The following is a 243,793-nucleotide window of genomic DNA, read 5'->3' on the forward strand; positions in this document are numbered from 1 at the left end:
TTATCTTGCTATAAAAAAGATTTTCTAGGAGGTTCAATATTAGGTTTTTAAATTACTTGGACATGGCTTACTTTCATTATGCTGTGTTGTGATAGAACTAGTATAGTAAAGGCAAATAACAATGATGGGTAAAAAGTATGAATCTGAGTGAGGAAAATAATGAGTAATGTTTGTAGGAATAAGAATATAAGTAAAAAGTTGTGAAAAACAAAATAATATAAATAAAACCTGTTATAGGACTTAGAGTGCCCATGATTTCTAAGACTCACTGTCAGGTTAAAAAAAAAAATTTTTTTTTTTTTTTTTTTGAGGTGGAGTCTTGCTCTGTCACCTGGGCTGGAGTGCAGTGGCACAGTCTTGGCTCACTGCAACCTCCGCCTCCTGGGTTGAAGTGATTCTCCTGTCTCAGCCTCCAGAATAGCTGGGACAGGAGAATCAAACTCTCCTGTCTAATTTTTGTATTAGACATCACCATACCCAGCTAATTTTTGTATTTTTAGCAGAGGCAGGGTTTCATCATATTGGCCAGGATGGTCTTGATCTTTTGACCTCGTGATTCGCCCACCTCGGCCTTTCAAAGTGCTGGGATTACCAGTGTGAGCCACCACACCCAGCCTTCAAGTTTGAAAACTTTTATACGTTCTACCATGTTTACTTGTTATACAACCTTGGGCCAATTTCACTCAGTCTCTGTAACTGTAAATGGAATAATAGCACCTAACTCTAAGTGCAGTGGAAATTAAAAAGAGATAATGTACGAGCTTATCACCTGGAAAAATACAATTATTTTATAATGATAAAATAGTCAACTCATCAAATAATGAAGCTTGAAAATATATGGTCTATCTTCACTAAGAAAAAGTAAAAAATACTTTTTACCTGTCATTGTTATTTGCCTTTACTATACTAGTTCTATCACAACAGATATAAGTAAAAAGTCTGTCTTCACTAAGGTAGACCATATATTTCTTAAATTTTTTATTTTCCATAGGTTTTTCAGGAACAGGTGGGATTTGGTTACATGAGTAAGTTCTTCAGTGGTGATCTGTGAGATTTTAGTGCACCCTTCTCTCGAGCAGTATACACTGAACCCAGTTGGTAGTCTTTTATCCCTCACCCCATTCCCACCCTTTCCTCATGAGTCCCCAAAGTCCATTGTGAAGATAGACCATATTTTGAATCATAAAACAAGTTTCAATACATCTAAAAGAATTTAAATTATTCTCTGGCCAAATGAGAGTAAATTAGATGCCAACAACAAGATATCTTTAAAATCCCCAAATATTTAGAAATTAGATGACACACATATAAATAACCCATGGATCAAAGAAGGAATCACTAGAGAATTTAAAAATTTTGAACAGAATAACAATGAAAACACTATGTATAAAAATTTGGGGGGGGCTGCAGCTAAAGCAGTACTTAAAAGGATGTTTATGGTTTTAACTGCCTTAAAAAGCTAGAAAAAAGAAGAACAAAGACCAACCCAAAGAAAGTAGAAAACAAAAATAAAAAAAATCAGTGAAAGAGAAAACAGTAGGGAAAATCAAGGAAACCAAGAGTTGCTCTGTTGGAGAGACTGAGAAAACTGATAGTCTCATAGCAGATTGGTCAAGATAAGGAAGAAAACCCCACAAATTGTCAATATCAGCAATGAAAGGCGGACATCATTATTGTTCCTACACACATCAAAAAGTTAAAAAAATATTAGATAAATTTGACAAATTGATGAAAACAACAACAACAAATTCCTTTAAAAACATGACTCACCAAAACTGATAGAAAAAGCATAAGATGTCTGACTAGCACTATGCCTATCAAGGAAATTGAATGTGTAATTTAAAACCTCATGAACAGAACTCTAGGTCCAGATGGCTTCACTCATGAATTCTATCAACTATTTAAGAAGGAACTCATGTTTGTCTTATAAAAACTTTCTGAGAAAATATAGGAAGGAAAATTTCTCTACCTGCTTCATGAGGCCCACATAGCTTTAATAGCAAAACCTGACTAGAAGATTATAAAAGAGAAAAATTATAGAGCAACATCATTCATGAACTTATAAAATATATGCCCCCAAAAATTAGCAAATAAAATGTAGCAACATATGCAGATAATATATCATGACTGAGATTTATCTAATGAATATATGGTTGTTTCAACATTTGAAAAATCAAATTTCAGTAATTCACCAGATTAATAAAATAAGAATAAAAATTATATGACTATTTCAATTTATGCAGAAAATGCAGTTGGCGAAAGCTGGCACCCATTTTTTGTTTGTTTGTTTGTTTGTTTGTTTTTTGAGACTGTCTCAATCTGTCGCCCATGCTGGAGTACACTGGTGGATCTCAGCTCACTGCAACCTCTGTCTCCCAGGTTCAAGCAATTCTCCTGCCTCAGCCTCCAGAATAGCTGGGATGACAGGTGCCCACCACCATGCCTGGCTAATTTTTGTATTTTTAGTAGAGATGGGGTTTACCATGCTGGCCAGGCTGGTCTTGAACTCCTGACCTCAGGTAATCCGCCTGCCTCAGCCTCCCAAAGTGCTGGGATTCTAGGCATGAACCACCATGGCTGGCCCTCTTTTTCATTTAAAAACAAAAACAAAAACTCAACTGGACACAGTGGTTCACACCTACCTATAATTCCTATAAGGATGAGGGGGTGCATTGCTTGAGTCCAGATGTTCAAGACCAGCCTGGGCAACATGGCAAGACCCCATCTCTACAAAACATACAAAAAATTAGCCAGCATGGTGGCACATGCCTATAGTCTCAGCTACTCAGGAGGGTACGGGACCACCTGGGTTCAGGAGGTGGAGGTTGCAGTGAGCCAAGATCACACTACTGCATTCCAGCTTGGGCAACAGAGCGAGACCCTGTCTCAAAAAAATAAAAAATAGGCCAGGCATAATGGCTCATGCCTGTAATCCCAGCACTTTGGGAGGCTGAGGTGGGCAGATCATGAGGTCAGGATTTCAAGACCAGCCTGGCCAACATGGATAAACCCCATCTCTACTAAAATACAAAAATTAGCCAGGCGTGGTGATGTGTGCCTGTATTCCCAGCTACTCGGGAGGCTAAGGCAGAGAATTGCTTGAACCCAGGAGATGGAGGTTGCAGTGAGCTGAGATCGCACCACTGCACTCCAGCCTGGGCGACAAGTGCGACTCCATCTCAAAATAAAATAAAAATAAAATAAAATAAAAGTAAAACTTAGCAAATTAGAAGACATTTTTCTCAATTTGATAACGGGCATCTATCAAATACCTACTGCTAACAGTGTGGCTAATGGCAAAATATTGAACACTTTATATGTAAGATCAGGAACAAAGCCAGGATGTTTATTTTTACTCCATTTAACAACCACAGGAAATTCTACCTGTGCAAAAAAGCACAGGTATAATTTAGCACATGTTAAATGAAATAAAAAGTCATCCTGATTGGCAATACATAAAGAGCTACACCATGTTGATGGGTTAAGATTTTAATCTCCCCAATTCAGTCATAAAATCAATGCTATCTAATCACAACCCTACCAGGCCTTTTTGTAGAAATTGACAAACTGATTCTAATTTTATGTAAGAAAGCAAAGGACCCTTTGCAGGGACATAGATTAAGCTGGAAACCATCATCCTCAGCAAACTAACACAGGAACAGAAAACCAAACATCTCATGTTCTTACTCATAATTAGGAGTTGAGCAATGAGAACATATGGACACAGGGAAGGGAACATCACACACCAGGGACTGTCAGGGTGTTGGCGGCAAGGACAGGGAGAGCATTAAAACAAATACCTAATGCATGAGGGCTTAAAACCTAGATGACAAGTTTATAGGTGCAGCAAATCACGATGGCACATGTATACCTACGTAACAAACCTGTACATTCAACACATGTATCCCAGAACTTAAAGTAAAATTTAAAAATAATAATTTTTAAAAAATAAAATTAAAATTAAAAATAAACTTCTTTATTCCATGGTTTTCTCTCTCAAGGAAAAGAAAGAAAGAAAAAAAGCAAAGGACCTAAAATGATCAAAAAATTTTGAAAAAGAAATCAAATTTGGAGGATTCATACTACTTTATTTCAAGGCCATAAGATTACAGTAATCAAGACAGTGTGATACTGAGGCAGGGTTAGTTAAGTGGATCGACGGGACAGAGTCCAGTAACAGACTTCCACATATACAGGCAATTGATTTTCAACACAGGAGCCAACTTAATTCAATAGAGAAAGCATAGTCTTTCAACAAATGGTACCTGAACAGCAAGGTATCTATATGGAAAAATTAGATAAACTTCCACCTTAACTTTATACCAAAAATTTTTAGAGACAAATCGTAGACCTATGCATAAAAGGTAAAATTATAAAATTTCTAGGAGAAAGGTTAGCGGAGACTATAATGAGATAGGCAAAAATTTATGAGATAAGAAACAACACTAAAAGGAAAAAATTAATAAAAGAGACTTCAAAATTATCAATGTCTGGTCTTCAAAAGATATCATCACAAAAATGAAAATGCAATCCATAGACTGGGAATAAATACTTGTTCTCTATGTGTTTAATAAAGAATTTGTATCTGGAATACACGAAGATGTCCTAAAAATTAATAATAAAAAGATAACCCAATTTAAAAGTGGGCAAAATACCTTAACATGCACTTAGCAAAAAGAATGTAAATGAATGGCTAATAGGCTCATGGAAAGATGATCAAAAGTCATAGGTAAATAAAAACTAAAACTTCCATTAGATATCACTTCACATATACTATTATGACTAAAATTGAAAAGACTAGAATGTCAAATGTTGGTGAAAAGCAAACCAACTAGAAGTCTCATACATTGTCAATGAATGGTACAACGATTTTGAAAACCTATTTGGCAGTTTCTTACAAATTTAACCATAGTACTCTATGACTTAGTAACTCTACTCATAATTATTTACTCAAGGGAAATGAAAACACATGTCCATAAAAAGACTTGTATAGCAACATTCACGGCAGCTCTATTTGTAATCGGTAAAAACTGGAAACAACACAAATGTCCATCAACAGTGGAAGGGATAAATAAATTGTACAGCTACATAATGAAATACTACTCTATTTAAAAAAAGGTAATGGACTATAAATACCACAATAGCTAGGACAAATATCAAAAGCATTAAAATGAATGAAAGAAGTCAGACATAAAAGAGTGCTTAGTGTGTTGTTCCAGAACTTTATCCATTATATGAAGTTCTAGAATAAACCAAACTTAAGTATAGTGAGAGAAATCACAGTGACAGGGATTCACTGTAAAGGGTCACAAGACAACTTCTGGGGGTGATGGAAATATTCTATATTATGATTCTTTTTCAAAATCATTGATTTTCCCGCTAAAAGTTGGTATTTGTTATGATTGTCTCTACTTTGGGGTTTAGTTTTTCATTTCCATAATAAAATTTTATAGGAACTATAAAATATAAAACAATTATAATAAGTTATTTTAATGGATTTTTTCCATTTCAGTTGTGGATGAAGTCCCAAAAGCCTAGAATAAAATAGATACCAGGACTCTGTATTCTTAAATAACCTGCTATACCACACTTGTGCAAGTATGATAAATGATTGCTAACTATTTCTTCCAGCACTGGCAATCTGTCCCCTCCGGATAAAAGAATGCAAGTGGAAAAGGTCGAGCAAGGGAATTTCTTTGAAAAATATAACTGAAATAGATGTTTTATCTCCCCCACTCCAAAGCAAAAGAGAAGGGTGATTCCCCTAGATCTCAAGCAAATGAGAACAACATACCATTCAATAAACCTGACATATATGCCCCAGAGCCTTGCTGCTCAGTGTGGTGCATGGAGCAGCAGCATAGGCGTCATCTGTTGGCTTGTTAGAAATGCAGAATCTCAGTCCCCAACCTGGATTTGCTGAATCAGAATCTGCATTTTAACAATATTCCCCAGGTGACTGGTATGAGCATTAAACTTTGAGAGCCACTGCCCTAGAGTTTAAGTGAGCATAAGGACCAGAATGAGGAGCTGTGCTCAAGTTGCCCTGAGATGGCCGAGCAGAGAGGAGAAAAAGGTCATGTCGGGAGCATGCCACACTTTCATTCATGGCAGCACAGAGGCTGTTCATGTTTTCATGAGCCAAAAAATATTCACACAGACTGCCATCAGCTTGAGGCTGGATTTAAGGGGACTTTGCTGCAGAGGCCTCCTTGAGAGCAATGTGATTCATAGGTGAAAAATACAAGAGGCTAAGGTCAAGACTGGAGAAGTGTGCAATTAACTACAAGTAAGGCATTGCTGACTCATGGGAATTTATTGTAATTTTCGGGGGAGGGAAGGAGTTTATCTCTGAGAAACCCAGGAAAGCATCCTATGAGAAAGAGACAGCAACTGAATATTTGCCATCTAAAGAGCCCCTGTAGCAGACAGACAGTATAAGCTTTATAAGAATATACCTTTTCTCCTGTTCCTGTAACCTCCTGGGTTAGACCATAGAGAAATTAGAAACCAAGACCACTGACTCGAGGGACACAGACAAAGAGGAGAAGATGAAGGACACAGACAAGGAGGAGAAGATGAAAGACACAGACTCCCTTCTCCATTTAACTTTCCTGCCTTGAAAAACTCAAACCTTGGAAGGAGAGGTTTAACTTTGACTGAAATTCAGAAATTTAATTATTATACCAGGTAGGTCATTATAGTTACTGAAACAAGACTGTTCTTTGTCTAAAAATAATCACAAGATGCCTAGCTATCTAATAACAATGAGAATATTTATGAGACCTGTCCAATAGTTCACCCAAATGGTTGGTAAAAGGCCAGGCTATATGTTAGGTTTAAATGGTTAATTTAGGAAATAGCGTATTTATCTTTTGTTCACATGTGAGTTGATCTTGTTAAAAAAAATGGAAAATATAGCAAGACACTTTAAAAAGAAAATAGTTCAGTATAAAAAAAGTAAATGGTGCTGGCAAAACTGGCCAGTCATATGCAGAAAACTGAAACTGGACCCCTTCCTTACACCTTATACAAAAATTAACTCAAGGTGGATTAGAGACTTAAGTGTAAAACCCAAAACCATAAAACCCTAGAAGAAAACCTAGGCAATGCCATTCAGGTCATAGGCATGGGCAAAGGCTTCATGACAAAAACACCAAAAGCAATGGCAACAAAAGCCAAAATTGATAAATGGAATCTAATTAAACCAAAGAGCTTCTGCACAGCAAAAAGAAACTATCATCAGCGTGAACAGGCAACCTACAGAATGGGAGAACATTTTTGCAATCTACCCATCTGATAAGGTTCTAATATCCAGAATTTACAAGGAACTTAAATGTATTTACAAGAAAAATACAAACAATCCCATCAAGAAGTGGTCAAAGGATATGAATCCTAAAAAGACTTCATAAAGAGATTTCATTTCCCAGAAACTTCACGTATCAGCATCCTCAGCAGATAGCAACGACAGGAGGCAGGGGCATTTGGTGCTTACCATTGGAGCCAGCTCTGAGCTAAGGGATCCATCAGCCCATATAAGTAAATCTTATATTTTTAAGATCATAGGCTTGTGAAGGCTTATTTTGAATCCCCAATTTTTCAAAAATAAAAAACTTCACATACATGAAATTGTGCCCGTCCAGAACTTACTTTTCAAGTAAAGAATTATTGAAAACTGAAGGTTAAGTAAGGATTTTTGAGATGAAGACTAAGACTCAAAGAGCTACTAATGAAAGAATAACATCAAATCCAAAAAGAAATAGTGTGCACAAAAAGCATACAAAGCATTTTTCCTATGGTAAATGGTAAAAACATGAGTAAACTGGTGTTTTAAATTTTTCACTTTTATAAGCTATAAAAGATAAGTAAATTCAAATAAACATTGCCTGTACTAGACAATAAGTCAAATAACAATTAATCAGGAGGGAGATGAAAAAAGGAACTAAAATACTAGCCAAGAAAAACATAGAAGAGAGAGTGAACAGATATTAGGGATGGCCTAAAGCAAAAAGTCTAAGGTTTCTGTATTATTGAAGAGTAGCATAGAGACTTTTTATCAACTTTGCATTTTTCTAAGTCAGGTAAAAAGTAAAGAGGTTAAGAGTAAATACTTAATAAAAGAAATAGAAATAAACTCCATTAATCCAACAGAAGGAAAGGAAGAGGCAAATAAATAAGAAAAAAAACATGATTTATGGAAAACACAAATTAGGATTATTGAAATAAATCCAAATATATCAGAAATCACAAAAAATGTAAGCAAAATAAACAATTGGGTTCAAATAGAGATATTGCAGTTGAACCAACAAATCCAGCTACATGCTACTTGAATGAGATACATTTAAATCATCATAATAAATATATATACTGAACAAATACTAAAAGAAAGCCTGTGTAACCCTATTAATGTGCATCAAAAGAGACCATAAGACAAAATGTGTTATTTGGGATGAAGAGGATCACCACAAATAGAATAATTCTTCAAAAAGTTACTTTGCCAAAAAGTAAGATTTTGTCTATAAAACCATTTTCTTACAACTTTCATTGCAACATTTAAAGAAGTATTTTTACGAAGGAAAAAAAAACAACACCTTCTTATCCCACCTCCCAAATAAATCATATCTAAAATTACTAAGTTTCGTTTTCATCTTTCTTTTTTAGTTAACCCCATGGCACTCTAACAGCTGCTTAAAATGTTCAGAAATATCAGAGGAAAAGGATTCATGTTCAGTACTTGTGTTATTTTATTTATTAAATCCTAATTGCAAAGAGCAGCAAAAGGAATTGCGGACTTAAGTGAGGGTTCTCTGCGGTTGGAAACACTGATTCTAGTGTATTAGCAGTTATATTAAATATTATAAAAGAAAAATTTCCAGGCTTAAGAGTAGGTAGTTTCAGAAACAGAGTAGGTGTTTCTTATGCCAGGTTTCAAATACGTCTTTTATAATCCATGGGCATTTCAATTAGCTTTCTTTCTTTAATTTTTATGTTTGTGAAATAATATGATTGTCCCGTGTGTGTGTGTGTGTGTGTGTGTATAGTTATTCCTACCATATATCCCCACCACACACCCCTACCATACATCCCTATCCCTACCATATATATATTTTTTGTTTTGTTTTATGTTTTGTAACCATACATATATATATTAGAATATATATGTTAGAAAACATGAAACAAAACAAAATATATGAATATGGTAGGGGCAACAATACCTGCTCTACCTAGCACAGGGCTATTTTGAGGATAAAACTAAACAATACATGTGAAAGCCTTTTGCAAACCTTTTTACTATGTGAGTGTACGGTGTTATTCTTATCTTGAACCCATGTTCCAATGATGGATTCTTAGTATTAAAAGCTTTACCTACCACTTCTTAAACATGCCTGTAATGGCTCACTTATCAATTATCATACACTTTGCCTAACCTTTAAGAGTAAAACTACCATCATTTATATATTTACATAAGTAAATATAATGGTAAAAGAGTTCTCACCATTCACCTTTCTATCACTGAACATGCTACATATATATCCAAAATGTAGAAAAACTGGTGTAAGTATTGAATGTAGTAAATATTTTTTCTTAGTTTTTTTTTTTTTTAGTAAAAAACGTTTTTTCTTGCAAGCATGAGGCTAGAATGTCTTGTCATGCCTTCCTGTGGTTTTAGGCAGGGTCTCACTCTGTTGCCCAAGCTGGAGTGCAGTGGTGCAATCTCAGCTCGCTGCAGCCTCTGCTTCCCCAGCTCAAGCCATCCTAGCATCTCAGTCCCCACCCCCTACATAGCTGGGACTATAGGCACGCGCCACCACAGCTGGCTCATTTTTGTATTTTTAGTAGAGACGAGGTTTTGCCCTGTTGCCCAGGCTGGTCTCACACTCCTGAGCTCAAGCAATCCTCCCACCTCAGCCTCCCAAAGTTCTGGAATTACAGGCATGAACCACCGCATTGGGCCCTATTCTGAATTCTTGGGGTGGCTGATACGGGTTAGAAAACATGAAACAAAAACAAAAAAAAGAAAGTACTTGGGATACTAATAGAATCATTGTCCAGGAGATGTCAGTGGGAAGCGTGGTCCCCAGGTAGATGGAATCTGAGTGCATCAGCCAGGGACATCGTATCAATTATGCTCCTCACAACAGGAGATGGAGGTGGCGATCCCTGGTTGTGCTCCACCACGGCAATGGAGAAGCCGGACAACACCATGACTGGGGTGAAAATAAATATCACTAATGAGAGCCGACCAATGCGTGTACTTCTGGATATGACACCACAGTGCTTTTGTGGTATTCCTGCCAAAAAATTGCATATCCTGAATCTAATCCTGAGAAAACTCCAATCCAGGTTAAGGGGCTATGTGTAAAATAATGACCAGTATTCTTCAAAAATCTCAGTATCATGAAAGATAATGAAAGGCAGAGGGACTGTTCCAGATTAAAGGAAACAAAAGAGGCACAACTAACTTCAATAGTGACCCTGGATTGGATCCTGTGTAAGAGCGGAAAGAATGGTATAAAGAGAATTGTTGCGACAATTGATGAGCTGGATTGTGGGCTGCAGATTTGATAAAAGCATGGCATCATTATTAAAGTTTCTGAATTTGAACATTGTGTTGTGATTACATAAGAGATTATTCTTGTTCTTAGGAAATACTCACTGAAGTATAAGACATCCCCTTTGTGCCTTATACTATTTGTATTATACCCCTTTCATAGTCGTATATGCAACCTTCTCTTGAATAGTTTAGTAAAATAAATTCTGTAAATTAGAGAGATAATATGAAGGGCATCTTCTGAAAGGTACAGTAATTGAGATGCATGTCCAACTGCTGACTTCGTCAGTGATCAAATACTGCATCGAATCATGAAAAGTACGTAAGCGGTATTAAAACACATTATTAATACTGAGTCTCCTGGCTTCTCGCCAGTGAGATGAAAGAGGGGCTGAGTCCAGATTTTATGAGGTAACTATCTTTTAAAAATCATGATTTGGTGATTCATTATTGTACATGCCAGAAACTCCACCCCAGTGAATGCAATTATCTTTTTATAAAGAGCTAGTTAGATAAGATTATAGTTGTGGGCAAGCTGACTTTGATTCATTAATCAGTACTGCCAGACTGGTTTACTGTAAGGGGGCAGAAAGGAGGCGATAGTCAGGCTACCAGTGTGTATTTTCAGCTATAGAAATTTAAAAATAGATAGCAGGTCAAGAAGAACACACCCAGAAATTTGAGAAGTGCATATCAAACTAATTTCCTTAATTCTTGCATAAAAACAGGCTTATTATTTAACTTTTCTCTCTATTCACCAAATGTGTCCAGTTTATCCTTTTCAAAGCTTGCTTTTATTCATTTTCTCCTAGATATTACATCAACCTTGTGAACTACCCAGCTGTAAAGACAAGCTGCTCACTCAGGCAGTTACTACTGTGTAACCTTGGACAAATTATGTAACCTTTCTGTACTCTCAATTTTATTAACCCTGTGTTACAGATAAGGATTCTGAGACTTGGAGTAGCTTGGCAACTTGTCTAAATCACTAAACAATTTAGTGTTAGAGCTGGAGCTTCTTTTTTTTTTTTTTTTTTTTTTGAGATGGAGTCTTGCTCTGTCACCCAGGCAGTGGTGCAGTGGTGCGATCTCAGCTCCACCTCCCAGATTCAAGTGACTCTCCTGCCTCAGCCTCCTGAGTAGCTAGGATTACAAGCACGCGCCACCATGCCCGGCTAATTTTTGTATTTGTAGTAGAGACGGGGTTTCACAATGTTGATCAGGCTGGTCTTGAACTCCTGACCTCATGATTCACCTGCTTCAGCCTCCCAAGTGCTGGAATTACAGGCATGAGCCACCGCGCCTGGCCTAGAGCTGGAGCTTCTATGGGGCTTTCGACTCCTCCACCAACTTAGAAATTATTTTCCATTGAACGCCAGCATTGTTTGAGTTCAAGGAATGTTGCTTAACAAGGTGTGGTTTGAAAATAGAAGTCGCATTTCTCATTAAGTAGGCTAAACATTTTTTTCTGCCATTCAATTCTATTCAATAAGCATTCATTTGGAAGGGAGGCAGCAGAAAGGGAAGAATGGAGAAAGCTTCAGAGTTAGAAGCTTTGGATTTGAATCCAAGTTCTCTACTTTGTGCTCAGTTTTCTCTTTGGTAAAATGGAGATCCTGTTATATAATCTGTATGTTTGCTGAGACAAGTAGCAATAATACATGGACATAGTGTGGATTCAACCAAATACAGCTTTTTTAAAACACGTTATTTGTTGACGGCCTGCTACTTACCAGGAATCTTGATAGGCACATGAAACACAGAGACAGAAAACAGTCCTAGCAGAAGGGGCTCCAGGAGCTCGTAATGGTTCTTAATACCTTAATACAGTATGGATACTAAGCCAGTCATATATGCTGCAATGGTTTTTTCCTCGGCGTGCTTTTTGTTTTTATGCATGTATTTATTTTAAGAGACGAGATCTCACTCTGTCCCTCAGGCTAGAGTTCAGTGGCATGGTCACAGCTCTCGAGTAGCTGGGATTATAGGCGTGGGCTACCATGCCTGGCTAATTTTTATTTTATTTTTTTTGTAGAGAAGGGAATGTCTCACCATCTTGCCCAGGCTGATCTCGAATTCATGAGTTCAAGTTATCCTCCTTTCTCAGCCTGCCAAAGTCCTGCAACCTCCGCCTCTCGGAGGCAATTTTTCTTCAAGCTATTCTTCAGCCTCCCAAGTTACTGGGATTATAGGTACCTGCCATCACACCTGGCTAATTTTTTTGTATTTTAGTAGAGACAAGGTTTCATCATGTTGGCCAGGCTGGTCTCAAACTCCTGACCTCAAGTGATCCACCCACCTCAGCCTCCCAAAGTGCTGGGATCACAGGCATGAGCCACCATGTCGTCTGTGCAGCTTTAAACTCAGAAAACCCTTCTTGACTTCTGAGATCAGATCAACATTTATCTGTAATTTTTTTCAAGTTCTTTTATAGGCTTAAATTTTCACATTTAAATCTGTAATCTATCTGGAATTTATTTGGCTACAGGGTCCTAAGATTCTGAATAGTTACCTGGATGACTCCAGTTGATGATACTGGTTCAGCTGGCTTTTACCCATTTTTGTCCCAATAACTTCACCTTCTAAGCCGCCTGTTGTGAAAATGGATTGCCATTTTTGAAAAGGCCAATGGGGAAGAAATATATATCTGTGGGTTTTATCCCATTTAGTTGCTTCATTTTTAATGTAAGATAATAAATGTAGGCTCTTTTATCTCAGTCACATAAATGCAGAAACTTTGACAAGAGTATTTTCATAAAGGCTAAAAGTCAGGACCGCCCTCATCCTGGAGAAAAGTGAGAGGGGTGTGTAGTCATGTCATTGTGAACTCCCCACCCTAAACTTCCCTTCTCTGCCTGTCATCTCTTCTCCTTATGCTTACCTTTTCCAGGTGGGCCATGGAGCCATTTATGCAAGGGAGATAAAAGTCTAGTAGACGGATCATCACCGATTCACCCACCCCTTCCTCCAACTGTTACTATATTTCCTTAAAGGCTGTTCAAGAAACTTGGCTGTCAAGAGATAAGATATGAGACACAGTCTTCATGTTATTCTGGCTTGGGACTGAAATGCATTTTCCCCAGAGATCAAACCAGGACTTGGTGGCTCATTGTTTGGAAATGACTTTGGACAATGATGGTTTCCCCTCATCAGGCCTCACTGGTCATGCAGGGTCACTATGCTGGAGTGAATCACCTTAAGGCTGTGGGTTAGCTGCCTGAGCACGCTGTCAAGAGCTGAACCTTCCAGGGTCTGTGCCAGGTTGCCCACTGTGCCCCTCAGTGTTGGAGATGGGTGTTCTGCTTCACAGTAAGCCTGCAGGATGGCGAGAGTTCTCCCACTATCAACGTCCAGCCTGGCTCCCCTGACCTGGCTTGGAGAAATGAGGAAAATCCTAATGATTGTTTTTCTGTCCCTGCACTTCATATGGTTCATACATTAAACCCACTTATGCCTAGTGTTCCATTATTGGAACGCTAAGCATGTAGGAGTTATTTATATCCTGCTGCTCAAGGTCATTGCCAAGGTCTGATTTTTCAGTCATGCAAAAATTCTAAAAATTGCAACTTCCAGCATAAATGGGTTTTAATTAAGGAAATGTTAGGAGCTTGCCACCTCTGATCTTTGTGGGGTGCAGTCACTGGGGCTGGGAGAGTCTGAAGGAGCATCACTGGGATTGGTCTCAACACAAACTACTGACCATCTCTGCAGCGTCTGGATGGAAGGAGGCGGATCAGTACTACATGCACTCAGCCAAGGCTACCGTGGCCCAGAAACATTCCTCTAACATGGCTGCATTTACTACCACCCTCCAAATGAAGGCAGTCGTGGGAGTGGTGCAAAGCAATCCTGTCTCAGAGTCCCTCCATCAGTTCACCGTCCCTTCCATCTCCTCATGGCCACCCCCACACGCTGCCCTAGCCTAAGGGAGGCAGCGGCAAAGCACCTCCAACATTTACTTACAACAGCCTCCTTTCCCAGGCAGCCTCATTATGCTCTAAACCTTGTGGTCCCACTCCCAAATCTTGACTGTGGTCACACGTGGGAGGTTGAGGGTAGGGTGCAGTCCTTATAAAGTCCCTATGCAGTCTGTAAGCATCATAATACGGATGTCAAGCTGATTTTGTCAGTGGTTATACCAAATCTTGACAACTTAATAGACACAAAACTGCTGGTGGCCAAGGTCAGAGCATCTCAGAGTGTGTGGGTATAGGAGTTATGGGGAAGGGATGATGCAGAAACAGAAAGTTTTGGTTATGCTTCTTAAAATTGTGAGATGAAGCAATATGCACATGATGAAAATATACATTCAACCCATTCATCCTAACAAATATAAATTTCTCAATAATAGAGGCTACAAAAGGAGACCCTCCCCTCCAAACGCATAGTTCAAAAGCATGAACCCTTAAGAAAATGACAGGGTAATTAGCAGAAAAGTCTTTTGAGAAACAAAATACAGTTGATCCGCCAGATTCATGGGTTTCATATCCATGGATTCAACCAAAAGAAAATGATGGTTGCATCTGTAACAAACATGTATAGACTTTTTTCCTTGTCATTATTCCCTGAATACAGTATAACAACTATTTTAGGTATTATAAGTCATGTAAAGATGATTTAAATTATATGAGAAAATATGTGTAGGTTAGCTGCAAATATTTTATATCAGGGACTTGAATATTCATGGATTTTGGTTTCCACAGGGGTCCTGGAACCAATTCTCCATGGATACCAGAGGATAACAGTATATATAGATAGATAAAACATATATATATGTATATGTATATACACACACCTATATATACATACATATATACCCACATATACATATATAATACATACACATATAATATAGAATACTTATTTTATACATATATACATACACATACACACCAATCTGGTGTATTTCTGAGAGATCATTTTAAGGCACATTTCTCGTGTTTGTGATCGTGTTTAATTACAGGGTAATGGCATTTCTCTCTCTTTAATCTGGATGATTGCAGCAGCTTTGTGACTGAGTTTTCTGCTTGCTTCCCTCCACCTCAGCCCATCCTCCACAGTTTTGCCCTCTCTGGTCATGCAGTTCTCAGATCTAAAGCCCTCCCTCCCATGGCGTACATACTCCTGTGGCCTTGCCTTGTTCCTTCTCTAGTCCTGGCTATCATTTTCTCCTGTATACAGCCTATACTCTGACCACACCAAAGCATCATTTTCCTAACTGACCAGGCTCTCTCTCTGATGTCCAGGCCTTTGCCATTCTTACCCATGTCCAGAGAGCCCTTCCTCCATGCCACACCATGGACATCTGGTCAAATACTATATATTCTTCAAATTTAAGTTCTGGCATTGCCTAGTCTCCTCAACAGGCAGGCAGAAGCTATCTCCATTCTGCTCTCATATAGTACCTTGGGCTGAACTTCTATTATCTTTGTTTTTTCCTGTGATCATCTCTCTCACTAGACACCAAACTTGGTGAGGGCAGGACTCTTGTCATTCATTCCTTGCATGTCTAGTATTTATCACAGTAGTAGAAATCAACAAAAATGTGCTGAATTAACGGTCGTTGATAGCACCATCATTTTCCTTCTACATATCATGTAGTTATCTAGTGTTTCCCAAAACTAATGATGCTTATCACTTCCCTTGCTTAACTTGTCATCTAGGAAACTTCCATGCTTATTAGCTAAGTCTATCCCTCAAACCATGCCTCCCTTCCCCCCAACCAGCCAGAGGAGATTAATTATTGATAGCAGCACTCTGATTTTCCCCCAGAGGCAAACCAAGAGCTGAGACTCAACTCACTGTCCTGCCATCGTAGACAACACATGTAGGAAAGCACAAACACAGTGCTACGTCCGAAAGGGCATGATTAATACCCTCTCCCTCCCTAGCCCTAGCATGGCAGACTCACAAGTGAGGATATAAATTCACTTTTTCAGAGCAAATGTTCCTCTTGGGGGACATCTGCTCAACCTCGAGGAGAGAGTAATGACCACAGCCCATAGGCCATGGGGGATGAGTAATTTACTGCTGCTAGGCAATTAGTGAAGCTAGAAAAAAAATTGCTTTCATTTAAAATTCTCTTTAAGCCATATGTATCATGGCTCATGGGATAATTTATGTATCATTAGAAACTAAGAAACATACATCACCCTAATAAATTGTCTCTCCCATTCACCACAGCCAATAGCTCCCGGAGGTCTGTAAGAAGTCAGAGTTTTGCTGTCCTTGTTATGTAAGGTGGTGTGGAAATGCTTGGCTGTAACTCGTTTAGCTTCATATTCACTCCCTGGTTCTCTGGCAGAGACAGATGGCGAGAGAAACGTTCGCCATCTCTTTCACGCACTGGTTTGCAGCAGCACTTACTATAAATGAGCCCATATAAAGCAACCATGAGTTGTATTTTCCCTAACAAGGCTGGAGGTCATAGGCAACTGGGCAAACATGCTTGAGTTTAGAATGTGAACCACCCTAACCTAAGTCTCTGTTAAGGAAGAAACATTAAATGGAAACCCAGAAAAGGAGGCTTTTCACTGATGGAGGGTGGGACATGGGACAAGGGAGAGCGGCTCAGCACTCAGCCAGCAGGCACGGTGTGGGAACCTTGATCAATATCACCAACCACAGAAGTTTAATCTCCATCTTTGTAAGGTAGGAAGTGGCTCCACAGCCACTTATTTGTGAGCGCAGAAGAAAATGGTGTACCTAAATGCCTGTTAAAATGCAAATCCAGGAAAAGAGGAGGCAGAAACGTAAATGTGTATCACTAAGTGAAAGAAGCCACTCCAGAGAGGCAACGCACTATAAGATTTCAACTATATGGCATTCTGGAAAAGGAAAAATTGCAGGCAGTAAGAACACTAGAGGTTGCCAGGAGTTCAGGTGTGGGATGGTGGTGAGGGAGGAATGGGTAGTGAGGCAGAGAAGAGGATTTTTAGGGCAGTGAAGCCACTTTGTATGATGCTATAATGGTGGATACATGTTATACATTTGTTCAAATCCAGAGTGTATAACATCAAGAATGACAGTAATGTAAACTGTGGACGATGGGTGGTAACGATGTGCCAGTGCAGCCTCCTTGGTTGGATTGTAGCTAATATAACACTCTGGTGTGGGATGTTGTTAATGGCAGAGGCTGTGCACATGTGTGGGCAGCAGGGATATGAGAACTCTCTGTACCTGCCTTTCAATTTTGCTGTAAACCAAAAATTGCTCTAAAAAATAAAGTCTGTTTTTTGAAAAAGCAATTCCAACTCAGGTTCTTGTTTTTCTTTTACTAATTTATTAAATTTAAAAGTACATTCATGGGTTCCTAGTCTTCTCTTTTAAAAATCATGCTTTAATCACTAGTTATATAATCCCATCATCAAGATTAGCTACATAACTTGTGGGGCCCACTGAAAAATGAAAATGAGGGGTCCCTTGTTCAAGAAACACTAAGAATTTCAAGACTGATGGTGGACCATTAAGCTAAGCACAACGGTCTTTGAGAATGCACAGATTACATAGCCACAGAGCTGGCCTGCATGTCAGCAGTATCCAGAGTCTGGAATATCTCAAGTGGAAAGAAGAAAAGCAGAGGTGCTCAGTCAGCATCTGCATTAAGACATGAAACCACCGGTTTCCTGTTCCTGCGCCTATTGTCCTTCCTCAAGTGCCTGATACCAGAATGCTGTGCTTAGGGTTTAGCCTGTGAGGTCCTCATCACTCCTCACCCAAGAGCTACTTCATGCATGCTTTACAAACTGAAATTCTAGATATTTGGTAGAGAAAACCATAACCTCGTCGCAATATAGTAGGCTCCCCTTATCCACTGTCTGTGGTTTCAGTCACTAGAAATCAACCATTGGTCTGAAAATATTAAATGGAAAATTCCAGAAATAAATATTTGATAAGCTTTAAGTTGCCTGCCATTTGGAGTGTTGTGATGAAATCTCATGCTGTGTCATCCCATCCATTCTCACATGCATCCTCGCTTTGTCCAGCGTGTCCATTCTGAGACGCTCCCCATCCATTAGTCATCAGCATCATCTTCTACTGACATCTAACCATTGATATGTTCATGGCTCAATGATCCGGGACCACCTTCTGACATATCATCGGAAAGTCAGTAGTGGTCTAATGTTACATCACAGTGTCTGCGTCACTCACCTCACTTCATCTCATCACATACACATTTTATCATTTCACATCATAAGAAGGGTGAATACAGTATAGTAAGATATTTTGTAAGACCACATTTATATAACTTTTATTACAGTATAGTGTTGTTTTAATTGTTCTATTTTACTATTGTTAATACAGCATATTGTTATAATTGTTCTATTTTGTTATTGTTGTTAATCTCTCACTGTGCCTAATTTATAAGTTACACTTTATTTTAGATATGTATGTATGTATACGAAAAAACATAATGTATAAAGGTTGAGTATCCTTTATCCAAAATGCTTGGGACTAGATGTGTTTCAGCTTTTGGATTTTTTTCAGCTTTCAGAGTATTAACATATACATAATGAGATATCTTGGGAGTGGGATCCAAGTCTAAACATAAAATTCATTTATGTTTCATATATAGCCTATATACATAGCTTGAAGGCAATTTCATATACTATTTTAAATAATTTTGTGTATGAAACAAAGTTTTGACTGCACTCCATCACATGAGGTCAGTTGTGAAGCTTTCCACTTGTGGAGCCATGTTGGCACTCAAAGCTTCAGATTTTGGAGCATTTCAGCTTTTGGATTTTTGAATTAGGGATGCTTAACCTATGTGAGATTCAGTATTGTTCGGCATTTAAGGCCTCTACTGGTGGTCCTGAAACATATTCTCTGTGAACAAGGAGGGACTACGTGGTTAAAATGTTCAAACTTCAAGTGAAGCAAAGCAAAATAAAATTTGCCCAAGTTACAAGAAAATAAAGATGGAACTGATTTAGCAGTAAAATGAGGTCTATTCATCTAATGTTACTGCAATATGTGGCTGTCACAAGTGAATTGTTCAGATATCTGGAATCATATCGGCAAACATCACCGCTCTTGATATTGTCAAAAAACAACTCTGGCCAAGACCATGGTGGTAGTTTACTGAATATACCTTCCCAATGACTTTAGAAAGGCCCCTGAACATCAGTGACAGTGCTGGGCTATTTTTACTTGAAGGTCTACAGGGACAAGAGAGCAACTGGCTACCCCTAAATCAAAAGGCTGGGCTATTATGCTTTTCATAAACCCATGATTCCAAGCACGGGCTTCCACTGTACCCTTCTTAGAATTGTTGGGGTGTAGGTCCTCAGCAGGAGTGAGGGATAGTGCCTGGAACTGCATGAGGAGCTTTTCCTAACTACCCTCTCTCACTCTTTTGCATTCACCACTTTGAATCAGCAATGGGTTGAGAAGCAAGTGGGCCTGAATTTCATACATTCTGACAAGTTTGGTTAAGGGATTAGGCTCTTAGTAGAGGACTGAGGGTCTGTCTCACCCAGGGTGAAGGGCTGGGGCTTTGTGACAGCTTGTGCACTTCCTGGACCTTTTCTCTTCTAACAGGACTGAAAGCTGTGCCTCAGGCATTGAGGCTGCTTCCCCTTGCTGCTCCTCTATGGCTAGGTGTGAGCTTCTCAGGGCTGAACTGATCACTGCCTCCAGGACAGGGCTGGATGGGAAACTTTTGTACACTTAAAGTTCTAACTAAAACAAAGTTCACCAGAAGTGTGTGGTGAGCTCTTTATAAAATAAAAATCTTCCTGGCTGGTCCAGATGAATTAGATTTGTGCATTTGTAGACTACGTAACTAAGGCATTTTTTTGAAGAGCTAATAGTTATTACGCATTTAGGAATCATGCCCTTTTCCATGCACTTTATATTTGACTTATTTAATCCTCATAATCCCCCCATTTTATGGATGAGGAAATCCATGCGTGGTGTGACCTGTTCAAGGAGACTCAGGTTGTAGTAGGAGGAGGACAGCTGAGGCAGACAGGTTGCAGAAGCAAAGTTGTTCATATCTGGATCATTCCATGGTTCCATGGAAACTTGCAAACATGGTAGAAAATCAAAGGGAAACAATAGCTCAGAAATGAATTCAATGCCAGGCTCTGCATGAATTACATGACTTAAGTGCCAGTCTTGGTTAAGGTTTATCATCACTTAGAGCAAGAAAGTAACTTGTTCAAGGCCTGAAAGTTAAGCTGGATTTTTGTTTATTTGTTTTGTTTTGTTTGAGACAGAGTCTTGCTTTGTCACCCAGACTGGAGTGCAGTGGCACCATCTCAGCTCACTGCAACCTCCGCCTCCCAGGCTCAGGCAATTCTCCTGCCTCAGCCTCCTGATTAGTTGGGATTACAGAGTACCACCATCTGTTAGAGGCCCAGCTAATTTTTGTATTTTTAGTAGAGATGGGGTTTCACCATGTTGGCCAGGCTGGTCTTGAACTCCTGACCTCATGATGCATCCACCTCAGCCTCCCAAAGTGCTGGGGTTAGAGGCATGAGCCACTGTGCTCAGCCGTTAAGCTGGAATTTTAACTCAAGTCTGTCTAGATGTCTCTTATGCTCACACTCTCTCTTACCACCGCAAGTGAACAAGCTTCAAGTTGTTGCATATGGTTTGAGCTGTGTCACCACTAGCCAAGGAAGTGAATTCAAGGGTTGGAGATACCAGAATGAAACCAGCAGGCAGAAAGAATGTGTCTCCTAACTTTCACAGAGAACTCTCCAAGGAGACTAATAATAAGAGAGAAAATAATTTATCCCAGATACATCTATTAGCAGAATTATAAGACAATATTGTTCAATAAAATCCAAAGAGACAATACAGTTGGTAAAGTGACAATTGTTTAACATTATTAAAAAGGGAGAAAACAATGTTTGCTATAGATGTGGGGTAACCCTGAAAAAACATTTTTCTTCTTAAAATGGTTTTGTCCAGCTGGAGAGAAAGAAATAAAACATGAAAGCCAATAAAAGAATACTAAGAGCATGAAAGCTCATCATTAATCTTCTATTTAAATGGCAGTCACAGCTGCACAATAAGTGAAATCCTTTTAATAGCAATTCTTGGGCCAGGCACGGTGACTCACGCCTGTAATCCCAACACTTTGAGAGGCCAAGGTGGGCTGATCACAAAGTCAGGAGATTGAGACCATCCTGGCCAACATGGTGAAACCCAGTCTCTACTAAAAAAAATACTAAAAATTAGGCGACGTGGTGGTGTGCTCCTGTAGTTCCAGCTATTCAGAAGGCTAAGGCAGGGAAATTGCTTGAACCCAAGAGGCAGAGGTTGCGGTGAGCCAAGATCGAACCACTGCACTCCAGCCTGGGCAACAGTGCCAGACTCCCTCTAAAAAAAAAAAAAAAAAGAAAAAAATAGCAATTATTTTCAGAGACAAAACTAAGTATACAATAAACTCAGAAGTTAACAAGTGGTCCAATTACATATCTGATTGTGGAGTCATGCAAATTACCCCCAAGTCACAAGTTTAATGGTGTCTTGGTTTAAAAATCAAACATAACTCTTCACATATTTTGCAAAAAAGAAAATTTAAAATAATTTTTAGCCAAGTTTTATGTGTGTAGATATGAGTCATTTACTCTCTTAAACTTTAATGGTATTAACTGCATGATTTTTCCCTTCCTAGATTTGATACAGGCATATGAAATGGAGGTGGAGCAAGGAGGGGGAAGGTGACAGGAGGAGGAAAACTGGGTAGGGGATTGTGGGGAGAGAAGACTGACGCCAAGGAGAAAGAGGAAGAGCCCTGGAAGGGGGGTCCTGCCTAATTCAGATTCTCCTCTTTACCAATAACTTTTAAATAGCTGACCACTGAGATAGCTCGAGTATGAAATAAGTCTATGCATGAAGTGATCTTCATCTCTCAAGGTATCATCATAAATATTTATTGAATAACTTCTATATCCTAGCCTCTGTATCTTCTTCACTGCTTTTACGAAATTGGGAAATCCCTTTTGGAGACCAAGTAGTTAAGAGAGATGTGATCTGAATTTTTCACTAGGAAGTTGTTTAGAGATACTGCATAAAATAGTACTAGTGCCATATGGAATGATAAAAATAAATTTATTTAGAGAAAATATACCATATTTCTTGGCTAGACAAAGGTAAATACCCAACACAGTGGAGTTCAATTGTTAAAATGAGTGACCACTGCTACAGGTCACTTCCACATGTCGTGTGTGTACAAATGACCATCAGCACAGCGATGAGGCAGCCAAATGATTCCATTTCCTACTCATCCCACTGGCTATGCCAACAGTTGCTTCATATCATGCTGAAGAAAACCCAGAGGAAAACAGGCCAAGAAAAGCCCACTGCATGAGCATGAGGCCTTTTTGTTTATTTAAGGGTGATCTTTTTTTTTTTTTTTTAAGACAGAGTCTCACTCTGTCACCCAGGCTGGAGGACACTGGCACAATCACAGCTCACAGTAGCCTCAACCTCTAGGGCTAAGGTGATTCTCCTACTTCATCTTCCCAAGTAGCTGGGACTACAGATGTCTGCTACCACACCTGGCTAATTTTTGAATTTTTTGTAGAGATGGGGTTTTGCCATGTTGCCCAGGATGGTCTCAAACTCCTGAGCTCAAATGATCTGCCTGCCTAGGCTTCCCAAAGTGCTGGGATTACAGGTGTGAGCCACTATGCCTGGCCAAGGGTGATGTTTAAACGGCTTAATAGTTCACCAGCTTGGAGTCTCTAGATTGGTATTACAACCAACTTCATTTCTGTACAAATCATGAATTAACAAATGTCTTCAAACCGAAGAATCACCTTTAAAACAAATCCTTATTTGACAATAAACACACATACTTATGACATGGCCTTAAACACTACTGCTTTTGCACACTCTGAAATGTGATCTTTTCCATTCCAAGATCATGTCATAGATTAACAACTAATAGAGAATTTTATTATTGCTGTTCAATTGCACTAATGCCCAGTAGTAGCCTATGGTCCATTCTTTATCATTCAATTTATAAAAAGTAAAGCTGGAACTTCGGTCATGGTCAGCTGGCTAACCACAAGTCCTCTTTCCCACTCCACAGTAAATAAGAGAGTTATTTTGGAAATGCTGGTCCAAGTCATTTGGAGTTCCTCTGCCCAGCCACTGAATAAGGAGGCCTGAACTTTAATCATCTTTAGCAGAAGAACTTTAGTTAATAAGTATCAAGTGATCATCACTTCTTTTCCTGTAACAGAAAGGGAAAGGAGAAAACACAATAATTTAAAATCCTTGAGGAGCAATAGGAATACTCTGTATTCTAGGCTCACATGATTATAGACATGTTGACTGAAACATATAAGAGGAAGAAAAATTAAGACAGGCAATGTATTCTGATTATTTACCAATGTTCGGAATAAATAAGTAAATAAATAATGAAGAAGGACAATGTACGCTGTTTGAAGTTTGAGTAGATGCTTTGGAAACACTGTGAGGAGTCACCTGTCTCTTGAGAACCTCCGTGACCCCAGGGAGGGGAACATCGTACACTGGGGCCTCTTGGCTAAGGGAAAGGGGATAGAGAGGATTAGGACAAATGTCTATTGCATGTGAAGCTTAAAACCTAGGTGACAAGTTGACAGGTGCAGCAAACCACCATGGCACATGTATGCCTATGTAACAAACCTGCATGTTCAGCACATGTATCCCAGAACTTAATGTAAAATTTTTTTAAAAAGAAAAACATGTCACATTTATGTTTTACTCAATGAGTATATCGGTTTGATTCTGGAAAAAAAATACCTTCATGTCCCTTCGCTAACAGAACCTTGTCAATGACTAGAACAGCCAATTTTCCTCCTTCACTGCAGTAGAGGAAGAGAAGGGTTAATTCTGCATCTGTTCAACCAAGCATCTCTCTTCAAAGAACCACATCATTTTAAAACTGGAAGATGTTTCAGAGGTCATCTGGTCCATCCTAGAGGTTTAGGAGAGGTCACAGGACACACTTGGTTAAAGGCAGTGTCCAGAATGAAAAACCCAGGTGTTCTGATGCTCAGGCTAGAGGCTCTGAGGATCAAATGTGTGCTGGTTGTTGGATTGTTCTGTTGAAGAGGAGTGGCCACAGCCATCCTCTGCAGAAAGTAGCATTGGGATAGCAGGTGTCATTTGTCATGGTCACCAGACAGGGGCATAGAGACCAATCTTTGCAGCACTGAATTTTTATATTCATCTTTACCTTCCACATTCACAGCCTTCTTCAATTTCAGTCCATTCTTCTGTTCCTAGCTTTTATTTTATTTTTTAAAAAGTCAGGGTCCCACTACATTGCCCATGCTCAAAATCCTGAGCTCAAGTGATCCTCCTGCCCTGGCCTCCCAAAATGCTGGGATTACAGGCATGAGCCACCGTACCCAGCCCCATTCCTAGCATTTAAACACATCAAGCTCTATTTACTTTTTGATGGAGTCAAAGCCATTGCTTTTTCTCAAGGTCCCATTACAATCCATTTCCTTCCATCAGGGCCTATGCCCTTCATTCACTCTGCAGGGTCCTGGGATCTAGGCTTTGGTCTGATGATTCCATTGAAACTGTTATAGCTGACTTCATCCAGGACCATCATTTGGCCAAACATAGTTACAGCTATTTATGTCTTTATTCTTTGATATCCTCTTTTTCAAACTTTCATCATCCTCGTTCTTCAGCTGATCTCCTTGGTGGATTTTCTCGTTCCCTCGAATTCTTTCATTCTTCTTGAGGAGCAGACCCTCTGTCTCATCATGCATCTTTGTAACAACCCTCAGCACACCTTAGGGTAAACTGTCTGCTGCTATTGCTCCTTATGTCTCACCACTCAGATCCAATCTGACCCAAAAATCTTCAGGTCCACACCTTAAATATTTCACTTGTTCCATAGGGCTGCATGAGAAAACATTTAACAACCTCCCAGGACTTCGTGTGTCACAAACACCAAAGACCTATCAGCTATGTTTTAGAATTCATGACTACATTTTCCAATGAAATTTTTACCCCTTATAGTAAGAAAGAAATTTTGAGAGACTTTCCTTATACAAGGTACCTCCTAGGAGGCAACTGCCTATTAAGAAAATTAATTTCCTTTATCCCAGCTTTCATAGCAACGATTTAGTGCTCTGAGAAAATAAGGTGTGGTTCTGAAAACAGCTCTTCTCAGATCTCATTTTCTATTTACCAGACATCCCCTCGATCTGCTCAGTCATATCATTGTAAGTCCCAAGATGCTATATGAATTGATTAACAGAAAAATACATCCTGTGGTTTTAAATAGCAATTATGTTCTCCTAGCTTCCTTCAGGAATATGGGTTAGAGAATCTTTCCAAAAAGAAAAAACATGCGTAGGGTTTACTTTTAGTGACAAACTGGCACCCCTGACTTCAGATGAAAGCAAACATAGGCACATCAAAAAAAATAGTCTTCACCTGACCCCCATTCTAGTCCACAAATCACTATGCAATACACTTTGTCCACTGAGGTCTAGAACATTTCCCTACGTATCCTGATGAACAGCAGGCAAAGCACAGCTGGGCAAGGAAGTGTGCATTGCTAACCAAGCACTTGGACAGCCTCCTCGCAGGGAGGCTTCCTGCTCTGATCAAGAAAGGTTGCTTGAACCACATGCTGTGAAAAGAGAAAATGCCTCTGACATTCCCAGAGTTCCACCTCTAAAAATAAGAGCTTTGGCCTCTCACTTGGGCCACTTAAGAGTTCAGCCTCTTGACTTTAGGGACACAATTTATGCCTTCTCTTACTAGTCTTATAGTATTCCTAAGAGATTACAATCACATCATGTAGCTTTCTACACAACCCTGTTGTAGAAGAAACAATTCATTTCTAAAGCCAATTTTAGTGGGAGGAAAGAAGAGAAAGATGAATTCTTTCCCACTATTGCAGGGGCTTTTTCTTAAGGAACAGAGCAGCCCACTACAGAAGCGTGGAGCTTAAACATGATACTGACCTCTTCCGACAGCAGATGCAGTACAGGAAGGCTGAGGACTCTTTCTGATACTCTTCTTTGCTACTGCATTCCTTCAGGAATTCCTGCAAATCCGTTTCCGGAAACCCATTCTGTTGGAATTTCTTTAGAAAGTACACAATGTTGTTACCTTATTTATAGAGCATGAGAAATTGCTCTTTTGTCAACAAACCAAGCCCACCTTTACTAAAATAAAACTCTCCCACATTGCTATCTCAGATTCAAGAACCGATATTAACAATGATGAATCAATCTGTCAGTCCCAGAACACCAAGCCAGGGCCACTGTGGGAACAGAGAACAATCTGGAGGAAAACTTCGGAAAGAAAGCAGAGGAGAGCCAGGGAGAGGTTTGTTTTAAAAAGGTAATGAAGGAAATAATCAAAAGTCAAAAGTCTAGTCTGCATACAATGGCTCATGCCTGTAATCCCAGCACTTTGGGAAGACAAGGAAAGAGGATTTCTTGATCCCAGGGGTTTGAGAGCAGCCTGGGCAAGATGGTGAGACCCCATCTCTACAAAAAATACAAAAATTATCTGGGTATGGTGGTGTGCATCTGTAGTCCCAGCTACTTTGGAGGCTGAGACAGAAGAATTGACTGAGCCCAGGAGTTGGAGGCTATATTGAGGTAGGATCACACCACTGTCCTTTAGCCTGAGCAACAGAGCAAGACCCTCTCTCTTAAAAAAATGTCTTAAGCTTTAATGCTAACAGCAAGACTAGATAAGACCTCCCAACTCCACATACACATTGGTAATGAAGACTCTGCCTGGGAAGTAATCACTATTTCCTCTACTTTAATGGAAGTTGGTCACTTAGTGGGACAGAAGACAGTAGATTTTTCCAAGCAGACACAAAGACTCCCTCCCCTCATGCTTAATAAGACAACCCACTTCAACACTGAGGCTCCCCTGCCCCTCTGTAGCAGGATTGTGCACCTCTTCCTTCTCCATGCAAGCCCTGCTGCGAGAGCCAACTACCATTCCCACTTGAACCTTATCTCCCCACACTCAAAAGGCATTCAGGAGTTCTCCCAATGGACTGGCTTTCTTTTGCATTATTCTGAAAAAGTGGTTAAGCAAAAAACAGCCCTGACAAAGGCAGGCACCCATGGTTTTTCAGTCACTGACCCTGAAGCAGGGTTTTCTAAGCATGACCATCTGCTGTGAAGATGATACCAGCACCCAAATCAGTTAAATGGGCCTAGTCTGAAAGGATACAGAACCTATCAGGTAGCTTAAGAAAGTAGGAAGCTAGGGTGGGCACAGTGGCTCACACCTGCAATCCCAGCACTTTGGCAAGCCAAGATGGGCAGATCATGAGGTCAGGAGTTCAAGACCAGCCTGACCAAGACAGTGAAACCCTGTCTCCACTAAAAATACAAAAAAAAAATAGCGGGGTATGGTGGCTGGCGCCTGTGATCCCAGCTACTCAGGAGGCTGAGGCAGGAGAATCGCTTGAACCTGGGAAGCAGAGGTTGCAGTGAGCAGAGATTGTGCCATTGCACTCCAGCCTGGGCAACAGAGTGAGACTCCAAAAAAGGAAAGGGAAGAGAGGGGAAGGGAAGGGAAGGAAGGGAAGGAAGGGAAGGAAGGAAGGAAGGGAAGGAAGGGAAGGAAGGGGAGGGGAGGGGAAGGAAGGGGAGAGGAGGGGAAGGAAGGGGAGGGGAAGAGAAGGGAAGCGGGGGAGGGGAGGGGAGGAGAGGGGAGGGGAGGGAGAAGCTAAACAGTCACAAAAGCCTTAGTTTTCAAAATGTAAAGGAAACCTATGCCATGACAGTAGCCATATCATCCAGTGTGAGTTGTAGCAATATCTGAGAGTTGTCAGGGTGCCAGTCATCTCTCATCCCTGAAACTCATGACTCTATCCTAAGTTTCAGGTAGCCACACTGGCAGGTTTATCTGTCAGGGCTGAGACCAGCAGCCCGACTACCTGACTCACCCCATTCCACCCATCCTTACCCCATTCCCGTTCTGTTTCCCACCACCCCTCCAAACCGATCCACCCTGCTGTGGGTAACAGGGACAATGTCCTAAAATTCATCTCCAGCCTTTAAAAAGTCTACCTTAAAATCTGAACTGTAATATTTTAAGTACGTTTTTAAAATGTGGTATTTTTCTATAATCTATAAAGAATTTGCAGTAATTTTTTTTGGCAGCAAATATTGATAATTACCTTAATGGTGTCATAAGAATCTGTAATAAGTGCAATAAAAAGGCTGAGAATCATATATATAAAAAGGCTGATAAAGGAATATAAATACAGACGACTGAACAGCCACACCAAGATGCTCTTCTGCTGGATTTGGGCAAAGGTTGCAAACATGTCATCACCATTGACCAGAGAAAACAGACACTCAGCAACTGTGTTCAGATTTTCAAACTGTTGGGAGAAATAAAAATTAGGTTCTGAAATAGAGTATTCTAAAAAGTCGACGGTATCCAGTTAGCTTGTTTTGTTAACATTGTTTTTGTCATTTGTAGTAGTGGTAACTTAATTATTTTAAGATGCTAGACCGCCACAAGAAGTAGGAAAACATCATTCAAAAATCCCCTCTGGGCTAGGCACAGTGGCTCATGCCTATAATCCCAGCACTTTGAGAGGCCAAGGTTGGAGGATCACTTGAACCCAGGAGTTTGAGACAAGCCTGGGCAAGATGACAAGACCCGATCTCTACAAAAAATACAAAAATCATCTGGGCATGGTGGTGCGCCTGTAGTCCCAGCGTTCGGGAGGCTTGGGAGGGAGAATCTCGAGTCCAGGAGGTTCAGGGTCCAGTGAGCCAACGCTGTGCTACTACACTGCAGCCTGGGGGACAGAGCAAGACCCTGTCTCTTTAAAACATACACACACACACATACATACACACACACATACACACACACACACACACACACACACCCCTCTCTATACTCTCAAAGTTAATCTCTCGACAATTCCCTCAGCTTTCCCTGATGTATTTTTTTATATATTTGTGGTCATATCATCTAACAATTTAGATCCCAGTTTTTCTCCTAATTAACATAAGCATCTTCTTATGTTTTCTATACTTAGAGAGCATTTGTGAGGTTTTTGTTTTATTTATTTATTTTTTTTTTTGAGATGGAGTCTCATTCTGCTGCCCAGGCTGGAGTGCAGTGCAATCCCAGCTCACTGCAACCTCTGCCTCCGATGTTCAAGTGATTCTCATACTTCACCCTCCCAAACAGATGGGACTACAGGTGTGTGCCACCAAGCCCGCCTAATTTTCGTATTTTTAGTAGAGATAGGGTTTCACCATGTTGGCCAGGCTGGTCTCAAATTCTTGGCCTCAGGTGATCCACCCACCTCGGCCTCCCAGAATGCTTGGATTACAGGCATGAGCCATGGCACCCCGCTGACATTTGTTATATAACACACCATTCCTTGGAAATGCCAACAAAACTTTCCACCACCCTAACCAGAAAAATGAGCCTTTTTTCTAAATTGCCCTATTTCTGTCAATGATTCCAATCTCCTACCAAAGAACCAGTCCGAAATAATTAAGTCCTTAGAACTCTGTGTTGAACTGATTACTCTTCTCCCTTTCAGTCTTCTAAGGCCTGTCCATTCCTATCACATTTCTCCGATCTGCCCTTTCTACTCTACTGTGATGTCAACATGAATTTCTGAATTATTACAGAAACTTCCAAGGAAGTCTCTTTTACTCTAATCTCTTCACTTTTCCCAGTTGAAGCTGCAGGGAAACCTGTACTTGAAGAAGATGGCTTTCAGGTAATTTCTCTCTTGTGAGATTATACAAAGTCTGGGTGCAAAATAAAAGCCCAAACCAAGAAGGTTGTAGTAAGTTCCTCCTTCATACAGCCTCATCACATCTCATCCTTGTCAATTTTTCTTTTTCTCTGAGACTGAGTCTCACTCTGTCGCCCAGGCTGGAGTGCAATGGTATGGTCTTGGCTCACTGCAACCTCTGCCCCCAGGGTTCAAGTGATTCTCCTGCCTCAGCCTTCTGAGTAGCTGGGACTGAAGGCGCCCACCACCACACCCAGCTAATTTTTGTATTTTTAGTAGAGACAGGGTTTCACCATGTTGGCCAGGTTGGTCTCAAACTTCTGACCTTGTGATCTGCCTGCCTCAGCCTCCCAAAGTGCTGGGATTACAGGCATGAGCCTCCATGTCCGGCCTCCTCCTTGTCAATATTAACATGCTGTGCTTATCTCCTCCAATACCAGGCCCATCCCTACATTTTTCCCTCATGGAATTTATTCTCCTCACCTGCTATATCCTTCTCTTCTCTGTGTCCAGTTAAGCTAATGTTCAAGAGTTAATTCGGAGTGTACTTCAAGACAGAGTGCCCTGGCATCTCTAGTCCTTTCTCTGCACTCCATATCGGTAACAATCACAGAATGAACTACGGATGGTCCTCTAATTATTTTTATGCACACTTCCCTGTCCTGCAACTAGATAAAAATATCACGCCTTACACTACCAGCCAAGCCATGTGGTTGGACCAGGCAAGCCAAACTGGTGGCCAAGGGAGAGGGTCCACAAATGCACCCCAAACAAGGATCCCACTCATGGCTTTGCTGCATCAGCAAAAACTCTGAAGAACTCAAGTCCTTCTCCATAAAGACCTAGAGGAAATATCCAATTGAACAAATCACTTAACAATATGTAGATTATTTAACAGTAAAATAGGGGTTTCCAGAGTAAATATTTTCCATACCCTACACTAGCCTTGAAACACTGAAGTTAAAGCTTAAAAGATTGACACTAAAGTTGGTTTCTATGGATGTCAATTAGAACTCTGACAGCACCATTAATCATTCATATTTCTCAGTTTCTTTTGGAATCCAGTCAACTCCTTTCTCTAGTTGCAACCCCTAAGTCCAAGCACAACTGTCTGTGCTTCAGGTTTCAACTGCAAATAGCTAGTTGGTCAGTACATGTCATATTCATTTCTTAATTTTCTGTTTAGTTACTTATCAGGCTAGACACAATATCTGTCTCGACGTTAACATTATTCATAACCATTTTACTTCCTCCTCCTCTTGTAAACATGAGAATTATTTTAACACACCGAAGAGTTAAAACAGAGACCCAGTCAATTTTAGGTGTTTGGTAACACCCTGCCATTTTGTACAAGTGGCTGTGACCCAGAGTCTGTTTCAGTGGCCAAATGCCATAGTAGAATTGAGCTTAAAAATACTCAAGGTCCTAATGTGCTTCCAGTCTAGAAGGACCACGTTTGTAGGGCATTCCTTTGGTTTTTGAGAGATCACAGCCCCTGGAAAGCAGGTATTACACACACACACACACACACACTCTCTCTCTCTCTCTCTCTCTCTCTCTCTCTCTCTCTCTCTCTCCCTCTCTCTCCCCCCCGCCCATTGCTTTTTGTTTGTTCAACAAACTTGTTGAGCACCTACCATGGTCTATGTACTAAGCTGGAGCCTGGGAATGTAAAGAGAAATAAGCCATAGCTCCTGCCCTCCAAGAACTTGGTCTATAAGAACCTAGCAATGTTGGGTGCACAGTAGATATTTAATACATATTAAATGGCTATTTCCATAAACAGTCCCCACAGGTTCTCTGGGACCACAGCAAGAACTCAACCATTCATTTCACAAAGAGTAATTTTGCAGTTGGGCCAAAAACATTTCATTTCAATAAAAACATAACCTGCAATGGCTTATGTCAGAGAATGACATAAATATTTGCTTTAAGAGCTGATGCCAAGAATCTCAGGCAAACTTTAGGCAAAATGTTTTAGCTGGCTAATGGTTCTTTGGAATGAGAGGTACTTGACTAAAACAAGAGGCCTTGGAAGAAGGAAAATGTAATGCAGAGTCTGCTGAACTTTGACCCATGGCATCAGCAAAGTCCAACAATTTTTCAAGCCTTGGTCTTCTCATTTGTAAAATGGGGACAAAGCAAGGCTATGAGTTATTCCTCATAGACCAAAAAAGTCCTCTGGAAATGTAAAAGCCACATTAGAGTAATGTTTAATAATTCAAGATTTGGTTTGGAAGAACATTAACAGTCTGTCTCTCGCCCTTGGTGTCCAGACATTTTGAAAGGGCATTGTGCCAAAGTGCATTAGTGCTGGGAACACACATCAGCAGGATACTTTTTGTATCTTGAATCCCTTACCATTGAGCCCCTGAAATCAGATGCCTAACAGGAAGACAGGAAGCTGATGTGTTATGAGACCCCAGCTATCAGCCAAATAGTAGTATAGAATTACAGTTTTCCTGATGTCTCTTTTCAGTTGTTTTGTTTTAAAGAAAGAATTAGCTTTCACAATAAAGATTGCTATGATTCTAAAAATCCTACAAAAATGCCTGCTTGGAATGCTCAGCTTTTCAAGGCTTCAGGTAATCCTGAAAGTCCTCTGATTCAGACACTGGCAAACCCTGAACATGCTGACAGCTTGGATTAATTTGGGGGTAAGGATGCAAGGGGCATCCTGAATTCTAACTTCAGATTCAAAGAGGCAGCAATATGGAGAAGAAAAACACAAAATTCCAAAACCAGGCTAACGTTTTCTTTCTCTCCCCTGACTTGTACATTCAGTGAATTAACTCAACTGTGCATTTCCCCAATATATCAGCCTGGTGAGAGATACCGTAAACAGACCTACAGACAACCCTACAGACATCCCCTATCCCTCCACTCCTCTGGAGGGGGTGGGGGCTGGGGCGGTGGTAAAGGGAAAGCTGATATTAAGTGACAGACATAAGTCTAGAGCTGCAATGTCCATAATGGTAGTCACCAGCCACGTGTGGCTAGCCAGCATCCAATAGGTAGCTAGACCAAATTGAGGTGTGCCGTGAGGATAAAAGATCTACCAGATCAAAAAGACTAGTATGAAGGAATGTAAAATATTTCAATATTTGATAATGAATACATGCTGAAATAATGTTTTAGGTATATTAGGCTTAAAATATATCATTGAAATTAATTTCATCAGTTTCTTATTTCTTAATGTGGATATTAGAAAATTTTACAGTATAGGCAAGGCTCTCAGTTATAGCCCAGATTGCATTGTTCTGGACAGTGCTGGTTCAGAACATCCCAATTTCACCTGGATCCTTTGAAAGGACAAAATTGAACATATGGAAATGCAGTCAGGCTCACAAAACAAGTAACCTCATTTTCCACGAGGTGACCTTGACATCATTGAGAGAATGAGAGTGACAACATGGCTGTCCAATCACGGTTGATCTCCAAGTACAAGGCTGTTTCTTGTCAGACTAAATGCTCTCCTACAATTATCTGTTTTAGATAATACCAAGAAAAGCCTTACAGACAGAGTATGGATCAAAGCACAGGTACTGGAGTCAGGCTGACCTGGGTTTGAATCCCATCTCTGCCATTTTCTAGCTGGATAATCTCAGGAATATTATTTAATATATTAAGATGCCTATTTTCTGTGAAAGGATCATCAGATTTCCTCACAGAGAAGGGGAGTGAAGGGTTAACACAGCAAGGGATATGAAGAATCCTGGGCACCATGCCTAACAGACAGCATTTGAGAATGGCAGCCATCTAGTAAAATTCGAGCAACCTTATCTGAGCACCTTCCAGAATAATGATGAGGTAGGGGAGATGGGGGTGGGGTACAAAGGAGATGGGACCACTTGTCCAGAGACCTTGGGGTCAGTGAATTAAAGCCAAATCCTCAGGCACAGTATTTATTCCACACAGTACAACACTGCCCTCTAGTGACAAAGAGGTGGAAAAACTTTCAGAGCATGAGGCAAGTAAGGAAGAAAAAATATATTTTTCCAGGCTCTGACAGTAAGTTCTCCAAATCTGAGATATCACAGCAAAGAATAATTTTTTTCTCATGAGTCACCTTTAAAGCAGTGACATGGAATTTGAAGAGCAATAATATTACCAGGATTTACTACTAACCCAGAGGTTGTCACTTCGTTAATTATATAATACCTCAAATAGGAAAAACAGTAATTCTCTCTAGACATATTAAATGTGACACTTGAAAAGGAGAAAGTCTGACTGTGCCCGGTTACCTGGCATTATTCTGATAGGACGGCTATCAGAATAATAAATAATAACAAAGCGTAAGCTATACATTAATAACAAAGAGTAAGCTATGCATTAATCTTAAACCTTCTGATAGAAGAGTAAGCTATGCATTAATCTTACGTATAACTTACTCTTCGTTAACAGTTTGTAAACCAGATTTGATCATACGTTCTTTGGCCAATGGTATTAACAAGGTCAGAACTTAAGGCTTACTGCTATACAAACTTGGAAACAACACTTGCCATTTTTAACCTCTTCTCCTTGCAGAGCATCTAAGTGAGGAAAACAGTACCCTGGGCTGTTGGGGGGAGTAAGTAAGAAAGAAAACAGAAAAGCCCAGCAGAGTGTCTAACACACAAGCCGTAAGTGTGAGCTGCTGCTATTTTCGTTATTTCTATTGTTCCAACTGCCACAGGCCCATGGAGGAAAAGCCATGGAATGAAATAACTCCTTTTACTTTTTTGGGTTAAAAACAAGGTTTACCTACTTTCATTTCCTGATGTATCTACCAATCAAATATATCATTTTATAACAAGAACATCTTAGCATAACTTTGATGTCCCTGAGATTATAATGCTAACTGAAGTTTGGTAATAGTTTAGAATTCAGATACTGATCTTTAATAAGGCACAAAGATGATGCTGTAACCAAAACCATCTGCAGAGACAAGACATGTCACCATTTCAACCATAAATCTACTATGGTTTTTCCAGGCAGTCTCTGCCCATCTTCAGTCTTCTCAATTAACTTGGATGAAAAACATAATACTTAAAATTGGAAATTTTTAATAGGAATTTTCCTCACTTAATTTTCATTTTCAATATAGTGATCTCATCTCCAAACATTTCCCATTTGATGATCACTGGGTAACTATGTGACCCCTTAAGCCAGCCCCAGACAACTATAATCCATGCTTTCTAGTCTTGCACAGTTCTTGGTTCAATATCCTATAGTCACTTCTATATCCTGAAAAGGAAAAAAAGAAAAACTGATAAAAAGATATGTGCTTACTGATGTCAAGGGTACGTGATAGAGAAGATTAAAAAGCCTGTAAGTGCTAGAAACCCATGATCAAGAGTGCCATGTGCCCATGTGCAGAAGGAAGAATTTGTGCTGCATACCTTGTCATGGTACGGTCCTAAGACAATCCAGCCACAGAATGTGTAACCCAGATAAATCATACCAGCACAAGCACAAAACCGAAGAACTTTTGGCAGTGAGGCCTGCATTGTTAAAATCAGCACCTGAAAAAAAAGAATTAACAGGACGGATGAAATGGAAAAGTAGCTATTAGACCTCAAAGAATAAATGAGTCTCAAGTGCACTGGCACTGCCCAGTGCCACATCCTTACGTTATATGCCTGGAAATAACCCAGGTATCTGATGACTCCAACCCAAACCAAGAGTGTAGAGGTTCCAAGCAAAATGCTGCACAGATCATAGTTTGTGAGATTCTAAGGAATGAAAACATAAATGAATAAATGAACAAGAAAACGAGACAAATGAGTAAAATATTTGATTCCACTTAGCTTATTAACCTTACTTTAAACCAATTTATGAGAAAAGAACTATTTGCCTCCCTATAGGTGATAGTAAGAGTTCTTTAAAGAAGAAAAACAGAGAGTATAATTCCAAATTTGTTTCTCATTTTCTTTTAGTATTTCAATTAGTTGAACTAAATTTTTTTTCCTAGTAATACTCTGAAATAGAAATCGCATTTATCACTGACGTAGACATTCGAGGACATAAATTAATGGTATTTGTTAAGTATCAAACAATACAATTCAGCTGCTTTTGAAAGAAAATTCCAACATGATTTGCTAACATGGTTCCTGCTCTCAGGAAAATCTAGGGCTAGTAGAAAAGACAAAACACAAACCTGATTCTCATATAATATGCTAAATGTAGTGAAAGACAGCACAGAGGGACCACCACAGACTCCACCCCAGAGCAAAGATGGGCCTGCAGGACAGGCTGGGAGGAAGCGTCACAGGTCAATGGACACAGGCTGAACAAAGGCACAATGCTGACAAGCCCTTCTAGAGGGACAGGGTTAGAGCGGAGGCAGGAGCGGGAGGCAGAGCTGGATGGTGATGACCCCAGGGGCCATGCTGAGGGAGGCCGCTTCATCCCGAAGCAGGCCCTAAGAGGTAGAAAGAATGATAACAGCCAGATAGACACTTCCAGAAAAGTCCCTGTGTAAACGGATCTCAGGGATATGAAACGGAAGATGGGAAAGCGGGTGAGGAGTCTATGGCCACAGTTGGCCAAAGAGTAAGAGGCCTGAAGAAAGCCAGAGGGAGCTGGGTTGGGGCAGAGTGGGTGTGTCAGGGTTAGGAGCTAAGGCTGGAGGGACCTCTGGCAAACAGCAGGGAGTGGACAGAAAAACAGTGCGGTGAAGTAGTCGTCGAGGCTTAGTTAGGAGATCAAATCAACTAAGTTGTACAAAGGACCAGGCTGTAGCAGCCACACTGACATTCCTGCCCTCACCCCATCTGTCGGAGCACCCAATGGTCACAAATCCTCCCTGCAGGCTCTTGGCATGCAGGTTCAGGGAAGGGACTGGTTTATGGGTAAGCCACTCCTTTTGCAACTTAAAAAGAAAAAGAGGCCCAAATAACCAGTGTTCTCAAGTTTAGTCACTATTCTGCAGCTGTCGCCAAGTTTTGTTCCACGGCTTCCTACTTTCCCTTCACGAGGAACCAATCCAGGAGAGGCCTCGCTTGTACTGTTGTGAGACAAGGGAAGACAGAGAATCAAGTGGTCTCCAAAGGATCGTATGTCCTAAGATGCCTGTGGCCATGCGGGAGAAGAAGAAGAAAGTAAGACTTTAGATGGGCTTCCCTCACCTTTGCTTTGATTTCCATTTTTAATATGGAGCCAACGATTGTCATCAGGTCGCTGATAATCACCAGGACATACCAGCCGTTGATGAACTCCCACTGGTCGGCATCACACACACGCCGCTTGTACTTCTCCAGGAAGAAATTTAGAAATCTCTAGGGCAAACATTTAAAGAAGTGTTTCTTGTAAACCATGTTGCCCTCTGGAAGGAGAAGGCAAGTGCAAAACAGTGCTTTCACCTGTAAAAGGACATGGTATTGCGTTTCCAGCTCGCCAGATCTACCTCAAAGGTGGAAGTTACAGCACATACTTTCCCCCGTAAACTGAGTAACCATTCAATTGTCTGTGAAGTTACCTCAAACATGGAATACGTATGCTCTAACTCCAGCAGGCTCCTGTCATAACTAGAACACAGTACGTTCCAAATACTCTTCATATTATCAACACGTTCATTCCAGTGACAACCCAATGAACCAGGTTCTGACAGGTCTATCATCCAGAGGAGGGAACTGAGGCACCAAGAGGCTAAGCCAGGATCCAAGACCAGAAAGGCCGGCTGCAGAGCTCATGCTCTGAATATAAGTCCCCTCACCTTGGCAGGGACAGGACCTTAACTTTGCATTCAGAACATAAAGGCGATCGGGGAGCATTTAAGAGAGGTGGATATTTACAAAGGACATTGACAAAGGTCAGGATTACGGAAAGTCAAATGCAGACTACGTCCCTGCTCCACAAATGGTACTCTGTGGAATTCCGATTTCCCCTGACCCCAGTGTGCATTGGCACACATGCCACAAGCCAGAATAAGATGTGTGGGAACAGAAGTATACATTCCTAAGAGCCCTGAGGGTAAAAAGGCAAAATGAAACTCAGAGGAGAATTTTAAAACTATTTTAAACACAGAATAAAGTATTTTATGCTTCATTATAATCAATTTACCATGCCTCCCTGTCAAAATGAACTCTGGTTTGAAGACAAAAGATGAAACCCACACATGCTATTACTCTGTTCTTCAGATCACTCCTGAATTGAAGAGGACCTCGTTATTCTGGAAACATTCAAAAGCCTGAGAGTTCACCACTGTGCGTCTGTACTTACAGCTCAGTTTTAAACAGGATAATTATCTGATCCCACCTGACACACTCAGAGCCTTTACTCACTTCCTGCACCTCAGGCTGATGAATGCCTCATAGGGGCAACTACTCAGAGGAATCTAATTTAGTGAAAGGGCTCCAAAAGAGGCAGGTGGCACAGCATCGGTGGTCCACTGCTTGGCCAAACTGAGGGCGTGAGCCAAGAGAGCAGGAAGAGAAGGTGAACACAGTCTTACCTTCCGTAACCTTAGAGCAAGAACAATGGATCTTGTACACAGAATAAGAGATGCCAAGCAAATCACAATGACAAATGCATCAAACGCCAGGACATACTGAGCATTTTTCTGAGCTGAGGAATAAAAACAGAATTCAAATGTTAAACACACTTTACCGGAAATAATTGCCAAGCAAAATGGCAGTGTGAAAAGAAGTTCAAAAGATAAATGTTTTGCCTACTGTTAAAACAAAATGGTAAATGTCAGAAACAAATCACACTGCATTCATTCAGATGTACATATATAAGGCAAAACATTCCCTGATATAAAGCTCTACATTTTAAAACACATGAACTGCTAATAAAATTATATATAAACATTTACCATAGAATAGAATTCAACAGAAAGTGAGCCATTTGGGCTCCATTTTTTTAAAAAAAGGCAAAACTCCTGACAAACTCTGAATTCTTTCACATAAAAGCAGAGACATCAAGTTCACCATTAATAAGAGAACAAACAAATTAAAATACCACCACTCAGAATTCCCACTTCTGCTTCTCAACCTCACTGTGCACTTTCCCAGGATAGAGGCAATTCTACAAGCCTTCTCTGTACATGGAAAAAAATTGCTTCTTGGAATGGAAGCAAGGAGGGGAGTGGTAATCAGATTTTGGGTTTGGAGCACACAGCAGCAAGGGAAATGTACGGGAGGGAGATGAAACTAACCTTCGTTTCTCTCAGACTTCACGATAGTGTCTCAGATCCCAACCCGGCTCTCTCCTGCCTGGCCCCCACCTTCTCCACCCTGCAGCCACACTGGTCTTCCTTCTTTCCTGCTCTTGCCTCGGGGACTTTGCACATGCTGGTCCATCTGCCTGGAACAGCACTTCTCCCACACACACAGTTCAGATTATTTATTTTCAGCCTCGAGTTCCAAATGAAAACTGTACCATCTCAGAACAGACTTCCTTAAATTCTCATCTCTCTTAGCCCCCTCCTATATGCTTTCGTGGTTCTCGGTTACTACACACACCCAGAGCTTCTTTACTTTCCTCTGCACAACAGACACTGACCTGGTAATCACAACTGCAAAGGCAGCACAGCACACGCACAGAGACAGTGTAGAATGAGAAAGAGCATGGTCTCTGGAGCCCAACAGCCTGGTTCTGAATCTCAGCTCTTCACTCAGAAGCTGTAGAGCCTTGAGGAAGTTGCTTAACCCCTGTGCCACAGTTTCCTCCTCTGAAAAGTGGGTAGAATTAAAAAATACCTACATCATAGGGCTATTGTGAAAATTATGCGAGTTCATATGAAAAGAGCCCTTAAAACAGCCTCAGGGAAATAACAAGAGCAGACATTTACAGTGGTTACTATTTTATCATTTGGTGTCCATCTTCCACACCAAGTGATTGGCTTTGTAAAGCAGGGTCCATAAGTAGTTGCTATGGTTTGAGTTATTTGTGTCCTCCTAAATGCATATTGAAATTTAATCTCCAATGTGACAGTATTGAGAGGGAGGGCCTTTAAGAGGTGACTGGGTTATGAGGTCTCTGCCCTCATAAATGGATTAATCCACCCATCGATTAATGAGTTATCAAGAGAATGGCTGGAGGAGGAAGAAGAGGAGGAAGAGACACTTGAACTAGTATGCTCACCGCCACCCCCCCACCCACCTACCATGTGATGCCCTGCACTGCCTTGGGACTTCACAGAGAGTCCCAAACAGGAAGAAGGTCCTCACCAGAAGTGGTCCTCCGACCTTGGACTTCCTAGGTTCCAGAATTGAAAGAAATGCATTTCTTTTCTTTATAAATTAGTCCATTTCGGGCATTCTATTATAAGTAACAGAAAGCAGACTAAGACAGTAGTGTTGAACAAAATACTGAACCTGTGCTTAGCATAATGCTTCAGCATACTTACAAGTAAATGAAGAGATCGAGCAGCACAAAAGACCACTGAATAATCTAAGTTAGAACTTACGATGGTCTGAGCTATGTTGGGGCAGAGCAAAAGGAGAAGGCACAGAATCGCAAGAGATGGAGAGAGTCACAGCCTGGTCTCTGACTGGACCTGGGGAATAAGGAAGAACAAGGATTCCTGGTTTCCTGTCTTTGGTAAACCGAGTTCACTCTGGATATTCAAGACAAGAGAGGACTATTCATATGCCCTAAGTGCATACAGAAAAAAAAAAGAGGACTGTTTGGTGGCAGTTAAAGCCATGGATGTGATGTCCTCTCAGAGACACCACTGGGAAGGACAGGAGTAGGGGGTGGGGAGCGATGCTTGAGAATTAGAAAAGAAGATGAGCTTAGGAATGAGATGGAGCAGAAAGGCCAGAGAAGCAAACAGAACCAGGGACAGGTGACCTTCAGAAGAGAGGCTGCAGCTGGAGTCCTCACAGCAACACCTCTGCAGAGACAGTGCTGAAGAGACATGGCTTGGATTTAAAAATGCAAAGAGGTGAGTGACACTGGCAGGAGTGTCTGAGGGCAAAGCAGCTGCTACAATGGGTGGTGAGCAGAGACAGCCAGCTGGTAAATGCAACTCTCTGAGCAAATGATTTCAGCTTTCTAAGCTTCAGATGTCCCAGCTACAAAATGGGGAGGGCAAGTGTACCCGTTTCTGGGGCTGTCGGGAGAACCAGGTGGAACGGTCCATGTGAAGCGTGTGTTAGAACAGTGCCCGGTTATTTATATTTACCTTTAGCCATTTTATACTCAAGAGAGTTATCTTGACGTATCATCTAATGGGTGGCTAAGAAAACAACTTAGCTCTATCATAATGCAAGATTTTTTCTTTTTTCTTGGATCCATGGAATGGGGCAGAGGATACAGAGGCAGCTCTTGAAAACATAAAAACTGAAAATCTTATGAAACGCAAGGACAGCATCTAGTAGCTTCCTTTCTGACATATAACTAGAACACAAATCTCTAAGACAGCTTGTATTGGACCTTGTTTACAGATGGGAAAACAAACCGGCTTAGAAACAGAAACCAGCCCTCCTAACAGAAACCAGTATAGGAGTCTGCTTTTCTTTGAATTCCTGAGAAGACTAGTTTGGTATGCTAAAAAATATGTATTTCATGAACATCTCAATTGCTTTCTTGCTCTGTTGAAACCAAGTTACCCCACAGGAACATTTCCAAACTTGGGTTTATTATACACTAGTCCAGAAAGATGCCCCTGCCAACATTTTTAGGGGAGTCCCAAAGACCACTAAGCCCCTCTAAGGCCCTTAAAAATCCTACATACCACCACCACTAGCCTGTGGACTCTAGTCTAGGGCTTCCCAAACTTACTAAAACCCTTTCCTTGTAATACCATCTATATTACCCATCAATGAGGAATCCCGCCAAAGAGGAATCCTGCTAATTCCTCCCCAGGTCCTTATCTCCAAACTGCTATATTTATGAAACCAAGTCAAATAAAGACATGGTACCTTTGGAGAGGGGACTTGGGAGTCACAAAAGGAAGCATGAGGTTTGTATGTGAAAAATGGACATTCAAGCCAGGTGCGGTGGCTCACACCTGTAATCCCAGCACTTCGGGAGGCCAAGGTGGGCAGATTATGAGGTCAGGAGTTTAAGACCAGCCTGGCCAACATAGTAAAAGCCCCTCTATACTAAAAAAAAAAAAAAAATTAGCCAGGCATAGTGACGGGTGCCTGTAATCCAGCTACTCGGGAGGCTGAGGCAGGAGAATCACTTGAACCCAGGAGGCTGAGGTTACAGTGAGCCGAGATTGTGACATTGCACTCTAGCCTGGGCGACAGAGCAAGACTCCGTCAGGAAGGAAGGAAGGGAGGAAGGGAGGGAGGGAAAAAGGGAGAGAGGGAAAGAGAGGAAGAAAGAGAGAGAGAAATAGAGAAAGAAAGAGAAAGAAAAAGAAAGAATGAAAGCAAGAAAGAAAATGGACGTTCACCAGCATACTTTGCTTCAATACAGGTAAAGACAAAACTGCGAGAAAGGAACCTGGGGGTAAGCATGTGAGTGTGAATGAGTCTCTGAACTTTTAGAAATAGTGTAAGGGTCCCACTTGCCCTTGCCCTTGTCCACGTCCCCCGAAGACAAGGCAATCTCAATCCACCAGACAGCTTCACATAGGGGAAAAAGTCCATTTCCTAAAATGCTTTCTAAACATCAGTTTTTTAAGGCTTTCACATCACATCATTTTTATTTTAGATTCACATTCTCCTAGTGATAGAACCTGGTTTCTTTTTTTTTTTTTTAATGATTGCATTTTAGGTTTTGGGGTACATGCGCAGAACATGCAAGACATTTGCATAGGTACACACATGGCAGTTTGTTTTGCTGCCTTCCTCCCCTTCACCCGCATTTGGCATCTCTCCCCAGGCTATCCCTCCCCAGCCCCCACCCACCCACCCCGCTGTCCCTCCCCTCTTCCCCCCAATAGACCTGGTTTCTTAAGACACACCTCTGGGAGAACAAGTAAATCTCAGTGGTCTAGGAGGCTTGTGTTTCTCCTTATTGGCCACAAGAGGGGGCTAGAGATACTCTCTACTAAGCACAAGCAGGCGGAAGGAAACACCACTGTTCTGGAAATGCATTTGACTGACTGACTAGCTTGAAAATTCCCATCATGTTGACCTTTACAATGATATTCCAAATCACATATTTGACAAAGGTTAGTTTCTTGTTTTTGGGTTGTTTGTTTGTTTGTTTTGTTTTGTTTTGTTTTGAGACGGAGTTTCGCTCTTGTTACCCAGGCTGGAGTGCAATGGCGCTATCTTGGCTCACCACAACCTCCGCCTGCTGGGTTCAGGCAATTCTTCTGCCTCAGCCTCCTAGGTAGCTGGGATTACTGGCACGCACCACCATGCCCAGCTAACTTTTTGTATTTTTAGTAGAGACGGGGTTTCACCATGTTGACCAGGATGGTCTCGATCTCTTGACCTTGTGATCCACCCGCCTCGGCCTCCCAAAGTGCTGGGATTACAGGCTTGAGCCACCGCGCCCGGCCGGTTAGTTTCTTTTAACAGAAAATTGTAGCCTATACTTGAACTTGGAAAATATGCCCCTGATCTTTGTGTGTCTGCAAGAAAGTGGTGTATGCTGGGAAGTGGTATCCACTTTTTAACAGAAACCAAAACTGTAACGGAGGCTTAAGTCAGTCGTTGAAATTATTGAAATCAAAACTTCAAAATCATCAGGACATATTATACAACTGAAAAGCAGCAGACCACAAATCAAATACAGTTTACGACAAATCTAAAACAGGAGCCACAGTTATTTTACATTTAATTTCATTCTGATAATCTGGTCAAAAGGAAAGGAAAGTCATTTAAACAAAATTTGCAAAGTAAAAAATACCGAGCATCCATCATTAACATCAGCCCAATCGTTTACTGAGCAAACAGAACAGCTTCCATAGGTAGCCCATTGTATCTTATTTATTTTACTTATTTTTTTATTTATTTATTTTGAGATGGAATTTCACTTTTGTTGCCCAGGCTGGAGTACGATGCATGATTTTGGCTCACTGCAACCTTAGCCTCCAGGGTTCAAATGATTTTCCTGCCTCAGCCTCCCAAGTAGCTGAGATTACAGGCACCTGCTACCATGTCCTGCTAATTTTTTGTATTTTTTAGTAGAGATGGGGTTTCACCATGTTGGCCAGGCTGGTCTCAAACTCGTGATCTCATGTGATCCACCCGCCTCGGCCTCCCAAAGTGCTGGGATTACAGGAGTGAGCCACTGTGACTGGCCTATTTTACTTATTTTTGAGAGAAAGTCTCACTCTGTCCCCCAGGCTTAAGGGTAGTGGTGTGATCTTGGTTCACTGCAGTCTCCACCTACCAGGTTCAAGCAGTTCTGCCTCAGCATCCCAAGTAGCTGGGATTACAGGTGTGTGCCACCGTGCCTGGCTAAGTTTTGTATTTTTAGTAGAGATTGGGTTTTATCATGTTGACCAGGCTGATCTTGAACTCCTGACCTCAAGTGATCCACCTTCCCCAGCCTTCCCAGAGTTCCGGGGTTATAGGCATAAGCCACCACGCTCAGTGGTAGCTCATTTTAAACCTGTAGATTAAGAGATGTATTCCGCGTAATGACTGAGTAAATGAGCCACCATTGCAGTGGCTGCTCTCTGGGCTCTGGTGGCCCTGATCCTTCCTCACTGTCCAAGGCTCAGATCAAAGCATACCTTCTCCAAGAATCATTTCTAGATTTTATTTCTCACTCTGCTCCACTCAAACTTTTGCTTTCTTTCTCCTCATACTTTTTGTATATATACCACTTATTTATCTCCATAACACAACACAGATTTCATAAGCATGTCTGTCTCCCTCACGAAGGCATTTTCTTCCTTTTCCCATAATGCTTAGCAATTAATATATGCCAACTCTTGTCTTCAGTGCTTGGCTTTATACATTAATTCATTTAATATTCAATAATATCCTTGGAGGTAAGTTTAGGCAAAGTATACCCTATCCAGAATGGTCTGGGACCACAAGTATTTCAGATTTTTTTTTATTTTAGAATATGTGCATTATACGTACTGGCTGAGCATCCCAAATCCAAAAATTCAAAATCCAAAATGCTACAATAAGCATTTCCTTTGAGCATCAGTCATGTCAGTGCTCAAATGTTTCAAATTTTAGAGCATTTTGATTTCAGGTATTTCTGATTTGGTATGTTCAAACTGCACTATTATTACTCTCATTTTACACAGAAAGATACTGAGACAGACAGGTTAAGTAATTTGTCCAAGAAAACAGGCAGAGAAAACAGAACTGGAACCGAAACCCAGGTATTCTGGCTTCAGAGCTAAGTTCCTAACCACTGAGTCATGCTACCTCTTCTAAGAGGTATAGAATAAACATTTGCTGAATTAAACAAAAATACAAAGCTTTAAGATATTCTTTACAGAATCTAATGCTCAAGATGCAGTTTTCTTCCTATTACCACGCAAACAAACTAAATACCCTAGCCCCCCAAATAAAGTGTTAAAAGTCATCTATAATCCCCATGGGCAAGTAAATAGCATACTTACTAGATCCAAATACGTTCAAGTCTTTACATTCTTCAATTCTGGCATCACTGTCAAAATAGATTTTGATTTTGCCACTGTGAGCTTTATTGTCAAAGATAATCTGGAGACACAAATGTATAGAGAGGTTACAACACAGAAGAAAGTGTAACATGTTAGATCAACTCTGCTTTGAAAAAAAAAATCAACAGCATCCAGTGTGCTGATCCAAAGAGAATTACACAGGCCAGCAAAACGGTTGACAAGAGTCACCTGACACTCATTTCCTGCACCCCCTGCCACACACACACACAAAGGGACCAAAATAATAAACAACTATGTTTTGACTGAAATCACTGAAGTACACTGGAGAGCACCAGGATAGCAGCAAAATCCCGTGGAGCATGGAAGCCTAGGGCAGCAACATAGAAAGGGAAGCAAGGCACCCTGCTTCTGCCACAGTCTCCCCAGCCAGGATCAGCTTAGAGCCAGGTGGGATCTCTTCGGATAGGAAAATGTTAGGCTAGAGACTCCTGCTGGTCCTCATTACTGCCACAGAATGCCAGCAGTCCTTGCTACAGGGGAGCCCTCCAGTCCTCACAGGCTGTGAATCCTATTTGGAGAGGTGCTGGGAGTTCATGCAGCCATGCTGCCCCAGAGTGGAAGCCCACATTGTGCACTCCTCACCTCTGTGACCTAAGCTGCTATGGCATGACACCATTTTGAAACCATATCACTAAACAGATCTGCCCTGTTCTGCCCTGGGGCCAGTACTTATTGTCTCTCTCCATCCCTGAAGTCCTGCCATTATTCTACCATGTTCACACGGGTGCCTGCAGCACCATGATCCTGGCTGCCCAGAGCCTAGACCTAATGGAACATCTGAGACCCTGACATCTGAATCCATCCAGAACCCCTTCCTGCTCCTGACCTTGGGAACAGGCAGAACTACACAGCAGGAAGTTGACAAATAGCTGACTGGTGTGCTGTGTTTGTGCACACTTGTGCCACAGAGTTGGCTGCCTCTCCATACCCCCACAGGCCTGACAGCCAGTTCAGCAGCAACCTCACATCTCTAAAGAGCCAGAGTCACAGCCTATTGGCCCACTGCAACCATGCACACCTGGCCTGACAGCCAGCAATTGCCCCCACCCAGTTGAAGAGTCTGCCACACAACCTGCTGCTTATCATGTATGCACATGTACAGCCTGACAGTCTGGCATCCCTGTCTTCAGCAAAACTATGCCATTTCTGTTAAAAACTCTCTCAGCCTAGGCCAAGGCCACTGAGCCAATCACAGACATCACTGACAAGGATTACAACTGAACAAACTGCATGGACACCACACTGCTGAGTCTGCCCAGAACCAAAGCCAATGCACTATACCCAACCAGCACCCTAGGGCCCATCTGCAGGAAAAAGTCTTTTCCTATGAGAACTATTTCATAAAATTGGAAAGAACAACTATTTCACTAGATGCATAGATAACAATGTAGGGATACAAGAAACACAAAAAGGCAAGAAAACACAACACCCAAAGGAATACAATAATTCTCAAATAGCAGGCCCTAAAAAAAAAGGATATTCATTAAATGCCTGAAAAGAAATTCAAAATAATAATCTTAAGAAAGCTCAGTGAGATATAATAGAATACAGAAAAACAATTCAATAAAACCAGAAAAATAATTTATGATTTGATCAAGAAATTCAGCAGAGATACATAGCATAAAAAAGAACCAAACAAAAACCTTGGAGCTGAAGAACTCAATGAGTGAAATAAAAAATTATAACTGAGAGTTTCAACAATAGACTACATCAAACAAAGAAAAAAGCATTTTTGACTGGGTGCAGTGGCCATACCTGTAATCCCAGCACTTTGGAAGGCCAAGGTGGGCGGATCATTTGAGGTCAGGAGTTCGAGACCAGCCTGGCTAACATGGTGAAACCCCCATCTCTAATAGAAGATATAAAATTAGCTGGGTACAGTGGCAGGGTCCTGTAATCCCAGCTACTGGGGAGGCTGAGGCATGATAATCACTTGAATCCAGGAGGCAGAGGTTGCAGTGAGCTGAGATCACACTACTGCATGCTAGCCTGGGCAATAGATTGAGACTCTGTCTCAGGGGAAAAAAAATCTGAGCTTGAAGACAGGTCTTTTGAAATAACCCAGCTGAAAACTTCTCAAGTCTTGGGAGAGATATAAACATCCTGATCCAGGAGCTCAAAGATCCCCAGTTAGATTCACCCCAAAAAGATTCTTTCTGAGTCCCATTATAATCAAACTGTTAAAAATCAAAGACAGAGACAATTCTAAAAGGTGCAAGAGAAAAACATCAAGTCATAAATAATGGAATCGCCATTAGACTATCAGCACATTTCTCAGCAGAAACCTGGCAGGCCAGCAGAGAATGAGATGATATATTCAAAGGATTTAAAGGAAAAAAAAAAAAGACAAAAACTCTCAGTCAAGAATACTATATCCAGAAACGCTATCCTTCTGAAATGAAGAAGAAATAAAGACTTTCCCAAACAAGCAAAAGCTGAGGAAATTTTCACCAGTTGACTAGCCTTTTGAGAAATGCTTGAGGGAGCACTAAAACTGGAAACAAAAGAACAATAAGTAGAATCATAAAAACATGTGAAAACATAAAACTCAACAGTAGAGTATTATAAACTCAATTTATAATCAAATTCAGAATACCCCAGTATTGTAATGGTGCCATATAAATCTCTCGGTCCTCTAGTATGAAGGTCTTAAGTCACAATTGTAAAAAACAAACACAACTACAATTAGAGGCTAAGGAACATAAAGACATAAAATAAGGCAACAAAGAGAATTATACCACTGAAAATGTTCACATCACAGGATCCTCACAACTTTCTGTTATTAATTAACAAATGTGATTGAAAGGGCTAATATGTGAAGTTTTACTAAATACAGGATTTCATATATCTAGTTCAGAGAAATCCTAGAACAAAACAACCAGTCCCAGGAATAAAAACCCAAATTCACCAATCTTTGAAAGAACACAATGATCTCATTTATTATTCTGAATTGAATTTAAAAGCATTTCCTTCAATTTAGTTATTTGGTTATGAAATTCTAGTTTTTGTTAGACTAGAATTTATTTTTCTATCTGTTTCCAGAGCTACATATAATGCTTTCAGAAAGAACAGAGATTGCTCCAAGCCTGCAGGCTAAACTTAAGATGTCCATATGCACTCAATCTTCTACCTTATGAAATTTAAATCAATCATTTAAATCAACTGCAAATAAAATATATTTACAGTTTACCAGTGATATATGCCAAATATTTATTAGCATGAACACATTAAGAAAACCCAAAAGTTCACTGGCAGAGTTGGAAAGCCGGATATATAGGTGATCAAATCTACATGCACTTGCTGGTCTCTGAACACAAGCCAAGTTTGCCCAAGAAGATCACACAATCAAACCAGAAATTTGAGAGTTAAACCATACCATCCTCATTTCTATATCTGTAAGTTATGACTAAACCTCCACTAGCAATGGCACTCAAGGTCTCTGTTTTCTCAAGGAAAGCCCCTAAAATGCTTTTCTCAAAGCAGACAGAAGTCCAAATAACAAAATAAAAATGAAAAGCCAGTATTTTAAAACCCACACTTCTGACCATATCATGACAAAGTCGTCAATGACTTCATCCTTGCAGACCAAGCTCCATGCTTCTCTCCTGCCTTTCTTCTCATGCCTGCAGAGGCTCTCAGTTCGCCTCTGGCCAACCCACTCCGGAGAGCTTGCAGCTAGAGACATTCTTCCTTAACATATATCACAATCTGTAGTTACTGTTATTTCATTTACTTGTTTTTCTTCTTCTGCCACTAGGCTGTAAGCTCTCCTGAGGGTACCTCTAGGGCATAGCAAAATGCCTGGTGCATAGTTAAGACTCATTAAGTATTTATTGATAGTTGAATGAAGCACTCTTCTGAATTGCTAAATGACAGTATATACAACTTTCAGCTAGGCATCCAGTTTAGCCCTTAATGAACAGGAAAGAAGAGAAAGAAAGTCTATGAAAATGAGAACAGTAATGAGTTCACTCCCCATAAAAGTGAACTGTTGGCTGGCCGGTGGCTCACACCTGTAATCCCAGCACTCTGGGAGGCCAAGGTGGGTGGATCACAAGGTCAAGAGATCAAAACCATCCTGGCAAACATGATGAAACCCCATCTCTACTAAAAATACAAAAATTAGCTAGGCGTGGTAGCATGCACCTATAGTCCCAGGTACTCGAGAGGCTGAGGCAGAAGCATTGCTTGAACCCAGGAGGTTGAGGTTGCAGGGAGTTGAGATCATGCCACTGCACTCCAGCCTGACGACAGAGTGAACTGTCTCTTCTACTATACATGCCCCCTCCCAAAATAAAAAGTGAAACAACTGCTCCTTTGCAAACTGGTCTTCATGTCAGTGGAGCAGTTTATGCCTCAAGGTTTGAAAACATTTGCTACAACATTTGCAAAGACCTTCCTCTAAAGCTTGGAAGAACACTATAGACATTTAAAACACCTTCCTACACATTTTAAAGAATGTATTAGGAGAGTAGAGAGTCAAAGCCAATTTTTTAAACTCTTCTTTTCAATGTAGAAATTTAGTTTTGAAAAGTTGAAAAGGGCTTGCTTCATCTTCAGAAGTAATGGTCTCTGGATCAACACTACCATAATGAGGCTGGACATGATAGCTCATGCCTGTTATTCCAGTATTTTGGGAAGCCAAGGAGGGCAGATCACTTGAGGCCAAGAGTTTGAGACTGACCTGGCCAACATGGCAAAACCCCATCTTGTCTTTACTATTAATAAACATACAAAAAAAATTAGCCAGACATGGTGGCACATGCCTGTAATACTACCTACTTGGGAGACTGAGGCATGAGAATCATTTGAATCTGCGAAGCAGAGATGGCAGTGAGCTGAAATTGTGCCACTGCACTCCTGCCTAAGTGATAGAGTGAGTCTATGTCTCAGAAAAAAGAAAAGTACCATGTTGTATCACTATATCTGTTTCAAACACGACTACATTTAACACACTGTAGGCTGGTATGTTTTATACTCTGCATCAGCAAAATGTGTAGGGAAAAATAAAAGGAAGTGGCCAGTAAAACTAAGATACTTGCCGTATTCTGGAAGACATAACAGTCTGGTAACTCACGGGAATGAATTGTTTGTAGGTCAATGCCTTTAAGATGAAAGGAGATTTCAACCTGTAAGAGCCTGAATAAAATACATTGAAAGGTATAAATTGTCATAATCTTACTATACTATTCTCCTTTTCCCATCCTCACCTCTGGGAATAACACTTTAAAATGTATTTACCGATAAAATTCCAGTATGAAAAATGATGAGTTCTTCCAGTCCGGAGGGTCCTTGGAGAGAGCCTGAAGGTCTAAGTGAACACAATCTAGGCAATGAAAGAACAAGAAATGGTTGTTTCAGGCAAGAATTAGGTGCTAAAACTAGTGGGCAAAAGTGTGACAAGAAGCAGGTTACTTAGGGAGTTTCAAAGTATCTCCCCAGAAAAAACTTACCAATTATTCAGGAAGAATGATAGTAACCCCACAGTGGAGAACCTGGTAGACACCACACTAACCAAGTGAACAAGGTTATATCACAGTAATGAGATAAACAGACATGTACCTCCTGATACAATGAACTGAGAATCACATGACATCACTTGGGTGGTATTCCTGCTAAAAAAAAAAGTATAACCTCAATCTAGTCACAAAGAAACAGAAAACCCAATGTGAGAGACATTCTACTCTTTAAATGTATCAAGAGGATAAAAGTTAAACAAATAAAAACCAAGAAATTTTAGACTGGAAAGACATGACAACTAAATGCCAGATGTTGTCCTGAGTAGGACCCTGGAGTTGGGCGCAGTTTTTATTTTATTTTACTATGAAGATCATTAGCAAAATTTTTGAAATGTGAATAGGGTTTGTAGATTATAGCATTGTCTCAATGTTAACTCATTGTTTTGAGCACTGTATAGTGGTTGCGTAGGGGAATATTCTTGTTTGGGGAAATATTCTTGTTTTGGCGAAATGCACACTGAAGTATTTAGAGGCAAAGGAACAGCATGTTTGCACCTCCAGGAGAAATATTTATGCATAGAAAGAATGATCAAACAAATGTGATAAAATGTTAGTATTGAGGAAATCTGGATGAAGCATATATAAGAAATCTTTGTGCTATTTTGTAACTTTTCTGGTAGTCTGGCACTTTTTCAGAGTAAAAAATAAAGAGAAAGAAAAGGAACACAGGTTGTATTCAAGAAAAAAACAAATTATGAGCTGTAAATGATAGAAGAATGATTCCAAGAACCTCACAGAAAAATTAGTCTCATTATTGTGTGAGCTAACACCCTTGTTTTACAGGGCATGAAACAAGGAGCTCTAAAGACAAGCACCTTCCAAGACCACAGAGACCTAGTGACACAACTGGTACGAAACCAGCACAGGTGGCCCTCACCCAGGCTGTTGCAGCCCCTTCCGTGCTGACTTTGAAATGGAAAAGGTGGGGCTTTGTGCAGTGCCTGGAACCTAGTATGTGTTCATGAATGTCAGCAAACTCATTGGTTGATTATTTAAAAGTGTTATTCTACAACTGCAACTCTTCATTTGTTTATATCCTTCCAACTAGAATATGAGGTCTCTGAGATTAAGAGCACAATATTGTCACACCTTGTTAAACATCCATGGCCTGGCATCTACCTGGCACTCAAAATATGTCCTGATACATGGGATACACTTATATTTAATGAAAATTAGATGTCCTGAGCCAAAAACAGGGCCCAGAGCTGAACACACAACTCAATAGACATATTTCTAAAAGATAGTTTGGAGAGTGTGTCTCCCTGTGTTTGGTAGACGAGTATTAGTGTCAGGGAACAACTCAATGTTGGCCTTCCTAACTAGACCTTAATTAGTACAGTGAGGGCAGCTGGTCAAAAGAAACTTTTTTATGGAAAAGACTAATGATAAAAATGGCAAAAACATATTGGGCACTGAACTCCAAACCAGACACTGTGCTGGACTTTATATGTTCTCTCAATTAATGCATCATCCCATTTAATCTTCGAAGAAACCATATGAGATAGGCACTATTACTTCCATTTCACAAATGCACAAACCAAGGCCCAGAGAGGCCAAGAAACTTTCTCAGTCACACAGCTAGCTATTAGCTATCCAAAAGTTAAATCTACTTGTGCTTGGTTCTAGAGCCTGAGTTCTGCCAGTGCACGGAGGAGGCTGACCTCTGAGCACATATTTCAGAAGAATATCAAAGACACAGGCTCTGTACCCAACTCATTCATTTATTCAGTAAATATTTGCTGAAAGCCAGGCAACTGTGCTAGGCACTGAATGTAAAGCAATGAACAAGTCAGACATGGTCACCATCTTCACGGAGCTCACATTCTAGTGGGGGAGATAACAGTAAGTAAAAATATATACAAGATAATTTCACAGTGTGAGAAGTACTGTGAAGATAAAATAAAGAAGAATAACAAGGAGGGTTATATGGTTTGGCTGTGTCCCCACCCAAACCTCACCTTGTAGTTCCCATAATCCCCACGTGTAAACATGTCATGGGAGGAACCCAGTAAGAGGTAATTGAATTATGGGGCTAGTTATCCCCATGCTGCTGTCCTTGTGATAATAGGTGAGTTCTCATGAGATCTGAAGGTTTTATAAGGGGCTCTTCCCACTTTGTTTGGCACTTCTCCTTCCTGCCACCAGAAGAAGGATGTGTTTGCTTCTCCTTCCACCATGATTGTAAGTTTCCTGAGACCTTCCCAGCCATGCAGAACTGTGAGTCAATTAAACTTCTTTTTTTTTTTTTTTTTGAGACAGAGTTTTGTTCTTGTTACCCAGGCTGGAGTGCAATGGCGCGATCTCGGCTCACCGCAACCTCCGCCTCCTGGGTTCAGGCAATTCTCCTGCCTCAGCCTCCTGAGTAGCGGGGATTACAGGCACGTGCCACCATGCCAAGCTAATTTTTTGTATTTTTAGTAGAGACAGGATTTCACCATGTTGAACAGGATGGTCTCAATCTCTTGATCTTGTGATCCACCCATCTTGGCCTCCCAAAGTGCTGGGATTACAGGCGTGAGCCACCGCGCCCAGCCAACTTCTTTCTTTTATAAATTACCCATTTTTGGGTATGTCTTTATTAGCAATGTGAGAGTAGACTAACACAGAGGGACAGTCCACCTTAGGAAAGACAGTTAGGGAGTGACTCTCAAGGTGCAAAAGATGTTTGAACTGAAACCTTTTTCCTAAAAGGAAAAAGAACTAGCTATGCATAGATCCAAATAGGAAAAAAATCAAGCACTAAGCCCTCCAAGCAAGAAAGAGCCTGGCTTGCTCAACAAACAGAAACGATGCTACAACAGAGAAATGAAGCTGGAGAGGCAGGCAAGTGGCTAGTTTCTGTAAGGACTTGTGGATTTTATTCTAAATGGGATGGGAAGCCACTAATGATTTTTAAGCCAGGAAGAGATATGACCTGATTTACCACTGCAGTTTCTGCAGGGCAGGGCAGGGGCTGGTAGAGGCAAGACCAGAAGCAGGGATATCACCTAAGCAGGTAGTGGCTTGGATGACAGTGGTGGCAGTGAAAATGGAGAAACTGGCAACTTCAAGTGCACAGCTTCAATAACTGGGAATATTACAGTACGATATGAAAATGTTGATATCATTTTTCAAAATTGGAAAGTCTAAGAAACAGGTTGGGCCATGGGGTAGGTAGGGAGATGGCGGAGGTTTAAAACGTTCTGTTTTAGACACAGTGGTTTTGAAATTCCTATTTGGCAACACAGTGGAGTTGTCAGGTAGTCAGTTGGATACATGAGGAGCGTGGAGTTCAGGGAAGTTTGGATTAGGGATGCAAATTTGGGTATATGTTTCTAGAGAAAAGGCAGGACTCCTCCAAAACTGAAAGGAGTGGTCCCACTGCTCTGGTGAGGGTTTTAACTGTGGCCTCACCTCTGTGCTCCTTTGTAACACAAGGGTAAAAAGAAGTGGAAGGAAGTTATGTAAGGAGCTTTGAAGACATGGTGGTAAGAAGATGAGAGTGTTCTGATCTGGCACATTTCTCCAGTAAGCATCAGCTACTGGAATGCTGTGCACAGGGATGGAAGAGGCTGGGGACTAATGGTGATTGAGTGGATCCAGGTAAGAAGGGAGGAGAGGCAAGCATTCTGCCAGCTTTCGTAATGTGGTATTAATGTACAAAGGTTGCTTAGCTGGATCCAGAAGGCACTGAAGGCAGGAGGTGGTGATGAACAGTGGAGAATGGGATGAAGTCAGTAAAAAAAAGACATCTATGTGAAGTCAAAGATCTTTAGTTGGAGAGCACTGAACCAGTGCTTCAAACATTTAATGTGTGTGAACCACTTGGGGAACCTGCTGCTAAGAAGCACTTTCGGATTCAGTGGCTCTAGGGTGGGCCCTGAGATTCTGCATTTCTCATAAGCTCCCAGCTGATGCCCATATGGCTGGTCTTTCAGTAGCAAAGAGCTATTGTCAACAAATCATTACATGACCTAGTTGCTTACCTTGACTAAGCATCAGTTTCCTCACTTGTAAAGGCCAAACTGATGATATTTAAAGTCCTCCTACCTCTAACATTCTTATTCTAAGATGAAGGTAAAAAAAAAAAAGTAAAACTGATCTGAGTAAACAACTACATTCTGAAAGAAGAAACATGCTCAAGAGCTCTATGCCACGCACTGTCCTAGGCCTTTTTCTCCTGTATTTCATTGATTCTGAGATGTAACATTTCTCACTTAAAACATCTCTAAAGCAGATGAGTCTTTAAAAAAACTGGCACCTTAGATTCACAGAAATTGGACAGAATTTTGTTAGTTAATTTTATACTATTTGTAAAATTTGCTTTATAAAAGTCTGTTTGGTTGTTCAAATTTTATACTATTTTGTAATTATAGGGTTATACTTTGCTTAAATACTCATTCAGAACTCTCTGAAGTCTGGCTGACCTTTCACTTACAGTCATTGCTACTGAGGCCATCAAGCACCTGATGGCAACAAAACTGAGTTTTGAGGGTTTTTTTCAAGATAGCAAAAGCCCTAAGTAAAACATCACACTTGAAGCAGAATAAACTGGTATCTACAGTAACAGCCTCATAATTCAAATGAATATGAATCTCATAGAATATTCCAGTCAAAGAAATAATCCTTTTCGGGGGGGGTAATTACTGCTGTTCTTGAAACAGCAGGAAAAATGATGAAATGGTCATAATATCTCATGCTAAGAACATGTGGAAAAGAAGAATATAAGACATTCAAAAATTGTATTACAGAAAATGAAACACTATATTAAAATGTTAGTTACCCAAATGTTGTAAAACAAATAAACAAACATTTTTTAATATTTTAACGAGATTCATAACAGTCCTCCCAATGAGGCTGACCTGGAAAGCTGTAGTTCTAGAGGCAGAACCAGGAGGGATATACCCATTAGCATAAGTTAAGGGAAACACTAATTTGATCTACACAATCAGTTGTGCAGTTAAATATAAGCCCACCAGGAAAGCTGGGCATATAGGCAGATATCTACATTTAAAACACTGAGGGATGATTCCCTTAATAGTAAAGATAGTGCAAAATTCATGAGTAGTTAACCTGGAACAGCTTCTGCTAATTCACCTACATCAACTAGAGTGCCAAATGAATGATGTCAAACTATTATATCTGCAGGCTTCCTTCAGTGTATCCAAGGAAAGAGAGCCTAAAATCCAGTATCATATATTCGAAGAATCTTCATTATACCTTTTAGATATGTCTGAAGATTCTCTTTGACAAGTTACATTTAATAAATCAAAGCATACAATTAACATATTTAAGCAATCTCTCTTAAAGTCAAATTAGGCTGGTTGTCGTGGTTTAGGCCTGTAATTCCAGCACTTTGGAAGGCCAAAGGGGGTGGATCACAAGGTCAACAGATTGAGACCATCCTGGCCAATATAGTGAAACCCTGTCTCTAATTTTAAAATATATATATAAAAATTAGTTGGGTGTGGTTGTGCATGCCTGTAGTCCCAGCTACTTGGGAAGCTGAGGCAGGAGAATCGCTTTAGCCTGGGTGGCAGAGGTTGCAGTGAGCCAGGATCATGCCACTGCACTCCAACTTGGTGACAGAGTGAGACTCCATCTCAAAAATAATAATAACAATAAAGTCAAATAATAACCAACCTCTGTCCATTTAAACATATTCCATATTCTGAGATAAATGAAAAAGGCAAAGACTGTCCAATGGTCAGGAAATGATCCCGCTTTCCAGCATTATCAGTGCTATCTAGCTACTGAGATTGACTTTGGCCACATTTCTTTAATAAATTTTCTGAGAAAAATGAATTGAGAAAAACAATATATGAATCACTGCAAAACTTCTGTGTGGTACATCCAATTTGAGTCATCTATTTTTAAAAGGGCAAGGGACAGATGGCTTACTTGAAACAGAGGGTAACAGAACAAGTCCTCCTGTCACAGTTACTGACTGGAATCACCTACAGGGAGGAACATAGCTGACCACCCAGGTAAAAGATCAAAATAGGATTAGCCCCTGTAGGTGGACTACCAAATAGATCTCAGGTAAGCAGCAGCTTCCAGGGAGATAAGACAAGTGACAGGTGACATTTCAACGTTGCTGGCTACAGAACCAGGCAACTTTTCTCCGGATATTCTCTGAAAGCACCATGGGAGCCAGATACCACATGTGTCCTTGATGGTGCCTGCTCATGGGTTGCTTCTTTCAGAGTGAAGAGCACATGACACATTTACTCACCAAGAGATTCTGAGTGGGTAGCCTAGAGAAACAATTAAAACCTCTGTCTTATAGGGTACTCTCCTGTCGTGTCATTAAGGCACCTTAAGATCAGATTATAGGAAGTACAATCAAATGAACTCATCAATGTGAAGCATTAATTTTAATAAGACCATTTCAAATTTAAACTGCTGTTAGAACCCCTACTCCTGAACTTTTGGTACTTGAGGAGCCACAACTGATTAATTTGCAACCTCAGCAATAAAACTGAGTCCTCTGGACATGATGACTACACACCAGAGGTTTGTTGAGTGAATAAACAAAACAATAAAATAATAAAACAATATTTTTTAAAAAGTCTTAAGTCAAACACCTCACATTTACATGCGGTATGCTGTAAATTATTAGCAAAATAGCACAAAACAATTCTACTTGATTAGCCATTAACTTGTTGCCAAGTGATCTCCTAAGAGAGAGAAATCAGTTATTAATCACGATTCACCTTTGAAGAGCATTTCTGTATTTTACAAATAATAAAAACAAGTGTACAAAGCATCTTTATGTATATTATTTCATTTAACACATACAGACCACTTTTTCAAAAAGCCTAATCACTCCCTTATAGGGGAAAAAAAACTAAAAAACAGGACCTGTGCATTTACCCCAAACCAAGAATCTTGAGTTGCTCCAAAGAGATCCACAAACGCTGGCCCTGTCCCATCGCCACAACCCCACAGTTTCCCGAGCCAAAGCCCTCTGCAGGCCAATGTTAGAGTGCCAGCCCCTAACACGTTAGCTCTCATCAAAGCAAAGTTGTTCCATGTGGGTTGCTAGCACAGGAGGGCATTTTTGCTCTTACCAGAAGATGATAAAGGCACATCATGAAATTATCACTGCATTACCGAGCTCTATGTCGTTGTCAATATTCAGTGTCTCATTAGAAGGAAACATGCTCCCTTTCTTGTAACACTGCTTACAGACTTTTAAGCCGATTCTATTGTCTTCATTTTCTCCATAACCAAGGGTCCCCAGGGCAATGTCCTTTAGATGATAATACTAGTAAAAAATAGTCAAATAAAAACCACAAATGACCTTTTAAAACTTTGATCAGAGGTTATAGCATATAGAATGTACTTTTAGCTACTTTGTATTGTTTATATCACGGCCCTCAATAGAACTTCCCAATTTAAAATACGACAAAGAAATCTTCTCAGGTTGTTCAGCAAGACACTGACTCACAGAACTGGACGCTAAACACAGTGATGGATGGCTCCCACCTCACTAAACCAAAGCCAAGGTCCTGCCTTATCTCCGTGGTCCCATCTCCTACTCCAGTCCCTTGGCTCCACCCGACAAAGCTGCACTGGCCTCCAGGCAGTTCCTGGAGTTCCCACACATATTTCTGCCTCTGGTCCTGGCTGTTCCCTCTGCCTGGAGACGCATGTACACACCTGCTTGGTTTAATCACTCCTTCAGCTCTCAATTCTGCACCTCAATGAGGCCTTCCTTCCCCAAGCCAAGGAAAATTGCAAACATATATCAAAACATCACATGGTACCCCATAACTATAGAATGTGTATAATTATGCCCTGCCAATTTAAAATAAAATAAATGCAGCAAAAACAAATAAAGAAAATCACAAACATCCATCACCACATGCAGGCACTTCCCATCTCCTTCCCTGCTTTACTCCTTAGCAGTTATTACTTTCTAACATCTACTGAGAACATGAGCCATCCACACTCCACAGCTTACATCACTGACTAACATGAACAAACATTAGCTTACCTGAGCTTACATTAACATGGTTTTACCGTTGGCTATCTGCACTAATAGGACTTTAGTAGCCCTGTCTTCATTAATATGACTTTACTATTTCAGAAAACTTTTGCCCTGGACCATAAGAGTTCCTGTATTATCTCAGGAACATCCAAAAAACTCATTGAAACGGATATCAATTGGAAGATTTTGTCTGAAAACAACTCCAAGATTCTTTGAAACTGCCACCCCAATCTTCACCTTGCCATGTCCTCCAGTCCTAAGCTATTATATTATCATCCTTACTTAATTCTAATCAAGCTCCCCTCACATTGAAGAACTCTCTCCTCACCCAAAGCGATATGGCATCTGATCAAGATAGCATCTCCCTTACCACTCTAAGTAACAAGCTCAGCTTTGCTCATCAACATGTTTTTTGCATGGTGTTTTCAGGGAGCCAACCTTTGATACTACATATTTCACTCCTTTTTATCTAGTTCTTCCTTCTAGAATTAAGCTCTATAAAAGAAGGCATTTTGTCGTTTTATTTACTGCTACATCCTCAATGTCTGGAATAGTACCTGCCACATATTAGATGCTTGAATATTTACTGAATGAATGAAAAAGAACAGGAAAGGTTTCTCTTTCCTAAATTATTTCTTCAAGTCAACCAATCTGCTTTCTCACACCTGTCTAGATACAACTATTTTATATTCCATATTCTTAAGATTGAGCTAGGGTTACTAATGCTAAAACATCACAATTAAGACCATAGAATCCCTGACATATATATTTTTTTGGTAGCGATGGGATTCACAATGTTGCCCACACTGGTCTCAAACTCCCACACTCAAAGGATCAACCCACTTCAGCCTCCCAGAGTGCTGGGATTACAGGCATGAGCCACCACATCAAGGCCAGAATCTTTGATTTTTATATTAAGCTTTCATCAAGCCTTCTGAGATTAAAAATCTACTCTTGCTATTTGATCTGGGGTAATTCTCCAAAAGCAGTAGGTATTAAGTAATAAATTAAAAGGATAGATCTTTTTTAAAAAGTCAAAATAGGCAAATTCGTTTGTGCGAAAATATAGCTTCTGAAATAGCAAAGTACATTTTTTGGCAGACTATGCAAAACTTACATTAGAATATTTTAACATATGTTTAATTTTTGTTTGTTTGTTAAGACAAAGCCAAGTATCATACATTGTTAAAGTATAGATCATTCACAACAAAACACTTGCCTGATTAATAGCAAAGAAAATGCTCTCATAGACATCTTCTTGGGTATATACACTGCAGCTGTAGTCATCTTCATCTATACCAGAATATCCTTTCAAAAACAAGTGCTTAAAAGCAACAGTGTTATCTTCTTTGAAAGCAACCACCAGCTGGTTACTTAAACCAAAACGAACAAGCTAAGAAATAAAATAGAAATACATAAATTATACCATTTATCAGGGGAGGCAAATGTTGTCTCACTATCATCAACCATTACCTATAAACATCAGAAAATAATATCAATTTTTTTGGTTTATACTACTAGCACCAATGACAAAATACAAGTCCTAAAGATGAATAACCTCATCAAGTTACACCAGCAATTCAAAATAGCATAAAATTAGAAGAGATTACCACTCCCAATGACTAGTGACCTTACTGGCCTTTCATTAAAGAAAGAAAGAATCCCAATCAGCTAAGTCTAAATCCATTTTTCTCATACTTAGATTTCAAATTAATTGTTTTCAAAATTGATTACTTAGTAAAACACTAACTCAGTAGTATTTTTTAAAAATCACAACTATGCTTTATACATGGCTTTTAAAAGTGTTTTTTGGAAAGTAGCCTACATAAATACTTATTCTGGCTAGGAGGTAATAGTTGTCAAAGGAATTCAACTAACCCAGCTCTGCAAGAATTTTCACCAAATTCTATAGTATCAAAGCACATGAAAGAATAACAGAGCATGCTTTACCTATATAATGTCAAACCCATTCATTGTCACCAAGCATCTACCTAGTCCCAAAAAAATGTCCACTTATTCTCTCTTTCACTGTATTCTGGCAGAATTTAGGAACCCAAGAGCTCTCTTCACTGGAAGTGAAAGTTTTCTTCTTGGTACCCAATAAAGAGAGCAAATTAGTATCAAAAGTTTACGAAAAACCTAGGAAACTACAAACAGAGCTACACACATACCCCATCACGCATCCACTCTCACATGCACAAGCGTGCAGTCACACTCACACACATGAACTCTCATTGGCATCCTGTCTCTTTCACATACACACACAGGCAGTGATGGTAGTCAAATCTCTATAAGCCCCATCCCATTGCCTTATAAAACAATCAGACTAGAAAGTTTGCTCCAAGTCTTCACTCAACTAAGCCATCAAATTTTGGGACTGTTTTCTTCCTATGTGAAATTAGCAGGTATAACTAGATGACCCTGACAGTTCTGCTATTTGTTGTCATTCCATGGTTCAAGATGATACATCTGAACAATAACATACAAGATATCAATTCTGAACAATTCAGATAAAACTAAGGTTAATTTAGCTGGGTGTGGCAGCCTGTGGCTGTAGTCCCAGTTACTTGGGAGGCCAAGGTGGGAGGATCACCTAAGCCCAGGAGTTCAAGGCCAGTCTTGGCAATATAGCAAGACCTGTCTCTAAAAAAAAAAAAAAAAGTAAAATAGCTAATATTAATTTGCATATGCAAACAACATACAGGCATAAAATTTTTTTAGTGGTTTATATTTTTTAACTTTTATATGTTGTCTGACTTTCTTAAAAATACTAATCAATTAGGAAAAATAGCCACCATTTTCAGCAATTATTATGTGCCAGGTACTGTGCTAACTGCTCTACATTCAGTGTCTCATTTACCCCAAGTGGTTTGTGAAAATGTTACTATTGTTTTTCCATTTTGCATATGTGGAAACTGAGATTTAGCCTCATTAAATTGCCTGAGTCACCTAACCAGAATGAAAACCAAGTCTAATTCCAAAGTCATCTTTGTTATGCTATAAAAACAACTTTCTTCTGCTGAAAAAGTTCTTTGGGATGCTTCTTATAAAAAATTTAAGTGCTAGCTTTTCAGAATTAGGAAAGGCAACTATCACTTGAGAATGTACACAGATGCTACTGTTCAGCATTTGAATCTCACCATGTCACATTCCTCAAATGCCATGTCAAAGGACTGTGCAACTGCTAAAACCCAGCTATTCTAAGGACATCATCAGATAAGAAGTCCCACATCATCCAATTTGTGCTGAAAATTAAGCAACAGAAGGTTATAAGTTCTTCTAAGCATGTGATGTCTGCCAATGGTACCGTAGGAGAAACCAGAAAATGTCACGTTGCTCTTTGAAAGCTAAAATGTCAACCAGGGAAACAACACATACATGATTGTTTCAAAATTTTTTAAAACTACTGACACATATGAAAAAAACAGGTACACATACCACACATGAATGACGTTCTTCAATCAAAGTTTGCTGGGTGCTTACTCTAAGCCAAGCTGGGGTACAATGTGGGCAAGAACAACACTGCATGGTATTGAATAACAACTCTTATCTGCTGAGAACCAAGCATTGTGCTTAAAATTTCTAATTATTATTTTTCACTTAATTCTCAATGCCCTGTGAGGGAGCTATTACATGGGGCTCTGCAAGGACAGGAATGTTTTTCTTTTTCCCCTACCATCATATACTCAGGAAATGAAATAATGCTCTTCACAACGTCAAATACTGAATCAGTTAATGAATATAATCCCATTTTATACATATGTAATCTAAAGTCAAGTAATTTATCCAGGTTGGAATATCCAGAAAGCATTAGAGTAAGGATCTAGACCCAGATATTTCTGATTCTAGTCTGTTTGTTCTCTCAACCTCTTGGTCCCACAACCTTTTAAATTGAAATGCTGCCAATTTAACTCTAGAGGCAGGGATATTAGACCCATTCCTCCCACATTAATAGTGAAGCTAAAGAAATACAAAGAGAATGTGAATTAGGGAATGAACAAATTGACCATGAAAGTGGCATATAGTTTGCTGATATTTGAAGCCATAACTTTATTTAAACTCAAAGCTCACCAAAACTCAGCTTTGGGAATGAGAGAACTCCATTGTAATCTCTAATCGGAACCTCCCCTATCTGGCATCAGGAGCAAGAAGTTTCCTCCATTCTATTCACAGAACAAGCCAAGATCAAAATGTATGGCCCAGCACTGGTGAAGTTTGGGATTTTCAAATCATCTCCTAAGGAGACAAACCCTGTGGAGGAAAGTGCAAAATCCCTTTCTTGCTATGACAGAACCAAACACTCCCTGTAGAGCAAGAGTAAGGGATGATGGTATTGGCCAAATAACTGGGTTTTTTAAAGGAGTTGACAGCAAAATGCATCCTAGTTCCACTAATTAGACATTAGGATTTGCTGAAAGTATGATACAAGACAGAAAAATAATTACTTATAAGTGTAGTCTGGCAAAGGTTGTGAATGTAAGACCTCATTATGAAATCAATGTAGGATAAAATATTCTGTACCAGGTAAAAACAAGATACTGCTCTAATTATGTACAAAGTATATGGGAGGGAAAGAATAGAACTAGCAAAAGAATATAGGCACCTCCTTCAAGATTATAAATTACTTCAGAATGCAGAGTAGAAATTTTAAAAAAATTTTTTTCTCATCAACCCTCATACCCATCCCATTACACTTGAGGATGGATCACAAAAAGACAGAAAAATAAGAGAGAAAAGTGACATGTTATGGAAGGAAAGGTAATCAAAACATCTGCTCCAATTAGATATCACCCAAGTAGCAAAATTTGTTAGAATGATCCTATATGGAAACAAAAGTTTAATCCTTCCCAATTTTATTAGGGAAAACAGGGTATGTCCACATGAAAAGTAAACTATAGGTCCCAGAAATATTTTGTTATTAAAAGTAAAATTAGTAGGCAAGGGGCACAGTAGCTCATGCCTTTAATCCCAGCACTTTGGGAAGCCAAGGTAGGAGGATTGTTTGAAGCCAGGAGTTCAAGTCCAGTCCTGGCAACAAAGCAAGACACCATCTCTACAAATATAAAATCAAAAGCTAGGTGCAGTGGTATGTGCTATAGTCCCAACTACTTAAGAGGCCGAGATGGGAAGATCTCTTGAGCCCAGGAGTTCAAGGTTGCAGTAATGCTCACACTCGAGTTATGATGGTGCCACTGCACTCCAGCCTGGCTGACACAGCGAGACCTCCCATCTTGAAAATATAAGAAAAAATAAAATTAGCGATGTAGACAGGAAGATGTACCAAAGAAAACCATGTGCCAGATGGTCAGGCAAGACCCAGCAGGGGAGATGGAACTTCAAATAGTACCTGAAAGGTGAGGGAGAAAACGAATCACTCTGGTTGGAGGAACAAACAGGATGTGGACGAGAATCACTGGGTTGGCTTGTCTGGCTGGGATTTGGGTAAGAAACAGTAGATAAAAACTTGTTGGAAAGACAAGCTGAAAGAGACTGGAACTCTGAATTCCAGACTAGAGAGGTGAAATTTTCTTCTAGGAGAGTGACACAATAAAGGCTATTCTACAAAAACTTAAGCTGATATTAGTGTTGAATGTACATGGATAAGAAAGGTAGGCATAAGACAAAGCTAGAAGCAGCCTAACTAACTTATCTATATTCCTACACTGCAAACTCTAAAGACAGGACCTATATCTAGAATAGAAACAGTAAGAGAAGAGTACAGACTCCAGAGCCAGACTGCCCGGGCTCAAATCCTAGTTCTGTCACTTACTAATTAAAGGACTGTAAGCAAATTACTTAACTCCCTTTGCTCCAGTTTCTTCATCCATAAAAAGCGTATTATAATTGAACCTACCTCACAGGGTTGTAATGAGGATGAAATGAGTTGATGTACACAAAACATATATTGTGACTGGGACATGGCAAACACCAAGCTAACTATTAGCTGTTAACAGCACTGGTAATACAGTCAGCTATTCCCAACAGAATGCCCAGAATATGAGATGCTTTCCATTTTTTTTAATTAACTACAGAGTCTGTGCTAGAGAGAACATAGTGAATGTGGGAAAACATAAATAGATGCAGTTTTTGAGGAAGAATCGATAAGATGTAGACGGTATCAGGAAAAATAAGGCAAGTCAAAGATGATGATATGGTTTAAATTTGTGTCTCTGTCCAAATCTCAAGTAAAACTATAATCCCCAATGTTGGAGGAGGTAACTAGATCATGGGAGTAGACATCCCCCTTGCTGTTCTCATGATAGTGAGCGAGTTATCACGAGATCTGGTTATTTAAAGGTGTGTATCACCTTTCCCTTTGCTCTCTCCTATGCTCCGCCATATGAAGATGTACCTGCTTCCTCTTCACCTTCCCCTATGATTGTAATTTTCCTGAGGCCCCCCCAGCCATGCTTCCTGTATAGCCTACAGAACTGTGAGTCAATTAAATCTGTTTTCTTCATAAATTACCCAGTCTCAGGTAGTTCTTTATAGCAATGGGAGAACACACTAATACAGATGGCAATGATATTTTATGCCTGAGTAAATTAGAATTTTAGTAACTTTAATAGATCAAATAATTGAAGGAAGTTGGTTTAACAAGAAAAGAAATTGGGAAACAATTAAAATTAACCAACTGACAAAAGGGGACATTATTTCTTTTCCTTCCAAGTAATACTAACAGCATATCAGTGTATCCATTTTATTGGTTACCAAATCAAAATTTCAAATCCAATAATGAAAACAAGCTAATAATAAGTATACACATTTTAAAATGTCTTTGCATCTCAACTTTGTTGTTTCTTTTGAAGTAACTTGCTTTCCCTAAACTTGATGAGTTGGTACATATGGCATGTCATACACTGAGAAGCCTCTTTATGATGCAGAATAAAGAAGCAACTCTAGTTATGGAGGGATCTTCTCCCATTTCTAAACTACATGAAGGTATTTCTTAAGTACTTATTTTTATGTTCCAGAAATGACATCTTTACACACTTCTACACTGATAAGAGAATGATTATTTTCCAGTAGAGCCAAATACCCCCAAATCAGTTTAAAAGGGCATGTGTTTCAAATACAGTTAACTACAGCAGTGATCCCCAACCTTATTGGCAATGGGGACTGGTTTATTGGAAGACAATTTCTTCATGGACAGGAGATGGGGGTGGTAATGGTTTTAGGATGATTCAAATGCATTACATTTGTTGTGCATTTTATTTCTATTGTTATTAGATTATAATATGTAATGAAACAATTATACAACTCACCATAACGTAGAATCAGTGGGGGCCCTTGGCTTATTTTCCTGCAACTAGAAGGTCTCATCTAGGGATGGTGGGAGACAGTGACAGATCATCAGGCATTAGATTCTCATAATGAGCACACAACCTAGATCCTTCCCATGTGCAGTTAACAATTGGGTTTGTGCTCCTATGAGAACCTAATGCCACCACTGATCTGATAGGAAGCAGAGCTCAGGCAGTACTGCAAGCCATCAGGAGTGGCTATAAAGACAGATAAAGCTTTGCTCCATTGCCTACACTCACCTCCTGCTGTGTAACAGGGTTAGGAACCTCTGACCTACAGAAAAGCCTCCCTAGTATTGGTTCAGCAATACAGGCCCAAAACTAGAGGAAAACTCTGATGGCTGTTTTGATACTGGTAATAAAGAGCTTAATAATATGAATGCAAATAAAAGGTCCAAAGGTAGCTTTGTATAATCCTGATAGTGCCTGGGATCAGTATTTACTTAGATAGAGCATATTGGTATGTTAAAAGGAAAACTCAGGATTCACTAAGTCTGAAGACAAAAACGCAGATTTTGAAAGTATATTGAATAAGATGTGTTTAATAAAGAGATTTCAATAACACAAATGTGCGCCACTCAGATACAGAAACCCCTCACCACAAATCTACATTTATTCAGTATTTTCAGAATCTGTACACCGAGGACCTCAGGATCTGTTAGTAAGACAAGATCATCTTCTAAACAGAACTTCAACCTACCCTCTGCTCTCCAGAGTCAATATAATTTTAGTTTTATAAACTTGAGTGTGAACTTTTCAGAACAAAAGTCAAGTACAGAAGACACGAAAAGAGTTTGTCTGGGGGTAAGGGAAAAACCAAATGAGGTAATAATATAAGTTACCTGTGTCGTGACCATGACTATCTTCAAAATCTGCAAACCCAGTTTCCATGGAATCTGGCGTCTGGCTCGGTATTTTTCACAAGGGCTCATGAAGTAAAACTTCAGGTCTTCCCTTAGACATTCTTCTTTCATCTCAGAATCATGATGTGCCATTGCATTTCTGCCACAGAAGATCAATTTTAAATACCCAGGAAAGCCTGTCCCTCAGTTCATAGAAAAAAATACTTTCTATTCACTTGCTTTACCTATTTAAGTAGAACTCTCTCTCCAACCAGGGAATTCCATTTCTCTTTAGAAATCTGAAAAATTGGCTGGGTGTGGTGGCTCATGCCTGTAATCCCAGCACTTTGGGAAGCCAAGGCAGGTGGATCATGAGGTCAGGAGTTCAAGACCAGCCTGACCAACATGGTGAAACCCTGTCTCTACTAAAAATACAACAACAACAACAAAAATAGCCAGGGGTGGTGGTGCCCGCCTGTAATCCCAGCTACTCAAGAGGCTGAGGCAGGAGAATCACTTGAACTCAGGACGCAGAGGTTGCAGTGAGCCAAGATCATACCATTGTACTCCAGCCTGGGTTCTAACTCTAGGCCCGCTATAGCACAGCCCTATCTGGTTTTTATTCATATACTCACTCACACACACTCACACAAACATAAACATACATACTTTCTCCAGTGACAGATGAATGCTCTATGTTAAGATGTAGGAATTGATGAGTGTTGCAAGTAAAATCCATTTTTTATAATTCTTGGCTGTTTTGTTTTTAATTTTTAATTTTTTTTTTTTTTTTGAGAGGGAGTCTTGCTCTGTCACCCAGGCTGGAGTGTAGTGGTGCAATCTTGGCTCACTGTGACCTCCACTCCACTTGCACTCCAGCCTGGGTAACAAGAGCGAAACTCCATCTCAAAAAAAAAACCAATGAGACGTGGTTCACAGGACTGTTATTATAGTCCCAAAGTGGGTTGTAGAAAACGATCCATTGGGAGTGTAAAAATTATTAGTATTTCTATTTCATTCTTTACATTAAAAACTAAAAATTGAATACCATAACTAGTATAACATAGAATATACATACAACATAGCAATATAACTTACAGCATGTACAACATAACAAAGAATATACATTATATAACTCATAAAAGTAGTATCAAGTAGCATATCATATATAAAGGAATATATACTCACTGAGACTATTATGCTCAACTTTTATTACTGGGTACATAATCAACAAAGTTTGGAGATCATTGACTTCGAGCACAGACTGTGAGTCTGGAGTTCCTAAAACCCATCTCACCACCAAAGGAGAGCTTGCCAGAGACTACAGTTAATACAGATCAGACAGACAGACACTATGCTTAATGATAATATTTGAGTTCCTGGATCCACCTGTTCCTGAAGTAATCCATCCCAGGTCTTTCCATTCAAACCAACAAATACCTTTGTGGCTTAAGCCAGTTTGGCTTCTTGCCTTAGGAAGTATCTTGATGGTAAGCGTAATGAATAAACTCTAGTAAGTTAGGCTAATCATTCAGGTTACTCATTTCTTGGAAAGGTTTTATAATTGTGGGTCATTTTTAAGAATCTTTTTACTGGAAATATGTAAGTGACATATTTTTATACTGACTCATGGTCTATGTTCTCTGCCTTGACTGACAAGTTTGAAAGAATCCCAAAAGGGGATAACCATTTTAAGGCTTATTGTCAGTTGTTAATAATTTACTATTTCTAAATAGATTTTTAGATCTCCTGTTTCTAGGGTTAGTGGACTAAGTTATTCCAAACTATCCTGCTGGAAAGGAAGGAAAGGAGGAGGAAAGAAAGAGAGAAAGCAAGGAGAGAGGGAGAGAGGAAGAGAAAGGAAGGAAGGAGCGAAGGAGGAGAGGAAGGAATAAAAGGAGAGAGGGAAGGAGGGAAGACAAAGAGTAGGGGGAGAAGGGAAGGAGGAAAAGAGAGAGTGGGACAGAGGCAGAGAGGGAGGCGGGGAGGGAGAGAGGGAGGGAGGGAGAGAGGGATGGAGGGAAGGAAAAGAAAATCCTAGATACGATACATACTTCTTGAGGGGCGGTGAGGAACTACCTTTAAAAGACTGAAGAGTTAAAGAGAGCAAGAACTCCTGGGTCAATCTTGGGGGATACCTAGAGAAGTAAGAGCCAATTGCCATTCAAGTACACTCAGCTTCCATTCTGTGGCTTCAGGAAAGGGGGACAACAGAGCCAAGATTCTAGGCCCAAAGACATCAAAACTGCCTGTCCTCAAACTCACAGGGCTACAGAGAAGGCCAGAGTGGCTCCAAATAAAAGAAAAGAAAAAGGAAATTTTAAAATAGACCCATCCTAATAAAGAATGTCCATAAACCAGGCCATGATGAAATAAGGCTCATAAACCTTTGAGCCTCACACCTGGGTGTGCCAGGGAACTTCAAACTGTGAGCCTGCTTGGTTCTGGAGGCACCAGACTGGAACTGTTCTTTATATCCCAGAAAATACGCACAGAACTCTGTGTCTTAGGTTCATCCTAAGACTTGACACTCTAACAAATAACTTATAAGATTCAATGACAAGCAGGAAGTTAAATATAACTAAGCACATGAGGAAACCAAGTGACATGAAACAGACTAAAGACAGAAACAAGACGAAGTATATTGGAAATTAGACACATCAGAAAATAGCCATGCTTACCATCTGTGATATCATGACGTATATACATGTGGGTTTTTGTCCACAGCTACTAGCTCATAACTCTCATAGCCTTTGTTATAATGTTGAGGCAACTTAAGGCCTCAGGAACAGGCCTCAGAAAACAGAATCTCTCTCCGACCTTCTGATATACTTTCACCTGCTACTTTTTGTCCCAAAGATAGGCATCTTCCCCACCTTACTGTGTAGGAGCCGGCCGTAAAAAAATTCTCTGACCTACCCTGTCTGATTGTAGGTCACAAGACTCCCATTTCTGAAGGGGTCCTGTCCCAAACCCTGGAAGAAGGAAAGCTGCATAAAGAGGCCAGAAGGATCTGAACAGACAGGGCTTGCTGGGTTTCTCCAGTCAGTCTATTAGTGTTCAATCATACCCTTTTTGTCAGTCACATTTCTACATGGTTGTCAATCATGCCTATCCAACAGTCTCCATAAAAGGCCCAAGAGGACAGAGTTGGGAGAGCTTGTGGAACACATGGCATTTCCTGGAGGTTGTTGCACCTGGGGAGGGCATGGAAGCTCTTCATTCCTTCCTTATAGCTCACCTTACATATGTCTTCACTGTATCCCTTGCAATATCCTTTACAATAAACCAGTAAATGTGTTTTCCTGAGTTCAGTGAGCCTCTCTAGCAAATTAATCAAACCCAAAGAGGGAGTCATGGGAACCCTACCTTGAAGTTGGACAGTGAAAAGTTCCAGAGGCGGCTGGGCATGGAGGCTCACACCTATAATCTCAGCACTTTCCGAGGCAGAGGTGGGTAGATCACCTAAGGTCAGGATTTTGAGACCAGCCTGACCAACATAGTGAAACCCCATTTCCACTAAAAATACAAGAATTAGCCAGGCATGGTGGCACATGCCTGTGATCCCAGCTACTTGGGAGGTTGAGGCTGGAGAATCATTTGAACCTAGGAGGCAGAGATTGCAGTGAGCCAATATGGCACCGCTGCACTCCAGCCTGGGCAACAGAGTAAGACTCCACCTCAAAAAAAAAAAAGGAAAGAAATGAAAAACAAATCACTCAGTGAGTCTCATGTCAAGAGAATGTGAAGACCTTAAACATGTGTTTGTCCGAAGCCTGACACAGTCACCTCTTCACTCAATCTGACCAACTTAACAAGCACTTAGTCCATGGAGCAAGCACTGTGCTGGGTACACAAGGCTGAACAGCCCTGAACTGTACATTCTTAGTGTCCAGTAGGAGAGACAGACTTGTCAATGCATAATTATCAAAGAGCTCCATGAATGCTGTAAAATAAGTAAATATTACGGAAGCAGAGTTCTGACTCTGGGGAGAGGGGTGAGAGAGCTGGTGGGAAAACCCGTAAGAGTCATAATAGATGGTGCAGTAAGTGCTACAGGGTCATGTGACTGTGTGACTGGTGCATTGAGGGAGGCATTTCCAAGAAAAAGGTGCATCTTAACTATGCCTGAGAGCAACATCCCCAAACATGGACTTTCAGGCCTCCTGAGAACATCCCTATAAGAAGCTCTTGTGGGCACATTTCAGCAATGCTAATTTAGTGTTAACCACCATCACTGTAGTGGATCAGTGTTGCTAAAACATCCCTCCTGATGACTCACAATATGCTTTTTCATTTAATAAAAAGAGCATATGTAATGGTGTGTACTGAATTCTTAAGCCCTTGAGAATAAAGCCATAGAACCTACACCTAAACACACACACACACAGCCTCTGGGTGAGAAACGCTGAACTGAAGGAGGAAGAAGCTGTTTTCTCGAAACAGTGGTGCAAAACAAGACATTTAATCAAATACTTAAAGAATACTGGCCAGGCATGGTGGCTTATGCCTGTAACCCCAGTATTTTGGGAGGTCAAGGTGGGTGGATCACTTGAGGCCAAGAGTTTGAGACCAGTCTGACCAATATGGTGAAACCCTGTCTGTATTAAAAATACAAAAAAACAACAACATAAATTATAGGTATGTGTGGCGGCGCATGCCTACGACCCCAGCTATTCAGGCGACTGAGGCACAGAATTGCTTGAACTCAGGAGGCAGAGGTTGCAGTGAGCCAAGATTGCAACACTCCACTTCAGCCTAGATGACAGAGTAAGACTCGGTCTAGTTCATAAATATAAAAATAAATAAATAAATGTGAGCCATGCTCTGCTGGTCACATTTTCCTGCCTTCCAGGAGCAAACGTGAATAGATTAACGTATGATACAATGTGTTAAGAGTTATATTGGAAATATGCACTGAGTGCCCTGGAAACAGAGAGTGCTTGATGCAGCCTAATTGCTTCAGGAGTCTTCAAATAATTCTTCTGACTGCTGGGTTCCTTTGACTGAGTGGCCACTAAGCGTTCAAGAAATGATAACTGATGTTAGCATTACCCTAAGAAACTTGGTTAAGAAGTCTCAGGCAAAAAGAAAAAAAAAATCAAAGTAGCAGATAATGACTGTCAGATCATTCATTGTGTTACATGTTTTATACTATCTATCCTTCCATAATTGTTTCCTTTGGGTATTTACAGAGCAGTTGTAATGCTTTTAGCAATGTGAAAGATGAAAAATGAAAAAACTAGCAGGAAAAACATTTCCCTCAAGAGTACATGCACCAACTGGTGATACAAAGGCTAGTACTAGTCACCTGATGATTAAATGATAGAAATGTATGGGAAAAAACATTCTTTTATTTAATACATATTTACCCTATATACCTTCTGATGGGTGTTACAGGAGGCTTAAGCTACAACCACAGCTTCATAAGCAAGAATTAGGTCAGCAGAGGCTGGGAGTGTTGGCTATAATCCCAGCACTTTGGGAGGCCAAGGCAGGCAGATCACTTGAGGACAGGAGTTCAAGACCAGCCTGGCCAACGTGGCGAAATCCTGTCTTTACCAAAAATACAAAATTAACTGCACGTGGTAGCACACACCTGTAACCCCACCTACTCAGGAGGCTGAGGCACAAGAATTGCTTGAACCCAGAAAGTGGAGGTTGCAGTGAGCTGAGAATGTACCACTGCACTCCAGCCTGGGCAACAAAAATGAACAACAACAAACAAACAAATAGGTCAGTAGATGGGAGAAATACTGTAATTTCCATCACAAATGAAAATCACCAACAGTTTAAGAAAAGCATAAAGCTGCTAACTTGTGTTAACATAAGTCAGGGGAAGTGAAAGTAACTGCAGCATAAAACCACTTAAGGAACAGAAATCAATGAAGATCTAAATTACACTGACCCATCAGCTACAGGGCTGTCACACAATTGAAATTGCATGAAATAAATAAGAGCAATCACAGCTCTTATGAATTATTTATGTTTCATTAAACCACAGGAAATGCATGACCTGGATTTTTATAACCTTAATAATGGCACCACTAAAGACCAAAATATCAAAGAAAAAAGCACAGTATTTGAAGGCATAAAAATAAGATCTGGAATAGAATAGAAAACCACCCATGCAATGAGCTAAATAAAAGCTAGAGATGCTGGAATAGAAAATGAAAGAAAAGAGGGCTGAGGTACTGTGGTAAGAAAACAGGAGAGAGGGACAACAAAGTTATTGTCAGGTATTAAGAAAACCTACTCTCTCCACAGATAATCGGGACTATGTGACATTGGTTAAGTTTAAGGCTGTCATATGATCAAGAGCAATTTCAGTTTTATCAAACCAATGACTAAGAGTCTATGGAAGCCTGAAGTTGTGAAACAAATAAAACAAAACAAGATACCAGTGATTCTTAACCTTACTGGGGTCATAAACTCCTATGAGAACAGAATAAGGCTCTTGTCCTTTGCCCCAGGAAAATACACACACCAGTTTCAGTGATGATACTTTGTCAGCAAATAAGCTGACCAACCAAGGCTGCTGTTGCCTTCTGGCTTAAGTGATCTTCACCCTACTTGACAAGGGGTCTGAAAGTTGTTTTTATCCCCTGCTGCAGTGGTCTCCAAAGTGGGGTCCTTGTGCACAAGGACATAGGCAAGACCATTCACTGGTATGTGAGAAGGAAGTATTAGAGCTTCTAATTGTGCTAACTTAGAAAACAAAGAAGTTAAGATCTCCCAAGATTTAATATATAAATTATTACCTATCATACCTAAGGTGCCCTCACTTGATCAGTAACATCAGATAGGACTGGACAGTGGTTCATATCTGTAATCTCAACACTTGGGATTTGAGACTGAGGCAGGAGGATCACTTGAGGCCAAGAGTTCAAGACCAACCTGGACAATATAGTGAGACTCTGTCTTTACAAAAACTTTTTAAAATCAGCCCAGTGTGGTGGTGCATGCTTATAGTCCCAGCTACTCCGGAGGCAGAGGCAGTAGATTTGCTTAAGCTTAGGAGTTGAAGGTTGCAGTGAGCTATGATTGTGCCACTGCACTCCAGCCTGGGCAACAGAGTAAGATCCTATCTCAAGGAAACAAAACAAAACAAAACAAAACATCAGGTGTCTGTGTTTCACTTAGGTATGTGAGGCATCCTGGGGAAATTGTTCAAGCTTTCCAAATTAGGGGGTTGATGGTGATGCCCCCATTGACTTTCAGCATATTCCTATCAGTTATGGTTTATGTGGGCCCATTTAAGCATTTTTAGAATGTATCATCTAGTTTTCATGGAAATAACCCTTGCGAAATAGGCAGAGGACATAAAGATTCTTGCAAAAGCCCAGGAGGTGGAGCAAGATGGTGGAAGAGAGGGCTCCAATCATCATCCCCTTATAAGAAGGCACCAATTTAACATCTATCTATGTAAGCAAAGTGCTTTCATAAGAACCAAAAACCAGATGAGCACTCACACTACCAGCTTTTAACTTTGTATTGCTAAAAGAGGCACTGATGAGGTAGAAAAAACAGTTCTGAATCACTGACACCACCCTTCCCCCACCCCCAGCAGTGGCCACCTGGTACAGAGAGTGCCTCTGCATGCTGGGGGAGGGAGAGCACAGCAATTACGAGGCAGTAAACTCGGTGCTGTCCTGTTAGAACACAAAGGAAAACTGGACCAAATGCAGCTGATGCCCACCCACGGAGGGAACATTTAAACCAGCACTAGCCAGAGGGAGTCACAGGTCCCTGTGGTTGGAACTTAAGTTCCCACAAACTTCACTACTGCAGGCTAAAGTGCTCTGGATCTCTAAGTGAATCTGAAAGGCAATTTAAGCCACAAGGACTGCAACTCTTAGGCGAGTCCTAGTGCTGTACTGGGCCCAGAGACAGTGGACTGGAGGAGCAGGCAATCTACCAAGCTACCAGGGCAGCTAAAGGAGTGCTGACATCACCTCGCCCCTAACCCCAGGCTGCACAACTAGTGGCTCCAAAAAAGACCCCTTCCTTCTTCTTGAGAAGAGGAGAAAGAAGAATGGGGAGGACTTTGTCTTGCATCTTGGATACTGGCTCAGACACAGCAAGATAGGGCATAGGTCAGGGTCATGAAGCCTCTGTTCCAGGCCCTAGATCCTGCACAGTGCTTCTAGGCACACCCTGGGCCAGAAGGGAACCTGTTTCCCTGAAGGGAAGACCAGTCCTGGCAGCATTCATCACCTGCTAACTGAAGAGCCTTTGGGCACTGAATAAGCAGCAGCAACACCCAGATACTATGTCAAGGGCCTTAGGTGAGCCTCTGAGACGTGCTGGCTTCAGGTTTATCCTGGCTATGGGGGCCAGAGCAATAAGAGGAGTCCTCAATTCTAAGAGCTGACTCTTGGATGGCATTTCTGGACCTTCCCTGGGTCAGAAGGGAGCCCACTGCCCTGAAGGATGAGTCCCAGGCCAGACAGCCTTCATGACAAGCTGACTTAAGAGACCTTGGGCCTTAAGAAAACATCAGTGGTAGTCTGGCAGTACTGCCCATGGGACTCTGGTGGTGATAACCATGGGGAAGGGCTCCTCTACTTTTGGAAAGGGGAAGGAAGACTGGAAAGAACTGCATCTTGTAATTTGAGTGCCAGCTCAGGCACAATACAACAGAATACTAGGTAGACTTCTAAGGTTTTTTATTCTAGTCCCTGAGTCTTGGACAGCACCTCTGAACCCACCAGAGGCCTGGGGGAATACACCATCCTGGAAGGAAGAACATAGGCCTGGCTGGCTTTGTTGCCTGCTAACTGTAGGGTCCCAGAGCTTGCGCAGACATAGGCAGTAGCCAGGGAGTAGTTACAGCAGGCCTTGGGCAAGACCCAGTGCTGTGCTGGCTTCAGGTCTGACCCAGCATAGTCTCTTAATGGCAGAAATGATCAGGCAGAAGAAAGAATTAGTGAGCTTGAAGGCAGGCTATTTGAAAATACACAGTCAGAGGAGACAAAAGAATAAAAAAACAATGAAGCATGCCTACAGGATCCAGAAAATCGTCTCAAAGGGTAAATTTAAGAGTTATTGGCCTTAAGGAGGAGGCAGAGAAAGAGATAAGAATAGAAAGTTATTCAAAGTAATAATAACAAAGAACTTTCCAAGCTTAGAGAAAGACATCAATATCCAAACACAAGAAGGTTATAGAACACCAAGCAATCCAACGAAGACTACCAGAAGGCATTTAATAATCAAACTCCTAAAGATCAAGGATAAAGAATGGATCCTAAAAGTAGCAAGAGAAAAGAATAATATGCAATGGAGCATCAATACATCTAGCAGTAGACTTTTCAGTGGAAACCTTAAAGGCCAAAAGAGAGAGTCATGACATATTGAGTGCTGAAGAAAAAAAAACTTCACCCTAGAATAGTAGGTCTGGTGAAAATATTCCTCAGCATGAAGGAGAAACAAAGATTTTCCCAGACAAACAACAGATGAGGGATTTCATCAGTAGCAGACTTGTTCTATAAGAAATACTAAAGAGAGTAGTTCAATCAGAAAGAAAAGGACATTGATGAGCAATACATAATCACCTGAAGGTACAAAACTCACTGGTAATAAAAAGCACACAGAAAAACAAAAAATATTATAATCCTGTAACTGCTTTGCATAAACTACCCTTATCCTAAGTAGAAAGACTAAATGGTACAATGAGATATAAACAACAAAAAAATTAAAAGTTGGAGGGATAAAGTCAAGGCACAGAGTTTTTGTTAGTTTTTTTAAATTTTTTGCTTGTTTGTTTATGCAAATAGGGTTACGTTATCAGCTCAAAATAATGGTTTATACAATAGTATTTGCAAGCCTTCTGGTAACCTCAAAACAAAAAACATACGACAGATACACAAAAAATAAAGAGTAAGAAACTAAATCATATCACCAGAGAAAATCACCTTCATTAAAGGAAGACAAGAAAGAAGACGAGGAAGAAGGTAAGACCACAAAACAATCAGAAAACAAATAACAAAGTGGCAGGAGTAGGTCCTTACTTATCAATAACAACATTGAATGTAAATGGACTAAACTCTCCAATCAAAAGACATAGACTGGCTAAATGGATGAAAAAACAAAACCCACTGATCTGTTGCCTACAAAAAAACTCACTTCACCTATAAAGAAACATAGACTGAAAATAAAGGGATGGAGAAAGAAATTCCATGCCAATGAAAATCAAAAAAGAGCAAGAGTAGCTATGCTTATATAAGACAAAATAGATTTTAAGACAAAAACTATGAGACAAAAAAGGTCACTGTATAATGATAAAGGGGTCAATTCAGCAAAAGGATATAACAATTTTAAATATATATGCACCCAACATTGAAGCACGTGGATATATAAAGCAAATATTATTGCAGCTAAAGAGAGAGACAGGCCCCAATAAAATAACAGCTGGAGACTTCAACCCAGCATTAGATAGATATTCCAGACCAAAAATCAACAAGAAATACTGGACTTAATCTGCACTATAGACAAAATGGATTTAATACATATATACAGGACATTTCATCCAATGGCTACAGAATACACATTTTTTTTTCTCAGCACATGGATCATTCTCAAGGACAGACCATATGTTAAGTCACAAAACAAATCTTAAAATACTCAAAAAATTGAAATAATATCAATCTGACCACAGCAGAATAAAACTAGAAATTAAGAATGAAAGGAATTTTGGAAACTATACAAGTGTATGAAAATTAAATAATCTGCTTCTGAATGACCAGTGGGGGTCAATAAGGAAATTAAGAAGGAAATTTAAAAATTTCTTGAAACAAATCATAATGGAAACACAACCTACCAAAATCTATGGGATACAGCAAAAGCAGTACTAAGAGGGAAGTTTATAGCTTTAAGTGCCTACATTAAAAAAAAAAAACCTTCAAATAAACAGTCTAATGATACATCTTATAGAACTACAAAAGCAAGAGCAAACCAAACCCAAAATTAGTAGAAACATAAATAAAGATCAGAGCAGAAATAAATGAAATTTAAAAAGAAAATAATACAAAAGATTAGTGAATCAAAAAGTAGGTTTTTTGAAAAGCTAAAAAAATTGACAAAGCTTTAGCCAGACTAAGTAAAAAAGAGAGAAGCTCCACACATAAAATCAGAAATGAAAAAGGAGACCTTACAACTGATACTACAGAAATTCACATCATTATTGGATACTAAAGCAACCATATGCCAATAAATTGGAAAATATAGAAAAATGGACACATGCAGCATACCAATATTGAACCAGGATGAAATCCAAAACCTGAATAGACCAATAACAAGTAATGAGATTGAAGCTGTAATAGGAAGTCTCCTAGCAAAGAAAAGTCCAGGACCTGATGGCTTCTGTTTTAGTCAGGATTCTCAAGAGGGACAGAACTAATATATATACACATATAGGGGAGTTTATTTAGTATTAACTCACAATCACAAGTTCCCACAATAGGCCATCTGGACATCAAGGAGCAAGGAGAGCCAGTCTGAGTTCTAAAACTGAAGAACTTGAAATTTGATGTCTGAGAACAGAAAACATGCAGCACAGGAGAAAGATGTAGGGTAGGAGGCTAGGCCAGTCTCTCTTTTCACATTTTTCTGCCTGCTTATATTTTAGCCACACTAGCAGCTAGACTGTGCCCACCCAAAATAAGGGTGGGTCTGCCTTTCCCAGCCCACTGACTCAAACATTAATCTCCTTTGGCAACACCCTCATAGACATACTCAGGATCAATATTTTGTATCCTTCAATCCAATCAAGTTGACACACTATTAACATCACAGCTTCACTGTTGAATTCTACCAAACATTTAAAGAAGAACTAATACCAATTCTATTCAAACTTTTCTGATGAATGTTAATGCAAAAATCCTCAACTAAAATACTAGCAAACCAAATTCAACTCTACATTAGAAAGATCATTCATTATGACCAAGTGGGATTTATCCCTGGCATGCAAGGATGGTTCAACATATGCAAATCAATCAATGTGATGCATCATATTAACAGAATGAAAAATGAAAACAATACAGTCTTTTCAATTGATGCTGAAAAAGCATTTGATCAAATTCAACATTGCTTCATGATAAAAATTCTTAATAAACTAGATATAGAAGGAATATACCTCAACCTAATAAAAACCATATACAACATACCCACAGCTAGTCTCATACTGAATGGGGGAAAACTGAAAGGCTTTCCTCTCAGATATGGAACACAACAAGGATGCCCACTTTCATTACTGTTATTCAACATAGTACTAGAAGTCCTAGCTAGAGCAATATAAAAGGTATCCAAATTAGAAAGGAAGAAGTCACATTATCCTTGTTTGCAGATGAGATTAACTTATATTTGGAAAAATACCTAAAGACTCCACTAAAAAACAGTTAGAACTGATAAACAATTTTAGTGAAATTGCAGGATACAATATCAACATACAAAAATCATTAGCATTTCTATGTGCCAAGAGCAATCTGAAAAAGAAAATTAAAAAGTAATCCTATTGATAATAGCCACAAATAAAATTAAGTACCTAGAAATTAACCAAAGAAGTGAAAGAGGTCTAAATGAAAACTATAAAACACGGATGAAAGATATTGAAGAGGACACCAAAAAATGGAAAGATATTCCATGTTCATAAATTGAAAGAATCAGTATTGTTAAAATGTCCATACTACAAAGCAATCTACAGATTCAATGCAATCCCTATCAAAATACCAATGACATTCTTCACAGAAATAGAAAAAAGAAACGTAAAATTGATATGGAACCTCCAAGGACCCAGAATAGCCAAAGTTATCCTCAGCAGGAAAAAAAAAAAAAAAAAAAAAACTGGAGGAATCACATTATCTGACTTCAAATTATACCATGTAGCTATACTAACCAAAACAGCATGGTACTGGCACAAAAACAGATATACAGACCAATGGAACAGAATAGAGAACCCAGAAACAAATCCACACACCTACAGTGAACTCATTTTTGACAAAGGTGACAAGAACATAAACTGTGGAAGAGACAGTCTCTTTAATAAATGGTGTTGGGGAAACTGGATATCTATATGCAAACTAAACCCCTATCTATCACCATATAAAAAACAAATCAAAATGGATTAAATACTTTAGTCTAACACCCCAAACTATGAAACTACTACAAGAAAACATTGGGGAAAATCTCCAGGACAGAAATTTATTGAGCAACACCCCACAAGCACAGGCAACCAAAGCAAACATAAACAAATGGCATCAAATTAAGTTTAAAAGCTTCTTCAAAGAAAAGAAAAGAGTCAACAAAGTGAAAAGACAACCCACAGAAAGGGAGAAAACACTTGCAAGCTACCCATATGACAAAGGATTAATAGCCAGAATATATAAGGAGTTCAAACAATTCTATAAAAAATAACCTAATAATCTGATCCAAAAATGGGCAAAAAATTTGAATAGATATTTTCCAAAAGCAAACATACACATTGCAAACCAGCATATGAAAAGGTGCTCAACATCACTGATCATTAGAGAAATGCAAATCAAAACTACAATGAGATATTATCTCACCCCAGTTAAAATGGCTTGTATCCAAAAGACAGTCCATAGCAAATGCTGGTGAGGATGGAGAACAGTTTGGAGGTTCCTCAAAAAACTAAAAATAGAGCTACCATATGATCCAGCAATCCCACTGCTAGGTATATGCCCAAAAGAAAGGAAATCAGTAATATCGAAGAGGTATCTGCACTCTCATGTTTGCTGCAGATCTGTTCACAATAGCTAAGATTTGGAAGCAATCTATACGTCCAACAGCAGATGAATGGATAAAGACAATGTGTTACATACACACAATGGAGTACTATTCAGTCACAAAAATGAGATACTGTCATTTGCAACAACATGGATGGAACTGGTGATCATTATGACAAGTGAAATAAGTTAGGCACAGAAAGATAAGTATTGTATGTTCTCACTTATATGTAGGATCTAAAAATCAAAGCAATTCATTTGTTGGACAGAGGGAGTAGAAGGATGGTCACCAGAGGCTGGGAAGATTGTGTGGCAGAGAGCTGGCGGGTGAAGGGGCAGTAGGGATGGGTTAATGGGTACAAAGAAAAAGAATGAATAAGACCTAGTATTTGATAGCACACCAGGGTGACTATAGTCAACAATAATTTAATTGTACAATTAAAAATGATTAAAGAGTATAATTGGACTGTGTGTAAAGAAAGGATAAATGCTTGAGGGAATGGATACCCCATTCTCCATGATGTGATTATAATGCATTGCATGCCTGTATCAAAACATCTCCATTGTAGGTGTAATCCCATATTATAACTATAATATGTAATATGTAATCCCATATTACACCTACAATGTGCCCACAAAATTAAAAATAAAAAAACATTGCAAAAAATTAGGTTTATTGTAAAACTAATGCAAGCCCAAATTAATATTGAGAAAAAATAGAAGAGCTAACACTCTAAATTTTGTTAACCATGGGTTTTTAAATAAAATACGAAAAGCATATCTGATCTGAAAAGAAGCGGCAGGGGGGGAAGCAGATTTATCAAGAAAACTATGATTGTTCAATGAGGTGTATGGCTCTAAGTATATACAGTAAGTACCATAAAATATTTGCTAATGACACTATGAAGTCATAACATGAAGTTGCTGCATTTGGCAACTCATTTTTTTTTCTATTTTAATTTTAAAAAATAGAGATGGGATCTTGCTACGTTGGCCAGATTGGTCTTGAACTCTTGGCCTCAAGCAAGCTTCAGTCTTTGGCCTCCTAAAGTGCTTGAATTACAGGCATGAGCCACTGTGCCCAGACTGGCAATTCATTTTTAATATCCTCATCTATCCCATTCCTCAAAATGTTCATTTTATCTGTTTCATAATATACATATGATTCTGCATATGATATGCAAATGAATACATATTTAAAGAGGGTGGATGTTCTTTTAACTGATGGGAAAAAGTTATAAAAAACATTTGGAACTACTTCCTTATTGTTTCAGCGCTCTGACCACACCTTAGCTGAGGTTGTTCTTTGTTGTCCCAATTGATACTATAAACTTGTTGGCTTTAAGAAATTGATGTTTGCTCTCCTAGCCCCAACAAACAAATAGAAAATAATTTTAATAGGCATCTTGTTTCCTACCAGATCTGTTTAGGTATCATATATTTGTGTAGCAGCACACAAACTTTGTTGTTTTTTTGAGATGAAGTCTCATTCTGTCACCTAGGCTGGGGTGCAATGGTATGATCTTGACTCGCTGCAACCTCCACCTTGCAGATTGAAGCAATTATCCTGCCTCAGCCACCAGAGTAGCTAGGACTACAGGCACCTACCACCATGTCCAGCTAATTTTTTTATTTTTACTAGTGACAGGGGTTCGTCATGTTGGCCAGGCTAGTCTTGAACTCCTCACTTCAGGTGATCTGCCCACCTTGGCCTCCCAAAATGTTGGGATTACAGGTGTGAGCCACTGAGCCTGGCCAGAATTTTCTTTTTTTTATTCACAAATATATCTTACCAGCCTCAGAGGATGAGGCAGGGTAGGCAGGGCAAACCACTTCCCAAATCCATCCTTCATTCCGTAACCTCATTACAGTGAGTGGTAAAACCAGCCTCCCAGGTCCCCACACCAGCAACCCAAATCTGTGTGGCTCTGCATGATCTGGTCTCACGTAATTCCCCACCATCTTTATTTCCCCCAAACAAATTTAATAATGTACATAACTGTATTTTTCTTTTCTATTCTTTTTTCTTTTTTTGAGATAGGATCTCACTCTGTCACCCAGACTAGAGTGCAGTGATGCAGTCATGGCTCATTGGAGCCTTAACATCCTGGGCTCAAGCAATCCTTCTGCCTCAGCCTCCAGAGTAGCTGAGACCATAGGTATGTGCTGCCATGCTTAGCTAATTTTTAAATTTTTTGTAGAGATGGGGTCTTGCCATGTTTCCCAGGCTGGTCTGAAACTCCCGGACGCAGATGAGCCTTCCACCTTGGGTTCCCAAAGTGCTGGGATTATAGGTTTGAGACACTGTGCCTGGCCTATACATAATTTTAAATGAATTTTTAATAAATTCCACCTCTGATTTCTGTTCCTTAGGTGCAACTATTTCTGTCTTTTAAAAGTCATTTACTTTAAAATTTCTAAATAATACCTATGCCACTATTTTTTCATTTTAGATATTATCAATTTGTATCCTCTGTTGGAAAATATGGATTTATTTTCACCTCCCCACTCATCTTCCTAACAAAGTTTTAATACAAATTTTTGATAAATTAACATTTAGATTTTATGAAGTGAATATGCAAAAACTCTTCATAGTTGAGCTATTCACATACTGTAATGTTATATTCTTCATCATTCAAACTATTTTCCTGGAGTTAATTACCCTTTTCCCCATTTGTTTAGTTTTCTGCATGTCAACTATAACTTTATCAACAAACTCTGGCTGAATCTTAAATACACACAAGTCAGGTACCCTGTCAATTTCCTTCTTCCACGGAGACATCAATTCCTACAGCCCTCATCCTTTTGCTCAGATCTAATTGGTTGCTTTCTAATCACTTTTCAAGGCCATAACTTTGGGAATTCCTTCACTGCCTTCCTAAACTGGAATCCCTATCTCTTGGATCCCATGTCTGCTTCTTTCTTTACTCTCCCATTTTGTGGAGAATATCCTTCAATCTCTTCCCGGAAAAGGAAGCCTGAAAAGTAAATTAAGAGACTTCTGTGACAGACACTACTAGTTGCCTGTCCAGTATCCATTCCTCTCTTCTTCCTGTTTTGTTGAAGGCAAGCAACCTATTAATACCAAAGAATAAAATAACTCAATATGGCCATGTGTGGTGGTTCATCCCAACACTTTGGGAGGCCGACGCAGCAGATCATTTGAGCTCAGGAGTTTGAGACCAGCCTGGGCAATATGGTCTCAAACCATCTCTACTACAAATACAAAAAGTTAGCTGGGCATGTAGTCCAGCTACTTGGGAGGCTGAGGTGGGAAGATTACCTAAGACTGGGGAGGTCGATGCTGCAGTGAGCCATCATCACACCAGTGCATTCCAGTCTGTGCAACAGAGCAAGACCCTGTCTCAAAAAGAAAAATTGAAATAAAATTAAAATTAAAAACATGTGACATTTTGGCAAACAGCCATCCTAGTCCATACATTCAGGAAACTTCTACATGGTCACATTAACAAAATGAGAAGAAGAAAAAAGTAAAGCCATCTGATGGAATGAATCCAGCATTTACCTCCTCAAGCTGACTTTGTGGTATAGATTCTCTAGAACAGAACACTGGATTCCCATATCTATCACTCCATTAAAAGACTCAGGGTAAACCATCTCTTGCTATAGATTCTAACAAACGCTTTTCAGGCTTAGTGGCTCAGCAACATTTGATACAGCTGACCACTGCCTCCTTGGGACAGCCTCTTCTGTCAGTGTCAGGACACCTCCCTCCTCTTGATGTCAGAGTGCCCTGGGGCACAGTATGGGTTCCTCTAGTCTCCATCCTTTGTTCTAGAACAGCTTGTCCAATGCTATGACTAAATACTCTCCACATGATGTGGGTTTCCATATTTGCATATCCAGCAAATCTCTCTTTTGCAATCCCTTTTTTGAAGCTCCATCCACAGGTCTAATTGGTCTCTCAAAGCTACCCTCCACCTGTTCCTCCACCCATCTGCTCAAAGTAGTAATCTGTACACATTCATCCAAATGCTTCAGCTGCAGATCAAGCTGAAAATCAAATCAAGAACTCAACCCCTTTCATAATATCTGCAATAAAATAAAACACTTACGAATACACTTAACCAAGGAGGTGAAAGACTTCTACAAGGAACACTACAAAACACTGCTAAGATAAATTATAAATGACACAAACAAATGGAAACACATCCCATGATCATGGATGGGTAGAATCAATAAGGTAAAAATGACCATACTACCAAAAGCAATCTACAAATTCAATTCAATTCCCATCAAAATACCACCATCATTCTTCACAGAACTAGAAAGAAAATCCTAAAATTAATATGGAATGAAAAAAGCGCCTGAATAGTCAAAGCAAGACTAAGCAAAAAGACAAATCTGGAGGCATCACATTACCTGACTTCAAACTATACTACAAGGCCACAGTCACCAAAACAGCATGGTACTGATATAAAAATAGGCATATAAGCCAGTGGAACAGAATAGAGAACCCAGAAATAAAGCCAAATACTTACAGCAAACTAACCTTTGACAAAGCAAACAAAACCATAAAGTGGGGAAAGGATATCTTATTCAACAAATGGTGCTGGAATAATTGGCAAGCCACATGTAGAAGAATGAAACTGGGCTGGGTGTGGTGGCTCACACCTGTAATCCCAGCACTTTGAGAGGCTAAAGTGGGTGGATCACCTGAGGTTGGGAGTTTAAAACCAGCCTGACCAACATGGAGAAACCTCGTCTCTACTAAAAATACAGAATTAGCTGGGCGTGGTGGCACATGCCTATATCTCAGTTACTTGGAAGGCTGAGGCAAGAGAATCACTTGAACCTGGAAGGCAGAAGTTGTGATGAACTGAGATTGAGCCATTGCATTGCACTCCAGCCTGGGCAACAAGAGTAAAACTCTGTCTTAAAAAAAAAAAAAAAAAGCTTCTGCACAGCAAAAGAAACAATCAGCAGAGTAAATAAATAACCAGACAACCCAATGAGTGGGAGAAAATCTTCGCAATCTACATATCTGACAAAGGACTGATACACAGAATCAACAAGCAACTCAAACAAATCAGCAAGAAAAAAAAAATAATAATCCCATAAAAAAGTGGGCTAAGGACATGAATAGACAATTTTCAAAAAAAGATATCCAAATGGCCAACAAACATGAAAAAAATGCTCACCATCACTAATGATGAGGGAAATGCAAATCAAAACCACAATGTGATACCACCTCACTCCTGCAAGAATAGTCATAATCAAAAATTCCAAAAAATAGATGTTGGTGGGGATACAGTGAAAAGGGAACACTTTTACACTGCTGATAGGAATGTAAACTAGTATAACCATGATAGAAAACAGTGTGGAGATTCCTTAAAGGACTAAAAGTAGAACTACTACTTGATCCAGTATTCCCACTACTGGGTATCTACCCAAAGGAAAAGAAGTCATTATATGGGCCAGGCTTGCTGGCTCATGTAATCCCAGCACTTTGGGAAGCCAAGGTGGGAGATCATGAGGTCAGGAGTTCAAGACCAGCGTGGACAACATAGTGAAACCCCATCTCTACTAAAAATATAAAAAAATTAGCCGGGCTTGGTGGCAGATGCCTGTAATCCCAGCTACTCAGGAAGTTGAGGCAGGAGAATCACTTGCGCTCAGGAGGCAGAAGTTGCAGTGAGTGGAGACTGTGCCACTGCACTCCAGCCTGGGTGACTGCACTCCAGCCTGGGTGACAGTGTGAGACTCTGTCTCAAAAAAATAAGTCATTATATGAAAAAAGATACTTGCACACACGTTTATAGCAGCCCAATTTGCAACTGTAAAAATAGGAAACCAGCGCAAATGCAGTTCCGCTAGCTCTTTGTGTGTCTGGTTCCTTCCTGCCATCCTTCATCTCAGCACAATGATACCTCTGTAGAGAGGGCTCTCTGACCACTCTATTAATGTGGCCTTCCCCACTGCCTCTATCATGTCTTTATTTCCTTCATAATTACAATCACAATCTTTATTGGTCTTTCCTACAAGGGACTTAATGAAGGGTGGGTCTTGCTTATTATCAAATAGCCCAGCATACAGCACAGTATCTAACACATAATAGGTGTTCAAAGAAAATTTGTTGGAAAAAAGAAAAGAAATGGATCAATAATGAGACATCAACCCTGATTACATGAACTTTTCCTTGGTTAATACCTTTTGTGATAAAATTACAACAACAATGTTAATAACAAAAATAATAGAAAGTCTAAAATATCAATATTAAAAAAGTGAATTAAAAATATATTCAAAAGTAAGTGTAAGTCTTGCTTAGTCAAGATACATTAGCGAGCTGTAGGTAATTTAGTTGCCTGGTTGCTGATGATAGAAACTCTACTTTGTTTTACTCATTATTCCTAAAGTCTTTCAAAGAATAAATTATTCAATGAGTTGTTATAATAATTTTCTATCCATTTGAGAAAGAGAAAACTAGAGTACTCTCTCAAACTGAATGCAAAAATAAAATGTAGACATATTTTTAAAATAAAATTGATAGTAGTATAAGATATAGGATTTTAAAAATAATTTAACATGGCTTTTTTTCTTTTTTCTTTTTTTGAGCCAGAATCTCACTCTGTTGCTTCACTCCAGGCTGGAGTGAAGTGGCATGATCTCAGCTCATTGTAAGCTCTGCCTTCCAGTTTCAAGCAACTCTCCTGGCTCAGCCTCCTGAGTAGCTGGGATTACAGGCACCCACCACCACGCCTGGCTAAGTTTTTGTATTTTTAGTAGAGATAAGGTTTCACTATGTTGGCCAGGCTGGTCTTTAACTTCTGACCTCATGATCCACCCACCTTGGCCTCCGAAAATGCTGGGATTACAGGCATGAGCTACATGCCCAGTAACATACCTTTTTAAGTACAAAAAAATTTAGAAGATATAAAAATGACTGACAGCTCTTAACATAAAAATTTAAGACTTCAAAAAGTTAAAAGATAAACAGACTTGTATAAAAATATGCAATATGTTTACACAGGCAAAAGTTAACTATCTATTATTACCTGTAGAGAGCTCCAGACTATTAGTAAGAAAGAGACAATCCAATATTACAGGCAATAGATCCAAATAAGCGAGTGAACATTTAACAATAAAAATTTACTAACAATCAGATTGGTAAAAACCTATCTTAATTTTTATTTGTGAGGAATGATTTAAAAATTATTCAAAGAAATGTAAACTTCGGCACTTGAGCAGTATCTGTGACTTAAGAATCAAACTTCTAGGTATTTATGATACGATTTTTAAAATAATGAATTAGAAAGATAGTTACAAAAATGTTAACTGCAGCCCTATTTGTAACTTTGCACTGACTTGAAGATGTCTATGACATATTGTAATTTTTTCAGTTACAGAATAGATTGAGATTACAGATCTATGCTATTTTTCAAAAATCAGCATAGGCTGGGCATGGTGCCTCAGACTTGTAATCCTTGAACCTTGTGAAGCTAAGGCAGGAGGATCCCTTGAGCCCAGGAGTTCGAGACCAGCCTGTGTAACATAGGGAGATCCTCATCTCTGTAAATAATAATAATAAATAAGCTAGCCAGGAGAGGTGGCAGGGAGGTGCATTCCCAGCTACTTAGGGGGCTGAGGCAAAAGGATTGCTTGAGTCTGGAAGTTTGAGGTGCAACAAGCTATCACGGTGCCACTGCACTCCAGCCTGAGTGACAGAACAAGACCCCGACTGGAAAACAAAACAAAACAAAAGTTTATATGTGTGTGTAGACATTTTAAAGTCTAGAAGAACATGAACCAGCCCAAAAAAACTTGATATTTTTATAATCTCTGTGAGGTAGTATTATAGGTAATCTTAATTTTCTTCATCAACTTTTTCATATTTTCTCCATTTTTGGTAATTAACATGTGAATTCTTGAATTATCATTATGAGTTAAAATGGGCTATTTCAAAAAGAAAGAGTTTGATATGTAGGAGGTAGTCAGGTATTTCCCTGCCTCACTTTGTGAGTGATTGGTTTGGGGTAGAGGGTGGAAGCAGCAATAGATACAGTGACTAAAAGTCAGTGTTTCTATAGAAATGACTATGTTGGTCCCAGGACATCGGGGGGCAGTCCAATAGATGAAAGACTTTGGACCAATCCTAACAACTCACAAATCATTTTTTCAGTCTCCAGTTCCTACTATGAACAAATTTCCTCATGATCTGCTAGTCTCACAAGAGAGGAAGAAAGAAAAATGTCTAGCCAACGGAGGTTTTGAGGTAGCTGAGTAGGGTGGCTAGGCCTCAATTCAATGAAGTTGAGGGGGAAAAAAGGCGAAGAAGAAAACTTTGGTTCCCTTCTCAGAACATAAATGACATGGTCATTCTAATCCTAAGAAGCCCCCTGAAGGAAGGCCATAGGGGCTTTTCATTTTCCATTAGAGCCACTCCTGAAAGATGAACATGCCAACCTTTCAGGAGAATTTTTTTTTTTTTTTTTTTTTTTTTTTTTGAGACGGAGTTTCGCTCTTGTTACCCAGGCTGGAGTGCAATGGCGCGATCTCGGCTCACCGCAACCTCCGCCTCCTGGGTTCAGGCAATTCTCCTGCCTCAGCCTTCTGAGTAGCTGGGATTACAGGCACGCACCACCATGCCCAGCTAATTTTTTGTATTTTTAGTAGAGACGGGGTTTCACCATGTTGACCAGGATGGTCTCGATCTCTCGACCTCGTGATCCACCCGCCTTGGCCTCCCAAAGTGCTGGAATTACAGGTGTGAGCCACCGCGCCCAGCCCAGGAGTTTCCCTATTGACAACCGTGCCACCAAGTTCCTAAAAATCACCTCTGAGCACCACTCGGCTGCCTCAGAACTCCAGGAAAGCAGAACAAGAGCTGCATAGTTTTTAAGTTCTTGCTCTAAACAAGCCACACTCCTTTGGAAACTTAAAGAAACAGTTCTCTGAGGCAGAGATAAAGAAAGGGAAACGCCATTTCTCAGCAACAAAGGATTCCACATGCCATTAAAGCTGAGGAAAATGACTGGAATTATGATATTTCCTAACATTTTTCTTTCTTCAACATTTTCAGTAAGAGCCCAACTTATAAGTCAAGGTGATAACCCTCCCTAAGGAAAAGAAGTTATAAAGAAATAATTCATCATTTTTTCCTTAAAGCATTGAGGTTACCTTAATTTTGGACAAGGCTGCCTCACTGTCATGTTGGTGAATCCCTATGTTCTCTCTATCTCTACCAAATTCCTGTAATTGGTGTAAAGTAGTATGATTTTTTTAAGGCCACCATTTAAATTGTGGGTCTTCTAGAATTACAAAAAGACAATTTTTGAGAATATTCTGCCTCATGACTTACCAGTTATTACCTGGCAGATGTTTTAGGCTGAAACCACAGAGATGTATTCAAGGGGAGAAATCAAAACCCAACCTTCAAAAGAGAAGAAAGGAAACAACCCACCCAGCTGAGGGAAAGAGTATGGACAACATTCCCTGGACACAGTCTCTCATACCAGAAAAAAAGGGGCTGAGGCCCAAGCTCAAAACAGAGTAGGAAGCTCAGCTGTAGGCAGAAGAGTAGGGAGAAAAGAAATTCAGATGATTGCCAAAGCAAACAAATAAGCAAACCGAAAACACAGTTTTAAACATTTAATATGAACAGAACACTGCAGTTTGATAAAATGAAATCCGGAAATAAAATTACAGGCATACCTCAGAAATACTGCAAGTTTGGTTCCCGATCACCACAATAAAGCAAATATTATAGTAAAGCAAGTCACACAAATTTGTTGGTTTCCCAGTGCATATAAGAGTTATGTTTATACTATACATTAATCTATTAATCTGCAATAGCATTATGCCTTTAAAAAAAAAAACCTAAATTTAAAAGTACTTCATTACTAAAACATGCTAACAATTATCTGAACCTTCAGTAAGCTGTAATCTTTTTGCTGGTGGAGGGTCTTGCCTCCTTGTTGATGGCTGCTGACTAATCAGGTTGGTGGTTGCTGAAGGCTGGGGTGGCTGGGACAATTTCTTAAAGAAAGACAACAATGAAGTTTGATATATCAATTAACTGTTCCTTTCACAAAATACTTCTCTATTGAGTGCAATGGTGTTTGGTTGCATTTTACCCACAGTAGAACTTCTTTTAAAACTGGAGACAGTCCTCTCAAACCTTGCTGCTGTTTTATCAACTATGTTTATGGAATATGCTAAATTATTTGTTGCCATTTCAACAGTGTTCATAGCATCTTCACTTGGAGTAGATTCCACCTCAAGAAACCACTTTCTTTACTCACCCATAACAAATAGCTCCTCATCCATTCTAGCTTGATCATGACATTGCAGCAATTCAGTCACATCTTCAGGCTTCTCTTCTAGTGCTCTGGGTATTTCTACCACATCTGTGGTTAGTAGATTGGTGCAAAAGTAATTGTGTTTTTTGCCATTAAAAGTAACAGCAAAACCCACAATTACTTTTGCACTGACTAATACTTCCTCTGCTGAAGTCTGGACCCCTTCAAAGCCATCCTTGAGGGTTAAAATCAACTTCCTCCAAACTCCTGTTAATGTTAATATTTTGACCTCCTCCTATGAATCATGAATGTTCTTTTTTTTTTTTTTTTTTTTTTTAAGACAGAGTTTTACTCTTGTTACCCAGGCTACAGTGCAATGGCGCGATCTCAGCTCACCGCAACCTCCGCCTCCTGGGTTCAGGCAATTCTCCTGCCTCAGCCTCCTGAGTAGCTGGGATTACAGGCACGCGCCACCATGCCCAGCTAATATTTTGTTATTTTTAGTAGAGACGGGGTTTCACCAGGTTGACCAGGATGGTCTCGATCTTTTGACCTCGTGATCCACCCGCCTTGGCCTCCCAAAGTGCTGGGATTACAAGCGTGAGCACCGCGCCCGGCCTGAATGTTCTTAATGGCATCCAGAATGATGAATCCTTTCCAGGGGGTTTACTTTGCCCAGCATCATGAGAGGAATAATTTTCTATGGCAACCCATAATCTTACAAAATGTAGTTGTTAAATAATAAGTCATGAAAGCTGAAATTACTTCTTGATCCATGGGCTGCAGAATGGATGTTGTGTTGACATACATGAAAACAACATTCATCTCCTTGTACATCTCCATCAGAGCTTTTTGGTGACCAGAGGTATTATCAATGAGCATTAATATTTTGAAAGGAATCTTGTGAGCAGTAGGTCTCAACCATGAGCTTAAAAGGTAAACCATGGCTGTAAACAAATGTACTGTCATCTAGGCTCTGCTGTTCCATTTACAAAGTAGAGGCAGAGTAGATTAACATAATTCTTAAGTGCCCTAGGATTTATGGAATCCTATAAATGAGCACTGGCTCCAACTTAGAAGTTACCACCTGCACTAGTTCTTAACTAGAGAGTCATCCTGCTCTTTGAAGCTTTGAAATCAGATGCTGACTTGTCCTTTCTACCTAGGAAAGTCCTAGATGGAAATCTTCCAATAGAAGACTGTTTTGTCTACATTGAAAATGTGTTGTTTAAAGTAGCCTCCTTCATCACTGATCTTAGCTAGATCTTCCATATAACTGGCTGCAGCATCTATATCAGCACTTGCTGCTTTACCTTGCACTTATATGTGATAGAGATGGTTTCCTTTCTTCAAGCTCATGAAGCAATCTCAACTAGCTTGAAACTTTTGTTCTGCAGCTTCACCACCTCTCTCAGCCTTCAAAGAATTGAAGGGAGTTTGGGCCTTGCTCTAGATTATGCTTTAGACTTAGCAAATGTTGGGGCTGGTTTGATCTTCTATCCAGACCTCTAAAACTTTCTCCATAACATCAATAAGGCTGTTTTGCTTCTTTATCACTTGTGAGTTCACTGGAGTAGAACTTATAATTTCCTTTAAGAACTTCTCAGCCAGGTACAGTGGCTCATGCCTGTAATCCCAGCACTTTGGGAGGCTGAGGAGGAAGGATCACAAGGTCAAGAGATCAAGACCATCCTGGCCAACATGGTGAAACCCTGTCTCTACTAAAAAATACAAAAAATTAGCTGGGCATGGTGGCATGTGTCTATAGTCCCAGGTACTTGGGAGGCTGAGGCAAGAGAATCATTGAACCCGGGAGATGGAGGTTGCAGTGAGCCGAGATTGCACCATTGCACTCCAGCCTGGGTGAGAGAGCGAGACTCAGTCTCAAAAAAAAAAAAAAAAAAAAAAAAAAGTACTTCTCATATGCATTCACAACTTGGCTAAATGGCACAAAATGCCTAGCTTTTGGTCTGCCTCGGCTTTCAACATACCTTCCTCACTAAGCTTCATCATTTCTAGCTTTAAAGTGAGAGACCTATGATTGTCCCTTGCACTCAAACACTTAGAGACCACTGAAGGGTTTATTAATTGGGCTAATTTCAATATTGTTATGTCTCAGGGAATAAAGAGGGTTGAGGAGAGGAAAAGAGACAGGGGAATGGCTGGTCAGTGGAGTAGTCAGAACACATACAGCATTTATTGAGTTCCCCGTCTTATATGGGCACAGTTCATGGCACCCCAAAACAATTGCAGCAGTAACATTAAAGATCACTGGTCACAGATCACCATAACAAAATGATAACAATGATGAAAAAGTTAGAAATATTGAGATTGCTAAAATGTGACACAGATATGAAATGAGTACATGCTGTTGGAAAAATGGCACCAATTGACTTGCTGAATACAAGGTTGCCACAAACCTTCAATTTGTAAAAAAAAAAAAAAAAAGTGTGATAGAGCAAAGCACAATAACACAATAAAACAAGGTATGCCTGCACTTTCTTCTATGAACCCCTTAACATGTGACATAACAGCTCACTAAAGACTGATTTAATTCTTCAGAACTCACACGTGGAACTTAGACTTGGCTGAGTGAGGTGGCTCATGCCTGTAATCCCAGCACTTTGGGAGCCCAAGGCAGGCAGATCACAAGGTCAAGAGATTGAGATCAGCCTGGGCAACACAGTAAAACCCTGTCTCTTCTAAAATACAAAAAACTAGCTGGGAGTGGTGGGGCACCCCTGTAATCCCAGCTACCTGGGAAACTGAGGTGGGAAAATCGCTTGAACCCAGGAGGCAGAGGTTGCAGTGAGCCGAGATTACACCACTGCACTCCAGCCTGGGCAACAGAGTGAGACTCCATCTCCAAACAAAAAAAAAGGAACTTACATTCTAGGCCTTAGCTAAAGAAAACGGCCCAGCTTCAGGGAAGTCCACTTTTAATTTCTTATGGACGGAAGAGTTTTCTTTGGCCACTGTTTGTTTTTCTTTGAAAGCTATAGTCACAAAGACATCTCTTTTTCCACCAGTTTTAAAATTGTCTTGTTCTAGGTTTCGCTTCACTGACAGAGACCTAGCCAAAGAGATCAACTTTTGAATATGATCATTCTTGACTTTCAGTTCTGTATTCTGTGCCCCTCTCCTCAAACTATGTCTCTCAGTCCTTCTCACTTGCTTCATTAAAATATTTGTATCTATTACACTATTTTTAAAAATAACACTTTTGATATGTTCCTCCCTCACAGAAAAAAATGTGGCTACCTCAAACACTTTACCAGGAATCACCTAGTTTTATTATAGGAGCTTAAATAAAATTGGTATTATGATGGCTTCTGTATGGAAAATGTGTCGTTTTTAGAGTACTGGCCACAGAAACTGACCTAGAAAGGGCTTGCTAAAGGAGAAGGGTGTGCCTGTGGAAAGTTCACGGCAGAGGATGTTTGACTCCTCTTAAAGTATGAAGAGAAAGACGAGCTAAAGTCTCAAGAAACTTCTGACTCAATAGGAGAAAACTATCAAATTTCCCAAAACTTGACCGATTTTGGTTATCACATCACAGAGGTGGTGAGCAGCTGCTGAGTGTGAAACCCACATCCCATTTCTGGGGAGAACTATGTAGTTGGTTCCTTCAACATAAAATATCAGAATCTGCATCCAGACAACCATAAGAAACCTCTCCCACCTCTCTCATACTAACCTTTTTTCTATTTTCAATTTACGACACACAGTCTTGTTTCCCACAAGTACTGTACAACCAGAGACACACACACACACACACATACATATGTATTTCAGATTTATATATATCTGTTTGGAGAGCAGGGAACAGGGGAGCCAAGGCCGGTTTGTACTTACAACCTCGCTTAGCTGTGCCGGGGTGACTGGAGTCTTGACCACAGAGGAGGAGCCCGCTGGCAGCACCAACCGGCTGAACTGTGCCCCTTTTCATAAAGGCCGAGGAACTGAGGTTAGCCACACTACAACCCTCCCACCTGAAGGAAAGCCCTGTTTGTTCCGGAAGGCACAGCCCAGCCTTATTTAACTAACTGGAAGCAGTTAATACAAGCATTCCCAAGGCAGCAAGCAAGCTCTAGTCTAGGACAGTAAAGCCATCGACTTTAGGAGGATTTCTCCAGAGTCCGGCATCCTGAAAGATGCAGCCCAGACTCCTCACCTGGCGGTTAACCTGAAAGCACCTGACCCTCTCTCCGGAATCCTCGCCTGTGGAAAACGATAAGGCTGCGGGGCCACGCCTCCTCCTTCAAAACTTTCCATGGGTCTCGGGATTCGGAGCGGGAAAAATCGTTCACAGCAGACTCATTCCGCCCTCGCCCGGACGCGTCCGCTGAAGTTGGAGCCCTTCTAAGCAGGTCCCCCTTCTCTTACCCTTCCTACGGGCCGTGCAGTGCGCGCAGACCCCGGCCCGAGGGCTGGCGCGGCGGTGGCGAGCTGCGGCGGCCCGTGCTCCAGCGGCTGAAAGACTGCTCTGTGCGCTCGGGGCAGGATGCTGCGCGTGGCCAGGCGCTCCCGCCCCGCCCCCAAGGCACCGCCCCGCCCCGCCGCCTCCCACCCAGAACCGGTGCTTTCCCACTTCGGGCCCTTACTCCACCCGTCACCTGACCAGCCTCCCCGCGCCCCTGGAGACTGGGGGCGGTGACGCGGAGGCGGGGTGGGGGCCGTAGGAAATGGAACCAAGCCGCGCGCGCGCGCGGGCTATAAGAGCCGAGGAAGTAAGCAGTCTCAAAAGGGGTTCGCGGTGGGGCACACCAAGGGGCGACCTGGGGCACTGAGCTGTGGTGCGGCCCCAGGACAGGCCCGAGGGGCAGTTCCACACCGGCAGGTACAGCACCTCCATGCCTCGAGGCATGACGCGGCCCGGGAGCTTCAAGATGACGCCGAGCGTGGGACGGCTGCACCTGTCTGGCCAGCCCGCAGCCCCCGCGCTCTCCTACCAAGGGCCCAGCGAGGCGGTGCGGCCCGCTTTGGGTTGGGGTGTCTGCCGGAGAAGCGCCTTACAGAGGGATTCCGACGGTGGGCGCTAAGACAAAGTGGCCCACACACCCTGCGCACCGGCCCCGGGCAGCGGCACCCGGAACTCGCGGCCCTCTGGGGGATCCTGTCTTTGTTTTGTTTTGTTTTGGGGGGGGGTTGTTTGCTTGTTTTGTTTTTTTAGACGGGGTCTCACTCTGTCGCCCAGGCTGGAGGGCAGAGCTGCGATCACGGATCAGTGCAAGCTTGAACTCCTGGACTCAAGCGATCCTCCTGCCTCAGCCTCCCAAAGTGCTAGGATTACAGGTGTAAGCCACTGCGCCTGGCCCTTTCTTTTCTTCACTCTTTCATGCATTCATTTCTTGTTTCTACGTGCATTCATTTTTCTGTTTCTTTGGTCATTCTTGTTTTGATGCTTAGGGAAACACTGAGCGCCAAGCTGACCGCTGGGTGCTGTGGTTGCTGGGATGAGAAAGACCTGGTCCTTTCCCTCCAGGACGTCACATTAAACTGACAAGTTCATTCGGACAAGTTTATTCATTCTGGCTTTTCTTTAAAGTGCACGATCACGAAAGTCTGTGACAGGGTCATATTTCTGAGATGTTAGAAAGTGCGGCGAGCGCTCGAAGAATAGGAGAAGCTAGTCTCCCTGAGCTCGCAACGGGAGCCGGGTGCGAGCGTCCGCATCTCCCGGTGGGTGCCCGGCCCCACCGCTGGACTCGCAACCCCAGCGCCCTGCCTTGGCCGCCGCTGCTCTTCCCTCTTGGTGCACGAAAGGAAGACGCCTGTGAGAAACCGAACAGACAATCGGTCTTGAATCTTAAAGATGAGAGTCGGTAGGGCATGACCAAAAGGGGTGTTGGGCTCCTAGTCCTCTCGGCTTGATAGTTCGGACGTGACCGACGTCCTTCTAGAGCTCGTACCCCTCCTCTTCACCGGGTAGCAGCAGCAAAGCCCGGAGTGCCAGGTTCTGTGAGTCAGCAAGCGTTTAAAAGATCTCTGGGTTTAGCTCAGGCAAAGGCTATTCTGCCAGATAATTATCTTAATATGCGTGTCCAGGAAGAAGTAGTTGGACAGACGATGTATATAAAAGCATACATGATTGACCCTCTTTTAAGTCACTTCCAAAGGATTATTAGGCAAAAATGCCTTGTTTTTGAGCCCTTTTCATCAGAGGTGCACATTCAGCTTGTGGATAGTCACTGCATTCCAGCCTGCACAACATAGTGAGACTGGAGACCCCAACCTTTTGGCACCAAGGACTTGTTCCATGGAAGACCATTTTTCCACAGACAGGGGATTTGGGGAGGATGTTTTTGGGATGAAACTGTTCCACCTCAGATCAGTATGCATTAGAGGGATTATAAAGGAGCACACATCCTGCAACCTAGATTCCTCCCATGCGCAGTTCACAGTAAGGCTCCTGCTCCTATGAGAATCTAACAGAACGTCTGCTCTCTTGCTCAGTGCTCACCTCCTGCAGTGCGGCTTGGTTCTTAGCAGGCCACAGACCTGTACCAGGTCTGTGGGGTTTGGGAACCCCTGCAGAGGGATAAATAGTTTCAAAAGGGAGATCTGGGGATCTCAAACTTTAATGTGTACATGAGTCACATTAAAGCAGACTGATTCAGTAGGACCTGAGGTTTTGCATTTCTAGCAAGAAGTTGCTGCTGCTGCTGCTGCTGGTGATGGTGGTGGTGGTGGTGGTGGTCCCACTCTGTAAGTAGCACAATTCTAAGAAATATTTAATCCGAGTGTGTGTGGGAATTTAGGGTGGAGAAGAAGGGAAAAGAGTGAGAGTGGAAAATTACTGGAGTCAGATGGCTGAAGGGTTTATTATAAATATAACGCATACTAAAGTTTTCAGCCATCTAATCATTCTTACTTAGCAAATTTAGTTCACAGTAGGCATTAAGTTTTTAGCTTTCAAAAAGTCACTTGTTTATGGTAATGATCGTGGCTTTTTCAGTGGGCAGTAATGGACATTGTTTTGTGCTGTGTTAATCCTTTCAAGCATCTGTGCTCTGTTCTGTATATCATAGCACAAAAAGCTTTGTGCCCTGATTCAAATTTGTAATGACCAATAACCAAATAACACAAGAATCTTTTGCTCGACAGTGTTTTATAATATGGCATTTTAAATTTACAACCTAAAGATCTTGAATTTCTCTAGCAATTTGTCTTCATGTGGAAGTTTCACTGATTTAGTGTTAAAAGAATTTTTTTTAAGTAGCCTAGAAAATGTGAGATAGGCTCACATCTGTAATCCCGGTACTTTGGGAGGCCAAGGAGGGTGGATTGCTGGAGCGAGGAGTGCCAGACTAGCCTGAGCAACATAGTGAAACCCTGTCTCTACCAAAAATACAAAAAGTAGCTGGACATGGTGGCCCATGCCTATGGTTCTAGCTGCTTGGGAGGCTGAGGTGGAAGGATTGCCTGAACCTGGGAGGTCGAGGTCTCAGTGAGCCAAGATTGCACCACTACATTCCAGCCTGGGCAACAGAGACCCAGTCTCAAAAAATAAATAAATAAATAAATAAATCAACAACAACAAAGGAAAGAAAAGAAAATGTGAAATAGGCTAACAGTAAAAATGCAACAATTTTCACAATTTTCTAGGATGCACAGGCAAAAACAATGTTTATTGTGAAGAATATGAGGAGAGAAAATAGAATAAAATGGGAGAAAAATGATGCCCTTTATTTACCTACTTTCACATCCTTTCCAAAATTTTTTGATGTGCAAGTAGTGTTCTGTATGTTGTGGATATTAATTCTTTGCCAGTTTTAAACATTGTAAGTATTTTCTTCCAGTTGTCATCTATCTCTTTTTCCATTGTGTTTTTTTCTTGGATGAAAGTCCTTAATTTTGATATATGACATCAATATTAAGTATAATCCTTATAGTTTGTGCTTTTATGATCTTTTTAAAGAATCTGTTCTCTACCCTTAATTCACCATTCTTCTGTATTTTCTGTAATAGTTTTATCCTTCATATCAAATTCCATTGTACTTTAACTTTGCACGTGGTGGGAGATATTAATGAACCTCAATTTTTTGACATCAAGTAAGCCAGTTTTCAGCAAGTTATCTTATAATTCAGGGTTGGCTTGTTTTTTTCTGCACAAAGTCAGATATAAATATGTAGGCTTTGTGCATTATACTGGCTCCTTTACAACTATTTAACTCTGTAGTGTAAAGATAATTGTACATAATATGTAAAGAAGAGAGTGGCTGTGTTCCATGTATTATGAAATATTTATTCTTACTTTCATATTTTTAAATAGGCTATTTTTAGGGCAGTTTTAGGTTTATTGCAAAATTGAGCAGAAAGTACAAAGTTCCTATATGTTCCCTGCTCCCACATATGCATCCCCCACATTGTTAACATCCTATGCCAGAGTAGTACATTTGTTATAATTGATGAATATACATTGACAAATCATCACCCAAAGTCCCTACTTTAGGGTTCACTCTTATGTGCAGGCTATAAGTTTTGACAAACGTATAATGACATGATCTACCACCATACTATCATACAGAATAGTTTGACTGCCTGCTGTGGACTAAATGTTTGCCCCTACTTTACCAATCCCCCCATCCTCACAAAAATGTATATGTTGCAACCTAAATTCCCAATGCGATGATATTTGGAAATGGGGCATTTGGGAGGTAATTAGGTCTTGAGAGTCAAGCTCTCATGAAGGCAATTAGTACCCTAGTGCCCATATAAGAAAAGATAGGAGAGAGATGATCTCTCTCTCTCTCTCCACCATGTGAGAATATAATGAGAAGATGGCTGTCTGCAAACTAGAAAGTGCACCCTCACCAGATGCCAGTTGTGCTATCACCTTGATCTTGGATTCTCTGGCCTCTAGAACTATGAGAAATCAATTTCTGTTGCTTAAGCCACCCGGTCTGTAGTATTCTGTAATAGCAGCCCAAACTGATGAAAATACTACTGTAATAATCCTCTGTGCTGCATCTATACATCCCTCCCCACAACCCTTGTCAACCACTCATTTTTTTAACTGTTACAAGTTTTTCCTTTTCAGATTGTCATATAGCTGGAATCATACAGTATGTAGCCTTTTCAGACTTGCTTTTTTCTCTTTTTTTGAGAAGGAGTCTCGATCTGTTGCCAGGCTGGAGTGTTGGCAGGATCTCAGCTCACTGTAACCTCCACTTCCCAGGTTCAAGCGATTCTCCTGCCTCAGCCTCCCAAGTAGCTGGGGGTACAGGTGTGTGCTACCACACCCAACTATTTTTTGTATTTTTAGTAGAGACGGGGTTTCACCATGTTGGACAGGATGATCTTGATCTCTTGACCTTGTGATCCACCCACTTCAGCTTCCCAAAGTGCTGGGATTACAAGTGTGAGCCACCATGCTAGTTCTGGCTTTTTTCATTTAGTAATATGCATTTAAGCTTCCTCTTTGTCTTCACATGACTTGATAGCTCAATTATTTTTAGCACTGAATAATGTTCCATTGAATGGATATATCACAGTGTATTTATTCATTCATCTACTGAAGGACATTTTTGGTTTTTTTCCAAGTTTTAATTCCTTATAAATAAAGCAATTATAAATAAAGCTGTTATCAATATCTGTATGCAGGTTTTTGTGTAGATAAGTTTTCAATTCCTTTTTTTTTTAATACCAAGGAATACAATTGCTGGATTGTATGGGAAGAGTATAGCTTTGTAAAAAACTGCCGATCTTCCAAAGTGACTGTATTATTTTACATTTGTACCAGCAATGAATGAGCGTTCCTCTTGCTCCACATGCTTGCCAGTATTTGGAATTATCAGTATTACAGGTTTTGACCATTCTAATAGGTGTGTAGTGCTATCTTGTTGCTTTAATTTGCAATTCCCTAATAACATATGATGCTGAGTGTGTTTCATATACTTATTTTTCATCTGTATGTCTTCTATACTGTGGTATCTCATCAGGTCTTTTTCTTATTTTTTAAAGGGGTTGTCTATTTTCTTATTGTTGAGTTTTAAGAGTTCTTTAGGCTGGGCATGGTGGCTCATGCCAGTAATCTCAACACTTTGGGAGGCAGAGGTGGGAGGATCACTTGAGGCCAGTAGTTCAACAGCAGCCTGGGAAACAAAGACAGATCCTCTCTCCATGAAAGAAAAAAAATTTTTTAATTAGCTGGGTTTGGTGGTATGCACCTGTGGTCCTAGCTACTCAGTAGGTTGAGCCGGGAGGATTGCTTGAACCCAGGATTGCTTGAACCCTATTGCAGTCCAGCCTGGGCAATAGAGCAAAACCTCATCTCAAAAACAAAAATATATGAGTTCTTTATATATTTTGAATAACAATACTTTTGCAGATATGTCTTTTGCAAGTATTTTTCTCCCAGTCTGCAGCTTGTCTTCTTTTTCTCTTGATATCTTTTACAGAGCGGAAGTTTTTAATTATAATAAAGACCAGTGTATCAATTATTTATTTCATGGATCGTGCTTTCAGTGGTCAGATTCCAGGAAAAAAATGGCAGCTAGGAGGCATGACTTACAGCTCCCACTGAGATGAACAGAACAGTATGTGGAGGCATTATGAGCTTTTGCTTCAAGAACTACCACAGGAATGTACCAAGAACACTGAAAAAATTCACAGACCCTTTGAAAATGTGACTTGTGGCTACAAACTCTAAGACAGTTGAAAAATGGTGAGTGTGAAGGGGTAAAGTCTACCACCCAACACACATCCTCACTGAGGAACCTGAAAATCCAGATCACAGGAGAGGGATTTCACCTAACCTAGAGCTGAAATGAATTTAGAGAGCTGAGCAAAATGTCAAAGTAGATGCAGCAGCAGAAAGAGCCCTGTAGGTACTCCCAGTCACCAGGGAAGCCATTTCTGACTTTATCTCACTAGGGTCCTTCAAGAGGGCTGCCAATGGAATTGGGGAAGGACCACACAGAGAAGGAAATTTACAGATGAGCTTTGTAATAATTTTGACCAAGTGTGAATTTTCCTGTGCAGAATTCAGGGGAGGGAAATGAATGGAAAGTGCAGATAGGGCACAGAAGCAGTGGCAGGCTGGGAGGGGTGGGGCCTAAAAGCCCTGCTGGCTTTCCCAGCGGGGAGGCTTGTAGCCTGGGGGGGATCTTGGCCCTGATCACTGGCTGCCAGGATAAAAACTTTGTGTTGTCGGGGGGTGGGGAGGCACAAAGGGAGTGAGACTGGGCTTGCTGGCTGCAGAAGAGTTGAGTGAGGCCTGTCACTGCAGCCTTTCCCACATTTCCCTGGTGACCTACATGATGCATCAGAGGCAGCCATAATCCCCCTGGGAACATAACTCCATTGTCCTGAGAACCACATCTCCATCCCCCACAGCTGCTGCAGCAAGCCCCACCTAAGGAGTCTAAGCTTGGACATCCCTAACCCTCCTCCCACCTGATCATCTTTATCTACCTGGCCTGATAGCCAAAGACAAAAGACTTAATCTCTTGGGGGCTCTATGGCCCCATGCATCACCTGAGAAAACAAAATACTTTTGCAGGCGACCTTAGGGCAAGCGTGCATCCCCACTATACTACCATAGCTGATGCGCTCTTGAAAGCATCACCTCCTGGCTGGAGCCCAGCCAACTCGGGCCATTACAGAAACTTATAAAAGAAAAACCCTGCTACAAGAAAGGAGAAAACAACAGCTAATTCCACTGCCTGTAACATCCTGGCAAACCAGAGGTCCTGAGTCTGTCCATGTGACAGTTGCACTGCTAGCATAACCAGCATTTGAGAAAGCCTGTGCATGAAATAAAACTACAACCAAGGACCCTCAAAGAGTCCACTTCACTCCTATGCTACCTCCACTGGAACAGGTGTTGGTATCCATGGCTGAGAGACTTGAAGACAGATCACATCACAGGACTCTTTGGAAACCCTCCCCAGTACCAGCCCAAGCTCCATTAGGTGACTAGACCCATGACCGCAATGACAATCACTATCCAGCTCTCAGGAGGCCCCATCCCTAGAGGAAGGGGGAGAGCACCACATCAAGGTCCACACCATAGGACAAAATAATCTGAACAGCAGCCCTTGAGTCCCAAATCTTTCTTCTGACATAGTCTACCCAAATGAGAAGGAACCAGAAAAACAATTCTGGTAATACAACAACCCAAGTTCTTCAATACTCTCAAAAGATCACACTAGCTCACCAGCAATGGATCCAAACCAAGAAGAAATCTCTGAATGGCCAGAGAAAGAATTCGGAAGGTCAGTTTTTAACCTATTCAAGGAGGCACCAGAAAAAGTGAAAACCAACTTAAAGAAATTTTAAAAATCATACAGGATATGGACAAAAAAAAAAAAAACTGCAGAGAAGTAACACAAATAAAAAACAATCACAACTTCTGGAAATGAAAGACAGACTTAGAGAAATGCAAGATACACTGATAAGTTTCAACAATAGAATTGAACACCTAGAAGAAAGAACTTCAGAGCTCAAAAACAATGCTTTCAAATTAACCCAATTAACCCAAGACAAAGAAAAAAGAATTAAAAAATGAACAAAGCTTCCAAGAAGTTTGGGTTTATGTTAAACAACCAAGCCTAAGAATAATTGGTCTTCCTGAGAAAGAAGAGAAATGTAAAAGTTTGGAAAACTTATTTGAGGCAATAATTAACGAAATTTTCCTGGCCTTGCTAAAGATCTAGACATCCAGATGCTCAAAGGACACCCAGGAAATTTATCACAAAAGGATCATCAACTAGGCACATAGTCATCAGGTTATTTAAAGTCAGGATGAAAGAATCTTCAATTATTCTTAGGTTTGGTTGTTTAACATAATCTACATAATTGGAAGTAAATCACTCCTCAGCAAATGCAAAAGAACAGAAATCATAACAAACAGTCTCTCAGACCACAGTGCGATCAAATTAGAACTCAGAATTAAGAAACTAACTCAGAACCGCAAAACTTCATGGAAACTGAACAACTGGCTCCTGAATGTCGACTGGATAAACAACGAAATGAAGGCAGAAATAAAGATGTTCTGTGAAACCAACGAGAATGAAGGCACAATGTACCAGAATCTCTGGGACACATTTAAAGCAGTGGCTAGAAGGAAACTTATAGCAATAAATGCCCACCAGAGAAGTGAGGAAAGATCTAAAATCAACACCCTATGGTCAAAATTGAAAGAGCTAGAGAAGCAAGATAAAAAAAACTCAAAAGCTAGTAGAAGACAAGAAATAACTAAGATCAGAGCAGAAATGAAGGAGATAGAGACACAAAAAAAACACTTCAAAAAATTAATAAATCCAGGAGCTGGTTTTTTGAAAAGATCAACAAAATAGACAGACTGCTAGCTAGATTAATAAAAATGAAAAGGGAGAAGAATCAAATAGATGCAATAAAAAACAATAAAGGGGATATCACCACTGACTCCACAGAAATACAAACTACAATCAGAGATTATTACAAACAACTCTATGCACATAAACCAGTAAACCTGGAAGAAATGGATAAATTCCTGGACGCTTGCACCTTCCCAAGCCTAAACCAGGAAGAAGTTGAAACCTTGAACAGACCAATAACAAGGGCTGAAGTTGAGGCAGCAATTAATAGCCTACCAACCAAAAAAAGCCCAGGTCCAGACGGGCTCACAGGTGAATTCTACCAGATGTAAAAGAGGAGCTGGTCCCATTCCTTCTGAAACTATTCCAAACAATACAAAAAGAGGGAATCCTTCCCAAATCATTTTATGAGACCAACATCATCCTGATACCAAAACCTGGCAGAGACTCAACAAAAAAAGAAAACTTCAGGCCAATAACCATGATGAACATAGATGCAAAAATCTTCAATAAAATCCTGGCAAACCAATTGCAACAGCATATCAAAAAGATTATCCATCACGATCAAGTAGGCTTCAACCCAGGGATTGTGGCTGGTTCAACATACGCAAATCTATCAACATAATCCACCACATAAACAGAATGAAAGACAAAAACCACATGATTGTCTCAATAGATGCAGAGAAGTCCTTCGACAAAATTCAACAGCCCTTTATGCTAAAAACTCTCAATAAACTAGGTATCGAAGGAATGTATCTTAAAATAATAAAAGCTATTTATGACAAACCCACAGCCAGTATCATACTGAATGTGCAAAAAACTGGACTCATTCCCTTTGAAATCTGGCACTCAACAAGGATGCCCTCTGTCACCACTCCTATTTGATATAGTATTGGAAGTTCTAGCCAGAGCAATTAGGCAAGAATAAAAAATAAAGGATATTCAATTAGGAAAAGAGGAGGTCAAATTGTCCCTAATTGCAGATGACATGATTGTATATTTAGAAGACCCTATTGTATCAGCCCAAAATCTCCTTAAACTGATAAGCAACTTCAGCAAAGTCTCAGGATACAAAATCAATGTGCAGAAATCACAGGCATTTCTATGTACCAATAACAGACTAACAGAGAGCCAAATCACTAGCGAACTCCCATTCACAGTTGCTACAAAGAGAATAAAATGCCTAGGAATACAACTAACAAAGAATGTAAAAGACTTCTTTAAGGAGAACTACAAACCACTGCTCAAGGAAGTAAGAGAGGAAACAAACAAATGGAGAAACATTCCAAGCTCATGCTTAGGAAGAATCAATATCGTGAAAATGGCCATACTGCCCAAAGTAATTTATAGATTCAATGCATGGTTTTCTGAATTCCTTTTGTAGTTGATTTCCAATTTTATTCCAATGTGGTCTGAGAGAGTACTTGATATAATTTCAGTTTTCTTAAATTTATTGAGACTTTTTAGTTGTCTATCATATGATCTTGGGGAATGTTCCATGTGCTGATGAAAATGTATATTCTGCAATTGTTGCATAGTTGTGACGATTTTCTCTCACTCTGTGGGTTGTCTGTTTACTCTGCTGATTGTTTCTTTCACTGAGCAGAACCATAAAAATTCTAGATGATAACTTTGGAAAAATGCTTCTAGACATTGGCTTAGGCAAAGACTTCCTGACCAAGAACCCAAAAACAAATGCAACAAAAACAAAGATAAATAGATGGGACTTAATTAAACTAAGAAGCTTCTGCACTCTCAGGCTGGAGTGCATAGCATGATCTCAGCTCACTGCAACCTCTGCCTCCCAGATTCAAGTTATTCTTCCACCTCAGCCTCCCAAGTAGCTGGGATTACAGGCGCATGCCACCACTTCCGGCTAATTTTTTTTTTTTTTTTTTTTTTTTTGTATTTTTAGTAGGGACTGGGTTTTGCCATTTTGACCAGGCTGATCTTGAACTCCTGACCTCAACTGATCCACTCACCTCAGCCTCCCAGAGTGCTGGGTTACAGGTGTGAGCCACCGCACTCAGTCCAAATTCCTTAAACAACTAAAAATAGATCTACCATTTGACTCAGCAATCCCATTACTGGGTAATGGGTAATGGGACCAGAGGAAAAGAAGTCATTATACAAAAAAGGCACTTGCACATGAATGTTTATAGCAGAACAATTCACAACTGCAAAAATATGAAATCAACTCAAATGTCCATCAATCGAGTGGATTTAAAAAAAGTGATATCTGCTGAGCTAATTTTTTGTATTTTTAGTAGAGATGGGGTTTCACTGTATTAGCGAGGATGGTCTCCATCTCCTGACCTCGTGATTTGCCCACCTCGGCCTCCCAAAGTGCTGGGATTACAGGCATGAGCAACCACGCCCAGCCAATTACTGTAGTTTTAGAGTAAGTCTTCACATTAGGCAGTTCCTTTTTTTAAAATTTTTTGTTCTTTTCTTTCAATATTGTCTATTCTGGGTATTTTGTCTCTCCATATAAACTGTAAAATCAATTGTTTGATATCCTCAAAAGAACTCCCTTGGATCTTAATTGGGGTTGTGTTGATCTATAGATCAAGTTGGGAAGAATTGACATCTTGACAATATTGAGCCTGCTTTTTCAAAAGGCTCAACATTGTCAAGATGTCAATTCTTCCCAACTTGAAATATCCCTCTACTTATTTAGTTCTTTGATTTCTTTCATCAGAGTTTTACAGTTTTTTAAAAATATAGAACTTCTACATAATGTTAGAGTTATAGCCAAGTATTTCATTTTTGGGGATACTTCTATAAATGGCATTGTGTTTTTAATTTCAAATTCTAATTGTTCATTGCCGATCTACAAGAAAGTGATTGATTTTGTATATTAACCTTGTATCCTACAATCTTGTTATAATTATTTATTAGTTCATTTTTTTTTTAATTCTCTCAGATTTCCTATGTAGACAATCATGTCATCTCAAAGAGTTTTATTTCTTCTGTCCCAATCTGAATACCTTTTATTTCCTTTTCATATTTTATTGCATTAGCTAGAACTTTGAGTGTGATGTTGAAAAGGAGTGTTAAGAGTGGACATGTTGGGCTGGGCGCGGTGGCTCATGCCCGTAATCCCAGCTCTTTGGGAGGCCGAGGCGGGTGGATCACGAGGTCAAGAAATCGAGACCATCCTGGTCAACAAGGTCAAACCCCATCTCTACTAAAAATACAAAAATTAGCTGGGCATGGTGGCGCGCTCCCGTAGTCCCAGCTACTCGGGAGGCTGAGGTAGGAGAATTGCTTGAACTCAGGAGGCGGAGGTTGCGGTGAGCCGAGATTGCGCCATTGCACGTCTCAAAGAAAAAAAAAAGTGGACATGTTGAAAAGGAGGCATTCTTGCCTTGACCCTGATATTTGCATGAAAACGTCTTACGTTTCTCACCATTAAGTACGATGTTAATTCTAGTTTGTTTTTGTTTTGTAGATGTTCTTCATCAAGTTGAAGATGCTCCACCCCCCTTTTTTTTGGTTTGCTGAAGGCTTTTTCATGAATGGATGTTGGATTTTTAAAAAATGCTTTTTGTGTATTTATTGATATGACCACGTGATATATTTTCTTCAGCCTGTTGATGTAATGGAGTACATTAATTGAGCTTTGAATGTTGAATCAGCCTTGCTGCCTAGAATAAATCCCACTTGCTTGTAGTATACAGTTTTTCTCAAACGTTGTTGAATTTGATTTGCTAATATTTTTGCTGAGATTTTTTGTTCATAAGAGATGTTGGCCTTTAGTTTTCTTTTTTTATAATCTCTCCCTGGTTTTGATACTAAGTTAATGCTGGTCTCACAGAATGAGTTAGGATGTATTCCAATTCTGTCTTCTGGAAAAAATTATACAGAATTGGTATAATTTGTTCCTTAAATGTCTAGTAGACTTCACCAGTGAAAACATCTGAGCCTAGTGCTGTTTGGGAAGGTTATTCGTTATTGATTCCATTTATTTACTAGATTATTATGTTTGTTTCTTCTTGTGTGAGTTTTGGCAACTGGCAATTGTGTCTTTGAAGGCATTGGTCCCTATCACCCAGGTTTTCAAATTTGCGGGCATAGATTCGCTCCTGTTATATTATTATCCATTTAATGCCCATAAAATAGGTAGTGATACTCCCTCTTTCTAGTATTAGTAATTTGTGTCTTCCCTCTTTTTTCTTAGCTTGGCTATAGGCTTACTGATTTTATCTATCTTTTCAAAGAACCAGCTTTTGGTTTTGTTGATTTTGTTCACTAATTTCCTGTTTTCAGTTCCATTAATTTCTGCTATAATTTTCTTTTCTGCTTCCTTTGGTTTTAACTTGCTCTTCTTTGTCTGTTTTCTAGGGTAGAAGCGTAGAAGATTGATTTTTAGATCTTTCTTTTCTAATTATTACATTCAATGCTATAAATTTTCCTCTAGGCATTGCTTTTACTGTTTCCCACAATTCTTGATAATTTTTATTTATTTCAAAATAATTTTTAACTTTCTTAAGATTTCTTTCTTTCTCTTTTTCAGACAAGGTCTCACTCTCTTGCCCAGGCTGGAATGCAGTGGCACAATCATGGTTTACTGCAGCCTTGACTTCCTGGGCTCCTGCCTCAGCCTCCAGATATTTCTTCTTTGACCCATGTGTTATGTATATCCTATCAGACTTTCTATATAGATTATAATATCTGCAAATAATGAGTTTTGCCTTTTTTGTTCTAATCCATACACCTATTTTTATGTATTAATTTGAAAATAGTGTGGTGGGATAAAAAACATTAAAACTCAATGCATATTAAATAATTTAAAACTTTATTAAGTGAAAAGAGAAAATGGGATCTGAATTGTTTAAAAAATGTAGCATCAGCAAAATCAATGTCTGAACAAAAGTGATTTTTACAGATACAAATACTAAAATATCCAAGTTGATATCTATAAACCCATTTTCTTGGGGTTTCTCTCTTGACTATTGTAGTTTCTCTCGAGTGACAGAAGGTCATTCTGAATCCTGAGACTTATAAACAACTATTTATTTGTAGCCCCAACAAAGGGATTTATCTTCCTGATTCAGCTCTGAGCCCCACAGCCACCACAAACCACTTGTATCAGAATCACTTTGTGTGCTGGCTAAAAATAGCAGATTCCTGGCCTCCTACTAGGACATGATGAATAAGAATATATGGTTAGGCTTTGATAAAGTAGTCTAAAGAGAGAGAGAGAGAATCTCTGCTGGTATTAACTGTACATTCATGACTTTAACAAGATCCCCCAGTGGGCCAGGCACAGTGGCTCACACCTGTAATCCCAGCACTTTGGGAGGCTGATGCAGGCAGATCACTTGAGGACAGGAGTTCAAGACCAGCCTGGCCAATCTAGCGAAACTCTGTCTCTACTAAAAATACAAAAAGATTAGCTAGGCATGGTGGTGTGCGCTTGTAGTTCCAGCTACTCAGGAGCCTGAGGCACAAGAATCACTTGAACCTGGGAAGTGAAGGTTGCAGTGAAATAAGATCACTCCACCAAACTCCAGCCTTTATCCTGGGCAACAGAGCAAGGCTATCACAAAAAAAAGAAAAAAAGAAAGAAAAAGAAGCAAAAAAAATCCCCTTGGCTTACAACCCTGAAAATCATTATGGCAGGAGGAGAGGACAGGAAATCTGACTTCCAGAAAAAGAGGGATCATCAACAAATATCTAGCCCTGATTTCCTGGGCTAAGGAGACTAGAAGCCTGGAAGAAAAAATGACTTCCATTCTCTGTTCTTTCTTACAACTACCTTGGCATTCTCTGTGATACATATATACATGTAAGGAGAACTCTAAAATGACTGGCCCATAATTATCTGCCTACCCAGATCAAGCCATTGTACTGGTTTGAGGACAGTTCAAAAAAGTCAGTCAGTGCTATTTCTTTCAGTAGACAGTAGATGTCTCATGGACATCATTACCAAAAGTTAAGCCTTGGGATTTATCAGGGACTCCTGCTACAATAAGAGAGCCTGGGAATCAGGAGAGAGATGTGAAGGCACCAAGTCATTGGCTGTGATTCCACAAAAGAAACAATGATTTCAGAGCAAAGCAAACTCCAGGCCCAATGCTGGGTCAGTGGTTTCATGTTTCCATTAAAGTGTTGTTAGTCTAAAAATCTCACAAGGTGTAAAGAAAAGGATTTATCAGATAATAAACATGATTTCAAAATGTACATACAATTATAGTAACTTCTAAAAATGATGGCATTACAAATATTAGAACTGCCCCCGAAATAGTCACTTATTTAGATTTTTTTTTATTGTTTTAAAGCCTCTGGTTCTATATAAGTAGCTTATACCTGTTATAAAACCTCCCATTTCAACATCTGGAGTCATTATTATGACTGTTATTATGATTAAATAATAAAATCTCAGTAAAACAAAATCACAAATTTAAAAATCAGGTTTTTTTTTTAAAAAGTTTGAGAAAATCTTTACTGCACATCATCTAATTAATTTCTATGTGTATAAATAATATACACAATATTCATGTGTTGCAAAACCCTGCAATTCTCAATCAGCAGTCTACAAGGAGTAGAGGCTATTTTTATGTCTTTTTACAGCACACATTTCTCTTACTTTAAAATTTTAAGCATAATTGTTTTCATGTGCATAAATATGTGTATATATTTGAGACAGAGTCTCGCTCTGTCACTCAGGCTGGAGTGCAGTGGCATGATCACAGCTCACTGCAGTCGACTTCCTGGACTCAAGTGATCCTCCTGCCTTAGCCTCCCAAGTAGCTAGGACTACAGGCATGTGGCACCGCATCCAGCTATTTTTTTCCTATTTTTGTAGGGATGGATCTCACTATGTTGCCTAGGTTGGTCTCGAACTGGGCTCCAGCTATTCTCCTGCCTTGGCCTTCCAAAGTGCAGGGATTACAGGCATGAGAAACTGCCTAGTCCTGATTTTAATGTGAGCTATAGAAACTTGCCCCATAAAACCACCGCCTCTCACCCCAAAATACCTCACTGTGAGACTTAATGTGCTTATGAAAGGTAGAGTATATCACAAATTTTAACAGGCTGCTCAAGTAGTAAATAATCACTTCTGGATCAAAAATGCATTTGCTATGTGATTTAATTTTCATGCCTGTATCTCTTTTTACTTTTCTACTTTAATACTGAAGGAGGATAGAAAACTTGTAAATGAGTATTTAAAAACCTAATCCTCTTAAGAACAAAAAGCAGAATCAAATAACAGTTGTTTTTCATAACCAAATACAGTTATATGCTGATTAATGATGTTTTAGTCAATGCTGTACTGTATATACAATGGTGGTCTCAGAAGATTATAAAACCATATTTTTGCTGTACCTTTTCTATGTTTAGATACTTACCATTGTGTTACAATTGTCTACTGTATTCAATACAGTAAAATATGGTACAGATTTGTACCCTAGGACCAACAGGCTATAGCCTAGGTGTGTAAGTAAGCTATTCCATCTAGGTCTGTGGAACTATATGCTATGATGTTTAATGACAAAATCACCTAACGACACATTTCTCAAAACATATCTCTATTGTTAAGCAACACATGACTGTATCACATTGTTAGCTGGTACATTCTTATTCTTCCTTTTAAGAGAAGATTTTAAAATATAACAATTACTGTATACATGGTAACTACCCCTACTCTCTCAAGGATGGACTCCTGAGAGTTCCAAGCCAGGGTTACTGAGTTGTCCGAAGTTACAGTCAGACCAGGGATTGTTTTCCACCGATTACACAGTCCACATAGTCAGCATAGTGGGAAGTAAGAGTATCAAAGCAAAAGAGAGGCACAGAGAATACATTCTGAGGCCATGGCAAAAGAAACAAGAAATAATAATCTAATAGCTTTTCTCATTATTTTTAAAAACAAACCCAGCATAAAACTGCAAATACATTAAATATTACTTTTTAAAATATAAACAGTTATTATTGAATTATAGCTCTCAATGAGCTCAAAATAATAGTCTTTGTACATACTATATCTGATCTCAGAATATCCATAGTCTTTAATCTCAGCTACACATTATATTTTCCTGTAAAGTACACATGAACCTGAAAGCTACTTTTTACAACAGCAGAATAAAGATACTGGAGGGTCATCTTCTAATCTGAATTTTCCGGAGTTGGGTAGATCTTTGCACTCTGATATAAAAGTACGAAGTTCAGTCTCTGGGAAGCCATCTTGTTGGTAATGCTATACAGAAGAATGTTAAAAGGTCTCATTAATAAGCCCTTTGAAAACAGCTTCATTCCAAATTCAAAATGGATCATTTGGCAATGGAGGGGGTTCTCTAGATAGTATAGTTACTTCTGAGTACCTGCAAAGAGATGTCGCCTCTGGAGTCACTCAGGTTTGGCAGAGGTAAAGTGGGCCTAGGATTCTGCAGCTGCCTACCTAATCTCTCTTTCTGGGTTCAGTGAAACCCAAATGGGCACACTGAGTCTATTCTTCAGGGAGTCTGAGTCGTTCTTCAGGGAGAACTGAGCCAGCCCCATCCCAAGTATGAGAACCTTTGTCACTACTCTGCTCTGCAGCCCTGTGACTTCGAGACCAATGTGACGCAGGCATTTTCGATGGAACCTGATTCAGGCCACAAGAAGCCCAGCGGATCTAAATTAACAAGGTTTTCTAGCAGGCTAAGGGATGGACATCCCTGGCCTTGCCCAGAAGACCTCAGCACAGTCTTGGACGCTCCTGAGCTGGCCCAGGTGTCTGAATAAAGATCTGAATGCTGTAAGGGACCTTTCCAATCTGCACACTCTTTTGGAGTCAGTCTTCCAGGAAGTTTAAGGGCCTCATATTTCTATCAGTTTGGGACCAAAAACTTCTAGGACATGCTGTGACTAGAAAGGATGAGCAGTAACTTAGCTTTCCCATTTGGCAAGTGCTCTGAGCCCATGGCAAGAGGTTAACATCTAAAATACAAGTTACCCTAAGAGCTCTCAGATGTCACCCTCGAATAACACATAGTTCTCTGCATGCAGAGTTGGAGGCAGTGAACTTTTAGAGCACCACTGAGAGGGATCTGAAGTTACAACTATGTTCTCTCACAGTTGTCTTGGTGACCCTAAGGACACATCTGCTGAGCAGATGGGAAAGCAAGGAGGACATTCGGTCCCTGCAATCTTGTTCAGTAAGGATGAACTCATAGCCCTGGCATCATGAGCAAAGTATTCATCATTATCAGCTCCAAACCAAGGCCTTCTGTTTATCCCTGGGACCAACCACATGGTTTCACGTTTTTTTACCCCTCTCATACCCAGAAAATCCCCACATTGAAGTGCCTATGTCACGAATACACCTAATAGTATGAGATTATTAATTTAAACATATATGGCTATTTATTCTGCCTTTCCATATTTCAAGGGGCTCAAATTGATTTTCAAAAGATGTCATATGAATGAGAATAGCTTTTCAGTTCAGGTATCTGACTGTATAAAGCTGCCTGGCTAGTACTGGACCCATTAATCCTTTTGCTATTCTAGAGGCTGGGCCCCTGGGCTTGTGCCCTGCAGGGCCTTGCAAAGAGTAACTGGCTCAGTTACAGCACAGTCCAAACGAAGGGGTCACTTTTTCTTTATAAAAATTGGACTTTTTATGTTCCCACAATATTTTGGCTTTCTGAAATGCCGTGTTTTATTCACCCAATATCTACTAATCCTTATAATTCTTTTTTTTTTTTTTTTTTTTTAGTTTTTTACTTTTTGCCCTTCAGACTTTGAATGACCCTTATAATTCTAATAAAAGGACAGAAAGCTTGTGAGAAAAAGCTTAGCTACCTAGAGACTAAGGCTTTCAGCATTCCGGACATTCTGTTTTCCTCTATTTCTGTTTATCAGTCTCTAAAAATAAGGTCCTTTTTCTCTATCCTGAAGAAATTAACATTCCATCAACATGTCTTCTACCATTAGGTACTGAATTTTACTGCGTCTCTACAAGTTATAGGACAATGCTACTACTTACAGCTCTTGATAAACCTACCTTAATTGTTTCATATGTATCCGTGATCAGTGCAATGAAAAGACTTAAAATCATATATATAAAGAGGCTGATGAATGAGTAGAGGTAAATTCTACTAAATAGCCAGACCAAGTAACTTTTCTGCTGCATTTTTGCAAATGTAGCAAACATATCGTCTCCATTTATCAGAGAGAAAAGGCACTCAGAGACCATGTTCAGAGAACGAAACTGGAAAAAGAAAAAAGTTCACTTTATTCCATGTTCCTTCCCATTGGAGACTTTTGTTCATGACATCATATTAAACATAATGGGTAAAATGCAATAAAAATAAATAAATAAACATAATGGGACTAGATAACCCAAGTTACCATTTTCAAACAAATAATCTAAGGTAACCACACACATTTGCTTTGTGATGCATATATCATGTATAAGCCTACTATTTTTTTCCCTGTGACAAGCAGCTCTCTCTTGGAGTCACCCAAATCAAATGCAGGAGCTGGTCTGCACCCTCAGTGCTTTTCTGAATCAAGCATTGCATCTACCCTTTACCTTAAAGAGACCTTGAAATGCCTGTGCAGAGATACCCAGGTCCCAACCATGCATGCTCATACATCTCATTATAAAGTTTATTTTATTTAAAATAAAGCATAATATTCCATTCCAGACAAAATTTCAAATATTTCTACAAGTTTCCCCCATGCTACTTTTTAAATAAAGTCACATTTCAAGAAGGCTTATCTGAATAGATTGCTCTTGGACATATTGATGATTCAAATTGACTAAACTTGACTTCACTGGTGGTAAATGTGACTTAATTACCCGATACATTACAAGAAGGAACTTGAGACAGTTGAGTAGTACATCACACATTCTCTCAAGTTGGTCACACCTTACCACTTTACAAATATGGCACTAGATATACTACCTTCAACATTTTAAGGCTGAATCACAAAATAAAAGGAGTTCATTGAAAAAGGAAAACAAGCCCCTGGCACTATACTAAAAGCTTAATAGTAATAGGGAAAAAGTTGTTTATCAGTACCTTGTTGTGGTAAGGCCCCAGCACGATCCACCCACAGAAGCAGTAGCCTAAGTAAATCATAGCTGCACAGCAGCAGAACCTGATGACATTGGGCAGTGCTGCCTGAAGGGTCAAAATAAGGAGCTGGGAAAGAAAGAGAGGCCATTAGAATCTCTTTGTCCTTTAGCCAAAGAAGTGTAATAACTCTGAGAGCAATACCAACAGCATGGAGATCCAGGAATTCCTTACATTGTACTTTGCAAAGAAACCGAGGTATCGGATGACTCCAAGCCACACAAGCATGGTAGAGGTCCCAAGAAGTATGCTACAGACATCATAACTAGTTAGACTCTAAGACAGAGTAGAAAAATACAATCAGATTACAAAGCACAAATTCGTTTGGGCAATAAATATTGAGGTAGCTATGAGTCAGGCACTGTTCTAGGTGCTAAGAATAAAGCAGTAAACAAAATTCTTTGCTCTCATGAAGCTTACATTCTAGTAGAGGGAAGAGAGACGATATAAATAAGTCATAGAAACTTTGGGACATTTGCTGATGACAACTGCTGAAGAGAAAATTCAGAGGAGGGGATAAGGAATAGGTATGGGTTTGTCATTTTAAATACAATGATCAGAGAAGGTCTCACTAAAAAGGAGGCATCTGGGCCGGGCACAGTGGCTCACGCCTATAATCCCAGCACTTTGGGAGGCCGAGGCGGGTGGATCACGAGGTCAAGAGATCGAGACCATCCTGGTCAACAAGGTGAAACCCTGTCTCTACTAAAAGTGCAAAAATTAGCTGGGCATGGTGGTGCGCGCCTGTAGTCCCAGCTACTCGGGAGGCTGAGGCAGGAGAATTGCTTGAACCCAGAAGGCGGAGGTTGCAGTGAGCTGAGATCGTGCCATTGCACTCCAGTCTGGGTAACAACAGCGAAACTCCGTCAAAAAAAAAAAAAAAAAAAAAGGAGGCATCTGAGCAAAGATCTGAAAGGAGGGAGGGAGCAAGTCAAACAAAAATTTAGGGGAGGAGTCTACTGGGCACAGGGACTGGTAAGTGCAAAGGCCCTGAGACAGGAGGGTACCTGACAAGATAGTGCATCTAGCTGGAGTGAGCAATAGAAAGGATATACAGTTTATACAGTTATTGAGCTAAGGTGGTACTTACCAACTTTGTCTTTTACTCTAACTCAACTGGGGAAATTTGAGAACCACAAACAGAGGTGATATGATCAGATTTTGGCTGCTGTGGTTGAGAGCAGGTTGTTGGAGTGAGGAGACTATTGCAATAATATAAATGAGAGATGGAAGCTTGGACCAGGCTGGTAATAGTGGAGTTGAGAAGGTGATTTTGGTTTTTTTTTTTTTTTTTTTTGGAGACAGGGCCCTAACTCTTACCACCCAGGGTGGAGTGCAGTGGTGGCTCAATGCAGCCTTGACTTCCTGGGCTCAAGCAATCCTCCCACCTCAGCCTCCCAAGTAGCTTGGGTTACAGACCCATTCCACCATGCTGTCTAATGTCTTTTATATTTTGTAGAGATGGGTCTCACTATGTTGCCCAGACTGGTCTGGAACTCCTGGGCTCAAGCCATCCTCCTGCCTCAGACTCCCAAAGTGCTGGGATTATATGAGCCACGGTGCCTGGCCAGTGAAGGTAAAACAATATTTCCTCTTGGATTAGATGTGGGAAAGAGATGAGTGAAAGAGAGGAGTCTATGATGAATCCATGATTTTTGGCTTGAGTAACTGATGAGAATTGCCATTAACCAAAATTAGAAAGGCTATGAGAGAAGCAGGTTTGGTGTGCAGAAGTGGGGGCTTTAGATGTTCTGTTTTTGGTGTGTTAAATTTGAGAGAAAAAGCAGACATCCAAATGGAGATATAGACTAGACAATGGATATTCGAGTCTGGAGTTCAGGGAAGAATTCTAAGTGGGGAGTTCGAGGCTGCAGTGAGATATAATCGCACCACTGCCCCCCAGCCTGGGCAACAGAGCAAAACCCTGTCTCTTAAAAACAAAAGCTGGGCGGGGGGTGTAGGAGAGGATCAGAAACAAAAATAACAAGATTGAGTACTTTTTTGAAATCTTTTGCTAAATAAATGAGGGTAGTAAGTTAGGGAGAGGATTTAGAGTTGAGATACTATCACTTAAGAAAAAGGACAAAAACATGCCAATGGGAATGACCTGGTAGAGAGGGGGAAACTGATAATTCCGAACAGAAGTAAAACTAGCTGGAGCTGTGCCCTTGAATAAACAAGTGATGAGGTGATGACCTCTGGTAGGCAGGTGGAAGGGTTGGCCCTGAATAGTAGCCTAAACAATACATCCACAGAAAAAAAGCACTGTATATGGGTACTGTTGCCAGGAGGCAGATAAATAAGGTGGGAATGTGGAAATTCTGGTTTTTTTTCTATTAATTTTGTGAAACAGGAAGTAAGGTCATCAGCTTAGAATGAGGATAGGACAAGGGTATTAAGGGTTTCAGAAGAGAGGAAAACACGATATGATCATTTATGAGGCAGCAGTGAATGGCCTAGAAAAATATAGAAAGATACTTGGGACACCATTTAGAGTTCACTGAAATTAATGATAGTTGATGTTGGTAAAAATAAAGATTTGCTGCAAATCTCCCCTTACTCCTCTTTTTTGTTGTTTTGGTTTTTTGTTTGTCCCTAAAGTTAAACATCTATTCCAATGATACATGCCACAGCCACATATAGTGGCAGCTGCTAAGTGTTGACCTAAACCCATTCTCCCCTTCCTAGGCACATGCCTGGGCTGTGTACCCTGGCTCCTTCTGCAGTTAGGATTGACTAAATTCTATCCAGTGGGATATGTACAGAAATAAATTCTACCACTCTTGAGCCAAGCCATCAGTCTATCGGAGAGCTTCTACCATACTGTATTTTTGCTTCCCATAAGCTGCAGCCTGTTTGAAGCAACCCAGCAATACTTATGCAGTCAGGGCAAGTCCTTAAGGGATGGCAGAGAAACAAAACTGGAGGAGCGTGGGTGCCTGAGTGACTATGGGAAGTTGAGGTACTCAGCAATCTAAAAGTCATAGTATTACATAAGAGAGAAATAAGCTCTGCCCAGGTTTATAACCAACTCCCCAGGAGACTCAATCAGTTACATCAAGACTAGGGAAACATAAGTTTGAGCAAGATTAGTTTGAACAATATTAGTTTTTTAAATTTGATTTTTGTTTTCTGGAGAGTTGATTTTTAGGCTAGGTTAGTCTTAAAATGGATAAGCTCATAGCACATCAATGGGAAAGTAAGATGATGGAAGTGTTCTCACTTTGAACGGATGGAGGGCACAAATGCAAGCATGCCATTTGTTTGGCATAGTGCCTTGACCTCACTTTCCCCTACAACCCCACTCATTTTTGTTAAATATTCTAGCAATTCTTATAAGATTTTTTTTAAACTCTTACATTAGTTACCTTGGTTGTGTATGAATTTTGGTGTGTGTAAGAATTCACAGACCCTGCCGAAGAGTTTGAATTCAGTCGGTCTAACATGGTACACTTTTACCAGGCACCCAATGATTCTGATGCAATGGTTTGTGGATCACACTTTGAAAAACTGCCTAAGAGACCTCCTGACTATATTTAAGAAAATTACCATTATTGATTTCAAGTCTACTTGATATACAGTTTAGAAGAAATAATTCTGAAAATTCTCAAATTCTGGAAAAGTAAATTACCATTAATACAAATCTGACACTAACAATAGCATGATTAGGAAAACAGTTACCTTAGCTTGGATTTCCATTTTTAGAATTGATCCAATGATTGTTAATATGTCACTAATAATAATCATAATGTACCATCCATTGACAAATTCCATTTGATCAGAAACAGAAACGTCCTTCTTATAATGGAGGAGGAAAAAATTGACAAACTCCTTTAGGGAAAAGAGAGGAGGCATAGTGAATGTCTCTGTCAATCAAAATGTCAGCAGCATTCCTGGAAAGCAACATCCCCTACCTGCTGAAGCTGAAGTCCGCTAATCACAGATCTAATGCAGAGGATTAATGAAACCAAGCAAGTCAGAATGACAAAGGCATCAAAGATCATCATGTTATGAGTGTTCTTCTGAACTGAAAGCAAAGAGGATTACATAGTGTTTATGTGGTGGGACATTAATATGGTGACATCTTCTTTTTAGAATCATTTAAATAATTCAAGCATTCTTTCTGGCAAGACAACAAAGAAAAGAAGCCCAGATAAATGGTCTTCCAATTAGTATTTAAAGAAGGATGAAAGTCCTTCTTTTTACCACAGCTATCATTCCAATATCTTTAACTTTATAAGCCTATGGTCTTTTGTTCTTAATACAATTAGCTTCCCTGCGTATTCTTTTTTTTTTTTCCTGAGACCAGGTCTCTGTTGCCCAGGCTGGAGGGCAGTGGCACAATCAAGCTAACTGTAGCCTCAGCCTCCCAGGCTCGGCAATCCTCCCACCTCAGCCTTCCTAGTAGCTGAAACTATAGGTATGTGCCACCATACCGAGCTAATTTTACATTTTTTTGTAGAGGCAGGGTTTTACTTTGTTGCCAAGGCTGGTCTCAAATTCCTAGCCTCAAGTGATCCTCTCACCTCAGCCTCCCAAAGTACTGAGATTACAGGCATGAGCCACCATGCCCAGGCCCACCTCCCCGCATATTCTATTAAAATATACTTATCTAGGTATACAACATTTATTATGCATTCACTATGTGCCAGGCATTTTTGTAGATGTTAGGATACAGTGGTAAACAAGATAGATAAAGTCCCTGATCTTTCCAAACTTCTATTCTACTACAAAGAAGTAAACATATAACAAAATACTTTTAGATACGAGTAAATAATCTAAAGAAGATAATCACAATAGATAACATGTATTGAGCACATTTCTTGCCAGGCATAGCTCTAAACACTTCATATATATTAACCTATTTGATCTTCACAGCAACTCCAATGAGGTAAGCATGATTATCCCCACTTTGCAGGTCAGAAATCTGAAGCACAGAGAGGTCACATGATTTCCCCACAGTTACAGGGCTAGTCAGTAGAAGAGTTGGGGTAAAATCTCTGCAGTTTGTTTCCAGTGTCTGTCACTGTATGTCAGTGGTTCTTGGCATTCCTTGGAAGCTTGTGTACATTCTCAGGTCTTACTCCAGACCCACTGAATCAGAAATCACTGAATTGGGTTTCTGCAAGCCTTCCAGGTGATTCTAAAGTCTGAGAACTATTGCTCTATATGAGAGAAGTTAGTGTGGGGCAATATGGAAGAAGAGAGGTTCATTTATATTGCATAGTAAAGGAAGGCCTCAGTGAGGGAGCAGTGGGTTTTAGCTGAAACCTGAGTGAAAAGAAAGAGCCATCTTTATGGAGATTTTGGAGAATCGAAAGTGTGAAGTCCTGGCCAGCATGCTGGAGCCAATGTAGAGAGATGGGCAGAGGTGTCAACCATTGTACACTGGCACAGAGCTTGTCTCTATTTAGTAAGTTAGACTGCTCTCTGCTGACAAAAAGAGAAAGTACTTCAGAGTATTTCTGTCATGAAGCATCCCATTAATATCTGCCAAGGAGCATAATTGCTACATAAATGTCTAAATTGACTTTAGAGAAACTTAAACATTAAGAAACAAAGATTTGAGAGAATGCCTAGGTGCCAGACACTTGCATATGCTCTCATTTTTCTGATTCTGGCGTTTGTGGAGAAACATTATAACGTATACAGATGACGAAAAAGGCTTGTGTTTCAAATGTGATTCAAGAGCCCCATATATTCGAAGTTACCTATTAGTGAAAAAAAATACTATATTGGCAAAATTTCATTTTGTTTACTCTATCTCATTATTACTTTGGAACTTAGCAAATCAATTATTAAGAAACTTTAGAACTGTGATTATCCAAGTATAGTCTGCATAAGGACTATTTACACATTTCTAGGTCCCACCCCAGAACTACTGGCTTATAAAGACCTGGGGAAACTGCATTGGAGCAGGTATCCAGGATGATTCTTCTGCTGATTAGAATCTGAGAACTCCTCATCTAATGACCACTAAGTCCAGTACAATGTGCCATGATGTTACTTACGAGGGACTAGTAAATTAGATAAATTCTTCCTAGGCAATTTTCTCCAGTTCAGCCCCTAAATTCTTGACAGTATTTAGTCTACACCTGAATTCTTGTCTATATTTCTAAGAATAGATCCTTTCTTCTTTTAGTATACTTTCAAATGGACAGAAGACAATCATAATATGTGGGATGCTTTGGGGTCACATCCTACCTGACTTGTCCCTGGCTTCTGAGCCTTAGTTTCTTCATTTGTAAAAATAAGGATTCTGGCCGGGCACGGTGGCTCACTCCTGTAATCCCAACACTTTGGGAGGCTGAGGTGGGTGGATCATGAGGTCAGGAGTTTGAGACCAGCCTGGCCAACACAGTGAAACCCTGTCTCTACTAAAAATACAAAAATTAGCTGGGTGTGGCGGCATACACCTGTAATCCCAGCTACTCAAGAGGCTGAGGCAGGAGAATCGTTTGAACCTGGGAGGCAGAGCTTGCAGTTAGCCATGATCATGCCACTGCACTCCAGCCTGGGCAACAGAGCTAGACTCTGTCTCAAAGAAAATAATAAATAAGGATTCTGCCTATCTTAAGGACATTTAAAAATATTAAAATGAGGAATATTAAGGTGGAAGTAGGTATACAGTACCACTCAATAAGTATTGGTCTGGGAAGATGTATGTAGGGTTTTGGTGGCAGGGGACTATGAGTACATTCTTGCTCAGGAGTGGGCAAGTGAGGGCACAAGGAGAGGAAGCCCATTTCAGTTATTCATGACTTACCTATTGCTTGAAATATCAGAGTTGATCTGTTTGTAGAGATTTAGGGACTTGAAAAAGGTCTCAACTTCTATTTGCTGTTCCAGATATCCAGAGGGAGATACTTTAATAACCATTTACAGTATTTAATAACCATTCTGAAAACTAAAAGGCTCATCACTTACTTGATCCAGATACATGCCAGTCTTTACATTCTCTTATGGAAATGTCATTATCTAAACTTATTTTAATTCTTCCACTATGGGCCTTGTTGTCGAATGTTATCTGTGAAGACAGGAAAGCAGTCAAAAAAATACTTACAGCTTTTTGAAGCCAAGATACCTCTACATATTAATTAGGGAACAATTCTTTCAAGGGAACAGTAGACCCAGATTCTCATCTCCGATCTGTTGCTAACTCTGTTCAGCCATGGGAAGTTTCCTTTATTTCTCTGTGAAATGAGAAGGATGAACTAGATCTTCTATAGAGACCCTGTAGTCTCTAAAGCATTATATTTCTAGGACAGGATTTCCACTCCAAAAAATATATACAACAAGGGTACTTCCTCTTGCTCTCCATTCTAAGTACTTCCACATACTCTCTTCATATGAGCAAGAGCTGGTACAACTGTGCTTTCTCCCAAATTCTGGCAGGACCTCAGCTAGGCGTAGATTTTTAGTGCTGCTACAATTCTTAATACTACAAAGGCTCATGAATTCTGCTTTGAGACATTTCAAGTAGAGCCTTTTAAATTTTAATTCTGGGCCTAGATTTCTTAGTCACATTGGCACCACAACTGTTATAAAGGGTTTGGTGACTGGGAGTCAATAGTCATGCCTTGCTTCAAGAATAACACTTCAGGACACCAGGGGCCAAGCAGGACAAAGCTAGGCTAGAACACCTTCCACAGTACTCCTACTGTCTTCCCCATGCAAGGACAGGGAAGGCAAGGCAAGAAAATCAGTCTGTTTCATTTCTGCCTCTTCTCTCTCTCTCTCAAGTTAAAGAAAAAAAAAGTTCTTTGAAAAGTCTGTTATTTAAATAAATTGTATTGAAGCTTCACCATGTGAGGTAATCAGAAATACTTCAAATATAAGATTCCAAATGACTTTTAAAAGTTCAGTCACTGTATTTCTCCTCATCAGGGATTGTACGTTTCTTTCCTTGACAAGCAACTGAGGGCATAGTCAGTGTCTGTCTATGTCCCTAACATCTGCAAGACCCAGCCTATGTCCTCACGCAAGGAGGGTGCTCAGTGTTATTTGATTGGGTCAGAAATCCTTGCCAAGGAGAATCCATGCTTTTCTTACACAAACGGTCTCAGTTTGTACAAATAATAGGTGCTCACTAGATATCTATTGAGAAAGTAACTGTGGCTTAATGTCAATCACATCTCAGTAAGGCTCAGAAGAAGCTGAATCTTAAAGAAGAAAAATAACGGATGGGATTAGAAAAGATTAGATAGCACAGAAGAAAAATTAGTGAATTTGAAAATATAGCAACAGAAACTATCCAAAATGAACGCACTGAAAAAAACTGAAACATAAAACAAACAAACAGATCATTGAGCTATGGGACAACTCCAAGTAACCAAACACAGATGAATTTGTCTCTGAATCTCTGATAAGGTGGGGGAGAGTGACAAAAATATCTGAAGAAATTATGCTGAATAAATACCAAATGTAATGACAGCTAAAACACCACAGACCCAAGATGCTCAGTGAACCCTAAACACAGGAAACAGGAAGAAAACACCAAAGCATTTCACAATCAAATTGCTTTAAATCAGAGATAAAGAAAAAATTTAAAAGCAAACAGATGGGGGAAAACATCTCCTAGAGAAGAACAAAGATAAAGATGAGAGCAGATATTTCATTATAAATAATGCAAGCTAAAAGAATAACATCTTTAAAATGCTTAAGAAAAAAACAGTCAACCTAGAATTCTATAGCCATGGAAACTACCTTTAACAAAGGAAGGCCTGGAACAAAATAATGGTTACCAGAGGCTAGAAAGAAAGGGTATTGGGGAGGCATGGGGGATAAACTGGGGTTGGTTAATGGGTATAAAGATACAGTGAGATAGAGGAAATAAAATCTAGTGTTTAGTAGCACAATAGGGCAACTATAGTTAATAATTTATTTTTATATTTCAATATAAAAAGTAGATTTAGAATATTCTCAACATAAATGTTTGAGGTGGTGAATGTTGTCCCAATTACCCTTATTTTATCATTACACACTGAATGCTTACATCAAAATCTCACCTGTACCTCACAAATACGAATTTGTAACATTTTTATTTAAAAGATGCTAATAAAACTTTTAAAAGGAAGGTGAAATGCTTTTTTAAACATACAAAAGTTGAAATAATTCATCACCAGCAGACCTGCATTGTAAGAAATGGTAAAGGAGGCCCTTCAGGCAGAAGGAAATAATACCAGATACAAACCAGGAACTACACACAGAATGAGGCACACTGGAAATAGTAACTACATGGGCAAATACAAAGATGTTTTTATTATTATTTCAATCACTATAAAAGATAATTGTTTAAAGAAAATATATATTGTGGGTTTATAACACATGTAGAAATACACTATATAGCAACAATAGCACAAGGGTCAAGATGGGAGAAATGGAAGTACATTGTTGTAAGGTTCTTACACTATATGCAGTGGTATCATTTGAAGGTAAACTGTAATAAGTTAAAGATGTATACTACAAACCCCAAACATGGAAACATCCACGGTGAAGAAACTAAGTAACAAGAACTCTTGGCAGTAACCTTTAGCTGACAGCCACAGACTGCTGAGAGCCAACCACACGGAAACTACAAACACCTGTTCCTCTTGTGTTTGAAAATCTACCCTATACCAGGCACTGTTCTTCATACTGGAAGTAGTAGTGAATAAAACAAGGTCCCTGCTCTCCTAGAACTTACACAGAGGTGCAAAAGACATAATTAATAAGTAAACTTGTTGTTATAGCAAAATAGAGCTAGATGTATCAGTGTTTCCCTTATGCACATTCAAGTGAAAACATCCTGTATTCTTCACGCCATAATCCAAGCATATGAAACATAACTAGATAATTTTTCTCCAGACTGGAACCAAATTCAGCCTGGCCCACACTTACAGTCAGAGTAAAGTCATAACAGTCAGGGAGCTCTTGATGACGAACTGTCTGCAGGTTAATGGCTTTCAGTTTAAACTGAAGCTCCACTGTGAGGAGTCTAGAAAACAGAGGTGATTTTAGTTCTGTAGAACTATATACATACAAATGTATTACTCCCCTATCTGCTCTCCTCACCTGTGGAAGTCCAGTGTTAAGTTCAGTTTATTTTCTGCTGGTGTCCCAATGTGAAAAGGTTCATCTGGCTCTACAAAGAAGCAATCTGCCACAGAAAGGAATGAAAACATGATCTAGTACTTAAAATAAATATAAGACTGCATTTTGAAAGGCTGATACATTTAAGACCAGTTATTCATATTCTAATAGTTTTTGAAATTAAAACTTGAAAAGCTAAACATTGATACCACATGGTTACCATGACTCATTTGTTTTTAAGACCTAAGTGGCTATATTTCTGGAGTGGAGGCTTAGACAAAGATCTGAACTCGATTTCATTGTTATATGAATGTTCTCTTCTTTTTAAAGCCTAAACATTGAGTCCCTTCCCTTTTTTGCATCTTAAGCATAGGATTTGAAGCACTTGAAGTAACTACAATGAGATTTTCTAAGCAGTTTGAAGGATCTATTTTAAAAATATTCTGTGCTAACAATGTTTCTTCAATACGCACCCCCACACACCAAAAAAGGGAGATGGCATTTGAGAAAGTTTTCACTGGTTGGTACTCTTATCAGTATTATCTCTCAAAAAAAAATCTGTTGTTAAAAGTATTTGAATACTTATTTTTTAGTCAATGACTTAAGTTAACATTTTAGGTATAATTGCAAAATAGAATTTGCTAAGAAAAATAAGCCATTCTATTCCATATTCTGATTCTTATTCTTCCCCCTCAATCTGCCCCAAAAGGTACATGATAGTGAAGTGGTACTGGGGCAAGAGAGTTTTATATACACCAAGAGTTTGCAAGCATAATATCTGTCTATTAATACTTCACTGGCATGTCCTGAACAAGAGATGGTGGAATATGGTAGCTAGGAGCACAAACAGCCTGGGCCCAATTTCAGCACTGCTCTTCTAGCTCCATCTTAGGCAGATCACTTAACTCTCTGAGCCATACTTTAGTCTTCTATAAAAGGGGATAATAATAATCCTTGACTTGCTGGGTTTTCTTGAGGATTCTTGAGTTACAGTAAAGGGCTCAGAACACTACCTGACACATAATAACTGCTACATCATTCTTACTATGCCCTAATACCACACACCAAATCAACGTTTTCAAAGACAAAATTACTGATTTTAAATATAAATTGAGGCGTTAAAAATTGAGGTTCTAGGTTACAGAAGAACATCACCAGTTTCAATTTCTGGATCGATGTCAAAGGTATCATTTCCAGGGTAGATGTTTCCTCGCTTGTAGAAATGCTGACAGATTGCCATAGCAGACTGGTCGGTACCCTTGTTCTCGTAAGCATGATTCCCAACTGAGACATTGTATAGCTGCAAGTACTACAACCAAAACAAGAAACAGAAGATGGGAATGCTAGCCAGGGCAGAAGTGACTCCCCTCCCCTAGCCATGGCTCCCCTCCCTCCCCACCTTTGAAACTGGCAGGTTCCCACCTCCCCCTTAGAATAGAGACATTCACCTTGATAAACAGGGTAAGTGACTTGCTGCTGTGCACTAGGAAGGCAAAGGGCACTCATGAATTAGAGTTCTGGGTTCCAGCCTCATTTCTGTGACAACCTCTCTGACCTTCTAGTTCCTTATCCGCAAAATTAGTCTGAAGCCACATAATCTTTGTGTTTCTTTCTTCCCGTAAAGAATTATGTTTAGGAACTGACTGTGACATTCAATGTAACTACACATTTTATTTATCTTTTTTTTTTTTTTTTTTTGAGACGGAGTTTCGCTGTTGTTACCCAGACTGGAGTGCAATGGCATGATCTCGGCTTGCCGCAACCTCCACCTTCTGGGTTCAAGCAATTCTCCTGCCTCAGCCTCCCGAGTAGCTGGGACTACAGGCGCGCACCACCATGCCCAGCTATTTTTGTACTTTTAGTAGAGACAGGGTTTCACATTGTTGACCAGGATGGTCTCGATCTCTTGATCTCGTGATCCACCCGCCTCAGCCTCCCAAAGTGCTGGGATTACAGGCGTGAGCCACTGCATCTGGCCATTTTATTTATCTTTAAACTATCACCTATAAGGTCAGAGTTGTACTTTAACACTGCAGTGTGACAAGTAGGATACAATTATTATAGGTTAGCCAGCAAAACCTTTTTTTAAGAAAGTATTGTTTTAATAAACTTCATCTTTGCAAGATTATAATTTAATCACCTTTATGGCAATATTGCCCATCCTAGTGAATCCTTTACATTAAAACAATTAATTTTACAAGTGAGAATCTTATGGTGTCTTGGAGTAACTGTCAACTTAAATTTTTAATGGATGCCTGCAGACATATTTCCAAAACAAAGTGTTTTAGAGCAATATGTTTGGTACAATTGGTCATTCTATCACTCCTGAAATTAACAACTTTGTGTGATCGACACAGAAAATAATTCTGCTAAAAAATATGTATGAAGCATGACATGACAAATGAAGAAAATAATTTTTAATATGGGATGGATTTTGAGTTGGACCTTGTCAAGGTCACCAATGAGCGTGTTACCAAATCTGATGCCTAGTTCTCAGCCTCCTATAACTTAACATCTCCATGGTATCGATGCAGTTGAATGCTCCTCCTACATGGGATACTTTCTTTACTTGACTTCTGAGACTCCGATGGTTTCTTCATGGTCTCCTTTGCTGAATCCTCCCATTGCTAACCTCTGTATTTTGGAGTATCTTTGGATTCAGGCCATAACCTCTATCCACATTCTCTCTATAGCTGACTTCAACCAGTCCCATGTTTCAAATACCACCTATATGCTGACAGCTTCCAAATTCGCATCTCTAGCTCTGACCTTTCCACTGAATACCACACATGGATGGCAATCTGCCTACATGATGCCTATAGTGTCTAAGAGGAATCTCTAGTAAATGTGCAAACAGAAACACCTGTTCGCCTGCTCCTTCCACAGTAATTCCCTTCTCAATAAACTACTCTGTAAGTCAGTCAATTGTTCAGGCCAAAATTTAGGAAAGATTCTTTTGTCAATTTCTCTTATATTCCACTTGCAGTATATCTGAAAGTCATGCATGACTTTTAAATTATCTCTGCACAAGAATCACTTAAAAATGTGAGCCTTGGCTAGGCGCGGTGGCTCATGCCTGTAATCTCAGCACTTTGGAAAGCCAAGGCAGGTGGATCACGAGGTCAGGAGATCGAGACCATCCTGGCCAACATGGTGAAAACCCATCTCTACAAAAATACAAAAATTAGCCAGGCGTGGTGGCATGTGCCTGTAGTCCCAGCTACTTAGGAGGCTGAGGCAGAAGAATCGCTTGAACCCGCGAGTTGGAGGTTGCAGTGAGCTGAGATTGTGCCACTGTACCCCAGCCTGGGTAACAGAATGAGACTTTGTCTCAAATCAGTCAATCAATCAATCAGAGCCTCCTCACCACAAATCAGACTGTTTCTCATTACCTTCATTGATATGACCCTATTCCAAACCATCATCCTTTCTTTCCTGGACAAATTAAACCTCTGCCTCTCCAATCCTCCCTCTCACCTTCGTCTAGTCTCCATCTAGAACTCGTAAGATTGATATAAGGAATGAGTGAATTCATGCATGTACAGCACTTAGAACAGTGATATCCAAAATACACCTCCTCCAGACTCTTGTTTTTGCTGTTCTTCCTACCTGGAAGTTTCTTCCTTGAGATAGACACAGGCTGCCTGTCCTCTCTTTAGTCTGCTGTCTGCTTACATCTCACCTTGTCAGAGAGACCTTCTCCAACCACCTCCAGCTAGTCACTTCACTGGCTTTATTTTCTATAGTACTTATAACAAACTGACAGATGATGTTCTTATATACTTATTTACTGACTGGCTCTTCCAATGAGAATATAACCTCCTCAACTTTGTCTATTTGTTCACTGCAGGACCCCTGCAAACCCAAAAAAGTGCCTGATACATAATAGATACTATTTAATAAATATTTGAGTGAATACAAGTTAGCTTGTGCTTATGTATATTATTAGAGTCTTTCCCCTACAAAAAGCCCTTCCATGGTTTCGTGTCACTCTCAGAATAAAATTCAAAGCTCCTTTCCATGTCCTGAGGGACCTGGCCCCTAGCTCCTCTGGCCCTAACTGCCTATCATAATTGCCTCCCTCGCATTTTCTCAAACATACCAATCGCTTTCCAGCTTCAGGACCTTTGCTGTTGCCACTCCTTCAGCCTGGACTATTCTTCCCTAGATTTCAAGTCTTCAGAAAGGCCTTTTCTGACCACTCTGAGGCTAGTGTTATTGCCTTACGCTGGTTTATTTGTCTTCATACCACTCATCACTACCCTAAAGCAAAAGATATTTGTTTAAAATCCATCTTCTGCATTAGATTGCAAGTTCCACAGGACAGGAAATTTATCAATCCACTGCTCTAACACCAGCCTTCAGGCACACAGTAGGTGCTCAAATATTTGTCAAATTAATGGTGAGGTGAAAAATTACTATAATGGAATGGAGCTCTTTGTTACTAGAGCTAATCTGTGCACAGAGAGTTGGTTAACTGTTAGGATAAGAAAGATGATTATGGCACCAAGCTTTCTGTTAGCATTAGGATTAGGAAAGTGAGCCAGAAATCTACGGTAATAGAAGCAATCTCCCTAAGCTATTAAACAACATTATGTTTGGCATACAGGGGTAAAGTAGAATAATGCTGGAGATACTCAGTTCTGAGAGTTTTGTTTTCCATTTAAGGTACCCGGTAGACTAGTGTTCCTAGAACACATGATGTGTAATGAGAGGTAAATAGGGACAGGCAAGCAGGGGTCATGAAGTGCAGTCACAGCTGTGATGGGGCACTACAACCCTCCCAGAGTCCAGGTGTAAGTGTGAGGGAGTCCCCACAGGAATCACCTAGAGGTCTGAATCTCCAGACCACAGAATCTTGTGTTTTAACTTTTTAAGATCTTGAACTGTGAAAGACCAGAGGCCCAGGACTGCAGGTACCTGTTAACATTATAATTATATATGCCATATAGTTATATTATATAATATATACATTAACTGTATACGCTATAGCCAGACTTCCTTGAGCTCTTCATTCAGCTCTTTGTGCAAGTCTGAGCATCTAGCAAGAACTGGGTAATCTAGGGAAGCAGCAGGGCTGTGTCCAGCTAGAGGGCAGCCCTAGAGCCCGAGTCAGAGAATTCTGGGGCAGAAATGTGGTATGAGATGATGGTTGGAACTAACTGTGGAACTAACGATGGTGAGACTGCACAGAACAGCCAAGTGGTGGAGGCCTTGGTGGAGCTTTAACTACACTGGGCATCCATCCCTCCTGGTCTCTCCAGCTCTGCCTTGAGAGAAGGCATTTTCAGTCAGATCCATAGGTCCCAAGTCAGCCTTTGAGTTATAATACAGAAACACATTAAATATCCTTAGCTAAATGCTGTGGCACCAAAAGCAAGAGGCAGTAGGGAAAGGGGGTAGGAAAGAAGGGAGGCCAAACAGAAAGAAGAATTTATAAACTGTTTGAGCTGCAAGAATGAATGATTCCTAGAAGACCCTGAGGCCTTTCAACCTAAGCAACTGACCAGAAAGAAGAAACAGCCTAGGGACGGGTGGGAGGAGAATGAGAAGCCATTGGATTGGCAGTGCTGAGGTGCTTGTGACGTAGGTGTCTGGCAGCGTGGGAACCACTTGGAAGTCCCCTCATCATGATGATAGCTGAGGCTGGGTAGTGGAGGGTGTTTCTGCAGGAAAAGGACCAAGTTTTGAGGACTGCTCAAATTTAAGAGGCACATGAAAGAAAAGGAATCAGTAAAGCTGACCTAAAAATGATTGAAGAAATAAGAGGAAAGCCAAGAGATAGCCTAAAAAGAAAATAAGTAGGTCTCTCACATTCCAATATAGAAGCTTATATAATAAACAAAAAGCAGTGATGCTATAATCACAGTATTGGATCTGAATGAGCCCTGGAGATTATCCAGTAAGATGACATCTTAGGGCTAAACCCTTTGGGATAACTAATAGTCATGGATATGCTTCTAAGAACGGAGATGCCACTGCCCTATTTGTCAGTTCCTCTCAGTAACAATCACCTCAACTATTAAGTCTCACTTGAGACCAGGAGTTTGAGCAACCTGGGCAACAACACAGGGAGACCCCATCTCTACAAAAATAAATTTTTTAAAATTAGCCAGGCATGGTGGTACATGCCTATGACCCCAGTTGCTTGGGAGGCTAAGGTGGGAGGATCAGTTGTGCCCAGAAGGTTGAGTCTGCAGAGAGCTGTAATTGTGCCACTGCACTCCAGCCTCGGTGACAGAGTAAGACCCTGTCTCTCTCAAAAAAAAAAGAATTTAATGGACCGTTTACCTCTTGCCTTGATCCCACTCCCCCTTCCCAACAAAAACAACAAACTACCAGTTTAGATCAGACTAGCTTTAGAGAAACTTAATATACTTTAAATTCTAAAAACAGAGTATCTCCATCATTATGCTCTTAACAACTACAAATTGTAGGACATAATTCTGTTTAACAGTTTATGCAACTTATTTCTATTACTTTAGATTTCTGGCTCATTTTCCCAATCTCAGTTCTAACAGAAAGACTTCATGCCATACATATGTATTTTATCCTAGCAGCTTACCATCTCACTGTGCAGAGATTGTCTCCAGAAAATGAATAGCCATGATTGCACTATAATAATTTTCTGAAGAATTGTAATAATTTTGAAATGTGTTCTGCAAACTAACCCAGTTTGGGAATACTGACTTCCAAAATACTTTCAATGATACCTACAAATTTAAAATTTTGGGGTCCTGAGAAAGTACTTTTTATGGCAAAAATATATATTAGAAACTCACAATAAAATACAGTATTAATCTATATGTAAAACAAGCTTGTTTTCTGTTTGGCAGTTAGTCAGTGTCACAATAATATCATTGTCATGTATGACATAAAGGCCTTGCTTACTTTCAAGTGAATTTTTAAGTCTTGGTTGCTATACACACTCTGAAAAGTTAATATTCTCATTATTTGTTAAGGGGACCTGAAAGTGTACTTTCAGCTCTGAAGACTTAATGACTACTTACACTCAGGGTCATAGTTAGTAATTTTAAATCTTCCAGATTCCCATGCCAAGCCCTAACTCTGATTCTTTTAATTAAATCTTTAAAGTTTCTGCCTTTCTGTTACTAAACAAAAGCTTTTCTCAACTTCAACTTTTATAAAATTTTGTTAATATTTAAAAAAATTTTTTTAAATAATTTTGTGTGTGTTATTTCCAAGCAGAAATGTTCACCCTTCTCCACCTGAATGTCAGTTTCTATTATGTACATTGCCATCATTTTTTTCAGTTTGTTTTTTCCCAAGTAAATAATGCACACACTTGATTTACCTGGTTCACTGCGAAGATTATCTGATCATATACATCACTTTGTGTGTATACTGCATATGTGTCATCCATTCGGTCTATATATCCTTTTAGGAAAAGGTGTTTGAATGCCACAGTATTCTCCTCCTTGAAAGCTACCACCATCTGGTTACTTAGCCCAAATAAGACCAGCTTAAAAGAAAAAAAGAAAAGGTAAGAGGTTGGAAAATGTGGGCAGAAAATGCAAAGCAGAAGGTACAGGGACTTGAACAGCAAATAGAAGAGTTTAAACTGAATTCTTGGGGACATAAAGAAGGTTTTGCAGCAGGTGGATAATACACTAAGAAAGTCCAAGTCCTGTGACCAAACTATATTCCTGCGTCTGATCACCAAAACCCCTCAACTCATGTCTAAATTAAAGTATATTAACATCATATGTCCTTAATAGTCATGCAGTATTGACCTCAGCGTTTTACATGAAACTCAGTTGTTCACACACAAAAACTGCTGTCATGTTAACCTAAGGCCTTTCGGTTACACCTAAAAGCTTACCATACTCTAAGTCTCTCTTTCATCTTCTCTTCCTTCCCACCCAAACCTCTATCTCTCTATCTCTCTCTCACATACACACACACCCCCCACATGCTGTAAATTGAGAAACTACACTCTTTCTTAAATCCCAGAGTGAGGCAGAGTATATTTATATGGAAGGCGGGAACAATGTTGAACACCTGTATTCCATACACTATTCCAGGAACTTTCTTCGTATTAATCCTGTAGTATATTCCTAATATACCAATTTTAGAGATGAGGCTCAGAGAAGTTATATAATTTTTTCAAGTCACATCATTAGCCAGTGTCAATATAGTCAAAACTGAAACCTATGTCTGACAGACTAAATCTAAGTTCTACCCACCCTGTCATGCTACACAAAGTAATCCAGGGTTTGATCAGAAAAAATAGAGGAGATAAATCTTTTCCCCTCTCCCTTCCACATATGAGATACGGTCTGCACCCCACACATATCATCACCTAATCATCTCTGCACCTAACTCCCATTTCTGAAGAGCCTCTTTAATTGTCCTCAATGAGATGATATCTTGATATTCTGGGGATTTTCTATCTGTTGAAGCTGATGACCAAACAGCCCCAAAGAATTCCCAAAGATATACTTACCAGTCATTCAAATACATGAGTACTTCTCATTTGCCAGCAATGAGCTAGGGACTAAGGATACAATGAGAAGACAATTGGTCCCCGCCCTCAAAGGTTTAGTGGCAGACAGGAATAACAATGCCTGAGAGAAAACTGCCATAATTCAGAGACTAAGCCAGGTATTGGGAAAAGAGAAATTTTTAGTAGGCTATCATTGTAAACATCTTTCTTTTGCTGTTGCAAACACAAAATCTCCAACTTAACAGAAGAACCACCACATTTTCCCTGAGATAATCTGTTACCAATTCATCCTCATTTGCTCAATTATAAAGCTGTCTTTATCTAATATTTGTTTGATTGCTCTGATACAAATTAGGGAAACATCACAATTAAGAACCCCTCAGTGCCTTTTAAAAACTTACCTAAACACCTTTTACTTGCTTATTACTAGCAGCCTTAACATCTTAAACCATTGCCAGTTTTCTTTTGACCACCCTAGTAAACATAGGAAGGTTAGATGAGCTCCCTGAAAATTAAGAAGTAATTAAGAACATAAATCTTAGAGAAAATTAATCTGAGTTTGAATATCAGTTCTACTCTTCTAGTTTCCTGACTATGACAGGGTCCTTTTCCTTACCAAGCCCCTCATTGTTCTCATCTGTGAAATGAGGATACCACTACCTACCTCCAACTTGTTTTAAGAATTGAACATGGGCCAGGCATGGTGGCTCATACCTGTAATCCGAGCACTTTGCGAGGCCAAGGCGGGTGGATCAACTGAGGTCAGGAGTTCAAGACCAGCCTGGCCAACATGGTGAAACCCTGTCTCTAATAAAAATAAAAAATTAGCTGGGTTTGGTGGTGTGTGTCTCTAATCCCAGCTACTTAGGAGGCTGAGGCAGGAGAATCACTTGAACCTGGGAGGTGGAGGTTGCAATGAGCCGAGGATGGTGCCACTGTACTCCAGCTTGGGTGACAGAGAGAAACTCCATCTTAAAAAAAAGAATTGAAGATGATGACATCTATAAAATGTTTAGTCTAGTACATGGCAAACACTCAAGGGGTACCTATTATTAATCTTCATGTTCAACTGATACAGGCTTTTCCTCCTTATAAGAAACAATACACATAAACTTTTCAGTATTGTGACACATTGTATTAGCACTCAGAAGTTAAGAATATCAATTTCAACTTGCCAAATATTTGGTTGAGAATTGAATATTCATTTTCAGGATGATATGACAGATAGAATGCCTGCCTTCAAAGTCTTAATGTTCCTACTGACTAGCCATGCAACTTTTTTTTTTTTGAGACAGGGTCTCTCTCCTTCACCGATGCTGGAACTCAATGGTGTGATCACCACACCTGGCTAATTTCTGTATTTTTTGTAGAGACAGGTTTTCACTATGTTGCCCAGGCTGGTCTGGAACTCCTGAGCTCAAGCAATCCACCTGCCTCAGCATTCCAAAGTGCTGGGATTACAAGCATCAACCACCCTACCCGGCCAAGCCATGTGACTTTAAAAGAGCTCTGTAAATATCAGTTTCTTCTTCTGTAAAATAAGCCAGTAGGAATGTTAGAATTACATGAAATAATGTACTGGAACAGGGTAGTCATCAAATTTTTGTCTCCCTGGAAACAACATCTAGCTTTAGAAACAAGCAAGAATTCTACCAACTTCATATGACTGTAGAAATTGCGTTGGTTCTCTAATAATCATTAGCATTTGTTCTCAATAAGCAGTTAAAATTGGTAACATCCTGTTTTTTTAATCTCTTCTTCAATACCAATTGTTTATGTATTTAGGCATTTTTCACCAACTTAAGGAGAGTAAGTAATAATAAAAATAAACCTATCACATCTACTTTTCTCATTAAAATCTGCTTTTATTTTGCCCTTTTGCTTTTAGCAAGATATAATTACTCTCACCAACAGGAAAACATATTTTCATAAGAATAAATCACAGCCAGTATATATCAACAATCACAAAATATGGATCCCCCTCCTCCCCCACAAAAATGTTAAAAGCAGCCAAGGAAATGAGATTCAAAAGCTCCCTTTGAACTAAAAAGAGGTCCTGTGTTTCACTAGCTCCTGACACTCCTCTTCTGTTAGTTAACTCCACATTCTTCCACTGAATGGTTCTCATGATCACAGGGCTGTGAAAATCTAAGAATTTGCCTGTAGCAGGAAGTCTCGAAGTTTCTGAATAGAGAAATTCTCAGGCAACTAACTAGGAAGGAAAAGAAAGTCCTAATGTTGGACAACACTAGTTTCCATGGCTTATTTAGAAACCAGCTGAACCTCTTTATTGGAAGCCAAATAGTTTTCTTTTCCTGAAAACTAATTAGATTATGTAACTAAAATTATAACTTAGCGAAAGATGAGAAGAAAAAAAAGAGAAAAAAGAAGCCAAACTTTTTCACAAATGTTGAGGACAGAAGGGTCTAGGATTGTATGTTTTCTTATTTGTTATCGCTCTACATTATGCATATAGTTAAAAGTTATAAAAAACGACAACAACAACAACCCACTGTCCATAGTTCTCTTTGTTATTAAGAGGCTTTCGCCAAACTCATGATCTGAGATGCTTACCTGGATAGTCACCATTGCAATTTTTAGAATTTGTATGGCAAGTTTCCATGGTTTTCTACCTCGAGCCCAGAACTTCTCACAGGGATTCATAAAAAAAAATTTGAGTTTTCGCCTCATCTGATCTTCTAATAGAAGCTCCTCAGATGGAGATGTATGCTGGTTAAAATTACAGCGATTTTCCTCTTCATGAGAGCTGCAGCTACTTATAACTATCTCAGGATTTGCCATCTCTAGGGAGGAAAAACAACAACCACCAACATTTCCATTTAGTGAATAAAGACACAAGTCCATATTCTTTGCTGTTGCAGGAGGAAGCTCAAACAAAAGTTCTGGTTTCAAATAAGACCCATTGCTTTAAACTGCATTTTAGATGTTTACAGAATCAGCTCTGATGTTAGACATTAATTATGAAGTGAATTTTCACCTAGTTAATAATTACCAAATTCAGGGGCTGCTCCCATTAGTAAAAGATTATATGTACATATATATAGGATGTATATATTTCCTGCCTCAGTATAGTTAGAGCAGGATCAGAGATCTGAGGGCCTGAAGAAGGACTTCAGAGGGTAAGTGGACCCTGAAGTTATAATGCAAACTTTCATATATGTGGCTGTGGATACTTTTTCCTGGAAAGTAACTAAAACTTTCACAGATTATTAAAAAAATGTTTCAAACCACGAGTTAAAGATAGCAGGATGTAGTGTAAAGAACCAAGGCACACTTTGGTTTCAAATTCTGGTTCTATGACTTGACATTTCTGCAATCTCAGAGAAATCATTTAGCCCTTCTGAGCCTCAGTTTCCTCTCTGGCAAAATGGGAATAACAACACCTACCCTTCTATGATTGCAGCCAGAATTCAATACCTATGACTGTAGTGAGCATTAAATGAAAGAGCAAACACAGCCTTTGCATAGAGTCTAGCGCTAAGCAGACTCACCTACCTAACACGCACAGCAGACAGAGCAGATTCCTAGAAAGCCAATGAGGTCCTTAAGGAGCAGCATGAACCTCAGGAAACAATTGTTTTACAAAGGGGAAAGCAGGCACTCAATTTAAGCCTAATTCCCAATCTGTGGCATCACTTGTAACGACTTTTTATTGAAGCCCTTATATTTACAGCATATTTTCAAAGTACTTCATACCTATTTTGGGGAAGGGGTGCCTTTGAAAAGAGTTGGTCTGGTTTCATTGTCTTCAGAACTAGCTTTTTTAAAGTGAGAGAAAGTCACTCCAGAGACTGGGATGGAGCTTGGGTTTTCCCTAAGACTAAGACTGATATTATACTATGGAAATCTGTTTAAAATAAAATACTGTAAACCACCATTGGTGAGTAGGGTCCTTCCATATAGAATAGAAAGGCAGGCTTTATTTGACATTTTAATAATAACCTGTAGTTGGCAATGAAGGAGGAAAATTGTAACCTGCATTCATACAATATCTGACAAGTCACTGTTCAGATAGATATCATGCTGCTTTCCAAGTCTAGAATCCCACTTTTGATTCCAATTCAAACATTCTTAGCAAGCCCAACGACTCTGAACAATAGATATTGGCTATAAAAACAACCATGAGGAAGGTTTCTAAACTCTTGATTAATGAAAAGATTAATAAGGATACTGCTGAATGAATGAAACATAAAACATATTTACTGTATAGCATACACAGTACCTTCAAAATGAAATAATTATAACTCATTAAAGTATGGCTCATATATGTGTGTGTTAAAATGCCTGTCAAAGCATAAATACAGTAATTCTTAAAGTCATAAAGGAAAGAAAAAGTTATTAATACATTAGGATTTTCATTCAACGGGTTTTTTCCTTCGAAAAGGCATATATTTTAAACAGCATTTGAGGAGACTTCATCTATGGGACTTAAAACGCAGATGATTTCACGTTAACCAAAGCTTGCATATGAACTAACACCAACGTAATAATGAAGCCGTTAATAAGTATGTTCAGCTGTGACAGCATAAAAAAAATCAAGCATGTTGGTGAGTTATATATTGACATTAAGCCCTTTCCACTTTGATACAGGGAAAATTAAACTTTAAACACACTAGCCACACACCATGTAACAGTAACCCACAGGAACAAAGAGAAAATAAGCCAACCAGCATTAATCTATTCAGCACATCACAAAGCGCTGTCCTGGAAGCAAGACGTTTCATTCACCAGGACCGGCAGCTGACTTTGTAAACGTTAGCTTTACGCAGTCTGAAAAGCCCTTCCGAGGGTGTACTTTAAAAACTGCAAACGGTCGGGACCCCCAACAGCTGAAGGAGGTTTTCATAGCCACCCTTCACATTCACCCGGAGCGCCGGCGCGGGAGGCAGGAGAGGTGGCCCGACGAAGGGGCCATCCTGAGAGGCTACCGAGGTAGCAGGCATACTCTTAGAAGGAGCCAACGGACACACACAGGTTACCTATTGCTGGCGGGCAGAGGCTTGATTGAAGTGAGCTGTAGAAAATTAGAGAAAGCCCGGAAGTGTGTATACATATAGTAAAGGCCTCCCAGTTGGCGAGAAGGTTACGCAACCTCGTTTTTTTCAGAAGCGCTTTCGCACTTCATCAGACACAAAACTGGTCTCTCCGGTCTTTCTTTCCTTTCTTTTCTTCCGTTTCTTTCCTTCTTTCTCTCTTTTTTTTTAAGCGTCGAGACTTTTGTCGGGTAGTCCGCGCGATAAAGAGCCGGAGGGTTGCAGCGATGTCCGAAAGCGGTCGCTGCCATCCCCGGGCACTGTCCTTGAGCTCAGACGGCCGCAGCCCAGCTGGCGGCTGCTTTCAGCCAGCGCAGGGACCCGGGCCTGAGCCCCCACTTCCAGCCGCCCCCACCTCTAACAGGGGGACAGTCCGCCTTGAGAGGGGCCGCCCGAGCCGCGTTAGGACCATCTCGAGACCCGGCCAGCCTCCAAGCCTTCCAGCGCAGGAGCTCGGGGTCGGGGTGACTTCCAGCCCTCAGAGCCAGGACCGCAGGCTTCCAGGTGTGTAGCGGACCGTAGGGTGACCAAGGAGCAGAGCCCCGCAACCCGCCCAGCCCCGCGCGGGCCCCGCAGGGGTGCGCCTTCACTGACCTAATGCGCGCGGCGCTGGGGCGGCGCGGAAGAGCTGAATCTCAGCTCCAGCCCGCTCGCCCTCCATGGCGCCGACGGCCCGGCCCGAGCCTCCCGCCGCGTCCCCGACAGCTCGCTGCCTCCCGGCCTCCCGGGCCCTCTCTGCGCGCTGCCGGCGTCGTTCCCGCGACATCCGACGCCCCGGGGCGGCGCCCGGCGGGCTCACCTGGGGGACAGCGGGGAGTGGCCGCAGCTCCGGTGTCCGCGGCGAGGGCGCAGGGCGAGTTAGCGCGCCGCTCCAGCAACCTCGAGCCCCGCTCCGCCCAGGATTAGGCGCGAGGACTAGCGACGCTACTGCTGCCCGCGCATCCTCCACCCCTGCCGCTTTAACTCGTGACCCTCCTCCTGGCTCTGGTTCCCGCCGCGCCCTATCGGGGGCCGCCTTTCAGGAGCACAGGTGGGGCGCAGGAGCCCGTCGGAAGGAAGCCGGCTTTGAGCCCGTTCTCTGCCATCCTCACCCCAACAAACTCCTCCTTTTCTCCGTGAGCAACCCGCACCGCCCTGCTGGGGCTTGCCGGCTTTGCTCAGGAGCTGCAGCTGGCGCGCGGGGACCCCCCCCCCCTCAGTTGGTTGCCCGGCTCCGCCGGTCCGGATGTCCAGCGCCTAGCGCCGGCGAATATGAAGCCCGGCTGCAGCCTCCCATTCTGATTTTTGCAAACAAGGTGAAATCTTTAATGTCTTAGCGTTTCAAGCCTGAACCTTGTTCCCTCCCTGGGTCTTCTAGTTTCAAACAAATGCTGTGAAATGAGTGGATAGTCCACTAGATTCTTCTGTAGATTGGGGACTGGGTTAGAAAGAGCCTTGGGAAGCTTTTCCAAGAAATGTAAATAGAAATGCCTGAAGTAGAGTTTGAACCATAATCTTTTTCTTCATAAATTCTCTTTAAATATTAAACCTTAATACCCCTTATCAGGAATGGATCAGGAACTTTGGTTAATTTTAATTATAATTACTTTGGATTTGTTCTGGTTTTTAATTTTCGCTTACTTATTTTTATTTATTTATTTATTTATTTGGCCACGGGTAAGTTGGTAAAAGTCACTGAATTTCCCTACTAGGGTATTCCTGAAATGAGGTCAATACCTGTCAAACCTTTTATAAAACCTGTCTTCAAATCGCATGGATTACTTATACATGGAAATATATTTTTTTCAACAGGATACAATAATTTTATTCTGTTCATTAACCCGGATCCCACATACTGTGAGCAAGGTAGATACCCAAAAAGGATGTAATCGGCACAGTCAATTCTCAAGTGCAATTTGGAAAATATAAAGTAATCTTTAATCCCGGTAATCCTACACACAATGTAATACTATCTCTTTACTTGATGGTAAGAGTTTGAAATGCCTGATTGTTCAGGAACAATCTGAACTTTGGAGAAGTTCACAGTCATAAATGATAGCCCTTGCTTAACCCTTGTTTTAGCTAAGTTATGAAGACCGGTCAATAGAAAAAGCCAGGTTTTGGAAGTCAGATAAGGGCCCAAATTCCCTTCTGTGCCACTTATTGGATAACTAGGGAGTTACTTACAGGGGGACAGTCCACCTTGAGAGGGACGGCCCACGTTACTTAACTCTAGGGAGTTAACTTACCTTCTCTTAACCCCTTTACATTTATGTACAAACTAGCTAATAAAAGGAATGGTGATTTTTAATTAATATGTTGCATGTAGAGCACTCATTACTATAACAGGCATATGTGATGTGCTTATACATGCTGATTCCCCCTTTTTATTGAAAGACCTAAATTAATGAAAACATCAACTATGTTCATAAATTACAAGACTTGATATTGTTAAGATGTCGGTTTTCACCAAGTTCATTTACAGATTCAACCCATGAAAGTTTCAACAAAATGTCTGAAGAAATTTCAGCCAGATTCTAAAATTCCTATGGAAGCAAAGGTAAAGAATCCAGAATAACCAAAGCCATTTTTTTTAAAGAAAGATAAAACTGGAGGATTTATCCTACCTATAGCTATAAAGCTATATAAGCCAGACAACTTGGTACTGATGAAGACAGACATATAGACAATGCAATAAAATAGAATCCAGAAATAGAATCACACATATATGGTCAATTGACTTCTGACAAGATGTTAAAACAATGTAAAGGAGAATATTAAATTTTAACAATCAACATAATGATGTTACTGGCTTAAAGGAATACACTGACACCAAGTCAAGAGAAACACAGGAAACGCTGACATCAAAGGTTTACATAAACATTTCTGGAAAGCAGGAGAGGAGTGCATAAAAGAAAAGCAGTTGAAATCTAATCAGACAATCTTGCTTTTATCTTTTACAATGTTATAAGTGTGTGTTTCTTGACTTGTCGGTAAGTCATTCTTGCAAATAAACATTAATATATTTATATGAATATATTGTGCTAATCTTTAACAGTATTGCAAGAAATAAGTGTTGGAAGCAAAAAAAGTCCCTACATTGGTAATTTCAACATGATTCTTTTTCTTTTTTCTTTTATTTTAAGACAGCATCTAGCTCTGTTGGGCAGGCTGGAGTGCAGTGGTACGATCTCAGCTCACTGCAACCTCCACCTCCTGGGTTCAAGTGATTCTCCTGCCTCAGCCTCCTGAGTAGCTGGGATTACAGGTGCATGCCACCAAGCCCAATTAATTTTTGTATTTTTAATAGAGACACTTGGCCTCCCAAAGTGCTGGGATTATAGGCATGAGCCACTGTACCCAGCCTCAACATATGATTCTATGTAGTGCTTTTAATGTTGCTAGAATATCCAAATGGTATATTACTATTATAACACATTTTGGTAGACAACCAACTACCTATACAACACCTCTCATGAGATTATAACAGAGTTGAAAAACTCCTATCACCTAATGATGTAATAATGTCACCATGATGACATTGTAGAGCAATGTGTTATCTACTTATCTACCTTTTGGAGACGCTGGTGTAAATAAATCTACTGTACTGCTAGTCTATAAGAGTGTTGCATGTACAGTTATGTGCAGTACATAATATTTGACAATGATAATAACCAACCATGTGACTGGCTTACGTATTTACTATTATCATTATTTTAGAGTATACTTCTACTTGAAAGAAAAAAAAGCTAGCTGTCAAATAGCCTTAAAAGAAGTATTACAGAAGACAGTGTTATCATAGGAAATGACAGTTCCATACCTGCTATTGCCCTGGACATCTTCTAGTGAAATTAGATGTAGAGGTGCAAGACAGTAATATTGTTAATCCTGACCCTGGGTAAGCCTAGGCTAATATGTGTGTTTGTGTCTTAGTTTTTAACAAAAAAAAAAAAGTTAAAAAAAATTTAAAAATAGCAAAAAGCTTGTAGAATAAGGATATAAATAAAATATTTTTGTATAGCTGTGCAATGTGTTTGTGTTTTAAGCTGTGTTACTACAAAAGAAAGTTTTAAAAATTTAAAAGTTTATACCATTTCCATTGTGCAATGAAAAATAAATAATAAATAATTTAAAATTTTCTTTTTGGGATGGAGTTTCGCTCGTTACCCAGGCTGGAGTGCAATGGCGCCACAACTTCCGCCTCATGGGTTCAGGCAATTCCCCTGCCTCAGCCTCCTGAGTAGCTGGGATTACAGGCGCGCACTACCATGCCCAGCTAATTTTTGTATTTTTAGTAGAGACGGGGTTTCACCATGTTGACCAGGATGGTCTCGATCTCTTGACCTGATTTCTTTCCCTCCCCTCTCTCCCTCCCTCCCTCCCTCCCTCCCTACAAAAAAAAAATGTGTGATTTAACACCCATGCTACCTGACACTTTCAGCTGAGCTATGTTACTCTAAAACAGATAGGAATTTTGAATATGAAGATAAGGATGTGGAAAAAAGCTCCCTTTCATCCAGCAGATACCAAGAATGTCATAGAGATCTACTGGCTTCAGATTCAGGAAAAAAAATTGGAATTCTTGAAATCATGTTATTTTGTAGTTTTCACAACTCTTTACATGTTTTAAAAACATAATGAATAACCATAATAATAAACTGAATGCTGAAAGTTTCAGAGGTTTATTTGGTGATAATAAAAGCATGATTTATTATTATCAACCAATATTCTGAAGTAGACTTTTATGTATTTATTTATTTATTTTTGAGACAGGGTCTTGGTCTGTTGCCCAGGCTAGAGTTCAGTGGCACAATCATGGCTCACTGCAGCCTCTACCTCCTAGGCGCAGTGATTCTCTAACCCCAGCCTCCAGAGTAGCTAGGCCTACAGGCACATGCCATCATCCCTGACTAACTTTCAAAAATGTTGTAGAGATGGAGTCTCCCAATGTTGCGCAGGCTGGTCTTGAACTCCTAGACTCAAGCAGTCTGTCCACCTTGGCCTCTCAAGTGCTGGGATTAAAAGGCGTGAACTACCTTTCCTCGCTTAAAATTTTATATTCCCAGGCTACAAACCTGTGCAGCATGCTACTGTACTGAATACTATAGGTATCTGGAACACAGTGTTAAGTATTTGTGTATGTAAACATGTCTAAACATAAAAAAGGTACAGTCAAAATAAGATATAAAAGATTAAAAATGGTACAGCTGTATAGGGGATTTACCATGAATGAAGCTTGCAGGACTGGAAGTTGCTCTGGGCGAGTCAGTAGGTAAGCAGTGGCTGGGCGCGGTGCCTCACGCCCGTAATCCCAGCACTTTGGGAAGCCAAGGCGGGTGGATCACGATTATAAAGTAAAAACTTACAGTAATCTAAGATTATTATTAAAGAAAGAAAAATGTTTAAAATAAATTTAGTATAGTTTAAGTATATGTGTTTATAGTTTACAGTAGTGTAATGACCTAGGCCTTGACATTCACTCACTGCTTACCTACTGACTCGCCCAGAGCAACTTCCAGTCCTGCAAGCTTCATTCATGGTAAATCCCCTATACAGCTGTACCATTTTTAATCTTTTATATCTTATTTTGACTGTACCTTTTTTATGTTTAGACATGTTTACATACACAAATACTTAACACTGTGTTCCAGATACCTATAGTATTCAGTACAGTAGCATGCTGCACAGGTTTGTAGCCTGGGAATAATAAGCTATGCTATATAGCCTAGGTGTAAAGAAAGCTATCCCATCTAGGTTTGTGCAAGTACACTCTATCATGTTCATACAATGACAAAATTACCTAACAATGCATTTGTTAGGATGTATCCCCATCATTAAGCTCTGCATGACTGAATTTGAATACCCAGTCTTGTTTTCTGCATTTTCCAGAGTTTGAATATTCACTAAAGGTATAGTTCTTTGTGAAACAAAATACTTTCATTGTTAAAAAAGTAAATGAGCTTATATAGAGCAACAGATACCCCAATGTGCAATCTGATAATACTTTGGAAGCACATTTAACAAGTAAACCAACATCGAATGCAGAATGAGAGGAATTTTCTCTCATCTGGAATATGTCACAAAGCAACAATGAAATCTATCACATAAGGAAATTGTTTTATGTGTTTTAAATTGTCATTTGAAGAATTACTTTTTAAAACTTAGAATTTTTTATTTAGAATTTATTTTGTATTAATGCTTCTTTTAATAATTTTACTATGAAATATCTAAGACAGGTAGTGATCATTATCATATGTAATCAAATATATAGTCTACTTCAGAATATTGGTTGATAATAAATCATGCTTTTATTATCATCAAATAAACCTCTGAAACTTTCAGCATTCAGTTTATTATTATGGTTATTCATTATGTTTTTAAAACATGTAAAGAGTTGTGAAAACTACAAAATAACTTATGATTTCAAGAATTCCAACTTTTTTTTCCTGAATCTGAAGCCAGTAGATCTCTATGACATTCTTGGTATCTGCTGGATGAAAGGGAGCTTTTTCCACATCCTTATCTTCATATTCAAAATTCCGATCTGTTTTAGAGTACATAGCTCAGCTGAAAATGTCAGGTAGCATGGGTGTTAAATCACACATTTTTTTTTTGTAGGGAGGGAGGGAGGGAGAGAGGGAGAGAGGGGAAGGAAGGAAATCAGGCAATGAGAGAGACATTGCTGACCTGGATCTAGAAGTCTACAAGTTGATTTCTTTTTTCTTTTTTTTGAGAGAAGGAAAGAAAAAAAAAGAGTGAAGGAGAGGAAGAAAGAGGAAGAAGAAGAGGGAGAAATAACGAAAATGTTGCTTTATTCATAAAAAATGGGTATTAATAATGGCCAATCAATATTTCATTTAAACCTATGAGTAGGTGTGATGTGGTATTGACAAGAATGTATATTTTGTGTATTTGAAGTGGAGAGCTCTATAAATATTTATTAAGTTTACTTGTTCCAGATCTGAGTTCAAGTCCTTGATATCCTTAGTAGTTTTCTGTCTCATTGAGTCTAAATCTCTATGTATCTGGGTGTTAGGATCGTTAGCTCTTGTTGTTGCATTGATCCTTTTACCACTATATCTTTGTTTCTTTAAAATCTATTTTATCAGATACGAGAATTGCAACTCCTGCTTTTTATTTATTTGTTTATTTTTGCTCTCCATTTGGTTGGTAAATCTTTCTCGATCCCTTTGTTTTGAGTCTTTGTGTATCCTTGCATGTGAAGTGTGTCTGGACGTGGCATACCGTTGGGTTTTGGCTGTATCTTTTGATTGGGGGATTTAGTCGATTTAAATTTAGGATTACTGCCATTTGATGTTAACTGGCTGTTTTATCCATTTGTTGATGTAAATTCTTCTTTATGTTGATGCTTTTTGCTTTTTAGTATATTTTTAGAAAGGCTAATACTGGTTGTTTCTTTCTATGTTTAATGCTTCTTTCAGAAGCTCTTGTAAAGCAGGCCTGGTGGTAATAAAATCTCTGAGTACTTGCTTGTTCATAAAAGATTTTATTTTTCCATCAGTTGTGAAGCTTAGTTTGGCTGGATATGAAATTCTGGGCTGAAAGTTCTGTTCTTTAAAGATGTTGAATATTGGCCCCCACTCTCTTTTGGCTTGTAGAGTTTCTGCTGAGAGATCTGCTGTAAGTCTGATAGGCTTCCCTTTGTTGGTAACCTGACCTTTCTCTCTGGCTGCCCTTAGTATTTTCTCCTTCGTTTCAACCCTGGTGAATCTAACGATTATGTGCCTTGGGGTTGCTCTTCTTGAGGATTATCTTTGTGGTGTTCTCTGTATTACCTGGGGTTGAATATTGTCCTGCTTTGCTAGTTTAGGAAAATTTTCCTGAATAATATCCTGAAGAGTATTTTCCAGCTTGGATTCATTCTCTCCGTCACATTCAGGTACACCTATCAAACATAAATTTGGTCTTTTCACATAGTCCCACATTTCTTGGAGACTTTGCTCATTCCTTTTTATCCTTTTTTCTCTAATCTTGTCTTCTCGTTTTATTTCATTAAGTTGGACTTCGACCTCTGATATCCTTTCTTCTGCTTGAACAATTCGAGTGTTTAAACCTGTGCATACTTCTCGGAGTTCCTGTATTGTATTCTTCAGTTCCATTAATTCACTTATATTCCTCTCTAAGTTGTCTATTCTCATTAGGATTTTGTCAAACCTTTTTTCAAAGTTCTTAGTTTCTTTACATTGGGCTACAACATGTTCTTTTAACTCACAGAAGTTTCTTATTATCCATCTTCTGAAGCCTGATTCTGTTAATGGGATGTGCTCATTCTCCATCAAGCCTTGTTCCCTTGTTGATGAGGAACTGTGATCCTCTTTAGAGGAAGAGGCGTTCTGATTTTGAGTATTCTCAGCCTTTTTATGCTGGTTTCTTCCCATCATTGTAAATTTATCCACCTATCGTCTTTGTAATTACCAACTTTCAAATTAGGTCTCTGAGTGGAATCCAAGTTGTTAATTCCCAGGGCCAAAATATGAGCAACCCTCTGCGCCGGCCAAAACAGCGGCGTTAAGACTGATGGTGCTTTTCTACCTGGGAATCTCCAGTCTGGCTTCCTTGTTGAGTCTGTAATAGGCGACTCTGCCTTCCCAGAGCTCCAAACCTCAGTCAGAAGGGGAACCAGTCCTGTTTACTCTGCACCAAGAGCTGCCGCGCCGAGGTGTCGGCAAAACCGCTGCGCCGGCCACAAGAGTCGTGCTGGTGACCCGTGCAACTCCTCCAAACCTCGGTCAGAAGGGGAACCAGTCCCGTTTACTCTGCACCAAGAGCTGCCGCACCGAGGTGCCAGCAAAACTGCTGCGCCGGCCACAAGAGTCGCGCTGGCGACCCGTATGGCTCCTCCACTGGGAATCTGCTCCATGAGCAACCAAAATTTGTCTGAAAGTATGGTGTCCTCTCATTCTCTGCACTTTAACTGGGTGCTGCAATCCCGAGATGTTAGCGATCAGCCATCTTGGATCATTCCTAAATTACACATTTTTAAATCCAAAATAGTTTTTACCTTTCTGTCTTCTTACATCTGTAACTTTCATCTTTCTCCTCTTCATTTCTTCTTTTTTTCTCAATAAAATTTTTATTTTTTTAACACATACATATTCAGCAAGTATTTATTGAGGACGCCTATTTTCCAACAATGGTATTAGATACTGTCAATGAAAATATTAATAAAACATAGTTGCTGTTCTTAAGGATCTTACAGTCTAGAAGATGATTTTTTTTTAATTTTGAGAAAATTTCAAATACAGAAAAGTACAAAAATGACAATACATTAATGCCATTCAATGCCCACAACCCCACAATTGAACACATTTTACATTTTCTTTTGTTTTTGGTCTTCCTAATTTATGATAAATAAAGCATTATAAAGTGAACCAACTAATATGGTTTGGCTGTATCTCCACTCAAATGTCACCTTGAATTGTAATCCCCATAATCCCCATGTGTCAACGGAGAAACCCTGTGGAGGTGACTGGACCATGTGGGTGTTTTCCCTCATACTGTTCTCATGATAGTGAGTGAGTTTTCAGGAGATCTGATGGTTTTATAAGTATTTGACAGTTCCTCCTTCACACATACTCTCTCCTGTGGCTTTGTGAAGAAGGTGCCTGCTTCTTCTGCCATGATTGTAAATTTCTTGAGGCCTCCCCAGCCATGTGAAAATGTGAGTCAATTAAACTTCCTTTGTTTATAAATTAACCAGTCTCAGGTAGTATCTTTATAGCAGTGTGAGAATAGACTTATACACCAAACCTCCCCAAGTGCAACCTTCTATCATGTGAATCATTTCAGTCCATTGTAAAACTTTTCTTGAATACACATTCTCATTATATATAGAAATTATTCATGCATGTTTTTGTTTACAAAGATAGCATTGCTCCGTACCTCATCTTTAATACTTACCTGATCATTTTGTCTTAAGCTATATTCAAGTTTTTTTTATCTTAGCAGCTTTATGCTAATTTATTGACTATACCATATCATTCTATGCATTTCACTGCTGATGGACATTTAGGTTGCTTCCATCTTTTGCCATTATAAAAAAAAGTTCTGCAGTGAACATCCATGAACCATTTCCTCATGCACATGTGTAAAATTGTCTCTAGGTTAAATATCCAGAAGTAGAATTGCTAGATTATAGGAGGTATTCATTTTTAGTTAATATGAGGAAGGAGACCCAGGCATCTAGGATCACCTCCCCCTTGACTTCCACACTGCATTTCAATAGAAGAAAAGCCTGGCCGACTGGTGCCTCCTAAATCACCTTCCTAAAATAGCAGACATGGTATGGGGGAATCTCTCCAGAAGACATTGTTTTTACTTAAACAAAATCAAACCCCACCCACTCCTCCACTGACCAAGACCCTTTCACATGTAATTTCTAAGGCTGTAAACCTAAGATCCTTTCACATGTAGTATCTAGAGTGTAAGCCATATAAAGGCAGAGCTTCTCTTTGTTAGGTGAGCTTGGTAGTTAAGACAAAACTTGTCGCCTGGCTCCCCGCTGTAATAATAATAAAACACCTTTCCTTCCTAGTTCAGTGTCCAAGAAGTCTGTTTCTTGTGACCAATTCTGCTTCAAATATATACTGCCAAATTACTCTACAAGGTGGTTGTTCCAAATCCTTTAATGAATATTTGTAGCATACCTTCTATATGCCAACATAGACTTAGATACTGGAACAGGAGCAGTAAGCATGGCAAAAATCCCTGCCCTTGTAGACTTTTCATTTTAGTGGACAAAAACAGTAAAGTACATAGTGTGTTAGAAGGTTATAAATATTATGAGTAGAAATAAAGTGGAGAAAGGAGAATGAGGAGTGCTGAGAAGTTGGCATTTTAAAGAGAAGAGAGTAGGCCTCACTGAGAAGTTAAATTTTTTTGTTGTTTTTTGTTGTTACTGTTGTTGTTTTGAGACAGAGTCTCACTCTATCACCAGACTGGAGTGCAGTGGTGTGATCTCAGCTCACTGCAACATCCACCTCCCAGATTCAAGTGATTCTTCTGCCTCAGCCTCCCGAGTAAATGGGACTACAGGAGTGTGCCACCACACTCAGCTAATTTTTTTGTATTTTTAGTAGAGATGGGGTTTCACCTATTGGCCAGGATGGTCTCGATCTCTTGACCTCGTGATTTGCCCACCTCAGCCTCCCAAAGTGCTGGGATTACAGGCATGAACCACCACATCTGGTGAGAAGTTAACATTTTAGCAAAAACTTGAAGGATATCTTGCTAAGTTCTCCAGGCAGAGGCAACAGGCAATACAGAAAAGGAGATGCATGCCCAGTGTGTTTGAGTAACCTCAAGGACACCAGTGCGTCTGTCGTGGTGTGAGCTGTAGGGAATAATGGTAGGAAGTGAAGCTAGTAACAGGAATGAGGTTATGCTGGACCTTGGCCATTGTGAGGACCTTGGTTTTTAAATGGAGTGAAATTAGAGCTGTTGGAAGGTTTTGAGCAGAGGAGTGACATGATATGACTTGTTTTAAAAGTGCATCCCTCTGACTGCAGTGTTGAAAATATATTCCAAAAGTGTGAAGGATGGAAGAAGACATGTGAAGGATGACTCTTAAGTTTTTGCAGAGTGACCCTGAAGATGAAATTGCCATCAACTAAGATGAAAAAGACGGCAGGAGGAGCAGGTATCTGGGTAGAATCAGCAGTTCAGTTTTTAATGTGTATCTGAGATGTCTATTACCTGCTTCTCAGACTATCTGTTAAAGGGTTAGTTGACTTGGTTTTGTTTTCATTTCTTTCACAGACTAATAATTCTGTAAAATTACAACACAAATAAATTGCTAAAAGAATGAAATAATGACATTTGAAATACAAACCTCAATTCTGTTCATACATAACACAAAGTTACTGTGTCCATTTTCTAAAAAGTTTTTAAATACTCAATTTCAGAACTACTTTTATTACAGATGGGTAACAGTTATTTCATAAACTAGTGGTCCAGTAGCAAATATTTCCTGGCTGGCATTGAAGAGAAGGCCAGGTTTTAGGTATTATATGTCTAATAACTATGTATTAGACATCGAAGTAGAAATATCTTGTAGACAGTTGGATATTCAAATCTGCTTTTAATAGTCACCAAAGGACAGAGGTAATGTCTATACATTTATTTTGAACAGAATTTTGATTAATTCTGGTTCCACAACTATTTGCTGAGAATATGCCACATGTGAGGCACTCTCTGGTTTTTCATGGCAATGCTATGGGGAAGGGACAGATTAATATCTGTGGGCAATCTGGACAGCCTAGTAATTTGGCATCCATTCATATTAATTCCCCTTAAAACTGTGTTCACTGTTTATCTAGTGGAAATAGGGAAAAACTGATTTCTGTTAACAAACATATATTCTTTCCTTACATTTGAAATAACTTAATAACACACACTTTTCCAAACTAGACAACTTTTGGGGAGAGTACTGAACTGTTCAAAATGGAGGTATCAGGCTGGGTGCAGTGGCTCATCCCCATAATCCCATCACTTTGGGAGGCCAAGGCAGGGAAATCACTTGAGGTCAGGAGTTCGAGACCAGGCTGGCCAAAATGGTGAAACCCATCTCAACTAAAAATACAAAAAAATTAGCTGGATGTGGTGGCACACACCTGTAATCTCAGCTACTCAGGAGGCTGAGGCACAAGAATCGCTTGAACCTGGGAGGCTGAGGTTGCCGTGAGCCAAGATTATGCCACTGCATTCCAGCCTGGGTGACAAAGCAAGACTCCATCTCAAAAAAATTAAAAATTAAATCAAAATGTAGGTATCAAAGCAGGCTGAACTCAGGAATGGAAGTATTGCCTTTTGGTTGACCTTCATGATTGGTACCTTTACATGGCAAAATTTTTCAACATAGATTTGACTTACAATCTGAAGCTATTTGGTTGAGAGAAAAAGACATTTATGTCTCTTGTGATATGTAAAAATTTCCCTGTGGAAACCCAAACTAACTGACAATCTATTTGCGATTCACAACACAGAAGTTTGGTATCTTTTGAAGAATGCTCCTTAGAAGAGCATTGGTTGCCCTCATCCTTAGTTGCTCAATGTGGTTGCTCTTGCCCTTTATCTGGCCTGACTCTAATGAAAGCTTTATCATCCCAAATTTTTCAGATGAGATTTAGAGAGTTTAATAACTTGTCTAATGCCACCTATCCAGAAAGTAAGAAATTTAGGTTTCAACATAATTTCCTTACTTTAAACACAATATTATTTGAGTGACTTCACTTTAAAAAATATTCTAAATGCTCTAAAGACAGTAAAAATTATACATGTAGAACTGATATTTACTGGCTCTTAATGCTTGATGATATTATAGGACTATCACTACCATACAATGACTCCCCCACCAACTATTCTGGGTGTAGGGAGTGAAGTCTCAGCCATACTCACAAATAAGTCCACTCTGCTGCCCCATGGCCCCATTTTTACCTCCATGGCTCTTGCTTTGGCCCTTCTGGAGATATCTGCTGCCTGCAGACTGCAGATGAGTGCTACGGTCCTACCTTCTCTTGTGGGAAGGGCCAGCAATTCTGGAGCCACTTGGGGCCTGTGTCCTCCTTAGTCCCCAGTAGACTCAAGCCATTCTGTGCAGTAGTAATAATGCCTTTCTAATTTAATGTTGTATAGATTCTAATTTCTCATTGATGTTCTAGTCCATCTTTTTCTAGAATTGCCACAATTGTCCCTTTCTTCAAACAGCTAAATATTTGCCCCAGGATCAGGTTTTTCCATCTCTTTACTCCTTTCTGAAGCAGAGTACTCTTTAGATGCTTCTCACTTCCTCATGCAATAGGTTGTGGTAGTTTCCCCAGGCGCTTGAAAAATGTGTAGTAATCCCAGCAGTTTAGGGCTCATACAAGAATACTTCTCCATTCCAGGCATAAAATAGGATCCTCCACCCCTAGTTTCTAAGCTAACTCTTAAAAAAATTTCATAAAAAGGGTGAGCAAGCCGGGCACGGTAGCTCACGCCTATAATCCCAGCACTTTGGGAGGCCGAGGTGGGTGGATCACGAGGTCAAGAGATGGAGACCATCCTGGTCAACATGGTGAAACCCTGTCTCTACTAAAAATACAAAAATTAGCTGGGCATGGTGGCGTGTGCCTGTAGTCCCAGCTACTCAGGAGGCTGAGGCAGGAGAATTGCTTGAACCCAGGAGATGGAGGTTGCGGTGAGCCGAGATCACGCCATTGCATTCCAGCCTGGGTAACAAGAGCAAAACTCCGTCTCAGAAAAAAAAAAAAAAAAAAAAAAAAGGGTGAGCAAGTCATTCACCAAAATAATAAGTAGTAAAAATCTACCTCATCAATTTATGAGATTATCCATTTGTAAACCCAATCTGAAACTTATCAAGATGTTCTTAAAGATATCCGAGAAATATTTTTAATTATGACTTCTTGACTCTTTAGATTTTCACTCAATAAATAAAACTAAAACTAGTTTTTACATATATTCAAATTTCAGAGAAATTCAATTCAACCTCCCCTGGAAGAGCAGGCACATATTCATTAGCTACCATGAAGATATTTCATTTCTGACCACTCCCATGAAAGAGCAGATGGTCAATCAATCATGAATTTATAACATGAAGAAATTTCTAAACATTTCCAATTTAACTTTTAACTTTCTTGGTATTATGACTTATGACACATTCCATCAAATGGATATCCCCTTGGCATGTCTCTAAAGAAAAGATTACAGAAGGATTTGTGTCTCATCCACGTTACAAGGTTATAATTCTTACTTCCTTAAATCTGATTGTGAAGAATTATAATTTTTTTAAGGAAAGCAAATTCTTTGAAAAAATAGGAAGAAGCTTCTGTTAGAGAGCTTGTTTTAGATTTGCCTCCAAGAACAATTAAATAATTAAACATATATTTTAAATACCTATGTCCAGCCAGCCGTGGTGGCTCACGCCTGTAATCCCAGCACTTTGGGATGCCAAAAAAGGTAGACACTTGAGCCTAGGAGTTCAAGACCAGCCTGAGCAACATAGTGAGATCCCCTAAGCAACAACAACAAACTTGTGTTTGACACGATATCACAACGTGATATAAAGGTTACAAAGGAGATATAGAGTAATGAGACACCATCCCTGCCTTAAAGTCTAGAAGGGGAGACATCTATGTAAACAAGCTATTGCAACACAATGTAATACTTGCTATAATGGAAAAACAGAGGAAAAAGTGTCTAATTCTACTGAGTGCCTGTATGGCTATACAGAGAAGGTGACATTTGAGTTGGGTCTTGAAAAATAGTCTTTTACCAAGTAATGAGGATGAAGAAAGGCATTACTGATGGAGGTAGAGGCAGAAGTGGAGGCAGTGGGATGAGCAGACACACACTTGTAACCCAGCACAGCACAGGGGACTAGTCAGGAGCTGTGTAACCAGAGCTCTGGCTCTCAACCTGAGACCCACAAACTCCTAGATCTGCACAGCAGTATGTCAGGGACTATGCAAAACCACAGGATGAGCATGTCACAGTTGCCTAAGGTTTCTTCGTGTTTATTCAATTTTCTGCCAATTTTAGTTAATAGTGGCTTTAAACTTTTTTTTTAAATGAAACAAACACGAAACCATTACAGAGCCAAATGCAAAAACTTCATACATTCTTTATATGAAACAAATATATCTCCATTACAGAAGTCATTTTCATGTTATAAACCTTTCCATCAACCTATTATTCCCAGCCTCTGTGATTTCATGCTCCTTTGCTCCTTGTCACTTAAGGGTCTTCAGTTAAGAAGCAGTGGACAAAAATATAGGTTAGGCTGGGAACAGAGGCAGGAAATGAGGTAGAAAAATAACTAATTACCTTCCAGATTTATTTCCAGTGTCTTTCAGAATCCTGTTTATTCAGGGTTTCATGTGCCAGATCGAGCATATTTAAGGAGTGATATCAGGATTCAATCTGTGATTTGGAAAATTCTGTGGCAATTTGGCAAATAAAGGAAAGAGAGAGAACAAGTCAAAACACTATTGCTACTGTCTAGGTGAGAGATAAGGTATCTGAAATAAAGCAGAGGCAGAGAATGGCTAAGAGAAAAGGGACTGAGAGACAGTTAAGAAAGAAAAATGACAGGACTTAGTGACATGTTGACTATGGGCAGAAAAGGAGTCAAGGATTTGACTTTCAGATTTCTAGTTTCGCAACTGATAGACAATGATACTATTACCTAGGGTAGGAAATAAAGAATAAAAAAAGGTTTCTGAAAGATAATGAGTCGACTTTAGCTCTGCTAAGTTGTGGTGCTATGGTAATTCATTCATTTACTCCATTTAACCTTTATTTAGCATCTATTAAACAACATGAACTGAACTAGACAGGTAGTGGAAATGTCCAGTAGCTAGAGGAAATTCACACCTGGAATGTAAGCATTACCTTAGACTGAGAATGTAGAAATGGAAGTCTGGTGTGTTTAGAGGTAATGACTGAAGCTAAGGGGAATATATGATGCTGATGACACCAGAGAGTGTGAAGAGTGAGAAAAGGACTCAAGACTGAGCCCAGGGGAAAACGAATCTTCCAGTGTCTGGTAGTAGACAAGCCTGGAAAAAGGTTGTCAGAATGTTTACATGATACCTTTTTTTTTAGTTTTCTTTCCCTTCATAATTTGCATAGTAAAATTTATTTGAAATTTGTGAACAAATTCTTCAGAAATTTGAAAGAATCTCCATGATCTTTCTATACATCATGTAAAAATTCTTCATTTAGGATTCTTAAAGTCTTATATGTTATAAATGATCTTCTCAATTTATTTATATTGGATGTAAAAATTAATTTAGACTAATTACAGCAATTGCATAATTTTATTAAATTCTGCCAGTTTATAAATTAGGCAGTTATAATAATAAATATTAGTATTCTTTTTTGAGACAGAGTCTCACTCTATTGCCCACACTGGAGTCTAGTGGCGCCGTCTTGGCTCACTGCACCTCTGCCTACGAGGTTCAAGTGATTCTCCTGGCTCAGCCTCCAGAGTAGCTGGGACTACAGGCACACGCCACCATGTCCGGCAAATTTTTTGTATTTTTAGTAGAGACGGGTTTTCACCGTGTTGGCCAGGATGCTCTCTATCTCCTGACCTCGTGCTCTGACCTGATGCTCTCTATCCACCAGCCTCGGCCTTCCAAAACGCTGGGATTACAGGCGTGAGCAACCGCGCCCAGCCCCTAAACTCTCATATGTTATAAATGACCAGCCTCTTCTCAATTAAAGATTTTATTTAAATTGGGTGTAAAAAGTAATTTAAACCAATTACAGCAGTCAATTACATTATTAAATTCTGCCTGTTTACAAATTAGGCAGTTATTTTTTAAAGGAAAGGAGGAGAACAGTGTTCAGAGAGTTTAGCTTCACCGTGTGAATCCCATAGGACTCCTAATCACATAAAATGAACCTTGGGTTACTCACAGATTCAAGTTTCTTCCCCAGAGACTCATACCTTGAGTCAAATTCTAAACGAAAGTTATTCTGGCAAGAGGGAAATGTAACCCATTAGGGTTCTGGGGCGCGCAGGACACCCAGTGGAGCGCAGCTTCCTCTCCAATCCCACGAGGGCCCAGCTCACTGCAGGGGGTAGGCAGGAAAGCTGCCTGAAAGGATTCTGAGCGGGCAGCCTTACCATCTTCTGTCCTGGTTCTTAGGTCCACACCCCAAAAAAATTCTCTGCGTGAGATTGCGGTGGATGTGAAGCATGGACTGAGCCTGTCAGACCTGGGGTCAGGCCGGGCCACTGTCATCAATATACCTAAGCCAGAAAACCCTTTTCTTGTAGTGGAAAACTGTTGGTCTCACCAGGGTCGCGTTAAGTGACGTCACAACGTGACAACCAATCACAAGTCTCTTTCAAAGAGACTGTTAGGGAGCGGACATTGTATTGGTAGAGGTGCTTTGTCAATCTTGCAGAGGAATCGCCTTTTTTTTCTCAGCGACGGATGCGTCCTAGCAACAGTCGGCAGAGGAGCTGCAGTTGTGCCCTTGGGATTTGCTTTTCTGAGAGAGGAGAGTGAAACTCCCACCTCCAGCTTTCAAAGGAGCTTTTCCCGAGGGCACTGCAAAGAGGCTCCTTTTCTTTCGGTTCAGCAGTATCAGGTAAGGGAATCTCTGAATCGGAAAGGGGGCGTGGAAACCAAGTATTTTTACTCAGTCTTTCAAGGGTATTTGAACACTTGCTGTGTCAGCGACGTGCTGGGCTAGTGGCAGTAAAGACTACAAAAAGTACAAGTCTTTCCTTGCTTTCAGAAAGCTTCCAGCCTAGCGAGGGAGAGAGACAAAAGTAGCAATGAGAGAGCGGTTAACGACACTCTAAGAACTTTGAGGGAATGTACTGTCTTGTTCCCATGTTATATATACCCAGTGGCTATCATATTGTCTAGCACATAGTAGGAGCTCAATATATCCACGAATGAATGAATGCCAAAACAGCATGATTCTGATTTTCCGTCTAGGGGTGGAGGTCAAAGAATAAAATATTAATGTGGGCTGAAATAGATTACTCAGGACCAAAAGAGGTCCAGTAAAGAAAAGGCTGGAGTAGATATAGACAGAGTGAGGAAGATGAACAGGGAACACAAACTCTTTGAAAGTAAGGACATTGCCTTATTCCCCCTAGTGACTAGTTTACCTAGTATCTAATTGCTGCTCAACACCTTCTTTTGTATGGTGGTGAATGCTAAATGAATTCGCAGCAATCTTTCAGGAAGCTCTGAAGCCCTCTGCCTTTGCAAAGGCCTGACATAATTAACTACACATAGTGTGATTGGAAAGTGTCAGGGAAAACAAGATTGTTTCAGCCTGAGTGAGTAAGTCAGGGAGGCTTCAGGCTTTGGAGAGAAAGGTAATATTGGCCTTGAATGATGAGTCAGATTGAAGCAAGCAGAGAGATGCCTGCAGGGTGTGGAGAAGGAGCTGCAGGATGGGTGGTAAGGAAGGGGATTCTCCAGAGAGGAAGGGTAGAAAGTCCTGGACTGTTTGGGAATGGATGGGAACCGTGTGAGGGTGGAATAAAACCGGAAAAGCTGATGCAGTGAGGCAGACTGTGAAGGGATCGATAGCCATACTTATATGAGTTTGGACTCTATTTTGTTTTGCAAAGTCTGGTGTGTACACCACCGGTGCAAGACTGCTTTGCAATGCTTTTAAAAATGCAGAGTCCCAGGCTCACCCCAGACCTGCAGAATGAAAAGAGGTCCAGTAAATTTGCATTTCAAATGAGCTCCATTTCTACAATCTGGAAGAGAATGCTACTGTGAATGATAAAGACCCACACAAGTCATTAGAGGGAAAAGACTTGATAAGAGATGCATTTTTGGAAAGTTCTGAGGTTGGCCTCTTAAGTAGGTGTCCTGGTTAGAACAGAGGCAGAGAGGCCAATTAAGTGTCCATGATTTAGGGCAGAGGATTGGGGGAGAAGAATCTGTGGATTTTTAAAATTACGTATGTATTTTCACTAACCACCAATTGAAATGTATGCATTTGGTAACAAACCACAGTGGTGCTCACGGGCCTGTGACTTTGCCCACAAATTATAGTTCTTTTCATATTACATTATGGAGGTTGTAAATATATTATATACACTCATCATTACCTCACAATTAAGGTATTTATTAGAACCACTGCTAGATTTTGTTATTTAATGTGTTAAAGAAGTACATATTATTATATCATAATTTTAAAACATTTTAATAACCATGTTTCCATGTAATCTATCTTCTTTGTAATCCTGTGTTTATCTGATGCATGGGCTTCATCAGGCTGCCAAAGGTTCATGGCACAAAACAGGGTTGGGGCTCCAGTTTTGGAGGATGTGTTAAAGACCTGAACCAGAGAATGATGTAGGAGACGAGGGCTTGGAATTCAGGAGATATTTGGAAGGAAGAAGTAATAGGACAGCATCTACTTAAATAAGTGAATATCCAGTCTTGGAAAGAAGTGGAAATAGGTATAAAGGGAAAGAAACAAGAGTATAGACTAATAAGAGACATTGTAGGAATGGTTGTCTCTAGGGGTGGATGTTGTATGCCTGCCGAAATAGGGCTGAAAGGCTCAAGAGAATCTTGAAGCTTAATCAGGTCTTAGTGAAGATTACTGAGAATTAGTAGTTTTTGGAGACACATTTACCAGAGGTCCAAGATGTTAGTCTTGGGATTTGTTCTAAATCTGTTTGTTTTAAAAAAGAAGATAGCCATGGAGAGGTAGCTCATGCCTATAATTCTGGCATTTTGGGAGGCTGAGGCAGGAGGATTGCTTGAGGCCAGGAGTTCTAGACCAGCCTGGGCAACAAAGCGAGACTTCATCTCTTAAAAATAAAATAAAAGGCCAGGTGTCGTGGCTTACGCCTGTAATCCCACTTTGGGAGGCCGAAGTAGGCGGATCACCTGAGGTCAGGAGTTCAAGACCAGCCTGGCCAATATGGCGAAACCATATTTCTACTAAAAAAAAAAAAAAAAACTAGCTGGGTGTGGTGGTGGGTACCTGTAATCCCAACTACTTGGGAGGCTGAGGCAGGAGAATTGCTTGAACCCAGGAGGCGGAAGTTGCAGTAAGCCGAGATTGTGCCATTGCACTCCAGCCTGGGTAACAGAGCGAGACTCTGTCTCAATTAAAAAATAAAATAAATAAAAAGATGGAAGGCAAGCATGATGAGCTTATAAATTCTTTGGGAAGAGAAAAGAGGATGATGGCCACCTAGATGAGGTCAGCTAATTGAAGAAGACCTGGAAAGATAAGACTTTCGTAAGGAAGAACCCAGTTAAAGAGGAGGTGCCAGTGCTACAAGTCCTTTCATTATCAAGATCTCTTGACTGGGAATAAGCCACACATACACACAGGCAACAAATGGGAGCATGTAAACGGGTATGTGCTGTCAACCTAGATAGCAAACAGAGAGGGGGACTCTCTGAAATAAAATGTTTATTTGGGAAACAGGAGCAGCAGGAGGGGTGGCAAGGAAGGGAATTCTCCAGGGAGGAGGGGAGAAAGTCTTGGACTGTTTGGGAATGGATGGGAACCTTGTGAGGGTGGAATAAAACTGGAAAAGTTGATGCAGTAAGGCAGACTAAGTAGTTGTCTAACCAGAACAACTACTCAAGAGGCCAACCTCAGAACTGTCCAAAAATGTATCTCTTATCAAGTCTCTTCCCTTTATAATGACTTTTGTGGGACTTTATCATTCACAGTAGCATTCTCTTCCAGATTGTAGAAATGGAGCTCATTTGAAATGCAAATTTACTGGACCTCTTTTCATTCTGCAGGTCTGGGGTGAACCTGGGACTCTGCATTTTTAAAAGCATTGCAAAGCAGTCTTGCACCGGTGGTGTACACACCAGACTTTGCAAAACAAAATAGAGTCCAAACTCATATAAGTATGGCTATCGATCCCTTCACAGTCTGCCTCACTGCATCAGCTTTTCCGGTTTTATTCCACCCTCACACGGTTCCCATCCATTCCCAAACAGTCCAGGACTTTCTACCCTTCCTCTCTGGAGAATCCCCTTCCTTGCCACCCATCCTGCTGCTCCTGCTCCACACCATGCAGGCATTACAATGGGAAGATGTGTGCTGTAGTAAACTATATGCATATTCAAGGAGATAGAAGACAAAGGTTTTTGAAGGAAAAATAAGGAGGATTATGTAATTGTCTTTAGATAGTTATCCTTGGCTACAGAATCAGTGACAAGAATGGCACCAGTCTGAGGTTGGACAGGCAGTTGCTAGGCAGATGTCCTTCCAGAAGTACTTTTTTTGTGTAGAGTGGCAATGGCCTTTATGCAAGGTTGTGATTTTGTATAGTCTTTTGTGATAGTTCTCGTTATCAGGCATTTGTAATATACTCTCCCTTCATGGCCTTCCCTAGCTCTATTTTTCAGGGTTTTTTAACACAAGTGTCTCCATGTTGATTCTGACAACTCTCATGATGCATTACATGAATAAAGTGAAGAGAGGAGATTAATAGCTGCTTAAATCACTGTATTATGACAATTTAATTGATGTCACTTATGCCTTCATCTATAGTAGTTAACCTACTGAATGATAGAAACATCATAAAAGGATATAGTTATGGGCAATTTAGAGAGTTAGTTTGGAACCGGATCATAAACAGCTGTGAATGCAGTATTCTTCGTAATCAGGTGATGCACCATCACAGTTTTTGATCTGTTATGCAGAGGACTTACCCGGTACCTACATTTGTCAACCTCTCATGTCTCTTGCTGTTAACATAGAGTCTAGAAAATGTGACCTTTGTACTTCAAAGTACTTTTATTTATACTTCAAAAGGTATTCTGAAATGGGTAAATTAATTTACAAAGAAAATAAGTAATTTTAATATAAAAAATATTTTTAATGAAAATGTTTAAACATTTCTACTTGTTACCTTCCCAGTTTCTGTTTTGAAATACAATCAGCTCTAATACTTTGAAAACCAGTCAAAACACAAGCCACTGGGTTGGTCACAACCTTTATTTTAGGAGTAGATGAAATAGCTCTTCTGCTACTCTTAATAATTACAAATTGATTTCAACTGGGAACAGAAAAAAATGTTATGCACATTTCAAAGTAATCTTAGTAACGTAGGATCAGGTATTGAACAATTTTCATAATCTTTTAAAAAAATTTGTTTATTATACTTTAAGTTCTAGGGTATATGTTGAGATCATATAGGTTTGTTACATAGGTGTACATGTGCCATGATGGTGGTTTGCTGCATCCATCACTCTGTCATTTACATTAGGTAATTCTCCTAATGCTATCCCTCCCCAATCCTGTCACCCCCTGCTATTCCTCCTTAGCCCCCCACCCCCCAGGTCCTGGTGTGTGACGTTCCCCTCCCTGTGTCCGTGTGCTCTCATTGTTCAACACCCACTTATGAGTGAGAATATGTGGTGTTTGGTTTTCTGTTCTTGTGTCAGTTTGCTGAGAATGATGGTTTCCAGTTTCATCCATTGTCCCTGCAAAAGACATGAATTCATCCTTTTTTATGGCTGCATAGTATTCTGTCATGTGTATGTGCCACATTTTCTTTATCCAGTCTATCATTGATGGGCATTTGGATTGGTTCCAAGTCTTTGCTATTGTGAACAGTGCCACAATAAACATACATGTGCATGTACTTTATAATAGAATGATTTATAATCCTTTGGGTATATACCCAGTAATGGGATTGCTGGGTCAAATGGTATTTCTATTTCTAGATCCTTAAGGAATCGCCACACTGTCTTCCACAATGGTTGAATTAATTTACTCTCCCACCAACAGTGTAAAAGCATCCCTATTTCTCCACATCCTCTCCAGCATCTGTTGTTTCCTGATTTTTTAATGGTCGCCATTCTAACTGGCATGAGGTGGTGTGTCTCAATGTGGTTTTGATTTGTATTCTTAATTTTTTAATAAGCAATCTAATAGAAAAAAGTTTGGAAAATATAACACATTCATTTTCTGAAATATTCAGTTAATTTTATGAAAAAAAAAACAAAACAGTAAGCTCTACTGTAATTTGAAAGTAGTACCTTTTATCAGGGATTTGTTTTTAAAAAGAAAGATCTGCATTAAAACACCTTGAAAAAATGTGTTTATTGAAATTATACAGAGTATATTATTCATTTGGTTTAGATACCCCCAATTAAAAGTGATTTATTTTCTAGACAAAATGTTGGTAGGATTTTTATAATTTCCAATTACCAAAGTAAACTGCAAAATTTTGCCTGAAACTGAAATACAATATAAGGTGGCTACTCCCAAAGTAATCATTTTCCTTTCAATCTAGACTATATTCACCTGGCTCACTTAGGTTATGAATGTGTCTATCTATGGTGCCTAGAAATGTAGATATTATGTTTTTAATGAAGAAGAATTAAGACCTCTAAAACCCTTTAGAACAACCTGTTCACTAGTATCTGATCAAAATGACTAATTCACTAGGTCATTTTGCCCTTAGTCACTAGCCAGTAATTTAGACAGAAGTCATTTAACATTTGTGAAAGTAGTAAATGAGCTGTTCAGGTAAGCCATCATGCATTAATGCATGTTCCAGTTTTGGTGCCTAATTCATTGCTGAAAATTTGACTTTGTTTTTCCTTGAAAACTGGAAACTCAAATTACCTACAGAGCATTCAATTATAGCATTTGCAATGAACAGGACACTTGCTTACTTTGATTATTTGGGGGATGATTATAAACTGATACCTATATTCAAGTTTAATTTTAAGGCAGCACTTCTTAATTCCTGGAACCTGTGGATATGTTACCATACATGGGAAAGAAGTAAAGTCACAAATGTAATAAAGATCAGGAGACCTTAATATAGAGAGATTATCCTGGATTATCTAGGTAGGCCCAATGTAGTCACAAGGGTCCTTAAAAGTGAGAGAGAAAGAAGAGAAGGTCAGAGAAAGCTACGTGAGAAGGACTTAACCCTCCATGCTGACTTTGAAGTTGGAGGCTGGGGCCACAAACCAAGAAATGGTGGGCTCTAAAAATTGGAAAAGGCAAGAAAACAAATTCTCTCTTAGAGGCACTGGAAAGGAAGGAATGCAGCCCTGCTGACTCCTTGGTTTAAGCCCCGTGAGATCTGTATCAGACATCTGAACTACAAAGCTGTAAGATAATAGATTTGTATAGTTTTAATACACAAAATTTGTGGTAATTTGGTACAGCATTAAGAGAAAACTAATACAGCATGGACCAGTTTGGATAATACAGCATGGATACTGTATTATTATCACCAATGAATCTTACTGGCTCTACTTAACAAAATATATCCAGAATCCAATCACCTTTCCCATCTCACTCTCAGCTCCCTGATATAAGCACCCTCATCTCTCCCATGGATTATTAAATGTCTCTCTACTAGATTTCCTTCTTCAGCCCTTTCCTTGCTACAGTCTTTTCTCAACACAGCAGCCATATTGATCCTTAAATTGTGGGACAGATTGAGCAAAGTAACTTCTAAGCTCAAAATCATCCAGTAACTCCCCACCTCATTCAGAGTGAAAGCCAAAGTCCTAATACATGGTCTAGTCCCTCCTGTGGTATATTATATAGTTGTTTCCAATGATAGCATTCCCAGTTATTACCTCCCTTATGGGTAAGAGGATCATACATTCCCACCTACTGCCAACCAGGCAGAGAAGCCCTCCCCCATTATCAGGATTGACTTACTTGCTTGGGCCAAAAGAATGTGAGCAGGAGGCACAATATGTCAGTGCCAAGGAGAAAGTTAGGCTGCATTATGCAGTTCCATTAGCTCTCTTGCTTTTTACTCTGCTGTGAAAGTGGCATATGTGAAATAGAGTCTGCTTCTTCAGCCTGGATCCCAGAAAAAGAAGACTTGAAAGAGCTCATCCACACCACAGTGCATAATAGCATGAGAAGAGGTAAATGTTTGTTATTGTATGTCACTGATATGTAGGGGTCATTTGTTATTGCAGCAAAGCTGACTAATATATCCCTATCACCTCTCTGATTAACTTTGCCTGTAGTCTTTCCCTGACTCTGCTCCAGCCATCATGACCTTCTTGCTGTTTTCTTAAATATGCCAGGCATGATCCTGCTCTAGAACCTTTAAATGTACTGTTCCCTCCACCTGAAAATACTGTTTCTCTCCCAGATATCTGCATTTCTTGCTTTCTTCTTTCTCAAATCTTTGTTCCAATGTCCGATTCCTTTTCCTACCTTATTTTTCTTTTTAATAGTTCTCACCTCTTAAAATACTAATTATATTTTCCTCCTTTATTTGTTCATTTTCTATCTTTCCCTAGAATGTAAGCTTTCATGAGGAGTTTTGCCTATTTTGTTCACTGCTGTATCCCTAACACCTAGGACAGCATCTGGTGCATCATAGTCACTCAGTATATATGGGTGGAATAAATAGTGGTGGTGATGATGGTGTGTGCATAGGGTGAGTCTAAGTGAGTTAAGAGTTTTTCACCATGTCGGCCAGGCTGGTCTTGAACTTATAACCTCATGATCCACCCACCTTGGCCTCCCAAAGTGCTGGGATTACAGGTGTGAGCATGCCATGGCACTCCAGCCTGGGTGACAGAGCAAGACTCCACCTCAGGAGAAAAAAAAAGTTTTTAAGTATTTTACATCAAACTAAAATGCAGCTAGGATAGCATGTGGAGGAGGGGTACATTGATAAGTAATCTGAAAAAAGGAAGAGATGCAAGATTTAAAATTATGCTAAGACGGGGAAGTGATATGGAGGACATTTGGCAGTCTCAAGAGTTGAGTCAGAGCCATTCATTGCAGAATATCTTAAAAATAGAAATTGTCAGAATCATAAAATATTGCTTATATTATCAAATCCTGCCTTTCTAAGTTAAGACAATGATTTAAAATAGTTTCATTTGTAATGAAACAGCAGTTATCATTGAGATCCAAGGGATCATCTAGTACAGAGACTAAGAATATGGCTATCAGAGCCAGGCTGCTTGGGCTCACAGCCTGACACCACTGCCCGTTGCTCTCTCTGTCCTTTCAGGAGAGTCACCTGAAACTCTTGGGGCCTCATTTTCTCATCATAAAAGGGGGATTAAGATAATAGTAATAATAAAATGTGGTTATCTAGTATTCAATGGTGTAGCAGGAAAATTAAGTTAACAATAATTCATTGCATATTTCAAAATCACTAGAAGAATTGTAATGTTCCCAACACAAAGATAAATGTTTCAGATGATGGATAATTCAAGTCATTTTATTTATATGTCAATAAATGTGGTTAAGACTAAATTAAAAATACATGTAAAATACTTGGAACTGTGCCTGGCACATAGTAAGCACTTCACAAATGTGAGCTGTCATTTTTATTATTTGAAAAAAAATAAGAGAAAATCTGAAGGGAAGATGTTTACACACAAACACAGACACACTCACATCCACACTTTGGATAAGATTTTTGTAATTGAGCATCTAGATATAAAATAAAACTTGTGATATTTTGACCATAGGCTATGAAATAGTAGTCTGTGTTGATTTGTTAAAATGATGCAAACCAGACTGAGATGATTGAGTTGATGATGATACTTTATTTCATTAAGTCTTCACAACCACCTTGTGGGGTAGATTTTATTATTATCCCCATTAAATAGATGAATAAACTGAACTCAGAGAAAATAAATAATTTGCCTAAGGTCACTCAGCTGGAAAAAATACAGCTTGTTTAAAAACTCTGCTGCCCAGGCTCCTGCAGTCACAGTCCTAACCATTTAAACAGAATGGGACAAAGGTGAGCATGGAAGAGATGACAAGGATTTGATGTCATGGTGATGACCTTAGCCAGTGTTCTATCCTATCAGAATTGATGAGCATTTAACCCAATGCAAAACAGAAACTAAGAACCTTGAAAAAAGGTTTGACGAAATGCTAATGAAAATAAACAGCTTGGCCGGGCGTGGTGGCTCAAGCCTGTAATCCCAGCACTTTGGGAGGCCGAGGCGGGTGGATCACGAGGTCAACAGATAGAGACCATCCTGGTCAACATGGTGAAACCCCGTCTCTACTAAAAATACAAAAAATTAGCTGGGCATGGTGGCACGTGCCCGTAATCCCAGCTACTCGGGAGGCTGAGGCAGGAGAATTGCCTGAACCCAGGAGGCGGAGGTTGTGGTGAGCCGAGATTGCACCATTGCACTCCAGCCTGGGTAACAAGAGCGAAACTCCGTCTCAAAAAAAAAAAAAAAAAAAAAAAAAAAGAAAAATAAACAGCTTAGAGAAGAATACAAATGAACTGATGGAGCTGAAAAACAACAGAAGAACTTCACAAAGCAGACACAAGTTTCAGTAGCCGAATCAACCAAGCAGAAGAATGTATATCAGAGATTGAAGATTAACTCAATGAAATAAAACAAGAAGGCAAGATTAGAGAAAAAGTAAAAAGAAACAAACAAAGCCTCCAAGATATGTGGGATTATGTGAAAAGACCTAATCTACGTTTGATAGGTATACCTGAATGTGACGGAGAGAATGAATCAAGCTGGGAAACACTCTCTAGGATATTATCCCAGGAGAAGTTCCCCAACCTAGTAAGGTAGGCCAATATTCAAGTGCAGGAAATACAGAGAACACCGCAAAGATATTCCACAAGAAGAGCAACCCCAAGGCTCATAATTGCCAGGTTTACCTGGGTTGAAATGAAGGAAAAAATGCTAAGGGAAGCCAGAGAGAAAGGTCAGGTTACCCACAAAGGGAAGCCCATCAGACTCACAGTGGATCTCTCAGCAGAAACCCAAGAAGCCAGAAGAGGTTGGGGGCCAATATTCAACATCCATAAAGAAAAGAATGTTCAACCTAGAATTTCATATCCAGCCAAACTAAACTTCATAAGCAAAGGAGAAATAAAGTCCTTTACGAACAAGCAATTGCTTAGTGATTTCATCACCACCAGGCCTGCTTTACTAGAGCTCCTGAAAGAAGCCCTAAACATAGAAAGTAACAACCAGTACCAGCTGCTCCAAAACCATACCAAATGGTAAACAGCATCGACACAATGAAGAAACTGTGTCAATAATGAGCAAAACATCCAGCTAGCATCAAATGTCAGGATCAAATTCACACATAACAGTAATAACCTTAAGTGTAAATGGGCTAAATGCCCCAATCAAAAGACACAGACTGGCAAATTGGATAAAAAGTGAAAACTCATGGGTGTGCTGTATCCAGGAAACCCATCTCACATGCAAGGATACACATAGGCTCAAAATAAAGGGTTGGAGGAAGATTTACCAAGCAAATGGAGAGCAAAAAATAGCAGGAGTTGCAATCCTAGTCTCTGGTAAAATAGACTTTAAACCAACAAGGATCGAAAGAGACAAAGAAGGGCATTACATAATGGTAAAAGGATCAATGCAACAGGAAGAACTAACGATCCTAAATATATATGCACCCAATACTGGAGCACCCAGATACATAAAGCAAGTTCTTAATGACCTACAAAGAGACTTAGACTCCCACACAATAATAGTGGGAGACTTTAACACTCCACTGTCAATATTAGACAGATCAACGAGACAGAAAATTAAAAAGGATATTCATAAAAACCCTAGAAGAAAATCTAGGCAAAACCATTCAGGACATAGGCATATGCAAGGACTTCATGACCAAAACACTAAAAGCATTGGCAACAAAAGCAAAAATAGACAAATCGGACCTAATCAAACTCCACAGCTTCTGCACAGCAAAAGAAACAGACATTAGAGTGAATTGGCAACCAACAGAATGGGAAAAAATTTTTGCAATCTACCCATCTGACAAAGGGCTAATATCCAGAATCCACAAAGAACTAAAACAGATTTACAAGAAAAAAAACAAGCCCATTCAAACTGTGTAAAAATTACAAGCATTCCTGTACACCAATAACAGACTTAAAGAGAGCCAAATCAAGAACGAACTGCCATTCACAATTGCTACAAAGAGAATAAAATACCTAGGAATACAAATAACTAAGGATGTAAAGGACCTCTTCAAGGAGAACTACAAACCACTGCTCAAGGAAATAAGAGAGGACACAAACAGATGGAGAAACATTCCTTGCTCATGTTTAGGAAGAATCCATATTGTGAAAATGGCCATACTGCCCAAAGTAATTTATAGATTCAATGCTATCCCTGTCAAGCTACCTATGACCCTCTTCACAGAACTGGAAAAAACCACCTTAAACTTCATGTGGAACCAAAAGAGAGCCTGCATAGCCAACCAAGTCAATTCTAAGCAAAAAGAACAAAGCTGTAGGCATCACGCTACCTGACTTCAAACTATACTACAAGGCTACAGTAATCAAAACAGCATGGTACTGGTACCAAAACAGAGATATAGACCAATGGAACAGAACACAGGCCTTGGAGGCAATGCCACACATCTGCAACCATCTGATCTTTGATAAACCTGACAAAAACAAGCAATGGGCAAAGGATTCGTGTTTAATAAATGATATTGGGAAAACTGGCTAGCCATGTGCAGAAAGCAGAAACTGGACCCCTTCCTGACACCTTACACTAAAATTAACTTCAGATGGATTAAAGACTTAAACATAAAACCTAACACCATAAAAACCTTATAAGAAAACCTAGGCAAAACTGTTCAGGACATGGGCACAGGCAAGGACTTCATGACTAAAACACCAAAGGCATTGGCAACAAAAGCCAAAATAGACATATGGGATCTAATTAAACTCCAGAACTTCTGCACAGCAAAAGAAACAATCATTTAGTGAACTGGCAACCAACAGAATAGGAAAAAATTTTTGCAATCTACCCATCTGACAAAGGACTTATATCCAGAATCTACAAAGAACTAAAATAGATTTAAAAGAAAAAGAGAAACAAACCTATTCAAAAGTGGGCAAAGGATATGAACAGACAGTTTTCAAAAGAAGACATATATGAGGCCAACAAACATGAAAAAATGCTCATCATCACTGGTCATTAGAGAAATGCAAATCAAAACCACATTGAGATACCATCTCCAGTTTGAATGGCGATCACTAAAAAATCTGGAGACAACAGATGCTGAAGAGGATGTGGAGAAATAGGAACACTTTTACACTGTTGGTGGGAATGTAAATTAGTTCAATGATTGTGGAAGACAGTGTGGTGATTCAAGGACCTAAAAATAGAAATTCCATTTGACCCAGCAATCCCGTTACTGGGTCAGGGGATATAAACCCAAAGGATTATAAATCATTCTGTTATAAAGACACATGCACACTTATGTTCATTGCAGCACTGTTTACAATAGCAAAGACCTGGAACCAACCCAAATGCCCATCAATTATAGATTGCACAGGGAAAATGTGGCACATGTGCACCATGGAGTACTATGCAGCCCTAAAAAACGATGAGTCCATGTACTTTATAGGGACATGGATGAACCTGGAAACCATCATTCTCAGCAAACTGAGACAAGAACAGAAAATCAGACACTGCATGTTCTCACTCATAGGCGAGTGTTGAACAGTGGGAACACATGGACACAGGGAAGGGAGCATCACATACTGGGGTCTGTTAGGGGGGATTGGGGTGGGACAGTTGGGGGTGGGGAGTTGGGGAGGGATAACATGGGGAGAAATGCCAGATATAGGTGATGGGGATGGAGGTAGCAAACCACATTGCCATGTATGTATTTATGCAACAGTCCTGCATGTTCTTCTTTAGGTTCTGTACCCAAGAACCTAAAGTGCAATAAAATAGAAAAATATATATATATATATGTATTTATATATAAATTGATGAGCAATTCCATGGAAAACTTTTGGAGGCATTCTCTCTGATAGCCCAAATAAGGCCTTAGTTGTTACATGTTTACATGCTAAGACAAAAGTATGATCTCAATTATGTTAATTTAAAAATCATATATGTATATGCACATTGTAGGCCTGTGACTCCCAGTGGTGAGCTACCTGTTGGGAAGCCCAGCAAAAGGCAGCACAGAGCAGCTACCTGGGATGGGAATGTCAATGAGAGGTGGGAAAGGCAAGTCCTCTGTTGGGCTTCCATGGCAGGGCCTGTGGCTGATATTTTGTTCTGGTCACTACAGTGTGCTTCAGCTGAATGGCTCCAACAGAACAGTAAGATCTCATCGGTAAGATTATTGTTGCAATAAACCTTTGTCACAGAACACCCGTTCTATGAAGAGACAGGTTGGTTTAGTCCAGGGTAAAACTTAGAAAATATATTCTTAAGTTTATTAAATTATCATGTTTAGTATTTGAAATTTCAAGTTATTTGCAAATTGCAATAATTTACTAATAATATCATCTCTTTATGCAGCCCAAGTCAGAACCATGGCTCCAAAACAAAAACAAAAGAAAAAGTCATCACGTGGCAAAAAAAGCCCAAAACCAATATTAGCTGGTAGGATTATTTATTCATTTAATGCATTTTTTTGGTGTGTGTGGAGTTAATATTTGTACATATATTAGCAGCCAAATGATTATGGTTTTACATATCAAGTGAAATAAAATATTTTGTGTCATAAAGTCAAATGCATGAGGAATATGATATATGGAGATTTATTCTTACTTTTGACTAATTTCATTATGATATCAATTAAATGCCATATAATGAATGCCATAGCAAACATATCACTAAGAGATAACTATGTAAAAGACAATTATTCCAATTTTCTCTATTTAATAATTCACAAGATAGTTTAAGTTCTTATTGTATATTTGCACTTATATTTTATGTTTTGAGGTGTGGTAAAGATTATAATAAACGAACATACGTTTGATTCAAAAATTTGACTTTCTTTTATTGTATTCTAGCTAGTGAAGACATGGAACCAGTAAATATGGAGAGCATGGGTAAGTGTAAATACAATTTAGAACTTGTGTCCTCAGTTTTATAATATTTTCATATGCAGTAAGCAAGCAGGAATACTACAAACTGAAGTGATCAATCAAAATGTACACAGACTAAAATGATACCATTCCATTTAGAATATAAAATGAAAATTTTTTTGAAGAAAAAAATTAAGAGAATTTCAAACTGAGAAACAGACTTGGATCAAGCAGTCTGTTAAAAATTCATTTTATGATTATTAAAAGACCTTTTATAATCATTAAGTATTATTAAAGCAGGAGTGGTGGGAAACCTCTCGAACACCAGACTGAGGAAGGAAATGGCTTTTTATTTGGCTGGGAGCTGCAGGGGCTAAAGCCTTATTTACCAAGCTCCCTGAGAAGTAGCTTCTTTCCCCTTTTATAGGCTTACAACACTGAAGGGGATACTGAGGCAAAACGGTGTCATTGTCCATTGGCTAGACATCTGACCTTACAATCTTTTGGCTTCATTGATGTGCTAGTTCATATGCAGTACAAGTGGGAGCAGGCAGGGGAGGGTAGGTACTTACAGACAAGATAAAGGCAGTAAATTATTAGTTGGCAGAGGTATTTCCAGGAGGGAGCCTGGGTTGTGCAAACATGGGGGACCTGACCCAGTGCTAGGCTCCAGCTGGTAGTGATAACATCATTTGCAATTCTTTCAAGGCTTATAGATAGCAGAGATGCTGGGAACTAAAAAGGAAGTCATCTTCCCAGGTCTTGGGCTTCTTTATGGCCTGGTCAGTGGCATCAGCAAGTTGCCTGACCACAGATTCAAGCTCTTTGGTATTTTATTTCTTTTTCACCCTGCTTCATATCCAGCGGGGAGGGGAGGGAGGAGGTGGAGACCAGGAAGCGGAAGGAGGCAAGGGGATCTCCCCTCTCATTATAAGCCTGCAACTTATGACGTTTATCAGAATAGTATTTTTCAAATTTTTTTTAAAAGTCAAAAGTACAGTAATATTTATCTGTACTTCACACTAAGATGCCACCATTTCAAGGAAAAAGGCTGGTTTTTAAACAAATAACTAGAACCTAGACAACTAACCTAATGTTATTCCTCCATGTAAAGGCTAAATAATCTTAGTTTAACAAAACTTCTTTTGGTGGGATGGAGGGGGATCCTCTCAGAGTTGACTTATATGACACACTTGACTTTAAGAAACAGAAAGGAGACAATGATGGGGGCAAGGAAGAAGACCTAAAAGCCCCACAAGCCACTGTAAAGATTTTATTTCTTAACCAAATAGGAAGGGGAAATATTGGCAGTATTTAAGAAAAGAGTGACTCCCTCTGACATGTTTTTAAAGGGTCAGGTTGTCCTGACTACTGTGTAGCAAATTGCAGGAGCAAGGACTGAAGCGGGGAGAATAGTTAGGAAGTTATTGCAACAATCCAAGGGACACATGGTGATGGCCTGGACCAGGGTGGTAGTGGAGGGGTTGGGGGCAGAGGTGTGGAGTGTGGAGGCAGGAAGAAAGTGGGAGAATGTCAGCAGGAAGAAAGTGGGAGAATGTCTGTTATCAGCACCCAGCACAGTGCCTGTGGCAAGATACGCTGCCCTATAAATATTTATTAAGTTAGTGAAACCTGGGAGTCATCTTTGATATCTTTCTCTGTCTCCCTCCACACCTCCCTGCCCCTCCCAAACCACCCCAACTTGTGGGAATTCCACCTCTTTTAAAATCTATCTCAAACCCATCTGCTTCGCATTATCTTCTCACCTGCAACCTTAGTCCCAATCTCGGCACTCCTCACTTCAGTTAGTTCCTAAGGCTCCTAGTTGATATCACTGCTTCCACTCAGCCTCCTTCAGTCCATTTGGCTCATTCTTCAATCCATTAAGCAGTCTGACAATGCTTAAACTCCTCTTTCTTGCTCAAACTCCCCTGTGGTCTTTCTTTGCCATTGGGCACACCTTACAGTTGTCCTGGCTCCTGTGCTCAAGTGGTACTGGCTCCTGTGCTCAAGTGGTACTGGCTCCTGTGCTCAAGTGGTCCTGACCTTGTTTCCTCCTCATCTTCAGCAACCTACAGCCCACCAGCCTTGCTTAGCACAGAATGTTCCAAATTTATTCCAGCCTCAGGGCTGTTGCTTTTGCTGTTCCTGATAGACCTTCCCTTTATGCAACTTTCTTATCACTGAGATCTAAACTATGATCTCACTTCCTCAAGAGACCTTCCTTGACCTCTCTGTCGCCTATTACCGTTCAGTTGCTTTCATAGCACTTAAAATTCTGAAGTTAAAGTACAATCAATTCTCATTCATGGAAGTTCTGTACAGTCCCTTTGAATACTGAATTAGCCAATACTGAACTGTTGCTCCTGGGGAAACACAGAGTTAGGTTCCTGTGAGCCTCTGGTCATATTTTCATTAACTAATCAATACATAACCTTGTTTTATGTATTTCTGTTTAAAGACTCCTTATTTAATGTATATTGTTGATTCCCTAACACTGAACTCATGGCCAACTCATGGCAAACAGCGCTATAACTCATTAATGAATAAATGAATGAGTGAAGGAGTTGTGTTTCCTCTTGTTCCTGTCTGAGTAAACCACCAAAGCTACCCTTCTTAGTTCCATCGCTCATTCTGTTTTCTCCCAAATAGCACTTATCACAATTTGTATTCATTTATTTTTTCTTGTTTTTTTTTTTTTTTTTTTTTTTTTGTAGAGATGGGGTCTTGTTATGTTGCCCAGCTGTTCTTGAGCTCCTGGGGTCCTCCTGTTGCTTCCAAAGTGCTGGAATTACAGATGTGAGCTACCATGCCCAGCCCACAGTTTCCATCTATGAGTGTACTTCATTATTTAATATCTGTCTTTCTGTCCAGATTGGATACCCTAGCACTAGCACCAGGCTTTTCATATAATGGGTGCTCAGTAAATATTTTTTGACTAAATGAATTGACTGGTAAGAAAATCTGTGAACCTGATAAAGGGGCATGGTTTGAGATGTATTTGTTGACAGTAAATGAACTGAAAAATAGGAATATGTTTGTTTAAGGGAAAGAGAAAACCAACCTCAGAACATTATGGTGAGACAAGTGTAGTTTTGAGTTAGCATCCCCTTCTACTCGAGCCTCTCTCTACCAACCTCAGGTAGCATTAGGACCCCTCTGACTTCCTTGCAGTGGGGCTCTCACCTTGCCAACTGTTACTTAGGGCTAGTGGCTGTCATGTTCCAAGAACTGAGATCCCTTTTCCTACCAAGGAACCAAGGTATCCATAGGCTAATTTAAAAGCTGTCGGTCCTAGTTGGGCATGGTGGCTCACACCTGTAATCCCAGCACTTTGGGAGGCTGAGGTGGGCAGATTACACGGTCAGGAGTTCAAGACCAGCCTGGTCAACACAGTGCAACCCCATCTCTACTAAAGATACAAAAAATTAGGTGGGCATGGTGGTGGGCACCTGTAATCCCAGCTACTTGGGATGCTGAGGCGGGAGAATTGCTTGAACCTAGGAGGCAGAGGCTGCAGTGATCTGAGATCATGCCACTGTACTCCAACCTAGGTGATAGAGCAAGATTCTGTCTCAAACAAAACAAAACAAAACAAAAACAAAAAAACACTGTCAGTACTAAGGGCCTAACGGGGAAATGCCTAGAGGTTTCTGAAGAAGAAAAATATAGCTAATATTTCTGGAGCAATGACTCTGTGCCAGGCCCACTCTTCTCATTACCCTAGCTCTATAAAGTAGACATTACTGTGGCCATTACAGACATGAATGTGACTCCCAAATGTTAAATAATTTACCCAAATTAAAATATGAGTTAGTGGTATATGAGTTGCCTATTGCTGCTGTAACAAATTGCCACAAACTTAGTGGCTTAAACAATACAAATGTGTTCTTTAACAGTTCTAGAAATCAGGAGTCTGAAATTACTTTCACTGGGCTAATGTCAAGGTGTCAGCACTGCTGATTATCTCTGGAGGCCCTGAGGGTGAATCTGTTTCCTTGCTTTTTTTAGCCTTTAGAGGCCACTGTATTTGACTCCTGGTCCCTTCTTTCCTTTTCAAAGCCAGCAGCACAGCATCTTTGAATGATTCTCTATGACCTCTCTTTCCCTTGGCTCATCTCCTTCCTTGATTTTGATCCTCCTGTTGCCCACTTAAAAGGCTCCTTGGTATTATACTGGGCCAACCTCAAAGGCCCAGCCAACTCCCCACCTCAAAATTCTTAACCTTCAGTATCTGGGATAAATGTTTTAAAAAATGGAAAAAATAAAAAAATAAAAAGAACATAGAAACAAAAACAACAAAAAGTAAAGATCCTTAATTTTATCTGCAAGTCTCTTTTCTTATGTAAGGTAACAATACAGAAGTATATTTAATCTGTTCTCATGCTGCTAATAAAGCTATACCTGACACTGGGTAACTTATTTTAAAAAAGAGGTTTAATTGACTCACAGTCATGGTGTAAGGAGCAAAGTCATGTTTTACATGGCAGCAGGCAAGAGAGCATGTGCAGGGGAGCTTCCCTTTATAAAACCATCAGGTCTCGTGAGACTTATTCACTATCATGAGAACAGCATGGGAAAGACCCACCCCCATGATTCAGTTACCTCCCTTTGGGCCCTTTCCACTACACATGGGAATTATTGGAGCTACAATTCAAGATGATCTGGGTGGGGACACAGTGAAACCATATCAACTTTCAGGAATTAGGACATGAACATATTAAGGGGACATTATTCTGTATGTCATAAGTGGTTAATAGCATGGGTTTTGAAATTAGACAGTCATTCAGTGACTGTGTGGCCACAGATGACTTCACCTCCCTGAGCCTCTGCTTCTTCATCTGAAAAGCAAGATGGACTGTCTACCTCATAAGATTGTTGTGGAAATTAAATTAGTAGTAAATGCACATTTTCTTACATAGGGCTGTCAAATGGTAGGTTCATGTTAACTCTTTTTACTATTAAAAAAGATATTATAAAGATAAATAAATAGATTAATGCATGAGAATAGAGTCCAAAAATAGACCCACATGTGTATGGTCAATTGATTTTCATCAAAGATGCAAAGGCAATTCAGTGGAGAAGGGATATTCTTTCCAACAAATTATATTAGAATGGTTAGACAGCTATAAGTAAGAAAGTGAACTCAACCCATACCTCACACCATATATAAAAATTAACTCAAAATGAATCATAGACCTAAAGGTAAAACCAAATATTCTAAAAGTTCTAGCAGAAAACATTGAAGAAAATCTTTGTGACCTTGGACTTGGCAAAGATTTCCCAGATATGACACCCATAGCTAAAATCTTAAGAAATCTTAAAGATTTCTCAAGATTTTCTTTTTTAAAATCTTAAAGTTTTTTTTCTTTTATGGAATACTTGCCAGCAATGGAATGAACCATTGCTACATTCAACAATGTGAATGAATCTCAAAATAATTATGCTAAGTAAAAGAAGATATACAAAATGAGTACATTTATAAATATTCCAGAAAAAGCAAACTAATCTATAGTGACAAGAAAGCTGATTAGTGGTTACTTAGGGTTACTTGGGGATGAAGGAGGTATATTGGGAAGCAGGGGCATGAGGAAACATTTGGCCTTGTGGGTCTGTTCTTTATCTTGATTATGGTAATGGCTTCATGGGGTATGTGCATATATTTATCAAATTGTACATATTGTATGCAGTTTATCATTTGTCAATTATAACTTAGCAAAGCTGTTTTTAAAAAACTAGATAGCAACCAAAATGTTAAAAAAAAATGTACAGGTGAAATGTATGGGGATTACTTAAATAATGCTCATTATACAGGACAATATATGTGTAACCTATGATTTATATTGCATAGCCTTCTATCTTGTACACACAGTAAGATTCTGAGGCATGAATTGTGTAGAGCTTGCCTTTGGCTCCTGCTAGGTGAATAACTGCCATTCATGGGATCCTAGGGAACATCATCTCTGTTCCCTCCCTGGCTGTGTGTGGAGAAGCAGGACCCTCTCCAGGGCTCTGCTGTGTCAACTCATTAGAGAGAAAGTGTAGCACAGTAGAGTTCAGGGACCTTGGTTTTGATCCTAGTACCACCACTTTCAACTCCCAGAGGTTGACCTCAGACATGTTATTTGAACTCTGTGGCCCTCAGTTTTCTCAGCTAAAAAATGGAGACAATTATAGTACCCACCTCTGAATGTTGTTGTGAAGACTAAATGAGTTAATAATACATATAAAGTGCTTAAAACTGCACCTGGCAGCAGTAAGTGTATCACAGAAGTTACCATAATTAACATGGCTGTTGGGCCCTGGCAGACATTGTCCTTGTGATTGGCACTCCTGACCTCAGTCAGCTTCAGGAGGCCCTGAAGACCTCCTCCTCTGCTCCAACACTTGTCTCACGCTCCTTGGAGCAACCCACCTCCCACTCTGCTCAGGGATTCAGTGAGCCTGTCTCATTGCTGATCACAACAGCTTCATTGCTGTAGCCTGTAGTGCTGTCCTCAGTGTGTGCCTCAAAACCTACCCAATAGCAGTTGTTTTATGGTATTTGGCCAGTGACCCTTTGGGGTGGCCAGAAGCATCAGGCCTTGCCCTGGTTAGTTTGGTCCTCATGGTGATGGGGCATGGTGGTACTGGACTATGGAAGTTTTGTGTGATCTGTTGGCTGCCAGTTTTCTGCAGTTATCACTGATTGCCAACCCTAGCCAGAAACAGTCCACTAGTTTTACTGACTTCTAGGTAAAGGAATGTTAGTTCCTATATTAGAGTTGCCTTGAAAAATCCAATTAGTGTGAAAGGATCATTTTTTTGTGAAAAATATCAAGCCAGTAGAATTTGAAGTATGTGTTTAGTAGGGACAGATAGCATAGAAAACGATCTTTGATGCTGTCTTTCCAGCGTGTGGATGGCAGAAAGCTTTCTGGTCTTCCTGAATGCCTCTGTTTACTAAGGACAGCTGATTTCTTTTTGGCATTAGCGCATTGTGGCTCACAGTACCACCTAGTGGTTTTCTCAGGCACAACTACAGAACTTTTGTTACACATTTGACATTATAAATGCAGTCTGTTTGCAGGGGAGTACTTGTTTGAATCAAATCAACAGTTACTTACTGAGCATCTCATAGGTGCAAGTGTTACAGTTAGTCTTTTGAGGGAGATAAAAATGTATAATATGTCCTTTATTCATGAACAACTTGAATTCCCAATGTTATGCCAACTGACTTAAGTTTGAAATGTACTTCCACATATAATCAATGTTATGCATACAGTTATTTAAAACCTCCACATTTCCTGAATTATTGTACCATAGAGCCCCTGGGGTGGGGGAAAATATTTCTGTGGGAAAATAAGCTCAAAATTCCAACATGAGAGGCCACATATACTTCTCCCTTGCTAGCATATCTGTTGAGCAGTTGGAGGGAGGATAGGCTGACATCCAGGGGTGTGGGTGCTTGAGGAGATGGGAGTGAGTCTGTGAGTTGGGGAGAGAATCCTGGGGGCAGATGCAGAGCTGAGACTACTGTGGCTGATTATAGTGATAAGAAGGCTAAGAAAACAGGAAGAAGGCTTGAGAGAGGGGAGGGCAGCAGGCAGAATGCTCCTTTGTCCTCTAGTGTCCACCCTCCCAGGGCATGCTGCTGCTCAGGACTGGCCCTGGGGTGCGAGAAAGGGATGTGAAGATCAAGGATGGAAGCCTCTTGAATCTCTCCTCTCTCCTCTTTTGAGAGCAATACTGGGACTGGCAGCCAGATGGGAGGAAATGGATAGCCTCTCCACCTTCCTATGTCCAAGGGTTTATTAATACAACCAACTGAGAAGTCAGTAATTGAAAAATGTGGCTCAATTATAAGCGAGAGTTGTACATTGAATACACATGGGCACAAAGAAGGGAACAATAGAGGGGACTGCCAAGCTGGCGCGGTAGGAGCCAATCAGGATTGCAGCTCTCAGTGAAGACACAGAGGGTGAGTTCAATCCGCATTTGCAGATGGATCTTTGTTGCCCACAGAACGGGGAAATTCCCAGGTGTAGGAGAGACACGGGACGCCAGTGCAGCTGTTAAGGCTCCCGCGGCCGCTTTGGCTGGCGCCACAGCACAGCAGCACTCCGCACAGAACGCACTGGTCTGGATGCCCTGTTAAACCAGCAATCTGAGATGTGGGAGGGCAGATTAGCATATCCATCTGATTAAACGGGACTTGGACAGCGAGCCAGACCAGGAGATTATCGGGAAGAGACGTTTGAGCCAGCGCGGTGGGTCGCTGCATGGGAGATCACACAGATCCCGGTGCCGTATCAGCAGTCGACTGAAACACCTGGGAGAGAGTCAACCGTTCTACTTTAAAAAAAAAAAGAGGGCTCTGAGGCAGGGAGCCAGGTGATCAGGCTCAGCGGGTCCCACCCCCACAGGGACAAACAAAACAGCGATTCAAAACCCTCGGGGTTGAGAGTTTCACTGCGGGCACAGCTGAACCCAGGACGGTGTGCTCGGGATGGTGCAGCTCGGTGGGGGAGGGGCATCCGCCATTACCGAGGCATACCGCCCCTACTAAGGTACACTCCCATTGCTGATGCAGCCTGCCGTTGCTGAGGCAACCCGCCATAACAGAGAGACTCCGCCAACAAGGCAGAGCCCATGGCAGCAGGGCGGAGCCTCAACAAGCAAATAGTGACTAGACTGCCTCCTAGCTGGGCAGGAAGGTGCAACGGATATTCACAAAGAAAGCCCTAACTCTCCGAGACAGAACATCTGAGGAAAAAAGGGGTTTTATGAGTTCTGCTGCAGCAGACTTAAACGTACTGGCCTAACCACCCTGAATGATCAACGGAGCTCATAGCTCAGCACTTGAGCTCCTATAAAGTACAGACCACCTTCTCAAGCAGCTCCCTGACCCCTGTATATCCAAAGAGTCACCTCAAAAAGGACTAATCAGACTGCCATTTGGCAGGCATCATTCTGGAGCAAAGATAGCAGAAGAAGAAACTGGTAGCACCCCTCACTGTTCTGCAGCTGCTACAGGTGTACCCCAGACAAGCAGGGCCTGGAGTGGACCTCAGCAGTCCTACAGCAGAGGGACTAGACTGTTAGAAGGAAAACTAAGTAACAGAAAAACTTCATCATCCACAATCTGGGCACCCACTCAGAGACCCAATCAAAAAGTCAGCAACTACTCAGACGACAGGTGGATAAACCCACAAAGATGGGAAGAAACCAGTGCAAAAAGAAGGAAAACACCCGAAACCAAAACACCTCACCTCCTACAAAGGAACAAAACTCCTCACCAGCAAGGGAACAAAACTGGATGGAGAATGAGTGTGATGAAATGACGGAATCAGACTTCAGAAGGCAGGTAATGAGAAACTTCCGTGAGCTAAAAGAACATGTTCTAAATCAATGCAAAGAAACTAAGAACCTTGAAAAAAGATTCGAGGAAATGATAACAAGAATGGACAACTTAGAAAGGAATATGAATGAATTGAAGGAGCTGAAAAACACAACATGAGAACTTTGCGAAGCATGCACAAGTTTCAACAGCCGAATTGACCAAGCAGAAGAAAGAATATCAGAAGTCGAAGATCAACTCAATGAAATAAAACGAGAAACCAAGATCAGAGAAAAAAGCGCAAAAAGGAATGAACAAAGTCTCCAAGAAATGTGGGACTATGTGAAGAGACCTAACCTACGTTTGATAGGTGTACCAGAATGTGATGAAGAGAATCAATCCAAGCTGGAAAATACTCTTCAGGATATTATTCAGGAAAATTTCCCCAACCTAGCAAGGCAGGCCAACACTCAAATGCAGGAAATACAGAGAACACCATAAAGATATTCCGCAAGAAGAGCAACCCCAAGGCACATAATCGTCAGATTCACCAGGGTTGAAATAAAGGAGAAAATACTAAGGGCAGCCAGAGAGAAAGGTCGGGTCACCCACAAAGGGAAGCCCATCAGACTCACAGCAGATCTCTTGGCAGAAACGCTACAAGCCAGAAGAGAGTGGGGGCCAATATTCAACATCCTTAAAGAAAAGAACTTTCAACCCAGAATTTCATATCCAGCCAAACTGAGCTTCAGAAGTGAAGGAAAAATAAAATCCTTTGCGAACAAGCAAGTACTCAGAGATTTTGTCACCACCAGGCCTGCTTTACAAGAGCTCCTGAAAGAGGTGCTACACACAGAAAGGAACAACCAGTACCAGCCATTCCAAAAACATACCAAATGCTAAAGAGCATCAACAAAATGAAGAATCTGCATCAACTAACCGGCAAAACAGCCAGCTAACATCAAAATGGCAGGATCAAATTCACACATAACAATATTAACCCTAAATGTAAATGGGCTAAATGCACCAATCAAAAGACACAGACTGGCAAATTGGATAAAAAACCAAAACCCATCGATGTGCTGTATCCAAGAAACCCATCTCACAGGCAAGGATACACAAAGGCTCAAAATAAAGGGATGGAGGGATTTACCAAGCAAATGGACAGCAAAAAAAAGCAGGAGTTGCAATTCTCATCTCTGATAAAATAGACTTTAAAGCAACAAAGACCAAAAGAGACAAAGAAGGTCATTACATAATGGTAAAAGGATCGATACAACAAGAAGAGCTAACAATCCTAAATATATATGGACCCAATACAGGAGCACCCAGATATATAAGGCAAGTTCTTAATGACTTACAAAGAGACTTAGACTCCCACACAATAATAGTGGGAGACTTTAACACTCCGCTGTCAATATTAGACAGATCAACCAGACAGAAAATTAACAAGGATATCCAGGGCTTGAACTCAGACCTGGAACAAGCAAACCTGATAGACATTTACAGAACTCTTCACCCCAAATCCACAGAATATACATTCTTTTCAGTGCCACATCACACCTACTCTAAAATTGACCACATAATTGGAAGTAAAGCACTCCTCAGCAAATGCAAAACAACTGAAATCATAACAAACAGTCTCTCAGACCATAGTGCAATCAAACTAGAACTCAGAATTCAGAAACTAACTCAGAACTGCACAGCTTCATGGAAACTGAACAACTGGCTCTTGAATGTTGACTGGATAAACAATGAAATGAAGGCAGAAATAAAGAAGTTCTTCAAAACCAATGAGAACAAAGACACAACATACCAGAATCTCTGGGACACATTTAAAGCAGTCTCCAGAGGAAAATATATAGCAATAAGTGACCATATGAGAAGAGTGGAGAGATCCAAAATTGACACCCTATCGTCAAAATTGAAAGAGCTAGAGGAGCAAGGTCAAAAAAACTCAAAACCTAGCAGAAGACAAGAAATAACTAAGATTAGAGCAGAACTGAAGGAGATAGAGACACGAAAAACCCTTCAAAAAATCAATAAATCCAAGAGCTGGTTTTTTGAAAAGATCAACAAAATAGACCACTAGCCAGACTGATAAAAAAGAAAAGAGAGAACAACCAAATAGATGCAATAAAAAATGATAAAGGGGAAATCACCACAGATTCCACAGAAATTCAAACCATCATCAGAGAATATTACAAACAACTCTATGCGCATAAACTAGTAAACCTGGAAAAAATGGATAAATTCCTGGACACTTGTGTCCTCCCAAGCCTAAACCAGGAGGAAGCCGAAACTATGAATAGACCAATAACAAGGTCTGAAGTCGAGGCAGCAGTTAAGAGCCTACCACTCAAAAAAAGCCCAGGTTCAGATGGGTTCACAGCCGAATTCTACCAGACACACAAAGAGGAGCTAGTACCATTCCTAATGAAACTATTCCAAATAATCCAAAAAGAGGGAATCCTTCCCAAATCATTTTATGAGACCAATATCATCCTGATACCAAAACCCGGCAGAGACCCAACAGAAAAGAATACTTCAGGCCAATATCCATGATGAACCTAGATGCAAAAATCTTAAATAAAATACTGGCAAACCGATTGCAACAGCAAATCAAAAAACTTATCCATCATGATCAAGTAGGATTCATCCCGGGGATGCAAGCCTGGTTCAACATATGCAAGTCTATAAACGTAATTCACCACATAAACAGAACCAAAAACAAAAACCACATGATTATCTCAATTGGCGCAGAGAAGGCATTTGACAAAATTCAACAGCCCTTTATGCTAAAAACCCTCAATAAACTCGGTATTGATGGAATGTATCTCAAAGTAATAAAAGCTATTTATGACAAACCAACAGCCAATATCATACTGAATGGGCAAAAACTGGAAGCATTCCCTTTGAAATCTGGCACTAGACAAGGATGCCCTCTTTCACCACTCCTATTCAATATAGTGCTGGAAGTTCTAGCCAGAGCAATCAGGCAATAAAAAGAAATAAACAGTATTAAAATAGGAAAGGTGGAAGCCAAATTGTCTCTATTTGCAGACGACATGATAGTATACCTCAAAGACCCCATCGTCTCAGCCCAAAAACTCCTGAAACTGATAAGCAACTTCAGCAAAGTCTCAGGATATAAAATCAATGTGCAAAAATCACAAGCATTCCTCTACACCAATAACAGACTTAAAGAGAGCCAAATCAAGGACAAACTGCCATTCACAATTGCTACAAAAAGAATAAAATACCTAGGAATACAACTTACAAGGAACGTAAGGGACCTCTTCAAGGAAAACTACAAACCACGGCTCAACAAAATAAGAGAGGACACAAAGAGATGGAGAAACATTCAATGTTCATGGTTAGGAAGAATCAATATCGTGAAAATGGCTATACTGCCCAAAGTAATTTACAGAATCAACGCTATCCCCATCAAGCTACCAATAACCTTCTTCACAGAACTGGAAAAAACCACCATGAACTTCATATGGAACCAAAAGAGAGCCTGCATAGCCAAGTCAATTCTAAGCAAAAAGAACACAGCGGGAGGCATCACACTACCGGGCATCAAACTATACTACAAGGCTACAGTCAAAACAGCATGGTACTGATACCAAAACAGAGATATAGACCAATGGAACAGAACAGAGGCATCAGAGGCAACACAGCATATCTACAACCATACAGTCTTTGATAAACCTGACAAAAACAAACAATGGGGAAAGGATTCCCTGTTAAATAAATGGTGTTGGGAAAACTGGCTAGCCATGTGCAGAAAGCAGAAACTGGACCCCTTTTTGACACCTTACACTAAAATTAACTCCAGATGGATTAAAGACTTACACATAAGACCTGGCACCATAAAAACCCTAGAAGAAAATCTAGGCAAAACCATTCAGGACATAGGAGTAGGCAAGGACTTCATGACCAAAACACCAAAAGCATTGGCAACAAAAGCCAAAATAGACAAATGGGACCTAATCAAACTCCACAGCTTCTGCATGGCAAAAGAAACAGTCACTAGAGTGAATCGGCAACCAACAGAATGGGAAAAAATGTTTGCAGTTTACCCATCACACAAAGGGCTGGTATCCAGAATTTACAAAGAACTCAAACAGATTTACAGGAAAAAAACAAATAAGCCCATTCAAAAATGGGCAAAGGATATGAACAGACACTTTACAAAAGAAGACATACATGAGGCCAACAAACATATGAAAAAATGCTCATCATTACTGGTCATTAGAGAGATGCAAATCAAAACCACATTGAGATACCATCTCATGCCAGTTAGAATGGCGATCATTAAAAAACCTGGGGACAACAGATGCTGGAGAGGATGTGGAGAAATAGGAACACTTTTACACTGCTGGTGGGAGTGTAAATTAGTTCAACCATTGTGGAAGAAAGTGTGGCGATTCCTCAAGGTCTTAGAAATAGAAATTCCATTTGACCCAGCAATCCCATTACTGGGTATATATCCAAAGGACTATAAATCTTTCTACTATAAGGACACATGCACACGAATGTTCATTGCAGCACTGTTTACAACAGCAAAGACCTGGAACCAACCCATATGCCCATCGATGATAGACTGGACTGGGAAAATGTGGCACATATACACCATGGAATATTCTGCAGCAATCAGAAATGATGAGTTCGTGTCCTTTGTAGAGACATGGATGAATCTGGAGAACATCATACTCAGCAAACTGACACAAGAGCAGAAAATGAAATACGGCATATTCTCACTCATAGGCAGGTGATGAAAAATGAGAACACATGGACCCAGGGAGGGGAGTACTACACACTGGGGTCTATTGGGGGGAATAGGGGAGGGACAGTGGGGTGGGGGAGCTGGGGAGGGATAGCCTGGGGAGAAATGCCAAATGTGGGTGAAGGGGAGGAAGGCAGCAGAACACACTGCCATGTGTGTACCTATGCAACTATCTTGCATGTTCTGCACATGTACCCCAAAACCTGAAATGCAATAAAAATAAAAATAAAAAAAGATAGAAAGGAACAAGGGTCCTACTTGAGAGTGGAGGGTGAAAGGAGGGTGAGAATTAAAAATCTACCTATTGAAAAAAAAAAAAAAAGAAAGAAAAATGTGAAGAATTGAGTAACTGTGAAGTTTGTGGAAAAGAGAAGCCCTAAAGAGCAGAGATCCCTGTGAAGGGTCAAGGGAAGATTTCTTTAAAATGAGAGACAATTGAGCAAGGGTGGAAAGATGGTGCCTGTTTTAATCAGCCGGTGGGCAGAGCTGCAGGACCTGGTAAGATTCTGTGCTATTCAGACCTAGTTTTCTTTGTGAAATAGAAAGCCAGTCACCTGGTAAGAGAGCAGCAGGGAAGAGGGTGAGGTTGGGGTGTTTTAGGAAAGCAATACAGGCTGAAAAGAGCCTAAACAAGTGGTCATACCTTCCAACCAATAATATCAGTTTTTAAATTGATCATAAGAAAATAATTTGAAAGGCAATAAAAATTTATAAACTAGATATTTGTTTGTAGGATGATCTACAATAATTGGAAACAAGTGAGAAAACAAATTAAAATGCTTATCAACAAGAGAATAGTTTAAAAGTATGCTATAGAATTCAGTTAAGATAAAATGATGTTTTAGACTCATTACTTAAGGTCAGATACTTATGACATAATAGTAAGTATAAAATACTTGCATAAAATACTTACAATATAACAGTATTAAAATCAGAATTTAGAAGTTTATATAAGGTATATATGGAGTGACTAGAAGAAAATAAAGCAAAATATTAATAGAGATTTTTCTTCTTCTTAAGAGGTAGTACTATGGACCATTGTTATTTTCTTCTGTTTTAAAAACTTTTTTGGCGTTAAAAAAACAATGGATATATTTACTTTAAATATAGGAATAATAACTTTAAAGTCTTAAAATTTTAACCAAGATAATTATTAAAAGCAAGCAATTGCATGTTTCCTAATGCTAATATTTTAAGTGGTCATATTTAATGTCCAAATTTCACTTTGTCTTTTCCAGGTCATCCAGAAATTTATCCTTTAGTGTTAACTACCAAGACCCAGGAAATATTTAACTGCCGAATAGATGAAGATGTCACAGATGAACAACCTTATAAGCTTATTAATAAAGAAGATATTTTTGAGGACCTGCGCAACAGAGCTGCAGTATCTGATTTCCATCCAGTCAAAAAAATTGTCCAGGTAAGCACAATATCCCTCTTTATTTTCAGTTCTACCTCAAGAAGTTCCTGGTATATAACAACAAAGTTGGACAGGTTGTTGGTTCAAATCTGGCCCCATTGCTTTGGGCCAGTGCTACCTTGCCCATCCCTTTTGGGAATCCTGTCTGCCAATCATCTGTGAAAAGCAGAGTTCCATCAATAACTTGTTAGATAAACCCAGAAAAGTTCATCCTTGCCCAATTTTTATTTTGTTTTTTTTGAGACAGGGTTTCACTTTTGTTGCCCAGGCTGGAGTACAGTGACACAATCATGGCTCACTGCATCCACCACCTCCCAGGTTCAAGCGATCCTCCCATCTCAGCCTCCTGAGTAACTGCGACCACAGGTGCAGGCCACCATGCCCAACTAATTTTTGTTTTTGTAGAGACAGTTTTACCATGTTGCCCAGGCTGAGCTCAAACAATCCACTAGCCTTGGTCTTCCAAAGTGCTGGGATTGCAGGCATGAGCCACCATGCTCTGCCCTTGCCCAGTTTTAACTAGAATATGAATCTATCCTTATTTTTTGCTTTAATTGTTTAATTCATAATTTTGGCTCTGATTTATCTCTAAGCATGCTCCAGAGCACAATACCAAACAAAAACTGCTTCTTTTTTCCTGTTAGAAGTAAAAGTGCATGTAAATTTCCCTGGATGTATTATGTTTTTAAGAGCTTTTTAAAGTTAATAAAATAATTTTGCAATTTGGTGTTATCAGCCATAAATTAGCACAATGGTTGTCTTCTATGATTGGTTGTTTACAGACATAGGAATTTTGTATTAGTGTCAAAAAAAACTGAATGACCATTGAACATTAACTTCGTCTCTTAATTATATTCTTGCAGGAATATCCTGGAAATGAGCTTCTGCTTGTTTATGACAAAGACTTCAAATATGGACTTAACTTTTATCTTATTGGAACTGAAGAGGGCAAAGAAAACTATTTAAATGTGAGCAAACCCCAAGCCCTTGTAATTTGTTTGTTTTTGTTTTGGTTGTTGTGGTTGTTTTTGAGATAGGCTCTTGCTCTGTCACCCATGCTGGAGTGCAGTGGCACAATTGTTGTCACTGCAACGTCAACCTCCCAGGCCCAAGTGATCCTCCCACCTCAGCCCCTCAAGTAGCTGGGACTACAGGGGCGCACCACCATGTCCAGCTAATTTTGTTTATTTTTTGTGGAGATGAGGTCTCATTCTGTTGCCCAGGCTGGGCAATTTGTTGATTAGCAGAAGGAAGCGGTACCTCTGGGGGATCCCTATATATAGTGACGATTATTCTTGTTCAGCTCTGATTCCGTGGGACCCAGATCAGGTTCTGGCCCCTAGAATAAGTAAGCAGTAAATAGGGGATGAACTAAATCAAGTATCTCAGGGTAGCAGATTTGCCCTTCATTGACCTAGTGAGAGAGCAAACAATGAATCTGGAGTACTGCTTTTCTAGTTCTCTTCTTGCCACCTCCATGATTTTGAGTAAGTTACTGAGCCTCTCATGGGTAAAATGGTGGCACCTATAGCACACATTTCCATGGCTTTCATGAGGATTCATATAGGTAAAGCCCTTTGTTGAAGGTGGGCAAGAAAGGTAACAATTGTATGAGACTCTCCTTCTGATCTTCCATCCCTGTTTGATCAAATTGAAGGAGCTGATTTGGGAGGTTTGGTTAAATTGTTTGAGGATAACAGAGAGGTTTGTGTGGCTGTCCAATAAGTAATAAGAATAAAGGGAAACCATAGAATTAAAAAATATCTAGGCTGGGCACAGTGACTCATGCCTGTAATCCCAGTACTTTGGGAGGCTTGAGGCAGGGTTACTTGAGGCCAGGAGTTCCAGACCAGCCTGGGCAACAGAACAATTCCCTGCCACTGCAAAAAATAAAAATATTAGCCAGACATGATAGCATGTGCCTGTAGTCCCAGCTACTTGGGACAGAGATGGGTAGATCACTTGGGCCAGAAAGGTGGAGGTTGCAGTGAGCCCTGATCATGCTACTGTACTCCAGAGTGAGACCCTGTCTCAAAAAGAAAAGAAAATAATAAAAGCTAACAGTTTGCAATTTAAAATAATCTTTCATTTAGCCTTAACGTTTTCAATTTTATTTTTATGGTTGCTTTTCTAACTTTTTATTGTAATGAAATATTTAAAATATATAGAAAAAAGTAGAGTAGTATAACAAATATCTATACTTCATTATCCAGATTTTAAAAATATTAAATTTTGTTATAAATACTTTAAGACTTTTTTTTTTTGAGATGGAGTTTCGCTCGTGTTGCCCATGCTGGAGTTCAGTGGTGTGGTCTCAGCTCGCCGCAACCTCTGGCTCCTGGGTTCAAGTGATTCTCCTGCCTCAGCCTCCTGAGTAGCTGGGATCACAGGCATGCATCACCATGCCTGGCTAATTTTGTATTTTTAGTAGAGACGGGGTTTCTCCATGTTAGTCAGGTTGGTCTTGAACTCCCAACCTCAGGTGATCCACCCACCTCGGCCTCCCAAAGTGCTGGGATTACAGGCATGAGCCCCCACACCCAGCCACTTTAAAACTTTTTTTAAAAAAAGAAATAAACATTACAGACAACATTCCACTCCTTCTCGTGTCCTCCCTAATTCAGCTTTCTTTACTCCTACCTATAAGGAACCATTATTCTAAACTGTTACATATTGTTAAATGTTTACCATGTGCTCCACAAATAATGGAATTTATAGTCTTATTAACATAACATTCATATAGAAATTATGTCATTTTTATACTCAGTCTGCAACTTCATTTTTCATTAAATTATAAAATTCTAGGATCTAAAAATATCAGTACATTTAGATACCATATATATGTAGATCAAATTTGTTCATTATAACTGCTCTATGGGATTGTATTTTATGATTTTACCACACTGTCATCAATCCATTCCTCTATCAATATTCATTTGTTGATTTTTTTTTACTACTACAAATAAAGTAGCTCTGTGTGTACACACACACACACACACACACACACACCTCTATCTATATGTGGACATCTAATATATAAATCTTCCTGTCTACTGTCTTTCTTCTTTCTATATTCTTGACTCTTTTTTCTTTTTCCTTTTTTTGCTTTGTTTCCTTTTTATAATTCAAAAGTGTGAATTGACAAGAAAAAAGTAAGAAAGAGCTTTCATGTAAAAGTAAAGTTTGTCACAAAATATATACATATAGCTATAACTCAAATTTGGGCATATATTATAGAATGCTATTTATTTTACTGTAGCCCCCAGAAGTGCCAGAAGAACAAGAGGTATATAAAGAACATATTCCTGAAGATGTGTATGTTTATGAACCACCTGTCTCTAAACCATGGGTTTCTTTGGGCAGCGAAAAAGAAATTGAGGAAGAATCGGTTATGGAATCTACAAAGCAGGTTAGAGAGTTAAATATGATCTCTAATCATTACCTCCCTGTAGTGGAACAACATTTATTCCTGAAGGATTCATAAAATTTACTGTATTTGCTATGGGGGCATAGTTTTGGTGTTTTGTTTTGGTTTGCTTTTATAGAAGAATGGTCATTGTCTCCCTCCCCCTCCCAAGCTAGCTGAGATTTTATTTTGGACCAAAAAAAAAAAAAAAAAAGGCAATTCAATTGTTTTGCAGCTGGAGGCATGGGCAAGAGGGATCCCCAGGCAGTAAACTCCCCATGGGTGGGCTGAGGGCTAGGGCTGAGCCTCGGGTGGGTCTCCTATTCCCTGTGCTCTCCTGTACAGGGGCCTCCCTCCCAGGCTCTGGGGCAGCCTTAGGAGGGGCAGGCTGGGAGGGGCTGTTGCAGCTGTTCACTTGGGCAGGACGTCAGAGGACTCGGACACCAGCCTTCCATAGCAAGTCTCAATCTTCTTCACAACCATGGCCTTGGTGGAGCTGGTGCAGCTGAAGGAGCTGGGGCTCGTGCCAGAGCCAAAGCTGGAGCACAGGCTGTAGCTGAGGCCGGGGCTTGTGAAACTCCTATAAGCAGAGCTCTGACCACCTGCATAGCCGGTGGTGGTCTTCATATGGATACTCATGTTCTGCATCCCGGACTCCAGCCAGCTCTCCTCACCCTCCAGTAGCTTGCGGTACATGGTAATCTCGATGTCCAGGGCCAGTTTGATGTTCATCAGCTCCTGGTACTCACGGAGCTGCCGTGGTATGTCCTGCTTGGCCCCACTGCAGGGCGGTCTCCAGCTCCTGCTGCTTGGCATGAGCATCCTTGAGTGCCAGCTCCCCACGATGCTCAGCCTCAGCAATAGCAGTCTCCAGGGAAGCCCTCTGGCCTGTGAGGCCCTCGATCTCAGCCTGGAGCTGGCTGATGTTCCGGTTCATCTTGGAGATCTCAGTCTTCATAGCAGCAGGTCATCCCCGTGCTTCCCAGCCAGCGTCCGCAGCTCCTCATACTTGATCTGGTATACGCTCTCCGCCTCAGCCCAGCTGCGGTTGGCGATCTCCTCATACTGCGCCTTGACCTCAGCGATGATGCTGTCCATGCCCAGGGAGAGGCTGTTGTCCATGGACAGCACCACAAACGTGTCGGAGATCTGGGATCTCTTCATACAGCTGCCTGAGGAAGTTGATCTCTTCAGTCAGTCCTTCCAGGCACAACTCCAGCTCTACCTTGTTCATGTAAGTTTCATCCACATCCTTGATGAGGACAAATTCATTCTCCATCTCTGTACGCTTATTGATCTCATCCTCATACTTGTTCTTGAAGTCTCCCACCAGCCCCTTCATGTTGCCAAGCTCCGCCTCCAGCTTCAGCTTCTCCTGGCCCAGAGTCTCCAGCTGCCGCCTCAGGTTGTTGATGTAACCCTTAAACATGTTGTCCATGTTGCCCCTAGCTGTTTTCTGCTGATCAAGAAGGCTCCACTGGGTCTCCAGCATCTTGTTCTGCTGCTCCAGGAACCGCACTTTGTCAATGAAGGAAGCAAACTTGTTGAGGGTCTTGATCTGCTCCTTCTCCTGAGTACGCATGGCCTGGATGTTGGGGTCCACTTCCAGCTTAAGGGGGCTCAGCAGGCTCCGGTTGACGGTGACAGCGGTGATGCCTCCCATGCCCATGCTGCTGGCCCCAGCATAGCCTGCACCCAGGCCACCTTGGAAGCTGCTGCTGCCCACTCGGAGAAGCTCGAGGAGCTGATGCGGGCACCAGGCCCACTCATGTAGGAGTTGCTGCTGAAGGCCCAGGGACCAGAGGTGGATACCTTGTAGGATTTATGGGTCATCCTGATGGACATGGTGGAGGCAGGAGTTGAGGCAGGCGGGCTGAACCAGGGAGAGATTCCAGAAGGAGCGGAGAAGCTGCTTCTTCAGTCATTGTCTTAAGTGGGTGTTATGAGCTGAATTTTGTCTCCAAAAAATGATATGTTGAAGTTCTAACCCCCAGCACCTCAGAATGTGATTCTATCTGGGAATAGGGTCATTGCCGGTATAACTATTTAAGATGAGGTCATCCTGGAGTAGGGTGGGCCCGTAATCCAATACAACTGGTATCCTTGTGATAAGTTGGTCATGGGAAGACAGAGAGACAGAGAGACACAGGGAGAATACCATGTAAAGAAGCAGACAGAGACTGGAAAGATGGATATACAAACCAAGGAACACTGAGGATTGCTGATTGTTACCAGAAGCCAGGAAAGAAACAGGGAACAGATTCTCCCTCAGAGCCTTCAGAAAGAAACAACCCTCAAACACCTCAGTTTCAAACTTCTAGGCTCCACAACTGTAAGAGAGTAAGTTCCTATTGTTTTAGGCCACCCCATTTGTGATACTTGGTTATGGCGGCTGTAGGAAGCTGATACGGTGGCATTCCCTCCCAAAGGAACTACTGGGAGAGGGAATTGTGTGTGAGTGGTTTATTAGGAAAGTGCCCCTGAAGAGAATATGACAAGCAGCTGAACATGGACATGGAGGAAGCCCTGCCAGGCTGCACTCTCAGCCTAAAGTCTGGCAGAGGGAAGGCCTCAGCCAAACCTGGAGAGGAACTCTGGAGTATAAATTATACCTCAGAGTTGTCCCAAACAGAAGCCAAGGAGAAGGGTTTATGTATCCCTCCTGCCAGTCCACCATTAGTCAAGATGAAACTGCCAGTTACTTCCTGTTCTTTGCACCTGGGGCAAAGTGGTCCCAATAGCCCTAGAGCAGCCCTCCAAAGAAGAGGAGCGGGTGCTGCTTATGTGAATGGAAAGCACACAGAGCTGGAGGTGCTCACAGAAAGAGCACAAAGGGTTCTGAGAGGATCTGGGCAGAGGACCAACGTTGTTCACACATCCATTTTTCTCCAGGGGCTTCAATATGTTACCTTTACTGTTTACATGTGTTACAGATTACATATATGATTTCTCAAAAACGAAGTGAATTTGGTGCACCAGTTAAGTTCAGTGACCAGAATGCTTCCAGTGTAAAAGATGCCTATATTGAATGTACAGCCTACCCAGATAAAAATTTTACCCTTAAACAACTTGAGAAAGAAGTCGGCATGCAAGCAATCCCTCAAATAAAAGACATCAGCACTCAGACAGAATGGTAAGTATGTGATGGGTGTATGTAATTTTAGAGCCAATTTCAGTCAAATCTAGTAACTTCCATGATTCTTTTGAGAGCTTTATAATAAATAGAAGTGGATTAACAATGATGACACATAGATCTCCACAGAGTAATTTAATTCAGGAAGATCTAATTATATTCAATAATGCCTTTAAAAATCATAAGAGGAAAATGCGATACATGTATAGAAGACTGAAAAGACTAGGGTGGGAAAATGAGTGATGCCGTTAATCATTACAGTGTGGTCATCTCACCTAGCATATTACCACTGCCTCTCACTGCTCTGTTCTACCACCTAAGTCATAATTCTTTTTTTTTTTTAATTGCATTTTAGGTTTTGGGGTACATGTGCAGAACATGCAAGATAGTTGCATAGGTACACACATGGAAGTGTGTTTTGCTGCCATCCTCCCTTTCACCCATATTTGGCATTTCTCCCCATGCTATCCCTCCCCAGCTCCCCCCCACCACTGTCCCTCCCCTATTCCCCCCCATAGATCCCAGAGTGTAGTCCTCCCTTCCCTGTGTCCATGTGTTCTCATTGTTCATCACCCGCCTATGAGTGAGAATATGCGGTATATCATTTTCTGTTCTTGTGTCAGTTTGTTGAGAATGATGTTCTCCAGATTCATCCATGTCCCTACAAAGGACACGAACTCATCATTTTTGATTGCTGCATAATATTCCATGGTGTATATGTGCCACATTTTTCCCAGTCCAGTCTATCATCGATGGGCATAAGTCATAATTCTTAAACATCAAATCAGATGGAGTTAATTCATTGTCTAGGTTTCTTCTTTGGCTTCCATCACTTAAAAAATACATGCATCCAGAGCCCTTAGGATGGCATATGAGGTTCTCCTTCCTCTGTGACGAGGCACTGTCTGCCTCTCCAGCCCTGTCGTCCCTTGTTCCTAAACAAGACCTCTGTGTGCCAGCCCTATGAACTGCTTCCAGTTCCCAGAATATCTGTGGTTCCACCTCTTTCTGCCTTTGCCCATGCTTGAATCTTCCTCCTCTCAGTAAGTGGTAATGATATTCTTCTATTTACTCAGACCAAAAGCCTTGGATTTTGTTGGATCTATCTTCAAAATGTGCCCGCTGATATTACCTTAGACCATTCATCATCATCTTCTGCTTGGATTACTGTAATTCCTTTAACTGGGCTTCCTCTATCCGTCTTTTCTCTCCTGCATTCAGTTCTCCATAGAGTAGCCCTAGTAATCCTGTTAAAATGCAAGTCAGATCATGTCACTGACCTAAACCTTCCAATGGCCTGTCATCCCAAAGGAACCTACAAGGCTTCATATGATCTAGATCCCTTTACCTTTCTGCCCTAATTTCCCAAGTTCTCCCAGCTCATCCATCCAGCCACACTGGCTTCCTCATTCCTTGATTCACCAAGCACACTCATACCTAATGTGTTTAAGCTTACAAGTCCTTTACATAGAATGCTCTTCCCTTGGGTTTATTCCCTCCCTAATTCAGACCTCTGCTTAAATGAGGCATTCCCTGACACTCCTATATAAAAGCAACAACTCCATTACTATCTACCCCCTTACTCTGTTTTTACCCATTGTGTTATAATCACCTGATGTGTATTTTTTATCATCTTTCTTCTCCTCACTCTGCACTTGAAATTTAAGCTCTATGAGATAGAAACTTTTTATATTTTGTTTACTGCTATGTTCCCAACTCCTAGGACAGTTCCTGGTATATATTTATTAAATGGAGGGGAAAAGGAATGGAGGAGGGAAAAGAGGAAGAGAAGGACATATGTAAGGAAGAATGCACAGAATGATGACAGATTTGAATCCAGTGTTAATGTGAAAATACACAGTGAGACAGGTCATAACCAGGAGAATCAGGGATCAACAATATAGAGAATGCTTTTCAGATCTGTATGAACCAACAGGTTAAAAACTATGGAAGTGAAATGTTAAAGTAAGGGCACATATATACAGACTCCAAAGGTTGGGCCAAGAAAGGGGTCAGAAACAAGAGATGCAGATGAACAGACAGGCCAAAACAAGAGGAGATAAAGAGAAACACGAGAATTGGTAGTCAAATACTGGCAGGGAAGGAGGACATCAGATATCCATAAATATCAAGAAGTGAGGGCAAGAGAGGAAGGAGAGAGGTGACATATTAGTACCAGAGGAACTTGAATTTTGAGACAAATATCTAAGTCAAGCCAGCCAGGGATTTATTCTGTGTTCCTTCTAGGGTACAGACAAGTCCCAAGAATGAGTCAGCCAGCGTAGACTCAGTAGGTAGACTCAGAATACAGACCAACAATAATAATAGTGGCTGTGTTCTTACACGGGAGTAAACAGATGAGAATACAGGCAGGTCTTGATGGACAAAATGAAAAAAAATTTTTAAAAAAGACTTAAAAGGAACTCAAATCATTTAAACCTAGATGACTAGGGGAAGCTGGTACCATGCACTACAAACAGGAAATTAGGAAGGGTGGCTGGTATGAGGTAGAGAAGGTGGATATGTGATTATATTGGAGGGAATCAAGAAAAATCAAAGATGTGGTTCAAAGAATAATGACGGTAAAAGCAAATGCCTAGTGTTCCCCCCACATACCAGGCATTCTTCTCAGTGCTTTACACATATCAACTCAATCCTCATAACTGCTTTCTGAGGTAGGCACTATCCCCATTTTACAAATAGAGAAACTGAGGCAAAGAGCGGTTAAATATGAAAGCCCAATGTTTTGGGCATAATTTAAACCTGAAGCAATAATGAATAGTTTTGCTGAAAAACAACAAAACAAATTATATTTAGAAAGTAAGAGTGACTCTTAGTCATATTGCTACTTTGACAAAACCACCAAGCAACATACCATTTTTTAAAATTTAACCCTATCTCAAGACTAGAAATTAAAAGGTAAAGCTGAGATTTGAACCCAAGTCTCTCCGGTTCCAATACTAATAATATTCTTTCTTTCTACCACTCTACCTTCTGCTATGGGTACTGACCTAAACAAGGAAAAAAATGAATTATTCTAGTAATTATACTCAAAACTCTCTTTACCCCTTTGTCTGATTACTCTCCATTTAATATATTACCTCTCACAGAGACATTTGTTCAACAAACACAAACTATATAATATTTTGTTGAGCACTTAAAATGTGCTAGGCACTGTTTTTAAAGTTTTGCATGTATCAACACATCCAATTCTTACAATGACCCTATGGGCTAGCTACTTTAATAATTTCATTTAGAGATGAGAAAACAGGCACAGAAGATTAGATAATTAGCTCAGGGTCACATAGCTAGTAAATGATAGAACCAGGCTTCAAAGCCAGGCAGCCAATCACCAGAGTCCACACTCTTAACGATTGTGCCATGTGACTTCCAAGCCTCATAGCTAAGAACAAGAGCCCACCCCATCGAGTACATGAGACTGATAATAAAGCCCAGAGGTACAATGCTGTATGGCATTACACAGACAGAAGCCACTAAGAGCATACTAAAATGGCGCAAGTCTTCCTGCCACCATCACTGCTGAAATGTCTTATTCCTACTTTTGTAAGTAGAGCAGAGTTTCCAACCTCAACACAATTGACATTTGGGGCTGGATAATTCTCTTTGAGGGAAGGCTGTCTTGTGCTTTGTAGGGTGTTTAAGAGCATCCCTGGGCTCTACCCACTAGATAACAGTAGCACATCTAGGTTGTGACAACCAAAAACATTTCTAGATATTGCCAAATGTCCCACGAGGACGTGAGGTGCACACTGACTTAATGAAATGAAGACAGAGCAAACGATAAAGCTGGCAAAATGTTCATAATTGATGAATCAGGGTGAAAGGTGTATGGGAATTCCTTATATCCTTCTTACAACTTTTCCAGATGTTTGAAATGTTTTTTAAGTAAACATTTTACAAAAATAAGATCTTTTTGATTATGTTGGAAAGAAATTTATGTAGACTTTGAATGGTGGTCAATATCAGTTGTCAAGGATAAAGAAAAAATTCAATGTATAGAATTTAAATATAAAATAACATTCTAACTTATTGTCACAGAGACATACTTTTGAACTTTCATGACCCATATGTGCTTTCCTTTTACCTAATCTTTGATATTGAATTTTCTTTTAATATACTAGGACATATCCCAAAAATGCTACCACGCAATATTATCCAAGAGAATTCTCAGAAGAAGAAAAAGAGACCCTCAAACAATCAAAGCCTTTGGTTGATTTTCTTAACAATGCATCCATAAGGTAAAAAATTGCATATTAAATTTTAAAAATAAAACATAAAGTGTCTATGTTTACATAGAATAACAGGTCTAAATAAACAATTCCATGTATGGTATCTAGATAAGAAGTATGAAGACAGTTGTCAGGTATGACATATTCTACAGATTCTCAAGATTTCTTTCCTTTCTATTGCTAAGCAACATCTTAGCCCTCCCAAGCTAAGGTTCACATCAAACAGTGGGAACAGTTGAGTGTGTGAGGATGTTTTCCTAATTGCAAATTAACAATTACTTGTATTTACCATGGTTACTTTTATGTAAGTCTTCTTCTCCAGTCCTCACTCCTCTTCTTCATTAACTTTTTTTTTTTTTTTTTTTGAGACGGAGTCTTGCTCTGTCACCTAGGCTGGAGTACTGTGGCACGATCTTGGCTCACTGCAACCTCTGCCTCCTGGGTTCAAGCAATTCTCCTGCCTCAGCCACCCAAGCAGCTGGGACTACAGGCACATACCACCATGCCTAGCTAATTTTTTGTATTTTTAGTAGAGACAGGTTTCACTATATTGGCCAGGCTGGTCTTGAACTCCTGACCTCGGGCAGTCCACTCACCTTGTCCTCCCAAAGTGCTGGGTGTAAGCAACTGCACTGGGCCCTTCACTAACTTTTATAGGATGAGGAGAATACTGTGGATGTCATTATAATAAGAATTTGCAAAAATATCTTTGTAGATGAGAACCTGAATTTAATTCAAGTGTCTTTTTGGACATTTCACTCTTATCGCCAATTCCTGTGTTCCTGAACTCTTACTGGCTTTGAAAGAGAAGCATCTTCAAAATGCCCCCTAAGCTACTACTAGGATCCTGAGTAGAGTTCTGGGGCTTCTAAACCAGAGAAACAGCTTGACAAATTCTCATCAAGCTAATACTAGAGTTTAGAGATGTGGATCCAATGGAGGACATGTCTGCCAGTTATACTCAATAGGCTGGTTTCCATTTCTTTCCAAAATTAACAATGTGGTAGTCAACTTCACATATAGCCCAAGTTAAGCTTTTTATTTTTAAGAAATGTCATTGGTTCTTTCAGACTGGATTAGATATCCTGAAAATTCAAACAACTTTCAAAGCTGTTACCTATACCTAGAGAGACTCTGGCTCAAAAATTCAATTAATGATTCAGAGAGAACATTATTTGCCACTCACTCACAGGAAGCATGCCATAATTTTTCCTATATGGGCAATGAGATAGAAACATGAAAACCTGAGTTTTCCCCCCATATCAAAATTAAGTAGTCATTACAATTTTTCCTATAGGAATATTAAAAATAAGAAGTTTGTTTACATATAATCAATATCAAGAGAAAACTAGATCTTGAGGAAATAAAAAGAATTGCTCAAAACAACATTGTATATTAGCTTTAGACCTGGGCTTTTATTCTTCCCTCTCAATTGCCATGCTTATAAAGAAAAGAATAGTGGACAGCTTTATAATTCCCTTCTTGAGATGTGGGAAGGAGAAGCCAGATCTATAAGAAGAAAGAGGAAAATTGGCACAGGAATTATAATAGCATTGGCCAAGAGTAAATAAGAAACCCTTGTTTATATCACTGCAAACTAATTTCCAGCTTTAAAACTGCTTAAGGTTTATTCAAAAGTTTTTAAGTAGTATAAACATGATTTTGTTCTGGAAGAAAGCCCTTTTAGAAATGAGCAATTTCTTTCTCATAGAATTTTATCTAAAACAAACTTAAAGGAAGTATTATTTGCTAAAAAAAAAAAAGGCAATGACATCAGATGAGAGAGTGGAACTTTAGGGGGATTCACAAACAACTAAGAAAGTTTCCTTTTGGGGTTAAAATTCCTCAACCACAGTTTTGCCAACCTCCAGTTCATTAGTCTCAGGAGCCACATGGTTCCAGGAAAGCAAGTAACCAGAAACCAGAAGAAAGGTGCTGTCTTTAATTCTTCCTTGTGAATTACTTCTCCATGCTGGCTGAGGAGGAAAAATCAGGAAACCAAAGAAAAAGTCACATCTTTAATTTATCTCCTGAGAATTCCTTTCTCATTTGGGCTTCATCAGAAAGAAATATGATTTGGAAAATGCTTATTAATGCTTCTACTGGCAACTGTGTTTAAGCCTTGACAGTCCTCTACACAGGGTTATTCAGTGGTCACTGTGCTTATGAATCACCTGAGGACTCTTGTTAAAATGCAGGTTCTGACTCAGTAAGTCTGGGGTGGATCCTGTGACTCTGCATTTCTAACAGCCCCAGGTCATGTTGATGGTCCTTGGACCACACTTTAAGTGGCCAGGTCTTAGGAAAGGTGTCTATTTTGAAAGGTGAAATACAAGAAGAATTTAACCAAGGGAGAACTCAATTAGGCAGTGACTGATAGTGTAATGATCAATGACAGGGGCATAAAATGGTACCCTTTTTTATATTTCGGGAGTATCTGTGTTTACTGTTTAACTATATAAAGGGATTTTTCTTATTTTAAGGAATTCATAATTGAGAACCACTTTTTCAGTTTACCACACCTATATAAAACCAAGAAGTTTACAGTTGTGATCATTAGGGTAAAACCTTGGGTGGCATTCTAATTGTGGGAGGGCTCTAATCGACTTTCAGAGTATACAGAGCTTTCAGACCTAAGCATAAAAAGGGATAATAACCATCATAGTAACTACTTTAAGACGGGAGCCTGTCAAACCAAGGTCACTAGACTACTATTAACAAATGATCCTAGCACTCAGATGGTATCTTAAAGGAGCGATATTAGTATTTTTAGCAGGATAGCTTTTCATTTTGGGAATTGTCTCATGCATTGCAGGAGGTTCGATAATGGAATTAAACACAGTAGCACCTCCCAGGCATTGTGACAACTAAAACTACACACACACACACACACACACACACACTCTCTCTCTCTCTCTCTCTCTCTCTCTCTCTCTCTCTCCCTCCCTCCCCTAAACTCCAAATCTTCCCTTGTTGAGAATCTCTTATTTGTTGTTTTGAATTACATATGTATTAGGGCTATCCTATTTAGGATAAGTGATCATTTAGTATAGAACATGCCTAAGAAAATTGCCATTTGTGACAGTTGGGGCTTTTCAGGAAGCAAATGACATCACATTAGAGGCAGAGGTTTACTGAGGATTACACTGTGAAAAATAAAGGAGCGGGAGACAGGACCGGGAAAGTAGAGCATCAGACAGATTCTCAACCTACCTAGTGGGAGCTCCAGAGCAAAGATGCTCAACCTACCTAGTGGGAGCTCCAGAGCAAAGATGCTTGCTATGGGAGTGCTGCACAAGGAGGACAGGCCAGGACCAGCCATCCCTGCAGCCCAGGTATTGGCCTGGAGAGAGTGCAGCCTTGGCTTGGAAACTGAGGCAGATCATGAAGTTACTAGAAGTTCCGAGTAACATGCCACCATGATTTTTTTTCTCTTAAGTCATTTATTTCACGAGGTTAATCATTATTACCAAATATAATTGAGAATTATTATTTTTATTCAGTATAAATGAAGACAGGAGGAGTTGCTAAGATAGTCACATCATTGGATACTAAAATCCATTATCTTAATTGCTTTTTTTATTTTTACAAATTAGTGTTGAAATAGCCCTGCAGCAAAATGAAATCATGAACACATTCATTGATGACTGGAAACACCTTGCAGAAGAAGAAGGCACCTTTGGGGACAAGACTGATACCCACCTGAAAGAGTACCAGTCCTTTACCGACCTTCATAGCCCAACAGAGAAAATGATTACCTGTGTCTCATGGCATCCAACTATCTATGGTGAGATGGAAATGATGGGGATTCCCTTTTGTGATAACATTGAAATTGTCTGTTGCAGCCCAGCGCAGTGGCTCAAGCCTGTAATCCCAGTACTTTGGGAGGCCAAGGCAGGTGGAGCACAAAGTCAGGAGTTCGAGAGCAACCTGACCAACATGGTGAAACTCCATCTTTACTAAAAATACAAAAATTCGCCAGTCATGGTGCTGCGCGCCTGTAATCCCAGCTACCAGGGAGGTTGAGGCAGGAGAATTGCTTGAACCTGAGGCAGTGAGCCAAGAGCATGCCGTTGCACTCCAGCCTAGGCGACAGAGCAAGACTCTGTCTAAAAAAGAAAAAAAGAAAGAAATTGTTTGTTGCTTTCATATGTAAAATTGCAAACTAGCTCAATGTCAATAAAACACCTTCCATTTGCTGAGTGCTTGCTAGGTACCTGCCACTGGTTTCCATGCCTTCACTGTTGTGTGTCCTCCCAGCAACCCTGAAGGACACACAGATGTCATTATCTCTGTTTCACAACAAAAGGACCAAAGCTCAATTCAGGGAAGTGAGTTGCCCAGGTCACCCAGATGGCACATGGCAGAGCCTGGGTTCGGCTTGGGCCTGTTGCTCTCAATGGCTAAATTTATTCCTCTGAACACTGCCTTTCTGGTTATTGGACCAGAGAGGAAACACGTCTCTTTTGAAGAGCTCATTAACCAAGGGAGGTAGGTAGGGATGTGCGAAGGTGGAAACATGGAAAGAGAGAGGTCTTTGTCCTCTTCCTCCTTTCACCCTCCACTGGCCCTTTTCTCACAAAAAGTAAAGAAAACAAGCTTTTCTTTTCTTCTAAAATCTTCTGAGTCTTTTGTATATTTTATACTAATAGTACATGTCAGTTTGGACCTGCCAGATTTCAAGTGCTAAACAAGTGACATGTAACCAGCGGCAACCACATTAGACAGCAGAGCTCTAAGAAAACTCTTGTTCTCCTGTGGACAAAGTGAAAATGAAGAGTGGCTGTGTAGAAAAGCAAAGGCTACATCTCTCCATGTATAGTTGCTACCAACTTTAATTTCTACATGTGTTTCAACCAGGGCTAATAGCTGTGTCAGTAGCTGTGCGACTTTCTTTTGAAGACAGAGTTTACTTTTCTGGTAAATTATTGCTGCAGCCATCACTGATTCTTTTCTGGAGCTTCTCCGATCCTATACATCCTCAGGTAATTAAGGAGAGTTGCCCATATAGCCTAAATTTTCAAAGACTACTTTCATTTGTACCTTTAGCAGTTTTCATTGCAAAGTATTTTATAATCACTTATTTGTAAACCTTTAATAAAGTTAGGCTTTCTTCAGTGCAGAACGTGTCATCATTCCATTTGAGCAAAACTAAAATTTACAGTTTGTTTATTGAACAAATCAACATGCTATTTTTTCCCCAAAGATTGTAAGAGGAATGTTTAAACTATTTTTAAAACAAACTCTTTTATGGACTTTACTTAAATACTAATTGGTCAATTGCAAACAGATTTTAGTTTCACATGAATTTCCTCAATTCCAAGGATCACCTGGTAATAAATAAAGGTGACTGTGTAGGAGAGCACTGGGGAGTGGTAGGGACTGCAGCCTTGGAGAGTGCACCACCCATCTCCAGGCTGTCTGCCCTCTCATTGCCAGGTGGTCCCATTGTCAAGAGAATTGAGAAATTTGGAATTTTATATGAAATCGCTCAATTTTAAATAGCTCAACTAAAAGCAAACCAAAACCCACAAAAACCCCACTCAAACTAACCAAAATGAATAGCAATTCAAATAAAATGAGGCTGAAGGCTGGGTTTGCTACATAGGGTTCTAGTTTCCATTGTGTGCTCAGTAAGAGGTCTGCCTAGTGGGTGGGTGCTGTATAGTGTTAGACTAAGTAATTTCAGTGTATTAAATATAATAGTAGTTTGTTTCTAAAAGGTATTGCATAATTAAGACTTTCCCTAATAAACCCTAGGCTCCCCTTCTTCCTTTTTCTCTAATGCATTTGACTTAAGGTCATTTTGCTGTAATAGATTCTAGATACTTTAATTATTATAGACCCAGAAATCAAAATGAAAGATCTGTAGCCCTTTCTTGTCACCCACAACATCACCACTCCCTCACTAGAGTTTTCTATCCTTTCTACCCTGTGGCTCTCCTCTCCACTCCAGGAGGGCCTGGCTCGGTATTCAGCAAGCAACAAAACAGGCACAGATCCTGTCCTCACAGAGCTTCCCTTCCATGCTTTTCAGGAACACAAATTTCATAGTCTTTTTGTTTATAAACATTGTAACATGTTCCCAAAATGACTACAATTTGTCTACACTGAGGGGTGGGTTGTGGAGATACCTGTGTCCCCTTGAGAACATACTCAATGTCACTCTATGGCCAATGTGCACAATAAAATTCAACAAAAGCAGCTTTTATTCCAGAGGCAGAACTCTGGGAATAGACTCTGTACACCTTGCTTATAGATAGCTATAAAATTAGACTTTTATCTGTCTTAATATTTTCTAGCCATGATCTTAATAGGTTTTTTCACCCTTTCTTGAATTTGCTGGGTTTACTTTAGTTAATGCTGGAGAGCCCAGATGACATCTTCTGCTTCAAGTTCTGTCCGAGTGATCCTAATATCATTGCTGGAGGCTGTATCAATGGGCAGGTACTTAAGGAATTTTTTTTCAGCTATGTATTAATGTAGACAACCTTTAGTAATAAGTTTTGATTTGGCAGTTTCTTGGACTTAAGGATTCAATTCAGCAGAAGTAAGGCATGCCAATTGTGTGCCAAATACCAGGAAGCAGGGTATAAAGACGTGTTACACGTGGTATCAGCTTCTGAGGTGTTCATGGTGTAACACAGCTTCAAAACTGGAACAGAATTGGTTGTCTATTCATGTTGCTAGGATGGAACCACATATTATATAAGATTCCATGGAAGAACAAAAGCTATAAGTATTACTACCTCTTGGAAAAAAGGCCTCTTCTGAAATTTCCTTGGGAGTAGGAGTTAGGGGATGATCCAGAATTTAAACAGAAATTCACTGGAAAGCATACATATATCACTGAATTTATGTATGTGTGTATACACACACACACACATACATACATATACAGATAGATAGATCTCGATTACATCTTTTATCTTCTTTTTAAGTTATTTAATACCAAATTTAGATCCTAATCTCCAATATCCTACTTCTCTAGTGAAACAAAATAATCATAAAGCCGTTTTATGGTCAGTTTAAATTCATTGCGACTAAGTGGATTTGACCATTAAAAGGGAATATGATTTTTGTGTGTTTGGTTTGAAAGACTTCCTTGTGGTTAAAATGTAAATGCCTGCGGCTTCCATGTCCATTTATCCAGAACAAAAATAACCAGGAAAAAAAATTTTTCTCCCTCAGTTTTGTTCAACCATAACTGAGGGTCATAACGACTCAGCGGCCATCCTCTAAGCCCTGCAAGTCCTGAAATGCCTTTTTTATTCATTACAAAGGTAATGTGACTTTGTTTTAGAATATTTTAGAAAAGCACATTATAAAAATAAGACCACTCACAATTCTGTACTCCTGACATTTGTTAACACTTTAGTATACTAAAATACCTTTTAGTCATTGGAAACCTAATTTAGTGTTACGTATCTACCTTATCCTAATTTTTTTTTTAAAAATGGCCATCCGGATACATAAGAATGCAGAGTTGGCCATAATATTCAATTAAATAGAAATAATCACTTCCCAGCCCTCTTTGGACAGTCAGGTGTTTGTACTCAATTCTGGAGTATGGGCTGTTTTTTTCCTGGGTCCCAAGCAACTATCCCTACAATCACAGCACATTTCCAAAAACAGGGAAAGAACTTTTCCCAAAGCAAAGGGAATTGCATGACATTTATTTTGGATTTTTAAAAATACTGGCATTTATTAATATAAGCACATAAATGAAAGTGCTAAAGATACAGAGAAGAAAATGTTCTTTTTATATTAGCTTTAAAAATTGCTGACTTAAGGTATAGGCTAAATTTGATTATCCCCTAAGGTGATTGACTTATCAGGCTACAAACCAATAGTTAAAATAAATTAAGACCCAGTTAGATATTTTCTAAAAAGGTTATGATAAATTTATTTCTGTTTTAGATTGTCCTGTGGGATATCACTGCACATGCAGATCGCATAGAAAACATTAAGGCAGGCAGTAGTAGAAGTACGAAGGCCACACTGAAGGTAAGCTTTTTATAACATTTCATTTGCAAGTTTTTATCCATTCAAGAGTTTATGAAAAAAGTACATAATGTAGTTGCCAAGGCTAACAAAAACTCAAAAGAGAAAAAAGGAAAAAAAAGAATTGTTACTTCCCAAGCTTTCACCTGTGCTTGTGAACACGTTCTCAATCACCTTTCTGTGGTGAGCACTTGACTAAAACACAATGAATCAAGTTGCACCATCTATCCAAGAATTTGAAGTTCTGTCTCGTTGTTATTGTAAAATGAAATGAAGGGACCAAGTGACTCGCCTAAAGTGAGGTGATTGAAGGAGCACCAGACAGAAGGGCAGGTACCCAAGCTGTACACTGTAGTCCTGTGAGTTTTGGCATACCACCTCACCTCAGCAGGATGGCTTTTCTCTTTTTTTTTGCCAATCAGTTTGAGCTTATGAGGTTAGCCTTGAACTGATGACCTCGCCTTCGCGAGCGCCATGACCTCCGGCGGGAGCCACTTTGGACCCCAGGATGGCTTTTCTCATGCATAAAATGCAGGGGTTACAACATATTTGATGATAATACACCATGATTTTGTGAGGCTATGTATTCTGTTAAGAGGGTTGAGAAGATTTTTCAGTTTCCAACTCTATACCTACCTGCCATATTGCACATTTGCTCCAACCCCATTCTTTAGCCTTAACATCAACAATTCTCTTACCAAAAAGGGTGAGATGCGGCCTTCGATAGACACAAAGAAATACTCCTTCTAGAATGAGATGTCTCATTGATTCTTTATGGAGTAGGTCAATAATACTTGTTAAGGGTAGAGATATAATCTTAGAAGCCAGGTGTGGTGACTCACACCTGTAATCCCAACACTTTGGGAAGCCAAGGTGGGCGAATCATAAGGTCTAGAGATCAAGACCATCCTGGTTACCATGGTGAAACCCTGTCTCTGTAAAAGTAAAAAAAAATTAGTGGGGTGTGGTGGCACATGCCTGTTCCCAGCTACTTGGGAGGCAGAGGCAGAGGCAGGAGAATCTCTTGAACCCAGGAGGCAGAGGTTACAGTGAGCTGAGTTCGTGCGACTGTACTCCATCGAGCCTAAGTGACAGAGCAAGACTCTGTCTCAAAAAAAAAAAAAAAAAAAGGAGAGAGAGAATCTTAGACCAAACCAAAGGGGAAAGTAGATAATCCTATTACCCTAATATATGATAGATGAAAACACTAATTTATGTTTTTCCTTGAACTGCTATATCTCCAAGTTGTTAAGTTTAATTGGAATGATGAGTAAAGTATGAGTTTATTCATCAGCCTCTGAAATTAGTCCTTAACTTTCTTTTAATATTTTTCAGCCTATGTTTCTCCTTGAACCAGAGAGTAATAAAGAAGCAATGTATATCAGACACTGTGCAGTCTCTTCAATAGAGAGTGGACATAAGAAAGTAATTACAGATATACACTGGCTGTCTGAGACGTTTGAGGTGAGACTTGATAGCCTTATACTTCTCTCCTGCTGAATTATATATTTTCAGATTTTATGCAAAGAAGGTGTTTCAAGTCAACAATTTATTTACATTTATATTGTGAAATAACCGGGAACTAAGCGTCAAAAAATTGGGTTACTGTTGCCAGACCAGTATCTGAGATGGGGGTAAGAATAAGGCCAATCTTTCAACTTGATTGGTTTCTAACTAAAAAATGTGGGTGGTGTTAACACTGGTATAATACAATAGTGGAGAAGATGAGGGCTTGATGTGTAAAAATGAACTGCAAATATTTTACACCCTTAGCATATATGAATTTAAGATTTATCATCTCAGATATTTAAGGGCAGAGAACCCTAAAGATCTGTGACATACCATGTAATTTTGCTGGGCACAATCTGGAATTGAGTGTGCTGAGAGGCTGGTAGGTGAAAATTTTATCACTTTTATAATACTTTGCAGTGAAATATAATACCATCTTCTCTGGTAATATGTAATTGCTTTAAGCTTCCTGTGAACTATAAGAATATGTTTAGTTTAGTATATAGATTCTATGAAAAAATGTCCACGGCACAGTAACTGGTCCACTTGTTAAGAAAAATTTATCCTTTTAAATATCTTCAAAGTTGATATTTGCAACTTTATTCCAAATGCAGTGCATGTGGAGAAAGAATCTAGACTTTCTTGTATACATTTTTCTCTTCTCCTGTAATTACCTTTCATTTTACCTGTGTTTAATTTTTAAAAAGATAAAAATGAGAAACCAAGTAAAACTACAGATATAAATATGAAAACGAAGTACACGGGAAAAAAAAAGGCTGACTGCCCAACTTCTGCATTGGTGTTTGTCTTTATGGTTGTATACTTACTTGACTATAACCTCACAAAGCATGGGTTTATAAATTTGGAAACTAGCAAGTTCCCCAAATGTTTTTCTCAAGGGCATAAAGATCTACTATGTACTTTGAATAATTAACAAGTGAAATATCAAGAATATTCTGATAAATTAGAGTTGTAAGAGGTGATTGTCATTATACCAGTTGTAAGAGGTATTCAAATGGATGATGCAAAGCAATAATACTTTTAAAAGTCATAATGAACCAAACTAAATGGCCCACATATAGTTTCTGTTATATATAAAAAGTTTACATATAATAATGGGAGTTGTAATATAAGTAAAGGAACTTCATATCACTTCCATTTCAACTCACACCATGCATGCAAATTAATTCAGATAATTTTAAATTTTAATGAAAACAAATCATAGAAAAATACAATAAATCAAAATAGAATATCAGACTTCTGGAATGAAGATAGTTTTCAAAGATGATTAATGTTGAAAGAAATCAGAAAGAAATGATTGACAGACTCAAAATATACACATATAAATTTCTAAATTAAAAAATAATGAGAGGCAAGGCATGGTGGTTCATTCACACCTAAAATCCCAACACTGGGAGGCCAAGGTGGGAGGATCACTTGAGACCAGGAGTTCAAGACCAGCCTGGGCAACATGGCAAAACCCCATTTCTATGTAAATTAAATAATGAGAGGGATGAAGAGAGATTGATTAATGGGTACAAATATACAGTTAGATAGAAGAAATAAGACCCAGTGTTTGATAGATGAGTAGGGTGACTATAATCAACAATAATCTATTGTACATTACAAAATAGCTAAAAGAGAATTTTTTTTTTTTTTTTTTAGACGGAGTTTCGCTCTTGTTACCCAGGCTGGAGTGCAAAGGCGCGATCTCAGCTCACCGCAACCTCCGCCTCCTGGGTTCAGGCAATTCTCCTGCCTCAGCCTCCTGAGTAGCTGGGATTACAGGCACGCACCACCATGCCCAGCTGATTTTTTGTATTTTTAGTAGAGATGGGGTTTCACCATGTTGACCAGGATGGTCTCAATCTCTTGACCTCATGATCCACCCGCCTCAGCCTCCCAAAGTGCTGGGATTACAGGCATGAGCCACTGTGCCTGGCTAAGAGAATAATTTGATTATTCCTAGTATAAAGAAAAGATAAATCTTAATATTTAAGGTAATAGATAGTTCAAATACCCTGATTTTATCTTTATACATTGTATGAATGTATCAGTATATCACATATACCCCCAAAATTTGTCCATCTGCTATGCATCAATAAAAAATAAAAAGTAAAAAGTCAAATAACAAAATGGAGGAAAACATTTATACCAAATATGGTAAATATAAAAATTTTTGATAAATAAGCAAAAGACATATAAAATGAAACAATTAGTAAATCAACATGAAAATCATTCAGCCTTTCTAATGTAAAAGAATTTAATAGTAAGGTGACAATAATGTGCTATTCTGGATTTATTTAATTTTTAATTAAAAAATTTGATTAATATGTTTAAAAGAATAAAGTGGCCAAACCAGAACACATTGCTGATTACAACATAAAACTATGGACTGCAGTTAGTCAATGTAGTTCTTAAGTCATCCAAATTTTCAAAGTATTTTACCAGTAATTCCAATTTTAGAGAATTCATACTAAGAAATGATCCAATTTATATCTCAAGATACAAAATTACTTGCAAAAAGCCATGTCAAAGTGTTTCCATGAAGGAAGACTGGAAGAGAATATAAGGCAGAATTATACATGATTCTAAAATATTCTGTTTTCCAGACTTCTATAATACTGTTACGTTTTTGGATTTTTAGTCATTGAAACATAAAACCACAGAGCAAGCACATCTCTGCTGTCTCTGACTTCATTATAGCAGAAAAGCCTCGGTAGAGGAGAGGTAACACCATGGGGGTTCTGGAATGAGTGGAAGTTGGTGATTCAGGCCACAGAAATGTCCATGAGGTTTGTGGTTGCCAGGCTTCTGGATGCCTGCAGACCACAGACCTGACCAGGGTGCCACCTATACCTTCCCCACCCCTATTCTCACCTAATTTCATTTGCTGCTAGAAGGCCCACCTTGTTTATTATTTTGCTCATCAGTTCTATCAAGAGGTTAGAGAGTTGGGGAAAGTCATCTATTTCCCTCTCAGTTCCAGAGTGGCATCTTCACAGGATGCCTAAAAGCCTGCTGCCACCTTTGAGAGCTAGTGGGTTGGAATTTTGGACCTTCTAGGACCTGAGAAACCACAGACACTCCTGATAATCCTCTCTGTGCATGCAGAGTTATGCCCATAATTACAGCAGGGTCGGGTCTTACAACAGTCATTGCACACTTAATATTTGGTGTTTCATTTAACACTTAGCCTCTTTCCCATTGATGTTACCTGCTTAGCAACCTCATAAAAGCACCTATGTTTGACTGTACAATTCAGCGAAAAACTGACAGAGCCTACATTTCTAATAATAATGGATAATGAAATGGTGGTACATGATCCGTATATTATAAAAGGATTAGAATAATTTATGAGGCCAGGCGCAGTGGCTCACGCCTGTAATCCCAACACTTTGGGAGGCCAAAGTGGGCATTTCACTTGAGGCCGGGAGTTCCAAACCAGCCTGGCCAACATAGCAAAATCCCTACTCTACTAAAAATATAAAATTTAGCCAGGCGTGGTGGCACATGCCTGTATTCCCAGCTCCTCGGGAGTCTGAGGCAGGATAATCACTTGAATCTGGGATGCGGAGGTTGCAGTGACTGAGATTGCACCACTGCACTCTAGCCTGGGGTACACAGTGAGATGCCATCTCAAAATAATAATGATAACAGTTTATGAATATATAGGTAAATGTTCAAATTATGTGGAGTGAAAAATCTCAGTATAAAAATTTATATGCTTCTAATTAAAACTAAGTAAAAATGTTTCCATGACAAAAAAACTAGACAAGATATATTGCAGAATTGTTTTTGATTTTAAAACCTATTTCCCAAACTTCTGAGATAGTTCTTTTATTAACGTTTAAAAAAAAGAAGAAAAAAGGTAAAAGGTAAATAGCTATGAGAAAAACAATGTTATTTCTCTTGCACTTTTGAAAAATAGATTAACAGAATGGGCTCCGTCTTTGAAAATCGAAGTGGAATATGCTGTCAGCTTGTCACATGTTCAGCAGATTGGTAAGTCTTATTTCAAACATTTCCTAATGTGTTTTCATACATGTTGTTTTTTCTTAGATGCTTCTAAAATCAGTGTCTTCTCCTTAATCTTTATTGTAGCAATTAAATCTAATATAACTAAATGAAAGAATGTTATGGATTGTTGCTGGTTTAAAAATTGTTTTATAGAGGTAAATATATTATGTAAAGAACTAACTAAGCCTTGTGGTTGATAATGTTATATAGCACTATCCATAGTTCTCCTTCACATTCTCATATTTGTAAATTTGTAATATATATTATTTTCATTCAATTTTATCTAAAAATTTTAAAGATTACAACATTTAATTGGGAAAGCTTATTTTTAAAAGTAGAAGAGTTTTAACCTTTTATTGTAGAAAGTGTTTTTATAAACAACTCAGTAGCTACGTTGAAGAATATTCACTTAAATAAAATTACATCTCCCAATTTATAGAACTAAGAATTCATAATGAAACAGGAAATATGAAGAGTACTATTATTTAGCATCCAAATGCTGGACAAACTTTCCTATTCCAAGCAGCTTTGACCCCAATGGAAACAATTACACCATAAGCTACAGAAGCAGCTGTGGAGTGGCAGGAGAAGGCACAAGTGATGTTAGCAACAGCCACAGGCCAGGGTGAGGGAGACATGATTAATCCTGTGAGCATGTATTGGGGAAGATTCTGTTACTACAGGCAATGAAAATTGACAGTGGCTAACTTAAGGGAAAGAAATAAATTTATTGAAAATAAATGTATTGGATATTTATACCAATACTCTACTGGGCGTTTTAATAGGTTAACTATTTTTATATTTGCAACAACCCTGTAAAATATTTATAGAGAGAAAATATGAGGCTACGTGAGATTGCACCATTGCACTCCAGCCTGGGAAACAAGAGCGAAACTCTATCTCAAAAAACAAAAACAAAGAAAAGAAAATATGAGGCTTTGAAGGCAAATTCATATTTCACCTATAGCTGACTAAATTAGAATGAATTATATATAATAGTGCTGAATGTCCTATATTGTAGCTAGTAAGTATGTTTCTGAATCAAAGGAAGAGCTGACTTGGGCCTTGGAAACAGCCCCAGGGATTTGGGTAGCAGAAACAAACGGCCAGCCCCTTTTCCCTGAATGGATCAGTGCCAATTATTGTGTTCTGTTGCTCAAGATTCAAAGTAACTGGAAGAGATTTGCTTGGCTCCCACTGTATCATGAATCCATCCCTTTGGCCAGGGAAGAAATGACAGACAACCTTGAGTGACAGTCCCAACCTGATTGCAGCAATGGACAATGGGGCGGTTCCCCAAAGAACCACTAGAATGCTCTTGCCAAAGAAAAGGGGGAAGTTGTCCACCAGGCAAAGACAATACGTCACCTATAGGGCCATATGAAATATCATGGAACAATTAAATTACATTATATTATGATTTCATAGGGAAACACTTGTGCTATAATGTTGATTGTAAACAACAGAATGTAAAACTATACTGGGAGAACGTTTAAAAGCATATTGACGTGGGTCCTGAGTTGTTCTATATAATGATGGCCATTGAGTTTGAAAGGAAGGAAAAAGGCTAGTTGGTTAAATTATTATTTTATATGATTATTATGTAAATATGGGAATATTCTGGAAATATTTCTTTCAAAAATTATTAAAGTAAGAAATAAAGTTGTGCTTTTAGAAAAGCTTTCAGTTACCTGGAAAAGTCCACTAGTCCTAACCTTTATACTTCAGCCATGCTAACGGTCTTATAATATAGAATATAACAAAATAATTTCCATTAATTAAGAATGTGTAACTGATTTATATAGAAAGTTGAACTGATGCTATCTGTATTTAGCAAAGCCATTTCATGAATGATGCTAATTAATGCTATAAGATTTAAGAAGAGCAATATCATTTTAAAAAACAATTTTAAACCAACCATAAACATGTTTAAAAACAGATCTTAATATGTCACTTGGGGTGTTTTCTCAAGAAATCGATTTGACAGTATAAAAATGATTAATATTTTTATTAATTTTAACCATTTATCTGTTATTTAAATGAATAATTTATATTGATTAAATTATATTTAAATTTGTTAGTGTTATTTGAGTTACTATTTAATACTTAAACCTATACATCTAAGTTATTTAATATATTCTAAATTTATCAGATTATATATAACTTTAGTGATAGAAATTATAGAGCTAATATGCATATTTTAGCCATTTTCATTGTATATTTTTATGTAAATGATACAAAGAATATAATTTCAGACTAGTGTAAATAATATTAAATACACATAATTAATATAAGTATCATTATAATATGTTGTAGTTTCATTATCAGAAGCATATTCCTCACAGGTTAATTATGAAAATCAAATGAGATAGTGTATGTGAACATTCTTTATAAAGTTTCGCATATAGAGGGTATTATTTTTGGTGCACTCTGTATATGTGTGGAACTTCTAAAAAAATTTTAAGATATATTATTTGATTTTTTAAAATTAATCTTTGGGGAAGAAGAAATAATGATAAATAACACTTGTCTTGGTGAGTGCCTACTGTGTACCAAGCACATCATATCCAACTCTGTGTATGTTATTTTCTCTATATTACTTTTAAGATTATGTCACTTTGACAAAACACCAAAAGCATAAGCAACAAAAGAAAAGTATAAATAAATTGGACTTTATCAAAATTAAACATTTTGAGCTTTCAAAGTCATTACCAAGAAATTCCAAAGTCATTACCAAGCATCCACAGAATGGGAAAAAATATTTACAAATTATATATCTCATAAAAGAGTTATATTCAGAATATATAGAAGAACTCTTATCATGCAACAATAAAAACACTGATGACCCAATTAAAAAGTGAACAAAGGTTCTCGGTAGATATTTCCCCAAAGAAGATAAACAAATAATCAGTAAGCACATAAAAAGATGCTCAATATCATTAGCTGTCAGGGACATGCAAATCAAAACCATAATGAGACCTAGAATAGCCAAAACAATCTTGTCAAGAATGAAAAATTGGGAAGACTCACACTTCCAGATTTCTAAACTTTCTACAAAGCTATGGTAATAGAGACTGATGTATTAGAACTAGTATAAGGACAGACACATAGATCAATGAAATAGACTTGAGAGTCCAGAAATGAACCCATACATCTTTGGCCAACTGATTTTTCAACAAGGATGCCAAGACAGTAGTTACTGAACTGGATAAAGATAATCTTTTCAACAAATGGTACTGGGACAACTAGATATCCACATACAAAATATAAAGTTGGATTCTTACCTCACCCCATATACAAATGTTTAAAATGGAATAATAACCTAAATGTAAGAGCTAAAACTAGAAAACTTGTAGACGAAAACATAGTCACGTGTCTTCATAACTTTGAATTGAGGGATGATTTCTTAAATATTGTATAAAAAGCACAAATGCAAATCAAAACTATTTTCGATGAAATACAACTTCATACCCACTAGGGTGTCTATAATCAAAAGACAAAAAGCAACAAATGCTGGTGAACTTGCAGAGATGTGGATAAATTAGAGTGGTTACACATTGCCAACAGAATGTAAAAATAGTGCAGTTGCTTTGGAAAACAATCTGGCAGTTCCTCAAAAGATTAAACACAGAGTTACCATTTAACCCAGCAATTCCAGTCCTAGATACACCCAAGAGAAATGCAAACATACACACATGTTCACTGGCAGCATTATTTATAATAGTCAAAAAGTGGGGGGAGGGGGCAGAATTCAAATTTATTTGTCAAATGTACTGATTGCATCAATTTCAAACTCAATTCTCATATATAATATTAGTCCCAAGATGAGGGAGGTTGTTAACCCAATAAACAGTTTAATTCTCTAAACTATAAAGTACAAAGCTGTCTAATTTCATAAAAATCTTAGTTTCAGATACATTAAAATATAGCCATGGTCACAATGCTACTATGTAGCAGCATTAATGGTAGTGCTGAGGCTGCACCTCTTGTTTGTACTTAATAAAAAAATAAAATATAAACTTTCTGTTTAGCACAATATGTTTTTGGGATATTAGACCACAGAAACCTTTAACCCCTCAAACAACAGAGAAAAAGAAGGAAGAAAGTATTGAAATTCCTTTTGATGTACCATCTACTTTTTTGCATCTAGATCTCTCCTGGAAACCTCTCAGTAAGGTAAGTAATGTGGGGTTTAGTCCATCCTGTTTGCATAATACGCTATTTACTTCGCATGCATAGACATACATATACACACACTCTCTAAAAGTAGAGCAGCTCAAATTAACACTAGACTGTACAATTTGTGTTTATTCAACCAATAAATTTCTTGATTGAGGTTTTTTAAGTTTTAGTTTATTTTTAATTGATACATGATATTGTATATATTATATAATGATTTACACAGATTTACTGTGAAAAGTTGAAAATGAAGAAGTATATGGTTGCTAATGTAGCTGATGTTTGTGATATACAGAAAAAGGAAGCAGAAAAATATTTCAGTTGTTCTATCTGTGCCAATAACAGTGATAGGTTTCAGAGTTCCTGGGAGAGCTTTAAGCTCTCATTATTTTTAATTATTATTTTTAAGAAATAATAATAAAAGAATTGGAAAGAGAATTGGGAAAGAATTTGAAAGAGAAGATTATAAATTTGGGGGACTGGGGTAGGATCTACTGAGCTATGAATAGTTCAAACAACCCCAAACTCATCCAAGATATTTTAATTATTTTTAAAATTATTTATTTTTATATTTTAATTATTTTTAATTTATTATTAATATTGAGGGGTACACATGCAGGTCTGTCCCATGGTTATGTTGTATAATGCTGGGGTTTCAGCTTCCGTTGAACCCATCATCCAAGTAGTGAGCATAGTACCCTTGAGGTAGTTTTTCAACCCTTTCTTCCCTTTTTCCCTTCCCCCCAGCAAGTTATTTTGATGCCTTTTTAGATCCAGGCAGAAATCAAAATTACCATGAACTTAAGATTGATATTTCTTTTATAAACAAGCCACAATTTGCAAATGATTTGTGTAACGATTATTCCATTGCATATCAGTTGCCTGAAAATTGGTTGGTGCTCAAGTTAGCCCAGAAAAGCTAATTTTCCTCCCTACTATAGCCAAAATTCTGCATGTTTTGCCTATCAGTAGAAGGAAACAATAGTGTTCCTTCTCTAAGTTTTTGGGATATTAGAGCACAGAAAGCTTGATAATACCTATGACCAAACAGAACTGAAAATTAATTGAATGAGAAGTTGTTTGTATTTATTTCACATGGCAGAGCTTGAAGAAAAGCAGTTTTAATTTGCAGAAAATGTGGCTATGGATGAGATATGTGTGGAAAATATAAATGGACTTCAAACGTTGGTGGCTCTCTTTTTTTAGAATGTCTGGTTTTAATTTTAAGCTTAACACTTTTCTTCTGATTTATAAGTATCACAATAATTATATTATTTTATATGTGCTCCCAATGGAAGAGAGAACATGGAGGAATAAGAATATTGCTGAGGTAACTGGGAAAGAATTGGAAAAAGAAGATTATAAATTTGGAAGACTGTGGGTAGGATCTACCGAGCTATGAAGAGTTCAAACAAACAACCCCAAACTCATCTAAAAATAATTGCATAGCATGTGAACAAACATCCTGACAGAGAAGGGGCTGAGAGAGCCGTGAGGGAAAACTGTGAAGTGTGACAGTTTCTCTTTCCAGCCACCAGGATGCAGTGCAGGCCCAGGGCCACTTCTGGAACTCCAGGGCATGTTCCTGAGAGGACTTGGAGGTGGCCAAGCAGATGCAAGGTCCCTGCCCAACTTTCTGGAGTTTCATTTAACTGAAAATTTAGGGAACAGGGTAACAAGTTATTATTACTTTATACTAAAACTACTAAGGATATATTATGGAATACCATACAAGACATTTTCTTCAGAAAGAAAATAACACACATGAGAATTTGGGATGTGGAAATGTGTCTCCGGACAAGCTCCTTTCTGTGGCTGGGTTTAGAAATGTGCTCTCCGTGGAGAAAGGCAACTAGAAATTTGAGGGCCAAAGGAAGAAAAAAAAGGAGGTGGGTTTCCTTCAATCTGGGAGTAGAAGGGAAAGGAAAGAATAAATTACCCAAGGATAACTTCTGGATATGTGGACATAATCTTTCCCATATGTTCTCCCAAAAGATAAGGCTGTCCAAGGGTGAAACAAGTTTAGACCACTGCCCAACCAGAATAAGCCTGAATGAAGACCGTCTTCTTTACAAAACAGAAGGTAACTGCCTTTATTTAAAAAAAAAATTTTTTTTTAGTAGTTTGAGTGTTAGTAGCTGATTATGACTAATGTGAGTTACCACTAGGATAGTGTAATTTGTAAAAGGAATACAGAAAATCAAACCCTCCAATGTGGAACTTTATAATGGCAATAGTAGCTATTGCCAACACATTAAAACTGCCTATACACAAAAAAGATTCAGTTCATTTCAGCTTCACAAATATTTATTGAGCACATTTATGTGTCTTTAGAAACTCATTACATTAAAAGAAAATGAAGTCCACTTAATGAATATGTTATGTGCTCAAATAATAATGCTACAGAATGGAACACATCTGAAGTCTAGCAGAACAAGTTATGAAGTATCAAGAAACAAATTACCATTCTCAATTAGAATATGATTTTTAAAAATAATATTTATATGGCACCAAGATAAAACTGAATAAAGAAAGAAAACTGACTTTTAAATCTATCTCAACTCAACCCACATATCTTTGTTGAAGTAATTGAAGGGCGTACATATAAGCTGTCAAAACTATTAAGATAAAGGCATGCATGAATATCCCAACTGGAGAACAATGCATAGTGAAAATGTTCGAGAATAACTAGCAGTTGAAATATTTTCCAGACATTTTATTTATCAAAAGGATTTCCATTTATAAATTTTTCAATGTTAAGTTAAATGATAGGATATCTAAGAAAAATATATTACATATAACTAATACCCAGCTTTAGCAAAATTTCACTTTGGAGCCATGTGTTTTATTAATATAACCCAAAATCTCCTGCTAAAAAAATTTGAATCACTAAATTTTTATAGATATTTTCAAAGCATTATTAAACCATTGCATGCTGTTTCTCTATTAGGGCCTGCTTCATTCTAGAGGGAATCTAACGTGAGTTTTCTCCTTCTTCACCTCTCTTCCTCTTCTTTCTTTTCCTCTTTTGTATTCAATCATTAGTTATCATGTATTGCATTCCAGCCGTGGCTCAGGTACTGTGCTACTATTGCATATGCTTTCATTCATTAAACAGATATTTATGAATTGCTTACTTTGTGCTAGGCCCTGGGTATACTATAGTGAGCAAAAACAGATGCTAATGATCACAACAATCTATCTACAAGCTGGGAATTTCCATTACTGTTTTATAATTAAGAAAATCAAGGCTGAGAGAGGTTAATGTAATTTGTAAAAAGGTAACTTATTAAATGTGCTAGTATTATTTTTTAACCTAATGAAAACAGGTGGCCAGGAGGATGTGACTACCTTTATCTAGTTTATAGAAAGGGTATCATTACCTATTTTAAAGTGTGAGGGGTTTTTTTTAATTCATTTTTAACAACCACATTGAGGTATAATTGACATACAATGAACTGCCTGTTGTCAAAGTGTTCAATTTGATATCCTTTGACATATGTACACACCCATGAAACCATCAACATAATTGAGATAATGAACATATTCACCACTTCCAAAAGTTTATTCAAACAGGAATTCCCTTTGGGACGCTTCCCTCCAGCACCTCCCTCACTCCCAGGCCACATTGGATCTACTTTCTATCACTATACATCAGTTTGCATTATCTAGAATTTTATGTAAGTCATACAGTATGTACTCTTTTTATTTATTTAAGAGATGGGGCCTTGCTCCATCACCCAGGCTGGAGTGCAGGGGCATGATCATAGTTCACTGCTGCTTCTAACTCCTGGGCTCAAGCTATCCTCCTGTCTCAGCCTCCTAAGAGCTGGGACTACAAGCATGCACCACCACATGCAGCAATCTGGCTTCTTTTAATCAGCATGATTATTTTAGAATAAAATCTAATTAGAATAAATCTAATTTTATTTTAGAATAAAATTCATTCATGTTGTCTGAATGAATCCTTTATTAGAGTGGCATTTCATTGTATGAATATACAACAGTTGTTTATCCATTCACCTGTTGATAAACAGTTAGATTGTTTTCAGCTTAGGCCTATTACAAATAAAGCTTCTACAAACATTCATATACAAGTCTTTGCATGGACATACACCTTCATATTTTCTTGGGTACATCCCTAGGAATAGAATGGTTGTATTATATGACAGGCATATGTTTAACTTTTTCAGAAACTGCCGAAGTATTTTCTAGTTTTATACATTCCCACTAGCAATGTATGGAGAGTTCCATTTTCTCCACATCCTTGCCAACAGTTGATATGGGTAATCTTTTTAGTTTAACCATTCTTAAATATACATGGTCATATCTCATTTACACTTACCTAATGACTATAGTTGTCAAGCAGATTTTCACATGTTTTTTGCCACCTTTTTATCTTCCATGGATAAGTGTCTGTTCAAATATTTTGCCCATTTATCAGTTGGGTTGTTTATTTTTATTTTTGAGACAGAGTCTCACTCTGCCACCCGGGCTGGAGTGCAGTGGCACGATCTTGGCTCACTGTAACCTCTGCCTCCAGGTTCAAGTGATTCTCATACATCAGCCAACCGAGTAGCTGGGATTTTAGGTGTGTGCCACCATGCCTGACTAACTTTTGTGTTTTTAGTAGAGACAGTGTTTTGCCATGTTGACCAGGCTGGTCTCAAACTCCTGTCCTCAGCAATCTGCCCAAGTCGGTCTCCCAAAGTGCTAGGATTATGGGCATGAGCCACTGGCCTGTTTGTTTTCTTATTATCAAATTCTGAAAGTTCTTAATATATTTTATATACTAGTTTTTTCTCAGGACTAGTGATATGTGATTTGAAAATATTTCTTCCTAGTTTGCAATTTGTTGTCTCATCTCTTAGCAGTCTTTTGAAAATTAGAAGTTTTTAATTTTGAGGAAGTACAGTTTATCAGTTTATTCTTGTTGTAGATCATGATTTTGTTGTTGAATTTAAGAAATTTTTGCCTAGGCTATAGTTGCCAATTTTTTTCCTAATTTTTCTGGAAGTTTTGTGGTTTTGTATTTAGATCTATGATTACTTTTGAGTTAATTTTTGTAAATGATATATGTTATGGATCAAAGTTCATTATTTTGTGTATGGCATTCCCACACCATTTGTTGAATACACCATCCTCTCTCTACTGAACTGCTTTGTACCTTTGTCAAAAATCACTTGTCCATATATATGTAAGTCTGTTTCTAAACTCTGTTCTGTTCCATTGACCTATCTTTAGAGCAATACTACACTGTTTTGATTATTCTAGCTTTATAATTAGTCTTGAAATTAGATAGCGTTAGTCCTCCAACTATTTTTTTTTTAAAGTAGCTTTTGACTGTTGGAGGTTTTTTCGCTTTTCCATGTGAATTTTAGGAAGAGCTTGTTATGCATAAGAAGCCAGCTAGGATTTTGACTAAGGTTGTTTTGAATCTGTAGGTCAATATTATGAGAATTAGCATCTAACAAAATGATTTTTAACACATAAACACACCATCGCTCTTCATTTACTTAGGTCATTAAATTCTCAGTGATTTTTGTACTTTTCAGTGTATAAGTCTTTCACCTCTTTTGAGAGGTTTCTTTCTAAGTTCTTCATATTTTTTGGTGCTCTTGTTAATGGTACTTAAAAATTTTTAATTTCCGATTGTTCATTGCCACTGTATAAAAATACAATTTATTTATTATTATTATTATTATTATTAGAGACAGAATCTTGATTTGTCAGGAAGGCTGGAGTGCAGTGGTATGATCTCGGCTCACTGTACCTCTGCCTCCTCAGTTCAAGTGATTCTCCTGCCTCCCAAGTAGCTGGGACTATAGGCATGTGCCATCACACCTGGCTAATTTTTGTATTTTTAGTAGAAATGGGGTTTCACCATGTTGGCCAGGCTGGTCTCGAATTCCTGAACTCAGGAGATCTGCTTGCCTCAGCCTCCCAAAGTGTTGGAATTACTTTGGGAGGCGTGAGCCACCATGCTCGGCCTACAATTTATCTTTGAATATTGATTTATATCCTGAAATCTTGCTAAAATCTCTTACTAGTTATGGTGGCTTCTTTTAGACATACTGAGTTTTCTATATAGATGATAATATCGTTTGCAAATAAAGACAGTTTTACTTCTTTTCCAGTCTGGATGACTATTTTTTTTTCTTATCTGATTGTACTATGTAGAGCCTCCAGAATGTTAAATGAAGTGTGAGAGTGGACATCCCTTTTTTGTTCCTGATCTTAGAGGGAAGGTCACTATATGGCGCTGATCTGCCTCCTGTGTGGATGACCAGCTTTCAGGACTTTGAGACCAACTATGGTATTTCAGATTTCCTTTGGTCACACTGCCAACTATCCATCCATTCTGGGCACCCTTGGCCCTGTTAACTAGATTATACTCATAAGATTATAGATCACATTTTGATTCTTGATCCTGTGCTGGTTCTGCTTTGACTGTGTATCACAAGTCCTCGCTATCCCACCATTTTCTCTTGAGGTCTGTTCAGATTTCGTGTCAGTGTCTGGTACTCTGTTACTATTTAGTAGCCAGAAACTACCCACCCTTTGTCTGCCATTTTTGGTCCATGACAATCCATGCTCTTCTAAGTGGTCACTTTAAGAAATTCTGTATTTATTTTGATAAGGAAGCCCTTGCTCTGAATGGTTTTGGAATTTCTCTTTTGGAATAGCCTTTACAGCCTGAAGGCTATTCCAGACTTTACATATATATTCTTTACAGCCTTTATGTATATTCTTCTAAGCAATGTGGCATAGCAGCTAAGAAGGTAGATTCTGGAGTTGATGGTCTGGGTTTAAATCCCAAAGCCACAATGTATTATTTCACCAAGTCAAATTACTTTACCTCTCTGTACCTTAGTTGGTGGGGTTTTTTTTAAATCCATTTGAAAATAGAGTAAGGAAGATTAGGGGAGTAAATAATAAAGGGAACGACCTCATAGAGCATTGTGAAGGTGAAATGAGTTATACACCAAGCTCTCAAAATAGCACGTAGTCAACACACAGTAAATGTTAGATACCATATGTGAGACCTTGCATAAATTACTTAACCTCTCTGAGCCTCAGTTTACTCATCCTTGGAGGAGGATCAATGCATAACCACCTTGGAAGTTCTTGTGAGGATTGAATGAAATAGCTCCTATAAAGCACATACTTTAGTGCCTGGCATGTAGTAATCATTCAATAAATGTCAGTTGCTATTGTTATTACTATCTCAAAGGATGGGAAATCTGTGACCTATGAGGATGATTTTGAATCTAAGTATCCAAAGTTATTCCTGTCAATTCTGAATAAACGTAGTTAATAACATTTTTCCCTGACCTCACCTTCTTTGACTCTACCACAGCTGTCCCCAACCTTTTTGGCACCAAGGACCAGTTTTGTGGAAGATAATTTTTCCATGGGGTGGTAGGGGGAGGTGGTGGGGAAGGCATTAGCTTCTCATAAGGAGCGTGCGACCTAGATCCCTTGCATGTGCAGTTCACTATAGGGTTCGCGCTTGTGAGAATGTAATGCTGCTGCGGTCTGACAGAGGTGGAGCTCAGTCAGTAATGCTCACTCACCCACCTGCTGCTCATCTCCTGCTATGCTGACCGGTTTCTAATGGGCCATAGATAAGTATCTGTAGCCCAGAGGTTGGGGCCCCTGCTCTACCACATTAAATGCTATTAACTCAGCCTGTTTTCTTGGAGCTCACACTTTTCTTAGCATTTGTGACTTTTTTATCCTGCTGCTTCTTCAATTTTCTCTCCTCTATTTCCTTTCCTGGCTCCATTTCACCTTGCTGCCATCTACTCATGAATGTACCTTGAACTTGAATTTCAGCTGTGTGCCTTCCTCATTGGTAACACAGTCTACCTGCATGACTCTAACTTTTATCTCTGCTGAGAATTCTCCATCTGACTCTTGCTGTCTCCTGGGTTTAAACCCAGTCTACCCTATCAAAGTCAATGTGTCCAGAACAGAATTGATAACTTGAGTCCTTCCTCATTCTCTCTTCAGGCCTCCACATCCAGTCTCTCACTCAGGATAATCATGTTTTCCTTTACACGTATCTCTTCCTTTTCATTATCAGTTGTAGCCCTGTAGATCAAGGTCTTGTCTCCCCTTGTTAGAACAGAAGCCTTCACACTTTTAATCCTACACCCCCTCATTTAACATTTTTGAGTACAGATTCTCAATGTGTGTGTGTGTGTGTGTGTGTGTGTGTGTGTATATTTACAAATTACATACATATTCTACTCCCTAATATATTTGTGTACATGATTTAAAAAGAGAGGAACAGACATTGAAGTGAGAGTAAAGAATTTGAAATAAATATCTTAATGATTTTAATTATATATATTAAATGGATACAAAATGTCTTCTTGCTCTTCCTACATGTATTATAAATAATATTTTTAATAAGAACAATGTGATTGAATATGCCTAGTCATGTTTGAAATGTTGGTTTACACTGTATAATACAGATATTTAAAAATCTAGTTTGATGTTTGGCTCAGTTTTATATTGATTTTTGATGTCTTACTTAGTAGGAAAAGACACCTCTCAAAACATATAGATCCCAGACAATAAAAGTATTGGTTGACTGTGCCAACTAAGTCATGACAATCATTTTTAAGTTTTATCCAGAATCATGTTAAAGTTTTTTGAAGTGTAATCTGTCTTTTTGGTATAGCTGGTTTTCTTCTCCTGTTTTAGTTTTCATTTGTCTGTTGGTTGGTTGGTTTTATGGTTTTTATGGTTTCCTCCTGGGTAATATAACTCAGAGGACATATTGAGGAAGTGTGAAGAGAGGAGGGTTTTATGAGCATATATTTTTCAATAATCTTTCCCAGGAATTGATTATCATTATCATATTTTGAAAAACTAGTAAGTTACCTGGGAAAATGGTGAAGACATAGCATTAAGAGAACAGAAAACAAATATACAAAACTAAAATAGGATATGATCCAGTTCTATTTAAAGTTTATATATTCATAAGAAAAGTCACAATATTTTAATATTATCTCTGAGAGACATAATAATGGATGATTTTTGTTCTTTTTACTCACACTTTTCTCTATGCTCCAAAGCTTATATAAATACCATTTATTAATTTTAGAGTACAAAAAGATTTTTAAAACAAGGTAACATCAAATACTTCTAAAAAGAAACAGGTTGCCAATGATATTTGTGTTTCAGTCCCCAGATTAGTGATGCTATACACTATGTGCATGTATAGCTAGAGCTATAATACAGTACAATTATTGATATTTGGTTTGGAACAGAAAAGCATTCTGCTGCTAAGTTGGAAATCTAAAATGCTTAGACTTATGCCAACTACATTGGGAAGGGAATGGGGCAAATGTAGGTGGCAAGGGGCAGAAAGTGTAAACTGTCTATGTTTTAAAAGATGTTTCACTGTAAATATGTACTTCTTTTACCCATACTCCCCTGAAAGACAAAACGTTAACACAGAGCAAAACAGTGAAGGCAGGAGAAAGGAATCCATACCATAATCTAGAAAGTGGGATGGCCAATCTTCTCAAGCCAATAGATGACTTCTGCACAAAGTTCTTTGTGGGAACAGAGGTAAATTGGGATTATTAGCTTTTAAAATCAATAATTATTAACACTGAAATATATTATTACAACATCTTATTGGATATTTTTGCTGTGTAAAGACATAAAAATTATACCATTTACATACTTATTATGTCTGTTTTCATTAAATATTTTTAACTTTGATACCTCATAGATTCCCCTTTAAAGTGTTCCTGAACAGATGTGGAAAAATCTATAAAATTGCATCCCTTTTTAGCTAATAATGTATTGTTCAGTCTGCAAATATTCATCAAATACTTTTCTCATTTGGAAGAAACCATACTAAATGTTAGAGATTTACTAAGAAAATATACTGTTTTGTTGGGCTAACACAGTCTAGTAAAAAAGACGGTAAAAAACTCAATTCAAAAGATGAATAACAATTGGATATAATAATGACAATGGCTGCCATTTTCTAAGGACATATTATAATAATAACCAAAGTGAGCTCACATTTACTTGATACTTTCTGTGTATCAGTGTCTGTGCCAAGTTATTTTCCAAATTATATCCCATTTAATCCCAGTAATCCTGCAAGGTTGATATTATTATTGCCATTTTATAAATGAAGAAATGAGGCTCAGAACTCTACAGTCATATGGAGGCAGAGATGCTCTTTTCTCTCGTGACCCCCTTTCCTGAAATACAGACAGAGTATCTCTCCCAGGCCAAGTCACCATGGGAAGATGCCATAGCTCAGTCTCACCAGAATGCAATCTGTATCCACACTTAGGTATGAAGAGGAAAGTAATCAGTTCCACAAGCTCTGGAGAACGTAACTGTGTCTCAGGCACAGCACTGGGTGCTGGAATCGGAAGTGAATATCATGGTCCCTCTCTCCTCAAGGCACTCTCTGCCTAGTCAAGGAGCAGACACATGATAAATACCAACACCAGTCCAGAGACCATTCTAATAGGAAGAAGGAGCTTGGGGAAGGTGATCCACAAGCAGGTTGGACGTTGGAAGTTGAGAAGGACTCTCAAATAGCAAGTTACTTCCTGAACAATATTTTGGAGTTATGAAAGTCCAGAATTTCTCTGGACATAGTGAAATAGTTTGGTGTAAGAGAGAAAGGTGTGCCTAGAGTGCTTGGTTGGAATCCAATACTGAAGGGCCTTTCCTGCTATGTTAATTTGTAATTTGAGTTTCATTTAGTAAGCAATGGGATACTACCAAATAAATATGGTAGTATTTATAACTTCGTTTTCAAAGCAAAATTTAAAAATACTTTTTAATTGTGGCAAAATATATGTAACATAAAATTTATCTTAAATCATTTAACATGTAACATAAAATTAAAATTTATCTTAAATAAGTCATTTATAATAAACATAAAATTTATCATCTTAACCATTTTTAAATGTACAGTTTGGTGGTATTAAGAAACTCCTTCCCCAAAGGAGTTCTATAATCTGTTGGAAAGGTACATTCATGTTGTATAACCATCACCACCATCCATGTCCAGAACTTTTCCTCATCCCAAACTGGGACTCTGTACCCACTAAATAATAACTCTTTATTCCTTTCTCTCCCCACCCACTGGTAACCACCATCTATTTTCTGTGTCTGTGAATGTGACTATTCTAGATACCTCATATAAGTGGAATTGTACAATATTTGTCTTTTTTGTACACCCAAAATTTTAAAGCAGGGGAGTGACACCATCAGACCAGATTTAGAACAATTAATGACTGCAAGATCTTAAAGCAGAAATTAAAGCATGACAGACCCCGCTGCTCAAACTTTTCAGTAACAACTCGGTAAAATTGAGTTGAATAAAATCCAGACTCTTCACACCATGGCCTATAAGATTCTGTACCCCCCTCCTTTTTATTTTTTGAGATGGAGTCTTGCTCTGTTGCCAGCCTGGAGTGCAGTGGCATGATCTCTGCTCCCTGCAACTTCCATCTCCTGAGTTCAAGCAATTCTCCTGCCTCAGCCTCCCGAGTGTCTGAGACTACAGGCACACGCCACCATGCCCATCTAATTTTTGTAGTATCAGTAGAGATGGGGTTTCACCATGTTAGCTAGGAAGGTCTCAATCTCTTGACCTCGTGATCCACCTGCCTCGGCCTCCCAAAGTGCTGGGATTACAGGCATGAGCCACTGTGCCCAGTGTCTCTTTCCTTTTCTTTTCTTTTTTTGTTTGAGATGGAGTCTCACTCTGTCACCCAGACTGGAGTGCAGTGGCACAATCTTGGCTCCCTGCAACCTTACCCTCCCAGGTTCAAGTGATTCTCCTGCCTCAGCCTCCTGAGTAGCTGAAATTACAGCTGTGTACCACCATGCCCAGCTAATTTTTTTTGTTTTTTAGTAGAGATGGGGTTTCACTATGTTGGCCAGGCTTGTCCCAAACTCCTGACCTCAGGTGATCCACCTGCTTTGGCCTCCCAAAGTGCTGGGATTATAGGCATGAGCTACCACGCCCAGCCTTTTTTCTCATCTCCTAATACAAACTCTTGCCTGCCTTTGGAGCCCTTGCCCTGCTTGGAATTTCTTTACTCATCACTCAACAGATACTCACTGTACATTTAATATATGCCAGGCATTGCTCTTGGCTCTGGGAATATAGCAGTGAACAAACAGACAAAATTATCTGCCTCATGGGGTTGGCATTACAGTGGAAGATTCTACCAACTTTGTTTTGCATTTGTTTTGGTTAACAGTCAGTCTGAGCATGTGAGTGTGAGGTCTTTTGTCTCCTAAGTTGTCATTGTACTCATCAGGAACCTGTAATAATTTTAGGATGGTGAAGTGATATACACAGATTGGAAAATGGAAAAAGACCCTGAAACTGGCCGACTTATGCGTAAGTTTTGTGATTGTCCTGTTATTAATAAGATGTTCCTTTTAATTTAAACTATCCAAGGGAATCGTATGCAGTACAGAGTCACCCTGTTCTTGCTAATGGGAGGGAGGGCTAATGACTAATAAGGTGGAGGCCTTGAATAAGCAGCATAGTTGTCACCTGGGAGCTTGCTGGAAATACACATAAAAATCTTAGATCCTACCCCAGGCCTACTGAATCTGAATGTGGATTTTAATAAGATTTTCCAGGGTATTTGTTTTCACACCAAAATTTGAGGAGCACTGACCTATATGTTGCTTAAATGACTCAGAAACTTGAGTGATTTAATTTAAAAATAAAAAGCTGTTTTGATAATTCAATAACCTGGTAATTCATCTATATGTAAAAGCTGAGTCAATGTGAGATTATAAGCAAAATGTATGATATCTAGAAGACCCCAGCAGAGTACAGGAAAAGGGACTGCAGGCCCCTCCTTTGGGGCTAGGACAGGTTGTGTCTTAATGTCTGTGGCTCCCAGAACCTGGGTCTTTGGAGAGCTGAACTTCTGTCACATCCAGGTGTGAGAAGGAACCATAGTCGGGAGTACAGGCACCCCAATAAGGAAAGCTCCGTCTCTAGTAGGCTCAGAGCCTTGGGGCTCACTACTATTGTAATTACTCATTTTAAAGCTTTGAATTTTGCCATGGCGTGAAAATATATTTTAACTGCGTTTCACAGTTTGGGATAACCATAAACAAAGGAAGAGGTAGCTCCTAGGATGGCTAGGTAGACAAAGACTGGCAAGAAGGCTTCAGAACACTGTAAGGGAGCAGTGTGGTAGAGCATCTTGACTCCTTGCAGAAGGGATCTGGTCAATCATGAGAGTGGAAGTGTGAGTGACTAACGGGCGAGAGGTCAGAGCCACAGCCTGTAGGGGACAGCTATTGGAGCTCAGGTCTTCGCCTGTAACCTCCCAGCCTCACTCCTACTGTGGTTCCAGAAATCAGAGTCCGTCTTAAGATCTGAGAAGACTGTCAGCTGTGCCTTCAGGGTAACCATTTAATCTTGCAGCCAAAATACTCCTACTTTATTCCCTGACTAGAACCTCAAATGTGTGTTGTTGACAACAGTAGGGCATTGAGAGAGGATTAGATTTTCCACTTTCCATTCATTCCCAATTTCATGATTTAAAGCTTAACTCAACATTAGATATTGGATATAAGAATTACATTCAACTTCTTTTATGCTTACTTCTATATCTATGTATTCAACAATTAATGAATGTTCATTGTGCACGTACTCTAATCTAGGCATTACAGAACATGACAGCAGTCTTCACCACACCCCTGAGACATAAGCTGATGCCATGACTAGTTTATGCATAGGGAACACTGATTCTTCCCCATCTCAGAGATTTTCTTGGGGCACCACTTCCTCCTAGACTGCGTAAACTGCTTTGGAGGGGGCCCATGACAAACAGATTTTTAAGAAGAAACTTCTAAGAGACAGATTACCTTAATTGAGATGTGTGTGATAAGGAAGCCCAAATCAAACAAACTTTCCAGATTATCTAAGTGACAAGCCAAGATAAATGCAGGCTGAATGATGGCAGTTGACATAATCATGTCATGTACTGTACTCACAAATCGATACATATCATGTGCTAGGTACTTTCTATGGATAATTCGTGTAGTCCTCACAGCAGCCCTATGGGTAGCTACTGTAGGTGCCCTTGCCAAAATTTGAACACAGGCAGTTTGCTTCCAGAGTCTTTGCTCTATATTGCCTCCAGCATTAGATAATGACTCTGAAAAATGGCTTTTTCATTTATTGTAATTTGTTTATAATAACCTGGCCTGGAGACTCTGGCAGTCCATTTAATAATTTAAGGACAGTTCCATTCATTACTAAATGACACTAAGGTCTTTCAAAGGAAAAAAGAATGGAAAAGTTTTTATAGGCTGAGAACATCTAATGTTATTTTAAAGTGCAAACCTTACGATTGTCAACATCACTATCATCGGTCATCATTTCAGTCCTTAGAGGGCCCTGCTCCACGGAGTGAGGTGGTGTCTAGGGAAGCCTCACTAACACAGAGGACAAACCCAGGTTCTGAGAAACAGGAGCAGCAGCAAGAAGAAAGCTGCTAGTTTCTAGAGGTCTTGGGCCTTACCAGGAATCTTCTAGATCACTTCAAGATGGCCTCAGAAGTGTGTCTTCTGTGCTCTCTTTAAGTAAGGGGTTTGGTTGGAGGAAAATTCACCTTTTTTTTTTTATCCAGAAAAGCTACATTTAAATTTTTACTTATTTTTACTTAAAAAATGTTTTAAATATGGTAAAATACACATAAGCATAAAACTTACCATCTTAACCAATTTCAAAAGTATAGTTCAGTGGTATTAAGTATACTCACATTGTGCAATCAATCTCTAGAATTCTTTTCTTCTTGTAAAATGGAAACTCCATACCTATTACATACTAACTCCGCGTTTGTCCCTTCCCCCAGCCCTTGGCAACCACCATTCTACTTTTTATTTCTATGAATTCAACTACCCTAGAATCATGCAGTATTTGTCTTCTTGTGACTGGGTTATTTCATTTAGCATAATGTCCTCAAGCTTTATCCATGTTGTAGAATGGATCAGAATTTCCTTCCCTTTCAAGACTGAATACTATTCCATTGTATGTGTAACTACATTTTGCTTATCTTTTCATCCCTCAATGGATACTTGGATTCCTTCTACATTTTGGCTATTGTGAATAATGCTACTATGAACTTGAGTGCAAAAACACTTGTTTGCAACCCTACTTTATGAGCTTCTTATAAGATTTAGTACATCTTTTTCTGCCTAATATGTCATGAATGTTCTGGGGGGAAATACCCCATCTCTCACATAGCAATTAATATGATAAAATTCAGAAGACATTAGTATAATGTGGTTGGACATTGTGGTTTGGCCTTGACAGGCATATGTTTTTTATGGTCATCCCTGGGGCATAGCCTTGTAGGCGACAAGATATTTAGAGGATTCAGTTCTGCAGCCAACCCTCAGGAAGAGGAAACTCAAGCAGAATCCTCCTGTTATTTGAGTAAAGAGACCAGAGAAGCAGGAAGACCCTGGGGCCTGGGGTAGAAATGAACTCTTGATCTTAACATTTGAACCTGTAAGGCTTCCCACTAGGAACAAATGGAAGTGCCATGGCTCTTATCAGAAACCTGGCTGTCATTCTCAGCATTTCAGCTCTATCTTCAAGCTGTCTCCAAGTCCTGTCAATTCTAGCTCACAAATATTTCTTCTTCTCCATTGCACCTTAGTCCACATCACCATCTCTCTCACCAGAACTGCCACTGCAGCTTCCTCTGCTTTTACCTGTATAATACATTCTCCCCACAGCAACCAGACTCTTTCAGAAACATCAATAAAATTGTCTCACTTGGAGACCTAAAGGACTCGTTACAGCACACAACACTTACAGTGTAATCTGAATTCCTTTCTTGGAAGGCCCGACATGGCCTGTACGCTCCTAGTCCCCGTTTGTTTCATGTCTCTCACTGAGATGACCAGGTTGCAGTCAGGGTGCCTTCCTCAAGTGTATAAAAGCACTAAACACTTCTGTTCTTAGGACTTTGGTTTATGTTTCCACTGTCTGGAATGTTCCTTCACGCCAAAATCTTCCTGTGTTGAACTGCTATTCAGGCCTACGTGACACATCTTCACAGAAGCCTTTTCTGAGTTCAGTCTAAATTACAAATCCCCTTGTATTTGCAATATTTTTTCCTTCGCAACACTTTTCACACTTTTTAAATTGTATACTTTGGGACGTGTTTATTGAAATTCTATCTTTCCTACTGGACTGTAAGCTCCTTAGGGGCAGGATCATGTTTGTTTACTAACCATTGTCTACGCAGCCAGCTACAGTACTTGGTATTACATATAGGCAATCTATAAATATTTATTGAGTTAATAAATGAGTAAATGAATAACACAAAGGATTCCTTTGAGCTTGAAAAGTGGCCTTGATGGGACATTCCCTGGACAATCCATAATAAGAGAAGAAGCCATCCCCTGACAGATCTGTTCACTCCAGCTGACCTCTAGTTCTGTACTTCTGGACCCCATTCGTGGGGCTCTGACTGTCCATTGGAGGTCTTTCCATTCTTCACTGCGGGAATGCAAATAGTGTTATTAAAGATGAGATGGCCGCCTTTCACTCCAACAGCAAAGAAGCCAGTGAGCATCCACACCATTCATGATGGAACTGTCCACACTGTTCAGAGATCACCTTTCTACAATGACATTATTCTCACAGTTGGGGGGTGGAACGTGGCCATATGGAAAGAAGGTGTCACGGTAAGTTGCCTGCAAAATGGAGGTGTGGGTGTGTGGTCCTTTGTTATTGAGAAAGACAAGAGGAACTGTTATGTTCTGACAAAAATGCCTTTGGGACACTTTTTAGAGAAATTAGAACAGATGGCCAGGGCTCCAGCTTGTCAGGAGAACCACTGTAATCCTTTTGAAAACACATTTGTTTGTTTTTCCTTCCTGAGGGAAGAAAACAATTTATAAGCTCCTTGTTCTCCAAAACTTAACAGTCTTGGAATATCTACTGTGGGCATTTTTGGGGGGTGGGGGCTAGGGTCTCACTTTGTTGCCCAGGCTGGAATGCAGTGGGTGATCCTGCTCACTGTAGCGTTGACTTCCCAGGCTCGACTTCCCATCTCAGCCTCCTGAGTAGCTGGGATGACAGGTGCACGCCACCATCCCTGGCTAATTTTTTTTTTTTAAATAGAAACAGGGGTTTCACCATGTTAATGTTGTTGCTCAGGCTGCTCTCGAACTTCTGGGCTCAAGTGATTCACTTGCCTCAGCCTCCCAAAGTGCTGGGATTACAGGTGTGAGCCACCACACCTGGCCTTGACTTGCATTTTTTCCTCCCTTGAAAATACAAGATGGGATGCCTAATTCTGTATGAAGTGCAAGGAGAAACACTGGGTTTGTCATCTTTCCCTCTGCACCAGGAATATGTTAGCGGGTTCAGAAAGTGGGAGTGAGTAAGCTGAGGGTCCGTCAGCAGGCAGACCCTCGCCTGTCCAGAGACATACAGTGGTTAAAGGGAGGCAGCAAGAGTGTGGTCAGAATTGGGAGAGGGACTGGATACAAGCAGATAAGAGCTAAACTACCAAAAACTAGAAAGATTGATAAAATCCAGTGAAGCAAGGGTGTGGGGAAATTAGTATGCTTGGTGGGATTATAAATTGACATGTCTCTTTGGTGAGCAATTTGAGATTATCAAAACCTGAAACTATGTATATGTATATATGCATATAATAAAATTATACACAAACACATATATATTTCAAAGTTTGTATACATATATATGTATATAAATATATATATATTTAATCTAACAGTTCCACTTCTGAAACTCTAACACATACAAATACTCAAAAACTATATTTATCATTGAAAAGAATTTAGAAACTACTTAAATGGCCATCAACAAAAGAACTTCTGCTTTATACCAGTGTACTTCTGTATGTTTGATTTTTTTTTTTTTTTTAGCAAGTTTTGTAGTTAAAGTAAAAGGAAATTCAGGCATGATTACCCAAAGACTATGCCAGGGTCGGGAATCTGGTTATAGAAATTCAAGGTGCTGGGAGAAGTAGACAAGGAGAACAAGTTTGAAATGTCGCCTCCAAGGAGTCCATAAATCTGCGACATTCTTTCTTCACAGGAAAATCTCTCCTAAATGTATTGGAGAGTGAGAGGTAGCTCCGTGGTTTAGTTTAGTCCCTGCAGATGTAAGTAGGGAAAGGAGCACCCCTGGTCAATAGATGAAGCCTGAAGTGGGTAGAAAGCACATTCTGTTATCACTTTTGAAAACCTCCCTAAGAAGGCAGATTACCCCATGGTAAAAAAAAAGAGAAGATGATTGCATGATGCTTAGATGGTCTAAAAATCTCTTCTTATTGTATTTATAGGCTATCAACTGCTTCCATCTGAAGTAACTTTAAATGAGAATTTACCAATTCTGTTGTTGATTTTCAACATGCAGTGCCTAGCTGGAACTGGCAGACTTTTCATTTGTTTTACTGCCTACTGTTTACTGAGCTGTTTCCATGGGATGTACATATCTGATAGCAAAATAAAGGCATAAACAGAATGTCTTTTAATCTTTACTTATCTGATGTTCACCAGTCTCCACAGAAATAGTCACGAGGTTAGAAGCAGTAGTGATTTTAGAAGCAGGATTATTAGAAACTTCAACAACTTAATTGGAAGGTTTAATCTTTTCTGAAAAGCAACTAAAAATGGCTTATGAAAACAAACAGAAAGAAAAGCTGGTATTATAGAAAAACCCTGCAACAAAGAAAAGTAAGACTTCCTAGTGGCCATAATTTTATTGCTATATGATCATAGCCAGCTTGAGTTGTACTTAACATACATTATGGTGAATTTCTCTCAGATAATAACAAATCTTTCTTATCTTTTAAAAAATTTGTTTAAAGACCGGACCCCTCTTTCAGTCATGCTGTGCACCAAAAATGTATACCTCAGGCCACTGGTCCCTGACTCGGCCCGGAGTTTTCTATATCGGCCGAGAAGATGGATATATTGATATCTGGGACCTTCTGGAGAAAACCCATGAACCGGCCCAGTCTCAAAACATTTGCATATCTATGATCACCTACATCAAACCCTGGATCTTTTCTGGTATGTTAATTCTAACTAAATAAGCTAAGTCATTTTGGGTAACTCGGGAACATCTTGATGTTCATCTGAAAAGCCTCCAATGTTTCTTAGTTTTTTGTTTTTCTTCCTGCCCCATCCCTTTTTATCCCTTCCCTTCTCTTCTTTCCTTTTCATTTTTCTCTCTTCCCTTTCCTTCTCATCTTTCCTCTTCCTTTTCCCTCTCTCTTGGTCTCAAACCTTGGACGCAACCTGAGCTCTTGTCACCATATTGCCTCATCAAGGTGGGTGGATCACGAGGTCAAGAGATCGAGAACATCCTGGTCAACATGGTGAAACCCCGTCTCTTCTAAAAATACAAAAAAAATTAGCTGGGCGTGGTGGCGCGTGCCTGTAATCCCAGCTACTTAGGAGGCTGAGGCAGGAGAATTGCCTGAACCCAGGAGGCAGAGGTTGCGGTGAGCCGAGATCACGCCATTGCACTCCAGCCTGGGTAACAAGAGCGAAACTTGGTCTCAAAAAAAAAAAAAAAAATGATTTCTGAGACATGTCAGGCAGAGGCTGGTTTTGAAGCACACAGTGGGAAACATCCTTCTCCTTCTCTGGGCAGGCAGGGTGAGCCCTAGATCTTTGTTATCCCTTGCTGATTTTTTCCCAGATAGAATAAATTTTGAGTCTTTAATTTTCATTACAAGTTGTATTTTTTAATATTATATCACTTTTGTGATTCTCCCCTGGCCAGTGTCGAGCAGTTCCCTTCATGAGATAAAATGATTATCTGGGGTTATATATCTATTTAAGCTTTAACCTTTGAACCAATTATGAGAAAAAGTAATATATAACAAAGCAAGCATAAATTCAAGTATGTGTCTATAGAAACATGATGTATGTCCTTTGTCTCCATTTTTTTTTCTGTTTCGTCCAAGTAGTAATTTCCATGTACATCCAGTATGTTTGCCTCTTTTATTTTATTAATTTTGCAGTGAGGTCTTACTCTGTTGCCCAGGCTGAAGTGCAATGGTGTGATCAATTCTCCTGCCTCAGCCTCCCAAAGTTCTGGAATTATAGAGGTGAGCCCCTGTAAAAAGCCACCAGCCTTTTTTAAAAAGAAGTTTCCCTTTGTTTCCAAAGGTGGGCAGGCATGAAATTGTCTTTCTATCCATTTCTCAGAAACATTAGATTTGGAAACTCAGTCTTCAGCATCTTGAGTGTCATAGTCTCTTAGCCATATGTGCCACCAAAGTATCTTTTCCCTCTTTGGAGTAAAACATTGTCTTTGTACACCTAGAGGGATTATGAGACCAGGATTTTGCAATTTGAAGCAGACCTAATAAAAATGAAAAGAACACACACACAGTGAGATAGAAAATTAAAATTCTCAGGCTGGGCATGGTGGTTCACACCTCTAATCCCAGGATTTTGGGAGGCTGAGTGAGATGGGAAGATTGCTTACATCCAGGAGTTTAAGATCAGCCTGAGCAACATGGCAAGACCCTGTCTCTACAAAAAATACAAAACAAAAATTAGACAGGCGTGGTACTATGCAACTGTAGCCCCAGCTACTCAGGAAGCTGAGGTAGGATAGTTGATTAAGCCTGAGAGATTGAAGCTGTAGCGAGCCATGATCAAACTACTGCACTCTAGCCTGGGCCGCAGAGGGAGAACCTGTATCATTTAAAAAAACAACGAAGAAGAAGAAGAAAGAGGAAGATTAAAATTCTCAAGCATTTTGCATATTATACCCATTTTAAATGCTCAAGGGACACTACTTTTTACAATAAGACTTGTGGTTCTGGCTATATCTTTGAAATTCTTCTGGATAATAGTACCCTTTAGTCCTTTCTGTGTTTGGTGAAAATCTACATCATGACTTTTCTTTGAAAATCTTTCCATGTGTTCTCCCTGCTTTCTTCTCAAGAATGCCCAGTGGGCCCAGCCACAAAGAGTGTCAGCTTTAGCCAGGAGCCACATTCCTTAGACAGGCACCAGAAATACAAGATTTGAGGCAGCAGGGAGGCCGACAAAGGCTCAGTCTTGGCTTTCGTTTCATCAACTGGAAAAAATGACTTGTACATGTTTACGTGGTCCAACCATGAACATCTGATGAAAATGCCAAGGTCACTGGAACCACAGTGGGTCCTTTGGGAGAACACAAAACAAAAACACGTTTCATGTTTAACTGCTTAAGACGGTTTTCTGTTTGCTCATTTTTTCCTTTTAATTTATTTTAAATCTTTCAGCTAAACAGCAATTTATAGCCATAGCTGATTATTATGGAACACTGCATATATTAGAAATTCCTTGGACATTAAGTCGCCCTTCCACCAATGAGGTGAGTAACTTATGGCTTAGAGAATTAATGTGACCAGATATTTCTAAGATATGTCTTTAGAAAAAATTTACAAATGACAGCATTTTTGCTCTATTAGGGAACAAAAGACTCATACAGTAAATAAGAGGATATATTTCTGTTGCGTGAGTTAAATTGTTTGAAGTTTTAAAAAAAAAAAGCCCCAAACATGAGATGGGAGGGAAACCAAGTAAATGAAGTCCAGAATCTGAGAGAATAACCTGGGAATTCTTAATCATAAAATGTCATTTTTCCATTGTAACCAAAGTATGGGACACTTATTTCAGTGATACCCTTCCCTGAGGTCCCAGTTGACATGTTCATGCATCTCTTCGTCACTCACCCCTACCGGCTCCCAATCCAACTTGGAGTAGAGCAGGCAGCACATCTGAGCTGGTGGTGTTCTGCACCCCCAACCTTGTATCCACCACCCAAGTGTTTCAATATTAATAATGAGCTTTAAAAAGATCAATGAATGGAAATATATAAATGTATATACGACAAACATTAAACATATAGATTGCAGTCTGCTACAAGTCCCAACATCGATCTTGTTACTAGCAGGCAAAAGGCTCTCTCTCCCCTGGTTGCTTTCCCCAAGGTCTCTGCTGACTTTTCTGCTTCTATTCTATGCCTACACACTATGCCTTCCAGGGACCAGGAACCCAGCTCTGCTTCCAGTCCCTTTAGGGTCTGCATTGATATCCTCATCTGGGGTCTCCAAGTTTGACTGATGATATGAAACTTCTCTCAGTTTTAGAAGAAGGAAGAAACAGGGAAAAAAGCAACCTCTGAATATTTCTACTACAAAATTGCAGCTTTTCACAGCTCTTTCCTTTCAACCCTACTTTAGAAACCTCCAAGGCACAGAGCCCTAAGTGTTAACACATTAGCCCCTGAATTGTGCTAGCTCTTCTGGTAGGGGGCCTGTGAGTCCAATTTCCAAATTATATTTACCTAAGAGATTTAAAGTATTGCAAAATAGATAATCTACATAACAATCAGGTAGATGATCATTAGGTAATGATCAGGTAGATTAGGGAGGTAGATTAGGTAGGTCGTCTATGTAATTATAAGTAGCAGAAATTCTAACAGAGCCTTGTAAAGGTCATGGGGTCTTCCTGCAGATCACCCTCTCACGAGCCTCTGTTTCTAACAGATGACAAGTGTTAACCACTACTTTGAAAGAGAAGTCAAGCATCTGGAATATGTAGAACAACGCAAAAATATTCGTGAGCAAGAAAAGAAAGAAATGGAACTAGAAATGGAGAAGAAAAAAATTGTAAGTTACATTTCAGAAATGAAAGATGTTTTTCTCGAACGCCAGTGAAAATATATTCATTTGGCTTAATTCACAGTTATACTTTTTCATGTTCTTCTGTTGTGCTCATGAGAGGCAAGAGGGCATTTCTTTGATTTCCTAGCTCACTATGAGTGAGAACTGGCAGTTAGATACCTAGTAAGATTCTGTCCAATTTAAATTTCTGAAATTTTCTATAATTTCAAAGTCCTATAGTACAGATACGTTAATTCAAAATTTGAATGCTTTCATTATAAAATTTTAATATCTGGCAGATAATGCATGAAAGAAGGTAGTGCAAAAGAGTTGAATATGAATCAAGACGTGGGCTCAAATCCCAACTCTACATTTACTAGCAAGTAAAGATATTTGGAGCAAGGCTGAGCTTCAGGTCTCTTATCTTGAAAATAGGAATACTAATAACTGGGATTACTGTAAAGTTGTCAGTTAAAGAAAGTGAAAAATAAACTTTCAGTAAATAGAGCTATTATAAGGTCAGATGTGGTGGCTCACACCTGTAATCCCAGCACTTTGAGAGGCTGAGGCAGGCAGATCATGAGGTCAGGAGTTTGAGACCAGCCTGGCCAATATGGTGAAACCCTGTCTCTACTAAAAAATACAAAAATTAGCCAGGCATGATGGTGCCCGCCTGTAGTCTCAGCTACTGGGGAGGCTGAGGCAGGAGAATGGCTGGAACCTGGGAGGCGGAGGTTGCAGGGAGCCCAGATCGTGCCACTGCATTCCAGCCTGGGTGACAGAGCAAGACTCCATCTCAAAAAAAAAAAAAAAAAAAAATAGAGCTATTATAATGATAGATGATTAGATAGATAGATAGATAGATAGATAGATAGATAGATAGAAAGATGATTGATAGATGATAGGTAGATGACAGATAGATATGAGGGGGTGGAGAGAGGTGAATTTTGCTGTATGTAATACACTGAAGCTATGAAACTTTAATAGAGGAGAATTTGGTATACGGCACATCCATCTTAAACTCTGCCAAAAAGAACCTAAGCTCTTAAGCACCCCATGCTATTCTTTCTCAGCTTCTCCCTGTTTGATATGAATTCTGTGACTCTGCTGGTCTTCCCTTGCCCACTGGACTTTGGGGCTTTTAAATACTCTGTGAATTAGGCTCTTCTCTCTTTCTCACTTGAGAATACCTCAGTCTCAATTTCTATTTCCCTCTTGCTCCCTCTCGCTTTTGCTCTGTTGTCACCAGTATTTCATCATTGATCCCATCTGCAGGTTCCGTACAGCCAAATACATACATCCTCAAACACAATTATTCACATGAGGCCCACAGTCTCAAAAGCACCAGCATGTGGAAATGTTATAATGTGCTGCATTAGCAAATAGATTTACATTATCACTTGTTGGTACTAATTAATGCAATAAAAGCAGAGGATCTCATTTCAAAAACATGTTTAGTGACAAAGTGTAAAAGAATGTCAATTAACTTTTCATTGAGTTCCACTGCTATAAACAAATTGATCTTAGTTTTGTTCTTTTGCACACTTAACAAAAGTTGGTTTGTTGAGATTCTAGTGTGGGAGATAATCTGCCACCCTTTCCCTACCCCAGCAATTATCCATGATCATTATGAGTGTTTAAATACCATGGCAACAGCTCCTAATTATCTACATCAGTGGGAGCAAGTAGAATTGTGGATAATCCAAAAGTAATTTGCATGTGAAATACTTTTCAAACACCTGTATATTATAATAATTATATCTTAAATTGTATTATACTTTTCAATTTCCATAACGTTCCCAACTTTTTATAACTTCATTTCTATTTGAAATAGTGCCTCTCTTTTAAGCAGAGTCACCACTTCTCAAATTTTCTCTGGACCTGCTGATATATTATGGATATGTGAATGAACTTAAAAGGGTTCCTCTGTTACATTTAGAACATGAAAAAGTCTCTAAGGAAGAACAACTAATGTTAGTCAGAAATGTCTCCTTATAAGCAACTGATGATAAAGAGGGAAATGGGAACAGTAACAACCTCAGAAGATTGCAATGGGGATTAAATGAGTTAAAATATTTACAGCACTTACCCACTAACTGGCACATAGAAAGTGTTCACACGTTCGTCCAGCAAGGCTGGCCTTTATGAGTCTCACCAGGTGCCAGGATAAGGCTGTACAGTTCAACTCAGATTTCAGGAAAATCATGTACCTGTCTATTTGCAAACATAAAATCTGGATACAGCTCACTCCTCAAAGGATAATAATAATCACCACTCTAATCGCATATGAAATGGGAGTTTTCCTAACGAGAATTTCAGCTGGAGACTCAGCCTGGGGAGAGTAGTCATTGCCATGTGATCCACAAGCTCTGCCATCTATATGGGACTTAGAAGAGGGAGATTTCAAAAGAATTATGCAACCTCTAGGATATTAGTCACCCTCCAGTCTACATAAGGGAAATAAGAATTATAGGAAAAAAGACTGAACGAAGGGACTGAGAGAGAGGGAGGGGGTTGGAGGGCCATATTTCCCCCACTTCCTCCTTTCCCAGCACATGTGACTGCTTCCCACCCACCTGCCCTCCTGCCTTCCTGCCCTCCATCCAACCCTTTCCAGAAACAGCAGCCAGGTCAAATGATCACAAACAGCCCTTTCTCATTCTTTGGTATTTTTAGATATCAGTGTTTTATAGGGATGTCTTGTTTTCCACCCCACCCCTAGAAAACATATCAGAAGTCAAAAGAACAAATGGAGGCTGAGTTAAAAATGGACTACGAGAGTTATCTGGAACTGGAAAAGACTGTTCTTATCAACCTTGGCCTTCTGAAAGTCACAGAGAAGGGGCCATACCTGGATGTAGTGTAAAAAGCTTCCTGAAGGGGTTTTGGGGACTTCTTTCTTCTTTTTATTTGTTATTTATATGTCAGGTGAACTGGCAAGCTGAACATATATATAATGGCTTATTTATAATTATAGACTTTTATTTCTCTGCTATTAAAACTTTTGAATTTTAACAATGAGATCTATTTCAATTTTTGTACCAAATATGTATCGGATTTTATACTGAATATGAAAGTGTTCTGTTTTAATGAATGTTTTCAATAACAAAATTTTTATTTTCCTATAATAATAGAAAACTTTGGATGTCCCTTCCATCCCAATCCTTGCCGTTCACACAGAGGCCTTCATCCCAGGCAGAAGGGGAAATCCAACTGCTCCTACTTATCAGCTTGCTTCTGGCCACCTTTCCAAGAAAAGTGCTTCCCCTGGGCCACTGTACAAATTGTAGGACTGTATGCTAAACAAAATATTAGCAAATCAAATTCAGAAATATATGTATATGTGTATATATATATATATATATTTTTTTTTTTTTTTTTTAAGAGGTTAACACATGAAGACCAAGTTGGGTTTATCCAAGGAAGATAAAGTCAATTTAAGAGTAGAAAATAAATCAGTGACTAATCAAAAGAGAGAAATTATGATAACAAGTAGATGCAGAAAAACATTTTATAAAAGTTGACATCCATTCATGATAATAACAATATGTTATTATCTACAGAAAGAATTCCCTTAATCTGATAAAGGGTGTGTAAAACAATACTACACCAAACATCCTACTACATGGTGACAAGCAGAAAGCTTTCCTTTGAGATGTGGAACAAAACACAGGGCACACCATCAGGTGCCTAACATCACGTACTGCTGTTGCCTTTTTGTGCCTGTGCTGGTTAAGCCTAGCATAGGCACCAACAAGCAACAACAGTATATGAAACTGAGATGCAGAAGAGCTCGGAGCCAGATTATGAAAGTTCCTGTATACCAAGCTAAGGAAGCTGGATTATAATTTATGGGGAATGAATAGAAGAACCAAACAGGAAGTGACCCAATCAGCTTTACTTTTAGGAAACAAGAAATAAATTAGAGTGGGGTAGAGTCTCACGGCAAGAAATCCTATTAGGAGGCAAGAGGAATTGTTCAAGGCAAAGGACCAGGATGCCCTGTACTAAAGCTTAAAATGAAGATAAAAGTGAAAGGCTGGTTGGATGGGGAAGGGAGGACAAAGGATAATACCAAGGTTTATAAGTTAGATTGCTAGAGGAAAGAAAACTCTGAGGTCAGATAGGTTTTAGCACTTAACCACCTGTGTGCCCTTGAACAGATGACCGAGCTCTGTGAAACAGATTCCCCTTCCATCAAGTCAGGTTGAGAGAACTTACCTTGTAGCATTTATGTAAAGGAAAAATGAGCACCTGCAGATAAGGGGCCTGTGCCTGGCACATATTTTTTTCATCATGATTGGAATATCCCAGGGCTCATCCTTATACCTCAGCCTCTTTTATTCTTCCTTTTTTCTACACTCACTTCCTAGGTGCATTCATCCACTCACTCTCAAGGCTTTAAATACTACCTCTGTCCCTGACCTGGACTTCACTCTAAAATCAAGAGATGTGTATCTATTTGACTTTTTGTATCTCCACTTGGATATGTAATAGGTATCTCAAACTTAAACATGTCCAAAATTGAGTGCTTGATGTTTCCCTCCAAAACCCATTCCTCCAGCAGTCCTCCCAGCCACCATGCTGCTTGAGGCAAAAGGCCATCTTTCATCTTCTTTCTCTCACAATCCACATCCAGTCTGTTGGCAAGTCCTGTTGACTACACGTTCAGAATGTATCCGGACCTGATCACTTCTCTTCTCCCTTGCTGCTACCGCCATGGTCCAAGCTGCATCATCACCAGCTCGGATTTTGCAGCAGCCTCCTGTTCTCTCTGCTTCCATGTTGTCATTTTCAGTCTCTTTCAGCCACAGCCAGATGGCAGTTTTAAATGGATGCTGTAAGATGCTGTCATCCTTCTGCCCAGAGTCCTTCCTCAGCCTCATAGCTCACTCAGAGTATGAGCCCAGCACGTGTCTGTGCCCTGCAAGCCCTTGTGTGGCAGGCTCTCCATTGTCACCAGGTCTCATTCCTCCTACCTCTCCCTTCCATCACACCCATGTCAGTCATGCTGGCCACCTATTCACCAAATATGCCAGGCGTCATCCTCTCCCTGAGCATCTGTGCTTGCTCCTCTGTACTTTTTCCAGAGATTTTTCTAATTTTATTTCACAAGTTCACTCTAAAAAATGGTGGGGTTTTATTGGTTTGTTTTAGAAACAGGGTCTCACTCAGTTGCACAGGTTGGAGTGCATTGGTACAATCATAGCTCACTGCAGCCTCAAGCTGTCGGGCTTAAGCAATCCTCTTGCCTGAGCCTCCCAAGTAGCTAGGACTATAGACACACACCACCACACCTGACTTTAAAGAAATATATTGAGTGCCTTCTATGTGCCAGGGTCTATCATTTTAAACAGGATGGTCAGGGAAGGT

General features: G+C 39.6%; 3 protein-coding genes, 2 long non-coding RNA genes and 1 pseudogene across 14 annotated transcripts; 3 read left to right on the forward strand and 3 right to left on the reverse strand.

The window, feature by feature from the left end:
* Positions 1–23,448: 23,448 nt before the first annotated feature.
* MCOLN2 (mucolipin TRP cation channel 2) lies at positions 23,449–95,918 on the reverse strand. 2 transcript variants are annotated; one of them, XM_035252027.3, is made up of 14 exons: positions 95,817–95,918; positions 67,430–67,589; positions 60,503–60,676; positions 58,404–58,557; positions 51,031–51,115; positions 50,832–50,928; positions 45,709–45,808; positions 38,719–38,831; positions 37,394–37,543; positions 35,897–35,998; positions 35,666–35,788; positions 28,689–28,895; positions 26,497–26,618; positions 23,449–23,750 (listed from the first exon to the last, which is right to left on the reverse strand). In XM_035252027.3, exons 2-14 carry the CDS (start codon positions 67,580–67,582, stop codon positions 23,714–23,716), a joined length of 1,617 nt encoding a protein of 538 aa, XP_035107918.1. In that variant the 5' UTR covers positions 67,583–67,589; positions 95,817–95,918; the 3' UTR covers positions 23,449–23,713. The 2 variants fall into 2 exon arrangements, with proteins under 2 accessions (XP_035107918.1, XP_002751065.3); XM_002751019.7 differs by having other exon boundaries at positions 95,605–95,918.
* A 101-nt stretch (positions 95,919–96,019) lies between these two features.
* LOC128928286 (uncharacterized) lies at positions 96,020–98,532 on the forward strand. The gene is made up of 2 exons (XR_013520217.1): positions 96,020–96,727; positions 96,840–98,532. It is a non-coding gene; the product is annotated as an uncharacterized LOC128928286 (long non-coding RNA).
* Positions 98,533–101,973: 3,441 nt separating this feature from the next.
* Positions 101,974–109,421, forward strand: LOC108592645 (uncharacterized). Its single transcript, XR_013520218.1, has 2 exons — positions 101,974–102,099; positions 109,254–109,421. It is a non-coding gene; the product is annotated as an uncharacterized LOC108592645 (long non-coding RNA).
* A 97-nt stretch (positions 109,422–109,518) lies between these two features.
* Positions 109,519–157,184, reverse strand: MCOLN3 (mucolipin TRP cation channel 3). Of its 7 annotated transcripts, XM_035252029.3 has the most exons (14): positions 157,031–157,184; positions 155,221–155,333; positions 136,919–137,148; positions 133,193–133,360; positions 127,033–127,186; positions 125,860–125,944; positions 125,686–125,782; positions 122,734–122,833; positions 119,721–119,833; positions 119,488–119,637; positions 115,981–116,082; positions 115,753–115,875; positions 114,729–114,935; positions 109,519–112,940 (listed from the first exon to the last, which is right to left on the reverse strand). In XM_035252029.3, the coding sequence occupies exons 3-14, from the start codon at positions 137,144–137,146 to the stop codon at positions 112,806–112,808; spliced, it is 1,662 nt and encodes a 553-aa protein (XP_035107920.1). In that variant the 5' UTR covers positions 137,147–137,148; positions 155,221–155,333; positions 157,031–157,184; the 3' UTR covers positions 109,519–112,805. The 7 variants fall into 7 exon arrangements, with proteins under 7 accessions (XP_035107920.1, XP_008999854.1, XP_002751067.1 ...); XM_009001606.5 differs by lacking the exon at positions 155,221–155,333; XM_002751021.7 differs by lacking the exons at positions 155,221–155,333; positions 157,031–157,184 and adding an exon at positions 140,198–140,330.
* Positions 157,185–157,312: 128 nt separating this feature from the next.
* DNAI3 (dynein axonemal intermediate chain 3) lies at positions 157,313–241,725 on the forward strand. Of its 3 annotated transcripts, none has more exons than XM_054236491.2 (23): positions 157,313–157,500; positions 171,171–171,254; positions 171,668–171,706; positions 187,032–187,213; positions 188,077–188,181; positions 190,473–190,622; positions 193,553–193,752; positions 197,895–198,011; positions 201,599–201,789; positions 202,863–202,987; positions 204,360–204,449; positions 205,923–206,009; positions 207,342–207,470; positions 211,447–211,520; positions 215,567–215,711; positions 217,710–217,797; positions 225,172–225,302; positions 228,060–228,123; positions 232,324–232,454; positions 234,614–234,818; positions 237,035–237,126; positions 238,304–238,426; positions 241,555–241,725. In XM_054236491.2, exons 2-23 carry the CDS (start codon positions 171,185–171,187, stop codon positions 241,708–241,710), a joined length of 2,694 nt encoding a protein of 897 aa, XP_054092466.1. In that variant the 5' UTR covers positions 157,313–157,500; positions 171,171–171,184; the 3' UTR covers positions 241,711–241,725. The 3 variants fall into 3 exon arrangements, with proteins under 3 accessions (XP_054092466.1, XP_008999852.1, XP_078188473.1); XM_009001604.5 differs by lacking the exon at positions 241,555–241,725 and adding an exon at positions 241,143–241,435; XM_078332347.1 differs by lacking the exon at positions 157,313–157,500 and adding an exon at positions 170,943–170,982.
* Positions 191,628–192,537, reverse strand: LOC128928205 (keratin, type II cytoskeletal 8 pseudogene; annotated as a pseudogene).
* Positions 241,726–243,793: the final 2,068 nt, after the last annotated feature.

Source organism: Callithrix jacchus, chromosome 7 (genome assembly GCF_049354715.1).
Source record: "Callithrix jacchus isolate 240 chromosome 7, calJac240_pri, whole genome shotgun sequence".
Taxonomy (NCBI): domain Eukaryota; kingdom Metazoa; phylum Chordata; class Mammalia; order Primates; family Cebidae; genus Callithrix; species Callithrix jacchus.

Coding starts and splice junctions, on each gene's coding strand:
- MCOLN2 (XM_002751019.7), bottom strand. CDS start 95,705: ATGGAAAGTTTTGAAGGAGGAGGCGTGGCCCCGCAGCCTTATCGTTTT. Junction 37,544..38,718: donor TTGCTCTAAGGTTACGGAAG/GTAAGACTGTGT, acceptor TGTTTGCCCTAG/AGATTTCTAAATTTCTTCCT. Junction 23,751..26,496: donor TGCATCTGCTGTCGGAAGAG/GTCAGTATCATG, acceptor TTTCTGTTACAG/GAAAAGAAGTGATGATCACT.
- MCOLN3 (XM_009001607.5), bottom strand. CDS start 140,164: ATGTCGCGGGAACGACGCCGGCAGCGCGCAGAGAGGGCCCGGGAGGCC. Junction 125,783..125,859: donor TTAACACTGGACTTCCACAG/GTGAGGAGAGCA, acceptor TCTGTTTTCTAG/ACTCCTCACAGTGGAGCTTC. Junction 119,834..122,733: donor CTGGCATGTATCTGGATCAA/GTAAGTGATGAG, acceptor CTTTGCTTTCAG/TTCAGAAGAACACTCATAAC.
- DNAI3 (XM_054236491.2), top strand. CDS start 171,185: ATGGCTCCAAAACAAAAACAAAAGAAAAAGTCATCACGTGGCAAAAAA. Junction 201,790..202,862: donor ATGGCATCCAACTATCTATG/GTGAGATGGAAA, acceptor TGTTTCAACCAG/GGCTAATAGCTGTGTCAGTA. Junction 232,455..234,613: donor TATGGAAAGAAGGTGTCACG/GTAAGTTGCCTG, acceptor ATTTGTTTAAAG/ACCGGACCCCTCTTTCAGTC.